The sequence below is a fragment of the Pecten maximus genome, chromosome 15, assembly GCF_902652985.1.
Source record: "Pecten maximus chromosome 15, xPecMax1.1, whole genome shotgun sequence".
NCBI lineage: Eukaryota > Metazoa > Mollusca > Bivalvia > Pectinida > Pectinidae > Pecten > Pecten maximus.
The window spans coordinates 20,635,697-20,865,327 of NC_047029.1; the positions used below are offsets into that span (position 1 = coordinate 20,635,697).

General features: G+C 37.1%; 5 protein-coding genes and 1 long non-coding RNA gene across 9 annotated transcripts; 2 read left to right on the forward strand and 4 right to left on the reverse strand.

The window, feature by feature from the left end:
- Nucleotides 1–12,314: 12,314 nt before the first annotated feature.
- On the reverse strand, nucleotides 12,315–12,753 carry LOC117343487. Its single transcript, XR_004536020.1, has 2 exons — nucleotides 12,646–12,753; nucleotides 12,315–12,545 (listed from the first exon to the last, which is right to left on the reverse strand). It is a non-coding gene; the product is annotated as an uncharacterized LOC117343487 (long non-coding RNA).
- A 5,091-nt stretch (nucleotides 12,754–17,844) lies between these two features.
- On the reverse strand, nucleotides 17,845–208,462 carry LOC117343528 (polypeptide N-acetylgalactosaminyltransferase 5-like). Of its 3 annotated transcripts, XM_033905909.1 has the most exons (15): nucleotides 208,400–208,462; nucleotides 189,711–189,763; nucleotides 139,741–140,007; nucleotides 114,886–114,933; nucleotides 67,480–68,006; nucleotides 46,296–46,449; nucleotides 40,604–40,770; nucleotides 36,538–36,702; nucleotides 35,905–36,121; nucleotides 26,412–26,529; nucleotides 24,153–24,338; nucleotides 23,678–23,806; nucleotides 22,349–22,453; nucleotides 22,018–22,146; nucleotides 17,845–21,662 (listed from the first exon to the last, which is right to left on the reverse strand). In XM_033905909.1, exons 5-15 carry the CDS (start codon nucleotides 67,889–67,891, stop codon nucleotides 21,510–21,512), a joined length of 1,935 nt encoding a protein of 644 aa, XP_033761800.1. In that variant the 5' UTR covers nucleotides 67,892–68,006; nucleotides 114,886–114,933; nucleotides 139,741–140,007; nucleotides 189,711–189,763; nucleotides 208,400–208,462; the 3' UTR covers nucleotides 17,845–21,509. The 3 variants fall into 3 exon arrangements, with proteins under 3 accessions (XP_033761800.1, XP_033761802.1, XP_033761801.1); XM_033905911.1 differs by lacking the exons at nucleotides 189,711–189,763; nucleotides 208,400–208,462 and adding an exon at nucleotides 180,272–180,353; XM_033905910.1 differs by lacking the exons at nucleotides 189,711–189,763; nucleotides 208,400–208,462 and adding an exon at nucleotides 179,873–179,971.
- LOC117343307 (collagen alpha-2(I) chain-like) lies at nucleotides 120,986–123,797 on the forward strand. The gene is made up of 2 exons (XM_033905650.1): nucleotides 120,986–121,969; nucleotides 123,339–123,797. The coding sequence occupies exons 1-2, from the start codon at nucleotides 120,986–120,988 to the stop codon at nucleotides 123,795–123,797; spliced, it is 1,443 nt and encodes a 480-aa protein (XP_033761541.1).
- Nucleotides 128,025–133,286, reverse strand: LOC117343309. The gene has a single exon (XM_033905651.1). The coding sequence runs from the start codon at nucleotides 133,284–133,286 to the stop codon at nucleotides 128,025–128,027; it is 5,262 nt and encodes a 1,753-aa protein (XP_033761542.1).
- On the reverse strand, nucleotides 189,921–191,174 carry LOC117343310 (dentin sialophosphoprotein-like). Its single transcript, XM_033905652.1, has one exon. It carries the CDS (start codon nucleotides 191,172–191,174, stop codon nucleotides 189,921–189,923), a length of 1,254 nt encoding a protein of 417 aa, XP_033761543.1.
- Nucleotides 208,463–213,343: 4,881 nt separating the features above from the next.
- On the forward strand, nucleotides 213,344–221,945 carry LOC117343928 (chitotriosidase-1-like). Of its 2 annotated transcripts, none has more exons than XM_033906491.1 (9): nucleotides 213,344–213,423; nucleotides 214,053–214,141; nucleotides 215,079–215,337; nucleotides 216,723–216,840; nucleotides 217,416–217,537; nucleotides 218,546–218,669; nucleotides 219,153–219,338; nucleotides 220,546–220,662; nucleotides 221,169–221,945. In XM_033906491.1, the coding sequence occupies exons 1-9, from the start codon at nucleotides 213,410–213,412 to the stop codon at nucleotides 221,373–221,375; spliced, it is 1,236 nt and encodes a 411-aa protein (XP_033762382.1). In that variant the 5' UTR covers nucleotides 213,344–213,409; the 3' UTR covers nucleotides 221,376–221,945. The 2 variants fall into 2 exon arrangements, with proteins under 2 accessions (XP_033762382.1, XP_033762383.1); XM_033906492.1 differs by having other exon boundaries at nucleotides 214,053–214,129.
- Nucleotides 221,946–229,631: the final 7,686 nt, after the last annotated feature.

Below are 229,631 nucleotides of genomic sequence, written 5' to 3' on the forward strand. Positions count from 1 at the left end.
TCGACATCGGACCGAGAAGGACCACCTAGCCGCGCCCATGTCCGTCCCAGGGAGATGTCCGGCCCTGTGGACGTACCGGATGGATAGGACAAGACTCACCTGAGGGGGACACAGGCACCGGAGGCACTCGACCACCGGCCCCCTCACGTCGCCTGAACACAGCCCACGCCGTGGAAGGAGACGTTAAACCACTAACCAACCAACCAAAGAGCTCGGGGAGTTCTGATTCGAGGTGCCTAGGTGTTGCTATGTTGGATTGTAGGATATGTTTGAGAGGGATTTACCTCAAACTGTGTAACTGTTGTACATGTTGCCGATACTGAATACAAGAGTCTGAAACTGGGAGACGTTGTTGTTTTGTGATGTTCTCGACGGCCCACGTATACTAAATTATCCAAAACTCGGACATTGTAGCGAGTGCCCGACGCTACCACTGAGGGCATTGCCGAGTGACTCCGGAACTGTGACACGGTTGTTGAGTTCGCCGGGGGTTTTCGCGCTACAGAAGGAAGAATTGCCGCGAAAAATGCTGAGAAATTTACGTGTATATATTGTACATTATTGATGTAGATCACATTGTTGTAAAATAAAATTAACAAATAAATAATGTAATAACTTGGAACCTGGCAAAAACGACCATGCTTTTAAAACTCTTACTCAGTTGTTTGCCATATCATTAATCGTTTGCCATTTAATTAAAGACCACCCTTTTGAAATATCAGGGAAAAGAATGTAGCATTTCTGTAATATGAATGTTCAAACCAAAATTTTGTATGATTGTTGCGACAGCTAGATCTTTGATTGCATGATTTTGCCTGCAAGCACTATAAGTAGACTTGTGCAAGACCGCGGGTTCACCAGAATCTTAAACATGAGTAAAAGGAACGGGTCGGTGTCGCTTGTACACAGTCAATGACAGTATTAAATACGGCCTCTCTACGGCAGAAAACATAATGTTCCAAGGGCTAACAGATTGTGCACTTGCTGTAATTCATAAGAAATTAAAAACGAGTATAATTTTTATTACAATGTCTATTTTACTCTGATCTTTGTCAAAAATACATTAAGAATTATTGTTACAGAAAGCCAAGTGTTTTCAAATTAGTAAAATTATTAAGTGTAAACAATGTAAAAGAATTAAATAAAACTGGTAAATTTATTCATTTAGCTTTTAGAAAAGGGACAGAAAAATTAAATATTTGAATGTTGTTTTGTTAAACTACTGAGATGCACGTTTTTTAGAATGAGCTTACAATATCATATAGATCACTCCCTGTTTTTCATGTAATTGTACTGTTGATTATTTAAGAAATAATTAACGATGATATCCGAGTCCGAGTTGTATATCCTGCAACAATACACGAGTCAAAGTTGATTATTTCTATTCTACCACGTACTGTTTAGTTCTGAGATCGACCTCTTTCTAATAGAAAAACAGCAAAGAAACCCCGGGAAAACCTTGTAATTTATTTCTTGAGTATTGCATTATTTGTTGATGAAATATACAGGCAATACAGTACTACGATCAAGAGCATCTATCATATGGCATTGATTTTGAAAATAAAAAAAAGGATAACAAAAAAAAGAAAAAAAAAGGGGGGGGGGTCCGTAGGATTCGAACTCGCGTCGTGAAATAATTTATTGAAAGACTAACCCATTAGCCCACTCGGCTGTAGTAGCATTTTATAAAACGGGTGAATATTAGATATATAAAATTGTAACTGAACTAAACTGAACTGAATTTTGGCTCAGGAGGTAGAGGCGTGGTTTCGCGTGCCGGGTTCGATTCCTGTCGGGGCATTTAATTGGCAGGAATGTACGTGTTTTCCCATGTTCTTTCATATTGACGCCCAACTAAAATCTCACGGTAGTGGTTTGAGAGTCCGGAGTTGAGATTTAGGTAAATCTTTAAAAAAAAAACCCAAAAAAAACCAAGGTGAGTATAGTGTAAAAGAACGGATCTTTCTCTGTTAAATTAGTTAAATTATATCTTAAAAATAAGTTAACATTTTAATGTCTTACTAAACTGGCCACGAGATACATTCTCTAAATCATTAAACCACATTTCTATGTAGTGGTCAAATAGTCGGTTTCTATTAGTAGACTTTAGCCAAGTTTTATCCACAGTTCAAGTTTCATGAGAAAAAAATCCATATAAAACCCACATCTGTATTGTTAGACAGATTTACATAATTAATTTAGTTGAATGGTCCCGTTCCTTTCCCTCTAGATATAATAATCTATCTATTTTACCGGAGAGCTTAAAACCCCGTGATTAACTTATACCAAAAATATTTTATTTTATGACATATATGATTTCAATTCAAATTGGTTGATTTGTATTTTTAACGTCCTTGATATTTGTTATAAAAACTGAACTTGTATTTAGTCGAAAATGTTATATTTCCATATTTCCAAAACTCCATATAATTCCACCGAGTACATGTTTAAGAAAAATGGAGTAAAAAGCTAGTGTATAAAATTGCGTTAACCTAACTAAATTAACAGGGAAAGACTATATTAATGCAATATAGACCGAGCAGTGCTTTTTGTGTCTGTTACATTGTATGTTCTTTCTTTCTTTTTACACTTTAGTAAATTAAAGTTACCGTTATAATTCAGGATAAAGCCGTACACGCGCGTATTACTCATAGCGCTACCAGAATTACGCTAAATTGTTTTAAATGGAAACTTGAAATTATGTCGACGCTAAAAGAGACCACAGTGAAAATATAGCGCCACACCACATGGGCATGTCTAGTCTTTCATAAAAAACTAGCCAGAAATACCTATATATTGGTATTTCTAGCTATTTCTTAATATAAGACTAGACATGCCCCTGTCACACAGCCCTGTCAGATTATTTAGTAGGAGTTATCTCCCCTATAACACAAATCGTGTATTTTTCACGGTTGATTTCACGATTTCACTCGAAATCAAGTAAATTATTGCTGTTCAGAATTTTGAAAATTCAAATAGCCAGAAAGTACAAAAGTCGGTCAGTACCACATGAAAAAAAATCTTGTTATTACGAGTTTATTACATGTAAGCCATCTCGTTATTGCGACTCGATCTATCTAATTGTAACAAGTTAAGATATGTCATATTACTCTCGTTATCACGAGTTGCATAATCTCGTATTACGAGTTAGGCTATCTCGATGTTACAGGTATATTCACGTCGTTATAGCTGATATATCACTATTTGTATTCTTCAGTCAAAACAATACAAATTGATGCACTTTATCTTCACTGCAAAGGTCTTTAGTTTCAAGTTCAGATGAAGAGACGGCAAAACAAGTGGCTGCCATAGGCTGCTTCGTTCCACGTACATTTTGTATGTAACATACAATATATGGTATTATGTCGCTCTGCATTGATGTCAAGCGGTATGTCATTAAGACCCGGCGTCAAATGATATACTACAAGTTCCCGCACTTCTGATATATAGCAATACTTGCTTCGCGTTACTTGTAATAAACAGATCACTTAATAGTTTCCGTTTTGAAAACAAAGAGTATATTTTACCCATTCCAAACAGATATATAAGAAGACTTAGAAATCAAGCATTATGACGGAGAGTTCGTAAATTCTCGAGAGATAATGAACAATTTCTGAGACAATTATCCTCCATCATAATAAATTGACATTTCATGTTCAATTCAATTAAAAGGAGTTAGGATTGGCATTTAAGCCAGGAGACAGGTGGTGTTTAATTTAAAAGTACATTATGAAATGAAATCTTTGAAAATTTTGCGGCATATATACACGTTATATTTTCGTTCAATATGAACTCTATCTTCTCTCAAAAGATGTCGTTATTACCAAATTGTTGACATCATTACGATTTACGTACGTTATCTCGTTATTTCGGATTGAGTTATCTCGTTATTTCAACTGAAGCTAGCTATCTTTTTGTCGTGACATGAAATATTTACTGTGACTTCTCTTTTAAACGCTCAGTTGAAGTTTTATGGTCGAGACCATGGTATCATGGGATCGGGATAGGTTTGTTACCAATCTATGTACAACAATTGTGAAGGCGAATCGCAATTGTGAAAACCGGGCTGCAAAAGTCAAACACGAGCTTGACTCATTTAAGGTATGATGGACATTTGGGTTTCTCAACATATTATAGATGTAAGTAATTTCATGTCTATTGTAAAACAACGTTTGTAATAAAATTTCACTGCTCCGGATTCGCACTGTTACGATGCATCTTACTTGATCTCACAAAAGATATGCCGAAGATGATTTTCTGCTTCGTATTTCGTAATGATTTTTTTCTCTGAATAAAACTTTTAAGAAAGTTTTCATTATAGGTAGATGTTAGTGTACATGTGTATGTATCTCAGTATAGGTAGATGTAAGTGTACACACGTGTATGTATCTCAGTATAGGTAGATGTAAGTGTACACACGTGTATGTATCTCAGTATAGGTAGATGTAAGTGTACACATGTGTATGTATCTCAGTATAGGTAGATGTAAGCGTACACATGTGTATGTATCTCAGTATAGGTAGATGTAAGTGTACATGTGTATGTATCTCAGTATAGGTAGATGTAAGCGTACACATGTGTATGTATCTCAGTATAGGTAGATGTAAGTGTACACACGTGTATGTATCTCAGTATAGGTAGATGTAAGTGTACACACATGTATGTATCTCAGTATAGGTAGATGTAAGTGTACACATGTGTATGTATCTCAGTATAGGTAGATGTAAGTGTACACGTGTGTATGTATCTCAGTATAGGTAGATGTAAGTGTACACACGTGTATGTATCTCAGTATAGGTAGATGTAAGTTTACACGTGTATGTATCTCAGTATAGGTAGATGTAAGTGTACACATGTGTATGTATCTCAGTATAGGTAGATGTAAGTGTACACATGTGTATGTATCTCAGTATAGGTAGATGTAAGTGTACACGTGTGTATGTACATTTGTATCTCAGTATAGGTAGATGTAAGTGTACACACGTGTATGTATCTCAGTATAGTTAGATGTAAGTGTACACGTGTGTATGTATCTCAGTATAGGTAGATGTAAGTTTACACGTGTATGTATCTCAGTATAGGTAGATGTAAGTGTACACAGTGTATGTATCTCAGTATAGGTAGATGTAAGTGTACACATGTGTACGTATCTCAGTATAGGTAGATGTAAGTGTACACGTGTGTATGTACATTTGTATCTCAGTATAGGTAGATGTAAGTGTACACACGTGTATGTATCTCAGTATAGTTAGATGCAAGTGTACACGTGTGTATGTATCTCAGTATAGGTAGATGTAAGTTTACACGTGTATGTATCTCAGTATAGGTAGATGTAAGTGTACACATGTGTATGTATCTCAGTATAGGTAGATGTATGTGTACACATGTATGTATCTCAGTATAGGTAGATGTAAGTGTACACATGTGTATGTATCTCAGTATAGGTAGATGTAAGTGTACATGTGTATGTATCTCAGTATAGGTAGATGTAAGTGTACACATGTACGTATCTCAGTATAGGTAGATGTAAGTGTACACACGTGTATGTATCTCAGTATAGGTAGATGTAAGTGTACACATGTGTATGTATCTCAGTAAAGGTAGTTGTAAGTGTACACATGTATGTATCTCAGTATAGGTAGATGTAAGTGTACACACGTGTATGTATCTCAGTATAGGTAGATGTAAGTGTACACGTGTATGTATCTCAGTATAGGTAGATGTAAGTGTACACATGTGTATGTATCTCAGTATAGGTAGATGTGAGTGTACACACGTGTATGTATCTCAGTATAGGTAGATGTAAGTGTACACATGTGTATGTATCTCAGTATAGGTAGATGTAAGTGTACACGTGTGTATGTATCTCAGTATAGGTAGATGTAAGTGTACACATGTGTATGTATCTCAGTATAGGTAGATGTAAGTGTACACGTGTGTATGTACATTTGTATCTCAGTATAGGTAGATGTAAGTGTACACACGTGTATGTATCTCAGTATAGTTAGATACAAGTGTACACGTGTGTATGTATCTCAGTATAGGTAGATGTAAGTTTACACGTGTATGTATCTCAGTATAGGTAGATGTAAGTGTACACATGTGTATGTATCTCAGTATAGGTAGATGTATGTGTACACATGTATGTATCTCAGTATAGGTAGATGTAAGTGTACACATGTGTATGTATCTCAGTATAGGTAGATGTAAGTGTACATGTGTATGTATCTCAGTATAGGTAGATGTAAGTGTACACATGTACGTATCTCAGTATAGGTAGATGTAAGTGTACACACGTGTATGTATCTCAGTATAGGTAGATGTAAGTGTACACATGTGTATGTATCTCAGTAAAGGTAGTTGTAAGTGTACACATGTATGTATCTCAGTATAGGTAGATGTAAGTGTACACACGTGTATGTATCTCAGTATAGGTAGATGTAAGTGTACACGTGTATGTATCTCAGTATAGGTAGATGTAAGTGTACACATGTGTATGTATCTCAGTATAGGTAGATGTGAGTGTACACACGTGTATGTATCTCAGTATAGGTAGATGTAAGTGTACACATGTGTATGTATCTCAGTATAGGTAGATGTAAGTGTACACATGTGTATGTATCTCAGTATAGGTAGATGTAAGTGTATGTGTATGTATCTCAGTATAGGTAGATGTAAGTGTATACGTGTATGTATCTCAGTATAGGTAGATGTAAGTGTACACGTGTGTATGTATCTCAGTATAGGTAGATGTAAGTGTACACATGTGTATGTATCTCAGTATAGGTAAATGTAAGTGTACACATGTATGTATCTCAGTATAGGTAGATGTAAGTGTACACACGTGTATGTATCTCAGTATAGGTAGATGTAAGTGTACACGTGTATGTATCTCAGTATAGGTAGATGTAAGTGTACACATGTGTATGTATCTCAGTATAGGTAGATGTGAGTGTACACACGTGTATGTATCTCAGTATAGGTAGATGTAAGTGTACACATGTGTATGTATCTCAGTATAGGTAGATGTAAGTGTACACATGTGTATGTATCTCAGTATAGGTAGATGTAAGTGTATGTGTATGTATCTCAGTATAGGTAGATGTAAGTGTATACGTGTATGTATCTCAGTATAGGTAGATGTAAGTGTACACGTGTGTATGTATCTCAGTATAGGTAGATGTAAGTGTACACATGTGTATGTATCTCAGTATAGGTAAATGTATGTGTACACATGTGTATGTATCTCAGTATAGGTAGATGTAAGTGTACACATGTGTATGTATCTTAGTATAGGTAGATGTAAGTGTACACACGTGTATGTATCTCAGTATAGGTAGATGTAAGCATACACATGTGTATGTATCTCAGTATAGGTAGATATAAGTGTACACATGTGTACGTATCTCAGTATAGGTAGATGTAAGTGTACACACGTGTATGTATCTCAGTATAGGTAGATGTAAGTGTACACATGTGTATGTATCTCAGTATAGGTAGATGTAAGTGTACACATGTGTATGTATCTCAGTATAGGTAGATGTAAGTGTACATGTGTATGTATCTCAGTATAGGTAGATGTAAGTGTACACATGTGTATGTATCTCAGTATAGGTAGATGTAAGTGTACACACGTGTATGTATCTCAGTATAGGTAGATGTAAGTGTACACGTGTATGTATCTCAGTATAGGTAGATGTAAGTGTACACATGTGTATGTATCTCAGTATAGGTAGATGTAAGTGTACACATGTGTATGTATCTCATTATAGGTAGATGTAAGTGTACACACGTGTATGTATCTCAGTATAGGTAGATGTAAGTGTACACATGTGTATGTATCTCAGTATAGGTAGATGTAAGTGTACACACGTGTATGTATATCAGTATAGGTAGATGTTAGTGTACACACGTGTATGTATCTCAGTATAGGTAGATGTAAGTGTACACATGTGTATGTATCTCAGTATAGGTAAATGTAAGTGTACACATGTGTATGTATCTCAGTATAGGTAGATGTAAGTGTACACGTGTATGTATCTCAGTATAGGTAGATGTAAGTGTACACACGTGTATGTATCTCAGTATAGGTAGATGTTAGTGTACACACGTGTATGTATCTCAGTATAGGTAGATGTAAGTGTACACGTGTGTATGTATCTCAGTATAGGTAGATGTAAGTGTATGTGTATGTATCTCAGTATAGGTAGATGTAAGTGTACACGTGTGTATGTATCTCAGTATAGGTAGATGTAAGTGTATGTGTATGTATCTCAGTATAGGTAGATGTAAGTGTATGTGTACGTATCTCAGTATAGGTAGATGTAAGTGTACACGTGTATGTATCTCAGTATAGGTAGATGTAAGTGTACACGTGTGTATGTATCTCAGTATAGGTAGATGTAAGTGTATGTGTATGTATCTCAGTATAGGTAGATGTAAGTGTATGTGTACGTATCTCAGTATAGGTAGATGTAAGTGTACACGTGTATGTATCTCAGTATAGGTAGATGTAAGTGTACACGTGTGTATGTATCTCAGTATAGGTAGATGTAAGTGTACACGTGTGTATGTATCTCAGTATAGGTAGATGTAAGTGTACACGTGTGTATGTATCTCAGTATAGGTAGATGTAAGTGTACACGTGTATGTATCTCAGTATAGGTAGATGTAAATGTACACGTGTATGTATCTCAGTATAGGTAGATGTAAGTGTACACACGTGTACGTATCTCAGTATAGGTAGATGTAAGTGTACACATGTGTATGTATCTCAGTATAGGTAGATGTAAGTGTACATGTGTATGTATCTCAGTATAGGTAGATGTAAATGTACACGTGTATGTATCTCAGTATAGGTAGATGTAAGTGTACACATGTGTATGTATCTCAGTATAGGTAGATATAAGTGTACACATGTGTATGTATCTCAGTATAGGTAAATGTATGTGTACACATGTGTATGTATCTCAGTATAGGTAGATGTAAGTGTACACGTGTGTATGTATCTCAGTATAGGTAGATGTAAGTGTACACATGTATGTATCTCAGTATAGGTAGATGTAAGTGTACACATGTGTATGTATCTCAGTATAGGTAGATGTAAGTGTACACGTGTGCATCTCAGTATAGGTAGATGTTAGTGTACACACGTGTATGTATCTCAGTATAGGTAGATGTAAGTGTACACCTGTATGTATCTCAGTATAGGTAGATGTAAGTCTACACATGTGTACGTATCTCAGTATAGGTAGATGTAAGTGTACATGTGTATGTATCTCAGTATAGGTAGATGTAAGTGTACACATGTGTTTGTATCTCAGTATAGGTAGATGTAAGTGTACACATGTGTATGTATCTCAGTATAGGTAGATGTAAGTGTACATGTGTATGTATCTCAGTATAGGTAGATGTAAGTGTACACATGTGTATGTATCTCAGTATAGGTAGATGTAAGTGTACACACGTGTATGTATCTCAGTATAGGTAGATGTAAGTGTACATGTGTATGTATCTCAGTATAGGTAGATATAAGTGTACACATGTGTATGTATCTCAGTATAGGTAGATGTAAGTGTACACATGTGTACGTATCTCAGTATAGGTAGATGTAAGTGTACACATGTGTACGTATCTCAGTATAGGTAGATGTAAGTGTACATGTGTATGTATCTCAGTATAGGTAGATGTAAGTGTACACATGTGTACGTATCTCAGTATAGGTAGATGTAAGTGTACACATGTGTATGTATCTCAGTATAGGTAGATGTAAGTGTACACACATGTATGTATCTCAGTATAGGTAGATGTAAGTGTACACGTGTATGTATCTCAGTATAGGTAGATATAAGTGTACACATGTGTATGTATCTCAGTATAGGTAAATGTAAGTGTACACACATGTATGTATCTCAGTATAGGTAGATGTAAGTGTACACGTGTGTATGTATTGGAACATAATTGTCTTTTCTCTAATGGTATACACCCTGATTACTCACAAACTTAACAAAAGAGAAGTCACAGTAAATATTTCATGTCACGACAAAAAGATAGCTAGCTTCAGTTGAAATAACGAGATAACGTACGTAAATCGTAATAACGAGATTTTTCATGCGATACTAAATAGCTTTCGTAGAAATTCATATAATTTGACCAACATGTATCAGCAGCATAGGACAGGAAAACTAAGATTTAAAGTATCCGTGTTTCTTTGTTAAAACACAACAAAACATAAAGAATAAATATGTGGCTTTCCCGATTGTAAAGTGTCTCATATCAAAAGTAAAATACATAAAACTGTATCATGAGGCTTTCGGGGGTAAAGCTATGTTAGTCCTCAGTAGGGATGTATCTTTGTGGGGCCCTACTAAGGGGTATAGCTATGTCAGACCTCAGTGGGGATGTATCTTTGTGAGGCCCTACTACGGGGTATAGCTATGTCAGACCTCAGTAGGGATGTATCTTTGTGAGGCCCTACTAAGGGGTATATAGCTATGTCAGACCTCAGTAGGGATGTATCTTTGTGAGGCCCTACTAGGGGGTATAGTTATGTCATCCCTCAGTAGGGATGTATCTTTGTGAGGCCCTACTAAGGGGTATAGTTATGTCAGACCTCAGTAGGGATGTATCTTTGTGAGGCCCTACTAAGGGGTATAGCTATGTCAGACCTCAGTAGGGATGTATCTTTGTGAGGCCCTACTAAGGGGTATAGCTATGTCAGACCTCAGTAGGGATGCATCTTTGTGAGGCCCTACTACGGGGTATAGCTATGTCAGACCTCAGTAGGGATGTATCTTTGTGAGGCCCTACTAAGGGGTATATAGCTATGTCATCCCTCAGTAGGGATGTATCTTTGTGAGGCCCTACTAGGGGGTATAGTTATGTCATCCCTCAGTAGGGATGTATCTTTGTGAGGCCCTACTAAGGGGTATAGTTATGTCAGACCTCAGTAGGGATGTATCTTTGTGAGGCCCTACTAAGGGGTATAGCTATGTCAGACCTCAGTAGGGATGTATCTTTGTGAGGCCCTACTAAGGGGTATAGCTATGTCAGACCTCAGTAGGGATGTATCTTTGTGAGGCCCTATTAAGGGGTATAGCTATGTCAGCCCTCAGTAGGGATGTATCTTTGTGAGGCCCTATTAAGGGGTATAGCTATGTTAGCCCTCAGTAGGGATGTATCTTTGTGAGGCCCTATTAAGGGGTATAGATATGCCAGACCTCAGTAGGGATGTATCTTTGAGAGGCCCTACTAAGGGGTATAGCTATGTCAGCCCTCAGTAGGGATGTATCTTTGTGAGGCCCTTCTAAGGGGCATAGTTATGTCAGCCCTCAGTAGGGATGTATCTTTGTGAGGCCCTATTAAGGGGTATAGCTATGTCAGCCCTCAGTAGGGATGTATCTTTGTGAGGCCCTTCTAAGGGGTATAGCTATGTCAGACCTCAGTAGGGATGTATCTTTGTGAGGCCCTACTAAGGGGTATAGCTATGTCAGACCTCAGTAGGGATGTATCTTTGTGAGGCCCTTCTAAGGGGTATAGCTATGTCAGACCTCAGTAGGGATGTATCTTTGTGAGGCCCTACTAAGGGTTATAGTTATGTCAGACCTCAGTAGAGATTATCTTTGTGAGGCTCTAAGGGGTATAGTTATGTCAGCCCCCAGTAGGGATGTATGATGTATCTCTGTGAGGCCCTACTAAGGGGTATAGTTATGTCAGACCTCAGTAGAGATGTATCTTTGTGAGGCCCTACTAAGGGGTAGAGCTATGTCAGCCCCCAGTAGGGATGTATCTTTGTGGGGCCCTACTAAGGGGTATAGCTATGTCAGACCTCAGTAGAGATGTATCTTTGTGAGGCTCTACTAAGGGGTATAGCTATGTCAGCCCTCATCCCCCACTAGAGATGTATCTTTTTGAGGCCCTACTAAGGGGTATAGCTATATTAGTCTTCAGTAGGGATGTATCTTTGTGATGCCCTACTAAGGTATAGCTATGTCTGGCCTAAGTATGGTATCACTAAATTCATGCATGTGTGAAAAGAGGAAAAAAGTTAAATATGGATTGTTTTGTACTCATGTTCAATAAAACGAGATCTAATGTACGATATTGGGAGTTCTGTTTGAGGGGTAGTCTCCCTTGGATGGACTCCATGTTGTTCTGAGGACAGTATACTCGGTACCTAGTATGCTGAAACATGTAAACTATTAAATCTGTTTAAGATCTCCCTACGGATGTTGTCTGGACTTCTGTACTTATTATAATATATCCTGACAGGTTTACAAAATAGTGACCAATTGAAATTAAAACAAAGGACAGAGTTTCTTTTGTAAATTGATTTATTTTCTGATGAAGGCACTAACCCGTGAACAGCTCTTCCACAAGTATCCATAGCAACAAATGTACATCCAGCTTTTCTGCCTGTAACAATTCACAGTCAAGCCTAGCTCATATTTTCTAACTCTTAGCTACAGCTTTGGTTTATTCCACACCTGTGAGGTCTAGTCCACACCTGTGCGATCTAGTCCACACCTGTGAGATCTAGTTCACACCTATAAAATCTAGTCCACACCTGTGCAATCTAGGCCACACCTGTGAGGTCTAGTCCACACCTGTGAGATCTAGTCCACAACTATAAAATCTAGTCCACACCTATACAATCTAGTCCACACCTGTGCAATCTAGTCCACACCTGTGAGATCTAGTCCACACCTGTGAGATCTAGTCCACACCTGTGAGATCTAGTCCACACCTGTGAGATCTAGTTCACACATATAAAATCTAGTCCACACCTGTGCAATCTAGTCCACACCTGTGCGATCTAGTCCACACCTGTGAGATCTAGTCCACACCTGTGAGATTTAGTCCACACCTATACAATCTAGTCCACACCTGTGCGATCTAGTCCACACCTGTGAGGTCTAGTCCACACCTGTGAGATTTAGTCCACACCTATACAATCTAGTCCACACCTGTGCGATCTAGTCCACACCTGTGAGATCTAGTCCACACCTGTGTGATCTAGTCCACACCTGTGCGATCTAGTCCACACCTGTGAGATGTAGTCCACACCTGTGAGATGTAGTCCACACCTGTGAGATCTAGTCCACACCTGTGTGATCTAGTCCACACCTGTGCGATCTAGTCCACACCTGTGCGATCTAGTCCACACCTGTGCGATCTAGTCCACACCTGTGAGATCTAGTCCACACTTATGTGATCTGGTCCACACTTATGTGATCTGGTCCATACCTGTGCGATCTAGTCCACACCTGTGAGGTCTAGTCCACACTTGGTCCACACACGTAGAGGTAAATGGCGGATTCTGGCAGTATCACACTGCCCATATAAGGATATTTTTACCTGTAGTCATCACCAGCCAGGCAGACAGACATACACTGTAGAAAAAAGGAACCTGTTACAAAGTTCCTCTGAAAGGACTCACTATGATGATGGATACAGACAGAATACAATATAGAAACTCTCTCATCATCTGGTCAACAATACCAATACATGTCAGACTCAGACTTTTTGGATAAAGAAAAATCATCCAAACTCCGGATAAGACAGTAAAATACACAACAGTGTGATAATGTTTATCTATAGATATGATTCCATTTATAGCATACGGCTTGTTGATGTCACCCAAAGTAATACGTTAATCCCCCAGGTCTAATCAGGGATTGGAAGTAGTGGGGTAAGGCTTATTGTATTATAATTAAATAGCATTGTTAGCATTTTTATTGTTATAGACATGGGTGGGCTTATTTCAGGACAATTAAATAGCATTTTTAGCATTTTTATTGTTATAGACATGGGTGGGCTGAATTAAATAGCATTTTTAGCATTTTTACTGTTATAGACATGGGTGGGCTTATTGTAGGAAAATTAAATAGTATTGTGAGCATTTTTATTGTTTTAGACATGGGTGGGCTGAATTAAATAGCATTGTTAGCATTTTTATTGTTTTAGACATGGTTGGGCTGAATTAAATAGCATTGTTAGCATTTTTATTGTTTTAAACATGGTTGGGCTGAATTAAATAGCATTGTTAGCATTTTTATTGTTTTAGACATGGTTGGGCTGAATTAAATAGCATTGTCAGCATTTTTATTGTTTTAGACATGGTTGGGCTGAATTAAATAGCATTGTCAGCATTTTTATTGTTTTAGACATGGTTGGGATGAATTAAATAGCATTGTTAGCATTTTTATTGTTATAGACATGGTTGGGCTGAATTAAATAGCATTGTCAGCATTTTTATTGTTTTAGACATGGGTGGGCTGAATTAAATAGCATTGTCAGCATTTTTATTGTTTTAGACATGGGTGGGCTGAATTAAATAGCATTGTTAGCATTTTTATTGTTTTAGACATGGGTGGGCTGAATTAAATAGCATTGTTAGCATTTTTATTGTTATAGACATGGTTGGGCTGAATTAAATAGCATTGTCAGCATTTTTATTGTTTTAGACATGGGTGGGCTGAATTAAATAGCATTGTTAGCATTTTTATTGTTTTAGACATGGTTGGGCTGAATTAAATAGCATTGTCAGCATTTTTACTGTTATAGACATGGGTGGGCTTATTTAAGGACAATTAAAAAGCATTTTAAGCATTTTCATTGTTTAAGACATGGGTGGGCTGAATGAAATAGCATTGTTAGCATTTCACTGTTACATGTAGAGACATGGGTGGGCTTATTGTAGGACAATTAAATTGCATCGTTAGCATTTAACGTAACTTTATAGATAAAGTAAAAATATTTAAGGAGGACTTATTACTAGGCATGTACAATGTGGGTAGATCTCTAGATAAATTAGGTACAGAAACATCAACTGTTATGGTGATTTTTTTTTCTTATTCAAAAAGTCTGAGCCTTAAAACACAAGACAATTGAAATAAAGACTACAGTGTTGTAACAGTTACACATATAAACAATATCTTTTCTCCTGTCACACAGTAACATAGAAAATACTGTACTAAGTCCCCCGGGGACTCAAGTGAAACAAAGCATAACAATTGATTAACACACCCATAAATTGGAATTAAAAAAAATCTGTTGTACCTTGTAATTAATGACAAAAATCTAAAATACATAGATCTATTGATTGACATGGCGATCACACAATGAATGATATCATAGGCTCGTTCAATGGCAGCAAAGCTGGCAGATAATTTTTTGTTAGTGCTTGGCGCGATTCCTAATCTAGCATTAATTAGACACCATTACTAACAGTTACAGTATATGCATCTCTTATGAGATATGTCACTTTTACACCAAACCAGTTTACTCTACACAACATACAAATCTCTTTAAATCTAATATTTTGACAAAATATCTATTTTAGCCGACAAACATAAATTGTATATATTAAAATATAAGTGTTTATGAAATAATAAATTATCTATGAAGCACACCATTCTAACACACCATTAATGTAAAGTCGATCACACCATGGAATAACGAGTGGGAATGGTACACTGGAATGTTTTATTGTATACACCGACTGGCAGTGGAAACTTTAGCTGTTTGATTTTTTTTAAAGTTGTTTTATTTTTCAAAAGATTTCAAAACAAGTACACCAATGAAAAAAAAAAGAGATTTTTTTTATATATACTGTATACAAACTTATATCAGAGTAAAGATACCAAATAGTTTGATCTCTTTCCTTTTTCAATTTCTTATTACCTTTTACAGGCCCTAATGACCTTGAGCCATTGAGAATATAATAACATTTAAAATCATCTTTCCTTCTGCATGTAAACTACTACTACTATCGTTTTACTGTAACTAAGTCCATGAATTATTGTTTTTACAGTAAATAAGTCCATCAATTATTGTTTTTACAGCAATGAGTCCATCAATTATTGTTTGTACTGTAACTAAGTCCATCAATTATTGTTTTTACTGTAACTAAGTCCATCAATTATTGTTTTTACTGTAACTATAAGTCCATCAATTATAGTTTTTTACTGTTACTAAGTCCATCAATTATTGTTTTTACTGTAACTATAAGTCCATCAATTATTGTTTTTACAGTAAATAAGTCCATGAATTACTGTTTTTACTGTGACTAAGTCCATCAATTATTGTTTTTACAGCAATGAGTCCATCAATTATTGTTTGTACTGTAACTAAGTCCATCAATAATTGTTTTTACTGTAACTAAGTCCATCAATTATTGTTTTTACTGTAACTATAAGTCCATCAATTATAGTTTTTTACTGTAACTAAGTCCATCAATTATTGTTTTTACTGTAACTATAAGTCCATCAATTATTGTTTTTATGGTAACTAAGTCCATCAATTATTGTTTTTACTGTAACTATAAGTCCATCAATTATTGTTTTTACTGTAACTATAAGTCCATCAATTATTGTTTTTACTGTAACTAAGTCCATGAATTATTGTTTTTACAGTAAATAAGTCCATGAATTACTGTTTTTACTGTGACTAAGTCCATCAATTATTGTTTTTACAGCAATGAGTCCATCAATTATTGTTTGTACTGTAACTAAGTCCATCAATAATTGTTTTTACTGTAACTAAGTCCATCAATTATTGTTTTTACTGTAACTATAAGTCCATCAATTATAGTTTTTTACTGTAACTAAGTCCATCAATTATTGTTTTTACTGTAACTATAAGTCCATCAATTATTGTTTTTATGGTAACTAAGTCCATCAATTATTGTTTTTACTGTAACTATAAGTCCATCAATTATTGTTTTTACTGTAACTATAAGTCCATCAATTATTGTTTTTACTGTAACTAAGTCCATCAATTATTGTTTTTACTGTAACTAAGTCCATCAATTATTGTTTTTACTGTAACTAAGTCCATCAATTATTGTTTTTACTGTAACTAAGTCCATCAATTATTTTTTTTACTGTAACAAAGTCCATCAATTATTGTTTTTACTGTAAATAAGCCCATCAATTATTGTTTTTTTTACGGTAAATAAGTCCATCAATTATAGTTTTTTACTGTAACTAAGTCCATCAATTATTGTTTTTACTGTAAATAAGCCCATCAATTATTGTTTTTTTTACGGTAAATAAGTCCATCAATTATTGTTTTTACTGTAAATAAGCCCATCAATTATTGTTTTTACTGTAACTAAATCAATCAATTATTGTTTTTACGGTAACTAAATCCATCAATTAATGTTTTTACTGTAACTAAGTCCATCAATTATTGTTTTTACTGTAACTATAAGTCCATCAATTATTGTTTTTATGGTAACTTAGTCCATCAATTATTGTTTTTATGGTAATGAGTCCCAAATATTGTTTTTACTGGAAAAAGTCCATCAATTAAGATATGTGAAAATGTAAACCAGAATACATATGTGTAATCTAAACTAGCAATAATAGCTATTAAAAATACAGCTAAATTATGTCGACTTACATACAGCTCAGTATGGAATATAAATACATTCCCCTCCCATATGGACAGCATTCGATCTGTACCTACATCAGGCATTAATGAGTGTCAAATACAGTTAAGGTACTTAAATTTTGGCACACTCAAATCTAACGACATGATCAAATTTAACCACATTAGTACAACAATGATGTAGGTCGCCCACAACAGTTGCTGAAGAAAATTATATATGGAAACTGCAATTAGACCTAATTAGTGCAAAAATAAATTCTCTGTGCAAACATTACTAAATGCAATTACCTTTGAAATGTCTCTATATGCAGTATCATGAAAAATATAAAATTTAATTATTCATGAATGCTAGTTGAAATCAGAAAGCTGATAATCAATAGTTCCAGTAACATGGTGGTACTGTCATTGGTAGCTTTTGCATGACAAAAAATTGGTTTAACAGATTTGTTTGGCAGTGACCATTTTTGACCATTGGCAAAATTAAAACTGATGATGATAAGACTTTGTATTAGCATCACATACTCTGTACAACATATCTCATATCAGGACTGTAGGATACATACCATAATGTGTGTTCAGGAATGAAGAGACAAATCCAGGTTTGGAATGTGTGTGATTTACAACAATATGGTCATCATTAAAAAAAAGTTGTTTTATAAATAGGAAAATATTTTATATGAATTCAGCAACAACTTAAGGCGTGTTTGTTCTAAATATTAATACAAACACACTTGATTTGATGAATTCAGCGACAACCTAAGATATTAATACATACATGTATTTGTTTATAATAATACAAACATGCTTGGTCTATAATACTAACGGTAAATAAAACTTAAACCATCTATTAATTACTATATCTAATGACCCACTCCGCCCCAACATGATATGTGATCACCCTCTCACAGACAAGTTACTCAGCAGATCCCCAGTACAGTCGAACCTTCGAGGACCACAAATACTTTAGTTTCTGTAATTCAAAATGGTTCTAAGGGTCACGAATACTAAATAATTTATAAATAATAAACTTTGTTTCTGTAAAATACATGTAGAAAGTTTCTGATAACCAAAAAGTCTTTGGTTTACTTTAAAACAGAAAGTTTCTGATAACCACAAAGATTTTGGTTTCCTTAAAACAGAAAGTTTCTGATAACCACAAAGATTTTGGTTTTCTCAACCACAATTACATTCTTCTTTGGTTCCCGAGTGGCTTTACAATTTATATTTATCTATAAAAGACTGGCGCGCTCGGCTGACTTATCACATGTAACAAAACCAATTTCGGTAGAATTATTTCGTTACAATCAGTGTTAATACCACTGTGACATTTCAAGTTTTACTTTTAGAAAATTTAAAAGTAAATTTAAAGCATTTCATCTTACAGTAGAATTATTTCGTTATAATCAGTGTTAATACCACTGTGACATTTCAAGTTTTACTTTTAGAAAATTTAAAAGTAAATTTAAAGCATTTCATCTTACAAACAGCCTGACTTTGAAAATGATAAAAAAATTGTGCAGTTTGTCATCTTGATATAATAAATTTAAGTGGATATCTGATGAAATGAATTATACTAATATTGGTCGACTCAAATTTTAGCACACATATTTTTTGTAGCACATTGTCAACGTTTAACAGATTAACACATTGATGAATTGGTACTCCTACATTTTTACAGTAGAACAAGTATCTAAGATATGTAGTTAGAATAATCATAATTTAGCGCGATGCTTCCAGCACAAAAATCGTGAAAATAAGATCATCGCAAAAATATGCTTCCAGAGCGAAAATAAGATTACACAAAAAAGAGTGAATTAACAGTAACATCTTAAATGTTCATCAGACAGATAAGTAAACTTGACAGCCAGTGTCTGTGATAGAGGAACAGGAGTGCAATTGTGGTAATATATACTTCACTATTTTGGCACTAATATAGATGATAATTCTCCAGAGTGCCTTCCTTACATCAAAGTGTCACAATGGTGAACCATCTGAAGTCACGGTGAAGGGAACTTCCCTTTATGTAAGTTAAATTGAGAGCACTCCGATAAGTATATAAGCCTATAGATAAAATTCACTCTGGGGAGCAATGCTACAAATGTTAACATGAATAATTAATCAGAAAAAAACAGGAGTTTTGGTGTTTTTATAGAAACTAAAGTCTGTGTTCTAGCAAGGTTCATCTGTACAGGGTTATAAGGTAATATACAAGCAGTGTTCTGTAAGGTGATAGTTATACCCTTTCACCCCTACTGACCATATTGGACTTCAAATGATGAATGAATGGTAGAGTCCACTAAAGTTTCTTAGGATTGAAAGGGTTAATGTAAAAAAATATGTTTATTAATTAGCTTACAGAAACATTTGCAAAGGTTAAACGCAGTCCAATCATGATACAAACATAATACTTTAAACCCTTTCAACAAAAATAGACTGTTCCAGATCAACTGGAAATGTGAATCAACACAGATTTAGAGGGGTGTTTTTACACACATACCCAGTGATTTCTACACACTGCACTAGTTTTGGCAGCCTTATGTACACAATAACGTATCAAAATAGTTATTTTATACACTTTCTTTATCTTATGTACAAACAATCAACATTTAACAAATCACATTATCTCTCATTAAATTTAAACAACATAATTATCGATCAATATCATTAAATTTAATTAAAGGGGGGTAACTCTCAATTGAATCATGGTATGGTCACAGACCATATAAAACAAGTACATTTATTTGTGAATAAAATGGATTTCTAAATCTTTTTATTTATATAAAACATAAGGTGTGACTTCAAAAACACTTTAATAAAATCACATTGATTGAGCAAGGATGAATTAAAGGTATTAAAAGATTTTCCTTACTACGAAATTTCTACAGAATTTATTTTGAACATTAAAAATTTTGACATAAATATTGAGGAAGTAAGTCTACTGAAATGTAAAACAATTACTATGGTCCTGCTCGTCTACTGAGCCAGATGCTTCCCTATAGTATTTATGATCAATTGTCATCTCTATAGAAAGTTTAGTTCAAAGGTCATCTCTATAGAAACTTGAGTTCAAAGGTCATCTCTGTAGAAACTTGAGTTCAAAGGTCATCTCAATCTGTGTACACATACTGTAATTCTTAAAGAATTGTTATTAAGGATTGGCAGTTATTTTCTTCTTCTATGTGAAGTCAAAAGAGCACAATATACATATAATGTATTGCTCCATAGAGAAAATCATGATTATATAGATAAATCTGTAAAGTATATACTGGCTGAACTGTCATTCTCAATATATAGTTGTAGAGGCTAGTTATTTTGGGGTCAAGTTGTAAGTTATGAAGGTAAAATTGTAACAGCTATTGATACCAGTTTTTTTAGTAAAATGTAAGTTATTTTTAAGGTAAAATAATTTAGTTTTTTAAAACTTTATTCTGAGATCAAGTGTAAGATATTCTGAAAATTCTTGATAACATACACTGCCAATTTTGTTTCAATGAAATATTTTAATATTTGACAAAATTTAAAATTTCACTGGTGTTGTCACACTTTAATACAAGTTGAACGCTTAGCACTACAAGTGTCTCAACCGGCCAACCTACTTTTCTGTGGTCAAACCATTACGTCTGGTAAACTCAATTTTAAAAGGTAGGTTATTTTACAATGATAACCAGAAACTGTCATCAATACATGTAAAACAGCTAGATGTTCAGTCGTATGACTATTACACTACTAAGAGTGACTCACACGGAATCTAGAACTCATAAAATCTTAAGCATTCTAACAGAAATGACCTGATAAAGGTAAGCTTCCCTGGTCCAACAGGACATCACATAATATGTTTTCAAAGCGGACATCACATCCACATTTAAAATGGAGGTAATCCATTTTCAAGCATCCACATTCAATATGTTGGCCATCGAAATACAAAATGGCAGCCATCCGTCCACAGATATTGTGGTGATTGGCTGCATGGAATGGTTGGTCCGTGGAACGTTGTGTCAAAGTTATGATCACAGGTATGGCATTATAAAATACTCAGGATCTCTATAAAAATAACATCTCTTGCATAGAAAAATAACAATTCTGTAAACTGTATCAACATGATAACAATGGCGTGCCTAAGCTACATCGCGTATAATGCCGTTAGGAGGTTTCTTCTTCCATTGCCAGAGTTGTCGGTCAATCCCCGTACATGTCCGCATCAGAAGCTTCTGTCCATCCACGGACACCTCCATACATTTTTGTGTGTTAGCGTGGAGAATTGTGTTGTCCTACAAAATTAATATCCTCTTTTTATAAACACTTATATTAGCTATATATAGTCGTTCACATAATCATACACAATATACATAGTTCTTAATATTTCAGATTTAAATGCTGAAGTATCAATAAGTATTCCCAAACATTGAGATTGAGCTGGATCAGACCACCTGACTCCAGTTATTGTGTGGGAATCGATTGTACTATTTATATTGACAGTGACCTTGACCTTTGACCCAAAAAGAAATCAAAATCAATCACTTTTACTGAGGATTAAGTGAATAAAGCTTGATCAGTCTACTTGAACTTTGAGTAATTGTCCAGAAATGGCTGATGTGGACAGATTGGCTGACATGATTTACTCACCTCCCTATAAACCCACTCTTGGTTGCCCTTCTGGCTGTGACAGGGGTAGATAATCACACTCTCTCCACCAGAGTAGTCTAGGCAACCGTCGTCACGGCGAATCTCACCTCCTTTACTCAGCATCCAGTACTGACACAAACAAAATAGTAAATATATTTATCTCCAGTTATATCTATTTTGTCACGGATATCAAAACTGACATTTTGTTTTTAATTCCACTTTATACATCATTCCCAATTGGATTATCACCTGATAAACGAAAGAAAAGAAAATGTAAGGAAATATAAGAAAACAAGTACAAAATTTGATATAGACAATTCTATGAAAATACCTGATTTCCACCCTGGTTGTGACATGGCCACATATTCACTGGTTTGTGGAAGTTGTGAGAATCCACTGAGCTATCCACGCACATTGGTTTGGCCTTGTTACGTACCTACAAAGTTATACACGTACATTAAACTATTAACACACATTGGTTTGGCCTTGTTACGTACCTACAAAGTTATACAAGGACATTAAACTATTAACACACATTGGTTTGGCCTTGTTAAGAATCTACAAAGTTATACAAGGACATTAAACTATCCAAACACATTGGTTTGGCCTTGTTACGAATCTACAAAGTTATACAAGGACATTAAACTATCCAAACACATTGGTTTGGCCTTGTTACGAATCTACAAAGTTATACAAGGACATTAAACTATTCCCACACATTGGTTTGGCCTTGTTACGTATCTACAAAGTTATACACGTACATTAAACTATCATCACACATTGGTTTGGCCTTGTTAAGAATCTACAAAGTTATAGAAGGACATTAAACTATCCAAACACATTGGTTTGGCCTTGTTATGAATCTACAAAGTTATACAAGGACATTAAACTATTCCCACACATTGGTTTGGCCTTGTTAAGAATCTACAAAGTTATACAAGGACATTAAACTATCCAAACACATTGGTTTGGCCATGTTAAGAAACTACAAAGTTATACAAGGACATTAAACTATCCAAACACATTGGTTTGGCCTTGTTACGAATCTACAAAGTTATACAAGGACATTAAACTATCCAAAAACATTAGTTTGGCCTTGTCACATATCTACAAAGCTATACACGGACATTAAACTATCATCACACATTGGTTTGGCCTTGTTAGGTATCTACAACATTACACTATTAAACTATGGGTATCTACATAAATTGGTTTGGCCTTGTTACAGTACAAAATTATACACAGACATTAAACTATCAACACACATTAGTTTGGCCTATTTACAGTATAAAATTATACAAGGACATTAAACTATCAACACACATTGGTTTGGCCTTGTTAGGTATCTACAACATTACACCATTAAACTATGGGTATCAACACACATTAGTTTGGCCTATTTACAGTACAAAATTATACACAGACATTTAACTATCAACACACATTGGTTTGGCCTTGTTACAGTACAAAATTATACAAAGTATGTTAAATACGGATTGTATGCCTGGTCAAGTATTTATGAATAATTTTCATCTTTTTCATCTTGAGTCTTTTTAATGTTTGTTTTCAAAGTTACAAAACACACCCTGTTTTATCCCTAGGAGTTGTGACAGCTTACAGTTACATGTATATCGTATATAGGTTTTTCTGTGTGGCTTACCTCCCCTGATGCTACAGCTTCTCCGGGTACAAAGAGATCGGGATAAATATTTTTCACAAACCAGTCAAATGATTTACAGTTCAGTTTTTTTCTCAGTGATTTCCTCTCCGAAACATCGCCATAATCACCCTGTAGACAAAGGAAATATCACATTTGTATTAAATTGACACTCGAGATCAATTAACCTTTATCACAATTACGGAGAGGACTTAAATAGGCTCTGACTATGTCCAATCCCTTTGTAACATTTCTATGTCAATAAAACTATTTGAAATTGAAATTGAAATCGCAATTAGCAGTACCTCAAGAGTTTTTCAAAGAACTGAAATGCATGTATATGCATGTGCTGTGAGAACTTATTCTAGGAGAAAATTTTACACAATGATCTCAAAACCAAATCATTGATCATATGTTTATGATTTAGGGCCATTATTATATACCATATTAAATTGATATTACTAAAACAAAAACTCACCAGATCATTGTTAAATCGTTCATAGTAATAGTTCTTATAGTCATCCATCCAGACCTCGGCCAATCGGATTGAGTTTTTCTTCACCACATTGACCCCTGACCTCCATTTGTATGGACTACGTTTCCTGAAGATGTGGCCTACATGTGAACATGGGATGATCTCAAGCGTTCCACCGCACATCCAAACCTGTTATAAAGGTCAAATGTCAATAAAATACCTCAAAGGTCAAGGTCATATTGTGGATAGTATGAATACAACACTGCATATCCAAACCTGTTATAAAGGACAAATGTCAATAAAACACCACAAAGGTCAAGGTCATATTGTAGAAAGAAAAATACAACATCAAACATTTTTGTTAAAAGGTCAAATGTCAAAATGTCAAAATGTCACAAAGGTCAAGGTCACATTGTAGATAATTTCAATATAAAAGTCAAATGTCAATAAAACACTTCAAAGGCCAAGGTCACATTGTAGATATTATCATTATAAGGGTCAAAGGTCAATAAAAACACAACAAAGGTCAAGGTCATTTTGTTGATAGTACCAATACATTATAATACCACACATTCAAACTAGGACAAGTATGATCTATGATGTATTTCCTTAGTTAAATCACTGGAAATCTTTCTCCACTCTCTTTATCCAGTTGCTTTCTTTCGTGGCAATGTCTTCCTGCCATGCTGGCTGTACAGATCACCAGGGAAACCCCAGTGTAACGATTTTTATACAGGTCAGTCCAGACCATCTTTATCAAAAGTCAATTGTGTCCACGTGATAAGGCCTGACACGCAACACTAGGTAATTTGGTGAAATTGTCTCCTCTCATGCTAAATGTTGTGTCAGGAAAAAATGTCAGACAAATATGTGTATTACCATTAAGTGAGGCTGTGGAACCATAAAAATGGCTAGTGGACCCCCGGAGACCAACAGTACAGACCTGCGACCTATCGGCATGCAGTCGTAAATACTTCCACAAATTTAATATGACGTGTGTTTTCAGTCCCTGTATTCCACTAAAACCTAACACAAGAAACATTCTCTACTTATTATTGAGCAATTCTGTTTATTCCGGTTTGGTCGCTACGGTAACAGATCCCATTCACAGCCGTAAACGTGTTCCATTGAATTTAAGAAAAATCTGTATTGCATGTGCTTGGTAAAGAAAGATGGTCATTATTTTGTAAAAGAGATCCAATTCAAAGACAAAGTCTTTCATTAATTTCTCTGTGTTAGTGATTGTCCCTTGTCATGATACATAAAACAGCCTCCTAAATTTCCTTTACTCACAAAGAAAAAAATTAACAGTTTTTAGACCTCAACTATACATGTAGGATTTGACTACATTTGAAATCTGATGTAGTTTGTACAAATGTTGTAAAAACTCACCAAGTTCAGGTTGGCAGGCACAATTAAACTATGCAAGTTCCATGTCAGGGATACATTGATATTCCAAGCATATAATTTAAGCCAGAAAGACAAGAGAAGCATCCTGTCAACATCTGCTCACACCAGGATAACATGACAAAGGCTGCAATTGTCATGGTTACAGTGACAGGAAGACACAAATACCACTGATGATAGCGGTATCAGAAAAGCTGGTAGTTTCCTTCTACTAGGAATAAACTCACAAACCAAAGCTTCCAGGTTAGCTTCTCTGTCAAAGGGAATTTCCCTCTAGCCTGAAGCTAAACAAGAAACCCAAGGGCCTTCTAATGCTAAAAAAAATGCCAAATTCCAAGACTTTTCCAGGCGAGTTCAAAAATTCAAAGTGATTTGTACTTCTGATAATGTTAGTATTCTACATTGTTCGGAAGATTCATCACCACAGGGGGAACACTCATGTGAATTTTCAGATAACAGCACTAAGAAACTTCAACTCTCAAAATCCAAGATGGCTGCCTTTCAGCCATCTTGGTTTCTGATCAGTTTCAAAATAAGATAATGCATAACAAGGTTCCCTAGTGAATGCAAATTTCAGAAAGATCAATGAGGTGCTTCATGAGAAAACGTGCTAAAAAATGTTTTTAATGTAGAAAACAGGCAACATGTGAGCTAAAATGTATAATTCAAACAGTTCGCCCTCTGATGGGTAAAACCCCTGATTCTTATAACACACTTGTAGGGACTATGAGTTGGGAATCTGTACCTTTAAAATAAGTCCCTGTGACAGAATTTATAGGTACTCTTCACTGACTGAATGGTTGACTTCAGGAAATAAATGGTGTCTTTATAGTTGACAACAATATCAGCACTTACCCTGAAGGACATTTCCAAGTTCTCTCCACCCCAAATGTCCATTCCGGGGTCGTAGGTGCCGATCTTTGTGAAGTATTCCCGGCTGATGGAGAACAGTCCTCCAGCCATTGTAGGGGATCTGTTAACAGAGAAACATAGACAGTTGTCACACAATGTTGTGTATATCTGTGTAGGGGACTACTGAGAAACAGGAGATCTAGCTCCGATTCAGTTAGGAAAGTTATTGTACCCACTGATAGTAGAATAATAGATTTCATTTTCAAAATACTGAAATGAAATGGAGGTTCAAGATCCAATCTAAAACTGGAGACTTGACAGAGTACATTTTTGTATGCCATTAACATGTCTAAATTGATGTCCCCATCAACACAGGATAAAACAACCCAGGTCAACTGAGTAAGGGTGACAGCCGAGTCAACTGAGTAAGGGTGACAGCCGAGTCACGAGTTATCTATGTAAATCTATTGTCTGATTAATGTTTATTGAGCAGTAATGAAGATATAGTTGATAGGGTATCTTCATGTCTATCACTGAAAAGTGAAAAAGTATGGGTCCCTCTGCACCTTAATTTCCATCCAGGTCGACAATATAATAACTAGTTTATAAATGTTTTAAATAGGTAAAGTTTATTATATCAATGCTTATCAAACCATCATAATCAATCTCATAATTAACTGAAAAATATTTAGTGGCCATTAACCCACAGGTCTATTTACCAAAACCATATTTACTAGACATCACAAGACTGGTTCATTTACCAAAAAAAAAAAAAAAAAAATTTATAAGGCATCAACCCACAGGTCTATTTACCAAAACCATATTTACTAGACATCACAAGACTGGTTCATTTACCAAAAAAAAAAAAAAAACATTTATAAGGCATCAACCCACAGGTCTATTTACCAAACGCATTTCATTAGCCATCACATTACACTGGCCTATTTACCCAAAAACATTCACAAGCCTCACACAACTATTTGCTCATGCACTGACCAATTGACCAGTCCATTTATCCGTCTCGAGTGTGTGCTGGAGTACACTATTAGTACGCAGACGATGCACCACGACCTGATCAAGTCCTGTTCAGATTAGATCAGCTGATCGGAATTTAATTAAGGTGTTGATGGTCACAAGTAATATGCTGGTATGGCTGGTGGGTCGATGGCGGCGGGCTGATGGCGATGCAGACAGACTGATGCTGGGTAGTGTATCAGAGAGGACAGGCCTTCCACACATAATCCTTTGAACTAATAATGTTTTTCTTCTAAGAGAATTAACAAGATTTGTCAGAAGACTACCTAGCTCCCTGAGTGGGTTGAAATTTGATATTTCTTTTTTAATATAGGTCATGGTTAAGGTCAGTAGGTCCACAAATGCAGTACAAGTGAAATGGTCACAAGGAGCAAAGATGTTAAATATGGAAGCCCTATCTCATATGGTTAACATACTGTGGGCAAGACTAAAGTTTTTCAAAAGTGGGTCAAAGGTCATGGTCAAGATTAGCAGGTCTGCAAATGTACTACCAATGGAAAGGTCTTGTCACAAGGGAAACACTTGTCAAATATGAAAGCCCTATCTTGTACAGTTAACATACTGTGGGCAAGACTAAAGTTTTTCAAAAGTAGGTCAAAGGTCATGGTCAAGGTCAGCAGGTCCACAAAAGTACAAATGGAAAGGTCTTGTCACAAGGAACACTCCTGTCAAATACCTAAGCTGTATCCTCATTAGTATTGACACAACACTGTTCTATAAAAACTTGAACCTTAAGCTGTCTATGCCGCTGAGACCAGGGTAAACGAATAGCTCTACTGGACTTTGTCCTGGCGAGCTAAAAATAGCATTTCATATCAATGACCATCAGAAGGCTCAAAAGATTTAGAATCCATAATGGACAGATTTTGAAAAAGAACAAAAGAAAACATGTGTAGAAGTCTCCGAGGTATTAAATCATTGTTCTAAAGACTCACAAGTGGACATCGTGCTTATATATCAATAATAGATAGAGTATAGACCAAATAAAATGTATCATTCAGCCTCCCTCTAGGATCATCAATGATGATAGGAGTCAGCATTTTTGGAAATCCGGGAAGGGAAGCCAGGAAAATCTAAATTGGACTAAACCCATGTTATAATATTGTAGGGGAAGTGCAATAATCTCGGATGTTTGTTTTTGTTTTGTTTTTTGTAGTATAATTGTCTCAGCCTTTTTGTCAGACAGTGAAGATTATCAGATTATTGGTGAATTAAAGATGATCAAAGATGGATTTTAATTTCTGCCAGCACTTTGATTTTTTCACTAACACTAATATTCACTTCACTTTAGATCATTAATTCATCTGGAATCTCTGATATCTTTTAAAAAATTAGGATTAAGCTGAAGAGACAATTATGTACTTCTACTATTTAATATTCTAAAAACATTTTAATTAAGGGATCTTCAACCATCTGCCCCACAGCATTGTTAGCTTAACTCTGCATGTGAAAGTGTTGTATTAAGTCTTAAATACTTGTATCAATAATTGTTTTTGACAGATTGAGAACTGGAAGGAAAAACAAGAAACATCTCTAACTTTAACTGATGCGTTTTCCAATTGGAATTAGAAATATTTCCAACAAGTGTTCTCCTGGCTTCCAACACTTCATCAATGAATGGCCTCTTGGGAGGCAAGAGATTCCACAACACGTTATAGCCAACAACTCAATTGCATAATGAACACTGGCATAATTCCTTCCGACTTTAACAAATACTACAGTAAATTGTAAAAAGAAACCCTGAATTTCTGTCGATGTGTACTCGCTCAATTTAACATGGAATTCAATGCCCCGTAGTAAAATGCAGCGATAACCACGCTGAACGAAGCTGTAACTCCGTAAGAACACGAGTGACGCTGCCCGTAACAAGCTCTCCACAAGAGTACAAGTTATCAGAAGCTGTGATTTGTCATATTGATTCCATTTTTATCATTGGAAATCTCTGTTAATGACATAAGTTGAAAATTTACTGGTACTAATAGTCCAATCACCTCTGTGCCAAACATCAATCTTGTAATCTGACGGGTTCAAATCTAACACTCCCTCGGCAAGATATCTAAAATTGTGGCTATTACAGCCGTTCTCCTGTGACTGTTATTACAATATGTACTGACAGATGGACACCTCGTGAAATTCAATATGATTATAAAATTTGAATCTGTCATTTTATCATGAAAATATGGTCAATTGAGAAAAAAATATCTGTATTACGAGAACAAGCTACATCAAATCAACAGGAAACCTAAAAAGAGGATGACAGTGTCTCAGAATGAAATTAATTAAAGATTCACAGAGAGATCATGCCCTTCCACTCCACTCGTTCTCTAATGGCATAACAATGAGAAAATGCAGAGTTAGGAGTATTATATTGAGTTTGAATATGTATGATACAATTTGTAATAGTGAACTTGTAACCCATAACTAGCAGTCAGATAGCCTTGCACTGCCTGGGTAGTAAGTCACTAAACAGGTACTAGTTTTCATTACTATCCTTTTCAACTAACATTTTATATCAGTAAAACCCAAAAGCATCGGATGGAACAGCATTTTTGTTTGATGATGAGAAACACATGTTCAAGTTTGTTTTGAATACCTGAAATATAAGCAAAAGAGTCCAATGAATATTGGCCACCACATTGGTGACAAAGATGTTTACCTTGTATCTTAACTATAGTGGTTATGACATCCACCAACCTCTCACGCACAAACCCCACCCCTCCACCACTCCACCAATCCACCAACCTCTCACGCACAAACCCCACCCCTCCACCACTCCACCAATCCCCCAACCTCTCACGCACAAACCCCACCCCTCCACCAATCCCCCAACCTACATCTTCTCCACCCCTCACAACCATTCCCAAGCCCTACCAACTAAACCTTCCCCTCCTGAATTCCAACCATCCTGTCCCTTCACACACACATCTGTCACCCACAACCTTCCCCAGCCCAAAGCCCCTCCCCATCATCTTGTCCCTTCACACACACATCTGTCACCCACAACCCTTCCCCAGCCCCAAACCCCTCCCCACCATCCTGTCACTTCACACACACAGCTGTTTCTCCCCACCCACAACCCTTCCCCAGCCCAAAGCCCCTCCCCACCATCTTGTCACTTCACACACACAGCTGTTTCTCCCAACCCACAACCCTTCCCCAGCCCCAAACCCCTCCCCACCATCCTGTCACTTCACACACACAGCTGTTTCTCCCCACCCACAACCCTTCCCCAGCCCCAAACCCCTCCCCACCATCCTGTCCCTTCACACACACAGCTGTTTCTCCCCACCCACAACCCTTCCCCAGCCCCAAACCCCTCCCCACCATCATGTCCCTTCTAACACACAGCTGTTTCTCCCCACCCACAACCCTTCCCCAGCCCCAAACCCTCCCCACCATCATGTCCCTTCACACACACAGCTGTTTCTCCCCACCCACCACCCTTCCCCAGCCCCAAACCCCTCCCCACTATCATGTCCATTCTAACACACAGCTGTTTCTCCCCACCCACAACCCTTCCCCAGCCCCAAACCCCTCCCCACCATCCTGTCACTTCACACACACAGCTGTTTCTCCCCACCCACAACCCTTCCCCAGCCCCAAACCCCTCCCCACTATCATGTCCCTTCTAACACACAGCTGTTTCTCCCCACCCACAACCCTTCCCCAGCCCCAAACTCCTCCCCAGCATCATGTCCCTTCTAACACACAGCTGTTTCTCCCCACCCACAACCCTTCCCCAGCCCCAAACCCCTCCCCACCATCATGTCCCTTCTAACACACAACTGTTTTCCCCACCCACAACCCTTCCCCAGCCCCAAACCCCTCCATACCATCCTGTCCTCACTAACAGCTGTTTCTCAACAACCCTTCCCACGCCCCAAACCCTCCCCATCATCTTTCCTGTACCTAAGTCACTAAACTGACCTATCCCCACCCTAAGGCACCATCTCCAGACCTGTCAATCATGGTGGTATCCATTCCTGTAGACATGTGAAGCTACAGACAAAAAACCCTCTAATTTCCGACAATTTCCTGGACGGAATTTGAATCGTAAATCAATTATCCATGTTAGTGGTTCTGCCATGGAAGCCTATATATGGCTTACAGGTTGATCTCGCCCCGGTAAATCTTTGGACACACAGTGCTCCAATCTATTGAGCTGGTTAATTAATAAATCATACAGCGAGCTTCGGCACAGGAAGTCCCTTTCAACAGCCCTGTCTTTGTGATATCCATAGAACAGAGCTTGTCTCAGAGAATCAGAATGAAAGACAAAGATTTCTAAGGAAATTATATATGGTACAGCCATTATCACAATGGTGTGCTGACATACACCTAATATGTACGCAGGGACGACCAACCAAACGCCAGCTCTTTTTTACAACTTCTCTATCAGCCAAACAAATAGTGGTCTTCTATGCTCTGGATATAACACAAAAATGAAACCAACATCTTGGTGAATATTTCACTGATTTTGTATTTAGAAGTAAATAAGAAGTCAGAATTTGATTCTTATCCCATGCAAGGGAAAAGTATGGTCTTTATTGTAGTTTCAGATGTAGACTTAGATTAATGTTGCCCCCTGTTCTTGTATTCCAGAGCTTAAAAAATAAACATCAGTTACTTTCAATTACATTGCAGGTCTAGACATAATCCAAAATCATATCAAAGTTACCTCCCCTTGCACTTCAGGTCTAAACATAATCATACCAAAGTTACCTCCCTTTGTATTTATTGCTACACATAATCATACCGAAGTTACCTTGTAGATTGTAGATCTAGATATAATTATACCAAAGTTACCTCCCCTTACATTGTAGATCTAGATATACTTATACCAAAGTTACCTCCCCTTACATTGTAGATCTAGAGATAATTATACCAAAGTTACCTCTTCTTACATTGTAGATCTAGATATAATTATACCAAAGTTACCTCCCCTTACATTGTAGATCTAGATATACTTATACCAAAGTTACCTCCCCTTACATTGTAGATCTAGAGATAATTATAACAAAGTTACCTCCCCTTACATTGTAGATCTAGAGATAATTATACCAAAGTTATCTCCCCTTACATTGTAGATCTAGATATAATTATACCAAAGTTACCTCCCCTTACATTGTAGATCTAGAGATAATCATACCAAAGTTATCTCCCCTTACATTGTAGATCTAGAGATAATTATACCAAAGTTACCTCCCCTTGCATTGCTGATCTAGACATAATTATACCAAAGTTACCTCCCCTACAGACCTGTAGACATACTATAACATCCCTTCCATTGTGGATCTATAATTAGTGTGTAATGTTCTGAAATAATGGTGGCTGCTTGTGAACATAATAATATAATATATTATAATAAGATTTAGCTTTAATTAATTCTTACACAATTAAATTACACGGTACCAGAAAAAGAATGATTAGCTTGAAATCTAAAAACCTAGAAAATAGAGAAAAATAGGAGAATTGGAGTAGTATTTTCCGACAGGTGTTCACATTAGGCCAGAGCCAACTTTTGATGATTTCCCATATTGATACAGAACAACCCTGCCAACACATTTTAACTAAGATTTCCCCTTGATTGGAGAATTCCTAACTGTGTATGTAGGTACAATAAGATCTACATGTAGTTTTTGTAGGAGTTATAAGATTCTGACCTGGTCTTAGGAGTCTGTAGATTAATGTACCAGTTGAATAAAGACAATCTGATGTATAGAATCGTAGTCATCCAAGTAAAAAACTTGAAACATTGTGATAAAGCAGAATCAACATGGAGTTTGGTATTGTCATTTCTTTTTCTGTAAGTGTCAAGAGTTGTTCTGATCATTAATGATTAGAAATAGAGATAAGACCATTTTGTTTCGAGGCTATACTAAGACTTCCTGTGGGAGCCACATGTACCCTATATAGTTGTAGATAAGGAAGCCACTAACACAGCTATTTTAGGGCTCCCCGTAGAGACCATTGGTGAGCAGGTGTGAGGCAGAACGATCCATTACCGATCGCAGATATCCAAGTCAAGTTATTGATTTAAAAGTAAAATAACTTAACACTACCAGACAGGTCTCCGGCACATCACTGCGGAAACAAAACAAGAAACTTTGGCCTGCAGAAATCAATTTTACTATTAAAACAGCGGAAGAAGAGGTGACAGAGCTATGCCTGTTGTTTGACGGTTAACATCCATGTACAACTATTTATACTGCAGTGTAGAACAGCTGATGGCTTACCTGGACTTGTTCATACGCTCTCATATAGCTGTGAAATTTCATGAATTTTTAATTTTTTTTTTTTTTAGGTAAATTGAAGATAGGGGTGAAAAGAAAAACTGTAATTAAATCCATAGTTCTTGCCGATTCAGTATCTCTCAACATAAGGGTGATCTAGCTTTTGGCACTGTTCCCATCCCCCAAAGATTAAAACAGTGACGTGCGACTGGTGATTACATAATAACGAAATGTAAAGCCATATATCCTCAGCGAATCCTAAAATAACAATTTTTCATAGTTTCCGTGACAACCAATTTTTGTTTTATTATCAATTTTCCACTGGCTATTTCTTATCCAAACAAGGGTGGGTTTGAGTTGATTCAATCCTGATAGACCTTAATGCCAGTATGCGTTTGGTGTGTGGCTTGACAAACCAAACTGACATTATGTGAAGATCTCAAATAAATTGACAGCCTCATGTTAGAACTTACAGCCGAAAGTTAAATTCAAGACATGCTCCTTGGTTGATACGTCACAGCCAAGGCCATGTCATGACACACAAATCGCACCCTTAGGTGGGTCACATGACCTTTAGAGAGTTCCAACTCAAACTCCCTTTTCATCAGGTATCGGTAACTTTTGGTACGATGGATACTACATGAAAAGACTTTAGCGAATATTACATCTCAACTCAAAAACATTTCACTTATTGAATTTATTTGAGATAACAAGCTCAAAATATGAGAAAAAAATGTATTCAAAATGGCTAGATTGATGATAATGGTAGCAATAATGTTACTGTCCACAAACTGTGACAGCATGTAGCTCCCATTATTGGACCCACTAATTACATGTCTACAAGACTGCAGTGCCACCTAAGTTCTAGACTGGCGAGAAGCAAGCTGCTGTTATAAATGTTCCAGCTACATGTAGCCTTGTGAGAATTAGACTACCGTTTTTGGTTCTATCATGCATGGTGAGAACAAGATTGCCAATGCCTGGTAGAGGAGAATTTAATTGTAGCCTGTTTTGGGTGAAGGGAAGAATGAATAAAAAAAGAACCCTTCAATTTTACGCTAGAACTATAAAGACCGATTTTCCCTGATCACATTCAAAATGCTGCAATCTTTTATTCGTAATTTGAAAAATTTAACTCCATTACGATTCGTCGAGCTGTCAAGTGATTCCTACTTCTGTAGGTTGTTAATTTTGTATTTCAATTTCTTTCCTGGAAATGACATAATTTTACGAATTCTAGAGAACTGTCTTAATTTTCTACTTCATTTTCCCTCCTCCATGTGATGTAATTTCAAATAATCAACACGTTTTTAACATGATAATCATTCTCTTCTCAAAGTCAAATTGGTAAGGAAGTTTTTCAGTTTTTCTCCGTGCTAATCAACTCGCACTAATTTCGCTAACAATGCCTCAACTAAAACATGCTTTGTACCCATCTTGAATATAATTGCTCAGAGCGGAGATGGGTGCATTCTGCAAGAATTGGTGGGAAGGATTTGTGAGAGGCAAATTTTACTATACAGCTAATTGATACACTAGTGTTCCCTCTTCACCAATTTATCTTATTAAAATTTTGTCTGTTCAGCTTGATTTAATGTTGTGGAGATAAAAAATATATTTCTAACCTCTTTTGATATAATGAGATTGTGTCGCATTTCTAACTTTTCAGAAACACACGCATAAAGGATCTTGCATGAGTTTAAATGGAAAACAAATAGTACGTTTTTCACTTCTATACAACTTTGTGACAACATTTGTTTGTATTGTCATAGTTAATAGTGTTGATTTTAGTTTCATTTCGTTTACACAACAAAACTGCCCAGCTAAGTGTGAGGATTTTGTCATTATTCCATCTGAAATACCAGTTTTTCTTAAAAGTTTGTAACCTTTACATGAAAATAAAAATTGTCAAATTTCTAATTCATTTTGATCACATAGAACTTTTCTATGTGTACTGATCCAATCTAATAATTCTGCTTAATCTGATTCTCTACCAGGGGATTAATACTTTAGTGATCGCTACCTGTACATGTCTGTGACGGTTTAATGTGACGATTTTCTCCGTGAACACAATTCTATCGTAGATTTAATAAAAATATCATCGACAGATTGTCACCTAAAACTTCATCTTCGTATAATTTCATGTATCAACTGGATTATATTGAATATTTTTAAGCCAGGAATATTTTGACAACAAAACTATTCCATGTTGTTACATAGCGACGTACCTGACTGGCATATAGTCCTTGTATTGTCGACGCTGACGTTCGTATTCTGGGATGGCGTGCCAGTTAAACTGAAGGTTCCAATCAAATCCCCCGATGCTTGTGCTTTTGGCACTGCCATATTGGTATTTGAATGAGTCATCTTCGATGACATCGATGACAGGACAGACGACTATAGAATTATTGGTTGCAATTCTGTCTAACAAGGGTTCCAACCATCCTGCAGAGTAGAAGAAATGGTCAGTTAAAAGTGGACACTTGTTAGCTGCTATGTCCAAATAATTATGTAAAAACTATATATAGAACTACAATATAGGTCTATCATGTTGGCTGCATTTATAATCCAATGAACAGCCAAGAACATTTCTAAAAGGTGTCTCCTTGTAGTAGCTGGTGACAACACAAGGAAACCATAACATTTATTATTAAGATTATTTCCTTATACAGGAAATATTCAAAGTTTAAAGATTTAAAAAAAATCTTTAATATCAATTAAAGATGACAAATCATTTAATATTAGTCACATGTTGCTTTGTCTCTGGGCCAAAGAAATAATACAAATTAAAACAATTGATTTTTAAGAATTAAAGCAGAGCCTTGTTAAACGAGCCAAACAATTAAAGAAGATTGTATCACCTTCAGTACATTCGCAGTGGGAGTCCAGGTACGTCAGAACATCTCCAGTAGATGCTGAGTATCCTAGCAACCGGGCCCGTATTAATCCTTCTCGCTTTTTAGTTCTGACAATTTTCACTTTGCCTAATTTCGCCATGTAAGTTTCTAAAGGCTCTTTCAGGTGATCTGTAAAATGGGAAAATCAAATCATTAAATCTTATCCTCAAGACTATAAAACGAAAGCAGGTTTAACAAAAGTAAGTGGATACACATGTAGACCCGTCTGAGTGGATTGTTTCTGTTAGTAACACTTCCTCTATACCATTACAGCTTCTTTGTGTTAATATCGAGGATTAGTACCGAATGATTCTAGCTGAGTGGTTTTCTCATAAAAATTAACACCAGGTATATATACTGAAGGTAAAAACATTTTAGGCTGGATCTCAAAATCTGATTTTGGTGTTTTGAGACATTGTTTCTCAGAAAGCTCTAATTTTGGTGTTTTGTGACATTGTTCTTCAGAAAGCTCTAATTTTGGTGATTTGTGACATTGTTCTTCAAAAAACTCTAATTTTGGTGTTTTGTGATATTGTTTCTCAGAAAGCTCTAATTTTGGTGATTTGTGACATTGTTTCTCAGAAAGCTCTAATTATGGTATTTTATGACATTGTTCCCCAGAAAGCTCTAATTTTGGTGTTTTGTGACATTGTTCTTCAAAAAGCTCTAATTTTGATGTTCTGGTGCAATTAATATAACGAATGCACAAATTCTGATGATTTGTCTTTTCATCTACACAACATTCTGTGTGTCCTGTTTATGGCTATTCTATCATCTGATTTTACACAATGTTCTGTGTGTCCTGTTTATGGCTATTCTATCATTTGATTTTACACAACGATCTGTATGTCCTTTTTATGGCTATTCTATCAACTGATTTTACTCTATGTTCTGTATGTTCATGTTGTAGCTATTTTATTGTCTGACTTTACACAATATGCTGTTAAACTACTATAATTCTACATTTATATCACATCAAATCCTGTTATGAAATAAAATTGGCCTACAAGGCAAATTGATTTTCTTTACCAAGGTGAGTTCTAGCTATGACAAAGAGTTCTGAATGAAAAAACAATTCCTTGACGGAACATAATATTTGTAATGGAACAAATAAAAGAGATTTATTCATTCTTTTATGATGATTAGAACAGGCATGGAAGAAACTTAAAGGAAAAAAAACTTTTATAAGATTTTATAAGGCATACAACTTTAGAGTACCACAAAAAGTCGACAGTGAGAAAGATTCTTCATTTACATAAATGAAATTAATCCTTAGTGAACACTTAAACAAAAGCTTTTCAAATTTAAAAGTTTTTAACCACAGAACATAACACAGACAGTTGTATTCTGAAAAATGTAGCAATGTGTTCTGAAATTACAAGTAATGAGTTGCTCAAAGTAGGGATCAACATTCAGGCGCAATGGCGACACAGATGTTTCCATGGTTACAGTGTGTTTTTCTCTCATCAGAACATGTTACATGCTATCTGTTAACATTTGTGAACATCAGAACTATTCCTCTCAAAAAAATGTCGATTGAAGTTTTGGATTTATGACTTAAATGTGATTATTACTGAACACAATGCATGTAAATCAGATTTCACTAAACTGTCTTGAGAGTAATGTCTAAAGATATCAGTTCTAGATCTTGGCAGTAGAAATTCTGGTTCTCAATCCATCAGAACACTATAAATTTTCGATAAAGAACAGATTGAACGATCGGTTATATCTATCTGCTTTCCTCATGGCTTCATTCTTAAGGGAAGCTTAATTTGTAGATACAGCTAGTGGACTAGTTATCAATTTGTGAAATTCTCTGTAGAGTAGACTTATTGAATTATGGAAGAACCATTTTCAATATAATTCCTCATACACCAATACCTGGGGCTACCAAGATTTTTTAATATGAATGTAATACATTAATTCCTGAACAAAGCTTTCGTTCCTGCATCAATACAACATAGGCCAGATAATCAGTGTCACTAGAGAGTTTAGCAGGAATACAGCTTCTTTGATCTTCGTTCTGAGAACAAGCCTCTCGCTGACACAGAGAAAGTGAAACACACAGATTACAGGACAGGACTCCAAAAGTAGCAAGGTTATTGTTGTGATTGAGATATTCAAAGCGAAGGCTTACAATATCCATCAAAGCTCATCTACAGGGGGTTTCCTATCAGCGATATACTCTCATTAAAGTTTATAGGAAATACAATCTCTGCTGCATGATATATTGGTGTGTTATATTAAACAATGTACAACGAAAACCATTCGAGACTATATACATGCTGGTAGTATCATCGAATCTTGATGTGATATCGCTATATGCCGTCCCATGACTCCTGCCGGCCAAATCTTAATATGTGATTCGAAATGTTTCATGAGGAAAATTTGATTTCTCTTTTTGTGAAAACGGAATTAACTTCAATGCTCTGGGAGAGAATAGGGCAATTTCTGAAGAAAGATTGATCTACGACTTTAACAGATAACTACTCATTGAATTATCATAGAAGCAGTGTCTTTAGTGATTTTAGAAGCCATAAGGTCACATGTCATTTGTATTAATCTCAAGTATGTGTATATATATCCCTATATTTTAAATAAGGTGGAAATAAATGATTTTGAGGAAATATAGTGTTATTGATAAAAAAAAATTATTTCTGAGTAAAAACATTAAATTCTGCAGCAGCCGTACTCCAGTTCGCTGTCGATGATATGGGAGCATTGCGATTCAGATAAGACATGGAAGGCCATATGATTCTTTCTCTCATGTGACATAATCTGCACAACAGCATATGGTTGTCTCCCTTGGGAGGCGAATGTAAACTGTTTAAGATGGCGCTGCTTCATCTTATCTCCTCCGGTAAATGAAATTCGGCCCAAGCTCCATCCATCATGGACTGACAATGCAGTCTACAATTCTCCAGAATTGATGGCCGGCATTAACCTTATGGCCGGCAGATCTTGTCAAACCCATACATAAACTGTATCACACAGAATCTGACCAAAACCAGAAACCTCATCTGCCTTTTTTTATGGAAATCATCTTTCATATTTGATTTTCATCACATTATTCTTTCCGACTTACAGACACTTGGAATTTGTCACACTTACTTTGTGCATTTATTCTTTCTTTCCTGTCTATAAACCTTTCATTCAATATACATAACCTCGAAGCAAACTTTTGATATACATTGTATATAACCTCGAACTGAACTGTTCTTTTTACATTCTGGATGCACAATAAAAAACAAAATCTAGACACTACAGCACTTGATCATATCCATGATATATCAGAATCACTCCGCCTTCTTCAGATCAAACTGCCTCCCTTTTCAGACACTAGAGGATAAGGCACAGAGAATCTATGAAGATACGTCCCATATTACATTCTGTGTTAGGACATTTTTTATACTTTACACATAGCCTTTTAATGAACATTTACTTTCTTCAGGTTGGCGAGTAGACTTTTGTATATATATCACAACCAGCATTGGATTTTTTATGTGTGGCATTTTGAGTACACTCAGTTACCTAATACAATACATGCACCCTACTGGCCCCATCTAAAAATAGTAACAGTGACCTTGACCTTGACTCTAAAACCCTGAATTTCGAACTTGATCTGTAGCTTATCATACTGAAGTTACATACCAACTTTCATGAACATACAAAGGTATGCTCATGAAAGTTGGTATGGCTGAGAAAAATGTGTAAAACTGAGTGGACAGACTGACAGACGGCTGGAAGGATGGACAGACGGATGAGTAGGAAACCTATAGTTCCCCCCTCCCCCTTGAAGCTTATGGACACTGAGGTGTGATGTGCAAGAGATTGTTATCAAACTGACAGGTCTTATGAAATGTAGTGTACAGGGTTGAAATGGATTTGGCTTCTGTTAGTGGAAGTCAATTTAGTAGTGCCATGTTGAAATCCTGGTTGTTTCATTGTTTTGCATTTTGGATAATAATTTTTACTTAAAAACACCAACCACATTTTCTCATTGAACTCTGTGTATAGGTATAATACTTGCCCATGTCAGAGTAATCGTCTACGAGGACAACTTCCCGGAGTAAATGTGGTGGGGATCTGTCTATAATACTGTGTACAGTTCGGAGCAGCACTGTCCAAGCCTCATTGTGAAAACACACCACCACACTGGTATCGGGTAGTTTTTCCTGGTACTGAAGAGATTGGCATCTGGAAAGACAATTTTAAATTGCACTTTATACTCCGACTATCTTTATATTACGAGTCTATGGAAATCTATGTATTTTTATATGAGTTTTTGATAAATCAATTTGACATGGTACAAAGGCATTTGTAGCTATTGTTTTATGGAATTAGATGGCATCCTCAATTTTAGCATGGAAGACATGGCAACAGTTATCTTCAATAAGTAGTAATTTGGCAAATACATACAGGGGATTTTTGTTCTTAAGATATTCCTGGCAGCTTTATTGAAGTTTTCCTGAAAATTGCAACTATTGGTATGCATGAAGTTTGATCAAAATTGATTTAGGGTTGAAAAGATTTTCTCTAAATAAAATGGTGACCTCTTCAGCCTGAAACACAAACTGTGTGAAGGTGTCATGATATCTTAAAATCTCCTTGAAAATCTCTTGTAGGAAATTATTCAATTGTGAAATTTTTTTTCTTAAAACCTATATATAATGTTAATGTCTTTGTTTACTATATATTCATACCTTAAATTTGTATTTGTGAGATAAAATTAGTGCATTATCTTTAAAATGATATCAATTGTCAGGCAAAACAAAAATTTTGTTCTATGATAAGATATGCCCAATATGTCTTCAAATCTCCAGAAATCTAAACACTTCCTCAAGTTCATATAATAGCTTATTATGATTGGTTGAAATAAATATAAAACTACGTGATTATATCCCCTGGCAATAATCCTCATATTTTGTGTGGAGTTATCTCCCTTTCAGTTGTTAACAAATGGCGAATGAAAAGAAACATTTTCGTGCAGTGGAACAAACAGAAAAGATAAAAAGTCTTCAACGCAAGAATGCCCAGAATACAAAAATATTAAAAAATATACCTTAACTAAACTTTGTTGTGTTGCAGTTAATTAGTTTCACATCTGCGTTTATTCCTTGTTGTTTCAGTGAATTCCTGCACAATACATTTCTTTAGGAGAATAACACTGACAACTTTTTTTTTTATGCAAAATATTTGAAAATAAATTCCAATTACGTCCATCCCAAACTACCAATGTGGTCACAAAGCTCCAAACAACAGCAGATAAATCGCAAATCCACCAAATTGTTTCCATGACGACTAGCATTCAGCTTCTCCCAGACCACCCACCATGACGTAGGGCATGTCCAATAGCTGTGTTGGTTTGATGAGAAATACGAGGCTATGCTGAGCTATACCGTAGGACTAAACTGCCCCTCGAGTGTTACCATCCAGTAATTAATATTTCATCCACAAAACCCATCCCTAACACTGCTGGTTAACACTTTTCTAAGATTATCAGGAAAAATATCTGATCTGAGAAATGAATGGGAAAAAAGAAGAATATATTTCAGAAGTTGGGTTTATTTTAGTGATCATAGTCATAGAACAGTGACTGGTAGTCTAATGAATTACTTCAAAAATCAGCTGTTCCTTAAAATTCCTACAATTACAAGGGGCACTAAGGGTTTCCAAATTAACAAAAGAAAATCTTACTCTAGAACTCGGCTTAAAACCTTACTCTACAACTTAACTTATAACCTTACTCTACAACTCGACTTATAACCTTACTCTACAACTTGGCTTAAAACCTTACTCTATGTAAAGTCGTCTTTGAACCTTAATTACTCTACAACTTGGCTTAAAACCTTACTACAGTGGAACTTCGTTAACTCGAACTCGGATAACTCGAATACCCCGCTTAACTCGAAGTACCTCGCCGGTCCCGGCCGAATTCTCTCTTTATCTTAGTAAAATAAACTCGGATAATTCGAATTCGGATAACTCGAAAAACTCGGATAATACGAAGTAAAAATTTGGTCCCAACAATAAAAATCCTACTTGAAATGTTCGAATAACTCGAAGTATAAGTTTCGTCGATCGGTGGCAAACGCCGACATTTTTTAAGAGCTAAATTCCGTTTGTAATACTGAACATATCGGCACTACTAACCTACATGCTATTATAAGTGTTTCATAAATTCATAAAAGAAATTGTCGGTTGAATCTTATAACAACAAGTCTTGGTGATAAAAAGTACTGCTTTACTTACATCAGGTAATTTCCCAAGGCGGTCGCCGATATCAGTACACACGATAATCAACAACTCATCTACCCGTTCGCTCAAGCGGAACTAATCTCTGACACACCGGTAGATCTACCCGGCTGATGTTTTTACAGGTGTAGAAATGACACAGTCACCGGCGCCTATTAAATCTTTAAACTGCTGAAACAATAGCGTTATTACTGCCGAGGTGTTCAGAGTACAACTGTAACGGTCAGTGCTGTCTATTAAATCGGGTAAAACGCCAACTCAGTTACAGTAACATTTTATACGCACATGCGCAGCCCAACTTCCGGTGCTAATACACATGGAAATGGCGTGGTTATCAATAAAAAGTAAGTAGGCCGATCAAACAGTATTTTATATATGTCCAATAAAAGGTAATGGTTCTGTTATGTTTTGTATGCAATCTGTGTTAAACTTAAACGGTTATTTGTTTTGACATTAATAACTTGTTATTTTGTCGAATTCCGTTTTATCGTTTACCTTTTGCAAACATGACTTGCACATCAGATCGTTACTGAAGTGACTAAGTGAAAGAAACTTTATCGTGACTGTATATCGGCAAAACTACACCAAATTACAAGTGACATAACGAAACATTACATATATATTTACATGTATTGACCAGTCTTCACACTAAACTGATGAGCGACAGAGCGAAGTTATAATGATTATATAATGTTGACAAATATTGACCAAACTTTTCACCAAAAACGATAACTCGCTTAATTCGAACACTCGGATAACTCGAAGTTTTTTCGTGGTCCCTTCGACTTCGAGTTAACGAAGTTCCACTGTATTAGTAAAGTTGGCTTAAAACTTTACTCTACAACTCGGCTTATAACCTTACTCTACAACTCATCTTTGAACCTAACTCTACAACTCGGCTTATAACCTTACTCTACAACTCATCTTTGAACCTAACTCTACAACTCAGCTCAAAATCTTACTCTAAAACTCAGCTCAAAGCCTTACTCTAAAACTCAGCTTATAACTTTACTCTAGAACTCGGCTTAAAACCTTACTCTACAACTTGACTTACAACCTTACTCTACAACTTGACTTATAACCTTACTCTACAACTCAGCTTAAAACCTTACTCTGCCATTCAGCTTAATTAACCTTACACTTCAACTCAGCTTAAAACTTCACTCTACAACTCAGCTTAAACCTTACTGTACAGCTCAGCTTAAAACCTTACTCTACGGCTCAGCTTAAAACCTTACTGTACAGCTCAGCTTAAAACCTTACTCTACGGCTCAGCTTAAAACCTTACTGTACAGCTCAGCTTAAAACCTCACTCTACAACTCAGCTTAAAACCTCACTCTACAACTCAGCTTAAACCTTACACTTCAACTCAGCTTAAAACCTTACTCTACAACTCAGCTTAAACCTTACTGTACAGCTCAGCTTAAAACCTTACTCTATGGCTCAGCTTATAACCTTACTCTACAACTCAGCTTAAAACCTCACTCTACAACTCAGCTTAAACCTTACACTTCAACTCAGCTTAAAACCTTACTCTACAACTCAGCTTAAACCTTACTGTACAGCTCAGCTTAAAACCTTACTCTACGGCTCAGCTTAAAACCTTACTGTACAGCTCAGCTTAAAACCTTACTCTACAACTCAGCTTAAACCTTACTGTACAGCTCAGCTTAAAACCTTACTCTACGGCTCAGCTTAAAACCTTACTCTACGGCTCAGCTTAAAACCTTACTCTACGGCTCAGCTTAAAACCTTACTCTACGGCTCAGCTTAAACCTTACTGTACAACTCAGCTTAAACCTTACTGTACAACTCAGCTTAAACCTTACTGTACAACTCAGCTTAAACCTTACTGTACAACTCAGCTTAAACCTTACTGTACAACTCAGCTTAAACCTTACTGTACAACTCAGCTTAAACCTTACTGTACAACTCAGCTTAAACCTTACTGTACAACTCAGCTTAAACCTTACTCTACAGCTCAGCTTAAAACCTTACTCTACGGCTCAGCTTAAACCTTACTCTACGGCTCAGCTTAAAACCTTACTCTACGGCTCAGCTTAAAACCTTACTCTAGGGCTCAGCTTAAAACCTTACTCTACGGCTCAGCTTAAAACCTTACTCTACGGCTCAGCTTAAAACCTCACTCTACAACTCAGCTTAAATCTTACACTTCAACTCAGCTTAAAACCTCACTCTACAACTCAGCTTAAACCTTACTGTACAGCTCAGTTTAAACCTTACTCTACGGCTCAGTTTAAAACCTTACTCTACGGCTCAGCTTAAAACCTTACTCTACAGCTCAGTTTAAAACCTTACTCTACAACTAGACTTAAAACCTTACTCTACGGCTCGGCTTGAAAACAATTTTGTTTGGTTAGCCAACAGACTACTGTCATACCTATTTGAACCTTGTCCCTCTTAATGGCCATCTTGCTTTCTTTTTCATTCATGGTCGTTACCTCCACAGGTAACACAATCTAGCATGATGTCATCTGATTTCACTTTCAATTATACATTTAGTGTAACCAACAGGGAGAGTCTTATCTTATGAAATTACAATGGTTTCAAAATGATCCTTTTGGTAATTTCTTGAGAATCATTAATTGATACCAAATTTGAAATGTAAAAAAAAATTTTTAAAGAAAAGGTGTCTTCCGGTATGTGGCCTCTTTGAAAGTCAGATCAAGTTCCAAATGCAGAATTCCTATCCATAAGGCAAAATAATTTCAGTTTCAAAATCTGTTTCTCCATTTATTCTTGAAAAATGGTAGTATAATACTTCAAATGTCAAAATTACTAAAAATGGTCAGCGACAGCCATTTTATGTGCACAGATAGGATAGGATTCTAAGCCATGTCCTAAAGTTTAACAAAGAACCTATTTATTGGACAATCATACGGTCAGACCAAAGACAATAAACAATTTGTTAAGCCCACCATCTCTGATGATGATGGTCTAAAAAGCTAACCAATATTACAGAGATCTGGCTAAATCAGAGGATTCAGAATTGACCCCTGGGACTAGATTGTTGTGGGGAAAACAATATGCATTGTTGATCATCTGGGCCAATGAACAGTTCTAACGATCATAACCGGATAGACAGATTAAAGATGTCACGTACAGAATCCAAAGCCGCCTTGGCCCAGATATCCGTGGAGATCCCTTTTTTTTGCCTGTAAGGAAATCTTCGTTGCTGGATGTGATTATAGGTTGTATTTCTCTAGTTTAATTCCCTAATCCTCCATTAAATCTCCCCGAAGACTCAATTTGTTTTTTATTGATCTGTGTAGACTGCTGAATTTTGGACGAGTAAACGTGTTATCACAAACAATGACAGGGCCGTTAGTCTAGTACGACTCCACGATATCCCCGTCGCATAAAAAACTCAACAAAGACGTACCGGTGAAGAGACAGAGTGATAATTAGTGCTTACAGCTTTAGAATAATTAAGGGCCAAACTTACTCGGTGTCCCGTACATCTGGCAGACTACGATGAAGAGAGATCATGTCACTAGCATACATATTGAAGGCGTTGTTTTGCCAACCATCATCGTATTTTTTTCGCTCTTCTGGTGATAGTTTATCCTTATCTATAACCACTGCCTTTCCATTTTCCCCTGTAACAGAAGAATCAAACAACGATTTATAGAAATGCAAAACAGTTATTCAATATCTCAACGACCTTGAGCTATACAAATAAACCTGCCATGATAATATTAATAAAAAAAATTGACCTTCAAAAAATCTTGCTGCAAAAATAAAAACTTAATCTATGTTTCTCATGGGTAACATCTGAACAATGTATTTAAATGTCAGTGTGTTGGATGGTTTCTTCGTCGGTAATGAAAATTAACCTAAAAATAGCACAGCAATCACAATGCTGTAAGGCGAAACAAAGTCAGGGAAACGCAAGCAGACGTATGTACCACCCAAATATAGATGTGTAAGTTTTTTTGTAAGTTAAGACTGACCAGACAGAATCACACCAGGACTTGTCATAGATACAGTGACAGAGTGTGGCTGAGTCAGACAGCATTGGTCAGCGGGCTGCTAATTGGTTAAGATTGATAACACCGTTTGGATTGATCTAATTGCGTGTTGGTTCTCGTAATTATGTTTATTGATAAATGTTTCGATACTTAGTGTGGAACTTGTCAGACAAAGGTGGTATCTGTCTCTGGGCCTTCCTTGCAATAACTTATTAAATCTTCCAGACACATTCAGGGTAGGTAACTATTGATTCTTTATTATAATCTATAGGCTTGGTATTTTCTCCAGTAGTAATGAGGAACATTTTGACAGATATAGGCATTAAAGACTTGCATTTGAAAGATGTGTTAATAGAATCATTTATGTGCATACTGGTAATTTCTTTGGGCGAGATGGCACATGTTGAAATTACCAAGTCAAAGAAAACATCAAAATCCTTTAGACATTTAAAGTACCTTAGAGCTAAGTATTTAATGCTTCACTTTCTTCTGGACTAATTGGATTTTAAAAATCATGAATATTATAATTTTTTCATGAAATTTTGGGTGAAGTTCTCCTTCCGAAATAGGAATTAGTGTTGGCAAGTAGTATTCATTCAAAGATATCAAATAGAGGATAAAGATGAAACATTTCTGGTTAAAAGTCTCTGATGAAATAATACCTATTGTAGGGAAATATTCCCAAAATATCATATCAATATACCGCATAAAGAATTCAAAACAATACTGAAAACTTTATCCTTTGAACATTTTCTTTTTCTTTTTGGAATTATCGTTATAAGCCTTGATTTAAAAAGAGAATGTTTGTGCGATATCTATTGGTAAGTCAACACAACATTCCATTATTTCTATGGCTATGCACCGACGATTTGTTACATGTTGTCTAGTTCAATCTACAAATTTTATTGATGGGAGACGCATCGTCTTGACTTGATACATAATCAGGTGTGGGTGTACAGACAGACTGATACATGTGGGTGCTTGTTGAGATCATTGACCACAGTCTCAGTGATTAAATATATTGCATTTCCGTGCATTGGCATTTGAAGAATAATATCTCTGCTTTAATTAATTAGAAAATGTCTGTAAGGCGTGAATGTCGTGGCTCCTTATAATGCAACAATGCATCCTGTGCAGAAGGGGTCATAAGGTGACCTTTGACCCTTTAACATTGACCAAGAAGTACCATAAGCAGAATGTAGTATAAAATAAAATCCTGATTCATGTAACATATGGATGTGTTGATTTTTATTGTCCAGTTACTTTCCCAGAATTAAAAATTTGGTTAATTTACATGTCAAAATAAGCCTGGAGTAAAAATCATGATTTGTCATGATATTACAAAGTGAAGTTGGTGGAATTCAAGAAAGATGACATTTGATCTAAATGTCCAAGCCACTGGGTTAAAGGTCATTGATATTAAATTAACTGTTTTAAAGCTGTTTTATATCTCCTAGCAGGATAATATTTGCTGGTATTCTGAAGAAATCAAAAAAATGTTTGGTTATAGACAGGGAACCAGATACCCATATAGCCAATGGTAGATCATTAAGCAATACTGAGATATTGAAGAAATTGATTTACTGATCAATGTTGATGGTTGTTGATCAGTTTATACATATATATAGACTGGTGTGTGGTGATTTACGATTTATGATAAACGATTTATTATTTTTTTCTGGAGCTTTGGAGTGCATATTAAATATTTGTGTTTTCTCTCAATTCGTAGTATAATAATGCATAACACTAAAGAATTTTCAAAAATAGTCACGGAGCCAAAAAGGTCATTGCATGGCCTCCTGTTGTCATGGAGATCACATGACTTTCATTGTTCCTTGACAACAAAGAATGTACATTAATGAGTAACGCATGGTCTCATCAGCACTCTTGTGTATTTTGAACATGCTCAAATTGTGTTCAATTATTCTGATTTTTCCTTGTGATTGGGTTTAACCAGGGGAGGTAACTCCAGTTGTCTACATCACTTACAACAAACACTGGTGGTTTGGGTATTAAACAGGAAAGATGAAGATACAGAATTTTTAGATGGTATCCGACTTCTTAATTTATAATATCATTTTGTTCAATTCTGTACCCTTAACTGTTCCCATCGTTCTCCTCATCCTTGTAAAAAACACACAATTCTTTGGCTCAACACAGAAAATAAATAGTCTTGCCTTTCAACAATACAGTTTGTTTGTAGTATTGATATTAGTTTTGTTATAACAAATAGTTTCCACTATCTGACAATGATGGAGAAGATAATGAAAACAATACCATCTGATCACTGCATTTGACATCCCTCAAGTATTTAGGGGGCCTGGAATACAAGTAACAGATCATAATGGCAAAGATCTGACAAATGATTTTACATTTAGGCACATTTTAGTTGCTGGTGAATAAATGATCCCACGAAAAAAAAAGTTGTTCCTAACATTATTTCATCGTAAAATCTTTTCTGTAAAAATAATCAAACTTCTAATATGTCCCTGTGAGACCACACGTCTTAAGAGGCCCGCTCTGTCTTCACAAGCAAAGAGCTCAAACACCATTACTGAATGTCTATGCACCTAATGATGCCACGGAAAATATCTTCTTTTTTTATGATTTAATGAGTCAGAAGTTATAGGAAAAGTACAATGGAAATGAACTTATCATCAGGGGAATTTTAATTGTGTACTGAATAAGGCATTAGATAAAAAGAGATGAAAACTAGGTTGTGAAAACAGTCTAGGGGGTTGAGTAGTGAACTTGAAGTGTGTTTCAGGGATAAATTTCCTAAAGGAGTCTAATTAAAGGGTATTTTACCTTATGAAGTCTGATTTAGGGGTGTTTTACCTTAAGAAGTCTTATTTAGGAGTATTTTGCCTTAAGAAGTCTGATTTAGGAGTATTTTACCTTAAGAAGTCTTATTTAGGAGTATTTTACCTTAAGAAGTCTTATTTAGGAGTATTTTACCTTAAGAAGTCTGACTTAGGGGTATTTTACCTTAAGAAGTCTTATTTAAGAGTATTTTACCTTAAGAAGTCTGATTAAAGGGGCACTTTACCTTAAGGAGACAGAATCAAGGATTTAGAATATATTGTTTTTATATATGAAAAATCTAGATGTAAAACTAAAGTAGTGTGGAGATAATATCCAGTACATGCTTCTTTAATGTAGGTCAAAGCTCAAAATGTAGGTTAGAATGACCTTCTTTTGGTGCGTGACACATCACCTAAGTGAACTTCTGCCTCAAGTGTGAAATTAAACTCCAGTGAGACTATATAGGTGTATGTTCCTTTTTTATAACACCTATAAAACTTGTCATATTTATTATAGTGTCAGTTTTTGGTCCACGGACACTTACCACTGATACTCAAACATGACAGTTATATAGTGCTGACCAGCATGCAACACAATAATTCATTTCTCAACAAATTCACTTATTCATTATAATGAGTCCATAAATAAATTAATTAAAGTATAATAATTATTTCATATTTGAAGATGAATTATTAATTTTTCATTAAAACTATGTTACGACAAGGAAATGAACGTTAAATAGTAGTAATCCTGTTATCAAAACATCACTAATATATACCTTCAGCCAGATTTACAGTGTAACAGAATCACTTAGAGTAATCGCCGCATGAATATGTGGAACACATATATCATTAATGTGATTTATTATCCTGTTTGAAGCCAGTATTATTATCTTATAAATACGTTTTTACATTTATACCTTGATATCACAGTAAATCCCAGGGTACTAAAAAGTACAATAAATGTCTTATAGACAAAACTCTAAGACTATGATATATTGATGTAAAATGTATGGACACATCATCCAAGGACTAGGCATGGACGGACCTTATATTCGTACAAGGTATAGACTGATCTCTATTGTACAAGATATTGACAGCTCGACCTTCTATTGTACAATTATTAAGGTATAGACATATCTCTATTGTACAAGGTATGGACAGATCTCTAAATGTACAAGATATGGACAGATCTCTATTGTACAAGGTATAGACATATCTCTATTGTACAAGATATGGACAGATCTCTATTGTACATGGTATGGACAGATCTCTATTGTACAAGACATGGACAGATCTCTATTGTACAAGACATGGACAGATCTCTATTGTACAAGGTATGGACAGATCTCTATTGTACAAGATATGGACAGATCTCTATTGTACAAAGTATTGTACAAGGTATGGACAGATCATCTATTGTACAGGGTATGGACAGATATCTATTGTACAAGACATGGACAGGTCTCTATTGTACAAGGTATGGACGGATCTCTATTGTACAGGGTATGGACGGATCTCTATTGTACAGGGTATGGACAGATATCTATTGTACAGGGTATGGACAGATATCTATTGTACAAGATATGGACAGATCTTCTATTGAACAAGATATGGACAGATCTTCTATGGTACAAGATATGGACAGATCTCTATTGTACAAAATATGGACACATCTTCTATTGTACAAGATATGGACAGATCTCTATTTTACAAGATATGGACAGATCTCCTATTGTACAAGGTTGGACAGGCATTGTATTGTGCAACAATGGACAGACCTTCATAAATCCAAAGTGGTTGACAATCATTTTAATTAAATTTTCTGATAATTTCTAATTTACTGAGTCAATGCTGGTCCCCTTGGAAATTCCTTCATGTCTTATATACCATTATCCTAATTAATAAACTGAAGTGATTGATACCAACCTATATCTGACTTATAATGTCTTTAACCTGTATCAGACGAGCTACAAAACAGGTGTCATGGGATTACATATGTTATACATGCATGTATATAAATTTTCAGCTCAAGTGAAGCCTCTACCTGAATTATAATATATTAGCAAAAGAACAAGTCATACATAATTTTATTTTTTTAAACTTTCAAGAAAATTTACCTGTATGAGTTGTGTAAATTAACATTAAGTATACGGAGTCTATCTATTCCCCTTACGGCTAGGCGCCCATTGCTACATGTAATTAACGTTCACTTCAGGTGCTTAACGAGCAAAACCGACATGGCTGCCATGTTTATGGAGATTTAATTGGATCACCTTGACACGCTTTGTGTTAATTAGGCAGGCTATACATTGCTATGTTTTCCCCTACCTCACCCTTCTCTTGTCCAACTAGTAATTCTTATCTATTTAAATGATGATTTATTTATACTGTTTTGAACAATTTCAATTCAGCATATACATGTATATATATATATTTATATACATACCTACATGTATATGTATTGTCTCTTACAGCAGTTCTAGTAGTGTAGCATCACTTCTACTTAAACGTCAAATCTTCTGTCAAAATGTCTGTTGTCATGTCTCTTCTGTCTGTTGTCATGTCTCTTCTGGTGTCATGTCTCTGTTGTCATGTCACTTCTGTTGTCATGTCTCTGGTGTCATGTCTCTTCTGTTGTCATGTCTCTGGTGTCATGTCTCTGTTGTCATGTCTCTTCTGTTGTCATGTCTCTGTTGTCATGTCTCTTCTGTCTGTTGTCATGTCTCTTCTGTTGTCATGTCTCTGTTGTCATGTCTCTTCTGTTGTCATGTCTGTGGTGTCATGTCTCTTCTGTTGTCATGTCTCTTTTGTCATATTATCTTAAGTCATATGTCTCTTCTGTCATCATAAGTGTCTCTTCTGTCAACCAGGGGTCACAAACCATGGTCAGAAACCTTCAGGTCAACCATGGTCAGAAACCTTGGTCAACCCTTGTCAGAAACCTTGGTCAACCCTTGTCAGAAACCTTGGTCAACCATGGTCAGAAACCTTGGTCAACCCTTGTCGGAAACCTTGGTCAACCCTTGTCAGAAACCTTGGTCAACCCTTGTCAGAAATCATGGTCAACCCTTGTCATAAACCTTGGTCAACCCTAATGTCAGAAACCTTGGTCAACCATGGTCAGAAACCTTGGTCAACCATGGTCAAAAATCTTGGTCAACCATGGTCAGAAACATTGGTCAACCATTGTCAGAAATCTTGGTCAACCATGGTCGGAAACCTTGGTCAACCCTGGTCAGAAACTTTGGTCAACCCTGGTCAGAAACCTTGGTCAACCCTGGTCAGAAAACTTGGTCAACCCTGGTCAGAAACTTTGGTCAACCCTGGTTAGAAACCTTGGTCAACCCTGGTCAGAAACCTTGGTCAACCATGGTCAGAAACCTTGGTCAACCATGTTCAGAAACATTGGTCAACCATGGTCAGAAACCTTTGTCAACCCTTGTCATAAACTTTGGTCAACCCTAATGTCAGAAACCTTGGTCAATCATGGTCAGAAACTTTGGTCAACCATGGTCAGAAACCTTGGTCAATCATGCCCATGGTCAGAAACCATGGTCAATCATGGTCAGAAACCTTGGTCAACCCTTGTCAGAAATCTTGGTCAATCATGGTCAGAAACCTTGGTCAACCATGGTCAGAAACCTTGGTCAACCCTTGTCAGATACTTTGGTCAACCATGGTCAGAAACCTTGGTCAACCCTTGTCAGAAACCTTGGTCAATCATGGTCAGAAACCTTGGTCAACCCTGGTCAGAAACCTTGGTCAACCCTTGTCAGAAACCTTGGTCAACCATGGTCAGAAACCTTGGTCAACCATGGTCAGAAACATTGGTCAACCATGGTCAGAAACCTTGGTCAACCATGGTCAGAAACCTTGGTCAACCATGGTCAGAAACCTTGGTCAATCATGGTCAGAAACCTTGGTCAACCATGGTTACAGTTCGCAGAGGCTGTTCTATCATAATGTCTGTTCTGTCGTAATGTCTGTTCCGTCGTAATGTCTGTTCTGTCATTATGTCTGTTCTGTCGTAATGTCTGTTCTGTCGTAATGTCTGTTCTGTTGTAATGTCTGTTCTGTCGTAATGTCTGTTCTGTCGTAATGTCTGTTCTATCATAATGTCTGTTCTGTCGTAATGTCTGTTCTGTCGTAATGTCTGTTCTGTCGTAATGTCTGTTCTATCATAATGTCTGTTATGTCATAATGTCTGTTTTATCATAATGTCTGTTCTGTCATAATGTCAGTTCTGTCGTAATGTCTGTTATATCGTAATGTCTGTTATGTTGTTATGTCTGTTCTGTCGTAATGTCTGTTCTGTCGTAATGTCTGTTCTGTCGTAATATCTCTTCTGTCGTAATGTCTGTTCTGTTGTAATGTCTGTTCTGTTGTAATGTCTGTTCTATCATAATGTCTGTTCTGTCATAATGTCTGTTCTGTTGTAATGTCTGTTCTGTAGTAATGTCTGTTCTGTCGTAATGTCTGTTCTGTCGTAATGTCTGTTCTGTCGTAATGTCTGTACTGTAGTAATGTCTGTTCTGTCATAATGTCTGTTCTGTCATAATGTCTGTTCTGTCGTAATGTCTGTTCTGTCGTAATGTCAGTTCTGTCGTAATGTCTGTTCTGTCGTAATGTCTGTTCTGTCGTAATGTCTGTTCTATCATAATGTCTGTTCTGTCATAATGTCTGTTCTGTCGTAATGTCTGTTCTGTCGTAATGTCTGTTCTGTTGTAATGTCTGTTCTGTCGTAATGTCTGTTCTGTCGTAATGTCTGTTCTGTCGTAATGTCTGTTCTGTCGTAATGTCTGTTCTGTCGTAATATCTCTTTCTCTCATAATGTCTCTTTCTCTCATAATGCCTGTTCTGTCATTTCTATCACAATGTCTCTTAAGTTAGTGTCATGTCTCTTCTGTCATTTCTGTCATAATGTCATTTCTGTCATAATGTCTGTTCAGTTAGTGTCACAATGTCTCTTCTGTCATAATGTCTCTTCTGTCATAATGTCTCTTCTGTCGTAATATCTCTTTCTCTCATAATGCCTGTTCTGTCATTTCTATCACAATGTCTCTTAAGTTAGTGTCACAATGTCTCTTCAGTTAGTGTCACAGTGTCTCTTCTGTCATAATGTCTCTTCAGTTAGTGTCACAATGTCTCTTCTGTCATAATGTCTCTTCTGTCGTAATATCAATTTCTCTCATAATGCCTGTTCTGTCATTTCTATCACAATGTCTCTTAAGTTAGTGTCACAATGTCTCTTCAGTTAGTGTCACAGTGTCTCTTCTGTCATAATGTCTCTTCAGTTAGTGTCACAGTGTCTCTTCTGTCATAATGTCTCTTAAGTTAGTGTCATAATGTCTCTTAAGTTAGTGTCACAATGTCTCTTCAGTTAGTGTCACAGTGTCTCTTCTGTCATAATGTCTCTTCAGTTAGTGTCACAATGTCTCTTCTGTCATAATGTCTCTTAAGTTAGTGTCATAATGTCTCTTAAGTTAGTGTCACAATGTCTCTTCAGTTAGTGTCACAGTGTCTCTTCTGTCATAATGTCTCTTCAGTTAGTGTCACAATGTCTCTTCAGTTAGTGTCACAATGTCTCTTCAGTTAGTGCCACAATGTCTCTTCAGTTAGTGTCACAATGTCTCTTCAGTTAGTGCCACAATGTCTCTTCTGTCATAATGTCTCTTCAGTTAGTGTCACAATGTCTCTTCTGTCGTAATGTCTCTTCAGTTAGTGTCACAGTGTCTCTTCTGTCATAATGTCTCTTCAGTTAGTGTCACAGTGTCTCTTCTGTCATAATGTCTCTTCAGTTAGTGTCACAATATCTCTTCTGTCGTAATGTCTGTTCTGTCATAATGTCTGTTCTGTCGTAATGTCTGTTCTGTCGTAATGTCTGTTCTGTCACAATGTCTCTTCTGTCATAATGTCTCTTCTGTCACAATGTCTCTTCTGTCATACTTCTATCTCTTACATTCTGCCATTAAGTCTCTTCTATCTGCTAACTGTCCCATACACAGCTGAACGTCAGGTGAATTCCTACTGAATCAGATAAAACATTTAGAAGTAGTGGCATCCTAAAGGTGATTGGGTCACTGATAACCATCTGTTGGCACTCGTTATAATACCTAGTGTCACAGACTTTAATCATCATAAACTTGACCCAACTATATCCATAAATACAGTTTTAACTGTTTTCAGTTGAGAGAGTCAATTTCCTCATGGAATCTAAACTAAGGAAACTTCCTTGAAAGCAATCGAAGGAGATTTTCAAGATACTGCTTGGTGGTGATCTATATCAAAACAACTGATGATTGCAGATCTGAAGGCACGGAATGTCCTTCAATCAAGATGTGATCGTCAATAAGTAAAACCTTTCCATATTACTTTAGGCAGGTGTTTACCAATACCATGTATCATTACCAATAGACTCCTCCTCTGAGGGTGTGATAGAGAAATCTCCAATCTGAGGAATGATATATTCTCGATTGTTTAACTAGAGGCTCTGCCGAGGGGTAGACAGGTCAGAAATATCATCCAACAAGTTGTAGACTTCTCCGTCACATCCTCAAGGTACTTCTGGGGATGATCATTATTCCTAATTTAATTAATTAATTAATTCCATCACACAATTTTAACTAGATTTGTATCCTGAGGGATAACTAATACCCCCATGGGTACTATAGTTAAGTAGACTATAGGTTGGTGTAATCAGAAAACATCAACCATTTTGGATTATGCATCATGATAATTTTTTCTGATGCACAACTTCATGGCAATACCAATCATAAAGTTTCGTTAAAATCTGGTTTGAGCCTCAACCAATCAGAAGCCAGCAGCCATTTTGAAAAATGCATGTTTATGGTAAAAAAAAAATCATGATCCACATGTAGATGCTATACTGATCATGCATACCAGCTTTGGATGAAATCAGAACAGTACTTTAGTAGGAGTTGTCCGGACAAGATTATGGGATGACAGACAGACAGAAAGACAGAAAGACGGAGAGACAGACAGGCTGATTCCAGTATTCCGCCCCTAACTTCTTTACAGGGGGTATAATTATACATGGTCCAGTTGTACCATGTTGACACACGTGATTAAATTGACATCATTGCATTGATGCCATGACATCATTGTATTGTTGCCATGACATCACTGTATTGTTGCCATGACATCATTGTATTGTTAAAAGAATATGTTTTCTGTCATACCCTTGGAGTGACAAAGAAATCTTGAACAAGTAGAATGGGAAATAAAGTCTAAGAGTGATGTGAGAACATTATATAACTCCTGTGTAATATGACAACAGCATCATTTCTGTAAACAACAATTACACAATACTACTCCTCTCAACACCAATTTCAGCGAAATGTCCCACAACATTTAGATAGTTTATTAGTGATTTTCACAGAAATGCAGGTTTTGATCCGTTTTAGTTTTAGGTGGTTTGTTTTTTTGTCAAACAAGAAATTGTTACAGACACGTTCAGGAGATTAATTAAAATTCCTTCCTTGTCGAGCTTCTCTTAAAGGTATCTATTGGATCTGTTAAGTGATGTTGTACAATTTTATCAGCTGTATTAAACACTATAGGACAAGCATGTCTATTCTAATCTAAGATCACATTCAGAACTCATCTGATTTAAAGTCTGCATTCTCATTCTCACATTTGGAACACATCTTAAGTCTACAATCAATCCATAACACTCTTGACAGATTCTTCAAGTTTCTGAACTCAAATCAGGAATGTGATGATGGAGATTCATTAGAGTGTCAAGCTCCTCTTACCGATGATACTGAAGCTGATTGTCAAGATTCTGATGTGGAATGCAGCTGAAGTAGATTTTGTAGGATGTTAATATTGATATGAAGGACACTTATCGGTGAAATAGAGGAACTGTAATGAAGAATACCAACACATCATCAAAGCTTTCAGGATGATGGAGATCAATTAGTGTTTGTTAACTTGAAAATGTTACTGGTTCAAAAATGTGAAAACATCACTGATTTACACTAAAACGATATGCATACACAGACGATACTCAAACTACATTGACATATACTGAAACTATATTGACATATACTGAAACTATATAGACATATACTGAAACTATATAGACATATACTAAAACTATATTGACATATACTAAAACTATATTGACATATACTAAAACTATATTGACATATATACTAAACTATATTGACATATACTAAAACTATATTGACATATACTAAAACTATATTGACATATACTAAAACTATATTGACATATACTAAAACTATGTTGACATATACTAAACTATATTGACATATACTAAAACTATATTGACATATACCAAACTATGTTGACATATACTAAACTATGTTGACATATACTAAACTATGTTGACATATACTAAACTATGTTGCATATACTAAACTATGTTGACATATAATGAAACTATAGATATATACTGAAACTAAATACTGAAACTATATTGACATATACTAATACTACATTGTAATATAATAAAACTATATTTAGGGGATAGTATGTTGTTTTTCGTGGCTATACTGGCGATTAGAACATGAAATTTGGTTTGAACTGGAGACCGATAGGTCGAGAGTTTAAACCAAATTTCATGTTCTAATCGCCAGTATAGCCACGAAAAACAACGTACTATCCCCATTCTAACACGTTTACTATCGCATATATTTAGATACATTGTTTTACATCGCTACAAGTACGCTGTTAAGTACTCGGTGACCTCCGCTAGTTACGTGTCATACTGTGGCGGATTGACCAATCAGAGAGAAGCTTTCAAAGTCGGTCAATTGGCCACGCCCATACTGGCGAGAGTTCGATCTGTATGTTGACGAAGCGGTGTATTTGGATTGTTGTGAAAGTCCTGTTACAGAAGATTTAACGACATATTTGGATTTATGCAGTATGCATAACGACATGGGCGTTTTGACAAAGTCAGAGTTGATGTGTTTCTATAGGCTCAATCGTTATGTGAAAGTTATGTGCACTTGTTCCATTTCATTTCGGATTTTACTTGACCTTAGATGCTTACACACGGACGAAATGAACGTTTCCATCGATAAATGACGGTAAGAATGAAGTTAACGATTTTTGTTAAATTTATTAAGTTAATTCATTCTATTCGATTTCTTCACTTTCGATTCCAATATCACGGGTCATCAATCATAAATGGTGCAGAGTGTTGAATTTCGCTACGAGTCGAACTTGACGCCATATTGTTTTGATTAGAAACGGGGCGTGGCTTAACATGATATGTCATGGTTCTATCGCAGATTAGAAGTCGGTCCGCAACCAATCAAAACACGCGTTGCAAACGAATCGTGTTAGAATGACATATATACTAAAACAATAACATATACTGAAACTATAACATATACTGAAACTATATAGACATACTGAAACTATAGACATATACTGAAACTAAATACTGAAACTATATTGACATCAACTAAAACTATGTTGACATATACTAAAAGTATGCCGAGATATACTAAAACTACGTTGACATATATTAAAACTATATTGACACATACTAAAACTATATAGACATATATACTAAACTTATATATATTGACATATACTAAAACTACATTGACATTCACTACAAATATATTGACATATACTATACTTATATTGATATTAAATACTGAAATTGTAATAATTAATATAAATACGACTGTGCTTCTAAACATTGATACTTTAGTGTTGCCAGCCTTTAAGTAGCAGGATTCTAAATCAAGACTACTTCTCTGGCACAGCATAACCAAAGTTGACTTGTATAATCAGTTTACTTGGCTTGACAATGTGTGTGTATCACACCGTAAATCTCAGAACACTTAAACCGTCACTGTCACTTACACAGTACCGTGGTGATCACCAATCCAGAGAGATTTCGGACCTAACCTCCACCAATCAGATTGCAGCAAACTCATTAAATATGAATTAGATTTGGCTTGTAATTAAATAACCTCAAGTTGTTCATGTGAAAGAATTAGGGAGATAGACAGACATAAATCTGCGGTGATTTTGTGATGTTTGTTTATCGTCATCGTAAGGCCGTAACAGACAAATGGATCCACTTACCAAATGAAAAGTAATTCTGGAGTCGTTGATCTATTGAACAAGCATTGAGTAGTTTTTTGTTGTTTTTTTTAACTTGGAAGATTTATTTTTGCTTCAATCATCCAATTCCCTGATCAGATGTGAAAAGGGTATGGGATCAAATGCCGAACTATGTACGTTTTCTCCACACACAACAGTTACATTTAAATTGCATCCCAGGCCAGCAATATAATATAATTGTTTTAAATACAAATTACATATATTTGCAAAATTTAAGACCATTATAAATTTGTTACAAAGCAATAGACAAATTCCTTCCATAAGGTTGATTCTTCAAAGTAATTCCTCTTAATGAGCTTGTTCTTGCCACAGATTTACACATTGGAAAACCTCAAAATCCAATCTTCTTCGCCTTCATGCTGATGTCTCAACTTTATCCTGCGTGACATGATCTCCGACTCGAAAAAGGGAGATAAGCTTAATTAATTACCTGCTAATTATTACAGGGCAATGAAATATTGTAATCATTTGTATTACTCTTGAATGGTACATAGGGGTGGGCTTATTACCAGGCAAGGTTTTTTTTTCGTCCCATAAATATATTTCAATTTCTGATGATTTATTGTGACCTTTGTTGACCTTAGCCACAGTGCTAATTTAAACGGACCTCTTTAGACAGGAACAGACTAGGCCTTATAATAGGGGATCCTGAATGGATTAAGTTTTACATTCGATATGTCACATTTTCTGAGAAAAATTCTAGAAGGCTGTTATCCAGATATACCATTCTGACGTCTCCCGATTTGTCTCAAATTGAAACATGTACAACTATGGACCAAACCGATATTGAAAAACCAAAATTTCACTCTTTCCGCATTTAGAGTGGTTTCTGTGAAACTGCATCAAATGTGTTTTACAAATAGAGCGATTCTTATATGGATCTAGCGATACTTGCTGACAGACAATTCAAAAAGCAATTGGAACATGCCTCAACCATTACCAGAATTCAGCTGCTATATAGTTCGTAGGTTAAACATACCACTCGATAAGCTAAAACTGTTGTTTAAAGTTTGGTTTAACAGAGAAGTACAGTAAGTGTTCTAGGCAGATATTTTCTGATAGTTGTTGGTTTTGTTTACAGAAATCTGCCCTAAATTAGCCCTCTAAACAAGAATTGAGTAGTCCCTGCGTCACCCCGCCTATTTTTGGGGTAGTCTCCTTAATTTTCACTACACGGTTCTGCATTTAATCCTTAAACTTTTATCCATCATGAGGTAAGATCCGGGCATCGTACAGAACAGCTCAAATAAGCACTATTGCATCTGTAGCATTATATAAAAGGTCATTTTGAATGCAATTATATTAACTTTTGCCTGACACCTTCTCCGGCATTTTCCATTTGACATGTGGACATGAATGACCACAGATTTTCTGACTGTTTACGAGATGTTTGCCGAATGTTTTACACATAGAACCAAAATCATTCATTCCATATTCTGTATGTACTGTAATAATGGAGATCATTTTACTCTGAAAGTATAGAAACACCTGAAGATAATTTCAGCCAAGTTGCTATTTCAGAATCTGTCTTACCAGTCCAGTTTGATCATGTGACCACCAATTTAATTAAATGTTTAACAATTTTGATATGTACAGTTCGTATTTTGATCAAATTACAAGTTTTCTTCAAAATTCTGGATTTCCTCCTTAAGAATATCATAAAATCATTACTATTATGATAAAGACAATGACTTAAACGTTCATTGTTATACTAAGGTGTATAATCATGTAGATTTCTTGTTATTTATAAGTTATTTGCCATACAATATTGCTGTTCAATAAAAATCTATGACATAGCTCACATACAATTATACATCGAGCACGTTAGCAAACGAAAACATATATGTCTCTCCTTATTAGCAGGTCAAGGTCGCAATGGTCTAATGACGGAACACTTCATCAGTGGGTGATATCGGTATGTAGGAACTTCCATTACAGTTTAAATGTTATCGCTCAGACAAGAAATTATTGGAAAAATTCACTTATTTGACCTTTGACCTTGAGGTCAACACCACAGTGACCTCATGATCAGGGCCAGTGCACCGATACCACCAACTACTACCTTTAGGTGATGCAAGTATCAAAGTTACAGCCTAGAAGTATGGACCAGACAAGAAACTTTTAGAACCAGAAGACAATATATTTAGTATCCCTTCATTCGAGGGAGGTGGAGACATGATATATACTATCACTGTGGGTAAACATTTGTGACATCATAAAAACAAAAATGTCTTCAGTGAAAAAGTGTATCTTTCTGTCAATCATCTAAACTTGTCTAACAAGCATGCTGGGTATTGCTAAAGCAAAATTACATGTCCCCTACCGGGGGCCCCCCACTAAAAATAGCAACAATGACCTTGACCTTGACCCAAAAACTCTGAAACTCAAACTTGATCTGTAGCTTCTCATACTGAAGTTACATTTGTTTGAGTTCAGAACTCAAAATTACACCAAATAATTCTTTAACCATATATGGTGATGGAAAAACACAATGCATTTGTACATGTGCATTATGGATTTTTACATTAAAATACCAGAGGTGAAATTGGCTGTATATATCACCAATGTTTATCTGCAATATTGACATTCATATGAAACAACATGTTAGTAGGCTATCAGGAGAATTCCTGCGTCACGACTCTGGGGACAGTAGATAAACTCCATGTGTTATGTGTCTATAGACCTGTCTAGCCAGGCCAGGCTGTAAAGTCCCTGTAAAGGATGGCAAATTCTGAACCCCATCCAAAATTTGTTTAAATTGACCCTGTACTGTATATACATCAAAGATCTTGGTGGCAGAGAGATATATCCAGCCATATTGGATTTTCTGCCTCTGTGAACCATCTGTCACTGTATGACAATTCTACTTTGCCTGAAGTTCTTACCTAATCCTTTTATATTTTCTTTATTATTTATCAAATCTGACTGGTTGTGAGTCTGCTTTATATCATAGCCGATACATCACAGGCATGGCGGTGCCCACAATTCTGGCGAGTGGCCTTTAGGGAGGAATGGATCAAGTACGGCTATACACGAACCCACCCCCAATCCAATGATCAGGCCAACCTACACAAACTCAAAAGCACATTTCCATGCTAAACCCCCACCACTTTTAGTAGTTCTAGAAATAACTTTTTTGTATAGTTTTGATGTCTTATGTCATGAACAACCAAACATTCGCCATTGGGAATCTGTATTTTTGGTTTCCTTGTAAACAATATATGAGTATAGTCACGTAACTGTTACATTGATAATGCTCTCATGAAGTTACGACAGATCTGTCATTCACACACCTGCATCAATTTCAGAAATCAACTTTGACCAGATCAGAACCAGGAAGAATCAGTTTTGAGACTGCTGTATAAGAAATCTCAGGGTCCTATATACAGTAAAACATGTATATAACAAACCCCAGGGGACCTCCCTACAGTAAAACATGTATATAACAAACCCCAGGGGACCTACCTACAGTAAAACATGTATATAACAAACCCCAGGGGACCTACCTATCGTAAAACATGTTTATAACGAACCCCAGTGGACCTACCTACAGTAAAACATGTATATAACAAACCCCAGGGGACCTCCCTACAGTAAAACATGTATATAACAAACCCCAGGGGACCTCCCTACAGTAAAACATGTATATAACAAACCCCAGGGGACCTACCTACAGTAAAACATGTATATAACAAACCCCTGGGGACCTACCTACAGTAAAACATGTATATAACAAACCCCAGGGGACCTACCTACAGTAAAACATGTTTATAACAAACCCCAGGGGACCTACCTACAGTAAAACATGTTTATAACAAACCCCAGGGGACCTACCTACAGTAAAACATGTATATAACAAACCCCAGGGGACCTACCTACAGTAAAACATGTATATAACAAACCCCAGGGGACCTACCTACAGTAAAACATGTATATAACAAACCCCAGGGGACCTACCTACAGTAAAACATGTATATAACAAACCCCAGGGACCTACCTCCACTAAAGTAAAACCATGTATAAGTAACAAACCCCAGGGGACCTACCTACGTAAAACATGTATATACAAACCCCTGGGGACCTACCTACAGTAAAACATTATAAACAAACCTGGACCTTCTAAGTATTACACCCCAGGGGACTACCTACAGTAAAACATGTTTATATGACAACCCCAGGGACCTACCTCATTAAACAATGTTATACAACCCCAGGGGACCGCCTACAGCAAACATGTTTATAATATACATAACCCCCAGGGGGACCCTACATTAAACATGTTTATAACCACCCCCAAGTGGACCTAACTCAGTACAACATGTATATAACAAACCCCAGGGGACCTACCTACAGTAAAACATGTATATAACAAACCCCTGGGGACCTACCTGCATAGCAAAACAAATATCTTTGCAAAATCCCTAATTCTAAAAATTCTCCTAAATATATGACATTTTTACTCCTAAAAGTCACTTTTTAGAAACTGACAAAAACAAAATTCATCTGATATATTAAAGAGTTTATTCCAACTTCACAATAAACTAATTTGTAAGTAAACTGGAGAAGCAATACAATTTTATATCAATTTCTCAAAATCTGTGAACATCCTTTAAAAAAAAAAAAAACACAGTGAAACAAGAGGCCCATAGGGCCTGTATTGCTCACCTGGTTGGTTTAGACCAAATGTCAAAATAATGTTCATATTCAATTTGTTTTATTTGTAAATCTCAAACAATGCTATATATGGTTATAGTGTGGGAATTCGAACTGCTTTAAAGATTAATGAAGTCCAGACTCTCTAAGGTCTGAAAGACTTCAAGAATTGTTTTTAGAACATGCATTCATCACTTTGTGACTAGTAGTGATTTAAAGGAATTACCTCTATTTCACCTATTGAGCCCCGCCCCTTTGGCCCCTTTGGCCCCTTTGGGGTCAGAGTCACAATTTATGCAAAATCTGTTCCCCTTCCCCCAAGGATGTTTCTGACCAAATTGGGTTCAAATCCATTCATAACTTTATGACTAGTAGCGATTTAAAGGAATTACCTCTATTTCCCCTATTGGGCCCCGCCCCTTTGGCCCCTTTGGCCCCTTTTGGGTCAGAGTCACAATTTATGCAAAATCTGTTCCCCTTCCCCCAAGGATGTTTCTGACCAAATTGGGTTCAAATCCATTCATAACTTTATGACTAGTAGCAATTTTAAGGAATTACCTCTATTTCCCCTATTGGGCCCCGCCCCTTTGGCCCCTTTGGGGTCAGAACCACCATCTATACAAAATCTGTTTCCCTTCCCCCAAGGATGTTTCTGACCAAATTGGGTTCAAATCCATATGCCTTTATGACTAGTAGCAATTTAAAGGAATTACCTCTATTTCCCCTATTGGGCCCCGCCCCTTTGGCCCCTTTGGCCCCTTTGGGGTCAGTGTCACCATTTATGCAAAATCTGTTCCCCTTCCCCCAAGGATGTTTCTGACCAAATTGGGTTCAAATCCATTCATAACTTTATGACTAGTAGCGATTTAAAGGAATTACCTCTATTTCCCCTATTGGGCCCCGCCCCTTTGGCCCCTTTGGGGTCAGAGTCACTATTTATGCAAAATCTGTTCCCCTTCCCCCAAGGATGTTTCCCACCAAATTGGGTTCAAATCCATTCATAACTTTATGACTAGTAGCAATTTAAAGGAATTACCTCTATTTCCCCTATTGGGCCCCGCCCCTTTGGCCCCTTTGGGGTCAGAGTCACCATTTATGCAAAATCTGTTCCCTTTCCCCCAAGGATGTTTCTGACCAAATTGGGTTCAAATCCATTCATAACTTTATGACAAGTAGCAATTTAAAGGAATTACCTCTATTTTCCCTATTGGGCCCCACCCCTTTGGCTCCTTTGGGGTCAGAGTCACCATTTATGCAAATCTGTTCCCCTTCCCCCAAGGATGTTTCTGACCAAATTGGGTTTAAATCCATTCATAACTTGATGACTTGTAGCGATTTAAAGGAATTACCTCTATTTCCCCTATTTATCCCTGCCCCTTTGGCCCCTGGGGAGGTCAGAGTCACCATTTATGCAAAATCTATTCCCCTTCTGCCAAGGATATTTCTGGCCAAATTTGGTCAAAATCCAATAAGAACTTTTTGACTAGCAGCGATTTGAAGCAAATGTTGACGGACGACGGACGCTGCGCCATGACATAAGGGTGTGTTGGTATTTCTATATTATAATGCAACTATATTCCAGGTTTTGTTGAAATAACATTGATACTTTTTGAGAAACTGAGCTAAAGAATTTTTTTGGGTTCCAATGTCACAGGACCATTAATTTTTGATGACATTCTGTAAATGAAGGTTGTACTGAGATGTCCACTATGTGATCTAACTCGATGACATTCTGTAAATGAAGGTTGTACTGAGATGTCCACTATGTGATCGAACTCGATGATATTCTGTAAATGAAGTCTGTACTGATATGTCTAGCTACATAACAAATTTGGTTAAAGCTATAGACTTAAACTTTTTGATCAACTGAACTAAATGCTAAACATAAAAGTGAAATGTTGACGACGCCTAATATTACAACAGGTCTCTTTGACAGATACAGGGATACCACATTAGTCCCAAACGCACGGTTTCATTGATTAGATCATGTTCTAACATATATCAAGTATATTGTTTTTTGTTGTTTTCAACAGTTTTTCATGCTTCAAAATCATCAGAGCCAGAGGTGACATAATTTCTACTTTACGTCACAAATTCTATAAAACGTGAAAATTCCCAGTAAAAGAGCGAATTCAATTTAACGCCAAGTTGAAAGGAGCCAGTTTACTAGATTAGGGGCAGTGGTACTGGTCGTCGTTCTCCACCCAATAGTCCCAAAATAGAACAAACACCAGGTTTGATCATAATTTGTTTAGACTTTCAACAATTTCATGGTGTAAACTGTCTTTTTCAACCAATCAGATCACAGCTAGGTCATCTAATATACATGAATTGGTTCTTGATAATTGAATAAAAGCTTCAGCATGTATCGTGGCCCTGAGCAGACAATGTGACCAGGGCTTGGTGCTATGGTGTGATACTGACAATCACACGTTTCATCCTCATAGAGCTTTAGGCTAAGAAACTTACAGGCTTGTACATATTCTTTCATAGGAAAGAACTAGAAAATGTCTGAGACATAAATGCTGCCCCCTCCTCCCCGCCACTTGACACCCCAAAACCTCAGCAGTTTTCTGAGATTAGTTAGTTACACTGCATCAGGATGGTACGGGATGGTACGGGATGGTACGGGACGGGATGGGACGGGGCGGGATGGGATGGGACGGGATGGGATGGGGTGGGATGGGATGGGACGGGGCGGGATGGGACTGTACGGTACAGGATGGGACGGGATGGGACATGACGGGACGGGATGGGGCGGGATGGGGTGGGATGGGATGGGACGGGACGGGATGGGACGGGATGGGACGGGATGGAACAAGACAGACATGGGTAACACTATATGCCCCCCATTTTGTGGCGGGGGTATAAAAATGAGATGACCAGATTGCCAGGGATTCAATCAAACACTGAACCTCCGAACTCTAGGCAAACCCTCCAATTTTTTGAGCTACCTGGCCATCGGCATTCAGCCTAGCATGTCCAGTTCGACTACAATAATCCAAAATATTTCAAATAGCATATGGTGCCATTAAAATAGCCATAAGATGAATGTGTTACCTACCTGGAGCATTGGGATCAACCGGAGGATGGTTCCGTTCCTTTGGAACAAATTTTAAAGGAGGTTTTTCTTCCACATTTTTTTTTCTATCAGGCCTAGGTGTTGGTATGTTCTCTTCTTCTTTCATAAAATTGTTTCCCCGATTATTACCCCCCAATTCCTCATGAATTTTTTGTGCAAGAACTCCCCTATCAACAGCATGGAGTCTGTCGTTGTGGCCATTGTCGCCTCCAAACTCGTGAGCTGGTAATGCCTTGTGGTCTGAAGCAGCCTGACGTTTATGATTATTTCCCTGGCTCCCGTTATTATCCACATCGTTATAATTCATAAGAACTACCCCCAGGAACCATAAGGCAGGAATTGTCAACACAATCTTCGCAATTAAACTCCTCCGGCGACGAAAAAAACTCGCCATCTTGTATCACACTCTTTTAAGCACCTTTAATCCAAGAAAAGAAACAGCAGATCTAAACTCCGGGTCTTGTAAACTCTTTGCTATCTTCTAGTCTTCATGCTTTATGTCCAGGTAACTGCAAAACATTAAAAATAATCTGACAATTAAAATGTAATCAATAAAATGTTTGAATTGAGTACAAAATAGAAGTGTTAACAGTCTGCTGATAAGTACACATAAGATATGATGTCAGATAAGATAAATTTTTCCTTCAACGATGAAATATCAGAAAGAAAAGAGAGCCCATACGCAATGAAGATTTTAGTTCACAAATACTTTTGAGTTATATTTTCGGTGAATCATTTAACATGTGAGATTGTCCTGTCAATCACCCAGCAGACATTTTATATACCCATACAAGCTTCCAGATGATACAGAATCTCAATAAATTTAAGAAATAAAATAGAATAAGGCTCAGGCTACCACCAGACAATATATTGATAAAACCTGTATATAATTGAATGCATCTCTATAGCAAAAGTTATGACATGCCAAAATTTGCCATTTTTGTAAAATGGAATATAACTCCTCGGTAAAAATGATATGATCAGGGGAGGAATATTGGCATGTTTTAGCTGTTAAAATATTATTGTGTCTCAAGTATGACATAACTTCTGTAAGTTACATCACACCAGGGCTAAACAACTTCCAGGAAAATTTCACACGTAATAAAACAAAGTAATAAATCGCTGGTGTTTGTCCGCGAATGTGGCTGCAGTATATTTGGTAATGGCTTGGGAGCTGTGAATAGAATTCCTTATCATATATCTGTTTTATGTACCGCACAAACAGCAAGTTTAATATATTATACCACAGGTGTTGATATTAACATGTAAAAAACGTTAGTGCGTATCCAGAGATCTATCACACGATTCCAAATATATCTACCTGCTTCTCTATCTAATACACTTATGATACCTCCAAACAATATCAGTTGGATTTTTCTTTTAGAACCACTTGTTTTGATCGCCAAACGTCTGCCGGAAGCATCGATGGAGAAATGTAATGTATACTTTCCCTTCTATTGCCACCTGACATAACATTTTTTTATGTATCGCCAGCCTCTCATTCCAACTACTAAATCTTTATACTGGTTCCATGTCTTTGTGTTGAATGCGACAAATAAAATAATAAATTGACTAAAATGTCTTTCAGGATGGAAACTCTTAAGAGGAAAGCGTTAGGTCATGGACAAAGGACTTCAATCATAGTCGGAAAGGCGTTTTATTATACGATTTCATTGCTGTGCTTTTCAAATCCAGTCACTAACGTCACACTCCGTTAATATATCAACAAAATTGATGAGGATAAGAGGTGACATCATTACCTGGTACATTAGTTTAACTTGTACTGTACAACAGCATTGCAAACTTGGATACAAGAAACTGATTAATCAACAAAGTCCTAACAGGCCTTTTGGGCCTTTCCAATGCCATTTTTACAGTATATATTATTATTAGAATTATATTTGTTCGTAGTAAGTTAAAATAGTTCCATCATTAAAGAAAATGAAAACTTTTAATCTGAAATTTCCCAAAGAACGGAAAGTCTCAAATATATGCATTTAAATAAGAATTTTCAAAAATATGATAATTTAATATACACAAATTGGATTCATGACAACCTAGGTAGACCCCATCAGAACGTTCGGCAAAGAATCCACATCGTCACACAATTTTTACTGAGGTGACTAAACCTTTATATAAATCAATCTGCCCAAAATCTACACCCAAAGTGTAAAGTAGCAAATATGTAAAATATTTGTGAAATAAATTTTGACAAAATGAATTGATAGCAAATCACGGCAAGCACCCCCGAAGAACATTTATGTGAATTAAGAAACAACTGTTATTTGACAGCCTTGCAAAAAACTTGCTCAAAAACTTAAACCCATAGAAGGATGAGGTCAGTAAAAACATCTGTCAAAATTTGACAGTTGTACAAAAAGAATCTTTCAAAGTAAACCAAACTCTTAAATATAAAACAAATTAACAGACCTTATTGCGGGCTCTCACTATATATACTCCTGATACAGGTCAGATACTATAAGTTTCATTACTATATGAAAATGGTCACGATACACATTGCTGATACAAATTTTCAGAAATATCTGACAAAATATACTAAATATGATTAAGTTTTTAATGATACAATATTCTCCTGTAATAGAAAATGTTATTATTTTTCATTTTTTTACGCACTTCAGACAAATTTTTTTGCACTTTTCAATTTAAAATACTTGCTTACTCTGCAGTTTTAACTTGGCAGATGAATTCATTGAAATGAAAATTTCTTGAAGCATATACATAGCATCAGGGAAACAGAAACTGATTCATACACCTATATACAGTGTACATAACACGAGGTATCGATACAAATTCACTCCTCCACCATGTGTATATATTATATCGTCTAACAGGTAATATATCGTAACTCACTGTAGTAGCCATTAATGTCAGTGTATCTATCCCATTCTCACAGGTCAATGACAAACTCATTGATGTTTTAGATTAATTCTCTTTCCCACCAAATTGTTTGATGAAATTACTGACCTAAGAATCAATAGTAATGATGTTAATGCCTCTGTGGAAAGTGTTAATCCTCGTCAGATGAAACACCAATACGGTAAACAGAAACAAAATCAAATCAACTCCGAGATTATCACCAGACATTTCAGTTACATAACACAATTTTACTTCAAACTACCAAAAAACTTCTTAGATTATCACCAGACATTTTCGTTACATAACACAATTTTACTTCAAACTACCAAAAAACCATTCAGCCACGATTTCTCTATAATAGTGGCTTTGTGGTACATAGGAATGTCACTTAGATACAAAATCTGTTTATTAAATTGCTGGTCTGTTCAACTATACGTAATACAGCTATGTCATGAACATCGTATTAAAAGTTACATATGTAACAACACTATTGCAATTTCATGAATTATTCATGATGTCAAAATTAATATATTACATCACAAAATTGCCACTGCAGAGAAAAACATACCCTCCAAGATGAAATCTGCTAGTCCTATAAAGAATCCAATTTGAGATCATAAATACATATGATAAACAGAATCTTAAACTCATGACATGTCATTTGGAACTTATTAAACTTGTTCATTTGATATACTAATCACCTAATAGCAAATTATACAAAATCTTTTATATTATATAAAATTCTCTCAATTAACACAAGATATTGTGTACAGACCTGATCTCCACGATCCTTCCCACGAGAGGTACCAGTCTACCTGTGATGTAGATTGAGTTATCTCCCTTTACCAGCGCAGTTTGATAAAAACTAATTAGAAATATTATCACTACACAATATTGGTTAAGCAGCGATACTGCGTGTACCCCAGCACACAACCTGTCTCATCGCCAAGGAGAAAGGAATGTTACCTTAGAAGCTATATCAGTCCTGGGTAATATCGGGTTAAAGCCCTTCATCTAAAATTCTAAACCAATCAGATTGAAGGCGGTATAGAACGGCCGGTCACCTGACAACGTCCCATAGACAGAGCGGTCCGTGTTCACATTGTCAATTACCGCAATTAAAGAAAATACTGGTAGATGATAAGTTGTAGTGGTATTGATCTGGGTCTTCACAGAGTTTGCCTCAGAGCTGCAAGAAATACATGCTGGAGTAATACTCTCTCCGATACAACGTTGGAATTCCATGGTCTACTCCCCGGCAGTTACATGTGTAGAGTTTACACAGCCTAACCAAATCACACAATACACTAAAATAAACACGATCAGGTTCCATATGAAAATTCTCTCCTGTGCAATTGATTAAAATGTTACCGATGCCAAATCCATCCTCCTACACAGGAAAGGTTCTCATAAAGGAAAGTTTCATACACCGGGATACCAATTATATAGTATAATATAAAGATCAATTTAAACTTCATACAGCTCTGCCTGATAATGAAACCTAACATGCGAGTCGTATTCTGTGAAAGAATATTAACCAGATAATCAAAATTAACATTCTACATAGGTATGATTAATTTATCTGATGATTACAATTAACTGACCTGAGAGTACACCTCATAAGTAATTCAACTTTCTTTGAAAGATGATTTACCTAAAACTAAACCTGATATATATAGTTCAACTTTCTTTGAACGATAATTTTTACCTGAAACTAAACCTCATATACAGTTCAACTTTCTTTGAAAGATGATTTACCTGAAACTAAACCTCATACATGTATGTATAGTACAACTTTCTTTGAAAGATAATTCACCTAAAATTAAACCTCATATGTAATTCAAATTTTTTTTGACAGATGATTTACCTGAAACTAAACCTCATATATATAGGTAAATTTTTTATGAATGATAATTTACCTGACAACTTAATCTTGTATATGTCGGTCAAATTTCAATGAAAGATAATTTTACTGGCAATTTATACAATTTACTGAGCTCATATGATGAGTATCCATAGTAACTTATTTTTTTCTGTATTGTTATCTTACATTTCTTATTTCTGTTGTATTATCTTAATTATATATAAAAAAAAAATCTGAGTAATGATTAGAGCGTGTTAGTTGTTGATATAAACCCATCAGACACATCAAAGGACAGACATTGCAGTGTTACACAAAATCACTGACGATGATCATTTGTCCTGTCTGGCAAAAAAACATGATAATATTTCACGTCATTAATGAAATAAAAAATTTAAAGCCGTCATCATTACCATGAGGTTGACCACAATTACAAGGTAATATCCCGAACCCACTCATCATCGGCCAGGCATAATCAGAAAGAAATTTCGCCATTTTTATCTCCTATATTGAATATGAAAGACACATTAGTGGTCAATATCGCGCCCTTATGTTGTCTTGTAACAGGATATGATCCCGCGTAATGGATGTGATGACGGTAAGATAACGCTCGGAACCACGAAGAGTCGCAAGGGCTGGTGTGCAAGATCATCCAAACCTCAGCAACATACAGTGCGCATGTTGTCAGTTTTGATGATTCTCTATGAATGATGAGATTACATAAAAGGCACTACTAAAGATGTATCCATATTACCCCCATCACCCGATGTAGATACACATTATCGGAAATCACTGGGACAAAATGTCTCCACATTAAAAAGTCTACCATCTATATATGCCTTTGTGCATTTGTGTAGTTGGGTATCGGAGTTCAATTGATCCCTTTGAAGAGAAATACATGCACGGAACTTATCACGGTCACATTTGGCCAACTATAACAAGATTAGACATGACTTTGGATTCAGAAGCCATAAAAAGTCTAGGATCTCCATTGCTGAGATCTTCTAGCTACTTATATAACCCTCTGTGTCATCCACACGGAAAACTCGTAATCCATAACTCGCGATAAGTATGTGTCTTTATAAGTCACGGATGACAAGGAACGTGTTCAGTGTTAAATGTATCTCTGTCTCGGAACAAGCACACGGAGGAACTGACAAAGCCCGGAGTCAGCAGTGTATCAAACAGCCTTGTATGTGTCTGATTATGGAACATGTGTGGGTTATGTGAGAAAGGCATTGACAGTTTCGTAAGAAATATCATTTACCAGATAATCGTAAAACCACATTTATTTGTGAACTTTCAATAAAACTCAAATGATTCTAAATATGATTATTTCTAATCCAAATCATTACAGCCGAATAAAATAGTGTTGATTTAATTTACAAATCCGGGCGAAGGATTAAAATGCTTAAGCATACCAACTTGTATAGAGCCGAGACTGGCCCTGTCCCGCAGTTTTCGACATGGCCTAGTTTATCTACCAACAGAATCTAGGAGACAATCCTTTGGGAATCGCCACAATCAAATTGATTCATTTTATTTATTTGCTCAAACACACATATAACATTTAGGTGATGCCGACATCTGATAGCCAAAACTGCCATCCTTCCACTTACTCTCCAACCAAAACAGACAGCCCTCAATACTCTCTAACCAAAACTGACAAACGATAAATAGTCTCCATAACCCTGACCATCGGCAATTCATACTCTCCAACCCTGAGCAACAGAGGAAAACTGAAGGTCAATGGGAGCAGTCAGTTGTCAACACTAAATCACAGCTCTGTCAACTTTACTGCTGTGTATGTACATGCATCGGTTGAGGAGGGGGAGGGGGCAAATGCTCCTCAAATAAGCCTGGCCAGTGAATTTTTGATATTTTGATATTAAAGTTTCGGAGGGGCTTATTTGAGCTTATTCATTTAAAAATTGATGATTCCGCAAAAAAAAAGGTGGCTTATACATGTATGTAGCTAGGGGATTTAATTTAATGATAAATACAGTATGTTATACATATTTATTAGATTATATTGTGATGTCACAAAAGAGACATTCGATTAAACAAGAACATTACAAAAACACTGTGTAAAGGAAGCTGTATGATAGCCACTTCAATGACGATACCCGAGGTGTTCCTAAAGTTTAAGCATCCTCCATTTCATTGGTGACACCTGAGGTGTTCCTGAAGGATAAACATCCTCCACTTCATTGACAACACCTGAGGTGTTCCTGAAGGGTAAACATCCTTCACTTCATTGACAACACCTAAGGTGTTCCTGAAGGGTAAACATCCTCCACTTCATTGACAACACCTGAGGTGTTCCTGAAGGGTAAACATCCTCCACTTCATTGACAACACCTGAGGTGTTCCTGAAGGGTAAACATCCTCCACTTCATTGACAACACCTGAGGTGTTCCTGAAGGGTAAACATCCTCCACTTCATTGACAACACCTGAGGTGTTCCTGAAGGGTAAACGTCCTCCACTTCATTGGTGACACCTGAGGTGTTCCTGAAGGGTAAACATCCTCCACTTCATTGACAACACCTAAGGTGTTCCTGAAGGGTAAACGTCCTCCACTTCATTGGTGACACCCGAGGTGTTCCTGAAGTTTAAGCCTGCTCCTGATGGATAAGTATCCTCTAACTTCATTGACAACACCCGAGGTGTTCCTGAAGGGTAAACGTCCTCCTCTTTACTGACAACACCTGAGGTGTTTTTACAAATGGATATAAAGGTTAGTTATGTAATTTGGAGGACAATTATATATTTTATGAAGCGATAAGCAGATGAGATTCACATCACTGCAAGATTATGAAATTAATGATCTCCTATAAACTGCATCTAGCGTACACCATACATGGTATTATAAAGATCTATCGTACACCATACATGGTATTATAAAGATCTAGCGTACACCATACATGGTATTATAAAGATCTATCGTACACCATACATGGTATTATAACGAATATTTCCTAGCGTACACCATACATGGTATTATAACGAATATTTCCTAGCGTACACCATACATGGTATTATAAAGAATATTTCCTATCATACACCATACATGGTATTATAAAGAATATTTCCTAGCATGCACCATACATGGTATTATAAAGAATATTTCCTAGCGTACACCATACATGGTATTATAAAGAATATTTTCTACCATTAAGAAATTTCCATGAGATTCTGAGTTGATGCAAATTTTAAGCCCTTGAAAAGTATATTTTTTATAAACATGATTTTGACTTACAAATAATTTAAAAATCATTCCTATTTAAATCTATCAATTCTTTCTGTGAATGGACTAATTTGGGTTTTGTATCAATGACGTTATCTACAGGCTAAATTGTGTAATATGTACTAAACAGGGTTAGTAATTGATATTTACTATAACTAATAAGGACAGTTATAACCTGATGAGGCCCGAGTTTTATCAACAATCCTAATAATAACTTATGGAAGATCATTATATTGAAATGGTCATCATAAAGCTTTCCACCGATTCTGTAACGCTTTAAATTACTATGGAAAAATTTAACGTTTATGAATTTCCTAAAGTTAAGGAACGTTGAGAAAATTTGGGTCAGATATATGGGGATGACATCTAAATGTCAGTATGTCTTAGTTGTAGGCTAAACACAAGCAATATTTGGATAAAATACAAAAGATTTAACATCTTAACAAAAATCAGTATGATCGAGGTGCACATTTACTGTGGGAGACGGGTTATGTGACCAATTGCAGAATTGTAATTTTTCTGTAATGCAATATCTTTTTTCTAACAATTGTCGCTGATGAACAAACCTTCATCAAGATTATCAAGTCTTCACAGGGATTTGAGCTCGGCCAACTATCTGCATTACTACACAAACACGCTGTCTCCATTTGTTTTTTGTCATCACAGCTAATCTAACCAATTAAACAGTCTTAGCCACTTCTTGGGATCTTATCGACGAGCAGGACAATTTGAGAGTCCCGAGCGGAGTTACGACGTGACGGGATAATGAATATTGCACAAGCTGACACACCAGCGATATTCCTTGACTGATTGAGACTGACAGCTCGCGGCAAATGATGCCACATTGATGATCGCCCTAGTAACCATGTGGTGTAAGCGTTTTGGTCCCACGGACATAATTCAATGATTGGTTGGTGAGAAATGAAATTACACCCAGAAAAATAAAGTTTTCAGGTGTAACCAAATATATTTACCAGCTATACTGTTCCACTCGCAGATCCCATCAACGTTGGCGTGCGGATAATAGCGGTTAAGGGCTGCCGATTATATGATCATTGATTGAACACTATATCTCATACCTCTGTGATTTTAGATGTATCCGGTACGACACATTTGTAAAATCAAAATCTAATAAAGTCTGAAATTACCTCACAACTGAAATGAGCTTCATCTATAAAAAGTGTAGCAGGATCTTCCCTCATCTCCACCACCGTGCCTGCGGGACATCCCAAGTTTTAAATTGCATCAAATTGTTATTATCTTCTGAAAGGAGACAACAGCTTATTCTCGACTACTGGCGCCTTCCATACTTTGCTTGATGGTCCCACAGAATGATTTTGTCTCAGAATTTCTGTTTTTTCATGTTTTTTTTTAAGAAAATAAACATATTTCTCTGTCTAAACCAATTGATTCAATCCTATATCAAAGTTACAAAATCCCACTAGACAAGTGCCAAAACACTAGTAATGTTTCTCCTAACAACCCTACTATAGTCTTGAGAGAGTTTAAGATTTACAAAAGCCACGGGTGTATTCAGACACATCAGAGAATACATTGATGGTAATCTGTAACCTCCATCGACCTTGATATGTAACCCCATCGACCTTGTAATGTAACAGAGACGGATGGCCATACATGATTTCATAACTTATCAAAATTTGTTTTTTTTTCGTATAGATTTACATGATAGCCGTTGTCAATTAAGTGGAGGATACTTATACCCATCAGGAACACCTTGGATGTCCATCAGGAACACCTCGGGTGTTTTCAATGAGGTGGAGGATACTTACCTTCAGAAACACCGTAGGTGTTGCTACATAGTAACATCTAAATTTTATTCTGATATTAAATGGGATTTTATAATCCTTCTACATTTGCTCTGAAAAATGTGAACAGATATATCTCTCCCCTATAAATAGATATACCTTGCATATACAGATATCCCCTCCTGTGCAGATAACCCAACATACACAAATATCACCAACATACACAGATATCACCCAACATACACAGATATCACCCAACATACACAGATATCACATAACATACACAAATATCACCCAACATACACAGATATCACCCAACATACACAGATATCACCCAACATATACAGATATCACCCAATTTACACAGATATCACCCAACATACATATATATCACCCAACATATAGATATCACCAGATATACACAGATATCAACCAACATACACAGATATCACCCAATTTACACAGATATCACCCAATTTACACAGATATCACCCAACATACACATATATCACCCAACATACACAGATATCACCCAACATATACAGATATCACCCACATACACAGATATCACCCAACATACATAGATATCACCCAACATACACAGATATCACCCAACATACACAGATATCACTCAACATACACAGATATCACACAATATACACAGATATCACACAACATACACAGATATCACCCAACATACACAGATATCACCCAACATACACAGATATCACCCAACATACACAGATATCACCCAACATACACAGATATCACCCCAACATACACAGATATCACACAATATACACAGATATCACACAACATACACAGATATCACCCAACATATACAGATATCACCAAACATACACAGATATCACCCAACATACATAGATATCACCAACATACACAGATATCACCCAACATACATAGATATCACCCAACATACAGATATCACCCAACATACACAGATATCACCACAATACAATATCACATCACATACACAGATATCCACCCAACATACACGATATCACCAACATACAGATATCACCAGATATACACAAATATCAACCAACATACACAGATATCACCCAACATACACAGATATCACACAACATACATAGATATCACCCAACATACACAGATATCACACAACATACACAGATATCACATAACATACACAGATATCACACAACATACACAGATATCACCCAACATACACAGATATCACACAACATACATAGATATCACCCAACATACACAGATATCACCCAACATACACAGATATCACCCAACATATACAGATATCACACAACATACACATATATCAACCAACATACACAGATATCACCCAACATACACAGATATCACCCAACATATACAGATATCACACAACATACACAGATATCACATAACATACACAGATATCACACAACATACACAGATATCACCCAACATACACAGGTATCACCAAACATACACAGATATCACCAATTATACACAGATATCAACCAACATACACAGATATCACCCAACATACACAGATATCACCCAACATACACAGATATCACCCAACATACACAGATATCACCCAAGATACACAGATATCACCCAACATACACAGATATCACCAACATACACAGATATCACCCAACATATACAGATATCACCCAACATACACAGATATCACCCAACATATACAGATATCACACAACATATACAGATATCACCCAACATACACAGATATCACCCCTCATACACAGATATCACCCAATATACACAGATATCACCCAACATACACAGATATCACCCAACATACACAGATATCACCCAACATACACAGATATCACCAACATACACAGATATCACCCAACATACACAGATATCACCCAACATACACAGATATCACCCAACATACACAGATATCACCCAACATACACAGATATCACCCAACATACACAGATATCACCCAACATACACAGATATCACCCAACATACACAGATATCACCAACATACACAGATATCACCCAACATACACAGATATCACCCAACATACACAGATATCACCCAACATACACAGATATCACCCAACATACACAGATATCACCCAACATACACAGATATCACCCAACATACACATATATCACCAACATACAGATATCACCCAACATACACAGATATCACCCAACATACACAGATATCACCCAACATACACAGATATCACCCAACATACACAGATATCACCCACATACACAGATATCACCCAACATACACAGATATCACCCAACATACACAGATATCACCCAACATACACAGATATCACCCAACATACACAGATATCACCCAACATACAGATATCACCCAACATACACAGATATCACCAACATACAGATATCACCCAACATACACAGATATCACCAAACATACACAGATATCACCCAACATACACAGATATCACACAATATACACAGATATCACCCAACATACACAGATATCACCAAACATACACAGATATCACCCAACATACACAGATATCAACCAACATACACGTATATCACACAACATATAGATATCACCAGATATACACAGATATCACCCAACATATACAGATATCACCCAACATACAGATATCACTCAACATACAGATATCACCCAACATACAGATATCACCCAACATTACACAGATATCACCCAACATACACAGATATCACCCAACATACACAGATATCACCCAACATACACAGATATCACCCAACATACACAGATATCACCCAACATACACAGATATCACCCAACATACACAGATATCACCCACATACACAGATATCACCCAACATACAGATATCACCCAACATACACAGATATCACCAAACATACACAGATATCACCCAACATACACAGATATCACCAAACATACACAGATATCACCCAACATATACAGATATCACCCAACATACACAGATATCACCCCACATACACAGATATCACCCCAAATACACAGATATCACCCCACATACACAGATATCACCCAACATACACAGATATCACCCAACATACAGATATCACCCAACATACACAGATATCACCCAACATACACAGATATCACCAAACATACACAGATATCAACCAACATACACAGATATCACCCAACATATACAGATATCACACAACATACACAGATATCACCCAACATGCACAGATATCACCCAACATACACAGATATCACCCAACATACACAGATATCACTCAACATACACAGATATCACCAACATACAGATATCACCCAATATACACAGATATCACCCAACATACACAGATATCACCCAACATACACAGATATCATCCAACATATACAGATATCACCCAACATGCACAGATATCACCAACATACACAGATATCACCCAACATACACAGATATCACCAACATATACAGATATCACCCAACATACACAGATATCACCCAATATACACAGTTATCACCAACATTCACAGCAAACGTACAGACATTATCCAACAGATATTCCTCTCACACACATATATCTATCCCCATCAGGTACTGCTATTATACATGTACCCAAATAATCCCCCTTACACAGAGATATCACATCTCATACACAGATATCCCTCTTTATACAGATATCACTCTTTATACAGATATCCCTCTTTATACAGATATCCTTCTTTATACACAAATATCCCTCTTTATACAGATATCCCTCTTCATACACAAATATCCATCTTTATACACAAATATCCCTCTTTATACAGATATCACTCTTCATACACAAATATCCATCTTTATACACAAATATCCCTCTTTATACAGATATCCCTCTTTATACACAGATATCCCTCTTTATACAGATATCCCTCTTCATACACAAATATCCATCTTTATACACAAATATCCCTCTTTATACAGAGATATCCTTCTTTATACACAGATATCCCTCTTTATACACAGATATCCCTCTTTATACAGATATCCCTCTTTATACACAAATATCCCTCTTTATACAAATTTCCATCTTTATACACAAATATCCCTCTTTATACAGATATCCATCTTTATACACAGATATATATTATCTATTAACAGGTAGAAGCAACCATTTGAGATCCCTATCCGATTATGAGGTTCATTTTCCTATACAGAGATTCCATTGGGAGAAGAGTATTGCCACATTTACCTGTGTTACAGATAATATGGCCCTGTAACACCCTCAGGTGTCATCAAACCGTCGGCTAGATTTCATTTCCCCAAGTTATTTATCCACCTAATCCTGAATATAGTTCGTTCTGACATCATAAGATGGCACATTATACCACACAGAAGACTCTTAATAAAATGATTTACCCAATAAACCACAGCGCATGCAGATTCAAGCCAATAATTTGGATTTATAAAGAAGTAAAATTTCATCCCACTCAGCAGTATCGACTCAATCTGATGCTCAAGGAGGCTATTAAGGATAGAATTTGTATGAGGCAAGCTATGCATGTCTCAATAATTTACCGATACGCCATAACTTCCTTTAGCCGGAGAACTTCAAAGGATGGACTATTCAATCCGACCCTGTAAACAGTGGGTTTACAGGAAACAAAATCTCGGAAACAGAAATGGGAGATCAGTTCAGCTTTAACAATTGAGCTGCTTAGACATGTATGATTATGCTCTAATTCACTTAAATGTCTTTAAGAACGTACACATTGGTGAATTTACAGAAATCAGAAATGACAAGAAAAAAGTGTGGGGCATTATTTAATACTGTAGTGCGCAAATTATTACTATAAAAAAGTATCTAGAAGAAAGCGCTGACAAATAGGCTCTTCTCAAGTAAAATGGGTATAGTTGATATCCTATTCCAAGAATATTCAAAACCCCAAACAGATATAAAAGGTTTTTATATGTTTTGACTTCCACTAAACAAATAAATTTAACCCCTCAAGCAAAATTTCCTTCCCAAATTTCACCATTCTCGCTGAATAGATTATATTCATTGTTAATTCAGCACCTGTGATGTAATTTCAATTTTAATGTTTTGGTGTTTGAAGACGATACACGGATCATTTTTTTGTTTTTTGAAGTCTTTATGTTCCTGTTTTGAGCTTTATAGAGCAACATAAATATTTTAACTTCATGGCAGCGCCTAGACTAAACATTTTAGTGTTAACACTTAAATCTATACCTCAATACTGATGCACTTTAGATTTAAATTTTGACAAGCCCAGGGCAGTAGCCTCAAAAACTGACTTTTGTTTTGCCTGTGTTTTTATTGTACTGCAATGATACTGAGCCAAATGGTAATCTCCAACACCAGTACTGGACACATACAAGTTAATGAAATGTATACCTAAAACAGTTGTTCCCCGACAAGTTCATCAGCAATTATTGTTATCTTTAAAGAATTTCTTGAAGACTTGTACCTTCTTTGTATGAAGAAAAGGAAATTGTTGTTCATGTAAACTTTATATATTACATAACATAATCATCGTGTCGGCCTGCATGCATGGAAGAGCACAAGGGGTTTTACTGTGGGAGGAAACTGGAGTAGCCAGAGAAATCCACCTAGCCAACCAGGTGACCCTTAACCTTTTAACATTCGATTAATCAGGGAATCGAACCCCAGCCGCCAAGATGAAAGACAAGTTTGAAAAGGCAAGGATAATTTTGTTTGGGATGGGAATGGGGGTGTCTATTTTCATAACAGCCCCCCCCCCCCCCCACCCCACCCCCAGTCTGCCCCCAACCCTAAGCCCCCTCCTTTAAATTGGAAAACTATAAGCACTCTATCAATAAACAAAAATTAAGCATTGATATGTAAAACATCTACATTGATCCATCATGCCTTGTGTTGCCACCACTGAACACATTATGGATTCTAAAGTACATGTATAAAAATTTCCTTATAGACAAATAAAATGGCAAATCAACAGATGTTTTTACAGTACATGTTCTCTCCCAAAATGCAATCAATGTTTGTCATTACCAAATCAATTTCCAAAACAAAGGTGAAAACAATGACAAAAGTAATGTCAACATATTACTCATGTAACCAAACAATAGCAAATAACAAACAATAGTGAGTCATGTGACATATACATGTAAATGTTAGTACAACCTATTCATTAGCAAGGCTGTGACTGTATATACAGCAAATGCCATGATGGAATGAAATTGTCACACCTCTTATATCCAATCTAGTCAATCAGAGAAGTCTAGATATTCCACCCATTTTACCACGTTAAGTACAGTCTGCAGGAAACAATATCAACTCACATGTAAAATAAGCCCGTTCTTCAAGACTTAGAAATTTGAAATCTCTCAACTCCGTAAATTAATCAGAGAATATATCACAAAGACGCTTATATTCTTCAGGTAAATTTTCTGTCTACAGAGAGTTATGCATGCAAGGGTTTAAAATGTTTCATAAAACTTATTTAAAATTCATTAATATCAATGATACTTAATGATCCATGTTGTAGAGTTTTTAACTGACACAACACATAGATATAAATGGTAATGATTTGATCTCTTAACTGGTTAAACAGGTTGAGATATAATTATATGATGATGAATATCATGTTTATTCATCGCAATCAGCACAACAGACGAGAGCGTTCAACAATAAATGTCTATCTCTCAAAGTCCCTCATGATGCAGTCTGCCGGTCTGCATGTCATTTTGTCGGAGACGTACCACATATGTTTAACCTACAATTGCTAAATAATGAGTACACCCTGAGGGGCTGATTTTGGACGTCATCACGTTGTATATCAAAACAGGGTCTAACCACACTTTCTATATACAGAGTTATGGCCCTTTAAACACAATACAGTCAAACTTTGTTATTGCTATGTCAGTGAAGTCATCAAAAAAAACTTACCTAGATATTCCGAATATTTGAGGTAAGTGTATTTTATGAAAATAGTTACCGAGATAATCCGAATATTTGAGGTGAGTGTATTTTATGAAAATAGTTACGAAGATATTCCGAATACTTGAGTTAATTGTATTTTATATAGAACTTTTACTGTCAGAACTGACTATAACGAGAGCCATTGAGTTATCAAAGTTTAAGATTACGAAGATTGTCTGTAGATGTCATGACGTCCTGATAACAAATATTCACTTCAACTACAAAAGCTAAATTCTGCATATACATATCTATATTTGTCTTGAGATGGGAGATTGAGAGGACATGTGTATCATGTCCTTAATTCTTAGTTATGGCCCTTTGTTCACCTTTCTGAGTTTTTGGACATCTATAGAAAAGAACCATCAGTAGAGTTTAAAACACGGAAAGAAAAGAACCATCATAAGAGTTTAAAACATTGACAGAGAAGAACCACCAGAAGAGTTTAAAAAATTACCAGAAAAGAACCATCAGTAGGGATCAGAAAAATTTAAAAATATTACCAGAGAAGAACCATAAGTAGAGTTCAAAACATTGACAGAGAAGAACCATCAGTAGAGTTTAAAACATAGACAAAAAAAAGATCCGCAGAGTTTAAAACATGGACAGAAAAGAATCATCTGCAGAGTTTAAAACATGGACAGAAAAGAACCATCAGTAGAGTTCAAAACATGGACAGAGAAGAACCATCAGTAGGATTTAAAACATCAACAGGAAAGAAGCCGTAGTAGAAGTCCTGGTGATTGTAAATATTCAATATTGAAATAATCTTTAATTTTTATCCCATTATGATTTAAGTTTTCTAAAATTTTTTTGTAACTTATTTTGATTTTTAAAGAAAACATACCATGGGGGAGATTGCAGTGCTCAAAATCTCACAAGGGCAGAAAGAACCTTCATTTCAGCTACAATTACCATAACTTTGATATGCAAATACAATACCTACATCCATCTTTGTATCCCAAAAACAACACATTCAAATACCTTCCCTCCTTATACTGATACATGACCCAGAGACAAGAGCATCACAGAGTTATCTCCCTTGCCATCATAGACCTCTTTTTTTACTTAAACCTTAAAGACAAAATTATCTTTATAAGTAGCTCTTTGAGACTATTTGACTAACTGGAATTTTTAAGATTGTGATCAATTAAAATGTTTTAACAATAAAGTAATGACTTCATTCAGGGCCAAAACTGGTGATTCCCCCTCCCACGTAAGGAGAATTGACATTTAAGTATGAGAAAAAGACAAGAGTTATTTTTCTATTGGCCCATAATTACAAGTAATTAGAAATTGACATTTCGTCAGTACCAAAGTGTTCTTTAGAGGGAATGACATCTGAAACATTCCGATTCAGCTGCTGACTTGACATTTATGAGACTTTGGTTGATTTCTAATTCCTAAAATTACCAGATTAATTCTCCGCAAAACAAGAACAATCTTTTTATTCACAGAGTTAAACATATATGATCTGTTCCGAAATCATACCTCCCTATACTTGAATAATCAACCTGGATGTTTTAAGCCGAGATAAATATTAATTCTAACTTAAATGTCACAAACATTTCCACAATATTCTGTACTTCCCAATTGCTAAATATATCACCCAGTATTGTGTAAGCTGCCCTATATAAATATTTGAATACTCAATTTTCTCTGTACTTTTACAGAATTTCTGATTCAAATACTCAATATGGTATCTTTCTTCTACTTTGAATGTTAAATATTCTGTACTTCTATAGAAATTTATAATGCATTTGAATTAATACTCAATATTCTATTCTTCTAGAGAAATATTAAACATTCAATATTGTAGTTCTTCATTTACATTTGCAAAGTTTACATTCATTGTGTACTTGAGAAATATTGAAGCTGTATTTTTACAACAGTCAATATTCTTAGCTGCTCTTGACACTACTAAAGACAACTACTAATCCCTCTATTAGATTACATGAACACACATAATTGGAAATGAGATTTTTCCTAAATGTACATTACATACGGTAATCAATATCTGACCTCTTTGCCGATGAGATAACCCTACATCAATACATTTCATTTGGGCTAAATTGTCTAACATTTTTGGAAAACCATGTACACAAAACGTAATAACATTTGCTAAGAAATAATCAGTTTCTCTATAAACACAAATTTGACACAAAAAAGAAACAGCCATCTTTAAATTCTTTCGTCAAAAAAAAAAAAAAAGAAAAAACATAAAATTTAATAATTAACACAGCTAGTGTTAAGTTTCGTTTTCAAACAAGACCACCATCACATCAATCTATATGAAATCAATAAAACCTGGGAAAGATTCTTAAAGCTACTATTTGAGACGATGTTTGATTACAGTTCTAATTAGTGTTCGAAGGATCAACTTACCAGCCGATTATTTCTGTCGTCTTGAGAACCATTCCATGCCACAAATTATCAATACGTTCACAGGATTTTTAAGGTCAGACTTTCCTGGCCAAAGGTCAAACACACAGACATACATGCATCCCAACATCAACATCATCAGCTAAACACAACGTCAACTTTAAGTTTTCCAAGGACATTGATCCGTACATGACAGTTGCCGTGGCGCGTTTGACGGCTGTTACTTCGTGTCCACACCTATTTTTGGACTATCCATCATCTCGGCACTGCACTTCTTGTGCTACGGATCATTTTCACAGACAACCACTTCTGATTAAAAAGAATGCCCCGGAAAATCAAATTATCCCAGAAATAAATCATTGTTTCATGCAGTATTGATGTTCATTCAAGTATAGCAATATCACTGAGCCTCAAGGATCTTGGGCGAGACTGCGTAAGACTGAATGGCTGCCAGGTCAGGGAGCCGTACTGGGCCAATGATTTGCGTATCATAAAGCGTTAGTTAAGTTATAGAGTAAAACCATTGATTTCCGTTTATTAACCCATAATCAGGCTATAATTACATTATCATACCGCACTGGTTATTATCTGACAAAACCTGAAGATTCTCCGCGGATAATGACATCAAAATCAATATCAATGTTACACTTGATGCAGGTTTAAAATTCAAACTTATTGAATACAGGATTCATCGTGTGTATGTAACGAAATAAAGGTATAATCGATCAGACTAATTAAATCCTGCATTCTCTCTGATCTAATCTATTGCAGCTTTCCATTCCTTATCAATATTGATTTTTAATTAGGCAAGCTCTTAATGCAAAATTCAATAATGTAAATATATCTACATACTTTCTTTTGTTTTAAATTCCTGTTTATATTTGTTGAAATAATTCTCGTACAGTAAAACTTCTATTCAATCTTTAGAACCTCAGTTTTTTTTTCCACAGCCATGAAGAGATTGATTTCTTGAGTAATTATATTGACTTTTTCTCGGCACAATTTCGATTTGCTTTTTTTTCTGTGTATAATTTCATCTGACCTTTTCTTGAGTAATTTTACAAGCAAGATGATAATCTATCAGGAAGCGAATAACACTACCGTCTTTGTGCAGTAACTTACCATGAAACCTACAGTATATACATGGATTTCCATTTTATAACTTGATAATTGCAGCTGGATTCAAGTTTACATTTCATGAATAATCTAAATGTCGAAGTCGTTTACGTGTTGTGTCAGTTAGCTTCTGAATTAATGACTCGTTAATCTGTCTCCTTCAATGTCATACATTACAGCCACGCTAAATTAATTAAACGTCTGTCTCTACCATAAGACTCACTGGTCATATTACTACTTTGTCATCCACTTGCCAGACAATCACCTTTAACAACCTGCAATAGGAAAAAACTTAACCTTCCCAAATCCTTGGAAAGCATTGACACTTCCTGTTGGGCCATTTTGGGAGAGAGAAACCCACCTGGTCGGTCTGGTGACCCCATACCCGATTTAACATCAACCAGGGAACCCTTGCTGCCTTAGTGTGAAGGGCACGTGTGTTATACCACTGTGCCACCCATGGCCACCCACCCAGGAATCTACACATACACATAACACACTTGCATAAATCAAAATGGCAAATACACATTTATTCAAGTTATCAAATTATGATCCTGCCAACTTTGTTTGGTATCATATCAATTTTATTTATCTTACAACAATTGTTGAACAGGTTGAAGGTCATGGTGTGTCACCAAATTTAAACAGCCCCACCTCCCCATTGTAAAATATCCTTTATTGAGTTACAATTGTTTTAAATTACACAATATGTCACAGGTCAGTTGTATTTAACAGTATCCTGATGAGCAAGTGACATTTGTACATTATGGCTATATACAGTGTATTGAAAAGCCATTTTTTTTATATAATTATTGGCAGGTACTTGTTTACGTAGGGATATGAAAGATGATGTTTTCAAACATGAAAAACATTTTTTTTTTTTTTTTTTAAGTATAGTTAAATCCCTAGCGGTCAGACTAAACCATACCCCGAGATATTAGCTAAAAAACCTTCCATGTCAACTAGTCGTGTTCAAAACACACACCTGTTGGTTTTATTACCCAATACGTCTGGGATAATAGTGTCATAAATCCAGTAATATATTGAAACAACACAGATTTTAAAGTGGTCATAAATGCATTGACAATGTTAAACAACCTGCCTGATGTCACAGGTTGACGGTAACAGTCCGTATCAGTAATTATATAATCAATAACCTAGAACAATCCATCAAAAACTATATACACAAGGATTTAATGATCCGACTTCCTGTGTTACATCATCTGATGATAAACCACATGCCTGACATCGATACTGAGACTGACCTAACGAAGGCTGATTTAGACCTTAATTCATAAACTTTGGTGGACACCGACTCTAAAGCAATTATAAGAAAAGGCCAAATGTGCCTGTATCGCTCACCTGGTTCTACATCACTTTAGAAGTTGATCTTAGGTCAATACTACAGATACTACGCTGATTATTACTATAAATATCAGAGTAGGCTATGTTTATTGAAGTCAATAAATTTTCTAGTCCTTCATTGCAGAATACTATTGGCTTAATATCAATGTCTCGGAGTGTCTCGGCTATCGAGAAAGCATTCTTTAAAGAATTAAGCCTTTTGGTTTGTGAGAAGTCTTAAAGATTTTACTCTATTTGATCCCTGTGACCTTGAATGTAGATCAAGGTCATTCATTTGAACAAATTTGGTAGCCCTTCAACTCCGCATGCTACAGGTCTAATATTGACTCCCTGGGCTTCTTGGTTTATTTGACTTCTGTGACCTTAAATGTAGGTCAAGGTCATTCATCTGAAAACACTTGGTAGCCTTTTAAGCCAGCATGCTACAGGCCAAATATCAACTCCCTGGGCCTCATGATTATTGAGAAGAATTTGTTTAAAGATTGTAGCCTTTTTGACCCATAACCTTGAATGTAGGTCAAGGTCTTCTTTTTGAAGAAACTTGGTAGCCCTCCATCCTAGCATGTATAAGGTTCAGTATCAGGTCTCATGGTTGCCTCATGGTTATTAAAGGAAAAGTTGACCCACGGACACCGACACAGCATGGCGTAAGTTCTACTTGCCCTTGGGGCAGGTGAGTTTATAACACACCAAGTAATGCATGTAAAACTAAAAAAACCTGAGGCAATAAAATAACATACTCCAAATAAAACAAAATATCCATTCATGAAAAAACCACAAAAGCAAGATGAATTCACGGATTTATAATCCTCAATGGGATGTAGGTAAAAGGTCAATAAGTACTTCAGGATGACTTTCCTTTGATACATGACACACTGCCTCACTCTGGTGAACTCATGCCCTAAGTATGGAGTTCCAGTTACAGGTATAGTGAAGGAGAAAGAGCCTAGACAAACTTTAAAGCTTTGATGTAGGTCAAAGGTCAAAACGATTTCATACATTACACACTGCCTCACATTGGTGAATTTGTGCCCCAAGTATGAAGTTCCAGTGACAAGAAGTGGAGGAGATATAACATTGACAAACTCTATCTCTGATGTAGGTCAAAATTCAAAAGGTAGGTCAGAGTGACCTAATTTTGGTATATGACACAACCTGATTAAGATGAACAGATACCTGAAATATTACGCTCCAGTGACAAGTAGTGTTTGAGATAAAGCCAAGACAAGCTGAAGTGTGGGAGGACCGACAGACAATACTAAATCCTTCAGTCTACAAAGTTCCAAAAGGTGCCACAATGTCATCATACGTGTAAAGCTAAAGCAAGGAGTAATAGTGGCATCAGGAAACAGTGGCATCACACATAATGCTATGGTAACAGTGGCATCATACATAAGGCTATGGTAACAGTGGCATCGTATATAAGGCTATGGTAACAGTGGCATCATACATAAGGCTATGGTAACAGTGGCATCATATATAAGGCTATGGTAACAGTGGCATCATATATAAGGCTATGGTAACAGTGGCATCATATATAAGGCTATGGTAACAGTGGCATCACACATAAGGCTATGGTAACAGTGGCATCACACATAAGGCTATGGTAACAGTGGCATCATATATAAGGCTATGGTAACAGTGGCATCACACATAAGGCTATGGTAACAGTGGCATCACACATAAGGCTATGGTAACAGGGAAATGGTGGCACCATACATAAGTGTATATGAGGATTTTGAACCTTTCATCCACTGAAAGGCTTAGAGGCCATAATAACGTACGTCAAACCCAGTAATTACATTAAATTTTGAACTATCATGTCAGTCGATCATTTTTAGTCAATTTGTAAACATGTTTATTTTAGATCAAAGATGATACCAGCTCAGACAGTTCCTTGTTTACATTGAGTCAGGTCTATAAATTCTAACCGGTTATGACACAAGAAACTGCCAACGTCTTACATTCTGTTAACCAGTAAAACATGATGATACTGTGATGATATCGTTTATTAAATTTCCTTTTTAGTCAGATTTTATATGTTGGCCCTGTAATTCCTTACAGCAGGCTAATCTGAGTGAAAATCTCTTAACAGAATCATCCATTTATAAATTAATTATCTCACTTTCTGTTACTGTTTTAGGCTGTAGCTACTGAGTGGGCGAATTTAATCATCATGATCAATTGCTTAAAAATAGCTCACCCGAATTTAACACAAGATGGCAGATCCCATTCTGTACAGGTCAAGTTTCTCTTCCATATATATACAGAGCAACCCGCTTATTTGCATAGCCCTTTTTCCATGACAAAATATGCAAATAACCGGAGTATTCGTATAGGCGGAGTTGGGTTTTGGCCCCTCTTATACACTATGTAGATCGTCAGGTCAAAACGGGCACTATATGATTGTTTACGTTATTTGCATTAAAAACATATTTAAAAAAAACATTATTTAAAATATAAGAGTAAATACGAAATAAATGGGTTGTTATTCTTTGTAAATGTACAAATATTTGCATATACATTTGTACTTCATTGTTTACTACTTGTCACTCCGAGTCTCTGGGTCCCATATCGGTCATACACACGTGGGTTGGCACTACGATGTACAATGTGATCGTTTCAATAAACATTCATTATCGCCTTGAGATGTGTTTTGTTCCTGCTATGAGTATATTAGTTGTTTGATCATAGATGATGAACTGCTTAAGCAATAGACTGTCTTAAATGACCGTGAGATGTGCATTGTCATTTGGGTTTGTTTTGGAAAATGGCGCACACACACAAAGAGTTGTCGTTCCTTACACATATGCCCCCACAATGCAACGCGCCTAGTAAACAATCATGGCGATCGCAACCTGCCTCAGCGAGTGTTCAAGTGCACAGAACACAGGTTTGGATCGATGCTATAATAAATAAACAAATCTCATCAAAAGATGAGACATATCAATATTTTATTCAGTAATTCTTCTTCACAATGCTACTGATATGGTCTGGATAATAACTAAATGTCGATATCGATGCATCGAACATAACCTGTTTTGACGAAGTGGGAACCAATGATTAGATAACGTTGTACATCGTGTCGAATCAATATGTAAGTTAAAAACACTTTTCATAAAACTTTTATTATGGGAAAATCACAAAAATACCCTAAAATCAATTAAAATTTTTCGATTTTTTGGAATTTTTATATGCATATAAGCGGGAGTCGGTGTTTTAGTCGATGCAAATACACGGGATTAAAATACAAAGATAAAGAAGAAAAAAATCGGGACCTGAGAATTTTATGCAAATAAGCGGGATATTCAAATAACCGATATGCAAATAAGTGGGCTCCTCTGTATACAGATATATTGAAACATCATTACACAAAACCTGTGTATAGTGACCTGGTTACCGTGACAACCGAAATTTCCAGAAAAAAACCCAACATGCACATCTTCACTATATTCCTGCATAGCTTTATTGAAATTGGTTAATTATGTTTTTAAGAGTAGTATGGACAAGATATGTCTCGCTAAGTGGCATCAAGGGCCATAACTCCTGAAAAAAGTGATTGAACTTAATGGCTTTCAAGGAGACACAGGAACATGTCATGAATAATTTCATTGAAAATTAACCAATCATAATCCTGGGAGGAGAAGTAAGTACACAAATAGTGTCCAAAGACAGACAGACAGAAATGGACAGACAGATTCCAGTATCACAATCATTCATATAGGGTTTTAGATTTGGATCTAATCCTGTAACACAGTAATTTTATATAGTATCATCTATAACAAGTATACTTGGGTATTGCTAAAGCGATACATGTCCCCTACTGCCCCCGTTAAAAATGATAGCAGTGACCTTGACCCAAAAACCCTGAAACTTAAACTTGTCCAAGATATTATAGTCCTTTATCATTGTGTGAAGTTTGATCAAAATCGCTCCAGGAATGAAGTCACTATAGCACTGACAAAATTTAGTGTTACATACATTATATATACCAAACAGATGGAGAAGGAAATTTGTAGTATCACCTAGTTGTTATTGTTATTAATTCTCAGAAAGTAAAATAAGGTAGATATTTGGATATATTTCATCATTTGCCAAAGTAGTAGTTTTTTTTTTAAAGAAATATCTTATCAATTTGTAAAATAAATATTCTTTACTTAATTGTTTTTAGCCCAATGAATTAGTGTGGCTTAAATACAGTGATAAAGTAAGTTTATCAGCTGATGGGGCCGCGGTGGCCGAGTGGTTAAGATGTCCCTGACACTTTATCACTATAGCCCTCCACCTCTGGGTTGCGAGTTCGAAACCTACGTGGGGCAGTTGCTAGGTACTGACCGTAAGTCGGTGGTTTTTCTCCGGGTACTCCGGCTTTCCTCCACCTCTAAAACCTGGCACGTCCTTAAATGACCCTGGCTGTTAACAGGACGTTAAACAAAATAAACCAAACCAAACTAAAAGCTTATTAGCCGGCAATTTAATTAAACATCTGCAGAGTTACAAAAATATGAATATATATATCATACCATTTTTTTCTATAGATATTTGTTTGAATTGCTTATTAAAACTTACTTTAAAAATCTAATCTTTTAATTGAGTTTTACGTTTATTGGTATTTGTAATATATTGCTATTCATTTTGAAAAGGAAATTTAATTTTGGATGATTTCAAATTCATATGTAACTGTTTGTGACGCAGAGTTCAGTATATTATAATGCATTTTGACACACACCATGCAGTGTCAAATGTGTATTACATGATTCTGACATAAAATTCATCCTTCATGTTTCACGGAGAGACCTTATCCCGAAGCTTCTGAAGGATTCCTCAGAAACTTGACCAACTTCATTAACGACCGTCTTCAGACTGACATGTAAAGTAGTATAATTAAGAATCGCTGGTCTCACGTAGGAATCTTATTTCCTTAGGACTACCGGTAAATCTTCCGTCGACATAACCATTTTTACGATAGAAGACATTTTAATGAATCTAATTGATGGTAAGCTTTATTTTAATTGTTTTAGAAATTCATTTGTGGTAAAACATTATACAGTTTTATTTTGTAGGCAAATTTTTAAAATTTAATGAACAGAATGAGAAAGAAATTATTCAAAGTTATTCTAGCCTGGCTAGAAACGACAGGAAATGCTACAAAGAACAACCAGTAAGTATACACTGTTTACAAGCAAATCCTCGGTATTATGTAGAGGATTCTCCGTTCAGTTGTCTCCTTGGCATCAGTGAATATCACAGGTATAGTGTCCTATTCCTTGCCCATCATGTCGGCTCCATAAGTTCATCTTAATTGGACATTGTGCCAGCATATCACATATTATTTATTAACTTGTACAACTAAGGACACAGGTCTAGCATTACCAAAGTAATCAATCAAAATATAGCAAATGACAAATTTACAGTGAAATAATACATATATATTTCAATTGTCAAAGTGATGTATGTAGGATATTTCATGTGTCTACAAAGATAAAACTCCAAAACCCCATATCTACTGAGGAAAAACACCAAAACCTCATATCTATGGAGGAAAAACACCAAAACCTCATATCTATGGAGGAAAAACTCCAAAACCTCATATCTACTGAGGAAAAACTCCAAAACCTCATATCTACTGAGGAAAAACTCCAAAACCTCATATCTACTGAGGAAAAACACCAAAACCTTATATCTACTGAGGAAAAACACCAAAACCTTATATCTACTGAGGAAAAACACCAAAACCTCATATCTATGGAGGAAAAACTCCAAAACCTCATTATCTACTGAGGAAAAACACCAAAACCTCATATCTACTGAGGAAAAACTCCAAAACCTCATTATCTACTGAGGAAAAACACCAAAACCTCATATCTATGGAGGAAAAACACCAAAACCTCATATCTATGGAGGAAAAACACCAAAACCTCATATCTAATGAGGAAAAACACCAAAACCTCATATATACTGAGGAAAAACACCAAAACCTCATTATCTAATGAGGAAAAACACCAAAACCTCATTATCTACTGAGGAAAAACACCAAAACCTCATATCTATGGAGGAAAAACACCAAAACCTTATATCTACTGAGGAAAAACACCAAAACCTCATATCTACTGAGGAAAAACACCAAAACCTCATATCTATGGAGGAAAAACTCCAAAACCTCATTATCTACTGAGGAAAAACACCAAAACCTCATATCTACTGAGGAAAAACTCCAAAACCTCATTATCTACTGAGGAAAAACACCAAAACCTCATATCTATGGAGGAAAAACACCAAAACCTCATATCTATGGAGGAAAAACACCAAAACCTCATATCTAATGAGGAAAAACACCAAAACCTCATATATACTGAGGAAAAACACCAAAACCTCATTATCTACTGAGGAAAAACACCAAAACCTCATATCTATGGAGGAAAAACACCAAAACCTCATATCTATGGAGGAAAAACACCAAAACCTCATATCTAATGAGGAAAAACTCCAAAACCTCATATTTACTGAGGAAAAAATCCGAAAATCCACAAATTAGTAAAAATGCAGATATAATTCCAATGATCTGAAGGGGAAAAAAAGAATTTTAGGAAATTACTTTATGTAAATCTTTTGCATTAGCAAAAATTTATGATGCCTCTGGGGTATAGGCTTAGAAAACCTACCTGTGTGGATAGCGTGTTAACGCATGCATATAAAGTCCTAACATATGTTAAGGTGTGTATGGTAATGTATCGAAAGCAAACAAAAATCCACAGAAAAAAAGGCAAAAATTCAGTAAGAGGTCACTACATATTTATCGCTATCCTACATTTGGCTTCAAATCTTGTCACACATTTGACCTTTGTGTCTTTAGCACTCACCTTGACAGAGAGTTAGAATCATCTGTCTTAGTAAATCTGACAGACCTTTATCTAGAAACCTACAGGCTGAACAGGATTTCTGTCAGTCAAGCAGATCTTCAGAAGTCCTTTACACACTGCTAACACTTCAGACTCGATAAGTCAAGGTCATCTGAACAAGAATTAATTGAAATTTATCAAGGAATTAAGGTATAGCAATATATTATATTGCTGAGCCTAATTGGTCTGTAAAGTAGGTCAAGGTCATTCATTTTAACGAACAAGACTTGCTTTTCCACTCTGATATATTGTAATCAAAGATCTCAGTAGAAGCCAGTAAATTGTACCCAGCTATTTTCTTTAAAAAACAATTGTTTTTCTGGTCAAAACAATCTTTCATATGAACCTCCCCTCCCCAATCTTTCCTGATGAAAATAATCTTTTTAGAGTGATCATTGATAATTTATTATATTCTTGATTCATAACAGACATCTCAAACTTAGATATATCAGTCATGCCAGAAGATAGATATATGTATTCTACGACATATTTCTTAGTTCTTAGTGCCTACGTGTGTTAAAGTGATGAGAAATGGTTCATATACTTTATGCGATGACTTCATGAACACATTTTCCGAACCAGGTAACTTACAATTTTATCTATCGTCTGCAATTTGTTGGACAAGATCTGAATGAAATAAACAATGTAAAACTCTATTACATTATTTTTTGAAATATTTCAGACGCAGATCATTGAAGTAGATCGTCTTCCATATCATAATGCAAGACGGTAGCCAAAATTTTCCCTCTTGCATAGTCTTATCCTGGGATAAGCTCACTCTCAACTTTTGCCCGTGTTGACAGTGCCCGTGGCCTATACCCCGTAAAATATGACAAGGATTATGTCAACATGTGTTTTAAGGCATATTATACCAAATTTGACAGGGAAAAATTAAAAAAAAAAAAATTAAAAAAGTAAAATTAATGCTTCATTTGATAAATGTAATTAATCTATTAACTTTGTATTGTTATACAAATTCTTACCATTTGCCTATCACCTCTGATGTCATCACATTACAAAGTCAATTTCTTTCTGTGAGGCAATGAAGTAGAATTAGTGAGAACTCTAGACTGGTGTAGGACCCCCCTGTGGATACAACCTCCAGGAAATTACCTCATCTGTATGGAACCTGAAATATCAGTTGTCGTTTCCGACTTATTTACCCCAAAACATTCCCAAATTGGAATCAATACCCTTCGGAATTTATCTTGCTTGCATTAGGAACTTGCAACACACATAAGACATTAAACTTCTTCTGCATAATTAATGACAGAATCAAGTGTTCTATGTAAACTTTATATAACGTTAAAAGAAAAGCGATATATATCATGCTTAGGTGGAACGGAGAAAGCTGACGATGAGCTAAAGTCGCACTTCGCCCTTACATCTCCATTCCCAAGATGGCCACCTTAATTGGCAGCAGTTAAAGCGAATAAAACTTCCAGATGACTTTGATCAAGGTCGCAGAGAGTCTTGTCCTTGTAAGGTGTGATAACATTCTGATACTACCAACACTTGCACATCTATCACAAGAAAGGCATGTCACAAAAACAGATATGACTCTCTGCTGTACAACAAACAACATCAATTATTTACGTAACATTTTAATACTACTGGAATCCAATATGTATTCCAATGGAATCTCTTAACAATGTTATCATTCACAGCTCCACTGGTATGAAACAATTCAATTTAAACAAAAGCTGAGAAATATATGAGCTCAGCTTTTAGAGCTATTAAGAGGCTTTTCTTCTTTGCTTCACTTACAGGAGAAATGCTGATTTGTTTTCCCCAACCAACATGTCTACCTGAGTCTACTATTGTTTTGAACAAAGTTATCTCCCCTTGGAAAAGGTGGGTGTGACAGAATATTTAGAACATTTGGTCACTAAAGGGCTCAACTAATCTTGAAGACCATGGAGAACATTAAAAAATTATGGGAAGATTGTAAGACTTCAGAAAAGAGCAAGGCTCTACCAGTACAAGAGTCCTAGGAAAAGCTGATCATGTCCCAAGATATTCCTAGTGACCTTCATATGACCTTATGATCCAATATCACCTGATAATGTTAAAGCCTTGTGTCATATAGAGTATATATGACCATCAATCTGCCTTTAACAGCACTTAAATTTTACATTTTTAACCAAAATCGAAGAATTAAATTTTGTCATATCTAGTTTGTTTGCTTGGTCTAGTTTGTACATGACCAGGACTCTTAAACATCATACAGATTCTTCTTTTGAAAAATTTTCTTGATCAATTAGCCAATCTCATGATTCAACAACTTCGTTATGTCAGGATTAATCCGATTTAATTATCAAAATTATCTTCTGAACTGTTCAGTGTTCTTTAGTATATGTTCAATGACAATTCTTGAGTGTGTGCTCGATGACAATTCTTTAGTGTGTGCTCAATGACAAATACTTTAGTGTGTGTTCTATGACAATTCTTTAGTGAATGTTCAATGACAATTCTTAAGTGTGCATGTGCTCAATGACAAATACTTTAATGTGTGTTCAATGATAATTCTTTAGTGAATGTTCAATGACAATTCTTTAGTGTGTGCTCAATGACAAATACTTTAATGTGTGTTCATCTTTAGTGTGTGTTCAATGACAATTTTTAAGTGTGTGTTCAATGACAATTCTAAAGTATGTTCAATGACAATTCTTAAGTGAATGTTCAATGACAAATACTTTAGTGTGTGTTAAATGACATTTCTTTAGTATGTGTTCAATGACAATTCTTTAGTATGTGTTCAATGACAACTATTAAGTGTGTTCAATGACAACTCTTAAGTGTGTGATCAATGACAATTCTTAAGTGTGTTCAATGACAATTCTTAAGTATGTGTTCAATGACAACTTTTAAGTATGTGTTCAATGACAATTATTAAGTGTGTTCAATGACAACTCTTAAGTGTGTGATCAATGACAATTCTTAAGTGTGTTCAATGACAATTCTTATGTGTGTGTTCAATGACAATTCTTAAGTATGTGTTCAATGACAATTCTTAAGTATGTGTTCAATGACAACTCTTTGGTGTATGTTCAACAACATTTCTTCAGAAAAGTCTTGTGTAACATTTCAAATCTTGAAGTTGTGAATATAAACATTCATGAAAAGTAAATTAACATATTGTTCTCTCTCATCCCAACAATATAAAACTACAGACACCATACAACAGAGATTATCCTCGTACCGCTGAAAACATCTAACGAGTTGATGGATAAACATCTGTAATGATGTTGACAGGGTCAGCCCTTCAGCTGTGTAAGTAAATGTTTGTTGTTTGTAACCTTAAATTAAGTAATTATTTCAGGACCAGTGATGAAAAATGATTTCACCACTGCTTACAGAAACTGTGCTCACATCTGGTGAAGTATATACATGTAGTCCGAGACTTGTCATTTATATGTGAGAGTGTTATCACCTGTCTGTGAGAGTGTTATCACCTGTCTGTGAGGGTGTTATCACCTGTCTGTGAGGGTGTTATCACCTGTCTGTGAGGGTGTTATCACCTGTCTGTGATATTGTTATCACCTGTCTGTGATATTGTTATCACCTGTCTGTGAGAGTGTTATCACCTGTCTGTGAGGGTGTTATCACCTGTCTGTGAAGGTGTTATCACCTGTCTGTGATATTGTTATCACCTGTCTGTGAGAGTGTTATCACCTGTCTGTGAGAGTGTTATCACCTGTCTATGAGAGTGTTATCACCTGTCTGTGAGGGTGTTATCACCTGTCTGTGAGAGTGTTATCACCTGTCTGTGAGGGTGTTATCACCTGTCTGTGAGGGTGTTATCACCTGTCTGTGAGAGTGTTATCACCTGTCTGTGAGAGTGTTATCACCTGTCTGTGAGGGTGTTATCACATGTCTGTGAGGGTGTTATCACCTGTCTGTGAGGGTGTTATCACATGTCTGTAAGAGTGTTATCACCTGTCTGTGAGAGTGTTATCACATGTCTGAGAGTGTTATCACCTGTCTGTGAGGGTGTTATCACATGTCTGTGAGGGTTTTATCACCTGTCTGTGAGGGTGTTATCACCTGTCTGAGAGTGTTATCACCTGTCTGTGAGGGTGTTATCACATGTCTGTGAGGGTGTTATCACCTGTCTGTGAGGGTGTTATCACATGTCTGTGTGAGTGTTATCACCTGTCTGTGAGAGTGTTATCACCTGTCTGTGAGAGTGTTATCACCTGTCTGAGAGTGTTATCACCTGTCTGTGAGGGTGTTATCACCTGTCTGTAAGAGTGTTATCACCTGTCTGTGAGAGTGTTATCACCTGTCTGAGAGTGTTATCACCTGTCTGTGAGGGTGTTATCACATGTCTGTAAGGGTGTTATCACCTGTCTGTGAGGGTGTTATCACATGTCTGTGAGGGTGTTATCACCTGTATGTGAAGGTGTTATCACCTGTCTGTGTGAGTGTTATCACCTGTCTGTGAGGGTGTTATCACCTGTCTGTGTGAGTGTTATCACCTGTCTGTGAGAGTGTTATCACCTGTATGTGAGAGTGTTATCACCTGTCTGAGAGTGTTATCACCTGTCTGTGAGGGTGTTATCACCTGTCTGTGAGTGTCACCTGTCTGTGAGATTGTTATCACCTGTCTGTGAGAGTGTTATCACCTGTCTGTGTGAGCGTTATCACCTGTCTGTGAGAGTGTTATCACCTGTCTGTGAGGGTGTTATCACCTGTCTGTGAGAGTGTTATCACCTGTCTGTGAGAGTGTTATCACCTGTCTGTGAGAGTGTTATCACCTGTCTGTGAGAGTGTTATCACCTGTCTGTGAGATCGAGTGTTATCACCTGTCTGTGAGAGTGTTATCACCTGTCTGTGTGAGCGTTATCACCTGTCTGTGAGAGTGTTATCACCTGTCTGTGAGGGTGTTATCACCTGTCTGTGAGAGTTTTATCACCTGTCTGTGTGAGTGTTATCACCTGTCTGTGAGAGTGTTATCACCTGTCTGTGAGAGTGTTATCACCTGTCTGTGAGAGTGTTATCACCTGTCTGTGAGGGTGTTATCACCTGTCTGTGTGAGTGTCACCTGTCTGTGAGAGTGTTATCACCTGTCTGTGAGAGTGTTATCACCTGTCTGTGAGATCGAGTGTTATTACCTGTCTGTGAGAGTGTTATCACCTGTCTGTGAGAGTGTTATCACCTGTCTGTGAGATCGAGTGTTATTACCTGTCTGTGAGAGTGTTATCACCTGTCTGTGAGAGTGTTATCACCTGTCTGTGTGAGCGTTATCACCTGTCTGTGAGAGTGTTATCACCTGTCTGTGAGGGTGTTATCACCTGTCTGTGAGAGTGTTATCACCTGTCTGTGAGAGTGTTATCACCTGTCTGTGAGAGTGTCACCTGTCTGTGAGGGTGTTATCACCTGTCTGTGTGAGTGTCACCTGTCTGTGAGAGTGTTATCACCTGTCTGTGTGAGTGTTATCACCTGTCTGTGAGGGTGTTATCACCTGTCTGTGAGAGTGTTATCACCTGTCTGTGAGAGTGTTATCACCTGTCTGTGTGAGTGTCACCTGTCTGTGAGAGTGTTATCACCTGTCTGTGAGGGTGTTATCACCTGTCTGTGAGAGTGTTATCACCTGTCTGTGTGAGTGTCACCTGTCTGTGAGAGTGTTATCACCTGTCTGTGAGGGTGTTATCACCTGTCTGTGAGGGTGTTATCACCTGTCTGTGAGGGTGTTATCACCTGTCTGTGTGAGTGTCACCTGTCTGTGAGGGTGTTATCACCTGTCTGAGAGTGTTATCACCTGTCTGTGAGAGTGTTATCACCTGTCTGTGAGAGTTTTATCACCTGTCTGTGAGGGTGTTATCACCTGTCTGTGTGAGTGTTATCACCTGTCTGTGTGAGTGTTATCACCTGTCTGTGAGAGTGTTATCACCTGTCTGTGAGAGTGTTATCACCTGTCTGTGAGGGTGTTATCACCTGTCTGTGTGAGTGTTATCACCTGTCTGTGAGAGTGTTATCACCTGTCTGTGAGAGTTTTATCACCTGTCTGTTAGGGTGTTATCACCTGTCTGTGAAGGTGTTATCACCTGTCTGTGAGGGTGTTATCACATGTCTGTTAGGGTGTTATCACCTGTATGCGGAGTGTTATCACCTGTCTGTGAGAGTGTTATCACCTGTCTGTGAGAGTGTTATCACCTGTCTGTGAGGGTGTTATCACCTGTCTGTGAGAGTGTTATCAACTCTCTGTGAGAGTGTTATCATCTGTCTGTATCATAACTGGTGACTAGTTTCATGTTGAAACATCATACCAGCATCAACTGATTCCCAACTGACCTTACATTGGTTTATAAATGCAACAGTCGCCTCCAAAATGACAAAACGATGGCGTAGTTTCCACCAACAGATCCTCCAGACTAACAGGAACACCAACAAAAGCAGTTTTTACCGTACATATCCATCCTTCATCTCAAGGTTTTCCCCCTAGGTTGCTGGCTTCCACTGGTAACATGAAAACTTATAACCGGTGTTCCGTATATGTGACAGTTATGTCCCCAGACAAGACTAGTACTGGAGCAAGCCTCTGTCAGCTAGCTGGGCATAAAATTGTATCATTAACTATGCGTTTTACTTCCTGAGGTGAATGCTTTTCAATCTACCAAAATGCAAGAAGCCAAACAAAACCTGAGAGAAGCCGCCATGTGTGTGAGGGGATCAGCCCTCACCATCTCCGAGTCCTCACTAGGTTGACTAAACATTTCTATAGATTTTGTATTAATTCTATTCAAACATAAAGTGCACATTCAATATAAATCTATCGTTAAGAGGATCAACATTTAAGTTCAACAGCATTTCTCTATATACTTAAAAGGAAAAAGGAAATTTAAATGACATTAATTTTACTTATCTTTTCCAAACTGTTTTAATTAAGCCTGAAGGAAGGAAGAATGTGTACATGCACCATCTGTTTTTGTGCCGATCACTAGGCCTGCACTTGTACTGGGCTATGATTATCTTCTCTGAGTGTCAGAGCTTTAGTGCTTTCACCTTCCACGTTTTAGTTCTTAGAGTACCGACAATAACAACAGCTTTACCTAGTCAAATCTAGCACCATCAAAAGTTTCAATGTTAAAATATGCAACTTACATTGTCAATTACATACATTGTCAACAATGTCAATTACATACACTGTCACTTACATACATTGGCAATTACATACAATGTCAATTACATGCATTGTCTCCACTATCAATTACATACACTGTCAATTACTTATACTGTCATTTACATTTCCGATTATACATTGTCACCAATGTCAATTACATACATTGTCACCAATGTCAATTACATACATTGTCACCACTGTCAATTACATACATTGTCACCACTGTCAATTACAAACATTGTCACCACTGTCAATTACATACATTGTCACCACTGTCAATTACATACATTGTAACCACTGTCAATTACATACATTGTCACCACTGTCAATTAAAAACATTGTCACCACTGTCAATTACATACATTGTCACCACTGTCAATTACATACATTGTCACCACTGTCAATTACAAACATTGTCACCACTGTCAATTACATACATTGTAACCACTGTCAATTACATACATTGTCACCACTGTCAATTAAAAACATTGTCACCACTGTCAATTACATACATTGTCACCACTGTCAATTATATACATTGTCACCACTGTCAATTACATACATTGTCACCACTGTCAATTACATACATTGTCACCACTGTCAATTACATACATTGTCACCACTGTCAATTACATACATTGTCACCACTGTCAATTACTCATTGTTGCATGTTAATTACATACACATACAGTAACCTAAGCGACACTGGTATGTTGTCACACATTACTATGGCAACCTTCACCATCATGGCTCCATGTAGATTATAAATCTGTTGTCTAACTGATCATCTCTAATCACTGCCATGTAACATTACAAATACCTGTACGCAATAGTTTCCATAAGACTGCCTCCTAAATGCTGCAAAAAGTGAACAACTTGTGAAGGACTGTCATAACCTGAACCACACACTATCAGTGAGAATGTTACTGACACAATTACACGACCTGGCTGTAAAAAACAAAACCTGTGGTTTAAAGTCTGATCTAATAAATCTATCAAATCTGTCAGTTTACCTTGTTAGTTTGACAGACAATAGTTTGTATACCTGGTAATTGGACTGTGATAACTGTGTTACACCAGCATCACACCAATCACCCATTGGTCAACAGACCTACTGCTTTATACCCATCATACTTTATCATTGTCTGTATCATATTTAATATTGTATCTCAGAACACCGAAATATATGTCCGAGATTTCAGTATGTCTAACCAAGATACTTATACATCACCAACATTCAAAGATCATGCTGGTGTATTTTTTTATATTGGATTTCCATGTAGATAGCCCAGCTCCCAGTCACATAAGTACAGATTTTGTAAAAAAAAAAAAAAATAAAATTGTCCAATTTAAGGCAACATGCATCTATATTTTTTCAAAGTTTTTATGTTCGCTTTGCATCAATTTTAATTATTTATACCAAATCTAATACTGGTTTCGTGTATATTTTCAGGAAGTTTGACATCATATTTGTCATCTCCTTCTCTCCATTAACTATCATACAACATATCTCATTATAATGACAAGTCATTCTGATACACAATCTCTTACCATAGGGTACACACATACAATTATGCATGGCGAGTCATATTCTTGCAAAAATCTATCACTGACAATGGTTTTTCCTCTCCCCTCGTTTATTTTATCTATTATTAAAATTTTCTTTCAACCACTGCTAAATCTATTATCAAGAATTTCCACAGAAAATTTGTTATTTTTTTTTTTCTTTTGGAGGCAGATTCTGAAAAACATTCCTGTTTCATCACAAGGTGCTTTAAATTATCTTCTATTTTTTTCCCCAAATTTCTGTTTTACTATCCTCAGGTTGTTTCCTTGCCTTGAAATTGCAAATTGATTTTAGTCTGGTTTCCATAATGAGTGAAAACATGACTTGTAAATCTGCCTCTGAGAAATTGTCAGTAATCGGCTTCACAAAAATCCTTGTAATTGTGTGCCGCTATGGGTCTGGAAACTGACGATATCTATTCCAGTGTACAGTGTTTATGATTACCAAGCTTTGCCCAAAAGGATGACTACAACAACAAGAAAACGATTAGAATTTTCCGTCCAATTTTTTTAATTAAAACTTGAGTGTGTGTCTCAGAGGAATGTGGCATGATTTATGACCCAGCAGCATTATTCCGACTGTAATACAAGACATTCGAGCACATGTTTGCCAATTATAAATGTCGTTAATCCCTTATTAATCTGCAATCTCAACAATTCATAAACATTTCAATTCAATTTAATGAGATAGAAAACTCAAATAAAATTTGGAACATCTATTTTTGAACTGGTTGTCATGCCTGCACCATAAAACTATCCCCAGAAATGAATGGTCTGTACACTGCAATGTTGACAGATATTGTCACACACAGTGACAGCTTATATTATGTGGTGAAGTTGACGGAAAACTGACTCGGCTATTTATACACTATAAGTAAAACATAACAGACAATACGGGCTGCTATACAGACACAACAAATATATCCAGCAATAGTAAACTTCCTGACAGAGGCTTACTCCAGCAATATTAAACTTCATGACAGAAGCTTATTCCAGAAATATTAAACTTCATGACAAAAGCTTATTACTCCAGAAATATTAAACTTCCTGACAAAAGCTTATTCCAGTTACATTAAACTTCATGACAGAAGCTTATTCCAGAAATATTTAACTTCATGACAGAAGCTTATTACTCCAGAGATATTAAACTTCCTGACAGAGGCTTACTCCAGAAATATCTAACTTCATGACAAAAGCTTATTCCAGAAATATTAACCTTCATGACAAAAGCTTATTCCAGAAATATTAAACTTCTTGGCAGAAGCTTATTCTAGAAATATTAAACTTCTTGGCAGAAGCTTATTCCAGAAATATTAACCTTCATGACAAAAGCTTTTTCCAGAAATATTAAACTTCTTGGCAGAAGCTTATTCTAGAAATATTAAACTTCTTGGCAGAAGCTTATTCCAGAAATATTAAACTTCATGACAGAAGCTTATTCCAGAAATATTTAACTTCACGTCATTAAAGCTTATTACTCCAGCAATATCAATCTTCATGACAAGAAGTTTACTTAAACCATATAAAATTCATGACAGAAGATTACTCCAGAGATATTAAACTTCCTGACAGAGGCTTACTCCAGAAATATCTAACTTCATGACAAAAGCTTATTCCAGAAATATTAAACTTCTTGGCAGAAGCTTATTCTAGAAATATTAAACTTCTTGGCAGAAGCTTATTCCAGAAATATTAAACTTCATGACAGAAGCTTATTCCAGAAATATTAAACTTCATGACAGAAGCTTATTCCAGCAATATTAAACTTCTTGGCAGAAGCTTATTCCAGAAATATTTAACTTCACGTCATTAAAGCTTATTCCAGTTACATTAAACTCCATGATAGAAGCTTATTTCAGAAATATTAAACTTCATGACAGAAGCTTATTTCAGAAATATTAAACTTCATGACAGAAGCTTATTCCAGAAATATTTAACTTCACGTCATTAAAGCTAATTTCAGTTACATTAAACTTCATGACAGAAGCTTATTCCAGCAATATTAAACTTCATGACAGAAGCTTACTTTTAGTGCTTGAGAAGTTAACTTGCCTTCAGCCATGAACATTAACCTTACAAAGCACGGCTTTTATTTCTCTCCAAACATCTTTACCAATGATAACTTCCCATTCAAATAACCTCGGTAGGAAGAAATACGGTTTAATTACAGGTCAAAGGCCAAAATACCAATAATCAAGCATAATCTTCATAAAAATAATCCTCGATCCTTCCATTTTAGTAATCTGGGCGAGAAGAAAGAGAATTTTAGTTCTGCTGCGTTAGGGCCTATATTTTACGTATGCATTGTGAAATGGCACCATGGGTAGGAAAAAAAGAAAAAGTACCGCTCTTAAGAAAACCAGTGTCAATTTGAGTAAGCGTTGTGAAATGGCACTATGAATAGGAATAAAGAGAAAGTACCGCTGCATAAGTAAACCCATACATTTATGGCACCCTGGGTAGGAAGGAACTGAAGTTATCAGAGTGTAAGACCCAATACCTAATGACCCATGCTAATTAATTATATTAACCAATAATCATCCCTAATTTTCAGCGATCTGGGAGAGAATAAAAAGAATCTTTTGAGGTGAAAGAGCAAAATACCAATAATCGATCTTTATACAAATAACCTTTCCGTCTTAAAATGACCTTGGGTACATAACAGGAAGTAGGAGAGAGTATGGCGGCGTAAACTCAATATACCAATAATCAATTCTTATATCTTTACCAATAATCTTTCTCTCTATAAAGTGACCTTAATAAATTCAGTTGAGAAATTAATCTTATGTATGGATAATGTCTGAGTAACTTTGTCAACAGTTTCCTAATTAAAGTGATATGCTGCACAAGTTACGATTTCATTTGATGCTTTTTATAGAATTTACACACAAACATCTAATTATGTGTTTATGGAAATTGTATGTGATCATTTACCATGTAAACCAAAATACAGTATGATATTAATGTTGTGGAAATTCTTTATACATATCTAGCTACATCTTATTACAAATGTCTGTGTGGCGCTGATTGCGTCATAATAGATTTCCTTTGTATTAGTTGAACAGTATGAAATATTTGTGTACATTATACTTATATTAGTGAACAGGATACACACACATGTGTATATACTTATTCCTTTTACCTAGTTAACCTTATTCCTTATATCTAGTTAACCTTATTCCTTTTACCTAGTTAACCTTATTCCTTATATTTAGTTAACCTTATTCCTTTTACCTAGTTAACCTTATTCCTTATATTTAGTTAACCTTATTCCTTTTACCTAGTTAACCTTATTCCTTATATTTAGTTAACCTTATTCCTTTTACCTAGTTAACCTTATTCCTTATACCATTTTAACCTTATTCCTTATATCTAGTTAACCTTATTCCTTATATTTAGTTAACCTTATTCCTTATATCTAGTTAACCTTATTCCTTATATCTGTTAACCTTATTCCTTATATCTAGTTAACCTTATTCCTTATACCAAGTTAACCTTATTCCTTATATCTAGTTCACCGTATTCCTTATATCTAGTTAATCTTATTCCTTATATCTAGTTCACCTTATTCCTTATATCTAGTTAACCTTATTCCTTATATCTAGTTAACCTTATTCCTTACACCAAGTTAACCTTATTCCTTATATCTAGTTAACCTTATTCCTTATATCTAGTTAACCTTATTCCTTATATCTAGTTAACCTTATTCCTTATATCTAGTTAACCTTATTCCTTATATCTAGTTAACCTTATTCCTTATATCTAGTTAACCTTATTCCTTATATCTAGTTAACCTTATTCCTTATACCAAGTTAACCTTATTCCTTATATCTAGTTCACTGTATTCCTTATGCCTAGTTAATCTTATTCCTTATATCTAGTTCACCTTATTCCTTATATCTAGTTAATCTTATCCCTTATATCTAGTTCACCTTATTCCTTATATCTAGTTCACCTTATTCCTTATATCTAGTTAATCTTATTCCTTATATCTAGTTAACCTTATTCCTTATATCTAGTTAATCTTATTCCTTATATCTAGTTCACCTTATTCCTTATATCTAGTTAATCTTATTCCTTATATCTAGTTCACCTTATTCCTTAAATTCCTCATACTGTATTCTGCCTTTGAATCAATACTCCTATAACCCTTTACACTTGACTGGCTAGTCATTGCATGTTGACATCAAATTTCATTTACCAATTAGACCTTTGTCTTTTTATTACAGCTTCTGTAGTGTTGACTCTGTCAACATGTCAGCATTTTTTTGTCTCCGCAGCAAATCTGGATTGTGGGATATGGGAGACAGCATCTGTCAGAGAGTATCAGAGACGGCACATCACATTTGTATAGATTTACCCAATGATTTCCGACATGCTCTTTAAAGGAATTCACGGACATTCTTTGGTCCGCACTTATAGGAATACTGGTATTAATGGTCTGTTAGGACCCCAACTGAGAACTCTTTAAGCATTTCCATTTATTTTGAGTTCCTTCCATTTCCTTACACGGTTGATATAGGCAGTTATAAATTTGGAATATGAACAATCCCCTGGAGACAGACATTTTATCGATGTCTGCCCCTAGGATGACAGATTGACAGATTTTAAGGATTAAAAATGATTTTATGGTTAATTTCCTAGAGTTACCAATCACAATGGTCATAATTGAGTATCTCAGATTTCTGACAAGATCCTAATAAAATACCATTCTTAGAAGACAGATGGATTCAAAGTAATGGAGCTCATGGTGTATGGACGTAAAACTGTAAAAACAGACAGGCTCACTTTAAATTACCTCAAACTCCCACATAAATCCAGAAAAGGGACACAACTCCTTTAAATATAAATAAAAAATAAGATTAAAATCAGCCACAAGAATCAAATTGAAATCCCAATCATATGTTCCATCAGTAATGAGTCAGAAAGGAGTGCAGCAATCTTTTAGATAAAAATCCTCAACAGATATCAGAAAAGGGGGCAGAATATGCATCTGCCGCAGAATGGCATAGTAACATAAGGTGACAAAATTATTTATGGCTATATAATTCTAATGGCCTGGCAATATTAGGTGACACAATGAATTCTCGCTATAATTCTAATGGCCTGGCAATATTAGGTGACACAATTAATTCTCACTATATAATTCTAATGGCCTGGCAATATTAGGTGACACAATGAATTCTCACTATATAATTCTAATGGCCTGGCAATATTAGGTGACACAATGAATTCTCACTATATACTTCTAATGGCCTGGTATTAGGTGACACAATCAATTCTCACTATATACTTCTAATGGCCTAGCAATATTAGGTGACACAATTAATTCTCGCTATATAATTCCAATGGCCTGGCAATATTAGGTGAAAAAATTAATTCTCGCTATACAATTCTAATGGCCTGGCAATATTAGGTGACACAATTAATTCTCACTATATAATTCTAATGGCCTGGCAATATTAGGTGACACAATGAATTCTCACTATATACTTCTAATGGCCTGGCAATATTAGGTGACACAATGAATTCTCACTATATACTTCTAATGGCCTGGCAATATTAGGTGACACAATGAATTCTCACTATATAATTCTAATGGCCTGGCAATATTAGGTGACACAGTCAATTCTGCATGGCTATACAATTCTAATGGCCTGGCAATATTAGGTGACACAATTAATTCTCGCTATATAATTCTAATGGCCTGGCAATATTAGGTGACACAATTAATTCTCACTATATACTTCTAATGGCCTGGCAATATTAGGTGACACAATGAATTCTCACAATATACTTCTAATGGCCTGGCAATATTAGGTGACACAATGAATTCTCACTATATACTTCTAATGGCCTAGCAATATTAGGTGACACAATGAATTCCCACTACAATATACTTCTAATGGCCTGGCAATATTAGGTGACACAATGAATTCTCACTATATACTTCTAATGGCCTGGCAATATTAGGTGACACAATGAATTCTCACTTTATACTTCTAATGGCCTGGCAATATTAGGTGACACAATTAATTCTCACTACAATATACTTCTAATGGCCTGGCAATATTAGGTGACACAATGAATTCTCACTATATACTTCTAATGGCCTGGCAATATTAGGTGACACAATCAATTCTCACTACAATATACTTCTAATGGCCTGGCAATATTAGGTGACACAATGAATTCTCGCTATAATTCTAATGGCCTGGCAATATTAGGTGACACAATCAATTCTCACTATATAATTCTAATGGCCTGGTGACACATTTAATTTTGGCTATATGATTCCTGAAACTTCACTGTGACCTCAATCAAGTGTTAATTTTCCCTCCCATAGGTCACCCAGCCATCGATAGAGTTGGTAGCACAGTAAATCAGTAGTAATGTAAATCGTTCAGCCTGTGTTACTGATAACCAAATCAGACAGCAAAGTCATTTCCATGATACGGCTGTAATATCGTACATTGACAGCCGAATTCTGTGCAGCATTAGAACTTGTTAACATGTATAGACTGACAAAAGCAGACCTAAACAGAAATGACATTAGTTATAAGGCTGTCTCTGCCTGTTGTTGACATCTGGAAACAAACAATATGCAAAGGCTCCAGGTTTCAAAACAATGTAGCAGCACTGCAAATGAATGCATTAATGTGCCCAGCTCACCCTAACAAATCTTTAACTCAAATAGTGCCCTACCCCCCCCCCCCCCCCCCCTTAGAAAAAAACCAACATGTAATTAAATTAAAAAAAAAAATTGAACAATAGAAATCATTTTCATAAATTGCATTCAGACCAATATTGGTAGATCCAACAAAAACTTTCATGCCAAAAATTGAGACATTAATAACAAATTATCTGATTGAACTTTCAACAAAACTTTTACCAAACGGTGATAAATAGATGGGAGCTATCATTGTGACCTTTAGATAATAATAAATATTGACAATACAAATATTTTTCAAACATTTGAAAACTTCCCCAGTAAAAAGTTCATGTCAATCCGAGATAGTAAATCACGGCTTCACTAAATGTCACGGTTCAAAGATCACTAGGATATCTGTGACAACCCCTAAATCAAAATACATGATTTTCAATATCTACACAATTAAACTTTGGTATATACAGTTACTATCAGAGATGATAAATTCATTCATTAACTCCAAATGATCTAGGCATCACAGAACAACAGATGATCCCATTTAAGTTCATAGGTCTGCCCAGGGTCTATCAAACTCTTAATTCCTATGAGGTTTAAGGGTATACCAATTGGAGACAGGATTCTGTGAGTCTTTATCACCAGTAAGCTTGTTATGATTTATGAGCTAACTCTACTAAAGTTTATCCTCAAGGAGAAGATCAGAAAACAAGTTGCCCCTCCTACAGCTTATCAATCTAAAGTGATTTCCCTAGATATAATGTCTACCCTGTAGTTTAACAGCAGTTCAAATTGTACTGTACTCTATGTTTCAGACAGTGACGTTTGAGTAGCTGGCATAGTTGGCGCCACAATATTGCCAGAAAATGTGGTGTTGGCACCACCTATACCAGACAGTATAGTGTTGGCACCACCTATACCAGACAGTATAGTGTTGGCACCACCTATACCAGACAGTATAGTGTTGGCACCACCTATACCAGACAGTATGGTGTTGGCACGTATACCAGACAATATGGTGGGGGTGGCATCTATACCAGACAATATGGTGTTGGCACCACCAATACCAGACAGTATAGTGTTGGCACCACCTATACCAGACAGTATAGTGTTGACACCACCTATACCAGACAGTATGGTGTTGGCACCACCTATACCAGACAGTATAGTGTTGGCACCACCTATACCAGACAGTATGGTGTTGGCACCACCTATACCAGACAGTATAGTGTTGGCACCACCTATACCAGACAGTATGGTGTTGGCACCACCTATACCAGACAGTATGGTGTTGGCACCACCTATACCAGACAGTATAGTGTTGGCACCACCTATACCAGACAATATATTGGTGGTGTCCCAATACCAGACAGTATGGTGTTGGCACCACCTATACCAGACAGTATAGTGTTGGCACCACCTATACCAGACAGTATGGTGTTGGCACCACCTATACCAGACAGTATGGTGTTGGCACCACCTATACCAGACAGTATGGTGTTGGCACCACCTATACCAGACAATATGGTGGTGGTGGCACCTATACCAGACAGTATAGTGCTGGCACCACCTATACCAGACAATATATTGGTGGTGTCCCCTATACCAGACAATATGGTGGTGGTGGCATCTATACCAGACAATATGGTGGTGGTGGCATCTATACCAGAAAACATGGTGGTGGTGCCCCCCCACACACACACACAGAAAATAAAAAAAAAAATATATGGTAGTGTGTCCCCTACCCCTATACAAGAAAAATAGTTGCTCCCCTATACCAGAACATATGGTGGCAGTGGCCCCTATAAGGAATTAAAGCAGTATATGATGGGGTATTGACACTGTGTGATGTCCTCTATATCAGAAAGCTTAATGATGACATCCCATATCTGATATTCTTTAGTACAGACAAGAATGATGATCCGAGTGTTCCAGCAAGTATGATGTCACTATCATCCAGTCATTCCTATAGTAACTCACGATGTTAGGCCATGTCACTATCATCCAGTCATTCCTATATAGTAACTCACGATGTTAGGCCATGTCACTATCATCAAGTCATTCCTATAGTAACTCACGATGTTAGGCCATGTCACTATCATCAAGTCATTCCTATAGTAACTCACGATGTTAGGCCATGTCACTATCATCCAGTCATTCCTATAGTAACTCACGATGTTAGGCCATGTCACTATCATCCAGTCATTCCTATATAGTAACTCACGATGTCAGGCCATGTCACTATCATCCAGTCATTCCTATAGTAACTCACTATGTCAGGCCATGTCACTCAGAAGGCTGCCAGCGACACCTCAACATACATTGCATGATCAAAATTCAAAACTTTTAACATAGCTCTCTGCTGTCATTTATGACATGTACAATGCACACGCGATGCGTGGCTAAATACATTTCCTGGAAGGTCTCAACGACAGTTGCTGGCATTCAACACGAGACTCCAGGGTCTATGTGGCAGTTACGACACACACATCGTATGTACATTACACATCAGGATGAAAACGATATTTCTTGTGTCTTTGAGAAACAAAAATTGTGTCAATAAGAATCTATCAAGGGTCTTTATAAAGGTTTCTGTACATCAGTATTTCCAGAACTTGACAGCTTACTGCCCACATTTTGTTTAAAATGATTATTTCATTTTTTCTCTCAAAAGATCAATCCTATAAAAAACCTATATCTACTGTTGCCTGTTGAGAGATTCCCTTCTTTCATCGTCATTTAATAGATCTAACACTGTTAGTGACATAAATACTTTCATCGATATCTATCATGTCATCTTCAAGATATCATTGAACAAATGGGCCACAATTTCATCTACATGTATATCATCTACAAACTATTAACTTTCATCTATATCATCTACAAACTATCATCTAATTAATCATCTTCTCACAATATTTTAACTAATTTGTCTAAATTCTCATCTACCATATCATCTACATTGAACAGATCAGCCACAGAAACCAACATTTATTAAGTTTCATCTGTATCATCTACAAACTATCAATTTTCATCTATATCATCTACAAACTGTTATTTAATGCATCCTCTGCAGACAGTGTTTTAACTGATTAATCTGAACTCTCATCTAACATATCATCTACTAGATGTCATCTAAAAGATCTGGTGCAGATACATCTAGGAAGTTTCATCTACCGTATTATTTTCAGCAATCATCTAATTCATCCTCTAGTAATCTGCTGATTGTCCTTTAACAGATTCTTTTAATTACTCATCTACTCTCATCTATCAGACCATTGCTGCTTTCATCTAATATACAGACACTAGATTAGAATAGATGATTATACCTGTTCATAGTAAAAAAACAATAATTTCTTTCATACAGATATTTCTGGTGCTGATTCAACAATGTTCCTGAATTAAAAGTTCCCAAAGAAAGCATTACTGGACTAAAGGCAGAAATCTTAACTAAGGAAATGTTCTTTATATCCTGATTAAAACATTTCTAAGTTATGAATTTTCCTTCATTAAGGAATGCTGATGAAACTGGACCCAGATGTCAAATATGAAAATCAGAATGATTTTTGACACCAAAGTCTCCATTTTTATCAAACAATTGACTTACCTTTGAGTGAGGAACTGTCACCACTGGCTGGCCCTCCGAGTCCCTGACCTGATAATATACAACACACATGGAAGTACTGCTCCACATAAAATATGTATAAATACACTTACACCTAAGATATGAAATTCTAAATTACATATATCACAGTTAGCATCAACGCCTGGTGACATTTGTCATATTTAATCCACCAACGAGAAGCATAAAAACAACGGGCCTACATCGTTAGTTGTCACAGGTAGTGAGGTGCATTGATAAGGTGTATATACTGATACCTGTACAACATCTGTAATTTACGACACCTGTATTACATGGCCAGGTACGTCTGCAGCCATGTGATGGTATGACTGAAGGATGTACATTACTACATGTGGGGACTATGACCACCACATGGGGGGACTATGACCACCACATGTGGAGACTATGACCACCTGATGTGGAGACTATGACCACCTGATGTGGGGACTATGACCACCACATGTGGAGACTATGACCCCCTGATTAGGAGACTATGACCACCACATGTGGAGACTATGACCACCTGATGTGGAGACTATGACCATCTGATGTGGAGACTATGACTACCACATGTGGAGACTATGAACCCCTGATGTGGAGACTATGACCACCTGATGTGGAGAACTATGACCACCTGATGTGGGGACTATGACCACCTGATGTGGGGACTATGACCACCTGATGTGGAGAACTATGACCACCTGATGTGGGGACTATGACCACCTGATGTGGAGAACTATGACCACCTGATGTGGGGACTATGACCACCTGATGTGGAGACTATGACTACCACATGTGGGGACTATGACCACCTGATGTGGAGACTATGACTACCACATGTGGGGACTATGACCACCTGATGTGGAGACTATGACTACCACATGTGGGGACTATGACCACCTGATGTGGGGACTATGACCACCTGATGTGGGGACTATGACCACCTGATGTGGGGACTATGACCACCTGATGTGGAGAACTATGACCACCTGATGTGGGGACTATGACCACCTGATGTGGAGACTATGACTACCACATGTGGAGACTATGACCACCACATGTGGAGACTATGAACCCCTGATGTGGAGACTATGACCACCTGATGTGGAGAACTATGACCACCTGTATTGTGGGATATGCAGATTTCCTTGGTATGAAGTGAGATAATCAACATCAATCAATCAGAGGAATATTATACTATAATTAAACAATGGATATACATCACAGCTTTAACAATAGAATACGTTGGCAATGTGAGCTACAATGAATAGGCTGGTCAATATTTGTACTCGAGGCCTTGGTCAGGTCAGTGATAATCAATAAAGATCTTAATAAGTGTACAACATCAAACTCAATGTGTTTATATTGCCTTTTCCACCAGCAAACATGTTAGTGGCAAGAACTTACCCAGAAACTAGACAAACATTTCCATATCCAATTGTCTGGATACAAATTTTCTGATAACTTAATACAATCTATTGAATTTGACTCATATAATTCTTCTAATATATCTTAATTTGTCTAGTCAGATAATAAAGTGTTAGCTTTCACCTCCAAACAGAACTAGCAATATATATTTTGTATGGCACAGACTAATTACAATAATGCTAAATTTTTTTAAAAAGGCCTAGAGGGCCTGAATTGCTCACATGGCTCAGTAATTACTTACTGAAGAATCCTATCAGGCTATCATTATCAAAACCTGAAAATGCTGACTCAGCCAAACCTTTTATTGCCTTCATTTACTTTTTAAAAAATCCTCTATATTTACATGGACACAATTTTGCTATTAATTTCTATAATGAGTAAGATTTCCATCAAAATAATCAGATTGAAAAAATAAAACCAGCCCAACTATAGCGTGTGATGACTTCCATAAGAGGTAAGAGTTGTCCTAAATTTCTGTCTTTACTAGCAGTCAGGTAGTAATCTAAACTCCAGTATTCTTCCTACCTTCCATTAAACAAGCATAAAAATCAACCACATATGAATCGAAGCAAAATAAAAGTGATTTAACTGCAGCCTATCAGTAACAGCCCCTGCGATCCAAATCTGTGACAAACTCATTGTCTTAAGGCCATCTGTTTTCCAAGTCCCTTGGTGAGTTCAAATTTTACAACTTTTTTTCTTCTATCAGATTCATCACTTCATTAATAAACTTATTTTACATCAATCATGAGCACATGTAAACTAGTACAAGACTCAGGCAAGGGAGCCTTGTGTATTTCACCTTAATTACAAACACTCAGGTGATGAAGATGTCTGTATATCAAGGTAGGTTAATGCAAAGCTTGTAAAATATTAATTCAGATAGGGAAATCAAAACTGATAAAAACAGGAAGAGGATGTGTTAGCAATGCATTTAAGGTGAGCACAGCCTTCTACAAGACACGGACACCGATACACAGGTCGCAACTATCAAATCAGAGAAATCACGAGAGATTTACACGATCGCACATGAAGGAGATTGGTGCAGTTACCAGGCCTGTAATAAAAGAATCGGATCTTACGTGTGGTAGGCTTAATCATTAATCATTCATTTACAATTTTTCTCCAATTCTTTTTTCTTAAAAGTGTCATAAATATTTGATGGAGCACCTGCTCACACTAATCTATGTAAATTTGGCGGCGCGTCTTTCCTCGGAAGTAAGCAGATTGTGATAAAGGTGACCGTTCCATGTGGTACATAGATGAAGGCTATCTATTCCATGACACCCACAACAGTATTTATATTTTTATAAATGTTTGATCATTTTCCATCTTTATGGGAATGTTCTCCAAGACCTCATGCCAAATTAGGTCAACTCATACATTGCAATAAGTCTGTATTTAATATCTGGTGGGGGGAGGGGGGGTGTGATCAGGTACATACAATTCTTGCCTTTCATTGGAAGAACCCACAAAACAATTGTTGTCCGTGTAAGATATAGATAGAAATAATTAACACTTTTCTAACCATAACCCGCTTTGTAACATACATTTTATGGGTATAATATTCAAACTTCCACCACATCAGCCAACTGCTTTTCCTGTATCATATCTATGACTAACATTATACTGTGTGAGACCATGTATACTAACAAATAACATCAAAGGCCACTTCTTATCCACTCGAAATGTTTTATCTTTGATTTGGTGGCAAGTCACTGGCTCTTATTTCAATTCTTTAAAATGTTTTTATAGCATGTATAATAAACTAATAATCAAGTTTTCCAAAAAAGACGCAGTATTTCTCGAGGCATTTTCTCAAAAATAATTCACTCAAACATTACCAATGACTGTACATGTTATCAAAGCCATCTCTAGCACATATCATCTACATATGTCAAAACGGGAGGATTATCAAACACAAATCAACAGAGATATTCTCTAAAGGCAACTACTTTAGATGGCATTCAAATCAGCTATGAATGTCATTACCTTTATATTATGAATAATGGATATATAACCGCCGTCTCTCCCTATAGAAGATGGCTGTTCTACCAATAAAACAAATATACACTGTTGGTACTGAATTTTAATGTATAAAATTTCTACGATATTTAAATATTTTAAAGTATTCAATATAGTTACTGTGTTTACAGAATTTGTGCTAATCATATAATTAATACCAAATGGAAGCAATTCAGATTCTGAATAAAATCAGTGTCATAGCTAAGTTTCCAAACTTTTGAAGGTATCTGAAACACTTTTGGAGTTATGCTTTGGAAACAGTTATATTTTGGATTTTCACCATTTCTTTGCATGGTATCATGAAAATCACGAAAAAGTACCAAGTACTTCATACCAAAAGGCACCACTATAGACTACTAGAACAATACATGTACTGGTTTCATGAAGTTTAAGAAAAAGTTTCAGAGTTATACTTTGGAAACAGGTGTCAGACAGATACACTGACTCCAATCTAATACCAACCACAAATGTGTTTTGCCGGGATAACAAACCGCTGTTACATGTACAGTATTTGTAATAAAAACGCTGAAATGGCATAATTTATCTGACTGAATTCTTAATCAGCATCAACTTATTGTTCTGTAGCCTGGCTATTGTCTCCTATTGTTCTATATAGAATTCCACAGCTTAATTCTAATGCTAGATTATCTCCCCTTGGTTTCCAATCTAATACCAACCACAAATGTGTTTTGCTGGGATAACAAACCGCTGTTACATGTACAGTATTTGTAATAAAAACGCTGAAATGGCATTATTTATCTGACTGAATTCTTAATCAGCATCAACTTATTGTTCTGCAGCCTGGCTACTGTCTCCTATTGTTCTATATAGAATTCCACAGCACAATTATAATGCTAGATTATCTCCCCTTGGTTTCAAATTTAGGAATCTAGAATCAAATATATCTGTATGAGATCAAAATTCAAGTCTCATTTTTATTCGTAACCTTGATACTCTAGAGACAACGGCCAGTCTGATTGTCACCTTTAACAACTTACAACAATACTTCATTACACAGATCTGTTGTAGTCTGATCGAGGTAAACCAGCCCTACTGGATGAACCTGTCATGGCATGAAACTGTAATATTTGGTGCCGTGGGGCTCACAAAAGCCTGTATACAACACAGGAAATAGATATTTCACTTTGATGGAAAACTGTCAACTAGTTCCTGACATTACGCCTTGTTTAGCTTAGAGCAGGATATCCATTTTTACCCAATTTCAGGATAATCATGTTTACGACAAGTACAAAACTTCCTATGAGGGGAAAATAATTGTAAATTCATATTAGTAGAGAATTAAATTCTCTGCACAATTTTTTGTTTTACCTGGTATAAGTTCCAGCTACATGTATGTAACATGGAATTTAACACAGTAACTTGTTACACTGTACAGTATTTTGTCAGCCTATGGCGCTCGCATTACCACTAAATTACTGGACTCCCCCCCCCCCCTTTCCAATTCCTGGATCCGCGCCTGCTGTGTACTGTCATATACGGTGCATGGTAGTCTAACGTTCAAAATAATAAATAATTTATGATTATAAATCATCATTCATCGACGAAACTTTTCAAATAATCGTAAATTAGACAAAACTCTTCAGCGAGCCGAAGCATTTTCCGGACAAAATGCATGCGGAGATGACCCCCAAAAGTGCACCTGGTGACAGTCGATTATATAATCGCATGACCTTTCAACCCCGTATGTAAATGAAGAATCTGGACAGGCTGAGGGAGCCGTTTGAAAAATGGTGTTCTGAGCGAGGAATTCTGTGATGTTTTCACGGATTTTTGGGTGGCACGGTAGGTTAAAGATGAATGTTTTCTGATGACGGTCGCATATAGTGTGCGCCGTGTCAGTTTGAATAAAAGTGTTTTTTAGTCGATTGAAGTGTGCTGGTCTGCCGTTTTGCTCGTGGCGGAGTTGCCAACCTTGAGCTTAACAGATTACACATACCACTGTCATATCATTTTTTTATTTTTTTTTTTGAAAATCACATTTTCTATGCAAGCGCCTGTGGTTGTACCTGCATGTGTTCCATGTGACACATATGCCAGGTGCATGGCTGATGCTCGAAAGCTTCCAGACAGGTTGTGGGCATTGCATATGGGTACTGCAGGCTACCTGTGTCAGCTTTGTGATACCTGCATGGGAGTTGCCTACAAGGCGTAAGGGCATCAGATGGAGAAATCCTCACTTCAGCTTGATATCATAGTGTCATGGTGATCATTATCAAAGTTCACATGTGTAATCTGGATTCTAACAAGCAACTATGAATATATTCAAAGTGACATTGACAAGTAGAAACATGCCCAATTGATACTGAATGTCCCGTTAGCCATCCTAACAACAAATCAAACCAAAAAGAAAACTGAAGAAATCCTCTGATGTACTATTTATCCTCGCAGATCGACAGTATCTTGACCACAGCCCGCCCTCAGTTTACCAGCAGGAAGACATCCATGACCACAGTAATTACCGCCACACGGAGGTCACAAATTGGCAGTATAAACACTGCCAGCAAAAATTCAAGCATGCCCACAGGATGCCTGTAGGATGCCCGCAGGATTTCTGTAGAATGCCTGCAGTATGCCCATGCACAGCTGACAGGTGTTGGTGCTAAATGGCAACATGGCCACAGGTCCACGGCAAAACTATACATTCTTCAAGCCAGGGCCTTCCTCAACATTACAACTGGATGGTGTGACACAGCCCTTATCAACTGAACTGAAGGGAACAGTGACAAACCTGGGTCTACAGGGGCCTGGCCTGGGCCTGACAGGAAACAATGACAAACCTCAGGGACTAACAGAAAACTCTAACTGGCCTAGATCTACAGGAAACTGTGATTGGCCTGGGTCTACAGGGAGCTGTGATTTGCCTGGGTCTACAGGGAGCTGTGGTTGGCCTGGGTCTACAGGGAACTGTGATTGGCCTGGGTCTCAGGGAGCTGTGATTTGCCTGGGTCTACAGGGAACTGTGATTGGCCGGGGTCTACAGGGAGCTGTGATTTGCCTGGGTCTACAGGGAACTGTGATTGGCCTGGGTCTACAGGGAACTGTGATTGGCCTGGGTCTACAGGGAACTGTGATTGGCCTGGGTCTACAAGGAGCTGTGATTTGCCTGGGTCTACAGGGAAGTGTGATTTGCCTGGGTCTACAGGGAAGTGTGATTGGCCTGGGTCTACAGGGAACTGTGATTGGCCTGGGTCTACAGGGAACTGTGATTGGCCTGGGTCTACAGGGAACTGTGATTGGCCTGGGTCTACAGGGAAGTGTGATTTGCCTGGGTCTACAGGGAAGTGTGATTAGCCTGGGTCTACAGGGAAGTGTGATTGACCTGGGTCTACAGGGAACTGTGATTGGCCTGGGTCTACAGGGAACTGGGATTTGCCTGGGTCTACAGGGAACTGTGATTAGCCTGGGTCTACAGGGAACTCACAGCGATTGGTCTTTATCTACAGGGAACTGTGATTTGCCTGGGTCTACAGGGAAGTGTGATTGGCCTTGGTCTACAGGGAGCTGTGATTTGCCTGGGTCTACAGGGAACTGTGATTCGCCTGGGTCTACAGGGAACTGTGATTGGCCTGGGTCTACAGGGAACTCACAGCGATTGGTCTTTATCTACAGGGAACTGTGATTTGCCTGGGTCTACAGGGAAGTGTGATTGGCCTTGGTCTACAGGGAGCTGTGATTTGCCTGGGTCTACAGGGAACTGTGATTGGGCTGGGTCTACAGGGAACTGTGATTGGCCTGGGTCTAAAGGGAACTCACAGCGATTGGCCTTGGTCTACAGGGAACTGTGATTGGGCTGGATCTACAGGGAAGTGTGATTGGCCACGGTCTACAGGGAACTGTGATTTGCCTGGGTCTACAGGGAACTGTGATTAGCCTGGGTCTACAGGGAACTCACAGCGATTGGTCTTTATCTACAGGGAACTGTGATTTGCCTGGGTCTACAGGGAAGTGTGATTGGCCTTGGTCTACAGGGAGCTGTGATTTGCCTGGGTCTACAGGGAACTGTGATTCGCCTGGGTCTACAGGGAACTGTGATTGGCCTGGGTCTACAGGGAACTCACAGCGATTGGTCTTTATCTACAGGAAACTGTGATTTGCCTGGGTCTACAGGGAAGTGTGATTGGCCTTGGTCTACAGGGAGCTGTGATTTGCCTGGGTCTACAGGGAACTGTGATTGGCCTGGGTCTACAGGGAACTGTGATTGGCCTGGGTCTACAGGGAACTCACAGCGATTGGCCTTGGTCTACAGGGAACTGTGATTGGGCTGGATCTACAGGGAAGTGTGATTGGCCACGGTCTACAGGAAACTGTGATTTGCCTGGGTCTACAGGGAACTGTGATTGGGCTGGGTCTACAGGGAACTGTGATTGGGCTGGATCTACGGGGAAGTGTGATTAGCCTGGGTCTACAGGGAACTCACAGTGATTGGCCTTGGTCTACAGGGAACTGTGATTTGCCTGGGTCTACAGGGAAGTGTGATTGGCCTTGGTCTACAGGGAGCTGTGATTTGCCTGGGTCTACAGGGAACTGTGATTCGCCTGGGTCTACAGGGAACTGTGATTGGCCTGGGTCTACAGGGAACTCACAGCGATTGGTCTTTATCTACAGGAAACTGTGATTTGCCTGGGTCTACAGGGAAGTGTGATTGGCCTTGGTCTACAGGGAGCTGTGATTTGCCTGGGTCTACAGGGAACTGTGATTCGCCTGGGTCTACAGGGAACTGTGATTGGCCTGGGTCTACAGGGAACTCACAGCGATTGGCCTTGGTCTACAGGGAACTGTGATTGGGCTGGATCTACAGGGAAGTGTGATTGGCCACGGTCTACAGGAAACTGTGATTTGCCTGGGTCTACAGGGAACTGTGATTGGGCTGGGTCTACAGGGAACTGTGATTGGGCTGGATCTACGGGGAAGTGTGATTAGCCTGGGTCTACAGGGAACTCACAGTGATTGGCCTTGGTCTACAGGGAACTGTGATTGGGCTGGGTCTACAGGGAAGTGTGATTGGCCTGGGTCTACAGGGAACTGTGATTGGGCTGGATCTACGGGGAAGTGTGATTAGCCTGGGTCTACAGGGAACTGTGATTGGCCTGGGTCTACAGGGAACTGTGATTGGCCTGGGTCTACAGGGAACTGTGATTGGGCTGGATCTACAGGGAACTGTGATTGGCCTGGGTCTACAGGGAAGTGTGATTGGCCTGGGTCTACAGGGAACTGTGATTGGCCTGGATCTACAGGAAACTGTGATTGGTCTGGGTCTACAAGGAACTGTGACTAACCTGAATCTACAGGAAATTGTGATTGGCCTGGGTCTACAAGGAACTGTGATTGGCCTGGGTCTACAAAGAACTGTGATTGGCCTGGGTCTACAGGGAAGTGTGATTGGCCTGGGTCTACAAGGAACTGTGACTATATATATAACCTGAATCTACAGGAAACTGTGACTGGTCTGGGTCTACAAGGAACTGTGACTAACCTGAATCTACAGGAAATTGTGATTGGCCTGGGTCTACAAGGAACTGTGATTGGCCTGGGTCTACAAAGAACTGTGATTGGCCTGGGTCTACAGGGAAGTGTGATTGGCCTGGGTCTACAAGGAACTGTGACTATATATATAACCTGAATCTACAGGAAACTGTGACTGGTCTGGGTCTACAGGGAATTGTGACAACATGACCGTGGTCTATATGTAACTGTGATTGGACTGCATGAAACTGTACTTGTTCTACAAGGAAATACCAATGACCAGGGTTTAAAGTGAGATATCTTTAGATCGGTCAGCGACAGCTATCTGAGATGAATATGTTTTTTTTAAGACATGTATAGACAGAATATTGGTCTGGTAGTTCTGGCATTAGCACAAACACAGAGTTCCCAGTCTAACAAATCATATAATATCTTCAATACTTCCCTATAATATGGTATGTAAGATATGATCAATACTGGTTATACAGAATACAGTCTAAATTTCATATTCCTATCAGATTCAAGTATGGCGATATTAATCTTACATTCCGAGACTTAAAAGTACAATCTTTAGACAATGTAAGCCGTGAGTTTACTCCAGGGAAAGGACATGAATTCTCCGGGGTAATATTATATATGAGCAATAAGTATGTACAACATTGCCACTTTATAAGCCTCTAGCTTTCTCCGACACCACCACTTTATAAAACACATTCCAACAACACATGTAGCATGGTCAATTACATATAGACAAGCAACACCAATGTTAAGTGGCCGTTAGGCCTGTAGTGTTACCGCTAAACAGTCTATATATCTCAGCCCGTAATTATTGACTACTTTATCCTGTTTAGATAGTACACATTTATCGGCTCTGTTCTAAATCACTGCTCCTGTACAGCGTATATCAAAGTCTTACCAGTGACAAGTCAAGGAAACTTTCTAAATTGAAAAAAAAATTTTTAAAGGTTTGCGAAAGATATACTGTCCCTGGTTCCTCCGCTGTGAATGTATTAAATCTCAAATAAAACCCTAATTCAATCTTCACCCTTTAGATATAGGCAATAAATTTTTTTTGTCAAAAATACAAGACAGAAATTTGAAAAGCGTTCCCACTTAACTCAATAACATCAGCATATGAACATACAGATCTATTTTAATGTCGCTTCCCTTTCCTGACTTTTTAACTTTTTATGTAGATTTTGTAATTTTATCATGGAGAGTTCTATTTTTCCATTTTTTGAGGATAAAAGGTTTGATAAAAAAAATGGATAACTTCAAAGTAAAATAACAGCAAAGAATTTTTTTGTATATTTCACAATTTCTATGAAAAATATCCATTTTCCTAAATTACAATTGAAATTTAGAAAAGTAAAAGAAAAAAAATGAAAAAAAGTCAATTTTAACCATACTGAACTTCTCTTGGTCCATGGGGGGCAATGTATATACCACAGCTTAGTAACGTCAGATTGATAAAGTCAGTTAGTTGGGCTTATCGCCACCTGAACATGCAGCTTGTGTCATTTTGAGGTGGGGTTTATGTATGTCCCTTGTAGAAGCTGGTGGCTACCTCACTTAACAACACACAGGAGACCCACCGCATGCCATTAAGAACAATTAGGAAAAAACGTCTTGTTGGTCCGTTTCTCAACTTCCAGAGAAACACAAAGTGCCATGGGTTTAGGGAGCCACAAACCACCTACGTACGATCTCTACATGAAGCTACAGAGGCTGACATTCTAAAGACTGAGCTATCGCAGCCAAAACGGTGGATAAATGTGCTGCATTTCTTTTTCTTTTTAATTTAATGTAATTTTGTATCCCCAATGTAAATCGTTATTGTTTGAACGTAGAAATGTGTTTTCATCTTCTAAGGTCGATAAGAAGATGAAAACACACTTTTACATTCAAACAGGAAATACATTGGGGACACAAAATTACAAAAGAAACCACAGCAAACTCAAAATGCTATTAGGCTCGTTTATCCCTGAGCCACAATAGCAAGATATTAAAAGCATCAATCTATTTCAAGATTTTCACATGAAAGTCTTCTCTTCATTGAGAACACAAGTACTTTTTTGCTATATTTATTATAGTTTGTATGTACTCTACACAGGGTTTCTACAGACACAAGCAAGAAAGTTTCATATAGACCCTACATACATTGAATTTTATGTCATTTATTGTCAGAGAGATGAATTTATCATTTGAGCTGTGAAAGCAATGGCGTTGAAATGTACATGGTCAATATAATTTATATATTGGTCAATATAGTGTACCATTTAAGGGATGAACTACATATAGAAGTATGATAATACATTCCCTACTAATCATCATCTACAATCACAGGGGCCTGCCACGATTTTATAAATGATAGTCCATATATATATGTATTATAGTGACCTTACCTTGTCACTATTATACATATATATATGGACTATCATTTATAAAATCGTGCCAAACCCCTGTGTCTACAATATATACCCATCATCATACTGGTGTTAAGTCCACTATGTCTTCAGAAAATTAATGTTTACATATAATTATAAGTACCGTATTTGACCTAATAATTAGCACACCTGCTCCTTTAACCACGTCCCAACCGCCGCGGTGGCCGAGTGGTTAAGGTGTCCTGACACTTTAACACTAGCTCTCCACCTCTGGGTTGCGAGTTCGAAAACTATGTGGGGCAGTTGCCAGGTACTGACCGTAGGCCGGTGGTTTTTCTCCGGGTACTCCGGTTTTCCTCCACCTTTAAAACCTGGCATGTCCTTAAATGACCCTGGCTGTTAATAGGACGTTAAACAAAATAACCAAACCAAACCAAACCACTACCCAACCTAAATTTCCAGGTAAAGAGGATTGGGGTGCTTGTTCTGCCTCGACCTTCTAAGTGCTTCTAGGTGGTCAGGAGAAAGATAACGAAGTCGAATGGGTTAAGTTTACTTGCTTTTAATCTCTTCCCGGTGACATCGTAAAAGCTACAATATAAACAAAGTCACTCTTACAACCTGTACGCTAAGTACAATGTACATGTGTATGTAATTGTAACAAATGTAAGTAGATAAAATAACAAATAACCGGTAACTTATAATGCCTGAAACAATGGCAACTTAAACGCAAGACAACAAACTAAGAATTTAAGGAATATACGCTTAGCTTGAGATGAAATTTGTATTGGAAATATGTTGTCTATTGAAACAAATCATAACCACGTGTTTGGAATGTTGAACAACGTGGTACGGAACTATCGAATACACAAAGTAAATAACTGCATAAAAATGGAATGACAGCTGTCTAGACCGAGATATTTCTTTCATTAAATGTTAACAATAACCAAAAACAATAAAAACTTACATAGGTGGTACTTCTAAGGTAGGCCATTTGCAAGTTTACGTTTCACACAAAGAGATGTAATCTAATATGGCGGCCATGCTGTAATGGCATGGCGAGTGGCGCTCCCTGGCGATCGATCCAAGGGGAGTAACTCTAACTCAAAAATGGTATAAACGCAGTATTGCGATTTTGACTGTGTTAAACAGTACACTCCCTGTCTGATATTTACCATATCACTAAATGTAAACCAAGTTTGACCATATGGCAATAACCAATATAGTTTGGAACATATTTTTGGCATAAACAAACCTACTCTAGACAACAAGTAGAAAATGTAGGATACTACCTTAATACAAAAAATGTATTAAACCAAACAAACAAAATGTTCAAAATAAACTGACACAACATCAAGAGTATAATGACTAGGTGAGTATGCGAGTCAATAAATATGAACTCTTAACAACCTTAGGTATAAAATCTATCTGACTAGAAAATAATACAAGCTCAAATATACATGGAGCTTAGGTACATGTTAAGCGTAACAATGCACATAATACTTTCAATAGTAACAGTGGGACTAGAACAATAGCTCTTATCTAATGATAAGTAATTGGCACATACTTTTGGTTTCTAAGTATATCATTGAAAAAACATATATCTTCAATATATACTAACTTAACTAAATAATGAGAGGAAAACTAGAACTATAGTTTCAAACTAACACTACTCAAACTTTTCAAACAATATATTCTCAAACCTAAGAACATCTAACTTTACATTGACTAGAACACATGCAATATAATGTCTTTGATAGAGTATTGTTTTGTATTTGACACAGTTTATTTTCCACATCCTTAGTTCTCAACAAGCATGACCATTTCAGTGACCGGACGAACATAATGGACATCTGACCCATCCTTCCTGGTCCGGACCTCTGCTTTACGAACCTTTCCATCACTATCACTCTGAATGACATTTACCACGATACCGACAGGCCATTCCATCCTTGGTTGGTTTTTGTCCTTAAGAAGAACTACATCTCCTTCTTTCATGTCTCTAGTCTCTCGATTCCACTTTCTGCGTGTTTGTAGAGTCTGAAGATATCCTTCTCTCCATCGTCTCCAGAACATCTCCGATAAGACCTTGACCCTCTTCCACTGTTCTCTATATAAATCCTTGATGTCAAGGTCAGTGGAATTAAACAACGCTTCAGAAGATGTCTTCTGAGTGAGGAGTGTGGTTGGACTCAATATGACTGGTACTTCAGGATCTGTAGAGATCTGTGCAACTGGCCTCGAATTCATGATCGCACTCACCTCCGCCATCAAGGTCACAAGTACCTCATGGGTAAGGCTTCGGGATGATAGTTCCATGAACATCGCGTCCAAGATTTTCCTCGCCATGCCGATCAATCTCTCCCATACCCCTCCCATATGAGATGAATGGGGGGAGTTGAATTTCCAAACAAGATCTGCGTCCTTTAGGTATCTCTTAATTGGTTCGTCTTCGACATTCACAACCTCAACTGTGTTCATGTCTTTGAACACATTTGCAGCTCCCACAAAGTTTGTGCCTCTGTCGGAACGAAGTTCCTTCACATTCCCCCTGATGGCAATCAGGCGACGCAATGCATTGATGAATGAGCTTGTGCTCATTTCTTCCACAACTTCTATGTGTACAGCTCGTGTTCCGAGACATGTGAATAGAATTGCCCAACGTTTGGAGTTCGCGGAACCACCTTTGGTTTTTCTTGTTATAATGTTCCAGGGTCCAAAGGCATCAACTCCTACATTAGTAAATGGAGGAGCTGGAATTAGTCTGTCTGGCGGTAAGTCCGCCATTTTTTGGAGTTGTACACTTCCTCGCAGTTTTTTGCATGGTACACAATCATGCAGGACTTTCGAAATCAACCGTTTCGCGCCAATGATCCAAAATCCATGACTACGAATGGATCCTTCTGTGAGTATTCGTCCTTGATGTTTAACTTTGTCGTGAAAGTGTCTCACTAGCAGTTTTGCAATAGATGACTTGTTGGACACTATGATTGGGTGGGCTTCCTCCAGTGGGAGACAACTTTGACCTAAGCGACCTCCAACCCGCATGATTCCATCAGAGTCGAGGAACGGCGCGAGCCTAATGATGGTTGATGCAGAAGCTATGGGTTTACTCTCCTTCAAGGACTCTATTTCCATTGGGAATTGATCGCTCTGGTGCATACGGAGAAGGAGATGTTCAGCTGCATTGCGATCCTCACGTCCGTTTGTCTCCAAATAATGCGTGTTCTTGTACCGACTTTTGAATTTTCTGATGTATCCCTTGATGCGTACGATTACGTTCACAAGTCGCCGCCAGTAAGAAAAACCTTGGAGGAGATTGTCAAGGAATTCCTCCTTGATTCCCGTTTTCCTGGTCTCAACTCTGAGTTCCTTGTCATCTTCAGGACATATAAGCGGAAAGTGTTCCGTAGCTGCTAAGTTCTGAGAGTGTTTTCGTAGATTCTCTGGTGTCTGGAGCCACTTATCTAGTTCATTAGATGAAGAAACACCCCTGGTGCCACAATCTGCTGGATTGTCTTTGGTGGAAATGTAGTTCCATTGACTGGGACTCGAATGCCTCAGTATACGTTCTACCCTGTTGCTCATGTAATTGTAGAACCTCCTGGTTTTGTTATTAATGTAGCCCAACACAACTTTGCTGTCTGTGTAGTATTGGACAGTATCAAGGTCAACATCTAAGTTGTCAATGACAATTTGGGCAAGTTCTGTTGCTAATAAGGCCCCGCACAGTTCCAATCGAGGTATGGAATGACCATGGGAGGGGGCTAGTTTAGTCTTCCCCATAACAAATCCAGTGTACTGTATCTCCTCTCGACAGACCTTGAGGTAAGCTACGGCACTGACAGCCTTCTCCGATGCGTCTGAGAAAACATGTAGCTCCGCATTCCCTGCCGTGCTGAGTGACAAAGGTACTATCATGCGTGGGACCTTGAAGTCTTTAAGTGTTCTGACTGTTTCCTTGAAGACTTTCCATTTTTTCTCCAGATCTTGTTCAATCGGTTCATCCCAGTTATAGCCTTTAGTAATTTCCCTCATGAGTATCTTCCCCTGAATAGTGACTGGGGCCACAAACCCAAGTGGGTCATATATGCTATTCAACTCTGACAACATGCTGCGCCTTGTTAGTGGTGTGTTGCTAGTCTTCACTTCAATGTCAAACTTGAACTCATCGGAGGCCATATCCCATTCAAGGCCCAGACTCCTGTGTGTTGGTAATGGGTCTTGCTCCAGTCTTAATGATTTGACCTCTTTACCCAGATCTTCAACCGGGAAGGCGCTAATAACCTTAGGATTGTTTGAGACAATCTTGTGCAGTCTAAGGTTACCTCCCTTCTTAAGAGCCATCTGTGTTTTTTCTATGAGACTTATGACCTCATCTTCTTCTGGTAGAGACGCGAGAGCATCGTCAACATAAAAGTTCCGCTCTACTAAATCTTTTACGGTGGGGTCAACGTCCTGGCTATCCACACTTTTTTTAAGCCCGTAGTTGGCAACAGCGGGGGAGGGACTATTCCCAAACACATGAGCCCGCATGCGATACTCAATAAGTTCAAGGTTAGGATTGTTGTTTCTGTACCAGAAAAATCGGAGGTAGTCACGATGGTCTTCCCTGACCAAAAATGAGTAAAACATTTGCTCTATATCCGCTGCGAAGGCAACTCGGTCCTTTCGGAATCTCAGAAGTATACCTAACAGTTCGTTGGTCAGGTTAGGACCTGAAAGTAGGACCTGATTCAGGGATATGCCGTTGTAAGTTGCTGATGAATCGAACACCCCTCTAATTTGATCTGGTTTTTGAGGATGGTACACACCAAATATGGGCAGGTACCAGACTTCGTCTGAAGGGGTTGGGGCTACCTCAGCCGCACCGGAGCTCAAGACTTTGTCCATGAATGTGACAAAATGTTCTGTCTTGGTAGGATTTCTTTTGAGTGAATTGTCTAGTATCATAGCACGTTTGAAAGCCATTCTACGATTATTGGGCATCCGGTCGCGTGGTAGACGAAATGGTAGAGGTGCGATCCAATTACCATCTTCATTTCTGAACATTTCCTTCTCCATTATACCCACGAACTGTCGATCTTCCACGGAAGTTCCGACCTTGTCATCGTTCTTTGTCCTTTGGAAGAGAAGGTCATTGTTGTTTAACATAATGTCTTCTTTTACCATCAACTGATTTTTGCATGGTTCAAATATAGTCCCTCGGCCATCCTTAAGTACGCTCGTTTTTCGCGCATGAACTTCGGTCATTGAAGGTTTGTGAATGTTACCGAGGCAGACGTCTCCAATAACAACCCATCCCAACCCTAGTTTCTGAGCGAAGGGGGAGTTCTTTGGACCGGTAATCTGTTTGTAAACTTGATGGACATCTGGAATGTCCCTTCCCAATAAAAGTCCTATGCTACAGTCAGCTCTGTATGGCAATATAGGTACATCCTTCAGGTGGTCCAAATGCTGTATAACTTCTGGTGTAGCGATTTCCGATCGGTCTTCTGGTATGTCTGTACATTCTAAGAGTGCTGGCAACTGCCTTCGGTATGTATTGTTCATAGATTCCACGGTGTAACCAAACGCTTTTCGCCCACTCATCCCGAAACTGCCAGAACAAGATGACAAAGTGTACTTCACCTCCTCCCCAACAACATTCATGGCATCGAGGAGGTCCGGCGACGCTAGGCTGTGATTACTCTGATCATCTAAGATGGCATACACGTTGACCGACTTCTCTGGGTGATTATTAGGGTACACCTTCACCAGAATTATCTTGGCACATGACCTCCCTGTGAAATCTCCACACACCGATGTACACTTAGCGGTAATGCTCTCCCTGTCGTGATGAGTTCCGGGTTGTGCATTCTCGTCAGCAGGTGTGTTTTTGGTGTTCGTGGCTTTCTGTCCTTTCATCTTATCTTTCCTCATTCCGTTGCTGTTTGAGTTAAAGTGCATACAAGTAGGATGATGAGGTGACCCACATTCTTCACACTTGATGTTAGCCTTACATTCTCTCGCTATGTGAGAGTCCTCGCAACATTTAAAGCACATTCTGTTGTCGCGAAGAATATTCTTGCGTTCATCCAGGCTCCTCTGTTTGAACAGTTTGCATTCACTTAGTTTGTGACTAGCATATTTGTGGATGGGGCATCCCTTGTGTTCCTGACTTGAGGATGGAGGTACCTGTAATGTTGTCTTCCTTATTTGAACATTGGGTTTGGGTGGTTTTGTGTCTTGACTCTCGTATTTAAAACTGGGGTCGTTGAGCATCGTGGCCATGTCAGATATAAATGAGACAAAATGGCTGAGTGGTGGGTACGAGACTTTGTGAGTAATCTTATATCTCGTCGCTCTCTCTGTCCATTTTGTCTGTAGGTGTCCCGGCAGCTTAGATACTACTGGGTTTACTCCAGTGGAAGAGTCAAAGTAGGAGAGCAGAGAAGCGTACCTGAGGTCCTCCTTGAGAGACTGGATCTCGGACAAAATATCCAGCAGGTCATACAATCTGCTGTAATCTTTCACGACGATTCTCTGAAAGTCTGTGATTTTGACTTTAAGTGAGTTCTCAATTAGTTCCGGTGCTCCATATCGCTCCTCTAGTCTGGCCCATATTCTTGTTAGTCCTATGTCAGGGTTGTGCGAATTAGACGTCCTCAAACTTAGAACTTGTTTAGAGGAATGAGGTCCTAGCCATTTAATCAGTAGGTCAATTTCCTCAGCTGGTGTCACGCATTGAAGTTCCCTCACAGCACCTTTGAAGGAGTTTTTCCAGGCGGTGAATGAGGCTGGATCATCATCAAACTTTGAAAATCTAGCCATATTCAAGTCCTTTCTGGCTAAATATCTGGTAATAGCCTGTGATTCGGACACTGGTTCTTTCCGATTTATCGCTAACGATACATTTGGTGCAGATTGTAGAAAGGGTCTAGCGTCTGGCGATAATGTAGACTGACCTAATGGTTCTGGCGCTGATGGATTTCCAAACTCTACCCTGGGAGGTAATGGGGGTCTCCTGTATGGTGTCGAAGCTATCGATGTGGCCATGGCAGGTGGTTGGCTTTGAATCATGTGCTAATATAATCTTGTTTTTTTTAACGAAAGTATATATGCAAAGGATGTAAATTGAAAAGGATATTGTTGTTTTTTCCAAAAAAAAATTTGACACAGAAATTTTTTCTCTGTACATTTTTTTTAATCAAACACACCTCTTTTGTGTTTTTTTAAAGTGTACAGTGCACTTATTAAGTTGGATATGGTACAATCACAAACACTTCATCATTATTTTATATATAAATGACACTGTATCCCTAAATAATGATATATACCTTCATGCCTGGTAATACACTATCAACTTACCTAATTTCCTCGTTGACCCGTTTTTAAGATTTCCGAGAGTGAAATCTAACATACCCATTAAATGTGGGGTTTTCATATACCCTAGCTGTAACTTAGATTCCAGGTCCACAATGACTTCAATTTGCAAAAATGCCTTGAAACTTATCCATGTAAGACACAGCCGTCACACTTCATTGACAACTCATGTACAAGTGAAAGGCATTCTCACAGTCAATATTTCTGTCTTAAGCTATACGGTTAGTGGCCAGTTATACATCCTAATAATTTGTCATTCTGCAAAACTACCAACAAATGCTATAAACAGCCCTTCCCTGGAGTTCCCACTCGCTGTGCTGTAATAAACAAACAACCCCGCCCTAGAGTTCCCACTCGCTGTGCTGTAATAAACAAACAACCCCGCCCTAGAGTTCCCACTCGCTGTAATAAACAAACAACCCCGCCCTAGAGTTCCCACTCGCTGTGCTGTAATAAACAAACAACCCCGCCCTAGAGTTCCCACTCGCTGTGCTGTAATAAACAAACAACCCCGCCCTAGAGTTCCCACTCGCTGTGCTGTAATAAACAAACAACCCCGCCCTAGAGTTCCCACTCGCTGTGCTGTAATAAACAAACAACCCCGCCCTAGAGTTCCCACTCACTGTAATAAACAAACAACCCCGCCCTAGAGTTCCCACTCGCTGTGCTGTAATAAACAAACAACCCCGCCCTAGAGTTCCCACTCGCTGTTCTGTAATAAACAAACAACCCCGCCCTAGAGTTCCCACTCGCTGTGCTGTAATAAACAAACAACCCCGCCCTAGAGTTCCCACTCGCTGTGTTGTAATAAACAAACAACCCCGCCCTAGACTTCCCACTCGCTGTGCTGTAATAAACAAACAACCCCACCCTAGAGTTCCCACTCGCTGTGCTGTAATAAACAAACAACCCCGCCCTAGAGTTCCCACTCACTGTGCTGTAATAAACAAACAACCCCGCCCTAGAGTTCCCATTCGCTGTGTTGTAATAAACAAACAACCCCGTCCTAGAGTTCCCACTCGCTGTAATAAACAAACAACCCTGCCCTAGACTTCCCACTCGCTGTGCTGTAATAAACAAACAACCCCACCCTAGAGTTCCCACTCGCTGTGCTGTAATAAACAAACAACCCCCGCCCTAGAGTTCCCACTCGCTGTGCTGTAATAAACAAACAACCCCGCCCTAGAGTTCCCACTCGCTGTGCTGTAATAAACAAACAACCCCACCCTAGAGTTCCCACTCGCTGTGCTGTAATAAACAAACAACCCCGCCCTAGAGTTCCCATTCGCTGTGCCGTAATAAACAAACAACCTCACCCTAGAGTTCCCACTCGCTGTGCTGTAATAAACAAACAACCCCGCCCTAGAGTTCCCACTCGCTGTGCTGTAATAAACAAACAACCCCGCCCTAGAGTTCCCACTCGCTGTGCTGTAATAAACAAACAACCCCGCCCTAGAGTTCCCACTCACTGTGATAAACAAACAACCCCGCCCTAGAGTTCCCACTCGCTGTGATAAACAAACAACCCCGCCCTAGAGTTCCCACTCACTGTGCTGTAATAAACAAACAACCCCGCCCTAGAGTTCCTACTTGCTGTGCTGTAATAAACAAACAACCTCGCCCTAGAGTCACAGGTTGTATTGTTGGTCCCCGAAGTTCAATACTGTGAGGACGAATATGGTTATATTGGTCATTTATTTCAATTTATCCCTACTTTTACGGTGATGTGAAAATTGATCAATCACTGTATTTAATTAATTATGAATTGCTACATACATGTATAAAGCATTAGTGTTGATAATGGGGATATGTAGATAATCTCCGGATAATCTAAACATTAATCAAATATAACTACCCTGTTCTGCCAAGTTTATTTACACCCATTTATAAATATTGTAGGACACATGTGTAAAAATGCTATTGTGATGTTATAGATGGCGTAAATGATGATGCACGATGATACCTTGTCAGTAGGAAATGCATTGTCTTTGTAAAAAATTTTGTAATCCTGTAGTTAAATAAATTTTAAGGTTTAAGATTTATTTTTTCATGGATATAATTTATGTGATAAATAGAATCATACATTCTTATCTCATAAAGTATTTCTGCCCTACAGATAGGGCATGAGAATTTTACCTGCTTCCCTAAATGCATGTCGTAGGATGCAACAATAAATTCAGGATCCAATCTTTTTTCCTCTTTCTAACCAACTTTTTTCTTCTTAATGTCTCCCTTGACACTGCCTCAATTTTGGCCTATTGTTGAATTTGATAAATCTTGTTCAATAAATACTTGTTGATCCTCTACACTTCCTATGTCAATGTCAGAACAGTTCATCATTTGTTTGTAAGGTTATAAACAAGCTGTCAAGTACATAATGTTTTTCTCACATACGTAAAAAACATCAATCATCAATATACATCTATATACTGTAGACTGAGTGTCAATATTGGCCATTACAAATTCACCAACAGATGGAGTCTCAATGACACAAAACGCAACATCACAACGATATATACAGGGCAGTAGACAGAGTTAAGAAAGAGTACAATCAAAATGGGGGGGTTCACAGGGATCTGGACACTATGCTGCAATAAAGTGATATATTCAAACTGATTTTTTTTTTTACTTCAAAACATAAGATTCATAAGTATACCAATCTGGTCTGAAGATCTTTAATATAAACATAAGGCTATTTTTCACAGGGATCAGGACACTATGCTGCAATAAAGTGATATATTCAAACTGATTTTTTTTTTTTTTTTACTTCAAAACAAAAATATTCAGACAGAATGATTCAAACATCTAGTATAGAATCTTCCGACCGACTATTCTGACCACCATTTACTAGAAGCTAGGGTATCCATCAGACAGAAAGACATTCTAACATATAGGATTTACAGAAATAGACTGGGATGTGATGAATCGGATCCACATAACACGTATCATTTACGGAGCATGGTACTATATAGTACGAGTTGGAGTTCCTCTTCCAGGCTCCTATATCATGCCTATTTTTGTTACCTTGGTCACAAAAACTTGACAAAGAAAACATCCCCACTGTCACTTGACTGTCCAATCAAATTCTTATTACAAATCAAGGTCTGGACAGGGTTTGTAGGACTAACTCACCATACCATATACTTAATGTCAAGTATAAAGTTCATAAGTAGTCTCAGTCTGACAAATGCTTGTAAAAAATCTCATATAGGTACAAATGTGGCCAGTGTGTTCTGTCCAATAAAACAGTGATTAAAGCTGGTAGCTTGATTAATGATCGTGAGGGGACCAGCAATCGTATACAACAATAATAGACTTTGGTCATGTTCACCAAAATGTTTGCAAGTTCATCCCTGATGTCCGAAACTTGTTTGAAAATATAGATATGTTGGTCTCAATATTTCAACTACATCTAGAGAATATTGTTAAACAAGATTTTCAAGATTTTTATTGATACACTCAAACACATGAATATGTGTAACATGAGGACATTTGTGACAAACAATAGAAAAAAGCATGACAAGATGGATACATACAGTGCATAATACAAGTAACTGCACATGTAAATATAGATTACATTCAAATCAAAAGCATCACCTTTCTTAGAAACAGTGCTAGTTTGTTCATAATTTGGATATTGCAATTTTTCAGCAGACGTTCTAATTTCTGCATAGTTGGATTTTTGAGAAAGTAGTGATCGAGGTACATGTTTTTTCCTAATACAAGTGATTTCTTCATTTTGACATTTAAACAGATAGTGGAATTCGTCCCCGATACTACTAAAACATAAATTACACACCCTATTTTCCCTTGGAATACCATGCCATCGTCCAGTTTCAATGGGGAATTAAACATATATATATACCACAGTCCCTGTGATCTAAATGCAATCATGTCAAAACTTGGTACGGATTAATTTCTAGAGGGCTTAAAAAACAACTGAAATATATATATATATATATAAAACATTAATAATTGGGCATTAGTATAAATGATGTGTAAACTGAACTCATAAATCTAAATTCTATGATATTGTAGTGTTAACCTATATAACAATATGATGAAATAGCCATCAGTCTGACCTCCGACTGTACTGTGCCATACCAACTTGCCTCCCTCAGAGGGGCATATGGTGTTGATAGGGTTCATCACACCGTGACATTTCGCGACCTACCACAAATGTACAAATCCAGCAGAAGAAATTGGCAATACTAGTTATGGTTTCAGCTGATTTATGGTCACAAAATATTGAATTTTATTGAAGAAGTGCGAAAACTGTCCATTTTTATCAGGCCTCGGATGATTTAGGGTGCCTATACTGTTTAGATATATTGATCACTATGGCAACCAGACGCCATGGGGACACGCCAAAGACCATCCATCGTTCGGATCAAGCAGAATTGAGAAAAGGCGATTGTCCTTAATGTAGGGAGGCAACGACCCTGTGGGGAAACGTAATAAACTTAGTGTGAACATCAGTATCTCAAGAGTCACCTGGTTGTCATAGAAACAATCCTCTAGAGTCAGGTTTGTCCATTTTGTGAATACAGAGAAACCTAGCTATATTATACAAGCAGGTGGGATCATAATGGCCAAATGGTGACATTTAAGTTAGTTCACAGATGGCCATGGCACAGATTTGAAAGTATGGTACATCAGAATATATATCACACAAGGAAAACAGGAAAGACCATTAAAATTACTGTTAACCTACATATTGTCAGCATGGGGGATAGGTGGGGTATAGAGGATGGAGGGAGGGGTGGGGGTAAGGGGGGGGGGGGGGGGGGGGGGCAAATGTAGGGGTGAGTGTGTGTGGGGGATGTTTACATGTGGGAGTGAGATTTTGTTTGGTTTCGTTTTGTTTAACGTCCTATTAACAGCCAAGGTCATTTAAGGACCTGCCAGGTTTTGGAGGTGTAGGAAAGCCAGAGTACCCGGAGAAAAACCACTGGCCTACGGTCAGTACCTTGCAACCCAGGGGTGGAGAGCTAGTGATAAAGTGTTGGAACACCTTAACCACTCGCCACCGTGGCCCCCTGTGGGAGTGAGAGGGAGGGGAAGAATAGGGGGAGGAGGGTATGGATGGTCGGGGTGGACAGTTGGGATGGGAATAAAATAAATGAATTTTAGGGTTCTGATGATGCAAGGACTTCAGAGAGGGTATATTACCATTAGATATGTGCTATCAGCTTGCCTGTGCACTGGGCGGCCCACAATGCTTAAAGTGTGAACATTTTCCAGCTGATCTAATATCATGGCAATTTTTCTTCTATTCAAATTCTGTTTCCGTGGCAATGTGTGTTTTAAAATTCAATAAACTCGTACAAAAACCCTGGAGCATTATCAATGTTTGGCAGTTACCTAGAACACCAACCTATCCAGGACAAAGCTTAAGGCCCTTTGTAACGTGGTATTGTAACACGTTCACATTGAGTGTGAACATTTTAGCTCAAAGGTACAGCCATTACAAGATCCAGAATCGGGTTTTTTCCACGCTCTCTAAACATTGATATAAAGCACAATTCAATTTGTGAAAATACAAAAGTTCATACCAAAGTATATCTGTGAAAAACTTCACAGAATGGCCATGTTACGCAGTTTGTAGTTGATGTTTTTACATTAAACAGTTTTATCTAATTACGAAACTGCAGTCAAGGGTTGATTTCATGTCGGAGGTCTATATGGTATATAGACGTGTAAGCAGAAGTATATATGGCCATGTAACACTCAAAATTTAAAATTGTCATCAAAACTTTAACAATTGTTGACCGACAGATGGACGACCGGATGGACAGAGACAATATGTCACAATATGTTTGTCATGCAAAACCGAAAGTTTGCTGGGCAAATAGTAATTATTGTTACGTTTTTAACGCATGTTCTGGCACATCTCCATATGTCGTTGATGAGTCCTTCGCGAAAAAAGATAATAATTACTTCGGACTCTGAATTTTTCATTTATTTTGTCACCAGGCGGAGCTAGTTTACAGATCTTATAACATTAGATTGATGGCCTTGACCTTAATTTTATCACTCAAAATTGGTCTTGTCTCGCGTGTATAACATAATGTTCCCACTGAAACCTTAATCAATGTAAGAGAAACACTCTTGACCAGAAAGAATGATTAAAACAAGAAATTCGACTCACCTATGTGACTCAAGTATTTATATGTGACCAGGATTTTTCTAATGGAGTGTGAGATCGACTCTGGCTTCAAATGATTTCCAATTCCTTCCACCGATATCTTCCAACAAATGACACTTATGAAGTCCCCCAATGGCTGAGAAACACGACGGCGTTCCTGATGATCCGACACAACGCCCTCGATGGTTCGAAACGTAATTCTATTACTTTGATTAGTTTACATGATTAAGTTAGCAGTCCCGAGTCCAACCGTATTCAATCCACCACAATCTACAAGGAGAAAATGGAGAATTCAAACAACGTGCTAGTACACTAAACAAATTACAATGTCATCAGCACACTGGTAATTCAGCAAACAGTGAACCTATAGAGAATATCTCTTTATAAACAACACGGTAAAACAATAGAGAATATCTCTTAATAAACAACACAGTGAAACAATAGAGAATATCTCTTAATAAACAACACGGTAAAACAATAGAGAATATCTCTTTATAAACAACACAGTGAAACAATAGAGAATATCTCTTGATAAACAACACGGTAAAACAATAGAGAATATCTCTTTATAAACAACACAGTAAAACAATAGAGAATATCTCTTAATAAACAACACAGTGAAACAATAGAGAATATCTCTTAATAAACAACACGGTAAAACAATAGAGAATATCTCTTAATAAACAACACAGTGAAACAATAGAGAATATCTCTTAATAAACAACACGGTAAAACAATAGAGAATATCTCTTTATAAACAACACAGTGAAACAATAGAGAATATCTCTTGATAAACAACACGGTAAAACAATAGAGAATATCTCTTAATAAACAACACAGTGAAACAATAGAGAATATCTCTTAATAAACAACACGGTAAAACAATAGAGAATATCTCTTTATAAACAACACAGTGAAACAATAGAGAATATCTCTTAATAAACAACACGGTAAAACAATAGAGAATATCTCTTTATAAACAACACAGTAAAACAATAGAGAATATCTCTTTATAAACAACACAGTGAAACAATAGAGAATATCCTTTATATACATCACAGTAAAACAATAGAGAATATCTCTTAATAAACAACACGGCGAAACAATAGAGAACATGTTTCCTTGTGTTTTTCCTTCTAATGGTGGTGTTGATGGGGGGGGGGGGGGGGGGGGGGGGGGGGTGTCACCAAAGGGGTGGGGGAGGGGTCACATTACCATAGGTGGGGGTCATTTCACCATGATGGTACTTTGACCCTGGGGTCATTCGATCCACCATGATTCAAAATACCATGCTACACCAGGTATATTTCTGGCATTTTGTATTGGTTATTTCAAAAGGACAGCTTGGCCTACTTTTAAACCTTATCAGCTGAAAATAGCTGTAAAAAAAACAGCGCTTGCATTAAATAACTAAAACACACTCAGTTCTTTCCTGAACCGATAATACAATTTCCTGGAAAAAAAAACTACCTCAAACATTGGGTAGCGGTAATATGAGATTGTTGAGATAGAACTGATAAAGTCTTTTAGCTGGAGCTGATATATAGGTAACGTCAAGCCTTAAGCTGATACCAATGAGGTCGAGCAGCACACTGAAATGACTTGTATGAGATTGACCAGAACCATGGAAGTTAAACAGGCTATTCAGTATGGAGATAGCAACTGAAATTATCCTTAGATGGTGCTCATATTTAAAGAATGTCATAAATAACACGGATAATGATTAGAGATTATCATTGATGGAGGTGATGATTGGAGGCTAGGATTAACAGATAGAACTGATAATTGGATAATTGAAGAGGATCATAGATAGAATGGGATAATCTAATATTATCTTAGGATTATCAAAGAGTGATAATCTGAGATCATAATCCCTATACATATAAGAGATAATCTATTATTCAAGAGTGTATGTATAGAAGATAGTCCAGAATCTGTGAGTGTATAAGAAATAGCCCAGTATCATTGTGTTAGAAATAGTCCAATATCCACGAGTGTATAAGAGATAGTTCACTATTCCTGAGTGTTATATATATATAAGAGAGTCGAGTATCCCTGAGTGTATAAGAGATAGTGGAATATTCCTGAGTGTATAAGAGATAGTCCAGTATCCCTGAGTGTATAAGAGATAGTGGAATATTCCTGAGTGTATAAGAAATAGTCCAGTATCCCTGAGTGTATAAGAGATAGTCCAGTACTCCTGAGTGTATAAGAGATAGTCCAGTATCCCTGAGTGTATAAGATATAGTGGAATATTCCTGAGTGTATAAGAGATAGTCGAGTATCCCTGAGTGTATAAGAGATAGTGGAATATTCCTGAGTGTATAAGAGATAGTCCAGTATCCCTGAGTGTATAAGAGAGAGTGGAATATTCTTGAGTGTATAAGAGATAGTCCAGTATCCCTGAGTGTATAAGAGATAGTCCAGTACCCCTGAGTGTATAAGAGATAGTCCAGTACCCCTGAGTGTATAAGAGATAGTCCAGTACCCCTGAGTGTATAAGAGATAGTCCAGTATCCTGAAGTGTATAAGAGATAGTGAAGTATCACTGGCTAAAGAGGACACTTGAACAGTATCATTTAACTGGCATTAGACTGTTCAGACAACCATATAGGTTTTATCATTACAGACAGACCAACAGTAAATATTTACCAGATTCAAGGTAAATGTAATACAGCTACTGCCAATCAAACAACCATTTACCCAAGGTGTAAATCCTCTCTCTACTGATTTATATGGTAGAGTTGATGAGAGAATTCAGATCTCTTCCGATTTATTCCAAACATGGATGTTTATTTGACGCTATAATGCCTTTCCCTCTATCCTGACCTACCATAAATAAAGCTATTTATTTCCTAAAGGCTGAAGTGACAATCTTTGTCTAGCGTCCTTGTGTTTGATGCTGCTCACAAGTAGGTGTTTTTTGTCCTTTGTGACACCTAAATCCTCGACTTACAATATTTACTGCCTGAGTTAGGTGAACACTATTGTATAATGGAGTCCACACTGATGTACATACCTCATGGGTATCACACTGTGTATGGAAATAAACTTTTTATTTTATAGATCATTTGACAGTCAATGGCAATCACAAATCATCTACAAAGCCATCAACATGAAGTCTGCTTGTCCAGGATTTACTCGGACCTTTAATGTATAAATTATAATGAGAATGAATGAGAGGAGACTGGTCCCTTAACTTAAAACATCTTAATCAGCTAGACCATTTACAGTTCAAAGTATCATATACACAGAACTTCTAACGTATTAAGTGTAATCTGTTAGAGAGCATTATACAATACCCTAATGTCTTATTTAATCAATGATCACTGAATCACTGGATGACATCGATATAAGTCTTATTTGACTTCTTTGTTGTATCTTAGCGTTTTCCCACAACTAATGTTTGTCCTTCGCGACATGTCTGGTTTATTGCCCTGTTAACCAGGAAACAGGAAAAGACATCTTTAAAATATTGTCCAGCATTTCCGATATGAAGCATTTTGACACAATAGAAAAGCACATCTCTGAAATATTGTTCAGTATCGCCCAATTGTATCAGTTTATTTGTACACCACTGAATTGTCCAGTTTTGAGCAGAAAATAGAAAAAGACATCTGTAAAATATTGCCCAGTATTGCTCAGAAGCGATTGTATTGTTGTCGTGACGTGATTTTATTGTTTTCATGACATGATTATAATTATTGTCGTGACATGATTGTATTTACGTTGTGACATGATTGTATTGTTATCGTGACAGCATTGTATTGTTGTCATGATGTGATTGTATTGTTGTCATGATGTGATTGTATTGTTGTCATGATGTGATTGTACTGTTGCCAACAAGTGCTATCTGTCATAACCTAGCTATATAGGGGTTGCCAAAGGAATCGTTAACAGGTTAAATGGAAGACAGATCTGTAAATGATGGTAGAAAGCAATATCATCAACTCTCTGTTTGTTTGTTTGTTCGGTTTATCACCCTGGGAACAGCCAGGGTCATTTTGAGGTGGGGCCTCCTTGTAGTAGTTGGTGACTACCTCACTGAACAACATACGGGAAGCCCACCGCATGCCATCCAGAGCAATTAGGGTAAAGTGTCTTGACCCAGGACAAAACCATGACAGCACAGACAGGACTGTTTCTGAGCTTCCTAAGAAACACAAACCCATATGGGTAAGGAGTGTCAAACCAGGTTTGTGGCTGGTGCTCTGACTAAGCTATCTCTGAGAATATGTAATATATTCAAACATAATCTGAGTCCATTGTATCCACTCACTGTTCAAACAAATTCATTATTTGTTTTAAAAACAAAACCTCTCCCAAGAGTTTATACACCAGCAGTCTATTACAGATAACAAGTTGTGTTTTGATTTGAAACTGAAATGCATTAAAAGCCGTTAGTTCCTCACAAACACATCAGAAATAAAAATCTACCCACCAGTACTAGAGTATTAGCCTGATCAATAATGAACAACGAACACTTTACACTGTCAAAATCTCGCCATTTTAGCCTTTAAAACCTTAACAATGAAAAACAATAAACAAAACGTTTTGAAATCGAAATTTTATGATTATTTTACGACACTTTTGTAAAGTGCGAAAAAGATTAAAAACCTGTATTCCTGGCTCATCCCTGCTGACAATTTTAGACTGAACCATTACAATAAAATGAAATGTCTATAACTTTGATAATAGGGGGTAATGGTAATTTTGTCTCATCATTTTAAGGAAAATGTTATCTAGCACACTTCCAACTATCATTAAGCTGTTTTATGATGCAAATTTATTTAGTATCATAAAAACAATTCCTACAATGGTTATGTGCGATATGTTCTGCTACGTTCCGCAGCACTCTACTTTGGTGTTAAATTACTCCTTGAAGGCTGTTCAGTATAACGGACATGTCATAATGAGGCTATTCAATCTCAGAATCAGTACAACTCACAGAGATACGTACATTCCAAACATGAACAAGAGCACCACAAGGCACAGGGACCTGGCACAAATTTCTAATTCAGAGTCTGATTCCCGGATACAACTCACAGAGAATCATTCCAAACATGAACTAGAGCACCACAACCCACAGGGACCTGGCACAAATTTCTAATTCAGAGCCTGATTCCCGGATACAACTCACAGAGAATCATTCCAAACATGAACTAGAGCACCACAACCCACAGGGACCTGGCACAAATTTCTAATTCAGAGTCTGATTCCCGGATACAACTCACAGAGAATCATTCCAAACATGTATAAGAGCATGCTCACCACCTATAACTCTTTTAACCACCGGGACTTTGCATGCTTTCCTACCCAATAGTACTAACGACATGTGTATTATGATATGATAGCTGTGAAAACATTCTTCAAAACAAGCATAACATCTTCCTGTGTCAATTACAATTTTTTTAATATAATTTACTTGCACATTGTAGCTTTTGAATAATTTGGCTTATTGGTTTATTTTGTTTAACGTCCTATCAACAGCCAGGGTCATTTAAGGATGCACCAGCAGGCTTTGGAGGTGGAGGAAAGCTGAAGTACCCAAAGAAAAACCACCGACCTACTGTCAGTAACAGGAAACTGACCAACATAGGTTACGAACTTGCGACCAAGAGGTGGAGGGCTAGTGATAAAGTTCTTGACACCTTAACCACTTGGACATTGCAGCCCCCTTTGGAATAATATTTATATATATACATGTATAAAACATAGTATAGACTTTAACAATGTTGGTGAAGCATGACATCTGAAAGAGGTTGTATAAAAAGAGCTTCCAACTTGTCACCATAATATGAGAAACCTGATAGATTTTGGCAAAATTAACACCTAAACTGCAGGTTGTAGACAATTTTGTGAGACAAGCCATTTGGTTACAAACAATCTTTTATGGAAACAAGCTAAACTCGGCCAATTTTTTGTAAATCTGTTAAGATATGCCAATTAGAATTTCTCTGCTTCAATCTATTACCTTGCAATTATCTCTATTATAACTATGTGGATGTACGGAAGACGTACATATTCTGGCACATTCATATTTTAGCACATAACAGAATTGGCACATCCACCATACGATATAAAAAATCTGCATGCATTTAACACAACAATAATTTACCCAGGAACACTTTCAGATCGCTAAGTAAGATTACAACTAAAATAGTTGCTAATTAAAAATGTATGATTACAATAATCTCCCCATCCTTGCCATGGTTTATTGAGTACCAAACCTTATATAGTAACCTAGATACGGTGTTAGAAGCCATCAGGGTCAAAGTTTCCTTTATCATCAGATCTGTCTCTTTGTAAGGGTAGTAAGTAGGCGCTGGCGCTATTCCAGAACTGACACAATTAACATGTGGTTCAAAAATGACTGGTCCTAAAAATAGCATCTGTGAGTGAAACATCAGCACCACATGACCTTGTCCTAACCTTGTCCTGCCCTTATAGTAAAGACGCCTGCTTTGTTGTAAAGTTTAAACACAACAGGAAATAATCACAGGGTGAATCTAACTGTTAATGTTAAAAAAACATCTAATATAAAAATTAACATATGTAAGATCTTTTATATACAAAACCAACAAATTTGGAACATAAACTTCTTATTTCTCACTGATCTCGGGTTTTCAAGACCAAATGAAGAAATTGTGAAAAAATATAAATACACCCTACTTGTATGTCTTCATTGGTTCTTTTCTTGTAATAGAAGATTTAATTACATACAAATTACCAAGAGTTGTTAATTTACGTAATACTAAAGAATTACGTTATCTGTGCCCTGATAGTTGAAATAACAAAAAAAAACAAATAAACAGAAGAGGAGACGACATGCTTCCCTGACTTCCTGTTGGGTGATTCCCAACACTAATTATTTCTAAAGTACATGTAACACAATCTAAATCAGTTCTGATACACAGATATAGGCGGCTAAGTAAACGGCTAAGTAAACGAGTCATGTTGTTAATCAAATAAGTCACATTGCTAATTTACCAGGTTACACCCCTAAATTAGCAATGACACGCCTACTTAACTGTGAGCCAGTTTACAGTTACACTAGATTTGTAATGAGGAAGATGAATTCGTACAGAGCCTGTGAGAGCCAGCTACTTCATACCCAAGTTTTAAACTAGGGGGAGATAATATATACTCTAGAGTTAGAATAAAGGGTGGTAGCCTATCTCGATTATCAACTGTATAGATACTATTAATCAAAATATAGGGCCAGATATGACGGCATCGCCCCATGCCAGAGATGACGGCATCGCCCCGGGCCAGATATGACGGCATCGCCCCATGCCAGAGATTACAGCATCGCCCCGTGCTAGAGATTACGGCATCGCCCCGGGCCAGAGATTACGGCATCGCCCCAGGCCAGAAATTACAGCATTGCTCCGGGCCAGAGATTACGGCATCACCCCAGCATCCTCTCACAACACCCGCTATCCCTTTCTCCACCCCCAAAATACTCTGCAAGACATGTAATATTTCCTTGATAAATACTGAAATTTTATCAGTGTTCGCATAGAATCTACCAGACCCTTGAGTCCAGGCTACTGGAATGTCCACGACTGAGCGAAGTCAAATTAACTTGGAGCCTCACCTTTATTAACGACTGAGCGAAGTCAAATTAACTTGGAGCCTCACCTTTAGTAACGGAAATCTTGTAACATTTTTCTAATTATTTCTTTTGAAAACTTAAAAATCACTTTACGAATAAATCATGCATAGCAGTACTGAAGCTTACTGTAAGCGGACATATCGTAGTGGTAATCTTATTATAGTGGTTTTTGAACAGGAAGCATTCCGCTATATTATGAATTGCTAATTTTAGTTTACCTACATTGGTTTCTATGGCAACCATTTTTGGCGCCCTAGTTCATTATTCTGCTAATCTGTTTTTATTTGTTTCTGTGCAGTATATTTTTCATGATTCAAAAATCTAAAGTTGTTATGACCTCATAAATGTTGGAACAAGGAAAGTTATTCTTTAATGAAAGTAACATATACATTAGTGTCTGTTACCCTATTTCATCCACAAATGAACCCTATTTGCTTGCAGAATCATTCATTTTAAAATACCTCTGGTAGTAAGCTTAAAGTGTTTCACAAACATTATAACACTGAACTTTTACAATAGGGAAAGAGGCTTATTTGAGGTTGAATTAGTGTGAATTATATATTCACCAATTAAAAAAAAGACAAATCCAATGGACAGGCAATTGGAACTTGTTTACTCAGGTAAAAGTTTATTGACTTTTCATCCAACAGAGGTAAACAATCAATATAATAAAAAAAAAAAAAATAGGAGTCATCGGTCTGACACTTAAGTGAGGATAATCACCATATGAGTGTCATTAACAGAATCCGTGGCTGTTTTGACTCATGCCCTGCCTGACGGTGATGGATTACTTTGTAATTGTTGCAAAGTATTTTGTCTCTTCATATTTTCACTTGGTATACAGTATAATTGTTTGTTAATTACGTGAATTTTGTAAACGATGCAGTATGAGTAATAGCACTTTTGAGAAATACCACAAGTAACTTTATTAGAATGAACTTCATTTAAATTGTTATTAACTGTCAAAACATTGTGTAATTTGCACATTTTTTTGGTATGGAGACAAAGTTAAGTTGCAAGTGCACAAATTACCTATGTATATGTAATATTTTCTTCAGAAAATGATTTCCATTATCAATGGCCATGGCCACATTTTAAAAAGAAGGAATTTCCCCTTCTGAACCTGGCCAGACGAAATTCAGATATTGAGAAATGCACAGCAGTGTATAATCTCTGTTACAATAAATACCAAAATCGGTCTGATATCATGAATAACCAAAATCGGTCTGATATCATGAATAACCAAAATCTGTCTGCTATCATGAATAACCAAAATCGGTCTGCTATCATGAATAACCAAAATCGGTCTGATATCATGAATAACCAAAATCGGTCTGATATCATGAATAACCAAAATCGGTCTGATATCATGAATAACCAAAATCGGTCTGATATCATGAATAACCAAAATCGGTCTGATATCATGAATAACCAAAATCGGTCTGATATCATGAATAACCAAAATCGGTCTGATATCATGAATAACCAAAATTGGTCTGATATCATGAATAACCAAAATCAGTCTGCACCATAAATTACTAAAATCAGACTGCTTTTACAGTTAACAATTTTCTGACTGAATTAAAAACCAAACACTTGAAATTATATCAGACTGAACTGATTAATTGTGGATTTATCAAGATCCAGAGGTTCATATTTCACTTTTGCTCAAATAAACTTATAGCTAAAGTTTGGATGGCCCTCGAGTACTTGGCCTGCATTACTTCTGACAGGGGTATCAATTAAGACAAATTAGCTCTGCAAAACATTTCCACATCACCAATGCTGGTTCAGAAAGTTGAAACAAGTTCAGTATCAGCCGGATCAATGGTATTTTTAAACTAAAAATGTCACGATTAAAAGTACATTATGATTATGTATTAAATTATCCATCAAAATGATAAACAGTGAATTCATTGACTAGTTCACTACTACACCTATCAGTCATCCACCTAAACCAATCTGAAGTTATCCAACTCCTAATATCTCTAAATAATGGATACATTAAATATGAACTTTAAACCCTGACAATACATTAATGTATGTGTATTGATAAAACACTTTCACATTTCATAATTATCTAATACATCAATTAATACAGATGCCCATCAAATGATACACAACCACATCTAGTGTAAATATAAAGATGTCTGTCTCCTTTTTATGTTAATTTGATATCAACTATTTGATAATATTTATAGTAGTAATATATTTTTTACATAACTGCCTTTGCTATCAAATATGTGTAAACAAAGGCAGATAGTATTTTCATCAAAATATTGATATTTGCTCTGCCTGTTATCATCATAAGATTATCTCCCCTTATTTGTGTCCTATCATCATAAGATTGTCTCCCCTTTGTTGTGTCCTATCATCATAAGATTGTCTCCCCTTCTTTGTGTCCTATCATCATAAGATTGTCTCCCCTTTGTTGTGTCCTATCATCATAAGATTGTTTCCACTTATTTGTGTCCTATCATCATAAGATTGTCTCCCCTTCTTTGTGTCCTATCATCATAAGATTGTCTCCCCTTCTTTGTGTCCTGTCATCATAAGATTGTCTGCCCTTCTTTGTGTCCTATCATCATAAGATTGTCTCCCCTTCTTTGTGTCCTATCATCATTAGATTGTCTGCCCTTCTTTGTGTCCTATCATAAGATTGTCTCCCCTTCATTGTGTCCTATCATCATAAGATTGTCTCCCCTTCCTTGTGTTCTATCATCATAAGATTGTCTCCCCTTTGTTGTGTTCTATCATCATAAGATTGTCTCCCCTTTGTTGTGTCCTATCATAAGATTGTCTCCCCTTTGTTGTGTCCTATCATCATAAGATTGTTTCCACTTATTTGTGTCCTATCATCATAAGATTGTCTCCCGTTTGTTGTGTCCTATCATCATATGATTGTCTCCCCTTCTTTGTGTCCTATCATCATAAGATTGTCTCCCCTTCTTTGTGTCCTATCATTTATTGTCTCCCCTTTGTTGTGTCCTATCATAAGATTGTCTCCCCTTTGTTGTGTCCTATCATCATAAGATTGTCTCCCCTTCTTTGTGTCCTATCATCATAAGATTGTCTCCCCTTCTTTGTGTCCTATCATAGATTGTCTCCCCTTTGTTTTGTCCTATCATCATAAGATTGTCTCCCCTTTGTTGTGTCCTATCATAAGATTGTCTCCCCTTCTTTGTGTCCGATCATCATAAGATTGTCTGCCCTTTGATACATTAAAATAATGGCCTGTTAGAACTGTCACCTTATAGTTGATGTTTTCTTCGTTCAGTTAGGTGGCCCTCTTAGACAAGTTATTGTCTTACATATAGCACAGATAAAAGTGCCTTTATTATGATAAGATTAGCATTAGAAATAGAGCTTTAGAACATAATACTTGCCATGGAGACATGAATTACATGTCAGAGACTTATTATGGCAACAAATAAAAACTTGAATGACATTTCTTGTCTCGCAATGAATTGGAGTAGCTCGGCCATGAAGCTTCAAATGTCAGTTGAAAATAGGATATTTCATCTTATTTGAAAATATATATATATTGCTAAATAATTCTCATGGAACCAAAATGTGGCAAAGTGAAATGTTTTCCATAGAAATGCTGTACTTTAAGGCAGTTAATTGAGACGTTACATCACATCCAATGGTTGACAAGAAACCACTCGTACGTCTCAATTCTCTAGCCATGTCCTCAAGATTTGTTCTGAACGATTCCTGAATTCTAGGTGATCGAGAGGCTGATGAGCTCAGGTGGCTAAGAGAGAAAATTTCCCCAGGAGAGAGACTAGGTGCTGACACAGACAGTTTATGGGACTGATTCCAGCACAGGGCATGTTGTATATCTCAGAGAGGGAATAGACATGGCATTATGTGTAAGACTTCCCATGAACAAATGAGATCTGTACTGAAAAAAAATCCTGTTGACAGTTACCTGGTATAAAAAAAATACATGGATAATCTAACAAAGAATAGCAAATAAGATAAAACTAAGCACTTAGTCATAGTGCTTGATAAATCAACTCAGGATTGTAAATATATTTTCATTACAATTCTGATTTGATCAACAATAACTCAAGTGTCTTGTAAATGAATATGTTTTAATGTAACACAGTGTATATTACTACATTAATGTAACACAGTGTATATTACTACATTAATGTAACACAGTGTATATTACTACATTCGGTCCATTCTTGGATAAAGCCAATTCTACAAGACAGACTTCACACACAGTAGTGGCACTGCCCTACGTACGCTATGCTTACAAATAAGGGGTGCATGTGTTATACAGAAAGTCAAGCAGACCCAGGAGACTCATTTAGTCATTTCTCCATCCATAAAAAGCTATTTAGGATGTTTAGTGAAATGCCACAAGATCTCCCAAAAGGGAGATAACCTACTTGTGACAGTGTAATCAATCACCTCAGGTTCCTGTTGGTAACTGATCCTGTTATACAAAGTCTTTCTTCTGGAAAATGTGAGACAGAATAACACGCCTAAAATCTAAACCGTCAAGCTAACAATACTCACACTGTAGTTTGTCATCTGTTATAGACAAGGTACGTACCAATGATCAGTCAAAGGTAAGCTAACAATGCTCACACTGCAGTCTGTGATCAGTCAAAGGCAGGCTAACAATGTTCACATTGCAGTCTGTGATCAGTCAAAGGCAGGCTAACAATATGCTCAGTCAAAGGCAGGCTAACAATACTTAGTCAAAGGTAAGCTAACAATGCTCACATTGCAGTCTGTGATCAGTCAAAGGCAGGCTAACAATATGCTCAGTCAAAGGCAGGCTAACAATACTTAGTCAAAGACAGGCTAGCAATACTTAGTCAAAGACAGGCTAGCAATACTTAGTCAAAGACAGGCTAGCAATACTTAGTCAAAGACAGGCTAACAATACTTAGTCAAAGACAGGCTAACAATACTTAGTCAAAGGCAAGCTAACAATGCTCACACTGCAGTCTGTGATCAGTCAAAGGCAAGCTAACAATGCTCAGTCAAAGGCAAGCTAACAATGCTCAGTCAAAGGCAGGCTAACAATGCTCAGTCAAAGGCAAGCTAACAATGCTCAGTCAAAGGCAAGCTAACAATGCTCACACTGCAGTCTGTGATCAGTCAAAGGCAAGCTAACAATACTCAGCCAAAGGCAGGCTAATAATGCTCAGTCAAAAGGCTAACAATGTTCAGTAAGAATCTTTCAAAAGACATTTAATAGAAGGACTGACTGACAAACACATTTAATGTGGGGGTGATATTATAGTTTAATGCTATCAGTACTACAGTGTAAGCATTACTCTAATGTGCATCAGAATTGCTAATCCTTTCTGTATTCTTTCCATCATATGTCCGACAACATGCATACATGGCTATGGAAGTTTTAAAGTATTTAAAGGTATCATTCCACAGTACATCTCTATAATTTACAGAATTTCAAAAATTTCTTTCTTAAATTATAATTTCATGACCTCAGACCTCACGGCCTCAATACCCGCAGGTTGGTAAGATTCTTTTAATTGAGAGGCAGCCCAGTTTCCTGTCTTCCACACCTGGGATAGCTGGATATTGCACATAAATTGTATGTAGTAGCTCATGTGTTACATAGCATTTAAGCATTTAGACATTTAAATGCCGGCATAAGTTAATCCTTTATTGCTTTAACAGCTACCTATTTAAACATAATTTTCCTCTACGCTTGCAAGACATTTTAATGCTGTCTCTAAGATACTGTACAATTGACAGTTGCATTCTTGCTTTAATTAGATTATGCTGTATGAGCACGTTTCCTGTAATATTTTTTTTATAATTTACAACTGCATGTCTCTAATATATAATCTCCATGCTGTTCCATGTTTCGATACTCCCTCCCGTGTCAGTTTGTGTTTATCTGGATGCTGAGAAAAGAACCGGTTAGATGAGCAAGCTGTCGTGGTTGTTTCCTTGGGCAAGACACTTAACACTAATTGCTCTGGATGGCATGCAACAAGCCTCAAATGGCTGGACAATAAACTTAAATTCATTGCACTTTTTTTTTTACAGAAATCTTTTGCCTTTGTTTAACAAATGGTCATGAAAAAACTTAACGGTACTTTTTTTCAAATATTCCCTGCTAATGTTTTACAAATGGCTGTTTTGTAGTAACTGTTCATGGCACCAAGTCCCAAAGGGCAACAACTCTGATTTAAGACCATGCTGAATCAATGAAAAGTTTAACAGCAAAGCACTAAGGAAGTATTTAGACAAGTATATGTTCTTCACCAACCAAAAATAATGTCACCAATTTTTTATAGCAATCATCAAATGATTATAATACTGTCAATAAGATCTTGACAGATACTTACGATACATTCACTAGAGAGTGCAAGCTCTGATCGATAACACATGTCTCAAATACTCAGTATACAGAAGCTTAAAATCACATTCACCAGTAAAATAGCTGTCAAACCATCTGCTACGCTTATATACGTTAAATAGATTTCGTTATTTCACTTTGCAGGCTCAAGCATATCATTGATCATTTTAAAATATTAAGAAGATTTAAGATGATCAAGCTGCTATTTTATCTGATAAAATCTATTGTTGTATTATTCATACGAGATTGATGAAACTGGTAACACAATTCCAGAAGAATAGTAACTTCAGAAACATTAAGACATTCACATTTTAACTATAAGTTTCGTAAAAAAAATTAATTTGAAATTCTTGTCACATACATAAAGAGAAACATGTATGAATATTTGAAAAACAGATTTGTCTTTGAGTCAGTTGTCAACACCACCATACATCTTTTCTTGTATTAGGTCTCACACAACTAATTCAACCAATCACCTGCTGTTTTCTGAACCAAGCCCCTGAAGAAATGTTTTTCTGAGGTTTGTGGCAATTTTGACATCAGTATACGGCCAAAAAGTACAAAAAAATCTGGGTTCAACCAATGAAAAATTTCAACTTCAATCAAACTGTAACATAGCCAAGCCCGAGATATCATTATTATGCCGGGAGAAATGGTTTCTTTTCTGTTGTAATTACATAATTCAAAAAACATAAATCTTATTATTTATCCTGGCTGAAAGTGTTAAGTCATTTAAAATGCAAGGAATGATTTTAACCATGTGCCTAACTGTGCCCTGTCTAACAATTCATGCTACCCTGCAATTGCTTAAAGTACAACATATTAAATATCACCTTTTGTAAAATGAAAACGTTAATGAGAAAATAATCAAATCTAATGATTTTGTAGATTGTGGAGCATCAAAGATCCACTAAAACTGCAACAGAGTAACGATTTATCTTGCAACACTGTGCAAATTTGGCAGATACCCATCAATATCACTGACTGAGTGATGGCACCTCTCGCAATGAGTTTAGGTTAGTATCGGAAAACCAGCAAAAACTTCAGGTTCGCCACAAGAAGGCATAATACAGAGCAAACTCCACTGGCAAATTAGCACCACTGTATACCTGGGAGACGTTTTCCCACAGTCATGTATGTACACAGGCTAGGACATTAAACCTAGAGAAGAGTGTAGCGTACTGGTGTGTCAGGAGTGTCAACAGCAGTCAAAGTATACAAGTGCCCAGGGAGTGACAAATTTAATGCAGGTCAAGACAAGGACTGAAGTGCCCAGGGAGTGATGATATTAATGCAGGTCAAGAGAACGACTGAAGTGTACAGGTGCCCAGCGAGTGACAATATTAATGCAGGCCAAGAGAGCAACTGAAGTGTACAGGTGCCCAGGGAGTGATGATATTAATGCAGGCCAAGAGAATGACTGAAGTGTACAGGTGCCCAGGGAGTGACGATATTAATGCAGACCAAGAGAACGACTGAAGCGTACAGGTGCCCAGGGAGTGATGACATTAATGCAGACCAAGAGAACGACTGAAGTGTACAGGTGCCCAGGGAGTGATGATATTAATGCAGACCAAGAGAACAACTAAAGTGTACAGGTGCCCAGCTGGGAACATTTGAAAGCTCAGTCTAAGGGAACTTCTGTAGCGTACAAGTGACCAAGGAGTGAAAGGGCATTTCAAGAGAACATGTGTAGTGTACAAGTGTCCAGGGAGTGACAGCACAGTCCAAGAGAACATCTGCTAAGCATACAAGTGTCCAGGGAGTGACAGTTTTTGAGTCCAAGAGGAATATTATGATGTACCATCTTCCATAGAGTGAGTCAGCTCAATGCACAGGAAAGCACACAAGTTTAGGTTTCTTATTAAGCTCTGTTCAATAAATTTAAAACTTCATTACAGCTACCCTGCAATATTCATACTGATTCTCTCTCTCAATATTAATTACAACTTTCACCAATAACCTTTTTATTAATTACAGTTTCCGTGTTCGTCATCATCACACATTGTCCTGTACGACAGAGATAGCACGTCTATCATTGATCAGCATTCATCAAATTATAAACGCCTTACATAATGTTAGATTGTACCAAGAATAATAATATAGTGATATTTTTTTAAGACAATTATTATTATTTCAGAATATTTTTCTGATTTTCCTCATGCAAACACATATTTTTACCTTGAACAAAGAACTTCGGCATTCAAGTCATTTACAATGCAAGATTGCATGGTGGTAAGTAAGCCCTGCTGGTAGACATTTAGACCCCAGGGTTTACCATTACCCCATCAGTGGTAGGTATCCACTGCTGGTAGACATTTAGACCCCAGGGTTTACCATCACCCCATCAGTGGTAGGTATCCTCTGCTGGCAGACATTTAGACCCCAGGGTTTACCATTACCCCATCAGTGGTAGGTATCCACTGCTGGTAGACATTTAGACCCCAGGGTTTACCATTACCCCATCAGTGGTAGGTATCCTCTGCTGGTAGACATTTAGACCCCAGGGTTTACCATCATCCCATCAGTGGTAGGTATCCACTGCTGGTAGACATTTAGACACCAGGGTTTACCATTACCCCGGCGGTGGTAGGTATCCTCTGCTGGTAGACATTTAGACCCCAGGGTTTACCATTACCCCATCAGTAGTAGGTATCCTCTGCTGGTAGACATTTAGACTCACACGTTTAATTGCCATTATCCTGCCTGCCACATCAATATTCTTATGAACAATGATGTTGGATCAGAATATGCACACACCTTTCCTGTTCTTTAAAATATTCCACACCCAAATTTTCCAAATTGATTAAATCAGGATGTAAGTGCCCCTCTCCTTCATCAATTTAACATTTTTAGATCCATTTTTATTTTCCTGACTACCTTTTTGGATTTCCACTTTTTTAACACCAGCCCTGGAAGTACAAAACAGCAGTATGGTGTCCCTAGCATCAATGCCAAGTCCTAAAGTAAAAAACAGCTGTATGGTGAAGTTTCATGGATTTCCACACTTTCAATCCCTATACTACTGCAGGTGAATCTTTTTAAGACAAAACAGCTGTTTGGTGCAGTTTTATGATTTCATTACCAAATAATTCTATCTTTACTTTTTAGTTTTATTTTTCATCCTTAAATGTATCTAAAGAAACCGTTGGTAGAACACGGCTACTTTAGTCTAAGTTTTATAGTAGCACCCAGCTATCAATCTTCCCAGCATTCTATGTCACGTTCTACTGACATATTACTGAATCATTTATCACATCACCTCCATCATTAAACTTATAAATCTTAACTATAATGTATACTGAGATATGTTGGAATCCTCACCAAGGGTGTCATGCCTGATGTCACAGTCTGTAGGAATGTATACTTTGATTTGTCATTGTTTAGGGTCCGACCAATATCTACGCTCATTAAAGGATGGTCTCCCTCATGTGCAAGGCGTGTGCATGTGATGATTGTGTGTCTTTTTTGAAAGGCTGTGGTATGTTCATAGTTGTCTCCTTTTGATAAAGCGAAACTCAGATGACAACTTTATAGTGCTACCTCACTGAAGTATACTGCCGAAGACACCCAGCAGGACACCCCACCTGGTCACATTATAGTGGCAACCAGCGAACCAGTCATCTCGCACCCAAATGCTGAGTGCTATATAGAAGAAGAAACTGCCATTTATACACACTTTTTAGGGCATCTCTCGACTAGGAAACAGAATTCCCAAAGCCTCTTACAATCATGTGATGGGGCAGCTGAAGGTACAGTTTTTATGCCCTTTACCTGAAGGGGTTTATGATACAAGGAATCGGGTTGTAGATGTAAGCCCTTGTATACGGTCAAGAAAGGGTAGGTTAACTAAGGGGTGTGATGGGTGATATCTATTATATGGTGGGAAACAAATATACACATAGGTGGGAATGGATGGGAAAATGTATATCTATAACAGGTAGGGAATTATGTATACAGGTGGGGGAATCTATATCTATTACAAGGGAGAATTACGTATACAGGTGGGGGAGTATATATCTATTACAAGGGAGAATTATGTATACAGGTGGGGGAATGTATATCTATTACAAGGGAGAATTACGTATACAGGTGGGGGAGTATATATCTATTACAAGGGAGAATTATGTATACAGGTGGGGGAATGTATATCTATTACAAGGGAGTATTACATATACAGGTGGGGGAATGTATATCTATTACAAGGGAGAATTATGTATACAGGTGGAGGAATGTATATCTATTACAAGGGAGTATTACATATACAGGTGGGGGAATGTATATCTATTACAAGGGAGAATTACATATACAGGTGGGGGAATGTATATCTATTACAAGGGAGTATTACATATACAGGTGGGGGAATGTATATCTATTACAAGGGAGAATTATGTATACAGGTGGGGGAATGTATATCTATTACAAGGGAGAATTACGTATACAGGTGGGGGAGTATATATCTATTACAAGGGAGAATTATGTATACAGGTGGGGGAATGTATATCTATTACAAGGGAGGATTACATATACAGGTGGGGGAATGTATATCTATTACAGGGGAGAATTACATATACAGGTGGGGGAATGTATATCTATTACAAGGGAGAATTACATATACAGGTGGGGGATTGTATATCTATTACAGGGAGGGAAACAGGTACACAGGTAGGGAAAATGTATATGTTTTAAGGGAAGGAAAACCGGATACAGTGTAAATTGCCACTAATGGAACCCGAACTCCTAGCTAATTAGGCCTTACCACAACAGACTGCCTCGCACTTCACCTCTACATCTTAAAATATCCTAACATGTCTTCGTTTAAAAATCAATATTAATGGCTCTAGCCAGACTCATAACAAAGAAGGAGTACAAAGTTTAGGATACGACTTCAGCCCTGATTAAACCTCCCCTCCGACTTCAGCCCTGATTAAACCTCCCCTCCGGCTTAGTGTTACATGACTACAGTTCTTTGTTGCAAAATAACAAACTCAAATATTTTTCAGTAGAAATATTTGTAAATTTTTTACACAAATTTCTTCAATATTTTCAACAACTTCATTAAAAAAAGATTAAATCAAATCTAAACTTTGCTCCATTTGAAGACTTATTTAAAACCAGATTTATTTTCATTATCATGCCAAGTGCAGGTTTTAAATAATGGTTTATCTGTCTTGCTAAATTACAATACATATTTAACAACAAGATTTCTACAGAATTACATGTCTAACCATCCCTACTTTTAAGCCACAATATAAAATCACTGAATTCCCCATCACATGAATTAAGAAAAAAAAAATCTAATCGAATATGCCCAAGAATCTGTTTTTAACATGTTACTGTATTGAAGTAAATTGTTTGATGAAAGGATGCATAAAATTGGAAGTTAATCTGAAAATTATTGAAAGAGTTATAGCTTATTCTCAAAATCTGCCAAAATTTTAATATTAACAAAAATTTGGACCAAATCAATTTAATTTATAAACATATGGTCATGATTTTCATCTGGAACTTACCATCAGATAATTCATTGTATCATAATTGGTTGTAACAGTATAACATCGATCAACTACACTTTCTGCTTGGGACCAGTTATGAACATCAATATTTTTTTTCTGAAAGAAACTCCTTTACTTAAAATTTCCCACAGAAAGCATTAGATAATCCTTATCTAAGAGCTTCCCCTTGAATCCTTAATGCTTAATTTAGTCCTCTGGAAAATTCTAAGTTAGGGAATTTCATAAGTAACTTAACCATAACGAAACCAGGGCCTGATACACAAAGCTACACTTAAATTCTGAAAGTCAATTAGGAAACAACTTTAAAAATGAATAAATGAATTTAGATAATATCTTGTTTTGTTTTCATTGGCATCATTGTAAAAGGAGCTTCTGACATTTGTTTCATACCCGTGATAAATATGAACCTTTTTCAAAACCCTACTGTGGCTGTTCTATGAAAGATATCGAAAAACTAAAGATACTGTTTTCTTCAGAATTACTTTTGACTTAGTTGAGTTTCAGTTTGTCATCTTTGAGCGTTAATTCTGAGTTTTACAGAAACCAGCAACTCATTATTTTGGTACAGATGATGATTATACCTACACATTTTCAACATACAAAAATTGCATTTTTTGAAATAATATTCAAGGTAGAAGGAGGTCTCAATTTTTTTTACACTACACAATAGTTATACCAATTTAAACAACAGATTCTTTTGTGATGAAGTATCAAGATTCTTTTGTGATGAAGTATCAAAGATCATATGTAAGTAATATCCAATGTAGATCTTAGTCTCCGTCTTTAAATTGTAATGGTGTGACGAAAAGAGTCTACACAACTGTTTATCTACAGTGAATGAAGTGGTACCATTTGCCAAAAGCATATGTGATAAAAACGGATAGCTGACATGAGTTTATACAACAAACATTTACAGAATATCTCATTAGCCAAACGAGGACTAGACTAATTACAATAATTACACAACGTTGGGAAGTGACACAGCAAACTGCCCTGATAACAAGCCCTGTTCTCGCCCTGTTACATAACTCTAATCAGAACACAGCTAGCACGGAAATTTAGTCATAAAGATGGACAATTTATTGGTTAATTTTTATCGAAATTAGATATTATTGGTAAGAAGTTCTTGAATCTTCTAAAACGAACAGACTGTAAACTTGGGAGGTAAGATAATAAAGAATTTTAGACAGCCAATGTAAGAGGCAAATATCAAACAAAGCAAGTGGAAAATTATTTATTTGTTTGGTTGTTTGTTGGGTTTATTGCCCCTGTGAACAGCCAGGGTCATTATGAAGCAGGGTTTCTTTGTAGTAGTTGGTGACTACCTCACTGAACATGAGGGAGGCCCATTGCATGCCATTCAGAGCAATTGGGGTAAAGTGCCCTGCCCAAGGACATAACTGCGACAGCACATTTTGACTGGCCCATTTCTCAGCTTCCTGAGAAATACAAACTGACATGGATAGGGAGTGGAAGAGGCAAATAAAAAATATAAAATATGCAAACAAAGGCAACTATTAATTTTGTTTCCCCTAGTAACAAAAAGAAAAAATCTCAGGATAATTGCCAAAACAAAATATGATATATTACAGTTTACTGATTGCATAATATCTTATCACTGTATTGGGTTGAACATATTATTCAAAGTTGATAACTGAAACATTTGAAATGATACCATGCAGCCCAGCTGAGATAAGAGTTTGTTCCTGTATTACCTATTATACTGATAACACAACATACTAAAGGACAATTAAATGCAGTTGGTATTTTTTTTCACAACACAAATTTAATCCTAACTAGATTTCATTTTCAATATGTAACATAGAATCTGTCCTTAGGGCTTACTGGTACATGTCTACTGACAATATCTATATATGGACACGTACGTTATGTCATACAAAATACGCAAAATTGTGCTTTACACGTCAATATCAGATACAGGTCGTCATCTATTATACTTATAACAGTTGTTTAATGCTTCCTTTGTTTTACGGTATATTGTATTGTTCTCTTTGTTTTCTAGCAGAATAAGCATACCATATTGCTATAACAATACTTGTCCTCTACCAGCCCCTGCTAAAAACAGTTACAGCGATCTTGACCCAAAATCCCTGAAATTTGAACTTTTCACGCGAAACTATGGTCCTTTATCATTGTTTGAATCTTGATCAAAATCCCTCAAGGAATGAAGTCGCTAGAGCGCTGACAAACTAGATGGATGAAGAGAAAACCTATAGTCCCCCAGTCTCATCAGTAGGGGACTGATAACCGAATACAGAGAATGAATAGTAAATCATCCAATATTGCCTGTAACAGCAGATTCTGAAACCACTGGTAATGACGAATACTGGTATTAGAATGAAAATTAAAATGAAAAGTAAATTATATAGAAATGCAGGTAATTGTATATAAGACGGAAACAGCTGGATCTGTAAGAGATTATATAGAAATGTCTTTGTATATAAGCAATTATTGGGTCACAAGAAATATTCTACTGTAATCAATAAGACAAGAAAGATGACAACAACAAGACAATGCAGGACTTGAATCCCCGACTTGAATCCAGGACTTGAATCCAGAATTTGAATCCAGGACTTGAAACCCAGACTTGAATCCAGGACTTGAATCCAGAATTTGAATCCAGGCCTTGAATCCAGGACTTGAATCCAGAATTTGAATCCTAGGCTTGAATTCAGGACTTTAATCCAGGACTTGAATCCAGGACTTGAATCCAGGACTTGAATCCTTAGGACTTGAATCCTTAGGACTTGAATCCTGAGGACTTGAATCCCGGACTTGAATCCAGGACCACTGAACTCTTAGACAGATGCTATATATAAACATATGAGCAATCCGGCCACTGATACTCAGACAAATCTAGTTCTGTTATACTTCAAACTACCTCCTTCCACCAAGTCTTCAACCACAAGATTACGTACCATATCTTCCAAGGGTATTTTTTCTGCCGGCTAAATGTAACAGGAAAGTTTCTATAAGCATTACATACTGGTAAAAATGTTTCATACACCTGGCAACACAAATTCTAAAACAACAAGCAATACATGTCCCCTACTGGCCCCCTGCTAAAGATAATACCAATGACCTTCACCTTCACCTTGACCCAAAAACCCTGAAACTCAAACTCGTCTAAGATATGATGGTCCTTGTGTGAATTTCATCAAAATCCGCCAAGGAATGAAGCCAATAGAGTGCTGACAAAGTTTGGCATCTTGTATATGTACAAGATGGATGGAGAGGTAACCGATATATAGGCATCAAGACCCCCACAGGAGACTGAAAATATTTGTCAAATCTGATGATTAATTCCAAGAAAGCCACATCATTTGTTTTTCAGGATATCTCAAAACTATGGATACAATTTCAGACTATTTAAACTTTTACTTCCTGATTAAAATATTTTTAGGCAAATTTTCCAAAAATATCTTGTTTACAAGATTATATTCATGCTGCAGCGATTGGCTTGGTTCCATATGTATTGAGAGTTACACCAAATTACATTCCGATTGTGAATTAATTACGAATTGAATGACATTAATCATTAATTTCGTGACAATACAAGGCTGTTAGCTCAACTGACATTAATTACTGGTTAATCTTAATGACATTTAAAGACAATTCCGTAATTTGAGATCTGTAACTTAAGTTGAAATATATCCTTGACAACAGTAAATGCCATCACCATGACAACAACGAAGACAGATACAGATATATATACACGAATAAAGTCCCTGGAGTACTTTATGTTTGATTGCTGGCTCCTAAGGAAGCTTCATAAAAACAAATGAATCCATATATGACAGAATATTTTAAGAAGACCTTCAATATAATTGACACTGATAGAAACTGTTTTTGCACATCATTTGAAGTAAAGGCTCAGACAAAACAATACCTTAAAGATACATAAGTAAACTTAATTTATTTTACATCAATTGTGAAACAAGTTATATTGACTTATATAAATCTTACTGTCGGAGGAAACCGACAACCCAAAATCTTACTGTCGGAGGAAACCGACAACCCGGAATCTTACTGTCGGAGGAAACCGACTACCCGGAATCTTACTGTCGGAGGAAACCGACTACCCGAATCTTACTGTCAGAGGAAACCGACTACCCAGAATCTTATAATTACTGTCGGAGGAAACCGACAACCCAGAATCTTACTGTCGGAGGAAACCGACTACCCGGAATCTTACTGTCGGAGGAAACCGACTACCCGAATATTACTGTCGGAGGAAACCGACTACCCGGAATCTTACTGTCGGAGGAAACCGACTACCCGGAATCTTACTGTCGGAGGAAACCGACAACCCGGAATCTTACTGTCGGAGGAAACCGACAACCCGAAATCTTACTGTCGGAGGAAACCGACAACCCGGAATCTTACTGTCGGAGGAAACCGACTACCCGGAATCTTACTGTCGGAGGAAACCGACTACCCGGAATCTTACTGTCGGAGGAAACCGACTACCCGGAATCTTACTGTCGGAGGAATCCGACTACCCGAAATCTTACTGTCGGAGGAAACCGACTACCCGGAATCTTACTGTCGGAGGAAACCGACTACCCGGAATCTTACTGTCGGAGGAAACCGACTACCCGAAATCTTACTGTCAGAGGAAACCGACTACCCGGAATCTTACTGTCGGAGGAAACCGACTACCCGGAATCTTACTGTCGGAGGAAACCAACTACCCGGAATCTTACTGTCGGAGGAAACCGACTACCCGAAATCTTACTGTCGGAGGAAACCGACTACCTGGAATCTTACTGTCGGAGGAAACCGACTACCCGGAATCTTACTGTCGGAGGAAACCGACAACCCGAAATCTTACTGTCGGAGGAAACCGACTACCCGGAATCTTACTGTCGGAGGAAACTGACTACCCGGAATCTTACTGTCGGAGGAAACCGACTACCCGGAATCTTACTGTCGGAGGAAACCGACTACCCGGAATCTTACTGTCGGAGGAAACCGACAACCCTAATCTTACTGTCGGAGGAAACCGGCTACCCGGAATCTTACTGTCGGAGGAAACCGACAACCCGGAATCTTACTGTCGGAGGAAACCGACTACCTGGAATCTTACTGTCGGAGGAAACCGACAAACCGAAATCTTACTGTCGGAGGAAACCGACTACCCGGAATCTTACTGTCAGAGGAAACCGACTACCCGGAATCTTACTGTCGGAGGAAACTGACAACCCGAATCTTACTGTCGGAGGAAACCGACAACCCGGAATCTTACTGTCGGAGGAAACCGACTACCCGAATATTACTGTCGGAGGAAACCGACTACCCGGAATCTTACTGTCGGAGGAAACCGACTACCCGGAATCTTACTGTCGGAGGAAACCGACAACCCGAAATCTTACTGTCGGAGGAAACCGACAACCCGGAATCTTACTGTCGGAGGAAACCGACTACCCGGAATCTTACTGTCGGAGGAAACCGACTACCCGGAATCTTACTGTCGGAGGAAACCGACTACCCGGAATCTTACTGTCGGAGGAATCCGACTACCCGAAATCTTACTGTCGGAGGAAACCGACTACCCGGAATCTTACTGTCGGAGGAAACCGACTACCCGGAATCTTACTGTCGGAGGAAACCGACTACCCGAAATCTTACTGTCAGAGGAAACCGACTACCCGGAATCTTACTGTCGGAGGAAACCGACTACCCGGAATCTTACTGTCGGAGGAATCCAACTACCCGGAATCTTACTGTCGGAGGAAACCGACTACCCGAAATCTTACTGTCGGAGGAAACCGACTACCTGGAATCTTACTGTCGGAGGAAACCGACTACCCGGAATCTTACTGTCGGAGGAAACCGACTACCCAGAATCTTATAATTACTGTCGGAGGAAACCGACAACCCAGAATCTTACTGTCGGAGGAAACCGACTACCCGGAATCTTACTGTCGGAGGAAACCGACTACCCGAATATTACTGTCGGAGGAAACCGACTACCCGGAATCTTACTGTCGGAGGAAACCGACTACCCGGAATCTTACTGTCGGAGGAAACCGACAACCCGGAATCTTACTGTCGGAGGAAACCGACTACCCGGAATCTTACTGTCGGAGGAAACCGACAACCCGGAATCTTACTGTCGGAGGAAACCGACAACCCGGAATCTTACTGTCGGAGGAAACCGACTACCCGGAATCTTACTGTCGGAGGAATCCGACTACCCGAAATCTTACTGTCGGAGGAAACCGACTACCCGGAATCTTACTGTCGGAGGAAACCGACTACCCGGAATCTTACTGTCGGAGGAAACCGACTACCCGAAATCTTACTGTCAGAGGAAACCGACTACCCGGAATCTTACTGTCGGAGGAAACCGACTACCCGGAATCTTACTGTCGGAGGAATCCAACTACCCGGAATCTTACTGTCGGAGGAAACCGACTACCCGAAATCTTACTGTCGGAGGAAACCGACTACCTGGAATCTTACTGTCGGAGGAAACCGACTACCCGGAATCTTACTGTCGGAGGAAACCGACAACCCGAAATCTTACTGTCGGAGGAAACCGACTACCCGGAATCTTACTGTCGGAGGAAACTGACTACCCGGAATCTTACTGTCGGAGGAAACCGACTACCCGGAATCTTACTGTCGGAGGAAACCGACTACCCGGAATCTTACTGTCGGAGGAAACCGACAACCCTAATCTTACTGTCGGAGGAAACCGGCTACCCGGAATCTTACTGTCGGAGGAAACCGACAACCCGGAATCTTACTGTCGGAGGAAACCGACTACCTGGAATCTTACTGTCGGAGGAAACCGACAACCCGAAATCTTACTGTCGGAGGAAACCGACTACCCGGAATCTTACTGTCAGAGGAAACCGACTACCCGGAATCTTACTGTCGGAGGAAACTGACAACCCGAATCTTACTGTCGGAGGAAACCGACAACCCGGAATCTTACTGTCGGAGGAAACCGACTACCCGAAATCTTACTGTCGGAGGAAACCGACTACCTGGAATCTTACTGTCGGAGGAAACCAACTACCCGGAATCTTACTGTCGGAGGAAACCGACTACCCGAAATCTTACTGTCGGAGGAAACCGACTACCCGGAATCTTACTGCCGGAGGAAACCGACTACCCGGAATCTTACTGTCGGAGGAAACCGACAACCCGGAATCTTACTGTCAGAGGAAACCGACTACCCGGAATCTTACTGTTGGAGGAAACCGGCTACCCGGAATCTTACTGTCGGAGGAAACCGACTACCCGGAATCTTACTGTCGGAGGAAACCGACTACCCGGAATCTTACTGTCGGAGGAAACCGACTACCCGAAATCTTACTGTCGGAGGAAACCGACAACCCAAAATCTTACTGTCGGAGGAAACCGACAACCCGAAATCTTACTGTCGGAGGAAACCGACAACCCGAATCTTACTGTCGGAGGAAACCGACTACCCGGAGAAAATTCATGTAAAACGGGGTAACCCCTATATGCTTTCACATTCAGCTTTTTTTTTTCTTTTTTTTCTTTTTTTAATACTGAAAATTCTGAATGGTAAAGAAGGTTTGATATATTCTTTCTGAACTTAAGGTCCAAAATAAGGGGTATCCTACTGTAACATATATAGGGTAGGTTGACAAACAATAACATATTTAATAGGTGAGTTAATGTCATCAGCTGTTATGTTGAACTCAGATTCATTGCAAAAACAGACCATTTTATCTGCTATTGTTGTTCCAAGTTGTTCCTCACTACCAATAAATCAGATGTCCAGAACTCAATCAATATTAAATATTAAAATGTGGTATGATGTAAAGTCCCACCTGATTGGCTGTCTATTCAAAGAGGAGACAACTCATTTCATACAGTTCATGATTTATAAGCTAGATGTTTGACTAGGATTTTTGAAAACAAATCTTGAACAACTAACTCCACAGGTAAAGACAGGATACCAATTGCGAAGGGCACAGCGTCAAACCAGCTGTAATTCATAACGAAAGAACAGCTAGGGTACAAATTCCTATAGGGAATCGAGCTCAAGTCCCCGACCTGATAATCTGTCGCTCTACCAAATGAAACAATGAAACAAATCTCCATCACCTGAGTGACAGCAGCCATATCTAACACTATGTACAAGCCACAAAGACCTAGTCTAACTATATCAAAATATGCAAATGAAAAATTAAAATTAAACATGCATCAATGATGTAAGTTTATACCAATCAATGAGGCACACTGATCATACATAGCTACTCAGATAGACATCATAAAACTCTTACCTCACCTCATACATCTATCTTAAGTGACTGGATCACAAAATGCAGGTCAATCTCCGCGAATGCACCTGATGCTTTGATGAAGACGTACACTTCAAAATCAGACGTACACTTCAAAATCAGTTGAACTGTTTTGATGGATGGATCGAAAGAATCATTAATGAACAGACTAATGGCCGTTTCTATATCTCCCCTGTCAAATTTCTTGAGCTGAAGTATTTACTGCCATGACCTCCACATAAATTGTAGTATAATGTATGAACCAGCACTTCATGAATTTTTTTCTTGAATAATATATCTTAATTCTAAATTTCTGGGCTAGTTTTTGAGCTATTATATTGTGCTGCTGAGGTGACTAAGCCTTACTGATGTGACTAGGGATAAAGCCTAGCGTATATTTAATTTCCTGTGAACTGGTTATATCTACAACCCCAGGCTCAATCTTATGGAGATGATAAAACCACAGACTCCAGTCAAGTACACAATTAAGTTTGACTTCCTCTCATCATTGTCACTTGAAAGCTTGAAAGTAACCTACAGTGGTAGCAACAAAATATGAGTTAAGTTGAAGCAGCTGATGAAGGTCAAGACTAGGAAATTGTCGGACTCGATATTCAGTGGTGTGTGTCAGATTTCAAAACAAGTTCTTATCTACTATTCTGCACATTGTTGAAAATGTGCATAAATGCCTTTCGATATGAGTGTGCAGTGCTGTGACATGTAATGACTGCACCATTTTAGTGATAATGTTGAAGTTATACCCTACAAATCAAGGATATCTTGCATGGTCATGCAGTGACTATCTCATATGGAATTTATTTAACAAACACAATAAATTCCAAACGACAGTCATGAGTTTAAGATTCTATTTATCACACCTCTCATATTGATGACAATATAAATTAGAACTCTCAAATTAATTTTTAAATAAGAAACTTTGACTTGATTACTGTGTTTTCTCTTCAGAGACAGTCATGTGACATCATATTCATTTATTCGTTGTGACATTAAAGTATTTGTGATGTAACAATAGTGTTACAGTATTACATATATTTATGACAACCATCTGGCATGGTAGAACTGGCCAGTTAGGTGACTAATCTAATATTAAATCTAGAAATTTTAATATCAAATTACAGATATGCAGGGATGTTATATATATCTCAAGGCCATAGATATACATTTACTCCAATTATTGAATTTGAAGACACATTTTCAGGTCAGTGGTCGACTTCGAGATTCAGTTAGCAGAAATCTTAAGATCAAGTAACATATTAAGATCCACCAATCACATAGACAGAATTATTTACATAATATGATTCGGGGCCATGAATACACATTTATTCTGATGATTAAAAACACATTTTTGGATTAGTATAAACAAACAAATGTTTTATTACTTCTTTTCCTCATAACACATCATTTTGTTTAATAGATATCAACGATGATAACCCATTTTCTAAGAAGCTCAGACAAGGAGAGACATTTTATTTCTTATGTGTAGCAGAGTCAAAGGAGAACTATTTTCCCCAAAGATCAAACAAATTGGATGGCGGCCATTGAGGTGCCGCCACGGCCATCGATTCTCTACATCTGGTACTTCTCCATAGTTTTATTGAATTAAAGGTAAAGGTCACCAACAACTTCCCCGGGGTCATTATTACAATGTGAATGAGTCTTATCTATTTCATTGTCTCGATTGTTCTGATTGGTAAACCGTATGTCCTACTGCAACAATGAGACACATTGACATATACTGGTAATAACCTTGAGGCAATTCCAAGGTCAACGGTTTTAAGCATGACCTCAACATGACCCCCATATGTATCATATGTGGTCAGAGGTATGCCCATAAATACATCATCCTAGACAATTGGACGTAAGAAAACGAATGTCCAGGCTGGCTATTGACCAGTACCTTAGTATCTGTAGTACCTGCGTAGTAGTGGTCACTGTACAGTACTAACAGAGGTGACTGGGATATCATTTACAGTACTGCAGTACTTTTTACCAAAATATAACGACAATTAACACTGGACAAAGGACCGTTAATGCCAGAATATACAGACCAGGAAAGACGGTTATGTGTCGGTAGAGAACACATCACTCCACCACCAGTCCCTTAACCCTTTCACCCCAACTGACCATATTGGACTTCAAATGATAAATGAATGGCAGAGTCCACTAAAGTTTCATAGGGTTGAAAGGGTTAACCAATACAGGTCATTCCACAAATCTTGTCTGGAAAGTCCTCGAAACCATCACAAATCTCATCTGGAAAGTCCTCGGAACCCCAATGGTCTCAGCTTCCCAATCACCATACAGCTGGTGCTCAATTTGTAAAACTCTTTCATTGTCGCTGTCTCCTGTGTTTATTAAATTTCCAAACATTTAATGGTGTTTCAGGATTTCGTATAAATCCATTTCCTAATCTAGGTGGTACTTTACGTGTCAACCAATATGTCACGACGTACAAAAACTTAAGTGTAAATCTGAACAACAAGGCATCCTTACCAGTCCACGGTTACATTAATGTTCCTTAACTGAAGAAAAAATTCTAACGTAAGATTTTCAATAGGAAAGCATAATTAGATTATAGGGGAACAAAACTTAGTAAAAGAAACTTTTCTTTAAATTCTGTAATGCTTTAATTCTTATAGAAAATTCTAAGCTAAAACCAAGGAATTTTTCTAAGTTAAGGAATATTGTTGAAATTATACTAAATATCTGATATCTAAATATCTAAATTGTCATCTACAAAAGAAGTCATTGAAGAAATTCTTATTACTGTTTCCTATATAATGACAGACAGCGCCTCAAGGGGTCATAAGGAGGTTCCGTTTTAAAATTCCTTGCCACATCCTGCTGCAGAGATCATCATCTTAATACCTGTACATCCATCTTAACATGTTCTCCGTCAGCAGATCTAGCCCCTCCCACATACAGCTCCGTCAGCAGATCTAGCCCCTCCCCCATACAGCTCCGTCAGCAGATCTAGCCCCTCCCCCATACAGCTCCGTTAGCAGATCTAGCCCCTCCCACATACAGCTCCATCAACAGATCTAGTCCCTCCCACATACAGCTCCGTCAGCAGATCTAGCCCCTCCCACATACAGCTCCGTCAGCAGATCTAGCCCCTCCCCCATACAGCTCCGTCAGCAGATCTAGCCCCTCCCACATACAGCTCCATCAACAGATCTAGCCCCTCCCACATACAGCTCCGTCAGCAGATCTAGCCCCTCCCCCATACAGCTCCGTCAGCAGATCTAGCCCCTCCCCCATACAGCTCTGTTAGTAGATCTAGCCCCTCCCACATACAGCTCCGTCAGCAGATCTAGCCCCTCCCACATACAGCTCCATCAACAGATCTAGCCCCTCCAACATACAGCTCTGTCAGCAGATCTAGCCCCTCCCACATACAGCTCCATCAGCAGATCTAGCCCCTCCCCCATACAGCTCCGTCAGCAGATCTAGCCCCTCCCCCATACAGCTCCGTCAGCAGATCTAGCTCCTCCCACATACAGCTCCATCAACAGATCTAGCCCCTCCCACATACAGCTCCGTCAGCAGATCTAGCCCCTCCCACATACAGCTCCATCAACAGATCTAGCCCCTCCCCCATACATCTTCGTCAGCAGATCTATAGCCCCTCCCACATACAGCTCCATCAGCAGATCTAGCCCCTCCCACATACAGCTTCGTCAGCAGATCTAGCCCCTCCCACATACAGCTTTTATTAACGTTTCCATCATCTCCAAATGTTCAACAATTTCAAAGGCTACACCTCATTTTGTTGAATAATGAATTGCCATTTGAATTATCACCCTCCATATCCATTGAGAAACTGTTAGATATTCAAAGGTAAGACTTTACCTTTGAAAATTGGCTGGTACGTTGTATTTGAACATATGATTAGACTAAATTAATGATGAAGCTAAAGGCAAAATTAGGCCGGCGGATGATATGATATAACCGCACCCCATCATCAGATAATCAGCACAGCACATTTACATACATAATTAACGACAGTTACCCAATGGTTCTTATTACAGGTAATAGAAATATCCAGGTCCTGAGACATTCCGTGTCAACAAAAACATATACCAGGACCCTGTAACTTGGGCTACTGGTGCTCTGTAACAGTTTCAGCTACTGTACTATCCTCAAACAAGCCCCATCTCCTACATAAGGAGTAAAGTATCTAAGTTTGGGGAGGGCTATTTGTGAACCCCTTTAAGCTAACTGTTTTAAAATTGTGATTCTGCAAAAATGAAGGGGTCTGTTTGTGGTCTGGAGCTACTTGATTTGAAAACCACAGCCCTATACCGGAGTCAATTAGAAGCATGCTCTGTTTGTTGAGTGACTATAAGATGGTATATGTATTTAAAACTGTGGCAAACTCTCAATACCTGATGACAACCTATGGGAATACTCTCAATACCACAACCCATGGGAAACTCTCAATACCACAACCTGTGGAAAACTCTCAATACCACAACCTAAGGGAAACTCTCAATACCACAACCTAAGGGAAACTCTCAATACCTGATGATAACCTGTGCTCTCAATACCACAACCTGTGGGAAACTCTCAATACCAAAACCTGTGAGAAACTCTCAATACCACAACCTAAGGGAAACTCTCAATACCACAACCTGTGGAAAACTCTCAATACCACAACCTGTGGGAAACTCTCAATACCACAACCTGTGGAAAACTCTCAATACCACAACCTAAGGGAAACTCTCAATACCACAACCTAAGGGAAACTCTCAATACCTGATGATAACCTGTGCTCTCAATACCACAACCTGTGGGAAACTCTCAATACCAAAACCTGTGAGAAACTCTCAATACCACAACCTAAGGGAAACTCTCAATACCACAACCTGTGGAAAACTCTCAATACCACAACCTGTGGGAAACTCTCAATACCACAACCTGTGGAAAACTCTCAATACCACAACCTAAGGGAAACTCTCAATACCACAACCTGTGGAAAACTCTCAATACCACAACCTGTGGGAAACTCTCAATACCACAACCTGTGGGAATACTCTAAATACCACAACCTGTGGGAATACTCTCAATACCACAACCTAAGGGAAACTCTCAATACCACAACCTAAGGGAAACTCTCAATACCTGATGATAACCTGTGCTCTCAATACCACAACTTGTGGGAAACTCTCAATACCACAACCCGTGGGAAACTCTCAATACCACAACCTGTGGAAAACTCTCAATACCAAAACCTGTGAGAAACTCTCAATACCACAACCTAAGGGAAACTCTCAATACCACAACCTGTGGAAAACTCTCAATACCACAACCTGTGGGAAACTCTCAATACCACAACCTAAGGGAAACTCTCAATACCACAACCTGTGGGAAACTCTCAATACCACAACCTGTGGAAAACTCTCAATACCAAAACCTGTGGGAAAACTCTTAATACCACAACCTGTGGCAAAGAACAAGGATAAACACTTATTCCTGTCAGTACTAGCAGGAACCAAACCTGGATCTTACCATGCCGTATATGATTCCTGACTTTACCAACTGAAGCGGATCTTTAGAACCACGCTCCGTCAGCTCTGTGACAGAAACCTTATTTAACACTATGCTCAAGTCACCCTCATGGCTTCCTCTTACATTATTGATAAATATGGCGGGTAATATTACTCTACACCGAGTTCACACTTAAAGAAAGCAGGTTTTATTATAAGGATATGTAAATTTTGAGGAGAGTAGGGGGTAAAATATTTGCTTGCTCACAATTTTAATTATACGGACTTTAGCAATCAGATAAACAGACAGTTTAGGATATCTGAATATATTACAATGGTAATTATTATTTAATTAGAAACTGACTGTGTTCTGTCAGCCATGCATGTAACATATGCAGATCAGTGGGACCAGTGATTACAGACTTTACCAAGGTGTAAATGACACAGAATTAGTGCCAGGGGGATTCTTATAATTAAAGGCATAATACCTCTATGTTGGAAACAAATTGATGATGAATAACAGGCAAATCCTTCTGAAACTATATTTTTAAGATAAGGTATGAAATTAACCCTATAGATCAAGAAACCTACATAATGGTTGAGGGTAACAAAATGACATGTAAAGACATTATAGAATTTCATTTGTGTCCACTACAATCTGGTATTACAATTTAACATCCCTCTGGTCATCAACCCTACACACATACCTAGAGTACCTCCCCCACCCCACCACACACTTATAAACATACACACATACCTAGAGTACCTCCCCCCACCCCACCACACACTTATAAACATACACACATACCTAGAGTACCTCCCCACCCCACCACCACACACTTATAAACATACACACATACCTAGAGTACCTCCCCCACCCCACCACCACCACACACTTATAAACATACACACATACCTAGAGTACCTCCCCCACCCCACCACCACACACTTATAAACATACACACATACCTAGAGTACCTCCCCCACCCCACCACCACACACTTATAAACATACACACATACCTAGAGTACCTCCCCCACCCCACCACCACCACACTTATAAACATACACACATACCTAGAGTACCTCCCCCACCCCACCACCACACACTTATAAACATACACACATACCTAGAGTACCTCCCCCACCCCACCACCACACACTTATAAACATACACACATACCTAGAGTACCTCCCCCACCCCACCACCACACACTTATAAACATACACACATACCTAGAGTACCTCCCCCACCCCACCACCACCACACTTATAAACATACACACATACCTAGAGTACCTCCCCCACCCCACCACCACACACTTATAAACATACACACATACCTAGAGTACCTCCCCCCACCCCACCACCACACACTTATAAACATACACACATACCTAGAGTACCTCCCCCACCCACCACCACCACACACTTATAAACATACACACATACCTAGAGTACCTCCCCCACCCCACCACCACCACACACTTATAAACATAACACATACCTAGAGTACCTCCCCCACCCCACACCACACACTTATAAACATACACACATACCTAGAGTACCTCCCCCCACCCCACCACCACACACTTATAAACATACACACATACCTAGAGTACCTCCCCCCCCACCCCACCACACACTTATAAACATACACACATACCTAGAGTACCTCCCCCACCCCACCACACACTTATAAACATACACACATACCTAGAGTACCTCCCCCACCCCACCACCACCACACACTTATAAACATACACACATACCTAGAGTACCTCCCCCACCCCACCACCACCACACACTTATAAACATACACACATACCAAGAGTACCTCCCCCACCCCACCACCACCACACACTTATAAACATACACACATACCTAGAGTACCTCCCCCACCCCACCACCACCACACACTTATAAACATACACAGATACCTAGAGTATCTCCCCCACCCCACCACCACCACACACTTATAAACATACACACATACCTAGAGTACCTCCCCCACCCCACCACCACACACTTATAAACATACACACATACCTAGAGTACCTCCCCCACCCCACCACACACACTTATAAACATACACACATACCTAGAGTACCTCCCCCACCCCACCACCACACACTTATAAACATACACACATACCTAGATTACCTCCCCCACCCCACCACACACTTATAAACATACACACATACCTAGAGTACCTCCCCCACCCCACCACCACACACTTATAAAACATACACACATACCTAGAGTACCTCCCCCACCCCACCACCACACACTTATAAACATACACACATACCTAGAGTACCTCCCCCACCCCACCACCACCACACACTTATAAACATACACACATACCTAGAGTACCTCCCCCACCCCACCACCATACACTTATAAACATACACACATACCTAGAGTACCTCCCCCACCCCACCACCACCACACACTTATAAACATACACACATACCTAGAGTACCTCCCCCACCCCACCACCACCACACACTTATAAACATACACAGATACCTAGAGTATCTCCCCCACCCCACCACCACCACACACTTATAAACATACACACATACCTAGAGTACCTCCCCCACCCCACCACACACACTTATAAACATACACACATACCTAGAGTACCTCCCCCACCCCACCACACACTTATAAACATACACACATACCTAGAGTACCTCCCCCACCCCACCACACACACTTATAAACATACACACATACCTAGAGTACCTCCCCCACCCCACCACCACCACCACACTTATAAACATACACACATACCTAGAGTACCTACCCCACCCCACCACCACACACTTATAAACATACACACATACCTAGAGTACCTCCCCCACCCCACCACCACACACTTATAAACATACACACATACCTAGAGTACCTCCCCCACCCCACCACCACACACTTATAAACATACACACATACCTAGAGTACCTCCCCCACCCCACCACCACACACTTATAAACATACACACATACCTAGAGTACCTCCCCCACCCCACCACCACACACTTATAAACATACACACATACCTAGAGTACCTCCCCCACCCCACCACCACACACTTATAAACATACACACATACCTAGAGTACCTCCCCCACCCCACCACCACACACTTATAAACATACACACATACCTAGAGTACCTCCCCCACCCCACCACCACCACACTTATAAACATACACACATACCTAGAGTACCTCCCCCACCCCACCACCATACACTTATAAACATACACACATACCTAGAGTACCTCCCCCACCCCACCACCACACACTTATAAACATACACACATACCTAGAGTACCTCCCCCACCCCACCACCACCACACTTATAAACATACACACATACCTAGAGTACCTCCCCCACCCCACCACCACCACACACTTATAAACATACACACATACCTAGAGTACCTCCCCCACCCCACCACCACCACACACTTATAAACATACACAGATACCTAGAGTATCTCCCCCACCCCACCACCACCACACACTTATAAACATACACACATACCTAGAGTACCTCCCCCACCCCACCACACACACTTATAAACATACACACATACCTAGAGTACCTCCCCCACCCCACCACACACTTATAAACATACACACATACCTAGAGTACCTCCCCCACCCCACCACACACACTTATAAACATACACACATACCTAGAGTACCTCCCCCACCCCACCACCATACACTTATAAACATACACACATACCTAGAGTACCTCCCCCACCCCACCACCACCACCACACTTATAAACATACACACATACCTGGAGTACCTCCCCCACCCCACCACCACCACACTTATAAACATACACACATACCTAGAGTACCTCCCCCACCCCACCACCACACACTTATAAACATACACACATACCTAGAGTACCTCCCCCACCCCACCACACACACTTATAAACATACAAACATACCTAGAGTACCTCCCCCACCACCACACACTTATAAACATACACACATACCTAGAGTACCTCCCCCACCCCACCACACACTTATAAACATACACACATACCTAGAGTACCTCCCCCACCCCACCACCACACACTTATAAACATACACACATACCTAGAGTACCTCCCCCACCCCACCACCACCACACTTATAAACATACACACATACCTAGTTAGTACCTCCCCCACCCCACCACCACACACTTATAAACATACACACATACCTAAAGTACCTCCCCCACCCCACCACACACTTATAAACATACACACATACCTAGAGTACCTCCCCCACCCCACCACCACCACACACTTATAAACATACACACATACCTAGAGTACCTCCCCCCACCCCACCACCACACACTTATAAACATACACACATACCTAGAGAACCTCCCCCACCCCACCACCACACACTTATAAACATACACACATACCTAGAGTACCTCCCCCACCCCACCACACACTTATAAACATACACACATACCTAGAGTACCTCCCCCACCCCACCACCACCACACTTATAAACATACACACATACCTAGAGTACCTCCCCCACCCCACCACACACACTTATAAACATACACACATACCTAGAGTACCTCCCCCCACCCCACCACCACACACTTATAAACATACACACATACCTAGAGTACCTCCCCCACCCCACCACTACACACTTATAAACATACACACATACCTAGAGTACCTCCCCCCACCCCACCACACACTTATAAACATACACACATACCTAGAGTACCTCCCCCACCCCACCACCACCACACACTTATAAACATACACACATACCTAGAGTACCTCCCCCCACCCCACCACACACTTACAAACATACACACATACCTAGAGTACCTCCCACACCCCACCACCACACACTTATAAACATACACACATACCTAGAGTACCTCCCCCACCCCACCACACACACTTATAAACATACACACATACCTAGAGTACCTCCCCCACCCCACCACCACACACTTATAAACATACACACATACCTAGAGTACCTCCCCCACCCCACCACCACCACACACTTATAAACATACACACATACCTAGAGTACCTCCCCCACCCCACCACCACACACTTATAAAACATACACAGATACCTAGAGTATCTCCCCCACCCCACCACCACACACTTATAAACATACACAGATACCTAGAGTATCTCCCCCACCCCACCACCACCACACACTTATAAACATACACACATACCTAGAGTACCTCCCCCACCACCACACACTTATAAACATACACACATACCTAGAGTACCTCCCCCACCCCACCACCACCACACACTTATAAACATACACACATACCTAGAGTACCTCCCCCACCCCACCACCACCACACACTTATAAACATACACACATACCTAGAGTACCTCCCCCACCACCACACACTTATAAACATACACACATACCTAGAGTACCTCCCCCACCCCACCACCACCACACACTTATAAACATACACACATACCTAGAGTACCTCCCCCACCCCACCACACACTTATAAACATACACACATACCTAGAGTACCTCCCCCACCACCACACACTTATAAACATACACACATACCTAGAGTACCTCCCCCACCACCACACACTTATAAACATACACACATACCTAGAGTATCTCCCCCACCCCACCACCACACACTTATAAACATACACACATACCTAGAGTACCTCCCCCACCACCACACACTTATAAACATACACACATACCTAGAGTACCTCCCCCACCCCACACACTTATAAACATACACACATACCTAGAGTACCTCCCCCACCCCACCACCACCACACACTTATAAACATACACACATACCTAGAGTACCTCCCCCACCCCACCACCACCACACACTTATAAACATACACACATACCTAGAGTACCTCCCCCACCACCACCACACACTTATAAACATACACACATACCTAGAGTACCTCCCCCACCCCACCACCACCACACACTTATAAACATACACACATACCTAGAGTACCTCCCCCACCCCACCACACACTTATAAACATACACACATACCTAGAGTACCTCCCCCACCACCACACACTTATAAACATACACACATACCTAGAGTACCTCCCCCACCACCACACACTTATAAACATACACACATACCTAGAGTACCTCCCCCACCCCACCACACACTTATAAACATACACACATACCTAGAGTACCTCCCCCACCCCACCACACACTTATAAACATACACACATACCTAGAGTACCTCCCCCACCACCACACACTTATAAACATACACACATACCTAGAGTACCTCCCCCACCACCACACACTTATAAACATACACAAATACCTAGAGTACCTCCCCCACCCCACCACCACACACACCAGAACTTTCTTAAGTTTATAGTACACATGTTTTCCAGGTAGATAAACACACATTGTCATATGTACAATGTATGAAAGGCATACATGTACCCGACACGAATACAGGAAGAGATTAGCTGTCAATAGCCATACCTAACTTGACAAAGGGGACACCTTTTACCCTATAAAGATATATTGTTAGAGATCAGACATAACTGGCACAATGGGATAACTATATTAGGGCCTAGGAAATTAACTATAAATCCAGGTATATACATCTAAGCCTGGTATGCAAAGTGAAAGTCCACACAGTAGCCAAGTTAAAGCCAACCATTCAGTCAGACTAGACACATCAACACGATTTCTGTGAGAATCAATTGACTAAGTAACACTCTTCAGCTAATGATTTCTACCTTTACCTGGAGACAAGTAAACGAAGTAGGGAAAATGCAATGGAAAGAACTTACCTGGAGTATAGGTATTTCCCAGTAACACACAGCCGATCTATATATCACAGGTAGATTCCACTGTATGACAATGTTTATCTAAAGTATCAATCCTTAATAAGCCACAGGTAGGACACCCAGTTATACCAGACACAATTGGACTACACGTGTGTAATATATGTCAGTAAATATACTACGCGTAGTATTTAGTACTGTGTTAGCAATTTTCTTCACCCTTAATCAAAGTAAGGAGTGTATAGCAAGATACTTAACAACAGTAATGAAATATTCAGACTATAAATAACCTAGTACTTTGTCAAACCAGTAGAGTTAAATTTACCTGTCCCTTCATTGAAACACGATTACAGGTAAATATGACTGATCATTACAGGTGTGACAATTGAAGAAAGTAACTTGTACCTGGATAAAGTAGGGTCCGTCAATACAGAAATCCCAGGTGTCGCAGGACATAAGTCCACGTTGACAAAAAGCCCACGTTTAGCTGTACGTATAGATAAGTGGGGCGGATGGCGAATCAACTGATAAGGCCAGTAGGCACAAGCTCTACACAAGTTCCTTACAAACCAGGACAAAGTTATCTTTAGAGTGAAAACAATCTCGTAATCTTTAAATATTAACACTGTGAGCTCCAACAGGCATCAGTGTATATGTATAGGTATCATTGTACAACAGCCCCAAGATAAACATTTCAACCAAAATCAAACAATTGATTGACAACTAGAAGTTTTCCAGTTGGAAACTGATCAATATCCTAATCCGTTATACAGTAATAGGTAAGTCAGATTTTTTTTTTTTATAAAAAAGTGTCTGTCTGATCATATATCTCACAGCTTTTTTCTTGTAACAAAGAGTTCCACATAATATATAACGTCACGTCTGCTGTCCTGCTTTGTCAGTTAAACAGTAATTAATTAGTTTTAATCAAGCAAACTCCAAAATTCACTAAAATTTCAGTATTTTTTCAGAAACCTCCACTGCACTATTGAAGGACTATAGCCATCTATACATTGAAAACTTACACCATATACAGTCTCGCTTCGTGACAGACAAGACAAAAATAGCTCTTCAAACTATATATAGCTTTTCTAAAATATGTAGCTCTATGTACTAAATTTAGCTGGTGACATATATGTTTGTCCTCTGATGGTGATGCTTAGAGTACAGAGGCTGTTTAAATCTATTGGAAAGACTTTTATACCTCACATGTCATACCCAAAATTATATACTGTCAAAACATTATGTGGACATATGTGTAGCTAATCAGACATTTATGGGGACTGGAAAATATTTTGTTGGAGTGAAAATGGATTAAGTCTTACCCTTAATAGATCTACAGGCATCTTTTTTACTGTTACATACAACATCTACATTTAAATAACTTCAGAATGTGATTGTTAAGTGAGACTTGAAGCTTCTGTAGGAAAGTTGTACCTCAAATTTGTTTCATCAAATACATCAGAGACCAAAACTCTATACCAGGTATACAAGAAGAAGAATTGTGATTTGGCATCTTAAATGCATGAAAAAAATGATTACAATTGCAATTATATTCATTAAAAAAAATTAATTACAATAAAAAGTATATTAATATTTGATTTGTTTGTGATTTTTTGAATTAGAGAAGTGTGACATTTTTATATCTAGTTTGATGGGACAGTCATCCGATGTATGATGGATTTATAGTGGAATATGATTGACATGCATGTTGACCTCTGCTAACAATGATCTTACTGACAAACAATGACACACAGTTATGATACATGTCTATATAACATCCAGGACCATATACACGACAATACATAAAACCCAGGAAATGTTATCACATTGGTTTTTTTACTTTCATTTCGTCAATCTTTGGGTTAGTATATTTTGTTTAACGTTTTATTAATAGCCATGGACATTTAAGGACGTGCCTGGTTTTAGAGGTGGAGGAAAACCGGAGTACCCGGAGAAAAAAACCACAGGCTTATGGTCAGTACCAGGCAACTGCCCCACATGGGTTTCGAACTCGCAACCCAGAGGTGGATGGCTAGTGATAAAGTGTTGGGACACCTTAACCACTCAGCCACCGCGCGCGGCCCCTATGTCAAACTAACATCTTGAACGTACTATAGACAAGTTTAATCTTAAAAGTATCGTACATGTATATCTAAGTATATCTATTACACATCTTAGTCTTTGTTATCAATACATGTATTTCTTATAATAATGAACACGAACAAAGTATTTAACGGTTGTTAAGATATTTAAATCTTAATCGCTTGTAAATAACCAATGAATATATATGATCAACTACTTCATAGTTCAGTGATATTATAAGAATATGCAAAGCTGAAGATTTACAAACACTTCCAGAAATTTGTGATTAATTGCCTTTTCAAAATCATCATCGATCATCGGTCTCATTATTATATTTTTTTTTTTGGCTAATTTTCGATTATTTTCAATCATCGTCTCATCACAATATATAATTTCTTAATTTGATGGCTATAAACTTGCAACATGATTAAATATTATGTTTAATTATCATGATAAAATACACACATATATATCACTAACTGTCCTTTACTGCAGATACATACAACACCTCTGATCGTGTGTCTATCAGGAAATCCGTCACTCACCGTACAACATCGGAATGATCATACACAGCCCTCCATCAGATCTCCTTTGTTAATTTTATAACTACACTGCAGTTAGTGACTCCAAAGCAGTGATGTAAATTAATTTGTTGACTGAACACTTTCACTCGGTAGAACCACACAAGCTAACCAATGACAGGACAATATCTCGAACACTCAGCAGAGTGAACACCTATACGATACTCATAGACAGTCCACAGTCCGTGAAGAGGTCGACAGTGCAATTCATTTGTCAATGAAAATATATCTACACCATAACAAGAGTCAATATAGTAATGTGTACTAGATATAGTCTCCTTACAGTTTATTAGGGGCTGGTCGCGCCTGGTACAATACAGACGAGGTGAAAGACCTTGAAGCCAACACCCTAGTAACGTATTTATCCTCAAATAAGCCCCCTCCCCTAGTGTAAAAGTTTAGTACCATATTCATCTTCAAATAAGCCCCCTAAACTAGTATAAAAGTTTAGTACCATATTTATCCACAAATAAACCCCCTCCCCTAGTGTAAAAGTTTAGTACCATATTCATCTTCAAATAAGCCCCCTCAACTAGTATAAAAGTTTAGTACCATATTTATCCACAAATAAACCCCCTCCCCTAGTGTAAAAGTTAAGGACCATATTTATCCTAAAATAAGCTCCCTCCCCTAGTTTGAAAGGTTAATTTTATCCTCAAGCAAGCATTCACCTCTAGTGTAAAAGATTAGTAAAATGAGTACCATATCTATCCTCAAAAAAGTTCCCATCCCCTGTGCAAAAGTTTAGTACCATATTTATCCTCAAAAGAAGTCCCCTCCCCCAACGTAAAAGTTTAGTACCATCGGGGTAAGATAATTAAGCTGACAAACACTCGACAAGCCTGGTGTTTGGCAACTTAAGAATCTTCCCCTCGGGTTGAGATTCCCCTATCTCACCCCCAAGGGGGTGAAAGATTCTATTAATCCTACACAACCATGGACAATATATATTGCACCAACACAACAACTGACAATACCGCACCAACACAACAACGGACAATACCGCACCCAACACAACAACGGACAATACAGCACCAACACAACAACGGACAATACAGCACCAACACAACAACAGACAATACAGCACCCACACAACAACGGACAATACAGCACCCACACAACAACAGACAATACCGCACCCACACAACAACCGACAATACTACACCCACACAACAACGGACAATACAGCACCCACACAACAACAGACAATACCGCACCCACACAACAACCGACAATACTACACCCACACAACAACCGACAATACAGCACCAACACAACAACCGACAATACTACACCCACACAACAACCGACAATACAGCACCAACACAACAACCGACAATACCGCACCCACACAACAACCGACAATACCGCACCCACACAACAACCGACAATACAGCACCAACACAACAACCGACAATACTACACCCACACAACAACCGACAATACTACACCCACACAACAACCGACAATACAGCACCAACACAACAACCGACAATACTACACCAACACAACAACCGACAATACTACACCAACACAACAACCGACAATACTACACCCACACAACAACCGACAATACAGCACCAACACAACAACCAACAATACAGCACGTCACAACAACCGACAATACAGCACCCACACAACAACCCACAATACAGCACCCACACAACAACCCACAATACAGCACCAACACAACAACCGACAATACAGCACGTCACAACAACCGACAATACTACACCCACACAACAACCGACAATACAGCACGTCACAACAACCGACAATACAGCACGTCACAACAACCGACAATACTACACCCACACAACAACCGACAATACAGCACCAACACAACAACAGACAATACTACACCCACACAACAACAGACAATACAGCACCCACACAACAACAGACAATACTACATCCACACAACAACAGACAATACTACACCCACACAACAACAGACAATATTACACCCACACAACAACAGACAATATTACACCCAAACAACAACGGACAATACTACACCCACACAACAACAGACAATACAGCACCCACACAACAACAGACAATACAGCACCCACACAACAACAGACAATACTACACCCACACAACAACAGACAATACTACACCCACACAACAACAGACAATACTACACCCACACAACAACAGACAATACTACACCCACACAACAGACAATACTACACCCACACAACAACAGACAATACAGCACCCACACAACAACAGACAATACTACACCCACACAACAACAGACAATATTACACCCACACAACAACAGACAATATTACACCCAAACAACAACGGACAATACTACACCCACACAACAACAGACAATACAGCACCCACACAACAACAGACAATACAGCACCCACACAACAACAGACAATACCACACCCACACAACAACCGACAATACAGCACCAACACAACAACGGACAATACAGCACCCACACAACAACAGACAATACAGCACATCACAACAACAGACAATACAGCACGTCACAACAACCGACAATACAGCACCAACACAACAACTGACAATACCGCACGTCACAACAACGGACAATACTACACCCACACAACAACCGACAATACAGCACGTCACAACAACGGACAATACAGCACCAACACAACAACAGACAATACAGCACCAACACAACAACAGACAATACTACACCCACACAACAACCGACAATACAGCACGTCACAACAACAGACAATACAGCACCAACACAACAACAGACAATACAGCACGTCACAACAACAGACAATACAGCACCAACACAACAACAGACAATACTACACCCACACAACAACCGACAATACAGCACATCACAACAACGGACAATACAGCACGTCACAACAACCAACAATACAGCACGTCACAACAACCGACAATACAGCACCAACACAATAACAGACAATACTACACCCACACAACGGACAATACAGCACGTCACAACAACGGACAATACTACACCCACACAACAACAGACAATACAGCACGTCACAACAACCGACAATACTACACCCACACAACAACAGACAATACTACACCCACACAACAACAGACAATACAGCACGTCACAACAACGGACAATACAGCACCCACACAACAATGGACAATACCGCACCAACACAACAACGGACAATACAGCACGTCACAACAACAGACAATACAGCACGTCACAACAACAGACAATACAGCACGTCACAACAACAGACAATACAGCACCAACACAACAACAGACAATACAGCACGTCACAACAACAGACAATACAGCACGTCACAACAACAGACAATACAGCACCAACACAACAATGCCATTTTCTACAGACAATACTTCAACACTCACACAACAATGTCATTTTCTTTCAGCCATTTCAAGTTAATTATGAAATAACACTTTGGTGATTGCATGCTTTAATAAATTGATCAGCGCATGAACAAATTTAGATTCTATTTACAACGAAAAATCAGAATCATGCCTATATAACTACAAATGTATTTCAAATTCATCCGAATCTGATCTATAACAATGATCGAAGAATCAATGCATTCACTTGCCACTTACAAAAACTCTAGCACGACATCATGCATTTATAACATCATACACTGTATGCTATACAAGGATGCTGAATATGCTGCATCATATCTTACGGAACAGCAATACATTATCACAATTAAATGGCTTGTAGTCATGTTATATAATAAAGAATGGTTTTCCTGTACACTGTATAACATAATTAACAGCATTATACTACATGGATCAGAAAATATCCTTATACAAACCAGAATGTCAGGACTATACGTACAATTACAGCGAAATACCTCAAATGCAGCTGTGTTGTAAATGTTAGGAGGAAGGCCCCTAGAGCCTAACAGCTGAAGATTTACACAATGTAGTCTTATCTCTTGTCTGTATCAGAACAAACATGAAACCAAGCCCCAAGGGAGTTAAACTTGATGATGATAGCAACAGACACACACTTCAACATTCAACACTCATGGGGACACATGTTAACCCCGAGCCTACAGCTGACCAGATCGGAAATTCAAGAAAAGTATAATTTTTTTTAGGAATATTTGCTGGAATATATTCCAGGGAAGATCTATATAAATGATGGCATATATCATATGATATACATGTATGTATAACATAGTTCTCTGTCCTGGTCAGAGCATGATAATGTCCAAATTATTTGTTACTGTATAACTCATCAGTTAATCCGGATCCTGCTAAGGTATAAATATTCACCTGCCGACCACCACATGTGCTTTCTGGGGACAAGTTTGGATTCCTCTCACATTAATATTCCAGACACATGTGACGTTCCATTATATCTCCAGTAACTTCCCAAGAGAATTCCTCCGTTCATATTTGTGTCAAAATAAGGCTAAACCATGACAATAAACAATGATATTCTACAATTTCCAGGAAAAATACATTAAATCAACACAACTATTGTGTTTTATTGGGTGACAAACTCACTCAAAAAAAAGTGATATCCCACAACAAATATCATTTGACTTAATATATATATACAATTCATTGCACAACCAGACTGTTACAGTTGTAAAGCTATATGATATGCAAATTGAGATATACATGTAGACATCCAAATGTGGACGGCATTTGGTTTGGTTTGGTTTGTTCAGTGTCCTATTAACAGCCAGGGTCATTTAAGAACATGCCAGGTTTTGAAGGTGGAGGAAAGCCAGAGTACCTGGAGAAAAACCTGTGACCGCCGCGGCCTACGGACATGATCAGTACCTGCCAACTGCTCCACGTAGGTTTCGAACTCGCAACCCAGAGGTGGAGGGCTAGTGATAAAGTTTCGAGACACATGGAAGGCGCAACTATCAAATACATATAAATATCCAAGCATACTGGGTATTGATATAATTGTAACAACAATACATATTCCCTTCTGACCCCTTATAACATTTTCCTTGACCTTGACCTAAAAACCCTTAAACTCAACTTGTCGAAGATTTCATGGTCCTTTTATATTGTGTTAAGTTTGATCAAAATCCCTCAAAGAATAAAGGTGCTAGAGTAATTGATGATCTGTGGAATTACATATACATAAGACAGACAGACAGAGTGGAAACCTATAGTCTTAAGATCTTTGTCATTGTGCCTTTTTCTTTTTGTGCTTTCGGTGAAAATTCAGTATTGGCGCTTTAATGTAAAAGTACTTGTAAAATGCGCAGTGAAATCGCAGAAGGGATTAGTCAGATAATATTTCAACTATATGATCAAATCAGGTTAAAAGACGAGATATAATGTCTTTTGAGGTAATTATAATAATGATGATTCAGATATAACAAATATGCCCTTAAAATCCAGAGTCAGCATTGTCAGGTTTCGAAGTAGTAAAATTCCTCGTACAAAGGTTTTACAAAGACAATGATGTAACACAACGCAGGTACCTATCATAGACAATGTAATGTAGATATAAGATAGGCTCATAAAGTTTATTACCTGTAACTGAGGGAGATAGAGTTATCTCAAACCCATGGTAATTTAATCCTAACCGTGGAACAAGTCAGGGCTGGGATGTTACAGATTCTTAGTCAAGAGATAATTATTATTCCCGCTTAGTACCAGGAAATTAAATTTTTCTCACGACTTGTTAACTAGTTTGGAAAGTATTTAAATTTATAACATTATTCATATATATCTGAATCCTGAAATGACCCTTTTTAGCAAAGTGTATAATGCATGCTAATTAATTAAGAAACACATCTACAGATGTAAGAAATATTGAAATCCTGTACATGTATGTGGAATGAAATAATATGACAGGAATATATTTCATGACAAAACAGAATAAACAAATGTGAAATTAGCAACTAATACTTTCACATGTTAAGGATCAGGACACTTGAACAGGATACGAAAATATTGCCTTATTTATCCACAAAAAAAACCCAAAAACATCCACTATATTTCAGAATCATCAACTTTGAAATAATAAGATAATATGGTTTGAAATAAGCCCTACCCAATTTTTATTACTAAACTTACACTACTACTAGTGTAAGTTTAGGGGGGTTATTTGAGGATAAATATGGTACTAAACTTTTACACTAGGGGAGGAGGCTTATTTTAGGATAAATACAGTACATTGGGTATATTTATGTATTGGTAGTATGCATCAGGCACAAGACTACTTTTCACTACCTTTTTTTTTTATTTCATTATTTCTAGGCAATCTACTTCCTTTGACATTTTATTGCTATAGTTTTGAATTAAAAACCATTACTGTGTCGACAAGCTGGTAAAATAATTTCATTCTTACTGACTCTCTATTCAATATTCATCATTAGAATCTGATCAATTATCATCAATCGAGACTATTAATAGATTCAAAGACATATCCCTGGTAATTTGGTATAGAACCTCTCATATTCCATGTAAAACTTTGACAAATTACATGTAAACGGTTTTTATCTTAATAGAATGTACTTCATCATTTCTAAATGATTACATGTATGTCTTTGTATATGCAATGATTTCTGTAACTATACTGTCAGTTGGATGAAAGCATCGTTAACCTTGGCAACCGAACGGGACAAGTCTACAACTATCAAATTGTAGGTGGGCGGTGTAGTATTGTACTTCTGAAACATCCATAGCCTTATACACTACTCCGACAGTAAAATCAATGTCATTGTCAGAATATAGCAAGAGTTTGAGAGACCTTCGCCAAAAAAAACAAAATAAATGCTCCATGTTCTGATCTTGAGTTCCTTTATATTACATAATCTACTTCAGGAATTTTTTGTTCCATCTTAGAAAACCCATCTGAGATTGACATTTACTTATTTTCACTTCCTGAATAAGTTTGTGTCTCATGATTGATATACACATGTTGCATGCTCTTTTCACTTTAAAATCCAAAATATCAACATTCATCCCTCCTAAAACCTCATTAGACTGATCCAAGATCAAATAAAGACAAACCAAATATTACAGATCGAGGGATGAAAGGATTTAAACTATGGAAAAGATAAACCTTTCTAAGAGATTGATGTGAAGCTTTCTGCAAGGAAAAGAATTTTTTTAAACAAACAATAAAATGTTGTTTTTTTTTTCTTTTATCATGAAAACTGTGTATGTATGTATTCATGCAGGTTCTAAGGAAAATCAATTTTACCTTAAATAGTAGATGGAACCTTTGGCATTCCTCTGGTACTGCTAACCTCCATCCTACAAAACAGAAGCTCAGCATCAGTTGCAGGTCTAGAATTAGAACTACATGGAAAACACATGCTGTCATTTTATATACAGCTGAAGCCCTTTATTTCAGAGATATGTAGTGCTAATTAAAATGTCACTTCATCAATGTTAATGTCACTTGTCAGTGCTACATGCAGTCAGTGTTTACATCACTGTCGTCAGTGTTTACGTCACTGTTGTTAGTGTTTATGTCTCTGTTACCATCACTGTCGTCACTGTTTACGTCACTGTCGTTAGTGTTTATGTCTCTGTTACCATCACTGTCGTCAGTGTTTACGTCACTGTTGTTAGTGTTTACGTCACTGTCGTCACTGTTTACTTCACTGTGGTTAGTGTTTACATCATTGTCGTCAGTGTTTACGTCACTGTTGTCAGTGTTTACGTCACTGTCGTCAGTGTTTACGTCACTGTCGTCAGTGTTTACATCACTGTTGTCAGTGTTTACGTCACTGTCGTCAGTGTTTACGTCACTGTCGTCAGTGTTTACATCACTGTTGTCAGTGTTTACGTCACTGTCGTTAGTGTTTATGTCTCTGTTACCATCACTGTCGTCACTGTTTACGTCACTGTGGTTAGTGTTTACGACACTGTCGTCACTGTTTACGTCACTGTGGTTAGTGTTTACGTCACTGTTGTCAGTGTTTACGTCACTGTCATCAGTGTTTACGTCACTGTTGTCAGTGTTTACGACACTGTTATCAGTGTTTACGTCACTGTCATCAGTGTTTACGTCACTGTCATCAGTGTTTACGTCACTGTCATCAGTGTTTACGTCACTGTCGTCACTGTTTACATCACTGTCGTCAGTGTTTACATCACTGTTGTCAGTGTTTACGTCACGGTCGTCAGTGTTTACGTCACTGTGGTTAGTGTTTACGTCACTGTCATCAGTGTTTACGTCACTGCCATCAGTGTTTACGACACTGTCATCAGTGTTTACGTCACTGTCATCAGTGCTTACGTCACAGTCATCAGTGTTTACGTCACTGTTGTCAGTGTTTACGTCACTGTCATCAGTGTTTACGACACTGTCATCAGTGTTTACGTCACTGTCATCAGTGTTTACGTCACAGTCATCAGTGTTTATGTCACTGTCATCAGTGTTTACGTCACTGTCATCAGTGTTTACGTCACTGTTGTCAGTGTTTACATCACTGTCATCAGTGTTTACGTCACTGTCATCAGTGTTTACGTCACTGTCGTCAGTGTTTACATCACTGTTGTCAGTGTTTACGTCACGGTCGTCAGTGTTTACGTCACTGTCATCAGTGTTTACGTCACTGTCATCAGTGTTTACGTCACTGTCATCAGTGTTTACGTCACTGTCATCAGTGTTTACGTCACTGTTGTCAGTGTTTACATCACTGTTGTCAGTGTACATGTTTACGTCACTGTCATCAGTGCTTACGTCACTGTCATCAGTGTTTACGTCACTGTCATCAGTGTTTACGTCACTGTTGTCAGTGTTTACGTCACTGTCGTCACTGTTTACATCACTGTCGTCAGTGTTTACGTCACTGTCATCAGTGCTTACGTCACTGTCATCAGTGTTTACGTCACTGTCATCAGTGTTTATATGAACCTGTTGTCAGTATTTACATCAATATTGTCAGTGTTTATGTCCCTGTTGTCAGTGTTGAATTCAGAACTGAAAGGGTTAATCATAACGAACCATTTTATCATTATGTAAATGTATGTATACTCCTCATCCTTGGTAAACAAGCATAAATAGGAAATGACACAGTCAACCACATTTCCCTTTACCTCAACATATCAGATTTACTCCAGCCACAAACCTCTTAAATCTTAAAACAATAGCTCAATTTAAAGTGCATTTCACAGTCCTCTGTGCATTGTCTTACTGACAATTATCATACCAAACAGAAAGTGATGATCTCCAGTTCACCATTATCCAGCATCATCATCTATATATGATCTTATGAACATATTTCTGCATCTCCTCAAAATGTTTAAAGTTGGCTCATTCACACACATTTACACTATAGGGCCTGAATGCAGTACTCTTTAAAACAGGCTTCCATATAGAATCATATCGTTCAGCATAAATAAAATGCGGAATATTAATATGGAATTCTAGTCTTAACCAATTTTTAAAATATATATTTGAGTGACATGGGATTGGGTTTGGGAGGGCCAGAATAAAATAAAAGACTGATTTCATTTGCATACATTCAATAACAAATTCTATCACTGCAATATATTGTCTAGTTATTGATGTATTATACTTCACATATTACGACGGTATCATTCATGAAATTAATCCCGGTTGTGCCAGATGTCAAATATCACTTTAATTAAAATCAGCCAATTGTATTACAAGAATAAAAAAAAGAAGTCTGTAGCTTGACTTCAGGAAGGTGTAATCAGTTTGCAGCGCCTCACCACCATACGTCATACAATCATTCAGCTATCAAACTCAAAAAAACACTTGATGTCAATTAGATCGGAGAAAGAAAATACAAACCAAGTTCACTCCTTTTCTCACTCTCAAGATTTAGTGCTAATAAGCAATTTAAACATCAAAGCAGATATGTTTGTGATTGGAATTTGTTGAAGAGTGCAGTTTAACTTGTCACAGTACCACGGAGACACCGTATTACCGCCACTACTTGATCAATGTACAGCACCGCAGGGATAGCAGGGATCGGAGTGATAAGTTGTAATTGTAACGAGACCCGTTATACAAGTCTCCCAAACTATCCTGCCCGCAGTTGCTAATCAATGAAGCTAAAGAAATCACAATATTGTTACTATATATAGTCATATTAAAACTCAACACCAAATTTGGTTGAAAATTGAACATTTAAATTTCCACCAATCAGAAACTAGCTATTGGCGTCCATTTTTTTTTTTTAATCCAGAAGATGTCAATGCAGGTGCGTTCATTGTAAGAGGACAACGACATTGTGATTAATTTGAAAATGGAGTAAGAAAAGCTTTGTAATACATATAAATATGTTATATGTGTTCCATAAATCACTCAAACAATTTGACATCATGAAATTCAATTGCTATCTATTTTTTTTGACCAGTGTACAATTTATTTCAAACATATTCGTATTACAAACAAATTTCAACAGTTCCACAATTGACTCAGAATATCTTCCAGATGACAGCCTCATTTATGATTCATACAAATTGATGTTTCTTTCAAACACCATTGTGATGCCGGGATATCTAATACAATTATGTATCTTATATATAATGTACATCTTAAGTTTGAATAAAGCCCAATACAAATCTTACAGACTGTGGTCATGAGGTACCTCAAAGTTGGTGTAAAAAATTAAGAGGTCTGAGAGATGAATCAGATATGGAGAATTTGTAATTTGACAAGGGGACTCATTAGAACAAATATACTGTATATTTATATATATATATAGGCTAAGGGAAATTTCTCCTAGCTTCAACTACAATGTAGTAAGGTGACCTTTTCTTTCCACTTTTACATATGATGTAAAACATCATATAGCCATTATATATTATATGTATTCTTTTTAACACAAATTCTAAGAAATTAAGATCTTTACCTGAGGACCTGCTGGAAATAAGCTGTTCACCAGCTTTCATATAGGCTGGGATATCCTTGTTAAAATCTATTATAATCGATATCCTTGTTAAAATCTATTTAAAATAATAATCCAGTGTTGATACCATTTTGTAATCAACTGTACGTGACAATCTTCATACTACTGTGACAATCTGTGTATATATTTATAATAGGTATGAAACATTTCTTGTATATAAACTTTCGTTGTTTTCTTGGTTGCTATGAAACCACAAATATAAATACAATAAATATTGTTATGCATATTATTGTAATACTTTTGCATGGGCTGACCACAAAAGTTTGTACCCAAAAATAATTTGAAAGCTCCAAAGCATGACAAGATGTACACATAAACATATCAAGTTATACAGTATAGGATAATTACCTAAATATATATAATTATTACAGACCGGTTCTGGGCAAAAATTTCTAGGATTAAAGCTATGATCTAGAAGAGAGTTTGAATATGCCGAGCAACTTTCAGGCATTTGAAGTAGTCCTGGTTTGAGAGGTTATATTACGAGTTCTCTTAGAGGAATCTTCTGCCTCACTGCCCACCATGAATTAATGAACATCATCTACATGCATTAATCAGTGTTCAGGACAGAGAAAGCCTTTCAGCCTCACCTGTGGAGTTGTGATGATTGTCTTGCGACAAGTGTTTACTCACCGGAGAGATGTTGATCATTACCTTACCTGTTGAAGAGATCGGTTATCTATACCTGCAGGAAGCGTGATCAGTTTCACCAATATATACCTATATAGTAATCACTTCTTGGCACAAACGATATCTCCGTATCTGACAATGGACCCCAAAGCTGGGAGATAATTAAACTAATTGATGCTTTAATGCTCTTTTTGCCTTATTAATTAATTAAGAAAAGACGGTCTCCTATCTTAAATTCCATCCATAATAACCGTTATATCCAGCAATCAAAGCTATACATAATAAAATATAACTAGTATAGCATGCATGGGAGATACTTCAAGTTCTATAAGGTATCTGGAGAATACAGCCCCTGTCACGAGTCCATCAGCTGACGGAGCATGCTTCTCTGGATCAGTCAGCAGAACAGTGGGATATAATTCCATGCTGGAGACCAGGATTATAGATATTTTCAATTCTTATCAGGGAGCTTGACAGGAATTTTCTTTGTTCTTTCGCCATTAATTGCATTAACAAAATTCTACTGTTGTATTACTGAATCTTATAGGTAATATCAAGAAAAATGGGGAGTTACCGAGTAGTGCGAACAGGGTGGGTCGGTGTGGCTTGTATACATTTAAGCATGAACTGTCTTGTAATGGTATTTATAGTTGATATGAATGACAGTGTCATGTAGGCAAACAGCTTAATGTGCTACTGCTATATGTACTACCAGAGCAATATGCTACGTTTGTATTCAAAACACAGAGTTTGGCTCCCCGATTAGATATTCAAAGGAAGGTCGATCTACCTGACCAAGTGGGTTTTCTCTACATGGGTACTTCCTATATTAAAACCTCTTGAGCACTTCCAACTGGGCAAATATGAGTGAATGGTAGAAGTTGATACAGTAAGTAACTTCTTATAGGGACTTGATGTAAAGTAAATGAAGATTATAGCTATAGACAAATATTGTAGTGTATCTGGAGTGGGCTGAACACCAGTGGCCAGGTAACTCATGGCTTGATCGACCGTCCATCTAGGGTATGGAGGTCAAGGGTTAGAGTCCTACATCTGGTTGTTGTATTCTTTCTCTACTGTTATATTTACACATTTGGCACCCAACTCAATACCCAGGTAAGGTGGTATAGAGTGTCGAGTGTCTTCGTGGTCAAAGACTTTTGTTACAGGAAGGACGCTGGTGGCAAGGTAGCTTGAATGTTAAGAGCATCTGTCTGGCGTTCAGAGGTCCTGGGTTTAAGTCTTAGACTTGTCTTTGCATTCTTTCTCTCCTGTTACAGTATAGTTACCTGTTTCTATCCTTATAAATTACTGCAGTGATCATACAAGTGTGAAGAATAATCTAATTAATACTCGGTTACCCACTCACTTATACATATTGTCTCCTAAACCTGTCTCAGCTGACAGGGATCAGGTAATATCTATGGTCAGCAGACATCTTGTGACCTCAGACTTGAACTCATACTTAAGGTCAACTATTAAGGTCATCCTGAGGTCAAATGTCAAACTTTGTCAGAGGCATGCCTGATAGGATCTCTATGTATGTCAGACTGGGCATGTGTAGCATTATCTACAGGTAAACCTCGAGCTCTGATCTATTCATAAAACTCTACAGGACAGGTAAAACAAGTAAACAAACATAAACCTTTACAGGACAGGTAAATCTCAACAGGTAAAACTCTACAGGACAGGTAAATCTCAACAGGTAAACCTTTACAGGACAGGTAAATCTCAACAGGTAAAACTTTACAGGACAGGTAAATCTCAACAGGTAAAACTCTACAGGACAGGTAAATCTCAACAGGTAAAACTCTACAGGACAGGTAAATCTCTACAGGACAGGTAAATATCAACAGGTAAAACTTTACAGGACAGGTAAATCTCAACAGGTAAAACTCTACAGGACAGATAAATCTCAACAGGTAAACCTTTACAGGACAGGTAAATCTCAAGTAGAGGTATCATATATATATATATATATATATATCTAACACAAACATTTTTTAGAACAGAGGGATCCTATCTCTAATACAACCTTATAAAACAATGGGATCCTATCTCTAATACAACCTTATAAAACAATGGGATCCTATCTCTAATACAACCTTATAGAACAATGGGATCCTATCTCTAATACAACCTTATAGAACAATGGGATACTATCTCTAATATATCAACCTTATAGAACAATGGTATCCTATCTCTAATATATCAACCTTATAGAACAACGGGATCCTATCTCTAATACAGCCTTATAGAACAATGGGATCCTATCTCTAATACAACCTTATAGAACAATGGAATCCTATCTCTAATACAACCTTATAGAACAATGGGATCCTATCTCTAATACAACATTATGGAACAATGGGATCCCACTCTAATACAACCTTATAGAACAATGGGATCCTATCTCTAATACAACCTTATAAAACAATGGGATCCTATCTCTAATACAACCTTATAGAACAATGGGATCCTATCTCTAATACAACCTTATAGAACAATGGGATCCTATCTCTAATATATCAACCTTATAGAACAATGGGATCCTATCTCTAATACAACCTTATAGAACAGAGGGATCCTATCTCTAATACAACCTTATAAAACAATGGGAACCTATCTCTAATACAACCTTATAGAACAATGGGATCCTATCTCTAATACAACCTTATAGAACAATGGGATCCTATCTCTAATACAACCTTATAGAACAATGGGATACTATCTCTAATATATCAACCTTATAGAACAATGGGATCCTATCTCTAATATATCAACCTTATAGAACAATGGGATCCTATCTCTAATACAGCTTTGTAGAATAATGGGATCCTATCTCTAATACAACCTTATAGAACAATGGAATCCTATCTCTAATACAACCTTATAGAACAATGGGATCCTATCTCTAATACAACATTATAGAACAATGGGATCCCACTCTAATACAACCTTATAGAACAATGGGATCCTATCTCTAATACAACCTTAACTAATAATAGAACAATGGGATCTTATCTCTAATACAACCTTACAGAACAATGGGATCCTATCTCTAATACAACCTTATAGAACAATGGGATACTATCTCTAATATATCAACCTTATAGAACAATGGTATCCTATCTCTAATATATCAACCTTATAGAACAACGGGATCCTATCTCTAATACAGCCTTATAGAACAATGGGATCCTATCTCTAATACAACCTTATAGAACAATGGAATCCTATCTCTAATACAACCTTATAGAACAATGGGATCCTATCTCTAATACAACATTATGGAACAATGGGATCCCACTCTAATACAACCTTATAGAACAATGGGATCCTATCTCTAATACAACCTTATAGAACAATGGGATCCTATCTCTAATACAACCTTATAGAACAATGGGATCCTATCTCTAATACAACCTTATAGAACAGAGGGATCCTATCTCTAATACAACCTTATAAAACAATGGGAACCTATCTCTAATCAACCTTATAGAACAATGGGATCCTATCTCTAATACAACCTTATAGAACAATGGGATCCTATCTCTAATATAACCTTAACTAATTATAGAACAATGGGATCCTATCTCTAATACAACCTTATAGAACAATGGGATCTTATCTCTAATACAACCTTATAGAACAATGGGATCTTATCTCTAATACAACCTTATAGAACAATGGGATCCTATCTCTAATACAACCTTATAGAACAATGGGATCCTATCTCTAATACAGCCTTATAGAACAATGGGATCCTATCTCTAATACAACATTATAGAACAATGGGATCCCACTCTAATACAACCTTATAGAACAATGGGATCATATCTCTAATACAACCTTATAGAACAATGGGATCCTATCTCTAATACAACCTTATAGAACAATGGGATCTTATCTCTAATACAACCTTACAGAACAATGGGATCCTATCTCTAATATATCAACCTTATAGAACAATGGGATCATATCACTAATACAGCCTTATAGAACAATGGGATCCTATCTCTAATACAACCTTATAGAACAATGGGATCCTATCTCTAATACAACCTTATAGAACAATGGGATACTATCTCTAATACAACCTTATAAAACAATGGGATCCTATCTCTAATATATCAACCTTATACAACAATGGGATCATATCTCTAATACAACCTTATAAAACAATGGGATCCTATCTCTAATACAACCTTATAGAACAATGGGATCCTGTCTCTAATACAACCTTATAGAACAATGGGATCCTATCTCTAATACAACCTTATAGAACAATGGGATCCTATCTCTAATACAACCTTATACAACAATGGGATCATATCTCTAATATATCAACCTTATAGAACAATGGGATCATATCTCTAATACAACCTTATAGAACAATGGGATTTTATCTCTAATACAACCTTATAGAACAATGGGATCTTATCTCTAATACAACCTTACAGAACAATGGGATCCTATCTCTAATATAACCTTATCGAACAATGGGATCTTATCTCTAATACAACCTTATAGACCAATGGGATCCTATCTCTAATACAACCTTATAGAACAATGGGATCCTATCTCTAATACAACCTTATAGAACAATGGGATCCTATCTCTAATACAACCTTATAGAACAATGGGATCCTATATCTAATACAACCTTACAGAACAATGGGATCCTATCTCTAATACAACCTTATAGAACAATGGGATCCTATCTCTAATACAGCCTTATAGAACAATGGGATCCTATCTCTAATACAATCTTATAGAACAATGGGATCCTATCTCTAATACAACCTTATAGAACAATGGGATCCTATCTCTAATATAACCTTAACTAATTATAGAACAATGGGATCCTATCTCTAATACAACCTTATAGAACAATGGGATCCTATCTCTAATACAACATTATACAACAATGGGACCCTATCTCTAATACAGCCTTATAGAACACTGGGATCCTATCTCTAATACAACCTTATAGAACAATGGGATCCTATATATCTCTAATACAACCTTATAGAACAATGGGATCCTATCTCTAATACAACCTTATAGAACAATTGGATCATATCTCTAATACAACCTTATAGAACAATGGGATCCTATCTCTAATACAGCCTTATAGAACAATGGGATCCTATCTCTAATACAACCTTATAGAACAATGGGATCCTATCTCTAATACAACCTTATAGAACAATGGGATCTTATCTCTAATACAACCTTATAGAACAGAGGGATCCTATCTCTAATACAACTTTATAGAACAATGGGATTCTATATCTAATATAACCTTATAGAACATTGGGATCCTATCTCTAATACAACCTTATAGAACAGAGGGATCCTATCTCTAATACAACCTTATAGAACAATGGGATCCTATCTCTAATACAACCTTATACAACAATGGGATCCTATCTCTAATACAGCCTTATAGAACAATAAGATCCTATCTCTAACCTTATAGAAGAACACACCCTTATCCTATAACATGAACATGTTATACTTATGTAGTGGGGAAAGATCATGTCCCCTAATATAACCACAAACTTTCTATTGCCAGCAGGTCTCCATATATTACGGCAAACCAGCTCCGACATGCTCAGTGGTCACTTTCACCTGTGAGGGATTTATGTATTTTATTAATATCTACCTGTCATGTCACCAGGAATACAGGTGTAGATTTATGTTCCTTTTTGACATACCATGTTTCACGCCTGCTAAAGACCTGCCCAATTCATCTACACGAATACCGTGAGATATCTATTATATATACACATAATTTAGCAATAACTTGCATTCATGTGCAAGTTAACATACTTTCCTATAATCTATTCTGTTCAGTCATTAATAAGGTCACTTAATTTAAATCCATGATTTCTAGCTAAACATACTAGCCTTTCTCTTCAATTTGGACAATGTAATCATCTCTAATTAAGAATTTTCTTCTTTTCTTTCATCTATTTGCTGTTTTATGCTATGGAAAGACTATAGGGTACCGACACAATATCATCTAATAATTTCTAATTTTCAAAAATGAAATGACGAAACTGTGGCCATTTTTCTTTCATAAAATATTCATTATCGTTATATCATAAATGGTTATAAGGTCACGCAAATGTGTCAAAATATAGCTGCAGAATCTCTCCATTTCCCCTAAATAGCAAGGGACATAACTCTGTCAATTTGGAAGATAGAGCCTTAAACATTTCACTACATTTTTTTAAAAGTGTATTAAACATGACATGTTATGTAATGTAGAAGAGTGCCTGTTCATATTATCGGACATTATTGTGCACATTGTACCATATCTACAAAAATCTAATTTAAATATTTGTACAAGGAACATATCGAAGAATTAAGGTCACACAGCTGATAATTCAGAGCAATCTTCCTCATCACACCAGAGACCCAGGTCCTATTCCTGTTGAGGTGCTCGACAGGTATTCTTCCTCATCACACCTGAGATTTTCGTACATGTACAATTCCTGTTTAGGTGCTCGACAGGCGATCTTCCTCATCACACCAGAGACTAAGATTCACGTCTAATTCTTGTTGGGGTGCTTGACAGGCAAGAGATCCCAGAGGGATCTTGACACCTAAAGTTCTTCATTGGTTCTAGGCAAGATTGATCTTTTCTCTTCTTTGTTCTTAATTATTTCCTCTTTTTTTTTTACATATATAACAGATCGACAAAAATCTACTGTACTTTTATTCTTCAGACTCATATCAAATGGGAAAGATCAATTAAGTGCTTTCTTAGAAATAGCGGAAACAAACTTCAACTGTCGAAATTCAAAATGGCCACCTATCAGCCATTTTGCTTTCTAATCGGCCTCAAAATTTAACAACCAAGGGACCAAAGGACATCTACATATGAAAATGGTCCATTTGGTTCTTTCTGAGAAATAGTGGTAACAATTAAAGGATTTAGAGATGGACAGAAAGATGGACAGACCATGGACCACAGACAATGGGCAAGTTGAGTAGATGAAAACTTTCACTGAAATAAAATGCAGCTACAGAAGACTAAATTTTACATTATGTTTCTGGCCACATCATAATACAGCTGTCAAGCTGACTCACTTGACTAAAACTTATGGACTGTTTTTGTTGCCACAATTCTCTGACGCTCCTCATGTAAACTATCGACCTTTGCCATGTGTATACTTAGAACCCCACACAACAGACAATAAGCATTGACTAAAGAAATAATAATATAACACCATTTACGCTGAAGCCAATCTAGACAATCATTAGTCTTTACTTTAGCTGAGATGTGTCTCAAGCCAATCTAGACAATCATTAGTCTTTACTTTAGTGGAGATGTGTCTCAAGCCAATCTAGACAATCATTAGTCTTTACTTTAGCTGAGATGTGTCTCAAGCCAATCTAGACAATCATTAGTCTTTACTTTAGTGGAGATGTGTCTCAAGCCAATCTAGACAATCATTAGTCTTTACTTTAGTGGAGATGTGTCTCAAGCCAATCTAGACAATCATTAGTCTTTACTTTAGTGGAGATGTGTCTCAAGCCAATCTAGACAATCATTAGTCTTTACTTTAGTGGAGATGTGTCTCAAGCCAATCTAGACAATCATTATAGTCTTTACTTTAGTGGAGATGTGTCTCAAGCCAATCTAGACAATCATTAGTCTTTACTTTAGCTGAGATGTGTCTCAAGCCAATCTAGACAATCATTAGTCTTTACTTTAGTGGAGATGTGTCTCAAGCCAATCAAGACAATAATTAGCCTTACTTTAGCTGAGATGTGTCTCAAGCCAATCTAGACAATCATTAGTCTTTACTTTAGCTGAGATGTGTCTCAAGCCAATCTAGACAATCATTATAGTCTTTACTTTAGTGGAGATGTGTCTCAAGCCAGTCTAGACAATCATTAGTCTTTACTTTAGTGGAGATGTGTCTCAAGCCAATCTAGACAATCATTATAGTCTTTACTTTAGCTGAGATGTGTCTCAAGCCAATCTAGACAATCATTAGTCTTTACTTTAGCTGAGATGTGTCTCAAGCCAATCTAGACAATCATTATAGTCTTTACTTTAGTGGAGATGTGTCTCAAGCCAATCTAGAAAATCATGAGTCTTTACTTTAGCTGAGATGTGTCTCAAGCCAATCTAGACAATCATTAGTCTTTACTTTAGTGGAGATGTGTCTCAAGCCAATCTAGACAATCATTAGTCTTTACTTTAGTGGAGATGTGTCTCAAGCCAATCTAGACAATCATTAGTCTTTACTTTATCTGAGATGTGTCTCAAGCCAATCTAGACAATCATTAGTCAATTACTTTAGTAGAAATGCGTCACAAGCCAAGCTAGAAAATCATTAGTCTTTACTGAAGCTGAAATGGTGTCTCAAGCCAATCTTGACAATCATTTGTCTTTACTTTAGCGGAGGTGTGTCAACACAATTAATTTGATACAAAATCACCTGTTCTGGTTATTTCTGAATCGAATATGGACTCCAGAAAAATCAGGGTATCTACCTCCCCTTCATAAAGGGGGAAGGCATAGATACAACAGGTAATAGAAGATCTTCCAGTACAGTATATCCATGTGCCTTTTACCAATTTCAAAAGTCAAATTTCACTTTTTCATCTTAAAGTTTTTCATTCAATATCCACCTCGGACCAACTTTGTTCTTCTTGATCTGATATCATCCTTTCTACTATCCTCCTGTATCTAGTAAATTTATACCTGTACAGGTGTATTTATCAGATTTGTACCTGTACAGTTGTATCTATCTAGTGAATGTATACCTGTACAGGTGTATCTATCAGATTTGTACCTGTACAGGTGTATCTATCTAGTGAATGTATACCTGTACAGGTGTATCTATCAGATTTGTACCTGTACAGGTGTATCTATCTAGTGAATTAAGTATAGCAAGAGTGAGTCCAACATGATGTTTCTTCCAAAAATTTATTCCTGCAGTTGTTTACATGTTTCGACTGTTAGACAGTCGTTATCAGTCTAACAGTCGAAACATGCAAACAACTTAAGGAATAAATTTTTGGGAGAAACACGGTGTTGGACTCACTCTTGCTATACTTATTACCTGGATTTTAATGTGAGACCTCGGTATCTACTAGGATCCACAGCTGTTTCATCAAGATCAGTACCGAATTCTACCTAGAGGGACTTTGTGTCTCCACCCCCCGTAGTGATTCTATCTAGTGAATGTATACCTGTATAGGTGTATCTATCTAGTAAATTTATACCACAGGTGTATCTATCAGATTTGTACCTGTACAGGTGTATCTATCAGATTTGTACCTGTACAGGTGTATCTATCAGATTTGCACCTGCACAGGTGTATCTAGTAGATTTGTACCTGTACAGGTGTATCTATCAGATTTGTAGCTGTACAGGTGTATCTATCAGATTTGTACCTGTACATGTGTATCTAGTAGATTTGTTCCTGTAAAGGTGTATCTAGTAGATTTGTACCTGTAAAGGTGTATCTCACAAAGAATTGTATATATGTACGTATCTAGTAGTTTTTTTACCTGTACAGGTATATCCAGAAGATTTATATATTACCAGTTATATATCACATACATACTTTACATTTATATCTGATAGAACTAATTTGTACCTATACAGGTGTATCTGGTAGAATCAATTTGTAATATATATACGTATTAATTATAAGTTATATATATCATCTATGAATCTTTAATTGTGAGCCAATAGCGCATATAGGCTATTTAAAAGAAAATACTTTACTGATTATACAAACCTATTAGAATATGATCCACATTGACATTCCAGGTATTCCAATCACAAAAAAGGAAAGTTATATATATATATCTGCTCCTTAAACATCCTTTAACAAACTTTTGTATCACGTCACGTGTGTTTTGACAGACTCAGACCACAAACGGATAATCAGTTTACATCCCGATAACACAACAGTAAAATCTATCAAGGATCACGGAAAATCTGTGAAAACTATCACGGTTACGTATACTAGTTTCTCGGTTGTCCGACGTTAACACCAAACATTAATGCCCTGTCATTGTGAACCACTAATAACCACTAGATGTGATTTGGTATCGACGTCAGAATCAATAGAGTGCTTTATCAATACAGCATCTCAACACTCTCTTTCTGCAGTCGGCACCACAAAACGCATTTTAAAATCACACTGTCGGTGCCAGATCAATCAGCTTAGACACTATAGAGACATAGCCCTGTTATCTCTCACATACACACATATCTATGTAGCAAACCTTCAGCCATGTTTTGGGTTTATTTTAATTGTTTAGCATCCTAGCAATTAACAGCCTGGGTCATTTAAGGACGTGCAAGGTTTTGGAGGTGGAGAAAAGCCGGAGTACCCGTAGAAAAAACCACCAACCTATGGTCAGTACCAGGTAACTGCCCCACATGGGTTTCGAACTCACAACCCAGAGGTGATCAAGGACTAGTGATAAAGTGTCGGGACACCTTAACCACTCAGCACTGTGGCCTCTTCAGCCACAGTGTTTAAGTAGATGTACAGTTTCACTGCATCCCAATAACCGAATTCAAACTGTACATAGTTGGTGATATTTGCCGAGATTTAATTTCGCTATATTTTTGGGCATTAAATATAGCGGGAAAATAAATACCAGCAAATCTTTTTGTTCTATTTGCAGACTTCAGATATATAGTGCCAAAATATTTACACACATTAAATACGATGCGAAAATAAATACATGTACCAGCAAAAATTTATAAGTACATACATAGCACCATTAAAAACTTAAGCACTGCTTGGAACAACTACCAAATTTTAGTCCAGTGAAATCTAATATCTATACAGTAATATTTTGTGATGATATATACAACATTGAAGGTTATCACACAGCTTTTTTCTTATTTAAACTCAATCACTTTGTTTCCACAGTGCATCATGCATATTAAAATGTTAGAATCCACAGTGTCGGGTACATTCATGAGATCATAAGTAATTAAATTGGTATTAGTTAAGCATATGCATAAGCACTTTCATATTAAATCATAAGATGATCTAATATTCAAATCAATGTATGTATAGAATGCCCTTAAAATCATGATGTAAGAAAGTTATATTTAGTTGATTAACTAATTAAATAATATTCAAGAATAAGCATGAGCCCAGCTGATGACACCAATTTGAATGTCTAAGAGATACCGTAAATTTCAACATCAAGACAGTTAATTAGTGTACAGATCTACATAAGATATATAACATAGCAACACAAATGATGAAGGAAGACAATATTTTATGACTTGTACTGGTGCCCTGTGACTGGCCCTCGAACTCACGATCTACAGCCTGGGATAATTAGGGTCTGGACAGGTACGATTACATAAGGACAGGTATATAATTACATCTATATATAGACCAGGTATGGTAATAAAAAAACAGGTGTATTATAAATAGACAGGTATTATTACATATTAACAGGTATTATCACATATTAATAGGTATATGGTTACATATGGACAGGTATATAATTATATACACAGGTATGGTTATATATATATACAAATTGGTATACATGTGTTTTATAAACAGACAGGTATGATATGTGTATTATAGTATATTATACACAGGTATGGATATATACAAACTGGTATATTATAAACACACAGGGGTTTACATACAATTTTGTATTTAGGTAAATGTTTGATTACATACACAGAGATATGATTATGAAAACTTTGGTTATAACTAATGGGAATGTTTCCAGGTATGATTATACACATGCATATAAGTATATTAACAGGTATAATTGGTCATAAAGAGAATATGTAGACAGGTGAGATTACAGACAATATACAATGTATGTAGACAGGTGTGATTATAGACAATATGTAGACAGGTGTGAATATAGACAACATATAGACAGGTGTGATTATAGATAATATGTAGACAGGTGAGATTATAGACAATATGTAGACAGGTGTGATTAAAGACAATATGTAGACAGGTGTGATTATAGACAATATATAGACAGGTGTAATTATAAACAATATATAAACAGGTGATAGTATAGACAATATATAGACAGGTGTGATTATAGACAATATATAGACAGGTATGATTACAGACAATATATAGACAGGTGATATTATAGACAATATGTAGACAGGTGTGATTACAGACAATATGTAGACAGGTGAGATTATAGACAATATATAGACAGGTGATATTATAGACAATATGTAGACAGGTGTGATTATAGACAATAAGTAGACAGGTGTGATTATAGACAATATGTAGACAGGTGTGATAATAGTCAATAAATGTACACAGGTGTGATAATAGTCAATGTGAAGACAGGTATTTTCTTCTTACTATTACCGTCCTGTGATATATATCTATATGTACGTGAGGGCTTTTGTTACACATGTTCTCTCGTCTTTGATTGATGTACAGCTAGCAATGATAGGTTTAATAGCTTTATACATGTCATATAATTACCACGGAAACATGTTCTCATTTGCATATTGACAACATGTGTACATCAATCAACACCAAATTTTGTTGCAGTATTGACAAATTTAATGCAAATGATGTGTAAATGATATGTAAATGAAATTCAAATTTACAAGTACTAGGCCATAAGCACGTCTGAATTACAGTTATTACAATTAAACCAGTACTATTGTAGTGGTTATACTTACTGTATGTAATTTCTAATAATATTGCCATATCAGGGTTCACAATACAACTGGCCACATCTTTAAAACATACTTTTCAGACGTATAGAAATGTTTCATAATATATAAGAAAATTCACTGATGGTTAGTTTTAGATGGAATTCAATTTAAGTAATCGCTGAACCAAGCTTCATTATAACTGGTATGAATGACATGAACTAGCTTGGGATGTGAGGGTGTGAATGTGAACGAGGTCATCACTGTGATCTTGTGATGAAGTGGTGTGAACCGAGGGCATGGCTGTGATCTTGTGATGAAGTGGTGTGAACCGAGGGCATGGCTGTGATCTTGTGATGAAGGGTTGTGAACGTGAACTGAGGGCACGACTGTGATCTTGTGATAAAGGATTGTGAGCGTGAATGAGGGCATGGCTGTGATCTTTTGAATACAGCTATTAAGAGTTATCCTCCTTGTGATCCCTTATATAAGGACACCAGATATCTAGGGGAGATAATTAACTCTGCTTTGCGTGATGTATTATTTTTATTTTTATAGTAAGGTCATGTTTTTATTCTTCCATAATGTTCTATTTATCATAATTTATCGCTATAAGAAAGGTTATACAATTTCATTTATTACAATTTACGGAGAATTATGGGTTTATTTTCATCCTTATGTTGAAATATTTGCTTTTTTGAAAAAAAAAGATTTCTAGAAAATTATCATGGAAAGGTAAAGTAATTTTTGGCAACAACACAAATGGTGGTGCAAAGATCATTCATGTATGGTACCGTATGTGGTTTGGGGTTTTACCCATTTAATTAGGATATCTGTATCAAAATTTGAGATATCTTAATCATAGAGATATCTATTCTATATTGAATACAGATAACTCAATTTGAATTAAAGATTATCTTCATCTAAGATACAGATATATCTATATATCATTTATATAAATTTATTTGAATTAAAGATATCTCTATTTATAAAATATAGATAAAATGCAGATATCTGTATATCTTTAATTAAATTAGAGATATCTGTATCTAAAATAATATATATATTTGAATCTGAGATATATCTATTTCTTATACAGATATCTGCAATTATTAAATAATAGATATCTGAATTGAAAATATATTTCTATTTAAAGAGATATCTCCAAGCTATTTAAATAAAGATAGGCAAAAAATCCAAACGACATAAATTTACCATTCATCACACAATACATATTGTTTAGATGTTCGGTTTGACTAAGTACATCATATCAATACATACAGAACCAATTCAGACTAAAAAAAACACCAGAAAGATGTAACCTACATGTATATCCAAAAAAAAGTATCGCTACACGAAATCATAACACCATGGGCGTCCGTTTACTGACATGGTCGTTCTAAATCGTGTGAATATTCGTCGACCCCTTTATTTCGAACATGGAAATCTTAATTACTGATCGCGTGACAGTTTCAATGTTTGTTACACGTTGACCAGAGAGGTGTAGGCCTCTAAGTTCGGATTGTTTACGCGTGTTTACGATACACAAGGTTCAGGTCAAAGGTCATATACCACAAAAAATCTTGACATGTGTTTTTGTAAACATTTCTCTTCTCAAAGTCAAATGTAGCCGTTAGAAAATAAAAATCACCAATATTAAGGCATTCATAACTTAAGTTCAGAATGTTTAAACATACTTACGGGCAATGTCACAAGCAGACGTAATCCAACGGGCACTGTCACGCTTAACACCGTTACTACTTCAGCCGTTAGAGGGCGTGCTACTAAAAAAGTGGGCGTGTCACTTTCGGTCGTGATCTACGTGGTATTTGTAGCACACGTGGTTGGCTTGTACAGTATATATACTGATATACTGTATATATTGTATATATATGTTTCTGGTTTTATCAACACAGTTAAATTCATGCTTTTTTGTCCATTTATTGGTATACCTAGGAATAGAACCACCGGTATCACATTTGGGAGATAGTTTACACAACGGATTCTATAAATTATAAATTTTAAATATGTCTATTTATGTATTTGACGGAAAGGGCCGGTCAACTTTCATAGTGAATTTATATAATTAGTGGTTTGACATTTTCAATAATTTTGGATTTCTTCGCCGTCTACTTTCGCTTTGTAAACTGTTCATTTAAAAAGTAATTTGATAACATTTCAACCACCTGTCTGTCTTTTGAAATTGATATTATAATCCTTCTCTGTTATCGGATTAAATCACGCAATATGTTTGTACATTTATCTTTTGATGTTAATTGAGTTACTTAACTGGTCTGGCCAGGTATGACACCTAGCCTCGGACAAAGGACAATTAAGGTAATTATCACACCTGTCTGAAATATGACCAACTGTGTACTTAAAATGCCACCTGTCAATCATCTATATTAACTATGCCATGTGTAACGTTTTGTAAAATTAATTAGAACCTATAGAGTTCGGACTGCAAGGGTCGATTTTCGGATATTCTGTAAATCGCCTGCCAACTCCTTGAAAATTTAGTTCGATAAATACGATATCTTGGACCGTACTTAAATATCTTTAATTGGATTTTATATCAATTCTACAAAATGTTACAACGACCAAAACAATCGTTGTGATACAACCGAGAGAAAATTGGTAGTTATGATCGAATGAAAACAGAAATAGACGTTTGTATAAAGACGGTATATTAATAGCAAAAGTTACATACTTTTACACCCTCAAAGTTTGAACTCCTAACCGTTAACTCTTGATTTTAAAATGGATGCTATAATTAGCTGGATCCCGAACAAATTATAACTTTTTTTTCCATCTCTATAGTTTTTATGTAGTTTTCGGTGTTATTGAATTGAATTGGAAATAAAAATAAAGCATCATTAAAAGGCAGCATGTACAAAACCGGCTTTGCAGATCTAAGCAATCCCGAAAGATTGCATCGACTAAATTAATTAAGCTTCAAACTCTATCGTACCGAAGGGTAAGAGGGGGCATGCCTGACTTGTACGAAGTAGTAATTAAACAACACCCACGACGAAGTGGTAAGAACATTAGTAAAACCATGGAATAAAATTATATCTCAACTTAGTAGTAGAGGGCATTCAAAAAGTTTATATCGGCGACAATCCAGGACATCAACAAGAGCGAACCTTTTCTCAGTGAGGACAGTCAGGACATGGAACAGTCGCCAAGAGGAAGTGATATCGGCGGAATATGTGAACACTTAAAAATAGGTTGGATAATCACTGGGAAAATCAAAAAACATTGTACAATTCTAAAGCTACAATTCAGTGATGCCAAAAATTCTATGTATTGTGTTTGGTATAGAGGATTTCAATCCTTCACCAGAAAAATTAATATAATCAGATATTAATTATTACAGGGGCGTATACTGAATAATTATTTTTTTCTAAATCCCTGATTATTAGGACGCTGTTATTATGTTTCCATTTCTTGTTGGTGTTAATTATATATATTTTCTAGAACCTACCCGGTATGTGTCATTTTAGGCATTTTTGCGTGATGCGGCTACCGTTGTATAACAAATAAGGTGTAGGGGAGGCAACCCATATAACTTCTGCACATTGTTCGGCTCTCGCCGTAAATGTTTCAACGCGTTATAATATACCTAAATAATTTTTGCTTAATTGCTATTAAGCTTGACATTTATCTGCAATCTTATTTTTACGGAAAGGATGGACATCTTTACAATGTAAACGGAGAATCAGAATTTGTTGAAGACATACAATTACGTGTTTGCTGAAGGTAGAATATAAAATGACATTGTTCAATTCAATGTACGTAATTACTGTAGGCCTTACAGCTCATGATTACATACTACATATTACAATATTACATATAACATATTATATTACATACAATACATAATAAGAATGTGACACAGCTAAAAGAAGTGGAGTGCTATCGAGATACAGCTCTAATTTTATTTTCTTCAAAAATAAAATTGCCAAGACGGCTAAATTCCTTGCTGCTATTGACAAATAATGATTATGCTTTCATTTAAACATTGGAGGTTTTTGACAATAGTATATTTATATATTAACTTCTTAAGTTGTAGTATATGTTACATATTAATACAAAATGATATTCGATCGCCTTGCACTTCAGTTGTCGCCTTACAAATTGTATAATATATCATATTTCGCTCGATATTTCTATAACGACAGGTTTCAATTGCCAAAAAATGTGCAGACATAGGAAGCTTTTTGAAAAACAAGGCTGCACCTTCTCTAACTTTTCCGACTCAAATCCAGCACACCCATCCTACATTCCACAAACGTTTTGTATACATGTATTATCAAATGAGCATCGCGACTAAGAATGTGTTTATGTTTCCATAAGAATTTAATTTTTCGTACCAGAGGTATAAATTTCGTGGACATGATCGATCCCCCCTTTTATGTATCAGAATTAAAATTTACACCTAAATGTTTACGATTATCAGTTTAGGGATTTCTCATCAAATATTAAATCTAAAATCCCTCAGTGTTCACAGATAAATAATATATCTGTCTTACCGGGATTAAAAGTAACCAACCATGTATTAAGGGAATAATAATTAATATAAATTAAAAACAAAAGCGGCCCAAGAATTGAGCCTTGTGGAACGCTTGCTTCAATTAGACTTACAGTTGAACAAGAACTGTTTTAATCTCCGAGTTAAGTAATTTTCAAGCCAAGAATACAATTCACCTGAAATAAAATACTATTTCAATTTAACCAACAAACCCCTATGTCAAACCCTATCAAACGCTTTCGAAATATCACAAAAAAAAAACTACACATGTATATTTTTTCGATTCGAGTGCAGTACATATTATGATAATAAGTATCAATATGTTGGTAAACTGTGGAATGACCATGCATAAAAACCCGATTGGTGTTTGTTAAAAAGGGAACGTTCCATGAAATAATTATACAAGTGTTCAAAAGATATTTCCAATAATGGACTGCAGATAAATCGGCCTGTAGTTAGAAGTAGCTTTTAAACATAGGAATAAGATCATGTATAGGGGTAAAAAAAACAAATCTTAAAGACATATTAAATACAATCTCGAGAGGACAACAAACTGTGTATGATGCACAGGGGCTTGGCACGATTTTCCAAATGATGGTCCATATATATATGTATTATAGTGTCAAGGACACTATAATACATATATATATGGACCATCATTTGGAAAATCCTTGACACTGTAATACATATATATATGGACCATCATTTGGAAAATCGTGCCAAGCCCCTGTGGTATGATGTATTCCGTAACATATGGTGGCTTATACTATCCCCACCCGAGGCGCCTTGCCAAGCTTTGGTATTCTTAGCACATCAACTATTTCGGTAAAATTTATCCCTATGAAATTGATCTGCTTATCAGTTTGAGCTTAATTTGGTCAACACTTGACGTCACGTATACAAGGCCAAGTGGATTCATCTTTCGATGGCGATTCACCGAAACTTGTAGTACATAGCGACTATGAAGCAAATGGACCGGTGTTTTTCTTTAATACTAAACATAATTATGCAGTATTCAAAATACAATTTCATCAATACATAGACGAATGGAGCGAGGCAAAAAACTGGTACATGTTAAGTTAAACCTGTACCAAGAAAGGTCGTAATGGATCTAGGGTGGGCGTAATAGTAGTTTAGAGCAGACAAAATTACAAAATAAATTGTATAGAGAATGGACAAATCTAGTTAGACAATAGACATCATATAATACTTTTCCGCAGTTGTCTAGCATGGTACATATGTATATTTGCTCAGAATTGTTAAATCTTTTACATAGTAATTGCATGCACGGGTCAACTTGAATACAGATTTTTTTCAGTAGTACTTGTTAATGCATCTTGATCCTAGGGTTTGAAATATTTGGTAATTCAACAGAAAGCGATACTCGTCATCTATGTAGCCAGAGATACAAACTCTGCACAGACGATCACTTCTTGCAATATTTCGATAATGTCCTGTTTCAATATATGCAGAGTATGTAAGAGAGTGGCAAGCACTGGCTCAATCCATATGTTTGATTAATTTTCGCGCATGCTCAAAACGGAGTGACGTCAGGTAAAGTTACAAAGAAAAACAGAAATTTTACAGTGAAGTATTGGTAGAAAATATTTGTAATATTAGGTCCAAAGATATAAAATGCCCGTTTCCCGCGCAAACATACATGTATATGTCAGATTAGGAAGGTACATGTATGCGCAGGCAGAGGTCTCTGGCGCAGGGAACTGGATTTTACGCTTTTCTAATTATTTATTTATTTATTTATTATCTATTTATTTATTTTCAGAAAGTTGTTTAGGTTATGCTTTAGGCAATTAATCTTGATTTCCTTCCATTGAATATTTAGTCCTGGTCTCTTGAATACCATGGCCATCTACTTTCGGTTTCGATACAGCTATGGTTGAGCGTGACCCGATAATATATAGAATCACAGCATTACAATTTACATTTCTAGCGTATATCAAGATATAATTTTGATCAGGTCGGATTCATATATAGACCTAAGGACCATACACGTGCACAATCTGATTAGAAATACATTATAATGATCCCCTGTATTGGCATACAATATATTATTATAACTGACGCGTTTTGATTGGCTGAAAATACCCGGTCCTAATGATGGTATTTATAGGCCTAACTTTAACTCGTACAAGGAAACTAATCTTGGAAGTGTCATCATGTCATACCACAGGTAAGGAAATAATCTTCATATTATGTTTCTAAAAGTTCTTCTTCCTCCTCCTCCTCCTCCTCCTCCTCTTCTCCTCCTCCTTCTTCTTTCACGTTTTAAGCAGAGACCTCTTGAGTCTATTAACTAGGGCCTATCTGTTAGACCGTAAAAATTGTCTGACATATATTTAAAAGTTTTACATGTTATATGAGATCTAGATTTACAGGCATATCTGCCTTTTCAACATGGCCTCTTGATCTATTAACTAGATATGGCCCAAACAAATATTACTAAACTTTTTAGCACACTATATTTGGACAGCTTATTTCTTTCATTTTTTTTTTTTTTTGTGGAGAGGAGTGTGATTTTAATTAAACATGACGAGCTTGACGAGAATAATTTGGTTAGCAGTCAGATACTTAATCTTAAAAGTTTATAACAAAAACAATCCATGCATATATGTCTTATGATATAATTTAAGGCCACTATATATTTGATAAATAATGCATAGGGATATGTGGATGTGACACAGTGGTATATGCTGTAGGTATTTCTGGCTAGGTGATTATAGGTGCTGTAGATTGTTAATCTGAAGCCCCATCAGGCCACCTATAATCTGTATATTATAATAATTTTCTTCTCCATTTTAGTTTCCTTGGTTGCTTCCTGATCCTTTTTCTGGTCGTGTCGAGAGGTGGAAGATGCGAAGCAGGGGAGGCCAATACAAGTATGATACAATGTTCTTTTACACTCTAGTACAGAGAACAGTCTAATGTATGAATTAATTAATTAAATCACTAGTGGATCCTGGGGGTCAGGACCCCCCCCCCCCCTTTTAGGATGAGGAAAAAAAAATTGTAGGTGTTTGAATTTTTTTTTATCATGCAGTAGAGGGGGGGGGGGGAGGGGGGGGGGGGGGGGAGCTTATGTAAGTTGTGATTTACATACCATATGGTTCAGTCTGGACAAAGTTTAGACAAACATACTAATAATACTGAATTCTGATCAATAAAGTGACCTTGGACACTCTTCTGCCTCATCAGGTTCATCAATCACATTCTTTAATTAACTTAGGAAAATTCTATAACTTAAAATTTCCCATAGGAAACTATTACGGAAACAAATTCCATACCTTAAGTTGTTTTTTTTTTAAAGTAATACTAAGAGACATGCAGGTTAGACTGCATGGCCACCTGTCTCTAGGACATTGAAATTATAAATAAAATTGAGCTTTATAATTTTGGTCTGTAGGATATGTGTGATTCTAGACACAGTTTCAAACTAAGGGAGATAATCTAGTACATGTATTAGAATATTTTTTCTCCTTGTAATAGAATTTAGCTGAGCCGTTCTTAACAAAAAACTTCGGGGCTGGTGGTCAGTCTACCTGTAGGTCCTTAGTGGTGACTTTGTCCAGTGCAGAAATTTATGTCAATTCTAATGTAATTATCTGTGAAATAACTTCAGGTAATTAAAGGTAGGCAGTTTTCAACTTTTGATTTCAAAGATTCAAACACAGGTGCCTGACTCGTTTTATAAGATAATAACATATAAGAGTACATATAAATATCATTAATATGTACTCTTATATGTTATTATTTTATAAAACGAGTCAGGCACCTGTGATTCAAACATCATGATAATCCTGTTATGTAATTTGACCTGTTTCTATACAGATGGAGGTCGAATTGTTTGTTATGTGACACGGACGTCCTACATGCCAGTGACTGATATTCCTGACCGTCTGTGTACACACATAATTGTGGCCTTCGCAGAAATCAAAGGTCTTATGATGGCTGCACTCTCCTCCAAAGATGAAATGTTCTATAATGGAGTGACCAAGCTGAAGTTTACTAATCCCGCTCTGTCTGTTCTGATCTCTCTCCAGCGGGACTTCACCGATGTAATTCTGGCTACGGATCAACAGAAACAAGAGTAGGTATAACCAGGCTTTTCCCCCACTGATTTGGGATGGGGCCTTTTTGTCTCATTTTGGGAAGAAAATTGGTAAATTAGGAAAGATTTTTTCAGGAGTAAACTGAAAGTTTTGGCAATTTGGCTTAAATATGATATAATTTCAATTGGGAATTGGGCCCATTAATGGCCCCAAAAAGCCCCCAGAAAAAGTCCTGTATAAGCAGCCAGGATAAAAAGTAAGAATTAACACTTTTTAGAATTTTTTCTATTAGGGGGTTTTAAGTATTTGCAATTAATATACAGGGTATGGGAAAAGTCTGAAATCTGATATTTTGCAGAAAAATGTCTTGGTCAATATCGTAATTACGGTATATATCTGTCAGTGTGTTGATGATGTCATTGTTTGTTGTGTATCAGGTTAACAATGGTTGTTTTCTGTATATTACACAGTATAAAAAAAGGGTTTCATATCAAATTTGTATCCTCGTATAACTTGCCCATGCTGGGACTCAAACTTACGATCTCTCACTCTCCATGTGAACACCCTAGCTTGAGGTGCATGACCTGTACAATCCACTTTTACACTACTCGCTTTTCCACAAAGTCTCCGAAAGACAATCACAACCCAAGTTCTTTATCTCCAAGGAAGCCTCTCAATCTCATAAAGCTTTCACTTGGAGTTGTCAATGGCACCAAATCTGTTATTGGAAGGAGTAATGAAATATACCCGGCCTTTGCTTGGCCTCCAACTGGCAACATGAGGCTCCCGTTCTCTGAGTGGATATATTGTACCACTAGGCCAAAGGGAAACTCCTGCTATTCTGGCCTAGTTATGTGACCTTATGCTCTCCACTCTCCATGATAGCTCTGTCGGTTAGAGTGCCGGCTACGTAATCTCAGGTGAAAGGCCTAGGCACGTAGTTGAACCCTCCAGTGTTTATCAGGGCCCAGTTGTTCAAAAGTTGATTAGCTTAATCACTTGATTAGTGAACATTTCATTCCTCATTCATTGCAAAACCTGTGAGTATATCCTCTTTAAATTATGGCAGTTGGAAGAGAATTAAGAATTACAGAGTTTCATAAAGTTTTGTCAAGTCAACTGGGCCCAGAAAGCTGAGAAAAAGGCCAGTCTGTGCTGTCATGGTTTGTGTCCTTGGCAAACACTTTACCCACATTACTCTGAATGCCATGCGATGGGTCTCCTGTAAGCTGTTCAGTGAGGTAGTCACCAACTACTACAAGGAGACCCCGCCTCAAAATGACATGACTGTTCACGGGGCGATAAACCCAGCAAAGAAATCCTCCTTTTATGTGTGTTTGTCATGTTTCAGGTTTAGTATGGTAACTTTTTGTATGAATTATACAGTATATTTTTGATGATGTCATCCGTTTGTCATGTTTAGCTTCGCTTTGGACCTCTACAACTACGTTAAAAAGTATAACTTTGATGGGGTGGACTTTGACTGGGAGCCTAATCAAGTTACCCCGGAAAAAAAACAAGGCTACATGAAAATCATACAGGTACATAAATGTGTGTTTGATATCTAATGGTAATTAATATAAGTCATTTCTAGAAATAAAAGTCATGTGATCTATTAAAAAGAGTTATGTCCCTTTTTTTGTTGAGTAGCTAGAGTACATTCACTATACCGTCTATCATATTAACATTTTGTATGTGAGGATTTCTTGAAATGATGCAGCCCCTCTATGAACAGATTTACTTCAGCTTGTACAATGTACGACACATTGAGGGTGTTTTCATCTGTTTTAATGGTCAGATACAATTCCGTTACTTTCAATTGTTTATCTTGTCTTGATTTGATAGCATGAAGTAAATTTTTATTCAGATGTATGTACATTGATATGATTGGATACATATTTATACATCATCCCGTTATTTCTCTGTGAAATTTCTGCTGATATATAATTTACACAGAGAATAACTGTTTCCGTGAGATATGAGAGTTTGAAAGTGAGACGGTGTTTAATTGTTTTAGCTTCATAATTACACTGACAGAAAAACAGAAACATTCAAAGTCTAATATCAACTGGTCAAATTTTGACTGATTTTAGTCATCTTCCTTTCTCATTTACAGATTGTACGAAGTACCTTTGATAATGAGACCAGTGTCCTAGGCACGGCTCCCAAACAGATGTCCGCTGCTCTGATACCCAGCATTCCCAGGTCACGGATGTACGATATACCTGGCCTGGCTAAGTAGGTCACAGATGTATGATGTGCAAGGATAAGTAGGTCACAGATGTATGATGTGCAAGGATAAGTAGGTCACAGATGTCAGATTACCAGGATAAGTAGGTCATAGATGTACGATGTATCTGGCCTGGCTAAGTAGGTCACAGATGTATGATGTGCAAGGATAAGTAGGTCACAGATGTAAGATTACCAGGATAAGTAGGTCACAGAAGTAAGATTGCCAGGATAAGTAGGCTACGGATGTAAGATAACCATGGTTAAGTAGGTCACAGATGTAAGATTACCAGGATAAGTAGGTCACAGATGTAAGATTACCAGGATAAGTAGGTCACAGATGTAAGATTACCAGGATAAGTAGGTCACAGAAGTAAGATTGCCAGGATAAGTAGGCCACAGATGTAAGATAACCATGGTTAAGTAGGTCACAGATGTAAGATTACCAGGATAAGTAAGTCACAGATGTAAGATTACCAGGATAAGTAGGTCACAGATGTCAGATTACCAGGATAAGTAGGTCACAGATGTAAGATTACAGGATAAGTAGGTCACAGATGTAAGATTACCTGGATAAGTAGATGTAAGATTACCAGGATAAGTAGGTCACAGATGTAAGATTACGAGGATAAGTAGGTCACAGATGTAAGATTACAAGGATAGGTAGGTCATAGATGTAAGATTACAGGATAAGTAGGTCACAGATGTAAGATTGGCAAGATAAATAGGTCACAGATGTAAGATTAACAGGATAAGTAGGTCACAGATATAAGATTACAGGATAAGTAGGTCACAGATGTAAGATTACCAGGATAAGTAGGTCACAGATGTAAGATTACCAGGATAAGTAGGTCACAGATGTAAGATGTACCAATGCTATTTAGAAAATATTTTAATGATGGAATTCCAGGTGTACATCATGTCAAATATAGTAAGGCCAAAGGTTTGAGGCCAATTTACAGATGTTATTATTATTGAGCTTTAATTTTATATTATTGAAAATGTCTTTTTTTCCAGAGTTTTGGACTTTGCCACAGCCATGACATATGACTACCATATGTACATACATAATGTAGACAGCACAACAGCATACAACAGTCCACTGTATGCTCCTGTTGGGGAGAGAAAGGACTACTGTGCAGTAAGTACACAATCAGACAGGGGTAGTATACACAGCTGTGGTCGGGTGGCACAGTGGTAACGTTCTTGCCTTTCACCTAGCCATCAGCGGTTTGATTCCCTGATCGCACGTGAAAAGATATGGGGTCACGTACCTGCCTGACCACATGGGTTTTCTCCGGGCGCTCTGGTTTGACCCCTTGTACTTTTCCATCCATGCCAACAAGATTTATTAATATAAGTTGTTAAAACTTATTTCGCAACTATTGCTAAGTAGATTAAGTTTTTTTTTTTTTTTTTTTTTTAAATTCTAGATCACCACAAATTGTGAATCCTTTGGATGTCCATCTGTCTTGATATATCTTGTCTAGATATTCATTTGGAACTTCTGAGGTTTAATCAGGATCAAGGTCACTGTTACTAATAATAGAATATATTCTGTCTGATTCTGATTTCAGTAAGAGTGATTCTCATAGCTCAAACTTTTGTCTTTTTTTTCATGTAGGATGGGACAATCAAAAACTATCTCAACCTAGGGATGCCTGCCTCCAAACTGCTGCTAGGATTGCCAACTTATGGCCGTACTTACACTCTCGGTGAAGCAGACAGCCACAGCCTCCACTCTCCAGCTGTTGGCAAGGGCAAGCCAGGACCAGTCCGGAAATTAAGTGGGTTATACACCTACCAAGATGTAAGTATCTCATATTTAGCCACTGGGGCTCAACAGTTTCAACGATTCCTTGTCAGGAGGATTCGAATGTATGAAAATGAATTATATGGTCACTGTAAGGGCATAGAGGTTGAGGTCACGAAAAGGGGAAAAAATGGAAATCTTTGGATATATTATTAACTGAATCCAGCTCTATTTTTATCTTAAAGATATGTAAAATTCCTGAACCATATTGAATTCTGTATTGAGTGAGAAGACAATTAAGTCCCTACAGAAGAAAGGGTCACTCCTTGACCTTCAAATGGAGGTTCTTTGGCCTGATCTTCACCAACTAGTACAGACAACTTGGTTTTTTTTACAAATATTTTGAAACTTTAACTGATGTAGCCTGAGACATATTGAAATTACCTACCTGCACTGTTTTCATTCACATATTTTATGGCAGTTATGCCCGTTCCCTTTGCCTTTAGGCATAATCTTGTTGATTTGGCTCCCTGTTAGGATAATTAGCAAGTGTTTGGGGCAGTAGATGGATTCAGTCATCTGATCTATAGTTATGCCCCTTTCCTATGTTTGTAGACAGAAATTGGTCAGAACACCTCCTCCAGCTGAAGATGCTGCTAAAGTGAAAAAAAAAAATTGTAGAGATAATTAATTTGACAAAGCATGACAACTCTTTCATGTAGGTGGATTGAATCAATACCTGATACACTGTTTCACATTACCAAGAGAAATTGACTTTATTGTCAAAATAATTCACTTTAATTGCCACAGTTTTACAAGAAAACGAGCAAACTGGGTAATGCTAAAGCAATACATGCCCCCTACCAGCCCCTGCTAAAAATAGTAACAGTGACCTTGACCTTGACCCAAAAACCCTAAAACTTTAACTTTTCTAAGATACATGTATTTATAGTCCTTTATCATTGTGTGAAGTTTGATAAAAATCTCTCAAGGAATTAAGCCACTAGAGTGCAGGCAAACTTTGGCATGACATACATGTGTACGTACAGTGTACATACGAAAAGACAGATGGAGTGGAAACCTACAGTCCCCTCGATGACACCAGTAGGATAGGGGACTAATGACCTCCTGAAAACTCTTGTAATGGCATGACCATTATACATTACTTGTTTAGTAATATTGTGAATTGCTAGTAATCGTATATTGAATGTACGTACATACTTGGTTATTATTGGCCGAGTTACCAGGTGTCGGATACTTGCAGGCATGTACAGTGTTAAAAGGATCTACACGTGTCTGGGACGACCAATCAAGTGTTCCGTACCTCTACAGTGGAACAACGTGGGCATCATATGAAGACCAAGAAAGTAGCAGTAAGAAGGTATCCGATAAACTCCACACTTACCAGTTATGTTGGTATATAGGAATACATTGTAATTGGTGAATATTTGTAAATATAAAGGACCTAAACGTAAAATCTGTTTTTACATTTGTATGAGTGAACGTTGAAGATTTGTTTACTAGTATATAATTGATTTTCCATTCTTTGTATGCAGAATGCAGATTTCTGATTGTTTAGTTTTCCTTTACATGAAAACAAACGTAAATTATGTGAAAACGTGATGTCACAATACAACCATTGATATTGCATATTGAATTGTTCAAAAGAATTCCCTTATCAAATAAGTAAAACTGTATGTATTTTCAGAAATTAATTTTAAGCCTTGATGTCAATATTTTTTAGTTTCAAAGGGATATGAAAAAAAAAATGTTTGTTGGGATCTGCTTTGCGAATTGAAACTGAAAAATTTTGACATGACTTTCGGTAACAGGAGGGGTAAAACACCGATTTCCTGTACAATTTGTTTAAATTTCTCTTCCTTATAGTGCCAGTATGTGGTCAATAACCGCCTCGGGGGTGTTGGAATCTGGGCGCTTCATCTCGACGACTACAACAACATGTGTGGCCAAAAAGTCTTCCCCCTGGTGAGGGCAGTAGGAAGCTGTCTCACTAAAGGGAGATCAGCCTACCTCAAATATCAACCACTGTCCAACATAATGACAAATGATGGCCACAAGTTTGGATATGTTTGAGAGAGTATTAAGCATCCAATTTATTTTATGAAGATGAAGATCCTAATTTGTTCCTGTGATAGATTTCAATGCAGGATTGAATTTGTAAACAGTTTATTTGTGCAATCAAATTGTTATTAATATGCAATATCTGGGACCATTTTTACCTGTGATTGAAGTTCAAAGTGCTATGTCATTGTGTCAGGCTGTGATTCAGCAGGTGACAGTTATAGGGGTAGGTTATGTCACAGGAACTTGGCATGAAAATCACAACCCACGGTCCATATATAGAGACTAAAATACATAGAATGGATCATGGGTTGGGAATTCTATACCAAGTCCCTGTGGCTATGTTTGTACCTTCAACATTGTAATATCGGACCCATTTTAATATCTAACAGAGGCTATAGGCTCAGAAGGGGTCTTAACATTGATGCCTAAAAGTCAAATTTATACAGGCCTAAGCTTTTCACCATTTTGGATGGATCTGGACTGAATATATAATTTAATACAAGTTTTAGGTTGCTTCATGTTGATCATCTCTGTTGAATAATGTCCTATTACATCCGTCAAAGTTTTAGATATAAAAATCAACAAAAAGTAAATTAACACAAATGTTTAACACTAACACCTTAGTCTCACTGCTTCCACTCCTTTGTAAAACGAGATAAGATTGTTTGCGATATATTTTTGTATAACTGACTTTTTTGGCATACAATTTTTGAATACTGAAGTAACCACGGCTGTTGATTGTGAGCTAAACTGCTTCCACTCCTTTGTGACAATAAGATAAAAATATTTCCAATGTATTTTTGTGTAACTGACTATTTCTGTATACAATTTTTAAATGCCAAAGTATATATTTTTATACCTATATATATATATATATACAACAGCTGATGAATGTGGGCGTAATACTGCTTCCACTGACCTTTGTAACGAGCTAAAATTTTCATTTTATTTTTGGATAATTTACTATTTCTCTGTACAATTCTTAAAAGCCAAAGTTTTTATATTTTTATACCTATATATATACCACAGCTGATGATGGTGGGCTATACAAATTGCCTCTAGTCTGTCTGTCCATGCCAAATGTTACTAATATTGCCTAATTATGCATATAACATTATTGGACTGATTGGATATCAATATGGCCTTAAGGCAGCCATCTTGGATTTTCATAAAGATTTTTAGTGCTCTTTTTCAAACGTCCACATGCATGTTCTTCATGTACTTAGCGATGCATGTTACATATGAGAGGATCTTTCTGTGGGGAACTACACTATAGTGATGAATGTCACACTTCTTTGTCCTTTGTTTTTGAAATTTATTTCTAGACTTATTGCAAGAACTAAATAGTCATATTACCATGAACGGAGACAGTTTCCTTGTTATGCATTTTAAACTCTTGTACTGTGACTTATGGTAACCAGTGCTTTGGTAAGGTAGCGGCCATTTGTGGAACGGCTTACCATCTGTTACCAGGAATATTAAAACCCTGGCCAAATTCAAGTGTAATCCCTTGGCCAAATTCAAGTTTAAAACCTTGGCCAATTTCAAGTTTAAAACCTTGGCCAATTTCAAGTTTAAAACCTCGGCCAAATTCAAGTTTAAAACCTTGGCCAAATTCAAGATTAAAACCTTGGTCTAATTCAAGTTTAATACCTTGGCCAAATTCAAGTTTAATACCTTGGCCAAATTCAAGTTTAAAACCTTGGCCAAATTCAAGTTTAATACCTTGGCCAAATTCAAGTTTAAAACCTTGGCCAAATTCAAGTTTAATACCTTGGCCAAATTCAAGTTTAATACCTTGGCCAATTTCAAGTTTAAAACCTTGGCCAAATTCAAGATTAAAACCTTGGTCTAATTCAAGTTTAAAACCCTGGCCAAATTCAAGTTTAATACCTTGGCCAAATTCAAGTTTAAAACCTTGGCCAAATTCAAGTTTAAAACCTTGGCCAAATTCAAGTTTAAAACCTTGACCAAATTCAAGTTTAATACCTTGGCCAAATTCAAGTTTAAAACCCTGGCCAAATTCAAGTTTAATACCTTGGCCAAATTCAAGTTTAAAACCCTGGCCAAATTCAAGTTTAATACCTTGGCCAAATTCAAGTTTAAAACCTTGGCCAAATTCAAGTTTAATACCTTGGCCAAATTCAAGTTTAAAACCTTGACCAAATTCAAAATGGTTAAGACTCAACTGTTTATGTTGGCTTGTTAGAATCTCTCGCAGATATCCTGTACAAAGTATCATCTGCTTGCTTGTGTCTGTCTATGTTTAAACTGTATGTTCTGTACATTGTGTAACACTTGAAATAAAATGTAAAGATCATAAAATAGTAGGCCAAGATCCTTCTGGCTTGTTGATTATTCAGATGTAAAATTGTATTTGAGTAATTCCATCTGTAATACACTCCATTGTTAGACTTTATGCTTAAAGTTGATATTTTATCTCAAAGATGATTTAAACGAAGGAAACAAACAACACTGTGCACAAATATTTGTATCTCTGGAAAGATTTTAATAAAAATCTGAAATCCTTTACATTATCCTGTTGTTAAACATTCAGCCATGTTTTTAAGTACAAAGCAATCATAAATAGAATAATAGAAAAATAGACAAAATATTTTAAACACAAAATTTAAATATAAAATATTTGAAAGCTCTCAGAAGAAACTCCATCTGTAGAAATTCTATACACAAAGTATAAAGGAATGCAGTTTGTACAAAGCTAGATTATTTTTGATGCTACGTAACTTAAAAAGCTTTTAGACAAAACAACTGACTGTATTTAGAGATACATGTACAGGGAAATAATGCAAGTCAACAAAAGGATGTACATAGTCACAGCCCTTCAAGTGTTGACGTTAAAGTGAAATGGCAGTAACGAATTGGCTCAGTTTTCTCTAGTAAATTATACTACACAGCTAAGTCTGACGCCATTGAAAATATAGTCGATATATCTGATCTTTATATAAACAACCATCCACTTCATCTATACTTATTGTAACACTAAGGAAACCTAGTTACCAGGTTTTTTCTAACCTGGTATAACCAAAATGAAAACTTCAGAGATTAAATTTCACGCTGTTACACACAGTGGTGTATTGAAGGTTTGTTGAAGACTATTTAGTGCATATTTTCCAAGTTTTTTGTCAGATTGTTCATGCTAATAGAATTATCTCCCCTGAACTTCATAACTTATACCTAAACTTATTGACAGTTTGTGTTAAACATGTTGAACTATACATCATAATCTGGACTTTGATAATATAATAGTAATCAATGATGAACCATACGATAAGTCAATATTTTCACTGGTGATCAGTAAGCTTATAAAATACCTGGTGTTAAATTGATTACAAATCAATTGACTAGTGACATAATTATAACAATTTCAGAAAAAGAAGAATAACATTTGTTTTCATCATAATTCACACTATACCTATTGTTACTTTGATAAAATCTACCTGTGATAATTAATCAAATAAGTTAATTTGTAATACATGAATAAGTTTCCTTGTAAAAAGAAAAACAATTTCACTACACTGCAATGCTTGTTTTATGACGCGTACAGACAAACCTTTAACTGTTACTTGGTAACTTCCTAATATAGAAACAATACCTGCATCTATTCAATAGATTTCTATTGTAAACATATAAATATAAGTTAATTCAGGTACATTTCAAACAAAATTGCATAACAAACTAAAAATATCCCCCCAAAATATAAATAGCATGTACAGTACAGTAACCATTAAACAAGCCATAAACATGGACATATATACAACATGTTACAGCATAGCATACGATACGACTCGTTTTACCAGTACTGAGATATAAGTGTGTTGGAATCCAGGCCCTGTCACTGGTGTTTAAGATCCTGTCAACCGTATAAATGCACTATATTGATATAAGGCCCAATAATTGTATTAATACCCTGTGATCAGTGTTGAAGCCGGAATTTTGGAATTAATTGGGGCATATTTTATGACTGAAATTTAAATAACCTTTAATTCAGGCCCAGCAATTGGCATATAACGGTCTTTACTTTGTATTTTATTTTAAATGTCGGGTTAAGTTTTGAGAGAGAGAAAAAAAAATTTGCATATGGAACCGAGTTAGGCTTATTATCCCATATGATTCCCGGACAACAATGCAAGATTAATTGTACCTCAGGATTTGTAACTAATTTCTTGAAAAAAGCAGCAGAATTTTCCTGGGGAAATATCAACAAAATATAATCAATAATATAAAGAGATTTGATTGTGACATTATGATTGTTTTCCTTTTTTTTTTTTTTTGCAAAGCTGCAAAAAACAAATAAGTACTACATACATCTTGTAACAAGTTCATTCAGGGCATCCAACCTAAAGTAGCTTGGTGTTGTCAATTCTAGCAGGTACAGTATGCAAGAATTTAACACACAATGAGACAACAAAAACTATAATATATCTACTATAAACAGTGAAGACGACAACATTCAGTGATCATTTTATACAGGTAAACAGTAAACATGTTACTTCAGTGTTACCACTGTGCCACAAAACAAATTATTTCTGTTTCTCCAACTGTCATTTCCTTAATCATTTTTTTCTGATATAAAATATATAACTGACTTATAGCAAAAGCGAAAGAATTTGTTTAATATGCTAAAATTTAGTAAGTGCATGAGGTATTTTAACCCTCAAATCTCACATTCATGCTTGGTCGATGCTAAAACTGACATGGCTATTTTAGTAGGCTTAAACCATACAATCTGTTCTAAAGACTAGAGTATCATTTTTATAATTAAGTCGCTGAGACAATAACAATGAAATGATGGATACAGGAAATACAAAATAGTGGATACAGGAAATACAAAATGATGGATACAGGAAATACAAAATGATGGATACAGGAAATACAAAATGATGGATACAGGAAATACAAAATGATGGATACAGGATATATACAAAATGATGTATACAGGATATATACAAAATGGTGGATACAGGAAATACAAAATGATGGATACAGTAAATACAAAATGATGGATACAGTAGATACAAAATGATGGATACAGGAAATACAAAATGATGGATACAGGATATATACAAAATGATGGATACAGGAAATACTAAATGATGGATACAGTAGATACAAAATGATGGATACAGGATATATACAAAATGATGGATACAGGAAATATACAAAATGATGGATACAGGATATATACAAAAAGATGGATACAGGATATATACAAAATGATGGATACAGTAAATACAAAATGATGGATACAGGATACATACAAAATGATGGATACAGTAAATACAAAATGATGGATACAGGAAATACAAAATGATGGATACAGTAAATACAAAATGATGGATACAAGAAACCCTAATGGAAACAAAAAATAAAACGACTAACAATTCTAGAGCAGAAACATAATCTCATACTCTGTCAAGTAACTTGAGTCAACATTTCTCTCTTTGAAGAACACCATATTTTGCAATATTACCTCCCAGCATGATGTTACATATTTACATATCTGGGCGAATTAGAGTAATCTGAGTAAAATATCTTGTTGAAGAACAAAACACAACGGTTACAACAGTTACTAACATGGAATATAAAAGATAACATTTAAATAAATGCAAAAAATATCAAATATGACAAAAAGCACCATATACAATCCACATCTATGAATTTTAGTAATGGCATTACGTCAGTATTAGAAATAAATTAAGTCTAAACTCTACAGCTACATCTGTATTTTCATATTAAACACTAAACGCAGACATTTAAACTAAACAGGGATTTTTCAAAAAGAGACCAATGACTATACAGTGGGTTTTTTTTCAAAACATTGACTAAACTTTTTTTTCAAACAGGAGGCTATTGACTTTTTTTTTTCAAGCAAATGAAGATTAACTACATAACATAAGTGTACATGTATTCACAAAAGTAGAATAACAATAGAAAATTTTAATTGTATTCCATGTAAAAAAGAAGACAGTCAGTAAATAAATGCTATACACCATGGAAATGTCTGTAGTAGGATGTATTCTCGAGTATTTCAATTTGATATATTGAATTAGAAAAACCTCAGACATATCGAATATGGTTCTTTATCTGATTCAGATTTAAGTACATCGACACTAATATATAAATACAAATGTAGTTCATCATACTTGTAGGCAATCTTATTACCAGACATTATATTAGATATGATTCCTTCAATTCTCATTGGCTAAAACATGGTCATGTGGAGGTCAATACTTTGAGATACTGTTTCTATTGTTAGAATCACAGAGTCAATATTGTGTTATGATGTCATACCCAGGTAACCATTGTGATGTCAAAATGCCCCAGTGTAAATTTCTTGTTATTAAGACAAGCATAATACAATTCCACCATTTTTCATTAAACATCTTCTATTAAAAGACTTACACATAATTACATTGTCATGTCTGTCTCACTTTGTCAAAGTAGAAGTTCAAGCAAACTCCAAAATTCACTAAAATTTCAGTATTTAAAAAAAAAAAACAACATGAAAACCTCCACATAATAGTATGGAAGCACCCCAACCTAATTAAAATTAGACTTGTAATTTCCGTTCTTCTACGATACACTGCAATACAGAAAGGGATCTAAACACAAAACTTTAAAGTGAAATGTTGATGATGCTGACTCCGTTGTCACTACTGAAGTAACACAATACTTCACTTCACGACTTTGTCACAGGGGACAAATATAAATCAATAACCTTTTGATTTGGTCAATATGGTGTCATACCGACCTGGTAGAATCTAAAATATTGACCTCCAGCAGTGCCCAAGGTTGATATTTGATTCCACCAGGTTAGTATAACACTATATTGACCTCACAAAAGGTCCATTAATTGATCAATATATTTCATAGATAATAAATATAATCTTTCCCGATATATTAAATATTAATATTAAATATTAAATGAGATAACTACAGTATGATCAGCCTTCCTAGTATTATCGCTGATAAAGACGACAAAATGTATTTAAATTGATCACAAAATAGAGAATATTTGCACATTATGATTTGGCACAGAAAATGTACATGGATTATACTTCCCCTTTCACAATAAATAAATCTGATGATTCATGAGGAAACTTGAACACAGAGACAAAATTTATATACAGTGGAATATACATTTGTAGACACAAGGTCAGATTGAAAAATAGTGCTTTATGCATTACAGTAATTGTAATGCTGACACTACATATACATTGCTATTGGGTGTAACTTCAAAATTTAAACAAAAACATAATTTGAAAAAAAAGTTTTGTTCTAAATTACTTCAATTTTGATGACCTGCCAATGTTGTGATCTTATGAATGGGAGAGTTCTCTCTAGACATCTGCGGGACGAGTATTCCATCTAGTCGGTCTGCAGTGTTACATGTGTATCCTTGTACATGTATCATACATTTCACAATAAATAGACATCTTTTTATAAATCTTAAAAGCAAATTCCAAAATTAGGGTGAAAAGCTCCAAAGCTCCAAAGTGAATATTACTCAACTTTTAACTCTTATGAAAGACAAATCAGTCATTTTGGCAGAATTGTTATTTTACCTGGAAGTGTAAACTTCGAATTATCTTACTTTTAATCATGTTAAATCATCAGAAAAGCATTCATAGGGCAAATAAACTAGTGACAACCGAAAATACAACCTTATGAGGTCTTATGCATTGTTGTACACCGACATTCGATCGCACTACACAATAAGTTTAGCCACAATATGGGTACGCATGGGTATGCCACAATGGGTCTTATCTTGCCACATAAAAATCATAATGTATAACTGTTAGTCTACACTAGCTGCCAATAATTTCGTTGAGAATATTAAGATATTGTTTTTATTATTTTTTGTCTGTTAACTTCTTATGGTTATGCTTTTATAGTCTATCAATAGTCCATACGGTTATTGATGATCTACAAATCTTCAAAATGCAACATTTTTGCAATGTTATGTCTTTTAAAAAATTTTCTTTTTAAATTGAGAGCATACTTTTGCAGAATAACATCATTTTTTGAAGAAATAATTCAATTTCAAAAACTTATTTTATGCATTTCTTAAACATTTTGGAAAATTGGTCCCTCCCTAGATTCCGTGGAAACTTCATTGTAATGGATTATTCTTATGAAAATTGGCTGTTGTCACTGACAAATTAATGAATATTCTTCAAGGAAAGATAAAGTTTTTGATTCACTTATAATATTACAATGAGTCAAAAGATTGATTTTTTTTTT

Bases quoted from the DNA above. Each gene is read 5' to 3' on its own strand.
- LOC117343309 (XM_033905651.1), bottom strand. From the start codon at position 133,286: ATGATTCAAAGCCAACCACCTGCCATGGCCACATCGATAGCTTCGACA.
- LOC117343307 (XM_033905650.1), top strand. From the start codon at position 120,986: ATGGCCACAGGTCCACGGCAAAACTATACATTCTTCAAGCCAGGGCCT. The intron at 121,970-123,338 runs GTCTTTATCTAC...CTTGGTCTACAG, and splicing joins CAGGGAACTCACAGCGATTG to GGAACTGTGATTGGGCTGGG.
- LOC117343528 (XM_033905909.1), bottom strand. From the start codon at position 67,891: ATGGCGAGTTTTTTTCGTCGCCGGAGGAGTTTAATTGCGAAGATTGTG. The intron at 36,703-40,603 runs GCAAGTATTATA...CCCATTTTACAG, and splicing joins AGACGATTACTCTGACATGG to ATCACCTGAAAGAGCCTTTA. The intron at 22,147-22,348 runs GTATTTTCATAG...TGTTTGTGTCAG, and splicing joins ACAACCAGGGTGGAAATCAG to TACTGGATGCTGAGTAAAGG.
- LOC117343310 (XM_033905652.1), bottom strand. From the start codon at position 191,174: ATGTACACTGACAACAGTGATGTAAACACTGACAACAGTGACGTAAAC.
- LOC117343928 (XM_033906491.1), top strand. The intron at 218,670-219,152 runs GTAAGTACACAA...TTTTTCATGTAG, and splicing joins AGAGAAAGGACTACTGTGCA to GATGGGACAATCAAAAACTA. The intron at 219,339-220,545 runs GTAAGTATCTCA...GGATACTTGCAG, and splicing joins GGTTATACACCTACCAAGAT to GCATGTACAGTGTTAAAAGG.